The sequence below is a fragment of the Lynx rufus genome, unplaced genomic scaffold (genome assembly GCF_022079265.1).
Source record: "Lynx rufus isolate CCGP_SWC_20201006 ecotype Redwood Valley unplaced genomic scaffold, mLynRuf1.p SCAF_11, whole genome shotgun sequence".
NCBI classification, from domain to species: Eukaryota; Metazoa; Chordata; class Mammalia; order Carnivora; family Felidae; genus Lynx; species Lynx rufus.
In genome coordinates this window covers 31575625-31863982 of record NW_025814825.1, presented here as the reverse complement: position 1 = coordinate 31863982, position 288358 = coordinate 31575625, and the positions used below count along the sequence as shown (strand labels likewise).

The following is a 288358-nucleotide window of genomic DNA, read 5'->3' as shown; positions in this document are numbered from 1 at the left end:
ATGTTTTGACAGAAATCTAGTGTGTTATGTGTTTTACTTAGATTCTTCTATTGCAAGTAGCAAACACCAACTCAAGCTAGCCAGGAAAAAAAAAAAAAGAGAGAGAGAGAGAGGTAGGAATTTCTACGAGAGATACAGAGAATCTCATAGAATTCAATAGCAGGAATATAGCTGGGTCTGAAAAACAAACCGGATGAAGGGACAGGAAGGACATTAGGACTTTTTCCATTTTTCACACTCATCTGTGGACAACCTCCATGCCCCTCTCCACTCACTGCCGTTCTTTGCTTCTCAAATGAACGTGGTAGGAAATATGCTTCCAAGTTTATATGTTAAAGGTCCAGCCACGTGAACAGCCTCAATTTTAAATTCCCAGGAGAAGAAAAGCCAAATTTTCCTCTATGAAGTTTCTGCCCTTTGTCCAGCCAACCAAGACCAGGAGACCAAGGGTCACATAGGACCAAAGTTGCAGCTTGGAAACCAGTCTCTATGAATCGTGGGAGAGAGGGCTAGTTGTCAGGAAAGATATGGCTATTCGTTCCTCAACTAAAACAAACAAGTCCAAAAGTTCTATACACCAGCCACCTCCGACATGTGTTAATTCAGAACGTACCAGGGTCTCAAAATGGTAAAGCATTTGGTGAGCCTTTCCTCAATTATTTTACTGACGTGACTAACTCCTCACCAAGCAGTGGCACATCTGCAGTTTCTCCACCAGTGCACCTGTCAGCTCACACGTCGTCGTTGAGCCTACACTGTGAAAATTTTAAAACTTTTATTCCACCTGTTATGGACGAAACGTTTTTCTCCCCATCATCTCACTTGTCGAGTCCTGCTGAGTCTACCTCCTAAACATTTCTTGAGTCCATCACTTCCCTCCAAGCCCACCCTCATAATCCAAACTGCCATTCCTTCTCGCCTAGATGCCACAAAAGCCTTTATGCCTCTCTCCTATCTGTCCCCATCTCTAGTCTTGCTCCCTTCAATCCTCTTTCCACTCTGCAGCCATAAGGAACGTTCTAAAAACACATCTCTGATTAGATCATTCTCCTGCTTGAAGTTGTGCAGAGGTGCCCGCTGCATTTAAATTAAACACCAAATTCTTTCCTATGACTTAGTGGTTCTCCAGAATCTGACTTCCTCAGCCTCTCCACGTTTACTCTCTGCCTCCCTCTCTTACCCTCCAGCCATGCTAAACTTCTTTCAGATGCCTGAACACGCCCTCCTGTCTCTCACCTCCAGACCTTCGTATGTGCTAGTCCCTCTGCCTTAAACACTCTTCAAGATTGCCTGTTTACTTAGTGTTCTCCTCCAAAGGGCCAGAAGCCCCATGACAACAGTAACCTTTTCTGTGCCATTCAGAGTTATCTCCGGAGAGTCTGTGACAGACTGGGTCCTGAAGTGGTGATTATGGCATGAACAGCCTGAAATCTACCTGCACATTTCTATTTCTCTTGGGGTGCAATCTTACTAGAGTCTTTTACCTCCCTTCCCCACAAAGAAGCACCCTGCTTCTCACTGTCTTCTGGGTATCTAGTCCACACACACTGACCATATGGGTCAACACCAACATCAACATGGTCAGCTGAAATGGCCCCACCACAGCTAGAGGGCAGCTGATGGGAGACACGTTTCATCTGCCTTATGCTTCTGTCCTAATCCTCCTCGGCTGCCCCCATCCCTAAGGCTAGATGTTCCATGCAGCACCCTAGGTATCCCTGAATGCAAACAGTTCTGCTCCTGAGAACACCAAAAATCTCTGACTTTGTAAACATCCCTAATGTCTTTTAAAGCCCCCTCAATATCTTAGAAATGGATTTGGGAAAATAATTTGTATACACACGTAGGCTTAGAGCTAAAAAATGTCTTTGATGGCACCCAGTTCAGCTCTTATATTTTCTAGTCGAGGAAACCAAGGCAACACAGGGAAAAGATGTGTCTTGTGTCTTGTCCCAGGTCATAAACTGTCAAAATAAAAAAAACTTGGGGAGGCTCAAGATTAGAATTCATGACTTCTTTCTCTTGTGACTAGTGTAGGACTTTCCTAAGAAGAACGCATGTTAACGTGAACCTTCCACACAAAGTACTCCCTGAAAATCCCAGCCCCCCCATTTCTACGTGAGGTTCTCTCTCTTCCGTGATATGGGATACAAGTCCTTCCTGTCCTCCTGTTCAAAGAACTCAGTTCTCCTTGGCCACAGCTTTGCAAGCAGGTTATTTTTAAAACATTCTCTGATTGACAGAAACATTTTGCTGAAAAGTAATACAATTAAGGTACACCCTGGAAACCAATTTAAGGCGGATTCTGCCAAATTAACCTTTCTGAACAAATTGGCGGGTCACTTCAGGAAAATCACCAGTTAATCTTTTTTTTTTAAACTGAATTCTCAAAGATAGAATTGGCTGCCTCTTTCACCAAATCTCTTTTAATATCATATTGGTTTACTGTCAATAAAAATGAAGCATTTTATTTCCCAAATCCTCATCTTATATTCCAGTGGGTAACATTCTCACTTTCTGAGATTTTTGAGGAGTTTATATGGCTTGTATCATTGTGCTAGGGATTTTTGTCTCCTTTAGAGTTGAAGGAGAAGTGAATTGGATTGAACAGTAATAGATTAAGTATTTCTGAAGTTTGATCAAGTTTGCACACAGTACTTGCCATTTAATCTTGAGGATCCAAATAATTTAGCTGTGAACAAAAATATGTAAATACATCTGCCTACACATATAGGCAAGTAAACTTCAACCAAGAATTTAACATGGCATATGGGTATTTGTGTATGCATTCATTCAAAAAACATTTTATTGAGCATCAAATATGTATCCAGTGGCCCTGTGCTAGTGATACAAATAGATGAATACCATGCAATGCCTGTCCTCAAGTAGCTCACAGTCTAGAGCCAAAAAGATGGTCAAACACCAAACAGTTCCAGTAGGTAGGACACAGAAGAGCAATTTCTCCGTGCTTCACTCTAGTGATCTTTTATTGCACATTTGTCCAGAGTAGGGTGACAGGGGCACCTTTCATTCTAGACTGAAACAGTAGCTCACAGTGTGAAACAACATGTCCAGAGACACTACTCATAGGTCCGACCTGTGACAAAGATGATCGCTTTGAAGATGTTTATATCTAGTTTTATCTCCGTTTCTCCCCCTCTCCACTCCTAGCTCCCATACAAAACTATCCATCTGTTCCCACTTGGCCTCAACTAGAAATAGTAATAATAGCTAACATTTACTACTGTCTGGAAGGCACTGCGCTGTGTTCCTGACAGATGGTTGTGCTTTGCATCCTAATGGCAACTACTAGATAGGCCATGATCCTCCTGTCATATATAAGGAAAGAGAAAGAGACAAAAGCTAAGTAACTTGCACAAAGAATGTGGACCCAGAGAGTCTCCTCAGAGCCCAGTGACTCCATCTCATCATTTCCAGGAATCTGAAGTACTAAATCATTTCTCTAGCTCAGCTGCTAGGTTATGGGTATCCTACTCTCCCACCACCACCCCCCACCCCCAAAAAGTAATTTTCGTTCTGAAGGAGTTTCGTTCTGAAGGAGAATCCATTGTGTTGAAATCTCAGGCATTTTGTGGAATGATAGAAAAGTTAGTAGTTGGGGAGAGGGCAACAGATCTTAACACTGCCCCTCAAAAACCACGGAATCGTCATCTGACTTGTACTTTTTTTCAGTTTTATTGAGATATAGTTGGCCTACATCACAGTATAAGTTTAAGGTATAGAGCACGATGGTCTGACTACATGTATTGTGAAATGATTACTTAGGTGGCATCCATAATCTCATATAGAAACAATAGAAAAATTTTTTTGAAGTTTTTCCTTATGATAACTCAGGATCTACGCTCTTAACAAACTGCATATACAGCTGTATCATCCCACAGTGCTAACTACAGTCACCCATTGCACATCATATCCCTAGTACGTATTTATAACTGGAAGTTTGTACCTTTTGACCACCGTCTTGCAATTCCCCTCCCCCCAACTCCCAGGACTGGTACTTTTTTTTTATTCTATTATAGTTAATGTACACTGTTTTATTAGTTTCAAGTGTAGAATATGGTCATTCAACAAGTCTATATATTACTCAGTGCTCATCATGATAAATGCACTCTTAATCTTCACGTATTTCACTCATTCCTCATCATCTCCCCTCTGGTAACCATCAGTTCGCTAGAGGTAAGGGCCTATTTCATGGTTTGCCTCTTTTTTTGTTGTTGTTCATTAGTTTGGTTTCTTAAATCCACATATAGGAGGCTTAGCTGGAAGATGGCAAAGTAGGAGGACCCAAAGCTCACTTTGCCCCATTGATACAACTAGATCACTTGCTCATTGATGTAAATAACCCAGAAATGATCCAAAGGCTGGAAGAACAAACTCCACGGCTAAATGTAGAGAAGGGGCCACATCAAATTGGGTAGAAAGGGCAGAGAGGTGGTGGGGAGCTAAAAGACCAAGGGACTGTCTGTGGGATGGAGTGACTCACAGGTGAGGAGAGGAGAGAGAAACAGGCTATCACAACAGGGTACCGGCATGCGGAAGACAAATCCCCAGAACATTTGGCTTTGAAAACCAGAGGAGCTGAATTTCATGAGTTCTTATAATCAGTGGGATTTAAAACCTGGAATTAAAAAAAAAAAATCAGCAGGCTCTGCTCTGATAGAGCCAGGAGGGCAAAAGGAAACTGAGGCCTTGCCCTTAAAGAGATAACACAACTAACAGTCCGTAGAGACTCACCATAGAAGCAGCAGTTTGAAAAACACCTTAAGTATACAGGAGGGAGAGTTGCTTACTCATCTCAGAGCATGTCCTGGAAGGACAGAGATCCTTGGGATCCTGTGTTCCTTGGAAAGTGTCATTTCCCTCCCTAGACACAAGGCCACCTGTGGGAACCATTGTGGTGCTCACACTCACTACCTAACTTGCTAACACCACGGGTCCCACCCCTCTTCTGCACTTCAGCAGAACCACCCCCTCAAGATACTCTTGACCAGAGTCCATCCAGGCTATCTTGGAAAAGATAGCCACATAAACCAGTCATGACATGGCCCTAGCAGTTAGCTGGGAAAAGACAACTGGTCTGACTGCGGGCCCCACCCACCAATAAAAGCTTCTGAGGGGACAGTGCAGGGAAGGGCCTTGCACTTTGGTGCTACTGCATCTCTGGTAACTGCCAGGTCTGACTCAACTCAAGCCCAAAGCAGACCTGGACTGGCCCACTAACACTACAGAGACCAAAGACTGCCCACCACAGGCAAAGAGAGCTACTGCAGACAATTGGACTGAAGGGAGGAGTGGCTCAGCCACAACAGCAGGACACACAAAACACACACAGGAGACATCCCTGAAGCACCAGCTTCTGGTGAACAAGGGATACTGCACTGCAGGGCACTACAGGAATTCTTCTTCATAAGGCCACTACTTTCAAGAGCAGAAGATGTAGCTAACTTTCAACACACACACACACACACACACACACACACACACACACACAGAGTTAGACAAAATGAAGACAGAGGAATATGTCCCAAATGAAAGAACAGGACAAAATCACAGCAAAAGACCTCAGTGAAAATTAGATAAGTGATATGCCTGATAGAGAATGTAAAGTAATGATGTAAAGTAATGATCATAAAGATACTCACTAGACTTGAGAAAAGAGTGAAAGACATCACTGAGACCAAATCAGAGATGAAGAACACAATAAATGAAATGAAAAATACACCAGATAAAATAAATAGTAGACAGGCTAACAAAAGCAGAAGAGCAAATCAGTGACTTGGAGGACAGAGTAATGGAAAGTAACAAAACTTAGCAGATGAGAAAAAAATTATGCAAAATGAGAATAGACTTAGGGAACTCAGCAACACTATCAAGCACAATAACATTTGCCTTAATGGGATTCCAGAATAAAAAGAGAGAGAAAAAAGGGAGCAGAAAATATATTTGAAGATATAATAGCTGAAAACTTCCCAAACCTGGGGCAGGGAACAGAAATGTAGATCCAGGATGCACAGAGAGCCCCTGACAAAATCAACCCCAGGAGGTCCACCAAGAAGACACATAATATTTAGAATGGCAAAAAAATAGTGATAAGGAAAGAATTTTTAAAGCAGCAAGAGAAAAAAAAAAAACAGTTACATTCAAGAGAAACTCCATAAGGTTATCAATGGACTTTTCAGCAGAAACTTTGCAGGCTAGAAGGGTGTGGCATGATATATACAAAGTGCTCAAAGGGAAAAATCTGCAGCCAAGAATACTCCGTCCAGTAAGGCTATCATTCAGAATAGAAAGAGAGATAAAGAGTTTCCCAGAAAAACAAAAGTTAAAAGAATTCATGACCACTAAACCAGTCCTACAAGAAATGTTAAAGAAAGTACTCTTTGAGTGGAAAGGAAAGATCATAAGTAAGAGTTAGAAAAGTAGGAAGCAGAAAAGCAGTAAAAAAAAAAAATAAGTCTATCTGTAAAAATCAATCATCCATTACGTAGGATGACATCATGTCCCTAAAACATGGGGTGGGAGAGAAATAATGATTGGATTCAATCTTAAGTAACCATCAATCTAAATAGACTGCTCATATGTGGAATTTTAAGAAACAAACAAAGCAAAAGGGGCACCAGGGTGGCTCAGTTGGTTAAACATCCAACTTCAGCTCAGGTGATGATCTCTCTTCTAGGATTTTTATGGTTTCAGGTCTCATATTTAGGTCTTTAATCCATTTTGAGCTTGTTTTTGTGTATGGTGAAAGAAAGTGGTCTAGTTTCCTTCCTTTGCATGTAGCTGTTCACTTTTCCCAACACCATTTGCTGAAGATACTATCCTTTTCATATTGTATATTCTTTCCTCCTTTGTCAAAGAGTAATTGACCATATAATCGTGAGTTTATTTCTGGGGTCTCTGTTCTGTTCTGTTGATCTATGTGTCTGTTTTCGTGCCAGTACCATAATGTTTTAATTACTACAGCTTTGTAGTATAACTTGAAATCCAGGAATATGATACTTCCAGTTTTGCTTTTCTTTTTCAAGATTGCTTTGGATTTTTGGAGTCTTTTGTGGTTCCATACAAATCTTAGACTTGTTTGTTCAACTTCCGTTGGCATTTTGATAGGGATTGCATTAAATCTGTAGATTGCTTTAGGTAGTATGGACATTTTCACATTTGTTCTTCCAACGCATGAGCATGGAGTGTCTTTCCATTTATTTGTGCCATGGCTGGTGTTTTTAAGAAGCAAGAAGCTGAGCACATTTAGCCTTAGATCAATATGCAAATGACTCACATCACAATCAAATAGGAGATGCCAAAGTCTGTTCCTGACTCACTCCAAACTCTCTTGAGAGCTGTGTGGTAGGCTCCAGACACTCCAGCACAAACCCAATAATCTCAGCAATTACCAAGCACACATGAGTAGCATGAGTCACCCTGGCTCATGCAAGATGAAGAGGCTGAGGTAACAGCCACATTTTTAAGGCACTTTTAACTCTCTCAAGCAGGAGTTTTGTTTTTTATTGGTGGTGTTTTATAGTTTTTTTTTCCTTTTTTCAGTTGGTTTGTTTGTTCATTTTTGCTATCATTGCATTTCTTCCCAGGTCAGGAGGGTAGTTATTGCAAGACCCATCCCAAAGATGAAGAATCTCAGGACGAGCAAAGCCATACCCCATATTATATGATTACCGAATGGCAGAGCCTGGCTCTTGATAAGAACAACTCTCCCCTGTAATGTGCTTTTGTCCTTGTGAGCTATGTCTTATCCTTCAAAACTCAACTCAAATGACACATCCTCTGAGAACACATCCCTCCCCTCAGGAAGAATTAGTCACTCTCATCTGTGTGCTCCCAAATCTGGACAAATAGTGCCTCTGATGTAGTGGTTCTAATTGGAGGGACCTCATTCATATACCCAAAGTGCTTAGTATGGGAGAGGGGTCAGCAAACTACAGAATGCAGGACAAATCCAGCCCACTGGTTTTTGTACAACTCTTGGGCTAAGAATAGTTTTTATATTTTTAAAGGGTTGTAAAAGAAAAAAGAGGAGGAGACTATGCAACAGAGTCTATATTTGGCCTGCAAAGTCTAAAATATGTCCTGTCTTGTCCTTTACAGAAAATGTTTGTTGAGGCTGGACAGCAGGGGCACTATCATGGATCACTATGTGAAATCATTCATTATCAGGCCCCAAACTGCCTCTCTGTCCATCCTCTCATTAAATTTGATGCTCCAGACGTATAGAACCAACGGCATGTGCCAAATACAACAGACTTTTTCACACTTCCATGTCCTTTGCTTATGGTGGGTTCTCCCTTTTGGCTTGACTGATAGTGTGTGTGTGTGTGTGTGTGTGTGTGTGTGTGTGTGTGTGTATTTTGGCTTCATTTTATTAATTTATTATTGGTATGGCTAGTTCCATTTTGCTTTTCTTTTTTATTCAGGTACAGTTTATATCCAAAGAAATACACTGATCTTAAGTGTACAGAGCAATAAAATCTGATAAAAACATACATCCTACCCAGATATAGAACTTTTCCAAGACCCTTAGAAAGTTCCCTCCTGTTCCTTTCCAATCGATTTTGTTCCCTACCCCAAGCCAAGAGACAACTAATATTCTGCATTTTTATCTCCATAGATTAGTTCCATCTGCTATAGAGCTTCATATGAATCGAATCATATAGTATTTACTCTTTAGTGACTGGCTTCTCCACGCAGCATGTTTTTGAGATTCACCCAGTCGTGTGCTGAAACTGACTTATATTGGTCCATAAGAGCTGACTGCCAAATTTTGAGAACAGGTTGTTAAAAACAACTATTATTAAAAGCTAAATTATATAACCATACAATTAAGTAGATTATATGTAAAAACAAGGTAATACTCAAAACGCATTATTCCCTAATGTTTTACCACATTTCACTATTCTCTATTCTCTTGAGGTTATTGGTATCCATTCTGTCTGTATAACGGTGTATAACCACTTCTGGGTTCAGTGTCACCGCACTGGTAGCTTGAAATTGGCTATAGTGGGAGTTACCTACACCATGAAAATCAGCAAACACCACAAATAAGAATTTTTTTCACTTGTTGGAGTGCCAGTTCTTAAGCACTTACCGGAAAACCACTAGATACATCTATGTCTGAAGGTATCAATAGCCCATTCTTTTTTGTCGCTGAATAGTACTCTATTGTATATTTATGTTACAGTTTTTGCTGTTGATGGGTATTTGTGTTATTTCGACTTTTGTATGTACAAAGCAGCTATGAACTCCCTTATATAAGAATTTTTATTAGTTTGTGCTCCCATTTATTTTGCGGTTCCCATTTTATTGTATCTTGGGTTTGCGTTATTTTGGAGATTTGAAGCATGGGTGGTATTTGACCTTATAAGTAAGCACCACGTTTCTGCCAAAGAGGTGGTGCCATTTTACAATTCCATCAGCAACATGCTAGATAGAGCCCCGGTTGTCTTACATTCTTAGTTACGTTGGTGTCATCGGATTTGGTTTCTGCCATTCTCCTAGGTGTGTAGTGATATTTCCCTGAGGTTTCTATTTTCCCTGCTGACTAATAGTGTTGAGAACTTTTTCGTGTGTTTACTGGCCATTTGTATATCTTTTATTTTGAGGTTTCTGATCAAGACTTTGGCTTCTTTTTAATTGAGTTTCGTGTCTTGTTAATATTGAGTCAGTGTTCTTTATGCATTCTCAACAGAAGCCTTTTGTCAGCTATACATTTTAGGAATATTTTCTCCCCACCTATGGCATGCCTATCTTACTATTCATGGTGTCTGTTGATAAACAGAAGCTTTTAATTTTGCTGAGTACAATTTATCAATTGTCTCCTTTATGGATTCTGCTTTCCGTGACTTATCCAGGAAATCATTGCTTACCTGAAATTCGTAAAGATATTTTCCTATGCTTACTTCTAAAAGTCTTATGGATTTTACATGGTGTATGATCCATCTTGAATTAATTTGTGTGTATGATGTGAGTGAGGTAGGGGGCAAAGTTCATTTTTTCCCCTCTATATATTTCTTCTAGCACTACTTTTCCTGTTTAATTCCTTCAGTAACTTTGTCAGAAATTAGTTGACTATATTAACGTTGGTCTGTTTCTGGTCTCTATCCATTCATCAAAAAGTGTTTCTGCCAGAGTGCCTTCTTGTGCAGGGTCACCTGGCAGATCCCCCCACCCGGGCAGCACCAAGTGACCTGCCTCAAAACGATGAGAAACAGCCTTTATGAAACTACTCTGTTCAATTCAGAATTGAACAAAATCTAGTGGACTCAGGGAGGTTCCATAGGAGAGCAGTTTAAAAAAGGCTTAAACAGACCTTCTGAGGAAAGGTTAAAAAATAAAGATTATTTCAGCTCAAACAGAAGGTGACTATAAATATTCAAACAATGAAAGAATAGCATACAAACAAGAGTGGTTAGCTGTGAGCCAGGTCCACAGAGGACAGAAAAAGAGGAAGCTGACAGCTTCAAGAGGGAGATATTTGCACTAAATCTAAGGAAGAGGGTCTCCTGGGAGGTTTAGTTGGTTCATCATCGGACTCTTGATTTTGGTTCAGGTCATGAACTCACCGTTCATGGGATCGAGCTCTGTGTTGGGCTCTGTGCTGATAGTGCCTGCATGGGATTCTCTCTCTCTCTCTCTCTCTCTCTCTCTCTCTCTCTCTCTGGCCCTCCCCTCCTCGCACATGCTTTCTCACTGTCTCTCTCAAAATTAATAAACATTTTCTTTTTAAATTGTTTTTTCAACGTTTTTTTATTTATTTTGGGGACAGAGAGAGACAGAGCATGAACGGGGGAGGGGCAGAGAGAGAGGGAGACACAGAATCGGAAACAGGCTCCAGGCTCCGAGCCGTCAGCCCAGAGCCCGACGCGGGGCTCGAACTCACGGACCGCGAGATCGTGACCTGAGCTGAAGTCGGACGCTTAACCGACTGCCCCACCCAGGCGCCCCAACATTTTCTTTTTAAATCTAAGGAAGAAATGGGAGGAACTGTGGTTTGGAACTAATAAGAATAATCTGACACATGGGGCTGAGTTGGTTAAGCATCCTACTCTTGATCTCAGCTCAGATCATGATCTCATGGTTCGAAAGATCAAGCCCAAAGTCAGGCTCTGTGCTGACAGTGCGGAGCCTGCTTCAGATTCTCTCTCTCCACCTCTCTCCCCGTCCCCCGCTCACACACACTCTCTCTCTCTGTCTCTTTCAAAATAGATAAATATTTTTAAAAAGAATAATCTGACACTTACCAACCTAAGTAAGTCTGTGTTTACATGACACACATAACGTAGATTTTTTTTCTTAAGTCAGAAGAACTGTCGATTATTTTTCCGAATGTTTTTCATGTCCCTTCTACACATGTGGAAACTTCTTTGCAACATAAGGCAATATTTGGACATGAGACTTCCAAGGTTAAGTCTGTCATATACTGAAGTTGGATTTTTCTAGTGTACTATGACCTGACCACCCTTAGGAGAGACTCACTTTATTCTACTTCCATTTTATCGTGGATAATAATATTATGGAGATGTCAGGGAGTCTCTACCATGAAATTCGTGATCATCAGGCTGGTGAGCCTGTAGCTGTCTATATATTTGTTATGCTCTGAGAAAGATATAGTTACCTACCTTTGCACAAAAACATAGTCTACTGAAAAGTGACTCCAAAATAGTTGCTAAGATACAGCTTTGACTGGGGCAATGAAAACAAGAATAAGTGGTTTCACACTGCAGAGGAAAACAGAAAATTCAAATCACTTCAATCTAGGAAAAGGAAAAAAAAATTCAGACTGACTTGGCATTGGGTAGGCCAAACATTGGAAAGATTAGCCGAGTCTTTTACATTTCATCCAGATGTTCTGAAACCCAAAAACGTTGGCCAATAATTTATAAGCAGCTTAAAATAAAAAGTCTTGGAGACAAAACAGCTGCTAGGGTTTAATATAAGGCTCCGAATGCTGTGAGGGTTTCAATGAAGAAGTGATCACATAAAATTCTGTGAGTCGTGAACAGTGAGAGGCTTTGCTGCAGAGGCTTTGGAGGCTCACTGAAGGATGCCGGGATGTTGGCAGGGTGGTAGCAATGCCGGAGACTTACGGACATTTACCTAGTAATCTAAGAATAACAAAGACTTTATTTGGGGACCAGATAGCTTTCCATGTGGCTGAATTCATGGTACATACAGTTACTGGAAGCTACAGAGATAAGTTGGAAACAGATGCAGGAAGCCTTGAATGACCTACCCAAGGCATAATGAGGAACTTCCTTCAGAGAGTGGCTACCATAGCTAAGGCACACTGGGCAAAGAGCTTTCATCTTGAGCACGAATTCCCATGAATTGATAAGAAAGGACCAGAATTGTTTGCAGAGAGTGATTCTGAGGCCACGTGTCTGGACAGTGGGAAGGATCCTGTGATCAATTAATGGTGTCTGCCATGGTCCCTAAAAGCAGTGCTAGTTTAGATTCCACAGGTGTTTAGCTGTGTCACCTCCCTGGGCTTTTCTAAGATTCTAGGCCCTCTGAAAAGCATGTGTTTTTGTTTAGAACATCATTTATTTCTTTGTTCTTACGGTTACTTTCCACTTCTGTTTTGTGGAGAGTATAATGGCCACACCGTTGATTTAATGTTAAATATCTTAACTCACTGAAATTCCGTTGAAGTCATAAGAAAGTGAAAGAAAGAAAAAAGATTGGAAAAGGCCAACTTCTGTCGAAGGAAATGTCTGAAAAATACCTACAGTTTCCTTTTTTTTTCCTTCCTTCTATATTTTACATTATTTTTGGCAAGTGGTCTAGAAGAGAAAAAGGAGTTATGTAGCCTAGTGGCCACTCCATTTATTCTACTTGCCACAGAAAGAGCCCTGCTTGCCACGGGCACCAGGACTCTGTTTCTCTAAACAGAAGCTGCTGGCAAAAACAAACAAACAAAAAAAACAAAACAACAACGACAAAAAAGGAAACATTCACTTCCCAAAGGATGTGTTCGTCCTGAAAGGTAGTTCTCTTCTCAGCTGCCAATAAAAAGAAAGCTATTTTGGGGTGCCTGGGTGGCTCTGTTGGTTAAGTGTGGGGCTTTGGCTCAGGTGGTGATCTCAGGGTTCTTGAGTTCGAGCCCGCATCAGGCTTTGCACTGATAGCGCGAAGCCTGCTTAGGATCCTCCCTCTCTGCCTCTCCCCCACTCTCTCTCTCTCAAAATAAATAAACGTTTTTTTTAAAAAGTATATTTTTCAGTTAACAGCTCAATTTTTCAGGTATCAGAAATGCTAGAAACAATACAGTCTACAAGATCACGGACCTAGTGAAATTCTTTGCGTGGGTACCTTTTCAACCCTTTGAATTCAAAATAGCAACACATGGGGTTTCGTCCTCACATTTTTCCCTCGAGAGGTATTAAGTTCTTTCAGAACTGGAATGTGATCTTTAAAGTGTCTAGCTACCTGAAGTCAAAGTAGTAATAGTATATCAAGTCATGCCAGTGAAAGACCCCTAATTGTCCCCTCTTCTCCCTGCCTCCTCCACCCCTCCCCAGACTCACTTTCAGCTCCAGAAGACAGAACAACCAGCAATACAAAATACTCTTGGGAGGGGCACCGGGGTGGGTCAGTCGGTTAAGCGTCCAACTTTAGCTCAGGTCATGATCTCACCGTTCGTGGGTTTGAGCCCTGCGTCAGGCTCTGTGCTGACAGCTCAGAGCCTGGAGCCTGCTCCAGATTCTGTGGCTCCCTCTCTCTTTGATCCTCCCCAACTCATGCTCTGTCCCTGTCTCTCTCAAAAATAAATAAAACTATTAAAAAAAATTTTTTAAGACTGTTAGGAAACCCTTTGGATGTCACCCATGAAAAGAGCCTATGTATGTGGGAATCCTGACCACTCACCTCCCTCGGGGCTCATCTAAGCTGTGTGGGGAGTAGATTTAACTGTCAGTTTAATCTGCTTCCCGGAATGAGCTTGATGGGGTGGGGTGGGAGAGTCCCAACATTTAATTTCTTTGTGTGGGTCTGCCCATTGAGTCAAAAACTCACGTTTATTTGAAACATGTACTGAACCCATACAGTATGCTCGATGCTATGCGGAGAAGCTGAAGCAGGGGGTGTCCTGAGTTCAGCGAGCTCCCAGTGTAGTGGAAGAAATGGAAACACACAACTGAAATATTTGGTCCAGTGCAGCATAAGAGTGGTCCCCCAATCCAATGTGGTCACTCCCGGTGGTCTTTTGGAGCAGGAAAGGCCAGAGCTGTGGAAGATCATTCAGAAATGAATGCTCAGCCCCCTGAATTCAAAATCAGGTGATGGGGCGCCTGGGTGGCGCAGTCGGTTAAGCGTCCGACTTCAGCCAGGTCACGATCTCGCGGTCCGTGAGTTCGAGCCTCGCGTCAGGCTCTGGGCTGATGGCTCAGAGCCTGGAGCCTGTTTCCGATTCTGTGTCTCCCTCTCTCTCTGCCCCTCCCCCGTTCATGCTCTGTCTCTCTCTGTCAAAAATAAATAAACATTGAAAAAAAAAAATTCAAAATCAGGTGGGGAGGTCTCTGCCATAGAAAAACACCCTCGGGGCGCCTGGGTGGCTCAGTTGGTTAAGCATCTGACTCTTGATTTCGGCTCAGGTCATGACCTCACTGTTTGTGAAGGGCGTTGGTCTCTGTGCTGATAGCACGCAACCTGCTTGGGATTCTCCGTCTCCCTCCCTCTCTGCCCCTCCCCTGCTCACACATGCATGTGTGCTCTCTCTCTCTCTCCCTCTCTCTCTCTCCCCTTCTCTCCCTCTCAAAAATAAACATTAAAAAAAAGAAAGAAAAATACCCTCAACATTCAAATACAGGGATCCGCAGTTCATCTACATGATGGAATATTGCAGTTTTTAAACATTTTAAGTTTCATGTATATATATGTTTACACACATATATTTATTGCATGTATACACATATGTAGGTGTGTGTGTAAGTGTACGTACATACATTTTTAATGGACAGGGGACTGTTCAAGAATATAAAATAGGAAAAATTATAACAGGATAAAAACTATACATGTGATATAACAATGATCATTTTGGGTCAGTCTCAGCCTGTAGATAATGATGCTATTGGCTAGAAATGCCTGCGGGCACTCACCGGGGCCGGTACCACTTGTAGGGAGCCCCACAGAGCCAGTGTGGTGGCTGGACCAGCCCTTCTGGTTCTTGTTATGATTCCAAGACAAGTTCAGCAATAACCATCAGGAAACTGAAAAATCAAGGCATATTACTCACAAGTTTTGGAGGGTACACGGCATGCCTGGAGCCACCCAGGAGACCTCTGAGAGAAAGAGGAGGGGGGCCTGGGGTTCTTCCTTTACTGCCACGGAGGGTGGGGTGCCTAGCATTTCTTGATTTCACTATTGGTGAACTTAAAACATAAGATCCAGAATTAAATCCCTCGGAGGGAAAGGCAAGCGGCTGGATGTTTCCCCTTCCCCAATTCCTAGATACAGTTGACTCACCCTGTCATTCTTCCCCAGTCTGTGGAGGTCCAGAAGCCTGCCAAAGACTTCTGCAGCTGCCAGTGGGCATCAGTGCTCTTGGTCCCCTGAGCTGCAGCCTCCCCCACCCTCAGGTTTATGCTGCTTGTTTTGGTCTAGAAGTGAAATCAACACCTCTTCACAGCACCCCCAAAATATCCATTCACACAGTGCAACATAAGCCTCTCCCCCATCCAGCTTCCCCCCACTTCCAAAACCCTTTGGTCAGAGGACACCCAGCCCCCACACCCCCTCTCCTTCCTATACCAAGGGACAAGATGTTCTTCCACGCTGAATCCAGAAAATACATCAGTTTATTTTTCTCTGAAAAAGAAAGAATTTCACGCCAAAGAGGAATTCTGATGCCAGCTGTTACTTTAATTAAAAAAAAAAAAAAAAATCAACTCATTACATACCAAAATGCTAACAGAGGAATTGCAAAGTCCAGGCACTGTGGGCAGTTATTTTCTTGGTGATTTTCTGTATTTCCCAAGTTTTCTGTATATCCCTTTCCAAATAAGAAACACAAAAGGAAAAAAACGGTGTCATTGTTGATAGCACTCACTGATGAAGAGGGTGCAAAGGCCCCTGATGGAGGAGGAAAGGGGACCCGCCAGGGCAGGCAGGCTCCCTAGGGCAGGTGAGTCGGCGGAGCACGCCCCCTCGTGGGGCGTCCCGTTGGCGCCCTCCACTCTCCAGGGTCGGTTAGAGCTGCAAAGGTCACCCCAGGCGCCTCTTGGAAAGCCAGTGAATGATCTTGTCCCAGCCTCACCCTTCCCTGTGCACCCTGCTGAGGGGAAAGGGGAGAGGCTGTGGCATTCTGGTGTGCCAGCCGCCACCAGGAAGGGGGGTCCTGGCTGCCAGGAGGGTGCAGAGTGGGAGAACCGCCGAGCAAGTCCACTTCCTAACAGCCTGCTTTAACCTCCTGGATTCATTAACCTTAGTTCTAGTTAGTGCGGCTCCAGCATTTTGCTGCCGCTCACCATCGCAGCTGCTTAATTGCCTGAACAGAGCAGTTTGCCTATTTGGGGCTACAAATTAAAAGGTCTTGTTTCAGTTTGTGTGTTTCCTAATTTTAATTTAATTTGCAGCATTAATCCTTCTCAAGATTCACTAGCACGCAGCTCCGCTGTTTGCTAAAGCAAACAGCCCCGCCTGGGGCCTCCCCACCACTCTCGCTCTGCCGCCCAGGGGAGCCCCCAAATTTGTTGGGGAGGGGAAGATACACTCCAGCGGGACTGGGAGAAGTCTCTCTCCTGGAGAGGACTGCTTTGGTGAGATAGCTCCCACCCAACCACCCGCACACCCCAACACCACCCTCCGCGAGGCCCCCCTGGTGCTGCTCTTGGCCTCCAGGGGCCTCATCTCTTCTCTTAGCTCTCCTCCCCTCTTCATGGTCTCATAATACTGCTCTCTGCGTTTCCGCTGTTTGCACCAAACCTCCGCTCCGCTCCAACTGGGAAAGGGCTGGGGGTTACCCTGTTGCGTGAACACCCCCTGAACTTTTCTAGTGGCTGGGACTGGGGGAGGGAGGGACGCTCTCCCCAGGTTCCGCCCTCCCCTTGCAACCAGCCACTGAAAAGCCTCCTGCTCTCCAAGGTCTGCAGGACTCAAGTCACACGTCTTTAATAAAGATTGCCTCCCATTGTTCCGCGGCATCCCTTGGTGATGCCTTGATGACTCATTCAATAGCCATGCTCATCTGCCTGATGGCATCTTCTCTCAGCTTCCCCACTTTCCAAAACCATCACAGCAGGGGGTTAGGATTTCAATACATGAATTTCCTGGGAGAGGAGTGGGGGGACACAAGCATTCAGACCGTAGCAGTATCTGTGACCCAAACCATAGGAGTGGCTGAGTACTGGTTTGGTACTCTCCACTGTGTCCAGTGGAGACAAATGTACTAGTTTCCCAGTTACTACCACAGATCTGGTGGCTTAAAACAGAAATTTATTCTCTCAAAATTCTGGAGGCCGGAAGTCCAAAATAAAGGTGTCTGCAAGGCCACACCCCCTCTGGAGGCCCTAGGGAAGAATCCTTCCTTGCCTCTTCCAGCTCCTGGTGGCTCCCGGCATTCCTTGTGGCTGCATCTCTCCAATCTCTGCTTCCGCCTTCATATGGCCTTCTTCCCTGTGTGTGTCTGAGTTTTCTCATGTCACTTAAAGGACACTGTCATTGGATTTAGGGCCACCCTAAGTCCAGAATGATCTCACCTTGAGATTCTATAAGTTTAATTACAAGTGCAAAGATTCTATTTCCAAATAAAGTCGCATTCACGGGCACTAGAGGTTAGGACCTAGATCTGTCTTTTAGTGGCCACTGTTCAGCCCACTGCAGAATGGCTTCTCACCTGGCCAGTCTTCCACTTGGAAGTAATACAAAGACGATTATGCAAAAGACGCTTAAATCCCAGATAACCAACAAAGTGGGTACTTCATTCTCTGAAAGTGACCCTACCCTGTAAAATCAACACTGTGGGCAAAGCCTGGTTTGTTTTTAAGCTTCACCAGCACGCTGAGGCTTAGAGCAGGATGCTAGAAACAGATGGCAGCACTTCCCTGAGTTTTCTGGAGTTAACAGAAATAAGACAGAGAGAGATGAAGTGTGAAGAAACAGAATGTAAAGACTTCTTCCCGTTCACTTTCCCCCTCTTCACTTCTGCTCCAACCACACAAACTACCTGCACAGAGAGACCAAGGCAGAGTAACCGGTAGGCATATATTTGACAGATGAATGCGGAAGTGAATCTATAAACAAGTTAATGGTTCTTATAAAGCTGTGAATTTCTCTAACATGTAATCACATGCAAAAGAAGCAACGAAGGTAGATAATTCCATTTAATTTGACTGTTATTTATTAAATGTCTACTTTGCCTTCCGAGGCTGGAATTGAAATGGGATATACGAGAGCTTAGTCCAGTGATGGTGGTTGAGCTGGTGGTAAAACATCAGTAAATATTCATCCATTCATTCATTTATTCATCCATTCATTCATTCATTCTTCACATGGGGCAGGCAATGTGCTTGATGCAGAGTTGTTATCAAAAACATTTTGGCAAATATGTGCATCCTTATTAATGCATTACAAGGCAGGATCTGATTATTACCATAATTTCAAAGTAGCAGGAAGCATAAATGATATTTTGAGAAACTTGCAACTGTGATGTAACATGACTACGTCTATGGAGTCTACTGTGACAAAGTCATGGATTCTGCTCCTACTACCAGGTCTGTTGCTACATCCATAACTGAAGGAAATGCTAAATTTCAATCAGAAGTTAACAAAAAGAGAGAGGTAGTTTTCCCATCCAGGTCTACAAACCACTTGATTATTGTGAGCTCCTGAGTTTAAAGTTCTAGGTATAACCACAAGAGAGACTGAACTCCGCCTGCTCCAACGTGGGGCAGGTGCCTTCACTGGCCCCCCAGGGGCCGTCCCTATGACATTGTGAAACGTGGATGAGGAAGGAGAGCCATTTCCACAAATGAGCGGGGTTGGGAGTGCAAGGGGCAGGATGAGAGATAGACACCGTGTGTCTATTACACTGGAAAATTGCTTAAACTGAGCAAAGACTCATTTGGTTGATCACGCACATGTAATTCACTCCATTACTGTTAACAACCGAAATGTGGCTTCAGGCTGGACTATAATAAGAAATCAGTATACATGGCAAAATGGTTCATTTCCTCTTCTCAACTAAGCACCGGGACAAAGGCATCTTAGAAGAAATTAAAAACAGCAGGATGGAAAGTGAGAAAGAATTACTCAAGTGCAATTAATAATCATTAATAATTAATAACCATTCCGCCCACACACTGGGATCCTACCTTTATTGCTAATAAGCTAAGGACTCAAGGGTTACATATCGCTCTGTGTGTATTTGTTAATTTCTTTTCAAGCATTCTATAATTATTCTCAAATTAGCCTTCAGTGTGAGCATGAGTCTACAGGGGAGACTCTTACTCTTTCATAACATTTCACAACGTGATCCCAATACACCCCCAGATCCCCCTTTACCACTTCCCCACACCCACCATGTTCCAGTCACATAGAAAGTCTTGCCTCTTCCAGGTCAAGGAGATATATTTATGCTAAAAATTATTCACTGAAATTTATCTGAAGTTCAAATTTAACTGAATACACGCTATTTTTATTTGCTACATAAATAAATAAACCCTACCCAGATCACACTTTGTACTTTCAAATGTCCTTGTCATTGTCACACTATCCTTTCCCTTAAGATGCACTCCGTTATCCCCTTGGCAAACTCAGTCTTCAAGAACCACCTCAAGCACCCTTCCTCTGGAGAACCTTCCCTAGTTCCCTCAGGTAGATCATCCCGAGATAGTTTCTTATACCCATTAAAGACTTGAACAGTGAATTGGCTACCCGTCTCCCCCACTGACCACGCACTCTTCAAGGGTAGCACTGGGTCTGGGTATCTTTGTATCTTCATGCCTGGTGTGCAGTAGAGACTTAATAAGTGTTTGTGGAAGGAATGAATTAACGAATTTGTTTGTAAATGAACTGCTGCTATTCCTATTAACAGCCTCCCTGCTCCTATTTCCCCTCGCCACACCGATTCAGCTCCTTAAAACAATATTTTTCAAACCTCAGGCCATTCCTTAGTAAGAATACAAATTAATTTAGAGGATAAAAACCAGCATAAAAACAGAATGGGGGAGAGTAGAGAGGGTGATGCGTAGCAGAGTGAAGTGGAGAACAGCACAGCTCACACAACACGGCTAAACCTTGATGAGTTTCAGGCACATGCGTGTATGCGTGTGCGTGCACGTACTGGGTTTCACCAGAAAATGTATTTCTTACTGTAACTGATGGTCAAAGTAGTATGAGAGCCCTGTGAGGAACATCAGGATTGGTTGTTGGCTGTGAGTCTCTGTTAACATTTCTTGTGATTTCTTCGCTCTCCCTCCAAACATCTTCGATGGCTCCCCATCTCCGACATTCGAGACCTTCTATGATCTGGCCTCAACCAAATGCTTAGGCTTTTCTTCCCACAACCATCTCCACAAACCGTCCACCCCAGATAAATGCCTACTGCATGCCCACCGCCCCCGCTTAAATGGACAAGATATACTCTTTGCTCCCCAAAGTCTGTTTGCCTTCTCCACTCCAGCCCATCCCTTAATGGCCTCTCTCCTGCTTCTTTTTTCCATAGAATTACCCCTGCTTCCTGACATCCAATCCAAAGCAAACTCCAACTTCCCTCAACCCTCTACAAAATCACCTTTTAAAAAACCCCAAATCCTGGGCCACTTGGGTGTCTCAGTCTGTTAAACAGCCAACTCTTGCTTTCAGCCCAGGTCATGATCTCACGGTTCGTGATTTTGAGCCCTGCATGGGGCTCCACGCTAACAGTTCAGAGCCTGCTTAGGATTTTCTCTCTCCCTCTCTCTCTGCCCCTCCCCGGCTCGCTCTCTCTGTCTCTCTCAAAATAAACTTAAAAAAAATTAAAAACACCAAACCCAAATCCTATAATAGTTTCTTTGTAATGCCTTCTTACTTAGAAGCCCCTCCGTTCCTTACTGGTTCCTCCAGTGGCCTTACTGGTACCACTACTGATGTGTTCCTGGTGGTCTTGGGCTGGAACGCATGGACAGTTGGCTCAAACTGGTGAGCACACACCTAATGTTTGCTGTAAAATACCATCAGGGTTTTTGTACCACCACGTGATTCCATGCTTTTCACATGGTGAGAATTGTCTGGATTGTGTGGTGAATGTCGTTTGCACAGAATATAAAGTTGTTTGCGTACACAGTCTAGGTTCGATATGTCAGGTTTGCGTAAAGAATGTCAGGCCAACTGCCACCTAAGAGTTCTTTTAATTGGCTATGGCGTGTTCTCACAGTCACACAAATGACAAATCACTGAAGATTCTGGCCCCATTACTCCATGATTGATGTCAATAAGCCACACAACACTGAAGCTGCCAAATACGTCTTTTAGACTTTTTGGGAAACGACTTCAAAGCCTTTTGGAGAGAGATGCAGCATATGAATATATTTCAGAACAAAGAATGCCATATGGCTGTGTTGCACTTCATAGGTTTCGAAGTTCTGTGACATCGGTTACTTTCTGGTGATGTCCACTCCCACCGGTCATGACTAAAAGCGGCTTCCTTAACCATGTGTGCCCATTCTGAAATGAGTGCATACGAACCCAGGAAGCAAATGTTTTCTTTTACCCAAAGATCCTGCATGTTCTTCACAAATGCTGAAAATCAACTTAGAAGCATTTTGTAATCTATTCAACCTGCTCAAATAAGTTCTAAATTCAGTTCAATAACTCCCCCTCCTTTCAACAGTCTAGTGCGTAGCCGAGATCTAAAAAATAAATTGATACACATTTAAAAATCACGTAGAAGTATCTCCTACATACATCTTATTTGATCTTCAGAGCTGCGTGCCAGCAAGGTACATGTGAGGAAATTAAAATTAAGGAGCATTTCAGTAATGGTCTGAATTGTATACCTCCCAGATTCATGTGTTGAAGTTCTAACCCCTAATGTAAGCATATTTGGAAATAGAGCCTTTAAGGAAGTAGTTAGGGTTGAATGAGGTCATAAGGGTGGGGTCTAATCCTCCAGGAATGGTGTCTTTCTAAGAAGAGGAAGAGACACCAGGTCTCTCTCTCTCTTTCTCTCCCTCTCTCTCTCTCTCTCTCTGTCACTTTCTGTCTCTCTCTCCCTCACTTCACACACAAAGGAGAAAGCCAGTTGAGGACACAGTGAGAAAGCAGCCAGGAAGAGAGGTCTCACCAGAAACCAACCCTAATCTTGGACTTCCAGCCTCCAGAGCTGTGAGAAAATACATTTCTGTTGTTTAAGCCACCCGGTCATTGGTATTCTGTTCAGCAGCCCCAACAGACAAATACAAATTCCAAAGTCAAACAGATAATAAACGCTGAAGATAGGATTTAAAACCAGATCTCTGGACACCAAGTCTAGCATTCTTTCTAATACACCAAGAGCAATGTTTTGGATAGGACTTTAGACGAAGTTCTGAACTTCCTAGGAACTCAGAGAAGTAAAATGATACCTGTCTCCTCTGTATGCAGAGCAATTACCGTGGTGGCTATTTTCACTACTTCAAGCTTGCCCGGCTTTGGGGAGTTACTCCCAACACTTTCTCTTAACTTTCATTTTAACTTGACCGTGTGGCAGAGCTCTGAGGCCAGAGGCCGTAGCAGGGACAGGCCGGGATGCAAGGTTTGTTCAGTGTCAGAATCTACCCCAAACTTTCTTCTGCTTTTCTTTTTTACTTTACCCACTGGTAAGGGCCCTGAGGCTGGAGACAGAGGCTCAGAGCGCCAAAATCTACACCTGGTCTTCAGGGTTCGCCCCTACTCTCTACTACTTTTATCTTAGCTAGTATAAATAACAGTAACCAAAGGACAGTATGTTCTGCTTTTCTCTCATGTCCTGTGCATTTTCTTATGCAACCAGTGAGCTAACTCCCTGGAAGCTGCATCCATCATTTCTAATTTCCATTGGTAACGTTTAGTTCCAGTAACTGATGAGAGCTGCCAGTCCATACCATGGATGACCCCGCCGTCCAGGAATCAAAAGTGTGTCAAGCCTTGCCCTCTCACCCTTTCTCTCTCCAAACCACGTGTTTCGGTGAGTCAGGGTCATTCTACTGAATCCCACTTCTCTTGGCACCAACTACTTGCTGTTGGCCCAAATGGGAGGCTTGAGGGGATAGACCTTCAGAGTTGCCAAGTCTCCCTCAAACGTCTGATACTACCTGCAAAGATAGAGTCCACCTACGAAGTTAAGAGGCCATGGTTTCCATGACTTTTCTCACTTCTGACACCAACCACAAATTCCGGGGGTTCCCGAAACCACCCTCAGTCTCAATCATGCATTCAAAGGATTCACAGAACGGGCTGAAAGCTGCAATAGTCATGGTTAGAGTTTATTACCGAGAAAGGATACCAGTGAAAGTCAGCCAAACAAGGAAACACATAGAGAAGAGTCGAGAAGTTTCCTAAACACAAAGCTTTCCATTGCCCTCAAGACATATTACCTTCCCATCACCAGTGTGTGACCATACACATGGAGCATCGCCAACCAGGGAAATTCACTTAGTCTGCAGTGCCTAGAGTTATTGTGGGAGCTTTACCTACAGGTATTATTGATGAGCCATGGCGTTTAACTCAGCATTCAGCTCTTTCCCCAACCCCAGAGGTAGGGTTGATAACATGTGGCCCAAGGGACCCACCATGCATCACCTCGTTAGCATGAACTATCAGGTGTGACCTAAGAGGCCACTATAAATGAAAAAGACATTCCTGGCACTTGGAAAATTCTAAGAGTTTAGAGGTTACCTCCCAGGAACCAGGGACCAAGGCCAGACTTGTCTTTGAGCAAGGCAAGTTCTTTACTACACCTCTTTCACCTGCTTTTGCCTCCTAGAAATGCCCGACAAAGACGGAAAAATAAAAATAGTAGCTCTATTGAGAGTATATTAGCTGCCACTATACACTTATTTTTGCCTAATTCTTAAAATCCTATACAGTTGGTGGTTAATCCCATTTTACAGATAAGAAAATGAGGCTCAGAAAAGTTGCTGCCCCCCAAAAGTAAAGTTGCCCAAAGTTTTAGAGAGGTAAAGTAACAGATTTGACCTTGGTGACACAGCATACCCTTTGGGCTATTACATCCATGTTGCCAATTACCTTCACTCATTCATTCTACAAACATTTATTTTATGTCTACTAGGTACCAGGAACTGTTCTAGGTGCTGGAGATATAGCAAAGAACAAAACAGACAAGAATAACTGCTCGAATGGGGTTGATATTCTAATGGGAGGAAAACAGAAAATTAGCAAACAAGCAAAATACATAGTATTTTGAATGGTGATATTACTATGGAAAAAGTAAAGCAACATGTACACCTTGTTTAGATCTTTATTTAAACACATCAACGGTAACAAGACATCTTTGAGACAAATGGGAAATTTGAATATGGACTGGTGTTGTGATACTATTGATGTTGTTAGACTGGACGACGGCATGATGTCTATATTCCAAAAAAACAGGTATTTATCTATTAAAGATTTAGGCTGATTATATTTATGGATAAAGTAAGATTGCAAAAAGTGTTGATAATTATTGATGCTAGATGATACATACGTGAAGGGCCTTTATGCTAATATTTCTAATTTGGGGTAGGCTTAAAATTTTACAGAACACAAAGTTCTTAAAAAAGAAAGAAAGCAATGGATGGGGGTGGCAGATAGGTCTTGCTACACAGCTTGCAAGATCAAACCGGTATATTGGAGAAGACCTTGCTAAGAAGATGACACTGGAGCAGTGCAGGGGAAGGGGCTATGAGGCTCTCTAGGGGAAGAACATTCCAGGCAGAAGTAGGGTCTAGTGCAGAGCACTGAGGTGGCAGTGTGCCTGGTAGGGCATGCTCAAAGGAAGAAGTCCATTTGCTGGAAAGGCATGAGCAACTGACTAAAGTAGAAGGTGCCATCAAAAAGTTAACAGAGATGGGATGCGTGGACTGGAGAGGAAGTAGAGGCATGGCCACATCCAGCCAAGAATCCATAACCCCCAAAACGAAGAATACCTACAAACCAGTAAGAAAAATGCAGGTAACCCAACAGAAAAGTGGGCAGAAGACAGGAACAAGCACTTCACAGAGAAGTAAATGGCCAATAAGCATATGATGCTTATTGAAGTAGGTGCTCGACTTCATTAATCGTCAAGAAAATGCAAATTAAAACCACAATGCTACACCATCACACACCCACAGAAAGATTAAAATTGAAAGGCAGGCAATGCTAGGAATTAGTATTGAGGATGTGTAAGTTGCTACAAATTGCAGGGTCTACTAACACCCAATATATGCATACCCTTGAAGCAATCAATTCCATTTGTAGGTATATATCCAACAGAAAACCCTGTAAATGTTCACCAAAGACTGGAACAAGAATGCTCACAGCAGCACTGTGCTTAAAAAACTGAGAACTGGGGCTCCTGGGTGGCTCAGTCGGTTAAGCATCCGACTTCAGCTCAGGTCACGAGCTCGCGGTGCGTGAGTTCAAGCCCCGCGCCGGGCTCTGGGCTGATGGCTCACAGCCTGGAGCCTGCTTCCGATTCTGTGTCTCCCTCTCTGTCTGCCCCTCCCCCGTTCATGCTCTGTCTCTCTCTGTCTCAAAAATAAATAAACTTAAAAAAAAAAAAAGTTGCTGAGGATTCAACTCAGTTTAAAAAAAAAACAAAACTGAGAACTACCCAAATGCCCAGTGACAGCAAAATGGATAAACAATGGGCTACAAAAAAGCATTTAAAATAACAAAATAAACCATATATATGAATCTCACAAAAAAAATAGTGAGCAAAGGAAGCAGACACAAAGAACACTGTGATTCCATGTATGTAAAGATCGACAACAAGCAAAACAAATCTGTGCTGGTAGGGGACAGGTTGTTGCTTACCACTGTGGAGAAAGTGACTGAAAAGGAGCATGGGAGATTGGGGAAGAGCTGATAATGTCCTGTTTCCTGATCTGGATGCTAGTTAAGTACATGCATTCAATTTGTGAACAGCTACCAAGCGGCACCCTGATGAGGTGTGCATTTTTCGGTATATTATGCTTCAATAAAATGTTTTTGAAAAATCACGTAGGGCCATCTTGGGGGTTCCCTCCTCCAAGATAGTAGTGACATGACCAACGTGCAGATGCCCCTATCCTGCATCCTATGCTGCAGGGCACGGGGGGTGTTGCCGGAAAAAGAGCAGAAGACGTGCCTTCTCAGCTCAAAGTTGCAACCTCAGTGGTTAAAGACTCGGAAATGGACATGGCAAGTTTTTACTCCCAAGAAATGGGGCAGAACCGTAAACAAGAAAGGCAACTATGATGATAGCCACCTTCCCCTCAGCATTACAGATGTTGGTAAGGTACCTGATTGTATCTTATCTCACAGAGTATTTTTACACAAGGTCATGATGCCAGTTAAGTTGTGGCATCATTTTGAGACCAAACTGCTCAGAGTTCAAAGAAAAAGAGACTGAATGTTGCTAAGTGTAGACGTTATGAACTCTTCAAAAGCCAAAAATTATTACAGCTTTTCAAGCTAGATATGAAAAGGCCAATGGATCATCCTGCAGGTTTTAATTTCTAATACAGTAAATACCGATCTCTGTAACCTACATAAGCAAAAAGCTCTTTGCATCCTCAATAATTTTTTTGAAGAGTAGAGGATCTTGAGCCCAAAGGGAATAAATCACTGTGGAAGGTCCTCAGCCACACTAGGTTCATTTCTTCCTATGACCTCATACGGAGCTACTGTTCGGGGATTCTAGCAACCAACTAAATTTCTGTCTGGGCCTAGGTTACCATTCCTTCTATTCCTTCTGGCTCAGGAAGCTGCTTTTCAGTGACCTGGAGACACTAACCAACCTTAGCTTTTTCCTCCTCGGCATTGTGAGTTTTCTTTTTTGTTCATTAGTTTTTCCCTTTTTTCTCTATTCTTTTTTCCTCATCCTTATTCCTTTTTATTCTTTTATTTCTACTCTTCTCCGTTTATTTTTCCTTTTACGTCATTTTTTTTCTTTTTAAATTCGTTTGTATCTGTTCAGTTTTGGTTTTGGGTTTTGGAGAGGGGAGGGGAGGGCTCGTCTGACATTGCATTTTGACTCCATTACCAAGATCAGTTCCTCAGGAGAACTTCGAACTGGTTTTCTTTTGAGGTGATCTGGACCAACCTTCTCACCAGCTTTTCCCAAATGTGAGCCGACCTTAGGACACCTTGACTCCAAGTGCAGCATTAAGTCCAACATGCTGCGGGGCCTCTCAGTCACCTCTGCCGAGGAGAGACTCAGACAACAGTGTCCTCAAGCCATTGGCCAGGGTAACGGGGCTGTGGCCCAGCACGTCCTGACCGGGAAAACGATGGCCGTGAAGATCACTGCTGAGACCCCACAGAACTCCGCCAGCCTCCAGAGACTACCCCGCAAAGCAGGACTCGTGAAGGGCAGATCACCTCCACACGGCGAAACACTTAAAGTGACCGAGGCTGCGGAAACTGCCGGCCTCGTGAGGAGGGGCACTGGTGGAGGAAAGGTGTTCGAGCACCCGGTGGCCCACGGCAGTAGGAGAGAGAAGAGGCTGAAGGCAGATTCCATCACATAGCGTCCTCCGCGCAGACTGTCACCAGGGGTCCGTGCCTGTCACTAAGTATGACAGGCACTGTCCATAGAGACTTAAAGGCAGAAAACCTGCCCTTAGATGCTGGTGTGAGTATCGCGACTGCCAACTCCGGCTTCAGCAACAAGCTCACCTTTTTCAACAAGCCGGATGCCTTCTGTGGCAGCCCCCCCGTGTGCCGCCCCCCGCTCGTCCAGGGAGTCCTTCAACACACACAGGCCAACACATTCCTGCCTCTTGAGGGACAGAGCTCCAAGGAGCTATGCCAGCCGGTGCTGAGCAGAACAGAGCACCTTCCATTCTGGCCCGTGGAAGGTGGAAATCTGCTGGAGAAGTTGCCCTTTCCCACCCAGTAAGAGGGGCAGGTGGGGGATACTAGGAAGACTCCATGGGTTACTGTGAGTCATGAATCTGAGTGCCTGAAGGCCCAGGTGGAGCCCCTCTGTGACTACAAGGACCTGGGCCGGCTGAATTCTGGGTGCCCGTGGGTTACCCCTGGAAGGAAAGACCCAGGACTCACTCACAGGCCAGAAGTGCGATGAGGCCATGGCCACCTACCTGAGCCTTCAGCTGATCTAACCAACAGCGGCTCCTGTCCCTACCTCCGAGGGACGCACAGGGGTCTCTGCCAACCCGCCTGAGGGGAAGACCACCCTGTCCCCGCTGCCCTGTCACCAACCTCTCCATCAGCAGGAATCAGGGCAGGAATTCCTCACTTTGGGAGAGAGCGGCCTGGGCCAGGCCTCCATGCAGAACGGCCAAGACAACCTAAGCCAGCCGGGGTCCCGGGCGGAGGCTTTCCGCTTCTGCCACCGCCACCGTCCCTCAGGGCCCCTGCAGGAACCCAAGGCCCAGGCAGGTCTCTGGGCTGCGCCCTTGCCGAGTCCCCGCGAGGAGCCACCGTCCAGCACGATCCCCCAGCAGGTCCCGGTGGCCTCAAACCTCCAGGAGGAACCTTTGTCCGAGTGTGGCCGTTTGGAACCTGAAAGAACCTGAAAGGGGAAGACCCCTCGCTCCTGGCGCGGCCGCGAAGCTGGTGACACCGCGGGAAGGACCCGCCGGCGACCGCGCGGCGCTCCCTGTACTGCAGGTGCAGAACGGAGGTGACACAAGTGACAGCTTCGCCGCCCCCCCCCCCAGCTGCTTCGGGAGGTGGCCGCCGGGACGGGACGGCCACACCGCAGTCCGGGGACACTGCTCCTCCGCCGCGTCGTCTCCGCCGCCTTGCGCGGAGGGCAGACGGCCCTGCGGGGGGACAGACACGGCGCCAGTGAGAGCGCATGAGGCTGAGGGAGCCCAGCTGGGCGGCCCCGTCGCCACCCTCCCTGCGTGTGGCGGTGACTCCAGCAGCCGGGACAGTGGGGGGCCTCCCGGTGCAAAGGCAAGGCTCCACTGTGTGCGCTAGAGGCCGTAGGCCAGCGGCCACCGAGGCCCCCGGTCTGCTAGCCTCGCTCCTGGTGTCGGAATGGATGGTTATGGCCGCCGGCTGGTGGCTGCTGCATCCCTCAAGTTATTTCTCGGCTGTTTCTGTCCTTGAGAAATAAGGCTCAGATCTAGGGCTCCCCTTCCCCGCCCTGCCTATTCCTGCACTGTGGAACTTCCCCGATGCTCCAACAGGTCCAGGAGGGCATGGCCTGGCTCCTGGGGCACCCCAGCCAGGGCCCCACCCCACCCAGCATCCCTCCAGCACTTAGTTTCTCCTGAGGATCGAACAGAAAGTAAAAGAATATTTGGGTGGGGGAAGGGACTCTGTAAGACTTTTAATCTGAGAGGAATCGGGAGACACTAGAGTTTTCACAGAGAATTGACATAAGCTGACTGATGTTTCAGTGGGATCCCTGTGTCTGCTAAAGTGTTTAGGGGACCAGGGCAGAAGTGGGGAAGTACCAGGAAATATTGCCATGATCCAGGTGAGTGGAGATGGTGGATTGGACCAGGGTCATGGAACCAAAGGTGAAGAGGAACATGGCCCTGTGACTGGCAGCTTGTACCTGCTGAATTAGCCCTCGGGGCTTGATGTCCCAGGGGCCTCCTGCAGGGCCCTCTGCCTCCCAGGCCCAGTATGGCCTTCCATCCTCTCCTATCTCTTCTCCCAGACCCCCTCTTCTAGCTAATATCAGAAGGGCCAAGTAGCAGAGGCCAAAAGAAGCCATCTAAGATGCAAACTGTGAAGTATAGAGCTAAAGGAGACACATCACAGAGGAAGAGGAGGCCCGTCGGTTCATGGTCTCAGCTGTAAGCAACAGAAACCAACTCCGATTGATTTCGGCAGAAAAGGGGTTTATGACCATGAGCGGATCACCAAATCGCCCGTGTGCATGGAGAGTCAGGTTCTACGAAACACCGGATCAATGCCCACTACCGCATGGCACAACTCATCAGGTGTGGACATCCCTACCACCACCAGCGAGGCAAAGACTCTACAGCTTGCACCATCCACCCCCCCAGCACTGTACCCTGCATCCCACCCCGGCCCCGCGGCCACGACTGCCCTAGGAACCCAGTTCAAGTGGAGGCTCCCGGTCCCTACCTCTTTGAGTCCCTGGCTCCTGCTTCCAAGTCAATGCAAGTCACCTGACCATGCTGTAGCTGCAAGGGAACCTAGGGAAGGAAGCATCTGTCATTTTCCTCTCCCATCGGGGGAGGCACCCTCTGCATCCCACTATTGCTAATAAGGTTGGGGAAATACCAAACATACAAGGGCCCGTGGACGCTAAGCAGGCTTAAAACAATATACACACAATTGTCCATAAGAAAAAGTGTATCGATGGGGCCCAGCAAATGTCCTATGATTAGGAGGTTACCAGACTGATTTCCTTCTGTGGCTCTAATGCGCACTACCAGAAGGAAAATCCAAGAGAAAAATTATTAAAATGTCCCATTCTTTTAGTAAGTGACTTAAACCCCTGAGAAATTGACTTTAATTAACAGTCATTTAGATACTTGTTTGACTATTATTGACAACATGATACAGTTTTCATTTTAGAAATGTTTGGGGACACCTGAGTGGCTCAGTCGGTTAAGCATCCCACTCTTTTGATTTCGGCTCAGGTCATGATCTCGTGGTTATGCGATCGAGCCTCATATCCAGCTCCGTGGTAGGCATGGAGGCGATTTAAGATTCTCTCTCTCCCTCTTCCACTGCCAATCCCCCACTCACGTGCATGCTGTCCCTCTCTCTCTCTAAAAAAAATCTTTGTGTAATTTAGTTGTATCTGTATATGCATACATATATATATATATATATATATAGAGAGAGAGAGAGAGAGAGAGAGAGAGAGAGAGAGAGAGGCAGGCGGGGGGACATCAGAACCCTGATCATCAGAACTCACCTGGATCCAGCTATATCTAGAGCTGAATAAACTTCTAGAATTCCCAGGAATTCTAAAAACTTAATTACCTTTTGGGTTTCAGTTAGTTTGAGATGAGTTTCTGTCACTTGTACCCAAGAGATTCTAGAATAAAAAAATACATGTATTTAAATATTATCGTAAATAAATATTATTGACACTTAACCTTAGTTGATTTTATTAGTTGGGACTAAAGACATAAATAGGCTTATATAAGAGAACCTTAAATAAAATGAGTACATGGGGTAATACAAACTTAAAGGATTATAGATTTATTTTTATAACCCTCATATCCAGAGCTATGACAAATTTTATATTTTTAAATTTCCCATCGTTTTTATAGTCTCAGTTTTCCTAATGTGTGTAGGAGGGCCATAAGCATGTTTAACGAAAAGAAGAAAGAGGTCCTGATGTATTCTGAAAAAGTATTTTTAAGTTCCAAGCAAGACAGATTCTATTATTCCTGGAAAGGAGCTTGCTTTGACATAGATGTAATGTCAGTGTGTGAAAGAAAGAATAGATTTTAAAACTTAAGCTATTTATAACATATGTGGGGAAAATGAGTATCGAAGATTAAATTTGTGATTTAAATATAGGAATAGCATACAATTAAGGCTCAACTAAGCATCCAAGTCTAGCACTGATGCCCTCTTATCCTCAAGACACACACATGGCAAAATAGTTACTTTGCTCTAAGGGATCTAGGGCACTAGATTACACTTAAATAATGAAGTAAAATGTAAGCATTTTGAGACACTTCCCACCAACCATCAAAAAATGGACATGGACATTTACCTCCACTCCCTCCTGTAACTCCACTGAAATATAGTAAAGGGATTAGATTAAAAGGTCAAACCACAAGGCTAAATAGAAGTGGCAAGGAGACAACAGTAATAACAATTCGGAAGCAAGAAGTAGGAGTAGTGACGTTTTAGCAAACGTGAGGAAACCAAAGCCCAAGCCAGCAGCGGCCGAGCTCCCCTGAGCAAGCTCCTTCCTGCCGCAGGCCCCTCCCAAGCTCTGAACTGGAGGCATCAGGGACCCTGGGGGAGGGGGGAACAGGTGGTTGAAAAGTCAGGGGAGTCCCTGGAAGTATGAATACAGAGTGGTTAGAAGGCCATATCTGCTCCCCACTGACAGAAGACGGGAGGTTTACTCTCTGGAGATGTACATCAAACAAAACTCTGGACTTCAGGGCCCCAGTTCCCCATGTTGGCAGTAAACTGAGCTGAAAACAGGGACAAGTGAGCATCAGACAGTGAGACCCTCCTGGCCCCCTTGTCCACTAGCTCCGTGAATGCTAGTAGTTAATTTAGGATGTTGTTTTCAGGCTACCTTTACTTTCTTCTTTCTAATTATAACTATGTTTTTAAATTCCTACCGTAAGTATGTATTTGCATATAGTTAAACATAACTTAGGAGGTGAATTATTTCCAACCTATAATCCTATATCTAGCCACACTATCCTGTCAGCCAATTAGGATAGATTGAAGGATTGATCTGACATGTAAATTTATCTCCCAAACACCGTTTATCAGGAGCCCTCTGAAATGTACTCTGTTGAAATGAGGGGGAAGTAAGAGGGGGGTAAGGGGGCCAACATGAAATCTCAGAAAATGGAGGATCCAACATATGAGAGGAATGAATAGAATTTTCAGGATGAAGATAAAGGGAGATGTCAGGACCTAGAGAATAAGGAGGTTGGAGGAGGTGAAATCAGGGCTCTTGGAGTGACAGACACCCTCCATCAGGGCCAACTTACCCATGAGGGACACTGCACACAGTGCCTCGGGCCCATGATACATTTAGGGACTATCGGAAATGTATTCTTTTTAGTTTCCCTAAAATCAAGAGCCAAATTTAATGTAATAACAGTGGATATACAATAATGAATCCAACCTGGATTATATTCATCTTTATCCCAGTGCAGCCATGAAATGTAATTTTTAGTATTTGTTATAGAAGAAGGGGCTCACAATGGCAAAACTGCTAGGACCTACAAAAGTCATAATGTGGCCCTGATCTCCCAGGGGAAAAAAAAGAAATTGGACAGCTTTATTTCAACATATGGAAAGGTGGTTTAGATCAAGTGGGTTAGTCAAGGTACACAGAAAAAACTAAGCAAAGAAAAATCAAGACGATACATCGTAAAGGGAAAACAAGGTCTATACGTAAGGAGATGTAATCCTAATATATATAAGAACAGCATGAAAAACCCATTGTCAAAATAGACACTGAAAGCTGATGTAATAAAATACATAGCTCTAGATCAGGAAAATGAGAGAAGGGGAGAAATGTGCCCAGTGGTAGGAGAACTAATTCCTCTTCTCTAGTAGGAAGGACATAGAAAATACAGAAAGTTAAAAATTAAGAAATGTATTAGAGGGGCGCCTGGGTGGCTCACTTGGTTAAATGTCCGACTCTTGATTTCGCTCAGGTCATGGTCTCATGGTTCGTGAGTTCAAGACCCGCATCAGTCTCTGCGCTGACAAGTGCGGAGCCTGCTTGGAATTCTCTCTCTCTCCTCCCTCGCTCTCTGCCCTCCCCCAAACACAGTCTCTGTCTCTCAGAATAAATAAATAAATGGTAAAAAACAATAAAAAATAAATAAACAGTGTTAGAGACATGTTATAGAAAAGTGAAGATACATAATAGAGGAAACAGTTAAAAGAGATGAACATCAGTATCTTCGGGAATGAGGATCAAGGGAGGTGCAGGTGGGAACTGGATGCCGACCTGCCTCGGCTGACTTAGAGAACGTTTTGGCTTCGTGAAAGAGAACCTTTGCTACTTTAATAAAATTTAAGATGAAAGGAACTATATGCACTGCTGTGTGTTAATACACTTACTTGAAGAATTTTCTATTTGCCTAAATGTTTATGTATTAAATTTGTAAAAGTTTAAGAAGTGCAAAAATGATGGAATTGCACGCTGCGACACTTAGAAACCGTGAAAGACATGCTCATGGGACAGTATATATTGAGGAGACCACGAGGCCGGAGTGAAATTCTAACGTGATTGAGATGAACATACTTCAAATAGACAAGAATTATGAGGAAAGCAAAAAATGCTAAATCTAATCAAACAGATGCCAAAAACAGTCAATACGTTAGAGTCCCTAAGGCAGAATATAAAATAGGTTATAAATATGAGCTCTCCATGACAAGACACTGAGGGAAGAAGTAAACCACAGAATAAGTTCCAGAATATTTTATTAATAGCTATTGTGATCTGTTAAAATGCATGTTAGGTAGGATATTCATATATAAAAAGCCTTGAAGACATTTGAATATCTATTCCCAGAAGTTACTCCCCACTCCCTGCTTCAGAATGCGTTTTCCATGGATTCTTTTAAATTCATAGCAACTGGGGCACTTGGGTGGCTCAGTCGGTTAAGCGTCCCACTTTGGCCTCAGTCATGATCTCATGGTTCGTGAGTTTGAGCCCCACATGGGGCGCTCTGCTGTCAGCTCAGAACCTGCTTCAGATCCTCTCTCCCTCTCTTTCTGCCTCTCCCCCGCTTGTGCTCTCGCACTCTCTCTCTCAAAAATAAACATTTAAAAATGAATAAATAAATTCATAACAACGGTCCAACAGCATGTCCACTCCACTGTGCTGTGCTATCTACTCCTCCATGAATGTTACAGCTGAGTGATTTTAAAACGGAAAAAAAAAAAAAGAAAATGGCAAAGATACCCTTAGCCAAAACAAAATCAAATAGTTCTCTCAGACATGAGTCAAAAACTTAGATATGCATAAAATAGTGTTTAAAAAAGTTCATGTCGGGCCGCCTGGGTGGCTCAGTCGGTTGGGCGTCCGACTTTGGCTCAGGTCACGATCTCGTGGTCTGTGAGTTCGAGCCCCGCATAGGGCTCTGGACTGATGGCCCAGAGCCTGAAGCCTGCTTCCGATTCTGTGTCTCCCTCTCTCTCTGACCCTCCCCCGGTCATGCTCTGTCTCTCTCTGTCTCAAAAATAAATAAACGTTTAAAAAAAAAAAAAGTTCATGTCACTTTATAGAAGTAGGGGGGAAACGTTCTGCTGACCATAACATAGTGAAGACAACAAAAATCCAGGAAAAGCAAAGAGTTAAGATGAAGGTATGGTTGAGCAGTGAGGTACAAGCCAAAATGTTTCAGACCACCCTCTCTATAGCACGTGAGGCAATTTGGCACTTTCCAGGGACCAGCATGAGTGTAGAGGCCCAGGACACCCTCAAACGCTGCACAAATATTAAAAAATAGTTTTCCCTAATAAACTCTTTAAGCCAGATACTGAAAGCAAGTTGTTCATGTTCCTTCTCAGGTCACACCCTCTTATTTGAGAATCTGAGCAGTGGATAAATAATAGGTAGAGCTATCACGTATCGTGTGCTTATTAGGGGCTAAGTACATGTTTTAGGTCCTTTGTTAAGTCAGCACAGATTTATTGAATGTCTTATGAGGCTATCGTGGTGACCAAAGCAGACCCTTGCCTACCTTCCCAGAGTTTCTGGTCTATTAACTTATAGACTGAGACCTCAACACATGATGGGAGGAAACAGGGAAGGAAAGTCCAGAGTGAGGGGAAAGAGAAGCAGAGAAAAGTCACTGTCCAGTCCTCCTGAAGTAGTCACGTGGAGGGAAACTGAGAATTTGCAGAGCAATCATGGGAACAGCACATCCAGCTGTAAGAACAGGACATAGGTGGGAGCTGGTGTAGAAGCCCATGGAAGGCTATTGCCCCTGCATCAGATGGTGGGCCTGGGGTTGCTGCCGGTCTGCAGGGCAGGCGGGGAGGAAAAAAGGGCTGGTGGCAAAACAGAGGAGGGCAAGGACAAGCTTAGAACCCTAGACCAGCCTGTGTACCTGCCTCTCACTGCCTCTAGGCACTACCTACAGGGAATAATAGCGGCTGCTTCATTTCCCTGTCCAGAGCTTGCACACGGACAGGGTGCAACCTGTCCAACCCTGACATGCAACCCTTTTGACCAACCTTGACGTGCAACCATAAAGGAAATGTAGCTCCAGCTTAGGCCAGCCCAGCGCTATACTACCCCTCGTCAAATTGGAATCCTACTCACCTCTTTTAACCATATTGAACTTCGAATAGCAAAGTCTGGCTTATACCTAACTTGATGCAATTATTCCTGGTACAACCAAAAACACCCTAACCCTCACTAGCCAAAAGAGGATAGGAAGTCCAGTATGTCACTTTATCTTTGGGGAATGCCCATTCCTTCTCTTGCTAAATGACACTCCCCTTTTATAGCCTGAGAGAGACGCTGAACTACTACTCACTCTTTTCATGTTCACTAGGAGGAGAATGGGGAAGTGAAAAAAAAAAGTTGATAATATATAATATAATTTGCAAGGTTGGTACCCAAAATAGGAACCAACCCTTCTCTTGGAATTATCGAATGGTTTCTAATGGAAGTTCACAGTGTGATTGGCTTTTTAGATGGCGATTTGGTAACGTACCATTGTCATTAATGGCTGGATGGGCTGGAGCGGGAGACTGCAGATGGGTGGAGTCCCCGAGTCCCTGCGTCCCAGCATCCCCGCCTCATCCCTGCTGCCCTCCAGACTCTTCTTGATGTTCTCTACAGATTGGAGCCCCAGCTCCAGGGAGTCTCTCCTTGAAGTGCCAGTAGCTTGTACAACCTACAAGCTTTCTTTTAAGAACTTCAGCGTAATGAAATTACCATGAATGAGTAGCTTACAGTGGTTTTTACGATTGGAAATAACCTGAACACCCAACAGTAAGGGAGTTGGTTAAATAAATTATTGTACTTCCAAGGGGCAAAATCATAATGCAACCATGAAAATATTTTTTAAAATAGTGAATGACAAAGAAAGATTTCCATTATTAAGTGGAAATAAAGAGAGACACCTAAATTATATGCACAGTATGAGCACATTTTTGTTAAATTATGTATGCAAAGGAAAATAAGGTTGAAAGTACCAACAAGGTACCTATATTGAACTGGCATAGTAATAAGTCACTAATAATAATCAATTTACAGAAAGGAATTTACTGTGAGGAAAAAATGAATAAGCAAACTGAAGAATATTTGCAAAACATAACAGGTAATCTCTTTAATAGATAACTGATTTTCTTCAAATCAATAAAGATGAACAATCCAATAGAAAAATGGCATTTAGAAAAGAAAATAAAACTGATTTTTGTTTTTAAAGTAAGCTTCACGCCATTGTGGAGCCCAACACAGGCCTTGAACTCCGGACCCTGAGATCAAGACTGAGCTGAGATGAAGAGTCAGAAGTTTACAAGTGACCCCAGGCACCCCAAAATAAAACTGATTTTTAGAGGTATGAAATGTTTTATCTCAACCATGGCAAGATAAAAGCAAACTGAAACCAAATCCAAGTACCATTTTTCAATATATAGCCTTGGCAAAGACAGAAAGTTTAACACATTGAATTGTCAAGAGTATAGGAAAACAGACACTTTGATGTGTTGCCCGTGGCAGCACAAATTGCTAAAACATCCACGAAGGGAAATAGTCAACTCAAAATTTTGAATGCATGTGTCTTTGAATACAATAATTTTACTTAAAGGAATTTATTCCCTGGTTGTATTCGATCACGTGGTAGTGGCATAAAAACTATTTAGGGACTGGTTAAATTATGACATAGCCATACAACGGAATATTCTGTGATAGTTAAAAATAGTAAGGTACCTCTTAATGTGCTTACATGGAAAAATCTCCAAGATATATTACATGAAAAATTCAAGGTATATGATGGTGTGATTGAACACTACTATTTTGTAAAATAAAAGATGTGTGTATGAATATGTGTGTATGATCTGTGTAAACTTCCACATGGCTGTGTGGCCACAGACCATCTCTGGAGTGGTACAACGAAATAATTAATAAATTGCTTTCCTATAATGTTGAGGGAGGGTAGACAAGCTCCCAACAGCTAATTAATTCTTATTCTTTGCCTCCAACTTGCCCCTCCTTTCATTTCTTCATTTCCAAAAAGGTACCACCGCTTATCGCACTGATTATGTCCAAAAAAGTGGGAGTTGGGTTTGTTTCTTCTCTTTTTGTCACCCACTCTCTCCATTAAATTACTCATCAAATCCCACAATTTTACGTCCAAAACATCTCTCAATTTTTTGTCTACTTCTGTGCCAGAAGATGTTGGTTATCTCCCATGTTTGTTGTTCCTTTTGTCCTTAGTCACAGAATCCTGGCTTTTCAACCGGTCCTGTAGTTGCCCAGAATAATCTTGCCCAGAATAATTGTCTTAATTTCTCAACTCTCCTTGCAACCACATGCAGCCATGTGACTAAGTTCTGTTGAATGAACTATAACTAAAAGTGTCATGTGTAATTTCTAGAAATGCCCTCAAAGAAAAGAGACCCATTTCCTCCCTTCCTCATTCATGTTGGCTGGAATGAAAACAACATCACTGGAGTTAGAGCCGCCATCTTGGACCAGGAGGCGGAAGTCACATGTTGACAAACAAGATGGAAACATCTGGTACCTGCCATTTGTGAAGACACCAAACTACTTCTAGGCTCGACTGTGTGCAGCCTTCAATTATGTGAGAGAGAAATAAACACATATATGCCCAAGCCACCCTAATATGGGACTTTCTGTCACAGCTACTCCTAATCCCAAATGATAAACTGTCTCTCCATTTCAACCATCAGTGCTTTGGTCCAAGCCCAACACATCTCACCTGAACTACTGCAACAGCATTCTGACCCTTCCAGCCACATCTGATATTGATCTCTCTCTCCATTCAATTCTATACACTGCAACCAGAGCCTGCTTAAGACTGTCTTTCTCTCGGGGTACCTAGGTGGCTCAAAATGTCATAATACCAAATCATGTATATATTACAAAAACATTTACATGATTAAATCGCTCCTTTGTTTGCAATCCTTCAATGTATTCCCATTAGTTTTAGGACAAGTTTGAAATTTTCAAGATGGCCTATTCAGTCTTACATTGGCCAACAAAATTTCAGCTCATCCCTTGCTACTTTTCCATCTCACTCTCTGGGCTCTAATCACATTAAAGCATAATATATCATGTACTCTCTACCGCTGAGCTCAGTTTAAATCTTTTCTCTCCAGTCCCCACTGCCTGACTAATTCCTAGTAATCTTCCAGGTCTTCAGTAAAATATTAACTTCCTCAAAAATCATAGTGAAAAGCCATTACCATACTTCTTCATGATGTCTTGCACTTTTCTTTATGGTCCCTCTCTCATTTCCACCTACATAAGTATTTGTGCAATTATTCATTTAATGTAATTCATTAATGCATGAATGAATGAATGAATTCATTCATTCATTCATCCATCTCAAATGGTATGTACAGGTCTAATGCGTCTATAGTGCATTCCATGGCCTGTGCAGTTGTTAGGGTTGTTTGGTTTGTTTTCATTAAATTTAAAGAACTTTAGTGAGTATATCCTCTTTTGGGTTTGCCACAGGATCTACCAGTTCATATCATTTGACCAACTTAAGTCCCTTTCTTTCTTTTCTTTTTTTTTAAGTCCCTTTCTTGTGTCCTCTAGGCCTTTGTATCTTTGGTCTGTCTTACCCACTACGCTGGAGACTCCATTAGGGGAAGGATGCTGCCTGTCTTCCATGATATCCTATGCCCTCCGTCTTAAAGCACTTGGGACCTATTAAGGTGCCGTAGAAATCCCTGTCCGGTAAATGAAAGCAATGAATGAAACTCCCTTGCCACCATTAGTAGGGAGCTTTTTCTTCCCTTGGGCTTTTTTTTTTTTAATCCCAGACACCCTAGGGAGATCAATGTGGAGAAGCATCCATTTGGTAATTACTGCACCGCAAATTTTGAACAAATTTAGTATAAGATTCTGAACCGTAAAGCAAACTTCCACCCTCTTTTCTACTAATGGACTAAATAGAAAGTAAAATCATGTATTTACATTTTTGAAAGTTTTGAGACAAAGTTTTGATAGAAAAACATTCCATCTGGACCATTCTAGTTTTGCTCTCAAGGCGCGAAGCCCCTCGCTGTCAGCACCCCCGATTCCCTGTTGGCTTTTTCAACTCAAGACGCTCCAACATGTATGTTTCCATAGTCTGTCCTTACCAATGGCAACACCAAAAATAAATCCAGAACATATTGCTGAAAATTCTTACCATAGCAAACATAGTATATTAGTATAACTCAGGAATGTTTCAATTCTGTCAACAATTAAAAATAAAGATACAAAATAGCCATCCCTGTTCTGGCCAGGTGCTTAATTTTTATGTTTTATATTTCCTTGTCCCTTGAAATGGCAACAGTTTGAGGCTTTATTTTTTTTTTATTCATGAGGTTATGAAAGCCAGAGACTTTTCTAAAGCCCAGGGCCTCCTACAGTTTGACTGAGAACATGGGGGCTGGGTTACTTCTAAAAATTAAATTCTGGGTTCCCTACCCCTACACATCATTATACATTTTCATTGCTTTGAAAGTTGCTTCTTATCGCTTCACACACACACACACACACACACACACACACACACACTTTGTTTCACTTGATGAAAACTACAGTCTTCTTAATATCTCTAAGCATTTCAGAGTTGTCTAAGATGTAGATGAAAATACTAGAATCCTTTTTGTGGATTTTTACCTGTACTGAATGAAAGCAAAAAAGACAGAGAGAGTGAAAGAGAGAGGAAAAAATCAGTTAATCTTGAAATATAATGTTCAAAATTGAAATTTAAAATAGAATATAAGGGTGCCTGGGTGGCTCAGTCGGTTGAGCATATGACTCTTGATTTTGGCTCAGGTCATGATCCCAGGATTGAGGGATTGAGCCCCATGTTGGACTCCACGCTGAGCACAGAGCATGCTTAAGATTCTCTTTCTCTTGAGGTGCCTGGGTGGGTCAGTTGGTCTGGCACCCAACTTCGGCTCAGGTCATGATCTCATAGCATGTGGGTTTGAGCCCCGGGTCAGACTCTGTGCTGACAGCTAGGAACCTGGAACCTACTTTGGATTCTGTGTTTCTGTTACTCTCTGCCCCTACCCTGCTCATGCTCTGTCTCTCTCTCTCTCAAAAATAAACATTAAATTTTTTTTTAAAAGATTCTCTTACTCCCCCTCTGCTCCTCCCCCCTCAAATAAAAATAAATAAATAAAATCTAGTTTCTTTAACAAAGATCTGGATGGATGGGGCGCCTGGGTGACTCTGTCAGTTGGGTGTCTGACTTCTGCTCAGGTCATGATCTCGCGGCTTGTGAGGTCGAGCCCCGTGTCAGGCTCTGTGCTGACAGCCCAGAGCCTGGAGCCTGCTTCAGATTCTATGTCTCCCTCTCTCTCCGCCCCTCTCCCATTCATGCTTTATCTCTCTCTCCTTCAAAAATAAGTAAACATTAAAAAAATTTTCATAAAAAAAAATCCAGATGGAAAATGTTTCCATAAGCAAAATAGTAAGAATAATTATTTTCTGTTATTAAAACAAAGTCAAAACACTGATGTTAATGAAAGTCAATCATACACTTGACAAAATGATGTCGTGAGCTTTTTTTTAGTCAGTAAAATCTTACCAAGTATGTAAACCAAAACATCAGACCACTAAATTCGTTCTATGCTTGTTCAAGCAGCTAAATGCTTTGGTGCAACATTACATATTTTCCTATTTTTCTTCCTCTGCCTTCTACGTTTCATTCTTAGTTGAACTGATTTGAAGACCAAAGGCAATCACCTCCTCTAACTTCAGCTCTCCATTTTGAAATATCTCTATTCAATTCATTGAAAAGACAAATCACAGTGTCTCAAAGTTATGAATTGTGTGCTGCTGTGCCTGTTTCTTTTTTGCTGGGAGCAATCTGTCCAACAACCCTGTGCCCTTCAAAAAATGAGTTGCCACAAAACTCAGAGTTCTCTAAATTACCCTCACAACAGTTCTCAGATGATAAGTTTTTCCATGGTTCCATTAGATGTCTCAGAAAATCCAAAATCATTTAACACTGCCATTGATGCAGTCACTCATAATAAGAATAACCGCTCGCGTGCATTGAGCACTTACTCTCCTCCTCCAGGTACAGCGTTAAGCAGTTTATACATGTAATCTCGTTTTATCTTCCCAGTAACTCGCTATTAGTCAAGAACTTCTGGTTTGCAAGTAGCAGAAATCCAACTCAAACATTTTTTTTTTTAATTTTTTTCAACGTTTATTTATTTTTGGGACAGAGCGAGACAGAGCATGAACGGGGGAGGGGCAGAGAGAGAGGGAGACACAGAATCGGAAACAGGCTCCAGGCTCCGAGCCGTCAGCCCAGAGCCTGACGCGGGGCTCGAACTCCCGGACCGCGAGATCGTGACCTGGCTGAAGTCGGACGCTTAACCGACTGCGCCACCCAGGCGCCCCTCAAACATTTTTAAGTAGAAGTAAAAGAACAAGCTCCCATACCTGCAAGTCTTGGAGTCTTGTTGGCTGAAGATGTGGCTGGATCCACATCACCAGGACGCCATTTTTTCTCTCAGTTCTATTCCCTCTAAGCAGCTTTATTCCCAAGCTATCCCTATATTATTATGAGATGATTGCCCTTAGTTCCATGCTCGCATCCTATCAACATAACAACCTGCTGGTGTACCTCCCCTCCCCCACCCCCCACCCCCACCCCCACCCCGCCATTCATATGCTGAAGCCCTAACCAACAATGTGGCTGTGTGTGGAGTTAGGGCCTTTGAAGGTAATTAAGAGTAAATTAGGTCATGAAGGTGGAGCTCTAATCCGATGGGACTGATGTCCTTAAAAGAAGAGATGTCAGAGAGGTCCTCTCTCTGGGATGTGAGCATGCAGAGAGAAAGGAGACACCTACACGCCAGGAAGAGAGAGGCCTCACCAAAAACTAACCCTACTGGTACCTTGGTCTTGGCACTTTCAGCCTCCACAATGGTGAGAAATTTCTGTCGTTTAGGCCAATGGTATTTTTGTCATAGCACCCCACTGACTAATACAGCCCTAGAAGGGTTTTCCCAACAACCTTAGCAAAGTCCCAGACTCAGGCCTTGTTCAGGTCACATGTCCACCACTGAACCAATCACCGTGGGGAGGCCTGGGTCACCTGCTGACCCTTTGAGCTGGTATGTGAGATTAGTCTTCCTTGAACTATTTGGGAAAGTGAACGGGCGGTCATTCCTAAAGGAAAATTATTGCCAAAAGAAGCAGAAAGTGATACACAGAAAAACAAAAACAGAACAGGAGCCGGTGACTTCCAAACACTGTGGAGAAGGTACTGTTGTATCTCTTATTTCTGTAAGGGGAAACAGGTTGAACAGAGTCAAGTGATTTGCTGAAAAACTCATGTCTGTACATGGATGCGCTTCAGACTCTCAAACTCTAAACTCTGAGCCACTTCTTGATGATAAAGCCCTTATAAAATGGTGTATAACGCTATTTCACCTCTCTTCATGGCCAACCTGCCCCACTTCCGTTTATCACAGGGAAGTTTAACAGAATGCTAAGTAATATGCCTCTTTCTCTATAATTTTTATCAAAATGATTTAAAAAAAAAAGCCCTCCAGCTAAAATGAAAACAAGAACTTTTCTGGATTGGATCAATGGTGCCCTCGGCCTAAAAGCATCTTCAGCAATACATTTGGGATGTATTTTGCCTCTGATTATAATCTTAATAGGAACCTCGTTTCCCAAGCATTTCAGGGTCCTTTTATTTCTTTATTTTAAATGTTTATTTTTTAATCTTGGGAGACAGAGAGAGCATGAGTGGGGGGAGAGAGAGAGAATCCCAAGCAGGCTCTGTGGCAGAGCCCAACACGGGGCTCAGGCCCACGAACCAGGAGATCCTGACCTGAACCAATATCAGGAGTCAGATGCTTACCTGACCAAGCCACCCAGGTGCCCTTCAGTGTCCTTATAATCACGGCTCTTTTGTCCATTTTTCATCTCATACTATTTCTCTTGGTTTACCATTCACCGCAGGAAATAGTATTTCCTTTTATGTATCCTAAGCATGCTTCACTTAAGCTGCAAAGAAGTCTCCTCTCACCTCTGTTCAGGACTTGGTGCAACGGTCTCTAATGATATCCAGACCAGACCGTTGACCTTGAAGGTTTGCTGGAAGGGTACCTCCTCCTGGGTGTCGCCTCTTCCCTAGGCTAGATCTTGGGCAATTGAGCTTATCCTCATGAGGCATCCCTCCCTTGAATCTTTCCTGAAAAACTGCACTTGGGCCCTTGAACGTGGCTGATGATCATTTAAGGGAAAAAAAAATTCTTCAAGACAGGGCTCCAGTAGAGGCGGGGACTCGGCCATCCCAGTGTCTCCAGTCCAGATCAATTAGGAACAGAAAGCACACTGAGAGGTGGAGGAGACGGTGAAGCAGCAGGGAGGGGGGTGGTAAGAGTAGGTTATGCAGAGATGCAAGTCTAGAATGGTTATGAGCGCTGCCAAAGTCTATTACATATGACAGTCTTACCACAAAGGCAAAAGCCTCTAGTGAGGCAATCAAAAATGCACTCTTCATAGGAAAATGTTACAGGGAAATACCAAAAGAAAGGAATGCTTGTTACAAGTTCCTAGATTGGTGAGTGTCAGTCAGCAGAGTGGACGGGCGACCGGCTTCCCGGAACAAGACTTCGTTCCTTTAATGTTTACCAGAAAATTACTTAAGCGTTTTATCAGGAATGTTCATGTCTTCCCAGAATGGAGGTTGCAAATGACTTCATGTAAAAAGTTTTCTTCCCGCACCAGGTTTGTGGCAAGTTCTCTTTAACAGTAGTCAAGAGTGTTTAAAGGCCATGGCCGTGGGATTCCAACGTGACGGTGTTAAGAAGCAGAAGCAGGGTAGCAGACTGGTTCTGAGTGTGGGTTTTGCAGCCAGACAAACCTGGGTGTTCAACCTTAAGCCTTAGTTTATTCATGTGTGAAATGAAGGTGATAATAACGACCTTCTTGGGGAGGGAATATTAATATTATTTCATTCTTATTATTTTCGCCGAATTTTTACAATTGATCACTTTTATACTAACATGTTTATAGTTATAATAATAATAAACCATACTTACTATTATTGTAAAAGTCTCTAAGTAGCCAGGACCTACGTTCCACCTGCTATAGCCCCTTTCAAGGCCCTGCGGCAACTCCTGAAAATTTGGAAAATGTCTGGGCACCAGGATCTCAGGAAATACTGAACCCTGAGTTCCACACGCTGCACGAAGGAGGCGGTCCTCGACCGAATCCAATTCTCGGCCAAGTTTTCACACACATAAATGGGCAGAGGATTTGAACTGACATTTTCCCAGAGAAGACATACAGATAACCAACAGACACATGAAGAGATGCTCCATGTCACTCACCATCAGAGAAATGCAAGTCAAAACCACAGTGAGATGTCACCTCACAGCTATTAGAATGGCAGTTCTGCAAAAAAGCAAGAGATGAGTATTGGTGAGGAAGGGGAGAAGAGGAAGCCTGGAAGCGTTGTTGCTGGGAATGCAGGCTGGTACAGCCACTATGAAAACAGTACTGCGGCTCCTCAAAGAATTAAAAATAAAACTACGCTGGGGTGCCTAGGTGACTCTCAGTTACGCGGCGGACACTTCATTCCGGCTCAGGTCATGATCTCACAGTTCGTGGGTTCAAGCCCTGCTTGGGGCTCTGCGCTCACCGTGTGGAACCTGCTTGGGATTCGCCCTCTCTTCCACGCTCTCTGCCCCTCCCCAACTTTTGCGCTCGCTCTCCCGCTCTCTCTCTTTCTCTCAAAAATAGACAAATAAACTTTTTTAAAAAATCAAAAAATAAAAATAGAACCACCCTACCATGCAGCAATCCCACTTCGGGGTATGTATTTGAGGGAAACGAAATCACTACCTCACAGAGATACCTGTACCCCATGTTCATTGCATCATTATTCATAACCAGCCAAGACACAGAAGCAACCAAAGTCTCCACTGATGGATGGGATGAGTAGATAAAAAATGTGCAATATATGCATAATGGAATATGATCCAGCCATTAAAAAAAATCCTGCCATTTTGCAGCAATGTGGATAGACTGGGAGGGCATTATGCTCAGTGAAATAAGAGAAAGATAAATACGGGATGTTTTCACTTATGTGTGGAATCTAAAAAAGCTGAACGGGCTGGGTTTGGAAGAAATAGGGAGATATTGGCCAGTGGGAACAAAACTTCCAGTGAGAAGATGAATAAATTCCCGGCGATCTAATGTGCAGCATGATGACTAGAGTTAACAACCCTGCATTATATACTTGAAAGTTACTAAGGGAGTAAATCTCAAATTTTCTCACTACCAAAGAAAAATGGTAATTGTGTGAGGTAATGGAGGTGTGAACTCCCGTATTGGGGTTATCATTTCATAATACATGTGTATATCAAATCATCTCATGGAATGCCCTAAATTTACATGAGGTGCAGCACCCCCTGCAGGCAGTACGAGGAATGGCTGTTGGGGATGAGCAGGGCAGCGCCCCTACAGAACACTCACAGCCACCTAGTCTCAGAAAAACCAAGGCATGGGCTCCCTGCACCCCAGAAGTGCTGTGATCCAGACCTTTGCAGCTCTTGAACAACAGACCCGGGGAACCAGGACAGTTCTGGAGCAGCCACTGACTCTGCACTGCCGGGCGCTGAGCATTGTGCCTGTGAATCCAGACATACGTCCAGGAAAGTCACATCTAGGACAGAGAAGGGGTGCACTGGATATGCATGCAGGTGTGCAAAAATGGAATGCTCTAGACTTCTCTAAGTTGAAGGTAACTTTTCAATCACATCATACCTCAGAAATGTTTAAAAGCCATCGTCCTTTACCCCTTCAAACATCTCTCCTTCCAACTCCCCTGAGGTGGCCCCTTCGCCGGTGCTCTTTCTCCACCTTCTCTTAGGTCCACTCACCGCTCCGTTTTAAAAGTTAATTGAGGGGCGCCTGGGTGGCTCAGTCGGTTAAGTGTTCAACTTCGGCTCAGGTCATGATCTCGCGTTTGTGAGTTTGAGCCCCACATCGGGTTCTGTGCTGACAGCTCGGAGCCTGGAGCCTGCTTCTGATTCTTCCAATTCCGATACTCTTCTCTCTCTGCCCTTCCCCTGCTTGTGCTCGCTCTCTCTCGCTCTCAAAAATAAATAAACATTAAAAAAAAAGTTAATTGAACTGGGAGAGCAAAGCCACACCAGAAGAACGAACCGCTTTCCGTGTGACTTCAGCTCTTGGTGGCTTGCCCGCAATGGGAAATTTACAAACAGGAACTGTTTCCAGTATAACCCAGCTTATCTCAGCTGACACACCTGCATCGACCTGCTTCCAGTCCTCAAACTCCTGGCAGAGAGGACCTTAACCTGCCAGTCAGCTTGACTATCCTTTAGACTCTCTGACTCTAGGCCCCTGAGCCCCTGACCAGCCTCCCTTTTCTTAGACCACACACTTTAGAAAATTTGCAATTGTAAATTTGTTCTTCCACTTCTTGGAGGTAAAAAGTCTTCTACAACCCAGAAATCTTTCTCCAGGACCTGGAGCCAGCCCCTTTGAAATATAATCATCAAGAAAGATAGGACCCTCACGTCCCAGGCTCTGTGGTAGTAGGAGCCTGATTTCAGTAAACATCAATTAGCAAATGCAAATGGCCTCATCACATGACCGACCTCCTCCCTGACATCCTCCAGTATGTTCCCCCTACCTAGTTCACCTCAATGTTTAAGGTCCTTCGGCTTTCGTGTCAGTGGAGATGAGTTCACCCACCTTCCCCTACAGAATGCTACATTCTGTGTGTGTGTAGAAATAAATTTCCTTTCCTATGTTCTTGTATCCTGTCGCCGAGATCTGGCAAAGGGACACCATGAAAGAGGGAAAGAATAGCAGGTTCTGGCCCTGGGTCTGCTGCCCACCAGCTGGTTTAGTCTTTGGAAAACGTTCAACCTTCTCTGGATATTCTTTCCTTTATCAGAGTAGTGAAGTAGAACTGAGACCAAGGATTCTCCAACTTCTATTACTTATGTCCCACTAATGACCAGGTCAAATAACCTGAGCACCTCCACCCCCAGAAGAGGGACCAAACACTCTCTGAAGGTAAATAGTCACAGGGCCCCCCTGTCGCTGTATTTATCATCTTCTGTGGGTTTACACATTGCAATGGTAGAGCCGAGAATAAATTTTATTGCTATCGTTACTGGTTGCAATTTGTAATAATTTCACTGACATATATGTTATCGCTACAGTAAATCTAAAACGTAAACGTATTTTTAAGTTGTAGTCGCATTATGGATAGTAATGGGAGGGGACTGATTAAGAGAAATACGAGCTAGGAGACGAACAATCCAGCACCAGAGATCTCAAACTCGTCCATGAACCTGGGGTTTGAGTAAGCAAGCTATCTAGCAGGGGCGGGGGCACAGAATGAATATTCACACTGTCTTCTCCTCCTCCAACAATTCCAACTGGCGTTGCACTGCTCCCCAGCCCCCCGGCCCACCCCCACTTCCGTGCTTCATGACGCAGGTGGTCAGAATGGTGAGAACTCAGCAGGAAAGCCTGGATTTCCACACAAAAAAAGGGAAAATTAATGATGAGAGAAAAGAAGGCTCAGAAGGGGTGGAGAGAAACGAACCTGGGCTTGGAAGAATATCTAGGGTTGGGAGTTGAGAGAAAGCCAGAGCTTCTGAAAGCAACTTCTGTCTGTGAGGAATATCTTAAGAGGGGCGCTGATCAGGACAAATACTTTAGGTTCTGCGACACACTAGGAATATTCTCTGCCCCCTCCTTAGTCAGAGTACATTTTTCGGTAAAATTACTCCTTTGTGGTTGTTACGGGTTTCCTTAAAATCATCCCTTTATACAATCTGTGCACTACACAATCAAGAAGCACAAGAATACCTTGTTTTGTTCAGGTTATAGTGATAGACTTTTTCTAATCCTGAGTACCACTTTCCTGCCATCTATAATCGATGTGAAATCCTGCCTGCCCCTGATCTGGGCTCCTGGAGCGGACCTTCGTCCCAAGGGGAACACCAGTGCACGTGCGGCAGCTCGTGTCTGAAAGGCTGTGATGGACAGCCGCACCTCAGAACTGTCTCAGCCATCTTTGTCACCCCCAGATAGTGGTGATGAGCTATGGACTTTAATATGAATGCTCTTCAAGATGTGCAGCTGCACTGTAAGTATTACAGAGGCTCTTCCTCCTCTGGTAAGAGCTGTCAGCACAGACCCTGATGCGGGGCTCGAACTCACGAACTGCGAGATCGTGACCTGAGCCAAAGTCGCACACTTAACCGACTGAGCCACCCAGGCGCCCCCGATTCAAGGGATTCTTGACGTCAGTGCCCAACTGTAAAGTTAGCCAAATCCAGCTTCCAGAATGTTGCCCCGTTTTCCCTCAGGGACCTTTCAACCAGGTATGGAGACAAAGATTCTCTCCTTGACCAGACTAGTTGGGCTCCTTTGAGCTCTTTTTCAACTAGAACCTGTTCTTGGGCATGTCCTCAAAAGTCCAGTTTTGGGGCATGTCCTCAAAAGCAAGAATCCTGCTTCAGTCAGTTTAGCCAGAACCTCCCATCCCCCACATCCGATCACTCTCAATACCCAACCGGATTCTTCATCCTCCACCATCCCTCAGGTGATGTCTGATCATCCTGGCCTGCCTTCAGTGAGAATCCCACTAGGTTGATTAAGCCAGAATCCCTCTGCCCTTAATGTTTCCCCTTAGCAATTTTCCATCCACCCCCCGCCCACACACACGTACTGTTCCTTGGCTATAAGTTGCTACCTTTCCTTATTGTATTAGGAGTTGAACTCAATCTGTCTCTTCTACAGTGAACCCCCACTGCATTAGTCCCTATACCTATCTCACTAGTCCTGAATAAAGTCTGCCTTACTGTTTTAACAAGCATCATGAATAATTTTTTTTCCTTAACAATGGCCAGAGGATCTCAAAATGGTCAGATCTGGTCGTTTAGGGGCCTGTTTGCTATTAAATGTGAGTGTGTGCCAGGATATCTGGTCTGAAACTTGCTTTCATCATAATCTCGTAGGGAGTTGTAAAGCAGGAGCAAATAATCCTCCCCAGCTTCGAACGCTGAAAACCACGGACGTCTGCCAAAAAGAACCTGATGGCTGTACATGAGCAGATTAGTTTGGGTCAGTTCACAACATCCACCTCAATGGTGACGCAGATTGAGGGTCAGAATCTCGAGGATCTCTCCAGCAGCAACATTCCTAGATTTTGCAACTTGCCTAAAATGTGTGCAGCATCTACCTCCCAGGCCTGGAAGCAGTTATGTAATCATGAAAGTGTTCCGTATCTTTCAATCTTCACTTTGGTATTGATCTTTCCCATCAATAGCAGATAAAGAAACCGACTAGATTTTTCCAAAGCCAGCCATCCCTCTTTTCAAAGATGCTGCTAAGTAGTGAAGGCATAATTGAATGTCAGCAGCCACTGGAATTCAACAATGAGGCTCCCAGGAGAGTGAAGTAGATTTGTTCTCTTGCCTCCCTATCCAAGGAAGCTTCCCCACTGAGTCCTGCCACCTGAGTGGAGGTATTGTATGAAGAATGAGGCTGGTCCACTACCTTCCTCCTTACTTGTCTGGATTGAAAGCCTCTTGCTGATGTCTCTTCCTGATCTTTGATGGAGGGTCCTTTCTCTGGCAGCAGGAATTCTGCCCCTGTGGGAGAAAACCAGCTGGAGACCAGGAAATGGGATTTTAAACTCTCTTTGGATACCTGGCACTGACAGGTGGAGGTGCCTACATGAACCACGGGTTGTGTTTCCATGGAAACATGAGGCAGTTTGGACAGGCGATGTTAGCATTAACCAGCACTGCTCCACGGACAAGCGCTCCTTCTCTCTCTCTTTCAAGGAGTCCCAAATTCAACTGAAACCAGTATTTCATTGAACAACTAGTATAGGCCGAGCACCAAGCTCCTGCAAGTATGAAGGTAAACAAAATAGACATAGTCCTTTGCCTTCATGAGACTCCGGTCTAGCTGACTGGAACGTCGGTCAGAACAATCAGAACATGAACTGAGCCAATTAAGCCATTCCTTGAGGGGTGAAATATGCAACTCAAAAGATGGGCAGGACTAACAGAACTTTATAAGTAAATGCATCTGCCTACGTTGGAGGTGTATATTTTTCACGTTTTTTTCACTGCTAGGGGTGAGTGGTCAAAAACGTTCGAAGACCATTGCTCCAGAATAAACGATCCCCAAACCTCACTGCAGATTAGAATCCCCCAAGGCACTTATTAAAAGAACAGATTCCAGATTCCCAGTCCTCACCCGGGATGACTATCTTTGGGAGATCTGGGGTGAGGTCTAGGAAACTGTTTAGTAAACACTCCAGGTGATTTTGATGAGTCCAGCTCTGCCAGATCTGTTCCCTACACAGCTAATCTATTGCCTCTGCCCCAAGCCCCAAAGGAGGTCTTTGTCTGTGGCTAGCCCACATTTTATTTTTTATTTTTTTTTTTAATTTTTTTTTTTCAACGTTTATTTATTTTTTTGGGACAGAGCGAGACAGAGCATGAACGGGGGAGGGGCAGAGAGAGAGGGAGTCACAGAGTCGGAAACAGGCTCTAGGCTCTGAGCCATCAGCCCAGAGCCCGACGCGGGGCTCGAACTCACGGACCGCGAGATCGTGACCTGGCTGAAGTCAGACGCTTAACCGACTGCGTCACCCAGGCGCCCCTAGCCCACATTTTAATTTAGGGCAGGGAGTGAGTTTGTTTCGTGTCTGTGTGTTTGTGGCCTTTGATTATTTTGCTTATTGGTTATACGAAGTGGCCTCAGTCACTGCTTCAACTTCCGGGCTTCCCCAATGGTTGACTAATTCTACTTTGTGACTCTGGGGACTTATGTCAAGCGGCTGACCCCCTACCCAGACTTCCCTCACCCCTGACCCCAGCCTATAGCTCTAGAGTCCACTGAAGCTGTCTCTTTCTCAATGCTTTTTGTCTCAGTCCTTTCCAGTTTGGTGACCGATTGTCCCAGTTGGTCCAAGACAGAGAGATTTACAGGAAGGCAGACTTCCATTAATATATTTGGGAAAAGTCCAGGTAGACCAGAATGAGCTGGTCACCGGAGCCAGCAGCTTGGCTGTCAGTAAATGGGACATTTGAAGAGCTCCAATGGTGAGCCCAGTTCATGCTTCCCAGCAGTGCCAGTTTCTTTAGCCTAACTATTTCTAAGCCTTCTTTGTTTTCATCCATCTAACATCCACCTAGATCCATGGAAACAGGAACAAGAACAAGGCTATTAACTAGAATTTAAAACTCCCTTGTCAATTGTAGCTGCAGGCTGCCTGCGGAGACTTTGGAAATGCCAAGTTTTACGTGGCCCTCCTGCTGTTTAGAGGGGAGAATAACCAATAAGCCGGGGTCCACGGTGATGAGTGTTGTCAGTCAACCCCATCAGATCCAGCTCTCTCTGGCTTCGGGTAACCAGGAGTAACGTGTCTCCAGCCCAGTGGCTTGGAGAATTGTAGTGGATCCAAACGGCAGCCTCCTGCAGAGACCAGCTCCCTTCCTTGCAATCTGTGTTAACGCGAGAATTAGAAAGAGGGTTAAGTGTGAAATCCCTTTCCCTCCAAGTTGAGTCTAGCCCCTGCACACCCCCACACTCACTAGATTACCTAGAAGGAAAGTGTCACTCTCTGCTCGGGGCGGGGGAAGAAATGATCCAGTCTACCATCTATGTGTTAGGACCTGCCATAGCCATTGTAAGAGCCCAATCTCTCTCTGTCCTCAAATCAACCCTAGGAAGAAGGCATTTACAATTCCCTTTGAGAAAGGAGGAGCTCCATGCACAGAGGATTTAGATATCGTCAACCATGTCCCACGGCTAGAAGATGCAGAGAAGAGATCCAACCAGCAGAAAAGGACCGTGCTCTCAGCGGCAGCTTCTCCTATACCTGGCACGCTCTGCTTCTCCCCGCAGGGTCCCTGCTCCTGTCCCATGTTCAGTTTAATTAACATGGAAAAGGCAAGGAGGGAGCTTTTGAAAACCCAGATCTCAGCAATGGAAGTTCCCAGGATCTCTCGCTTCCTCTGAGCAGCACCTGGATTCTCAGGCAGCTGGAAAGCATGCAGCCACTCTCTCAGCTTTGTCTCCCCAGGAGAAGCCCATTTTGGCCCTGATGTTTCCTGACTCTGGCAGGGATGCCACACTGCCTTTCTCCCAGGTGATCTTCCTTTTGCCGAATCCCAGTCTCCTCCCAGTCCTCCCAGCTGCTCTCCTCCTTTTTTCAGCTGCTGGATGTTTTCCAGAGCGTTCTGAAAGTGCCTCTGCATCTGAGGTTATTCACATAAAGGATCCCCGGCCATCATGACCCTGCTTGTTATAAGGCTTAAGAAAAAATTGTGCTTCTACCTAGATTGGCTGATATATGGAAAAGCTGGTTGGTCTATCTATAGTTCGCCAGCCATACGTGGTGCATCAGTCCCTAGAGCTCAGTCAGAAATTAATCCGTGCAAGCCCCTAAAATGCCCCGTTGACAAGCTCTCCCTGGCTTTTCAGTAAGGTAGAGCTTCGGTCTACTGACTCTGAAACTTAGGGTTCGTACCATCTAAGGAGCACATCCTCTTCCAGCCAGAGGCCAAACTCAGATACCAACTGGGAAACCTGGGAGCAGTCCTCATCCTCTGTACATGCTCTGTGTCCCTTTTCCTCCAGAAGCTGAGGCATAACGCAAATGGCATTGGCCGGAGGAGCTCCGAGTACCTGGTCATCGCCCCCAGGTAAGGAGGGAAATGTAACCTTCATTATAATTGTGGTTATCATAAAATTCAAATGGATGTACAAGCTCTTTATTTCAACTGTCTCTCTTGCGTCCAGGTTAGGTCTTGGGCTCGATAGTCAGACAGATAGCAGAGATTTCCAGATTCTTATATTTCGAGGGCCATGGAGAAGAAGCACAGGAAAAACCTTCCCCCACAAACTAGAGGCGAAACTTGTACTTTGGCTCTGCTTGTTGATGGACAGTTTACTCTCTGCGGTGACACGTCACACCCGATCTAAGTCTTTTTTTTTTTAATTTTTTTTTTTCAACGTTTATTTATCTTTGGGACAGAGAGAGACAGAGCATGAACGGGGGAGGGGCAGAGAGAGAGGGAGACACAGAATCAGAAACAGGCTCCAGGCTCTGAGCCGTCAGCCCAGAGCCCGACGCGGGGCTCGAACTCACGGACCGCGAGATCGTGACCTGGCTGAAGTCGGACGCTTAACCGACTGCGCCACCCAGGCGCCCCCCGATCTAAGTCTTAATTCACATCGTTCAAGTTTCTAAAAAAGCCTTCCCTCCTCCGGTACTGGGTAGAAACACTTGCGTCAAATTACATGATCACTAGAAATTACCTGCTCTTCTTTTTAACTTGGGCGTGTTTTTACTCAAGCTGATCCTGTCAGCAGAAGATGCCTCGAAGGAAGAGTATCTGGCCTACAGGTTGCCTCCTCCGATACACCAGCTGTCTCTTGAACAACAGCGACACTTCAGACAGCATCCAATTCAGAGCAAAGGCCCGCCCCTTTCCACCTGCCCCCAGATCACCACAGGCCCACGTTTTGTAAGTTCATTCATAGACCTCTCCTTTCCTGCCCCGGCCATGTTTCTCTGTGTCATTCATTGTCCCTCATTACAAGTCAGAGAGTCCGATTCTGTTTGGCTGGTCGTGCGGGTAGCTTTCCCCTGGAGGGTATTGAGCAAATGGGGTCCCGGACCAACTCTGCTGCTCAATAACTAAATCCTTGAATAAATCACTCCCTTTTTCTGGGCCTCCTTTCTCACCTGAAAAATTGGACAGCAGATGCGACATAGGTAGTCATAAATAATCTCTGTGCAGGCATAAAATTCACTTTATTTTTTATCAATTTTTCTGTCATGAGTACTCATTCCCTCTCAGAAACGACAAAACTAGATTTAAGCCAATCTGAAAAACTTGGCCCAATCTAGTAATTTTCTGTTTATCATTTGGGATTGATTTTTTTTTTTTAATGTTTATTTATTTTTGAGAGACAGAGAGAGAGTATGAGTGGGGGGGAAGGGCAGAGAGAGAGGGAGACAGAATCCAAAGCAGGCTCCAGGCTCCAGGCTCCGGGCTGGCTGTCAGCACAGAACCCGATGCAGGGCTCGAACTCACGCACCGTGAGATCATGACCTGAGCCAAAGTTGGACGCTCAACCAACCGAGCCACCCAGGCACCCCTATCATTTGGGATTTAAAATATCACTTTTTTTTAATGCTTATTAATTTATTTTGAGGGAGACAGAAGGAGAGAACGTATGCAGGGGAGGGGCAGAGAGAGAGGGAGAGAGAATCCTAAGCAGGCTCTGTATTGTCCACATGAACTGTGAGGTCATTACCTGAGCAGAAATCAAGAGTCGGACTCTTTACCAACTAAGCCACCTAGGTGCCCCCCAAACTAGATTTAGGCCGATCTGAAACTTTTGGCCCAATCTACTAATTTCCTATCGTTTTGGGTTTAAAATGCCACTTTCTTAAGTAACGTCATCATTATCGTCAGGCATCACGCAGTGCTAACTTCCTGGCCTACCTTGCCGCCCCCTAACAGTCTGTTGGCTTCCATGGGGCCTCACACCTGACTGAGTCCCACAGTCTGAGCCTCATGGTGGACCGTCCAGTCGCCTAGATGCATAGAGGTGATAAAGATGTCACTCATCAAATTTTTGCTTATCCCTCTACTAATTTCCTCACCCCTGGTGAGATGTCATGGGTGGTTCTACAGAGACAGTCCTATTTCCTCCCCCATCAAACCCTGTGAGTGGCTCCAGCCTGACCTACTGACCACACAGGCCGCTAGCACTGATGAAAGGTGACAAAACTGTCCCTGCTCCCCAGTCACTCCCCAGCTCGCTCAGGACCCACAGCAAGCCTCAAGTGCACCTGCCATGCCATGTAACAGGTCAGGGCCGGCCCCCCTCCCCTGCTCCCTCAGCTGTGCCTCCACATGATCCACCCCCACCCCCAGTTAGCACTCCTGGGGTTCCCAACTTGGAGCCAGCACCAGCCCGTATCAGCTCCCACCCTCTGGGGGATTCTCTTGGGCCCCCTGCCAGGCCCAGCAGCTGCCTCCTCTCAAAAAAGGAAGAAAGAGAAAGAGACTAGGAACCTCGGGTGAAGACACGACCTCTGCTTACTTCACAAAGCCCCTCACTTCCTTCCAACACCTTCAGATCTTCTTCTCTGGCAGGACAGAAAAACAAACCAGCTCGGGTCCCTGCCATCATCTCTGTCTCCTGCTCTCCACCTGGGATGACCCCCAGGATTCTGAGGTAGAACCCTAGGGTCACAGAACCCAGCTTAAAAGCCAATTTTTCCATCCTCTGCTAAAATTGTAAAACGAGCCGTGAGACTTCCTGACATGACCCTGCTTAGCGCCCACCTTTCTGCTCACAGCCAGAGACAGGAGCCAGCTGCGTGGTCCTCGATCTCGACTCTCCTCTCTGTGAGAGCATCGCTGGGGACTCGGAGCTGAGGCGAGCGTCTGCACGGCACAGGGTGAGCATGAGCACGTGTGGCGTGAGTCACGGCGAGCGGACAGGCTTCCCTCACCACAATCTCATGTGAAGCTCAAGTTAGGGGCCTTTGTCATCCTGCCATGCTCTCAAGCAAGAGACGGGAGTAACGATAACATTGGAAGGAGAAGGGAGTGGACGGCCATGCCTTCCTTCCACCTGCAGAACTGGAAAAAGTGAGTCATGTTCATCGGGCGAGCTCTGCGGGCACAGCTGTGGTTTAAAGGCGACAGAAGATACGGGACCGACAAGGGCAGGAGGCAGGTCCTAGATGGCGAGGAGGCAGATAGCCAGGGACTGATCAGCAACATCACGAGCAAGTCTGGCCAAAACACATGGTGAAACCTGGCTGTGATCGTAGGTTCCGTGTAACTATTTTCTCTGCAAAGTGACCTAAGGAAAGCAAGCACTCCTGTATGTTAAGCTAGAGTTCCAACGCTGTTCAGTGCAGCATTGTTTTTAGTAGCGAAAACCTGAGAACCCTAGGTGACGGAGAAAACAGGGCAGGCGAAATAAATTATAGCCCCTGCATCCGATGGAACACCGCACAGTCTTTAGAAAGATTGAGGAAAAATAGTTAATAAAATCAGAAGATGCTCACTATAGATTGTTAAATGAAAAAACAAGGCACAAAGCCATAGACACTTGTTTCTATTTTGTTGAAGAAGAAAATACATGGGCAGAGAAATAGTCCAAAAGGATATCTTGGGTGTTCATTTCCCATCCCCACCCCCAGAAACAGATTTCATATTATATAATATAAATCATATATGAGTATACATGATCTTATATATGATTTTCATTTACTTTTTAAAAATTTGCATACATTTAAACTTTCTGTATCAATAGATATTATTTTGCAATCCATGGAAGAAAAACAAAAATGTTTTTTAAAAAGTAAATCCAAATAAGAAATAATAACTGGTCTTTTTTTAAAATTCTTTTTATGTTTATTTATTTTTGATAGAGAGACAGAGCATGAGTGGGGGAGGGGCAGAGAGAGAGGGAGACACAGAATCTGAAACAGGCTCCAGGCTTTGAGCTGTCAGCACAGAGCCCGACGCAGGGCTCGAACTCACGGAGAGGTCATGACCTGAGCTGAAGTCGGATGCTCAACTGACTGAGCCACCCAGGCGCCCCATAACTGGTCTTTTAGAGCCATGTCAAGAGGTTGGTGTTTGTTCAAACACGCACCTGAGAGTTTTCAATCTCGGAGAGACAAGGACAGAGCTGTGGGTTCAAAGCCCTTGCTGTGAGCCCTAGGGCGGCTAAGATGAACTCTTGCTGAGCCATGCAAAATATTAAAAGAAAGGGACAAAAATAAATAAACATTAAAAAAAATTTTTTTTTAAAGGGGCACCTGGGTGGCTCAGTCAGTTAAGCGTCTGACTTCGGCTCAGGTCATGATCTCAGGGTTTGTGGGTTCGAGCCCCGCATCGGACTCTGTGCTGACAGCTCAGAGCCTGGAGCCTGTTTCGGATTCTGTGTCTCCCTCTCTCTCTGACCCCCCCCCCACTTGCACTCTGTCTCTTTCTGTCTCAAAAATAAATACACATTAAAAAAAAATTTAAAGAAAGGGAGAGAGAGACTTGGAAACAGAAAAGGGTGGTGAGGTAGATGTGGGATGAGCAGAGCTTAGGTGAGCAATTAGGCACGGCCGGGAAAGAGGGGAGGAGAAAAGTCAGGGAATCCTGCAGAACAGGAAATGGCTAAATGTGATAACAGCCTCAGCATGTGCACGGGTGAAAATGACAATAATGTCCAAAACGACCAATTCTACCACGGACCTGGGGACGCATCCCACTGTGGGAGGAGCACCTTTTTGGGAAGAACATGTTATGACTTCATCATCCCACATTGAGCCAAGACAGCACTTCTTATAAATAGTAATATCCTAAATCAGCTAGACAAATTGACAGATAACAAGTAGAGGAGTTGTCTTGTGTTTTAGAAAAACATTCGAAAGGAGATAGGTTGTGACGAGAGCAGATGGAAAGGAACGAGAATTGTGAGCTGGAGTAATGCTCACGGAAGTATTTTTAACATGCCTACCACATAGTGAATCCCCATCGGTACGAGTGTGATTACTTGCACGCAAGGTGTAGCTTTCCTACTCAGTGAGGAGGTCCTTCTGAAGTTTCCCCCTTATTCTCCCTCCAAAGTGTCTGTTGAGCACATCGCCTTGTGGGCAGTAAGTGATCAACCGTGTCTGTTGAAGAAATGAATGAAGGCAGTTAATAAATCTGTTTGGTCCTTCCTAAATGCCACATTTGCTGCTAGTAATATTTGTCTTTCTCTGTGCAGCCTTTGCCACAGTAACTAGGGAAGAGCGAGTGCGATCACCCACCAACGGGATCCTCGCTCCCTGTGAAATGATTCACTTGGACTCGGAGACTGTCACAGGTAGAAAGGATTTTAGAAATCACCAAGTCCCATGGTTTTCAAGCTGTGCTCAGTTCTACCACCTTGGGGCGCGGAGTGAACCGTTCTCAGCCTCAGCAGCAGTTATGCTCGTACCTGTTTCACGTGGCGGACTTTCTCATAAAATTTCCTTTGTGCAGATTTGAGACTAAACAAAATCTGAGAACCGTGGACTCCGAAACCCTCTCATTTCATAAGGAGACAGCAGCTGCAAGATGTAAGAGCTGTGTGGCTAGAAACCAGTCCGTCGGACATTTTTCCGAAATTCTTCCTCACACGTAAACAGCCCCTAAATTGGGGTATGTTTTTTCAAGTCACTTTTGTGTAGAGGTGCCAGATAAAACATCTGACGTCCTTTACATTTGATTATCAGATAAACAAACCGATGTCTTTAGTATGTCTCAAATACAGCTGCACTTGTCCAGCTGTCCAAACACCAGGGTCCACGAATGCTTCATCCTAGGAGCTGCTGTAGCACCTGGGCTCTCGGCGTGTTGCTATCAGGACCCTATTATTTATAAACTCTGTCTGAATGAGAAAAACCCAGCCCATAAATCATACGCTCCAGCAGCTATTATGGATGGAGTCAGGACCAAACAGCCATTACCACAAGAATCGCAACCATTCATTAGGGTAAAATGAGGGCTCTCTTATTGTAAGTGGAAGGTGTAATTGGTCAGCTCTACCTTAAAGATCGTGCCCTGCACATGTTCACAATCCAGTAGATCAAGTGCTTGCGCCCGTCTGTCACTGATGAAAGCACGTGTCTGTGTAAGGGAGTCATAACCTCTGTGCTGTTGACTTTCGAGGCCAGTTGGACAATCAAACCATAAATCATCAGTTGCTTCCTCGTCTGAGGCATCACATCACATTTCTTCCCAGGTAAACTAGTATTTCTCCATTTCTGGCTCCATTTCGTGGTGAGCTCCATTACAAATTGCATTTGCCAAACATACTGCTGGACAGGGAGATGAGTAAAGTACGCCCCCCGTCCTTGACGTACCCACATTCTAGAAAGGCAGGCAAATGTGAAATGTAGTGTAGTATTGAGTGCTATAATGAGGGTAAATAAGCATGAACCACTATGAGCACGGGAGGGAGACCAGCAAATTGGAAGTCAGACAAAGATGAGAAGGTGAGGTAGAACCATATAGGTGGGACAGCAGGATCAAAGACTCAAACGTGTGAAATGCCATAATAGTGTGTTCAAGATACACTAGTTGAATAGTTTGGTGTTGCTTGGGTGTAAAATTTAAGACAGAGGAAAAAAATGATGAGATTACAAAAAAGCTAAGCTGGTGGGTGATGGGCATTGAGGAGGGCACTTGCTGGGATGAGCACCGAGTGTTGTATGTAAGCCAATTTGAAATAGATTATAGTCATTAAAAAAAAAAAAAAAAAAGCTAAACTACCAGAAAATAGAACAGAAAATAGAAACTAGAAACATAAAATAGAAAACTACCAGAAAAGCTTTAGGCAGAAACGCAGCACGGTCAGATGCAGGTTTTGGATAACGCTGTCTGGAGCAGTCTGGGAAGGGATGGGGGTGGAGTGCGGGGCAAGGGGAAAAGTGAACAAAGTGGCATCAGCGGTGCATGGTCCATACAGAAGGCAGAGACAGTCTCGCCGAGGGTAATGAGGAAGGGAAAGAGGATCGGGGTTTGTGAAATATTTACAAGGTCAGATAGGCGAGATGTGGTTCCCTGTGTGTAAATGGTAGGAGGGAAAAGAAAAGAACGACAGCCCGTTTTCTAGCTTGGATGATCAGGTGGGTGAAAATTCTGCCAAAGGAGACAGGAAGGCCCCCTCCGGTATTCTCAGACCGCATCCTGTGGGCATTCCTTTGTCATCACAGATTGAAATATGTCATTATTGTGTGCTTACTTGTTCAGTGGCAGCCTGCCCCTCTGGACTGAAAACGCAGGGGCGGGCGGAACCGCGTGAGGTCTGCAAGCCCTGGCGTCACCAGCATTGGCACTGGGGGGGTGGCACGGAGTCAGCACACAGTGACTAGTCGTCAACGAGAAAGACAAATACTAAGTATGTAGAATGTTAAAAAAAAAAAAAAAGGAAAACAGGGACAGTGGGGAGGGCAAGAGACATAGGGAGACAGGGAGAAATTGGAAAAAGGGTATGGATCTTTTGTAAGATAAACAGGGTCTGAGGATCTAATGCACAACATGGTGACTGTAGTTGATAACACGAGAGCATATAATCGAAAGTTGCTAAGAGAGTAGAAATTCAGTGTTCCCACACAGACAAAAAAGGTAAATATGTGAGGTGATAGACGTGATAATTAATGCAGGAATCCTTTCACAATGCATACATATACCAAATCATCGTATACCTTAAATACCTTGCAACTTTGTTAATGAGATGTGAACAAAGCTGAATAAGTAAATAAATGCCAAAGATTACAGATTGAGAAAGGGAAGTACAAGAAAAAAGATACCAATTTAACAAATTGCTTTCTGGACACGGTCAGTCTGAAATGACTGTGCAAAAACCCAGGTGTGGATAATCAGAGGCAGCAGGCAACAAGTCTGAATCTCGAGGGAAGAATAGGTTTGGAGATAAAGATGTGAGTTTCTAGGAAGCGATAAAAAGCATGAAAATGAGAAGAGCGTCAGGAGCAGACCTAATGGGATTCAACATTTAAAGGGATTTACTTCCTCCTACTTCGTGGGCAATTACCTTCGCCTTCACTGCCCCCTGGGCTGCTCACAGAGCTGGCATATGAGAGGCTCAGGCACACATTTCTAGGTTGTGCCCCAGGGAGGGTTCACCTGTGCCTTTATGACCTTCCCAAGGCAACACTGTATGCCTATAATATCTTTCTCCCCGTTTTGCCAAGCCAGTTCTCCCAGGTTCTTTAAACAGCCCCTGAATTCTGTGAAATTCTCTTCCATGAAATCCTCCTAGGAACCCCAGGATAGCAATTATCCTGAACACCCTAACCATCGAATCACAAATTGCCATTCTGCTTAATCAAGATGAACAAGTCTTATGATCTACCAGTTCTTTTTCCAATTAGATATCTTTGTTTGCCATTTACCTTTAAGATCAAATTGGGCCCGTGTTGATGTAAGCACCTGTTGTCTGTTGTTACTTGGTTTTTTGTTTCTATTCTGTTGTTTGTGCATTTGGCCACAGCAGGGGTCTGTGTGCTTTGACCTGGGGCTGTACCCTGAAGAAACCACAGGCTACGTCAGGTAGGGTAACAGAACATCCTGGATTTTCAAGCACTGTTGTGCTGAAAATACCCTGTAACCAGGTGATATGTCAAACTCTGCATTTTGGCTTGGAAAATGGGGTTAGGGCAGAAATGCTCTGTAGATTGTGTGGTATTTACAATTAAGCATTTAACATACGCTTTTTAGAAATAACCAAAACAAGGGGCATCTGGGTGGCTCAGTTGGTTAAGCGTCTGATTCTTGATTGCGGCTCAGGTCATGATCTCACAGTTTGTGAGACTGAGCCCTGTGTCGGGCTTCCTGCTGACAGCGCACAGCCTGCTTGGGATTCTCTCTCTGCCCCTCCCCCGCTCACACGTGTGCTCCCCACCCTCAAAAAAAAGAAAAACAAAAAAAAAACTTAAAAAAAAAAGAACCAAAAAAGGAAGTTGAGCTTCCAAATTCCTAGCTTTGTCAAAAGCCGACAGGGTTTCTTTACCTAGAAAGATTAAAAAGAAAATAATAGGGGCGCCTGGGTGGCTCAGTCGGTTAAGCAGCCGACTTCGGCTCAGGTCGTGATCTCGTGGTCCGTGAGTTCGAGCCCCGCATCGGGCTCTGTGCTGACAGCTCGGAGCCTGGAGGCTGTTTCAGATTCTGTGTCTCCCTCTCTCTGACCTTCCCACATTCATGCTCTGTCTCTCTCTCTGTCTCAAAAATAAATATTAAAAAAAAAGAAAATAATAGAGAAGATAATGTCTAAGGTCTATGATAAATATGTTTTTATGTCTATATGTCAATATAACTTTTCAGTGATGGATCAGTCAGGAATAAATTTATCTGCAAATCACAGGAAGCCTCTTTTTCCTTCATAACAAGTCCAGAGATAGGCAGTCCTTGTTAGCATAGTCGTGCCCAGAGGGACCCATTGAGACCGGGGTTCCTCCTATCCTCTCTGCCATCCTTAGTTATACTGCCTAGTCCTTACTTGTCATCTCATAGAGTGATTGCTGGTTGCTCCAAGTTTTGTGTCCCGAGGACAGGGCGAAGGGGGTAGAGCAAGAGAGAAAAGAAACTTGTTTTAGGAAGGTAAGTCCTCCCCAGTGACTTTGACCTACATCTCACTGACCATTTCCAGCTACAAGAGGACAGAGATCAAGTTTGTATCTTTCACAGCTTCCACCAGAGCCTGGCAAGAGGTGGGAGAAATAAAAATTGGGAACTGTCAGTATTTCAGACTTAATAAAATCTAAGTCACATTATTATATCTGCGTATTTCCTAAAATCTTGGGAGCATATTTTAATCTAATTTACATGTGCTGACGATTTCTATCTGCATAATTCTTAGAGTGATCTTATGTTGAAATTTCCCCCTCTATATGAACAATATTACCCTCCTTTTCTATATGGTCTACTTTATCAAAGTGGGCTAGGAAAAGGATTAGAAAATATTTCCAGATGCTAGCTCAGGTAATTGGGTGAATAGGTTTTATTTTTAACCACACGGTATTTTTTAAATTGGTTCCTGGAATTTTCCCCAGTGGTGGCAAGAATATCTTTGGTTGGCAAGCAGCGGTACCATGGATAATTTTACCTATCTTCCCACATGTTTGCCCTGCTTGGTACGTTACATAAATTGGAGTACAGATGTAAAGTCAGAGAATGGGTTTTGTTTGTGTGGAGCCTTTTGCACAGAGAAGTGCTTTGTCTCCATCTAGTGGACAAACTCAGCAACGTCAGCCATGGTTCTCAAGCCTGCTGCACTTCAGCGTCACCAGTGGGGCTTGTAAACAATCAGGATACCAGGCCCCTCCCCAGACCAATTCAGTCCGGTCTGAGAAAGGACCCAGGCTTCAGTATTTGTGTGTGTGTGTGTTAGGTATATAGGTAATTCTAATGTGCAATTAGCGCTAAGAACCGCTGAGTTAGAAGAAGCTCTAAATTGGTGGATGCTGGACAATCATCCTTCCTCTAAGATTGCCATAAAGGAAAAAGAATAATCTATGCAGGTAAATTCTATACTATTCCAGAGGCCTTTTTCCACCTTCCAGAGAACTCAGCAAGTTGATGCTAAGAATAAAAGAAATCTAAATTTAAATTCCTTCCTGTGTGACTCTCCATATGAGGAGACAGAATGTGCTGAGCAAATACCCAGACCTGTCCCTGGGCAAAATTGGCAAGCAGTCTCAACCTTATTTTAATAACTTATGTGTTTACAAATTTTACATACTTTCTCAATTCTCTCAAGAACCTATGAAAGTAGGTCTTCCTTCTGCGAGTGTCCACACTCATCCAAGACCAGATCCCTAAAGCATCTTAAGTGCCCACTCAAACCCTGTTTTCCCTTTAATCTTCTCTCATTAAAGCTTACTTTGCTGAACACTGTATTGTATAATTGAAATTTCCTACTAGAACTTCAACTTGCTCACCAAAAAGGGGGAGAATATGTGAGGTGAGGGATGTGTTAACATGTTGGCAACGGATCCTTTCACAATGTATACCTATATCAAATCATCACTTTGTACACTTTAAATATCTTACAATTTTGTCAATTATATCTCAGAGCTTGAAAACAGAAGGACCTGGGTAAAGATTCTAAAAGTATTTCATGTAATAGTCATGCAAGTTTTCTGTAATCTTGAAATTATTTACAAATGAAGTTTTTTGAAAATAGTTTTTAAGGGGCGCCTGGGTGGCGCAGTCGGTTAAGCGTCCGACTTCAGCCAGGTCACGATCTCGCGGTCCGGGAGTTCGAGCCCCGCATCGGGCTCTGGGCTGATGGCTCAGAGCCTGGAGCCTGTTTCCGATTCTGTGTCTCCCTCTCTCTCTGCCCCTCCCCCGTTCATGCTCTGTCTCTCTCTGTCCCAAAAATAAATGTTGAAAAAAAAAATTTAAAAAAAAAAAAAAAAAGAAAATAGTTTTTAAAACTTACTTTTCCAAGATCTGCTTTCTCAGCTTGCTTTTATTCCCCGATTACCGATTTACTGAATGTGCACTTGTCAAACACACAGTTGATAATCTTGCAAGGAAAATATATCAAAGGCATATATATAGGAGTTTTTAGTATACACATAGCATGGAGGATGCATCTTATTGCTTTTTACATATTCCAGAAGACATTCATATGAAGGTAGATTCAAACTGGCCGCTCTAATTCCCACTGATTTCTCACGTCCTCTGATCCCATCTCCTGACCACAGCCTTGAAGAAATCAGTTTTGCCTCTACTTTTGGCTTTGTCTTCCCATAACTAAAGACTTGAGTATCTTCTCACATGCATATTGACCATTGCTTGTATATTCTTTAGTGAAGGATCTGTTCAAGACTTTTACCAAATTTTTATTGGGTTGGTTGTGTTCTCATTACAATTTTATATATAATTCTTATATTTCTCCCAGTGGCTCATATGCAATGTGTTTTTCCTACGATTTTCAAGATTGTGATTTCTCTTTCAAAATTTTCTCTTTACTGTTGGTTTTCAGTAGTTTCACTATGATCTTCCTAAGTGTAATCTTAGGATTTATCTTAATTGGATTTATCTTAATTGGGGTTTACAGTTATTCGAAGTCCATGTTTCCTCATAAAACTTATACAATGGCCATTTTTCTTCAAATATACTTTTTCTGCCCTATTTTCATTTTTTTTAACCTTACGAATCTCCAATTACATGTGTGTCAATCCACTGATACTATTCTATAGGACCCTGAAGCTCTGTTCTTTCTTCAATCTCTTTTTTCCAGCTTGGGTAATTTAAATTGATCATTCTTTTGACATCTCTGCTGCTGTATCTCTCCAGTAATTTTTCATTTCACTTATCTTTTCTGATGTAACAACTCCATTTTCTTTTTCTTCATTCCTTCCATTTCTCTGCTGAGATTCCTTATGTCTACAGTCATTAAGATGACATTTCCTTTAAATCCCTGAACATGCACTTACGAGGTGCTTTAAAGTTTTTGATGGGCCGTGTCAAGCTTTGTTTTGACTTTTGTGTCACACGTTATAAAACTTCTGTTATAGAGAATCTGTATCGTATCTTTCTCTGAAGGGTGGTTTCTGTCCCAGGAGGCATTTTGATTACTACTTTCAACCTTACATAGGCTTGGTTCTATGCTTTGTTAGTATGATTCTTTGGAAGGTACAAGGTGTATCTCAAACCCTTCTAATTTGGTAAACTCTGTCTCCCTTGCAAATCTTGTTGAGGCTTGATTTCAGACTATATTCAGGGACGCGGACACTTGTCTACATTACGAGAACTGAAACAAGAAGGCAGTGTCACCTTGTTTAACCGTAGCTGGGAACATGCATCTTGGGCAACTAAAATTTTTTGCCACTCTGCACATGCCTAAGACTACAAAAGAGCCTAGAGTACTGACTTCGGAGTTACAAGGAAATTTTAGCAAATAGCAAATTTCCAAACATAATCTGTGAATGAGGATCAACTGAGGATATATTTTTAGCGCAATGAAGCCAGGTAACATAATAAAACATATTATTGCTTTAAAAGGCTGTGTTAACTATTTTGATGGAAATTTTTCCTAAACATGGTGTTGCTCTTAAGACTAAAGGTAACTTTTTCCCCCAAGTCAAGGTCATCACTATAATAAAATGAACAGTGATAAAATCCAATGAAACCTTTAAGGTTTTAGATATATAAATGTATGCTCTTAGATTTAAAACCCCATTTGGCAACAATTCTTGAGGCCTCTGCTTTTTTTGCTTATTGATTTTTTTTTAAAACCAAAAGCTCAATATACCTTAGCTATATGATCCCGAGAAAAGTAAACTTTGTCTCAGTTTTCTTATCTATAAAATTAAGAAAATGCATTTCTAAGGTCCTTCCAGGTCTAAAATTTTGTATTTTCTAGCTATCAGTACTTTTTGGCCTCTAGATGCTTCCTTTCTTTCTGCTTCTGATCTGTGTCCTAGAAAAAACAGGATTACTAACAAGAAATTACTAACAAGACATTATAATTAAAAGACTTGAGATCTTTTCTAAATTATGTGCCTACAAATTCTGGCAGTGAGGAGACCTGTACACCCTACTCCTGGATCTTAGCTATAATCCAGACATGTAAAATCACTTGTGTTTCCTAACAAATGAAGTAAAAACAATTCATAAAACACTGTTAAATAGAAGTAAACCAAATATCTGACCTGCGATGTATGTAAAAAAACCAAAAACAACAGCATCTTTCCCAGAACCTCACTGATCCTTATGCCTGAGATAAAAGGAAAATGCACACAGTTTGAAAAACTGTTGGGGCGCCTGGGTGGCACAGTCGGTTAAGCGTCCGACTTCAGCCAGGTCACGATCTCGCGGTCCGTGAGTTCGAGCCCCGCGTCGGGCTCTGGGCTGATGGCTCAGAGCCTGGAGCCTGTTTCCGGTTCTGTGTCTCCCTGTCTCTGCCCCTCCCCCGTTCATGCTCTGTCTCTCTCTGTCCCAAAAATAAATGAACGTTGAAAAAAAAAAATTAAAAAAAAAAAAGAAAAACTGTTATATAGCACAATGTATAAACTTGTCAAATCAGTAAGTTGTACACCTGAAACTAACGTCACATTGTGGGTCAACTATACTCAAACAAAAAAAAAAAAAAAGAGAGAGAGAAAGAAAAAAAGCTATTATAAAAAAGTCTTAGAGAAGTAGACAAATTGAGCTGTTGACATATTGTCTTTATTGAATTAAAATTATACTATGTATAAAATAGCAATGTGTACACAGAGGGATTTAATGCATCATATATACAATTCTCTTTGAAAAGTTAGCATACAAATTACAATGATTATGAACATAAAATTTATATTAAAATCCTCCAAAAGTGATTTATTTGGCTGTTTTAGTTCGAAGCCGTCGTTTAAGAATCTGATGATCACTCTCCTTTACTTTATGGTCCATCAAAATCTGAAATTAACAATTCCACATTTTTTTATAAATAAAAGCTTATTTATAATTTAATAAGATATTCATGTGCTTAATAACTGGAATAATAGGTACATTTTAATATTTTTTTGTCCTCTTGGCCTGCAGGTATACTAACCTTCAATAAAAAAGCATCATCTAAAGTAACAGATTTTGTAAAGATTCTTTCAACATTACCTAACATAGAATTAAAATCATCTACCCTTTATATTGAATTCAGGACATATATATCTTGAAGTAATAACTGAAATATTTGGAGAGAAGTACCTTAAATAATTTTTAAGAAACTATCTTTCACAGCAACAAGTACAATAATCCCCCTTTATCTGTGGCACATATGTTCCAAGATCCCCAGTGGCTGTACCAAACCCTACGTATGCTGTTTTTTCCTATACATATACATACCTGTGACATAGTATAATTTGAAAGTTAGGCACATTATTATATTGACAATCACTAATAATGAAACAATTACAACAATATACTGTATAGTAAGTTATGTGAATGTTATCTCTTTCTAAATATGTTATCGTACTGTCCTCTCCCTTCTTGAAATGACTAGAAATGATAAAATGCCTACGTGATGAGTGAGGTGAATGATGTAGGCATTGTGACATAGAGGCTACTACTGACCTTCTGATAATACATCAGAAGGAGGATCATCTGCTTCCAGACTCCAGATGACCGTGGGTTACTGAAATCATGGGAAGTAAAACAAAGGATAAGAAAGGGCTACAGCATATAACTCAGAAAAGTAGAACGAGTATTATATTCCAACTAAGAAAAGAAAGAACTTCAGGGAAAGGAAGAAATCATGAACTAATCAGACAGATGGTGAAAAGTGACCAAGAAACTAGGATTTCCAACAGCATGTCCTAATTGACACCAATTCTTCACCACCTGCCTTCAAGTGTCTTGTATCTGATAACTGCTGTTGCAAAAAGTCTCTCTCTCCCTTGATTTCTCTGAGCCACTTCCTGCAGAAGCCTCCTCCTGTAATTACTTTTCTACTGTCACTTTCATCTACTGGGCAAATGCAAGCATGATGGGAAATTAGAACTCTCCCTGTAATAGCACAGACTGTTCTGAGTGAAGAGAATGAGTCATCGAGTCGGGATGACAAACTACAGTCTTTTCTTAAAAGAACCTGGAAGGCTTAGAGAAAAGGTGGGAGGAAATGACTGAATGTCAATTCTGCATTTTTACCAGGCCCACTTAGGCCAGATTTGTACAACTCCTGTGATAAAGTTAACAAGAAAAACAGGTGTTAGGAGCAAACAAATTGCTCAACAGTGATAATTCTGTTGATGGAATTAAAATTCCTCTGATGAGTTTACAAATGTAAATACATGACACTTGTATACGTTAATGCAGCACTTGTTTTAATTATTACAAATTTAACACATCACATAGCAAAAGTGTAACACTTAAAGCATTTCAGGAGATGTGATCTAAAGAATAAAAATTCAAACCATTGTAAAATTCAAACTGTATGAATACTTCAGAATTAAAAAGAGCATGAACAGTTTTACTTTCAAGAAAACGAAAGGAGTAGCTTACCACTTGGCCAGATATATCAATAGGAGATGAAATTTCATTTGTGTATAATTTCCGCTTGGCCCGTTTTGGTCGAGACACATTTTCTTTACTCACTTCTACATTTGAGAGCTTTGAAGAGCTCATCGTTTCAATTATCTTCTTTGCTATGGAAAAAAAAAAAAGTTTAAATCCTAAAATAAATAACTTTCTAACTGGAAAGGTTTGAAATCCTTAATAAAGAAAAAAACATACCAAAGTAAAGAGAAAAGCACTGCAACTTAGAAATGGTGAAAGGACATGACTCAACAATTCACAAAGAAGAAATTAAGTGCCTCATAAACACATGGCATAACGATGAACAGCAAAAACAAAAAGGCAAATAAATAAAACATCATTTGACTAATGTTCAACATGGTGAAAGGTTTGGTAAATTACAGTACAACCAATAAGTGTCTTTAATGACTCAAAGAGGCTTATGCTGTTATAGCAAAAAGCAGGATCCATATATACTGGACCATGCAGCAGTACTCACATGTAGAGATATCTACAATCAATATTAAGTCAAAGTAGTTTATAATCGTGAGCCCTTTGCTTATAGTTAACACACACACACACACACACACACACACACACTAAAAGAAATCAAATTGTTAATGGCTGATTGTTTCTGGGAAGTGGAAAAAATTTTCAATTTCTTACTGTGTACATTTGTTTTTCTTTTTTTTAAATGTTTTATTTATTTTTGAGAGAGCACAAATGGGGGCGGGGGGCAGAGAGGGAGGGACAGAGGATCTGAAGTGGGCTCTGACCTGACAGCAGTGAACCTGATACGGGGCTTGACCTCACAAACTCTGAGATCATGACCTGAGCTGAAGCCGGATGCTCAACAACTGAGCCACCTAAGTGCCCCTATTTTTCTTTTTTTTAAAGTTTATTTTATTTATTTTGAGAGAGAGAGAGAGAGCAGGGGAGAGAGGCAAAGAGAGAAGCAAAGACAGAATCCCAAGCAGTCTCTACACTAAACAGCACAGAGCCCGACACACGGCTTGAACTCATGAACTGTGAGATCATGACCTGAGCCAAATCAAAAGACACTTAACCAACTGAATCACCCAGGCATCCCTACATTTGTTTGTTTTTCAACAGGTACATATTGATTTTAATAGAAAACATACTTCCAGTTAGGAAACCTGCTGGATAGAAAATCCATATACATATGATATTAGCTATATATTTTTTTTAATAGAAAAAAGGTTGAAAAAACATGCTAAATTGAAAGTCTACTTGCCAAGGGTTAGGCTGGGCTTGAAAGAGCTGAGCTGCCAGATGTCAGAGTAGCCAGTTAAGTCAATAAGCCAAAATGAAAGCAACACTTAGGCCTTTAACCACTTACTGCAATAGAATAAGCAAGAGGCAAAACCTGCGAAAATGCGACTCGCACCCACCTTCCATCTTTCCCCAGGTGTGGTCTAGGTCAGAAGGATCGGCACACAAGCGGGGAGTCCTCTCACTGCCAAGGGAGTACTGAACAAAAAGCTCTTGCCTTTGCTATTTTATGGACCTTAGGGCTGGAGACCAGAAGGAAGGGATAAGAGTGGAAAAGTAAAGTCTGAGTGGAGAAAAGTATCTTCCAGGTTCCCTCCCCTTTCCTGTCATGAGAAGGTCCTAGGAAGAGGTGCCTGAGGAATTTCTCTGCTGAGGGCCCCTAAAAAGGAGGCTCTGAATGAAGGCACCTCGGCGAGGACTGCGGGTATGTATAAGGGGATGGCTGGCCAGGGTCCTGAGTCCTTGACTGTAACTCCCTTCAGAGACTGCACTCTGCATGGGGAGGGCAGCCTTTCCCACGAAAAAGCCATGAGGCGTAACAGGTAAAGATTATGTAACTGCCTATGGGTCAGCCTAAAAGGGGGGAAAAAAAATCACACATAGGATTTTGGCCTGGAGCCCCAAACTCCCCACTACGATGTGCCAGCCACTATACTAAGGGCTGAGGATGTGAACCACACAAACACGTGGCATTTGTGAAGCTTATATTGCAGTGGAAAAGATAACACAAAAATTGTAGTTTAAATAATTCAATTTGCAGTTTGAAAGATCACTCTGGTGGCCATGCACTAGCGGGACAGGAGAGAGACAAAAGGGAAAAGAAGGAAGACCAATGATACCAAGGAATGAAATAACAGTGGTTATCAAGAGCCACAGAATTCTAAAAATTAATCTCTATTTTTCCCCCTAGATTTCTAAGTGATCGACAACAGACACATAGTGTAGTTATAATCCAAAATTGGGGTATCTTATACTCCTAGAAGTAAGTTTCTAAAAATCCACACTAGGGGCATCTGGCTGACTCAGTCGGAATAGCATGTGACTCTTGATGTCAGGGTCATGAGTTCAAGCCCCATGCTGGGTGTAGAGATTAAATGAATGAAAAAAAAAAAATCCACACCTGCTGTACAGGTAGGGAAGCTGTTAGGAGCTGAGTCAACCAAGCAAGAAAGTCAATTACCATATGTGTGCTCCTTTCCTTGAAAACTTACTTTCCTTTACTATGTAAGTGCTATTCAATATAATTTAAACAAAATACCTAAGAATCTAAAATAATAAGTCCTACCACTCTACATTTAAACATTTAACAGTTGCTGTTTGTCCCTCCAGATATCTCCTATGCTTATGCTAATATTATAACTTTTAAAAAAGTACATGTCTTATAAAAAAATACATATATACAAATGAGGTTTGGTAAGTCTAAAATTCCCACACTGTGCATGAAGCCAGCCAGACTACAGCAAACTCACAGGAGCACCTCGAAATATTTTAAATTTTCAAAGAAAACAGTGACACTAGGGGCACCTGGGTGGCTCAGTCGATTAAGCGTCTGACTTCGGCTCAGGTCATGATCTCACCATTTGTGAGTTTGAGCCCTGTGTCGGGCTCTGTGCTGACAGCTCAAAGCCTGGAGCCTGCTTCGGATTCTGTGTCTCCCTCTCTCTCTCTGCCCCTCCCTCCCATGCTCATGCTCTGTTTCTCTTTGTCTCTCCATAATAAATAAACGTTAAAAATTTTTTTCAAAAAGAAAGGAAACAGTGACACTCAATAGCTCAAGGTAGTATTGTTTCAAATGGTAACATGTTACATTCCTTTTGATGATGACGTATCTTTACAAACTGGATTTTCAGAAGCTGAATTTTCGGTGGTTGTTTGGCCTTAGCATTAATGGATAAAATATTAGCTGTTTCTTTTTGGGTGTAGGGGAACAATGAAAAAAATTACCTAGGCATTAAAGGCACTGTGAACCAAGAAAGTTTGGGAACCTCTGTATTAAGTTTTTACAGGAAGTGTTTTTCCACAGCCTATTTGACTCGACTCAACTATCCCCTGCTTTTAATTGAACTCAGTCCCTTTCCCTCATTCTCCTCACCGGTAGTCTCAATTTATCCCACAACTACCACTGAGGTTAAGTTGACGAAAATCCACTCCCTGCCTGCCCCTTGTCCCCAGTAACCTCTCCACACTCTCCAAGCCAGATGCATATTACTACCCAGAATTGCCTACACATTCTCTACACTTTCCTGGTACTCTACCTGTGTTAAAACTGTTCCCTCTGGTAGATGTGTGTGTGCACATGTGTGAATACATATAAATGTATGTTTGTGTTTGTGTGTGTATTTAGAAAAAGTATGTATCTTAGTATATATTTATATACAAATAATATGGCTATGTTATAAAGAAGAAAGCATTAAGCAATTGAACTCAAGAGATATTTATAGAAATACATATATATTTGGTATTTTTGATGTATTTTGATATTTTTGATATATATGAATGGGTAATGTTTGTCAATGCATAGAAAAAAATACTAGTAAGAATATATACCATAACAGAGTGATTATCTCTAGAGGGTGTAATCCTGCCAGCATTTCAATCCCAAGTTAAATCCCATCTCCTCAAAAAAAATAAAATTTTCCCTTAGCCTCTGAATCAAAAGAGCTCTCTTGCCTCCAATATTACAGAACTTTCTTGGATCCCTGTAACTACATTAAAGCAGCCTGTTCTGGATGAAGTACAGTTGACCCTTGAACAGCACAGACTTTGGGGTACCGACCCCCCCATAATGTTAAAAATCCACGTACAACTTTTGACTCTCCAAAAACTTAATAGCCTTACATTTGATCAGAAGCTTTACTGATTAACATGGATTTTGTATGTAGTATATACTGTATTCCAACAATAAGCTAGAGAAAACAAAATATTAAGAAAATTATACACTTACAGTAACATAGTTAGCAAAAAACACCCATACATAAGTGGACCCATGCAGTACAAGGGTCAACTGTACATACATACGGTTCTTTCTCCACCTCTACAGCCAGCACCTAAGCACACATCATCCTTTCACGCACCCTCCCATCGTACTTCACACAGGACAATGTCTATTCGAAATAAGATGATCACTGTTGTTGAGTTTATACGCCAACCAGATATTAGAAAACACCTTATACCTAACATAAAAGGTCTTGTAATTAGTTTTCTGCAAACCTTTCGATTGAAGAATTGTTGGAGAATGTTGTAAGAAGTCTCCAAATTTCTGTAGTGTTCCTTCTTTTTTCTTAGTGGCCACGTTTGTACTAACTGTGGATGCCTGACTCCGTAAAGAATATGTTTTTTTGGATGATGGGCGTGTGGAAACCTAAGGAAACAAACATTTTTTGTTACTGTTGATGAAAAATGTTAGAAGGAAACAGTTGTGACCACAGTGGAATTAAAGAGGCCAGACCCAGGTCACATTTGCAGGCAGGAAGCTCAGGATTAAGTGTATGAGGAGACAATGAAAGAGCCCAAGAATGGCAAATGGGTGTAACAGGCAGAACGCGGACTCAGAAGTATCGAGAAGGGCCCACTACTGGCCAAATGCTAAAGTTTATATTCTAAGCTGAATTAGATGAATAGGAAATGGAAGATAAATGAGTTATAACTGGAGAAAACTGAATTTCTGGGTAATTACTAATTAAATCTGACATTTTTATTTTTATATTTACTTTATAAGTTAAGAAAATGGTCAATTTTGGATGAATGAAAAGACAAACCTTTTGATCCTTTTTGCCAGAGGAATTTTTATGCTCAGAAACAGGAGAGTTGAAATTAGTTCTGGGTGTAGCATTCTTCTTATTTTCATATTTCACCAAGTCCTAAAAATAATGAAATTCAGCACTGGTTAATTCCTTAACAATATTTTCTTTCTCTAGACTCAAAAGAAGAAAGATGATAGTTCTTAACCAAGGGTGATTTTGACCCCAGAGGACACTGATAATGTCTGGAGTTATTTGTGGTTGTTGTTGCTGGGGGGAGGGGGTTTTACTGGCAACTAGTGGTAGAGGCCAAGAATGCTACTAAACATTTCTACAATGCACAGGAGAGGCTTCCAAAACGGAGGTATATAAGCCTGAATGTCAATCACGCTGAAGCTGAGAATCCCTGACTGAAGGTATGACATTCCCCCCCAACTTTATTGAGGTATTACTGACTACAGTATAACATATGTTAAGTTTAAGATGTACAACATGAGGATTTAACACACACATATATGGCAACGTGACTGAACACATGAATTTTTCACACACACACATCACAAATAACGAAATTATATAAGCTAAATAAAAAATAGTAGAAAAGATAACATCTTTTATTTGAACCCCATTTCCAAAATACAGCAATACACCTACACTTTCCTCAATTCGCAAATCATTCAGAGCATCTATGTTTGGCAGCATCAAAAACAAAACAGAACAAGATCAAGTGAAAATCTTCAGTATAAGCAGAGGCAAAATGCTAAAATCAAGAAATATAGTTTATCTTCCCTATTAAATAGACTTGACATATTACTTTTCTTTTCCCCACATCACCTCTCTTAGGAAAACGTCTCTTGTGGTATATTAACCGAATCAAACTGGTAAAAATCCTGGTTGTACCAAAGATCGTACGCGTAAAACGAAAAACAAAAAAAGGCAAGAAGAGAAGCAAAGATCATGACCGAACCTCAGAATTCAAGTTACAAAGTAGACCTCATAAGGGTGATAAGAAGCAGACCTCCTGAAAGGGGAAAGACAGATGGTAATCAATGTAAAACAAATGAAGAGTAAGAAGTCCCTCTTACTTGTAGTGTGCAATAAAGAGCTCTCTGGAGTCTTCACTGGATTAGAATATAGCACTGTATAAACGATTTTCATGAGGACCTTATTATAACACTCAGTTTCTTAAAGCATTGAAGAGCTAGTAAACATCAGGAACAAAATTTAAGTTTCTACATAATTCTACATCTACAATAATCTGCATATCTATTCTAAAAAACACAGGGGGAGTATATTCCGATAGTAAAATGAAAAAAATAATTGTGTTTTCACCCTGAGTACACAACCAATTTTTCCTTTTCCTTCGAAAACAATGAATCAAGGAAAAGTCAACTTAACACAGATCATAATGAAACTACTTACTGTTTTAAAGTTATCTAAAATTTACTAAATATAAATTAAATATTGAATACAAAGTTAAGACTCTACAAAACAGTCACTAAAGGTGTTCTAGGTGTAGCAGGAAATATGCTAAATAATATTCACTTGGCAAATTTATTACCTGACAGAGAGCCTCAGGAGTATGGTTAATACTATTTCTGCCCTTCCACCAGCTTGAAAATATACTACTCTTTAGAGGGGTTAAAAAAAAAAAAAAAAAAAAGTTGAAGAACAAGTTATTGTGCTAGAGAGTTTATAATTAGTTTTAAATTTAAAACAAGTTACTGTTAAAATAAATACGACCATTTATTATGTATCCACCACATGTGGAACAAAAGCTAATAAGCATTTTAAACATATTGTCTCTAATCCCATATTTCCAAAAGAAGAAAACTGCGGCGCAGAAGTTTATGTGACTGGCCAAACCTGCTTGGCTAGGAGATGGCAGGAGGTTTGGTAACCCTACAATCAGAAATCTTTAGTAAGAAGAAGTAAAAAGTTTTTATCCTACCACCAAGTAGAGGCCCAAATTTTAATATACTGGCTAACAGAAAAACTCTCCCTTCCAAAACCTACTATGACCATAGAGACCTAAAGATTTTAGTTAAATAACAAAGATTATACTCATGCAGTTTAGCCATTCAGTTTCTCTAATTTCTTTGTCAACTCTCTTCTACTTGAGGGAGAGTCACTAAGTTTGAAAAGGACTGGTATACTGAAGTAGCTCTCCAGTGAAATCCACCATCACTTGACCTATCAAAGCTTCAATGAAACAAGAGGTAAGCCATATATTTTAATAACCGCAAGCTTTTTGTTTGAGGACTATCAAACTACAATAATATTCTTAAAGAATATAAAATGTGCCATAAATTATCATTTTGGTCTCTAACAGCAGTGCTTATGAACAGGAGGACAGTATAATAGTTTAACTATATAATAACTGAGCTTAAGGTTTGCTTGTTAAATTCACTCATTAGTTAAGTACTTACCTCCTCCATTTCATTACTCTTCCTCTTCCGGGCCTTGGAAATCTTAACCGTCACTGGTAAGGCGCAACCGAGGTGTTTCACTGCCATTTTGTTTGGCCGTAAAGGTGTAAACTGAATCTCTAACTCAGGTTTTGGAAATCGAGTCGTTTGATTATTTTCTGTTGACACTTCACAAGAGTCAAGGACTACAGAGCCATCCTACAACAGAATTAAAAAGAACACAAATCTTATTTGCAGAATATGAATTCATGAATCGCAAAGAGTTAACTCTTTCAAATGCCCATCAAAGACAATGAATTGGAAACATTAAAAGTGCGCTGGGTCAAATTTACCCCAGCAAGTACAAAAAGATGGAGTTACCATCTGCCCTCTCCAGATTTATACATGGTATATTAAAATCTAGGGAAACAGAGTAACAAATTGTTTGGAACATTTCTTTATAAATTTATACTGCTGCCCTAAAACCTCCTGATTCCAATTCCTATTTGTTGGACTCCAACAAATTGAGTTGGAGTCTCAATCCTTCCTTGAATCTGGGCTGTCCTTATTAATGACTTCCACAACCAATAGGATGTGGTGGAAATAACATCATCATTCTGAGGCTTGACCATAAGAGGAAGATTGTACCTTCCACCCTGTCCTCTTGGAAAAGGAACTTTCAGGACACTCCACTATCTCAGAACCCAGCCACTGTGCTGTGAGAAGCCCAAGCACAGGGGGAGGCCGCATGTAGGTCCAGCTAAGCTCCCAGAATCAACTATCCCCAGAATCAACCATCAACTACCTAAATGAATCATTTTATCAGACTTTAAGACAAGAGAGCATATTGGGGCGCCTGGGTGACTCAGCCAGTTAAGCATCCGACTTCAGCTCGGGTCATGATCTCATGGTTTGTGGGTTCAAGCCCTGCGTTGGGCTCTGTGCTGACAGTTCCGATCCTGGAGTCTATTTCAGATTCTGTGTCTCCCCCTCTCTCTCTGCCCCTCCCCTGCTTGCACTCTGTCTCTCTCTCTTAAAAGTAAACATTTTTTTAAAAAAACCTATATTTAAGACAATAGAGCATATTGATTTCATGAAGGCAAAAAAAAATATACAAAATAGCATTAACAATACCATTCCCCCAAAACCGTGGAATATACAATAACTGCTGAAATTCTTAATAGGAATTGGAATCAGGAGGTTTTAGGGCAGCAATATAAATTTATAAAGAAATGTTCCATAAATGATTGCCTTTGCAGGAGTGACTAAGTGGCTCAGTCAGTTAAGAGTCGGACTTCAGCTCAGGTCATGATCTCACGGTTTGGGAGTCTGAGACCCACGTCAGGCTCTGTGCTGACAGCTCAGAGCCTGAAACCTGCTTCAGATTCTGTGTCTCCCTCTCTCTCTCTGCCCCTTCGCCACTAGTACTCTGTCTCCATCTCTCTCAAAAATAAACATTTAAAAATTTTTTTAAAAAATAACTGCCTTTGCAATCAAGATTAATCTTATTTATGAATCAACTCCAAACTTTTCTTCAAATGATATGATCTTAGTCTCTAAGGTCAATGCTAATTATTTGAAACTACCAAAAACTATCAAAGAAAGGCCAAGAGAAAAAAAGCGTCATGCCATTTCTCCATTTTAAAATGCCCTTCTCTTCCTATTCTCAGCTTGGTAAAATTCTATTCACCTTCAAGACTCAGTATGATGTTACATTCTCTAATCCACATCCACAGCCACTCAGGCAAAATTCATCATACCCTCCACAGGCAGGGTTCCTTCTTAGCAGTCTCTTCATGAGTCTTAGCCCATAAGATAAAGTCAAACAAATAGTCATTTATGTATCCGTTTTACTAGATTTTTTACTCCTTGAGGACAGCAATGTCTTGTGTTTGTAACCTCAGTGTTTAGCAAGTTTCCCAATACTGAATGCTCCCAGTAATTGTGTTTAAAAAATAAACGTAAAAAAAAGAAATTTCATCTTCAAAACTTTAAGTGTCATAAAATTTTTATCTATTGCATATATAATCTGAGAATCTCTATATTATCCAAAGTGATTCACAGAACCCTAAACCCACTGCAAATTAAGGAAACACACAATGAGTTACTGAGATTTGGTAACAAAGTTATTAAATGGGTACAAAAAAACCCACCCAAACCACTATTTGAATGGAATGCTTATTATAAGGACCTCTTGGGACACCTGGGTGGCTCACTGGATGGGTGTCCAACTCTGATTTCGGCTCAGGTCATAATCTCACAGTTTGTAAGGCTGAGCCCCACATCAGGCTCCACGTTGACAGCACAGAGCCTGCTGTCGGGGATTCTGACAGAGATTCTCTCTCAAAATAAATTAACTTAAAAAAAAAAAAAAGAAAAAGAAAAAAGGACCTCTTATGAGGACAAATAATCATATTTTATCTTTTGTAGGATTTCCTATTTCTGACCACCAAGTCTGTTTATATTAACAGATCTGTTGTTTGCAGTAAGTTTCATTTTGAGAGATTAATATCATTTGGGGATCTAATCTCCCAAAAGAATTTCACTTCTCAAAAGCCTTTAGGTTTTCCTTCCCACAGCCAAGAGCACATATAGCTAACTTCATAGCAAGGCACCTACTAACAATTGATTAAATTACACTTGCAAGTGTTATTTATTAATTAATGCTCACTGGTAAAGAGGGTAAAAAAGTAGACTGTGTTACCAAATGCCTACCTCTACATCATTCCTAGAAATTTCAAAACTTGCTGACTGAGGTTCAGTTTCAACTCTGCCAGGATCCACTGAACTTGTATGTTGAAGCTTGATATCCACATCTTGTTCTTCCTAAGTAAGGAAATATAAAACAACAAGCCACTGTAATCAAAAATACATTAAAACACTTCACCTAAAGAACAGAAAATCAAGATTTGGGTGGATTATAACATGGAAGTAATTAAAGACTTCTTCAATGACCACCTAACTCTCCTTCCTCCTCTCTTTCATCATCAGAGACTCAGGAAAGGTTGGGCAACTTGCCAGCCTCTGAGTCTGGTTGGAAGAGAAATCTGAAAAATCACTTTTAATTTCCAAGGTGTTTTACGTTTATTCTCTCATTTTACTTTCATTGGAACTCTCTCAGCTAGATTTGTCAAGAATCATTATTCCTACTTTCTAAATGAGGAAACAGGGACCTAGAGATGTTAAATGACATGGCCAAGGTCTACACTAAGCTTGAAGTGTTGGAACGCCAACTGCTTTGATAACGCCATTGTGAAACACTAGAGGAGTCTTGAGAAAAGAACTGTGGTATCAGGGGAGAAAAGACCATATTGATAGCTAAACCTTCTCTTGCTGCACACTTCATCCCATTTTCTCAGTTACAGGGTATGTTCTACTCCTAAACCCTACTTAAGGGATCTATAAAGAAGAATCAGATTACATTTTTAAACTCGATAAAATTCTAACAGTGGTGGCCTTCTCACCACTGCCATCAAAAGCAGAAGTCAAATATAAATGTATCTTTTATGCCATCTACCCATTATTGCCAAATAAAAAAGAATCCACTGAATCCGTAATGCAGAAAGCAACCAGCATGTATTGACTTCCACTGTGTTAAAAACTGCGCTAATTGTTTTACAAATACTTTCAATTTTCACAACTCTATTAGGAAGACATTACTATCTCTGCTTTAGATAAGTTCGGATATGATAAGTGATTTTCCCAAAGATCCCAAAACCACAATGACAGCAACAGACACCCAATTTTTCTAAGTTTCTAGTCTATGCTATTTATACCACATATTACTACCTCTTTTTTTAGCAGTCTTCCTCTTAGAATCATGAAGTCTTTTGTTGTGACAGACAGGCACACACATTCATTTTCCTATAGTCTGGAGGCTTTAGAGCAGCAGATTTTTGAGGTAGATCATTTATTCTGGAAAGACTAGTTTCAGATGTTTGATTTCACCAGGAAGTAACAATCCTCTGTGAAATGCAATCCTCTCTCCATGCAGGGTTCCCAACCCCAACGTAACATTACAAAAGTAATTCCTGAATGACTCACCATTGTGCTTATTTTCAAAACAATTCATACCTTTATATAGCAAACTTAGAGTGGGCCCACGTACTTAAATATTTCCAAGACTAATACTGAATCACATTTCCACATTTTAAAGGTAGATTAGGGACTAAGTCACAAATTGTTTATTTTTTAATTACTCTACCTGGAAAATATGACCAAAATATTTCAGAAAGTACTATTTCTCAGTGGGTCACTGGCAAGTCAGTCATAATGATAAACTCTGAAAACCTGAAATACATGAAAACTATCCAAATAATTTTCAAACTCTGATTCCCCTGTGATCTATTGAAACTTACTTTTTTGTCTTCTAAGAGTTAATCAATTATCTTGAAAAATTCCTATGTTCAATAAAAAGAGGCACAGAAAGAATAAGATTCTATTCACCGTTTCAGAAGGCTTCAATGTGATCTTTTTTAATTGTTCAATTTCATTGTCTTTCTGTTTGTTACTGGAGAGCAGTCCCTTCAGCTGTATTTCTAAAGCTGCGACCAGTTGATCGCGTTCTTCTCGCCACTTCTGAAGGTTATCATCTTTCTCTGCCAGTTGTACTGTAAGTATTTCCTAACCAGAAAATGGAGCAAATGTTATAAAACTAAAAATTTTTTGAAATTTTTATTAGAAATAACACAACCATGAATAAGACATGTACCAAATTACATGGTTTTGGCTAGATACTTGTAAAACAAAATACATAATGCCTTTAAATATATTTAATGTCCACATGCTGTATTTATCACTATCCCACCTCATTTCAAAAATCAGCTTACTGGTCACTTCTTTCAATTCTTTCAACAATTATGGCTTTTAAACTAATACTAGCATTTCCCCCAATATTTTGGAAGTGAGAGGTAAAATTACAGTAAAACAAATGACAAAACTAATAGCAACAAATAACAGAGAAATGAAAATTTTAAATATCATTTTCAATGTCTTCAAAAACCATGAAATAGTGGTGAAGTAACAAAACTACATGCAAGACCTAAACATGAGAAGCTGCAAACCACTGCTGAGAGAAATTAAAAATGCTTCAATAAATGGAGAGATAATCTGTGCTCAGTGATCAAAAGACTCAATAATGTTAAGATGTCAGTCCTCCCTAAACAGATCTATAGATTCAGAGCAATTCTGATTGGAATCCAGGCAGGTACACATGTGTGTATGCATGTGTGCATGCGTGTGAGTGTGTGTGGAAACAGGAAAGCTCACTATCAAAGTTATGTGGAAATGCAAATGATCCAGGATAGTCAAAATTATTTTGAAAATGAAGAACAAAGTAGGAGCAAACACATTGTCATTTCAAGCCTACTATGATAATCAAGACAGTGTGATAGTGGAATACACTGCGATCAGTGGAACAGAAAAGAGGGTCCATAAGTGCATGGTCAACGGACATTCTACAATAATGCCAAAGAAAGAACAGTCTTTTCAACAAAGATTGCTTACAATAGCCAAATGGAAAAAAAAAAAAAAACAAAAAAACAAAAAAAAAAAAACCAAAAACCAAAAACCCAAACCTAATCTCATACCATATACAAAAATTAACACTTAGCCAACTGATTTATGACAAAAGTGGCAGAGCAGTGAGAAAGAAACAGTTTTTTCCAATGAATACCACCAGGAAAATTGGTAATCCACATTAAAAAAAAAATCTAGATGCCTCACTCACTCCAACACAACACTCAATACTAGAATCAAAATATGAAAGGTAACACCTTAACAGGAAATGGTATGAGAACATCTTCATGTCTTTGAGGTTAATAAAGGAAAAGATTGGGAAAATGAACTGAAGAATATTTAAGAACTTATATTCATAAAAAGGCATTAAGAGAGTAAAAAGTAAACCAGAGACTGAAGAAAGGCACTTGAAACACATGACAAAGGGCTTCTATCCAGAAAGTATAAGGAGCTCCTATGTATCAAGTAGAAAAAGCCAAACAGTCAGATAGGAAAAAGGCAAGGGGACCTGTATGTAACCTTCAACTTCATTAGTACTCAGGGAAAAGCACCTTAAAATCATAAGAAATAACCAACACCACCATATGTTGGTAGGAATATACAGCAACTCCAGTACTAGAATATAAATGGGTACAGCTACTTTGAAAACCTGACATTCTACCAGAGTCCCACACATGTATACCCTATCATCCAACACTTCTGTTCTTGGGTAAATATGCAATAGAAATGCATGCACATGTGCACTGAAAGAAATGTGTAAAAAAATGTTTATAAGAGAATTTACTCATAATAGCTCAAAACAGAAAATAATACACATATCTTCAACATTAAAATGATTAGGCTGTGGTATATGCATACACTGCAATATTCAGCAAAGACAATGGACTAATTCCAGCTCCGTGTGGCATGAATAATTCTCACAAACATAATAGTGACAGAAGCCAAGTACAAATGCATCCCATACATTGCCATTTACATAAAATTCAAAAATGGTCAAAACTAAAGTACAGCATTAAAAGACCCAATAGTTGGGGCACCTGTGTGGCTCAGTCAGTTAAGCATCCCATTCCTGATTTCCGCTCAGGTCATGACCCCACAGTTCATGAGTTCAAGCCCCGCATCTGGCTCTGTGCTAACAATACAGAGCCTGCTTAGGATTCTGTCTCCCTCACTCTCTGCCCCTCCCCTACTTGCGTGCGCGCACTCTCTCTCTCTCTCTCTCTCTCTCTCTCTCTCACAATAAATAAAAATTAAAAAAAAAAAGAAAAGAAATAGAAGAGGACCCTTCTGAGGTACCTCTGGAGTAATCTATTTCTTGAACTGGATGGTACTTAAGTAGATACTGATTTTACAAATATTTCCCGAACTATTGTTTGTTTACTTACTGTATTATATGTGACAATTTTAAAAATTAACAATTTATATACCTTAAAATGGCAGAAACATACATCCTAGATATGATGGTAAAAGAAATGTATGGGAGAAAGAAGGAATCTAGCTTTCTCAAGGATTGCAAAGTAGGTTTCCTTGCTAGCATTGCTGCCAATGACTGGGACCACTGACTGAGAAAGAAAATAGCCCTGATTCCTGTTTTTAAATTGGAGTGACTCAAAGCCAGTAGTTTTGATTTCACTTCTTGCCTCTTACTATTGCCCAGGAAGGAATGATGGGCTGTGGGACAGGAGCAGAGAACTAGAAGCAACCTTTCCTTTTAAGACAAATGTAGCAGCAGAATCCTGCTCAACCCACCACTTCCTGAGGATACCTTCAATCACATGGAATTGGCACATGAAATATATTACCATCTCAGAGCCGCAGTAACGACAAGTGTTAGTCTCACACGATTTAGCATATGACCAAAAGAGTCAAGACTCTAAGGAAATGACAACTAATGTCATATTGTATTCCAGATGAGATTCTGGACCCAGAAAAAGACATTAGTGGGAAAACTGATGAAATTCTAATAAGGTCCAGAATTTAGCTAACAGCACTGCAATAATGTTAATTTGTTGGTTCTGATCCTTGTACTGTTGTTATTTAAGGTGCTAACGTCAGAAGTTAGTGGTTAAGTATACAGGAACACTCTGTATAAGTTTTGCAACTTTCCTATAAATAAAATGATTTCAAAATAAAAAGGTAAAATTATTTTAAAAATTTAGTGGGAAAATCACCCTTACCTTATGGAAAATTAACATCCTATTTTTATAGGAAAGCTTAGCTATTATCTATAAAATTCTGTCATAAACAAAAAAATACCAGCAATGACAATGTGATACTGCCCAGTTACTATGATAGTAAAGAGAAAACGAGGTTTTCATTTAAAGATAGTGTCAATGTGTTGCTCAAGAGTTTTCCTAGGACCAATGATGCCTTTTAACTTCTTTTTTTTTCTGTTGGCAACATAAGGTGCCAAACATACTAAGCAGTCAATTAAAACAGGAGGGGAAGAATAAGCTAAGATAGAATGCTGTAAGAGCTACAGCTGGTCAATGTAAAACTGAAGGTCATTTCTACCTGTAGTCTTCTAGAAACTATTTGGTTGTTTTTAAAAGTCCTGATAAAATCAGCTTATGAGGTAAAATACACACACCATGTTAGTAGAATCTACAGTTGAAAATGCAAAATCTTATAATATAGTAAGGATCACCACTGTAGCAATCAAAAGGAAGAGACGTTTAAGTTCTGTATCCAGATACTGAGATGTAATTAGGCATTTTCCCAACCTGCTAAATGGACTGAAAAAAGTTAAAATAAGAACATAAGTGAACTTCAAAATTGGGACAGAAAAGTCATCTTACAAATAGACTGCTTTTTAAAAAAAGCCAAGAAAATCAGGCAGCCATGTAAAGACTGATAAGAACCCCAGGGATAAATTTAACAAACCAAAGAAAGCTGGTAAAATACATCAAAGATAAAGTATAATTGTTACCCACCAGTTCATTTTGTTGCTTTAAACAACGCTCTCTGTCTTCAGCATATTTTTTCATCTCTTTGTTTCGTAGATTCTCAGCTTCTTTTGCTTGAGTGATAAGCATCATTTTTTCTTCTAGCCATTTCTTTCTATCAGCTTTATATTTATGTTCAGATTCCTATATATATAAATAGTACAAGTAACTATCACATGCTGAATAAGTAATAGTCGGTAAATGTATTTTTATAACATATTCATATAACCCATCACTTTTTTTACCTTTTTGAAAACTTAAAAATAAGCATTTTTCACTAAACAATGATAAGAACAGAGTTTATTTTGGATTATAGAATGAATGCTGCTGGTTTCCTTTTCTAAATGGACTTCATTTTATAAACTTTATTTTGCTATGAAGTCCATTTAAGGACTCTCCTTCATCAGTGACCTTAAGAAGAAATAAACAACTTCTATTTCTGAAAGAGTTACAAAGACCCAAGTCTTTCTAAACACCAGAAAACAAACAAAAAAAAAAGACTTGGTTTGTGATGGTTCTTTTTTTTTTTAATTTTTTAATATTTATTTATTTTGAGAGAGAGAGAGAGAGAGTGTAAGCAGGGGAGGGGCAGAGAGAGAAGGAGACACATAATCTGAAGCAGGCTCCAGGCTCTGAGCTATTAGTACAGAGCCTGACACGGGGCTTGAACCCACAAACCGTGAGATCGTGACCTGAGCCAAAGTTGGATGCTTAACTGACTGGGCCACTCAGGGGCCCCCATGATGGACATTTCTAATTGCATGATATCAAAAATAAAATATTCCTGGGTATACAGGATGCCAAATAAAAAACAACTTGTACAACAGGACGTTTGTTAATTTGAGGAACACTGGGAATAGCTAGACTGAAGTAATTTCCTTTCCAGAATTAGAAAGTTTACAATCTAAGATATGTGATTACGTCATTTGAGGACAACATAAAATAAACCAATATGAACTTAATATGAACATTCTCAATATAGTTAATATATTTTTTCATAAATAATGCAGTATTTACTTTGTTTTAGCTGCTTTGGGGTTTTCCCAACAGCAAAGGTAAATTTTAGAATACAAATTAACAGTTAACAAAAGAAAATATTCTTTATTTATTCAGTATCAGATTATATATGTAGCATGAGTTTAAGAAAACCATTTAGGTACAGCCAACTTTTAAAAATCATTATTATGCTTTCTTCAATTTTAAAACCAGTCCTTTCTAATCAAATGTAGAAAATTTTAAGTAGTATTTGGTAAACCCCATTAGAAAAATATTTCCCCCATATGTTGTATGCCTTACAGTATTTAGAGTTGAACATGGAAAAAATATAAACACAAAACAGAATATCTTCTATATGATGCAGTTTCAAATATATCCCAGTGTCCACATACACAACTGTATTCTTTTCCAACTTCATAACTGAAAATTAAAATGATTATTTACAAAATAATCTTCCTAACAGTCCTCTTCCCCACAGCAGAATTTGATGACTCAGAAGCTTAAGGAGTAGAAAAATAGGTACAAACACATAAGAAGTTGTGATTTAAGAATTAGATATATAGAATATAAAAATGAACACCCAACCACTGTATTTTCCTAGGCACTAACAGTGATTTGTATCTTGAGAATTTCCACGCTATGTCATTTCAGTGTATACTGAAAAATTATACCTATATGCTAACATTCCCCAGGAGTATTTCACCCATATCTAAATTAATTATAAACTATTTGCCAAATTCTCTCTCATGAGAAATACAATGGAGAGATACATACACATATAAAATCGTACCTGTAACTCATCCTGAAGCTTACTGAGCTTTTCACTAAGTACATCTGTGTTATCCTCAAGTTCTTTATTTGACCTTTGATTACTTCTGTCTTCCAGATCTTTGCATTTTTCCTTCCATTTTTCCAATTCTAATTTGAAAACATAAATTTATTTTTTAAAGCATATGAAAAAGTTATACCATACAGAGATAACTGTGGCATGAGACACAGACAAGAATCAGCAGAACCCAGAAGAAAAAACATAAACCCAGATGAGAACAGAGCCAATTCCAAGGACTTCATTTTTAAGAGTTCTTACCAAATCCAAATTCTTAGAGAAGAGAAAGTACAAGGACCTCTCAAGAACCCACTGAATAGTGTTCAGAGTATACAGTGTTAAATACATCTAACCTTAATTATGTAGGAAACTTCTCAAAAATAAAAAATAAAATAAACCGTGATGGTATTCTGAAGGATAGAATCAGGGTATTTACTGACATAAACATATAAGATGACACTAAAAAGCTGGACAGAGGTGAAACTCGATTGAGAAATTTATTCTTATGTCTGGGAAACATTACAAGCTATCATCCAGTTATTATGAAAGTGTCCTTATTCCTTCTTTACTACATATAATTTTACTTAAGACAAAACAATTTTCACCACAATGGAAAACAGCAAGTGATAGGACATTAGGAAAACATGCCAATACTTTTATTATACTCAACTCCTTCTAAAAGGGAAAGAAATCTAGGAAAATACAGAGAAGAAAATACAGACCTTGAGATATTTAAGCAACCATGTTTTACCTGTGGCCAGTCTTTCGGCTTCCTCTAACTTCACCTCGAGCACTTGATCTTGTTCTGCCTGAGTTTGTTCCTGTTCTTCCAATGTCATTCGCATGTCCTCAATTATTTTCTCTTTAACATTTAGATCTAAAAATTTGAGGAGAACATTTTAGAAACTACTAACATGTACATCTAGCTATCCAATTTTTCTTGAGTTCTTCTAAAATTAAAATACACTTTTATTAACTATAATAGAATCTGAGTTCCACATAAAATCTTTGTCTTGTTCACTGCTGTACCTCAATGCCTAGAACAGTACTGGCAGATATGAAGCACTAAATAGGTATCTGACATACAGATAGATACTTGAATGATTGCAAGAATGGATGGATGGAAAAGAAACTCTTTTCAGATAAAATTAACAATTTTTTATAATATCAAACTATTGGTACTAATAAACACAAATCTCGGGGCTTAGAAAAACCATTATTTGCAAAACATTCATTTTCAGTATAATATTCTCAAACCAAAAGTAAAACATTTACCTCCTAAAAACAAAAAGGGCTCAATCCCAATTTGACTTTTTTTTTTTTTTTTTTAGATCTCAAGTAATTATTTTTTTCTACAAAAATTCCCAAAGCCAAATATTTACTTCTAGTATTTTTAAAATCAGCTCTTCAGGAATGACTGTGCTATTAGCCTTACCAAAATTGTTTCTGGCCCTTAAAAAATGACAATAATGACATAAACAATTCTACTTTAATGCTGCCTGCCAGAAAGAGGGAAAAAAGGAAAACGTGGCCTCTGGTGACGGCCACATTTGTAGCAGGGCACTACTACAAAACTTACCAAAACTATTATTACTGATGCCAGAGTTAATAAACCTCTAGATGCATACAGTTCAACCTCAGGTCACTGAACATTAAAAATGACAAAAATCTCAAAAGGCCTTCTCAAAGTGCACATAAAGCAATTAAGAAAATAAAGACAAAACACTAAGAAAACATTATATGAGTAATTTTTAGTATTTCTGTCCATTTATGTAAGCTGCCAGGAGTGCTAATAAAACAGAATTCCTCCTAGGATCAAAAGGAGTCTTAGTATTATTATCTAAACTCTTTCTTTTAAAAAGTATGATTTGCAAATATATTCAGATTATTCAATTAATTAATTAAAAGTTTATTCAAAGAACCCCTTCTCTCTTCCACCCTAGATTTTACTCTAAACTAGAAGGCTAGAAAGAAAAAGGTTTAAGTATCTAGTTACCAATTAGGAAAGTCCCAGGACACCAATGACAATTTCACTAATGACTATTATTATTTGAAAGGTAGGTGCAGTTAAAAAAAAGAAAGAATTATTTTATCAGTCACTACCTCCAATAATATACACTTCATTTCAGGAAGCAATCCAGAAATACACAACTAATAAAATGAAATAAAGCAGCATGTGGACAGCTAGGAGACAGCTATCTCTTCACTGCTATCTAAAGATAGCCGTGAGCTACCACAGCTAAATAAATGACTGTCAAATAAGCCAGCAACCAAGCATTAAGCATTGAGGGGAGAGCGTCACTAGAGCTATGGTGTCCTAGGAAGGCTTCAAGGAATAAAGGCTTCAACATAACATTTGTGAACAAGTAGGAAGTAGAAAAAAGGGCCATCACGTACATGAGGCCAGGGAGAGAAATAAATATAAACGCCATCAAAGACTCCAGACTAGAAATACTCACTTATTGATAGTTAAAATTTATTTCAGAATATATACCAGATGTACACGGACCAACTACAGAAGCATGAAACCACAGGACACCAGTTTCACATATCACACTGGCAAAAGTCCGAAGTTTTTGGTAACACCTGATACTAGCAAAATGTGGGGAAACGGGCATTCTATACACTATTTTACTGTGAATATAAACTAGTTTAATCACTTTAGGGAGCAATTTAGCAATATTTATCAAAATTTCAAATACTCATCATTTGGGCCAACAATTACACTGCTGAGACTTTTCCTTACAAATATATTTACATGTATCCACACTTTTTTTTTTTTTTTTTTTTTTTTTTTTAAATTTTTTTTCAATGTTTATTTATTTTTGGGACAGAGAGAGACAGAGCATGAACGGGGGAGGGGCAGAGAGAGAGGGAGACACAGAATCGGAAACAGGCTCCAGGCTCTGAGCCATCAGCCCAGAGCCTGACGCGGGGCTCGAACTCCCGGACCGCGAGATCGTGACCTGGTTGAAGTCGGATGTATCCACACTTTTGTACAAATTTATTCATGGTAATGTCTATAATAACAAAAAAACAATGTCTGAAATAACCAAAAGTATTTTTTTCATCAAAAGAGTTCATATTACTGGACACTAGATTATAAATGTGTTGTTAATTTTCTTAAGTATGATACTGTATTTAGGTAAGATGATTCCTTACCTTATGAATTTCATGATAAAGTATTTAAGCGTAAAGTATCATTGATGCCTGCAAATATCTTTCAAGTTGCTCAGTTTTATACATGCATATTAGAGAAAGAGACAAGAGCCAGAGACAGATGCAAATGTGACAAAATATTTTAAAAACAGTGAATCTAATAAAGGGTATTCAGGTGATCTTTACTTTCTGATTCCTTCACAAATGTTTATTTCTTAATTAAAATTTGAGAAAAATAGGAATAATGATTCCTACTTTATAAGCAATTGAAATTGTACCTTAAACAAGCATATAATATTCCCTACTAGATTTTGACATTATGTTTCATTTATGATCAACACCATAGCTTCAGGCAAATGAAGGACTCCGCTCCTTGCAATAGTGTATATTAAAATCAGTTTTACCTCCTCTACCCTAATAAATTTTATTACATTACTTAAGGCTTTCTTTCAAGGGAATAAAATTTTCTTTTCCCATTAAAAAAGGGGGGGGGGGTGCCGCCTAGGTGGCTCAGTTGGTTGGGCGTCCAACTTCGCCTCAGGTCATGATCTAACCATTCATGGGTTCGAGCCCGATGTCAGACTCTGTGCTGACAGCTCAGACAGCAGCTTGGAGCCTGCTTCAGATTCTGTGTCTCCCTCTCTCTCTGCCCCTCCCCCACTCTCTCTCTCTCAAAAATGAACATTAAAAAAAAGTCATATTAAATACAGTATGATATATCAATATCAATAAAATGTAATACTATTTAGCCTTTTAAAATAAAGGTTAAGGGGCACCTGGGTGGCTCAGTCAGTTGAATGTCCGACTCTTGGTTTTGGCTCAGGTTGTGATCCCAGGGTCATGGGATGAGCATTGGAGCCTGCTTGGGATTCTCTCTCTTTCTCTCTCTGCCCCTTTCCCCCAATCTTTCTCTCTCTCAAATAAAAAAAAATTACAAAGTTAAAAAGGGCGGTGGGGGGGGGAAGGTAAAGTAAGATCTGTGTGTGATTATATGGAATAATTTCTCAAAACTTCCCAAATATGTAGAGACTTATTGTTTTAGTTAGTGATTTCTTCTGGGGTATTTTTCTTGAGATCATCTATTTCCAAAGGAAATGTGTGGTCTTTTATTTGCCTTCTTTATCACAGGAATAGAGGCAAATAGAGCAGGTCACAATAAGAGAACAAAACAAATTAGTCTGGATAGAGCAGTAAAGTTATATTAGGCTAGAAAAAGGTAGACTAAAATCCCTAGCTAGAGGGTAAAAGTTTGTGTAGGCAATATGAAAGGATTGAAAAATTTTAATAGGAAAATGACAATGAAAGAAGAGTTTTAGAAAAATCTAATCTAGCTGTGTTGCTATACGAGTGAGTTTGACATAAAACCTGGCAATGAGCTAGGACAAATATGGAGTAAAAAGAAGTAAAGTAACTTAGGTACTACTTCTGAGGGTGTGGGAAGACAATATTATTTAAAGTCTAAAAGCAAAGATAGTCAAACATTTTCTGCAAAGGGTCAGATAACAATTATTTTAAGGGACTGTAACAACTATTTACCTCTGCCACTGTAATATAAAAGCAGCCAGACAATACAAGAGAATGTGTTGCTATGTTCCAAAACTACTTAAAAAATTAGGCAGTAAACTGGATTTGGTCAGAAGACTTCCATTTCCTAATCCCTGGTCTAAATAATGGAAATAGTAGACATCAGTAACAGAGATCCAGAAAGTTAAAGCAGTTTGAGCACATTCACATTCAGAATTTAACAAGACTTCAAAAACTTCAGCATAGGAAAAGAAAATTGTAGACCAATATCCCATATGAAAATAGTTGCAAAACCTCAACAGAGTACAGCAAACTAAGCCCAGCAATATATAAAAAGCATTATACACCATGACCAAGTGGGATTTATCCCAGGCATGCAAGTTTAGTTCAACATATGAAAACCAATCAATGCAATACACCTAATTAATTAAGAATAAAACCATACAATTGTCTCAATGGGATTCAGAAAAAGACATTTGACAAAATTCAACACATTTTAATGATAAAAACACCCTATGAACTAGGAACAGAAAGAAGGGAACAAACTTCCACAACCTGATAAAAAGCATCTACAAAAATCCAACACCTAACATTATACATAGTGGTTAAAGAATGAAAACATTCCCCCTACAATCAGGAATAAGACAAAAATGTCCACGCTCATCACTTTTATTCAACACTGTTCTGGAGGTTTTAGCCAGAGCACTTAAACAAGAACAAGAAATAAAAGTCTAAAAGAATGAAAACAAAGAAGTAAAACCACCTTTATTTGCAGATGACATGATACTGTACATAAGAAGAAAGAGACAGAAAGAAAGAAAACCCTATTAGAGTTCATAAAGTAGTTCAGCAAGTTTACAAGATACAAGATAAATATAATTAAATCTATTGTGTTTCTATATACTAGCAATTAACAATCCAAAAAATGGTATTAAGGAAACAATTCCATTTTCAATAGCATTACAAAGAATAAAACAGTTAGAAATGAATTAACAAAAGATGTGCAAAATGTATACACTAAAAAATAAAAAATATCACTGAAAGGAATTATAGAAGGCCTAGCTAAATGAAAAGATGTTCCACATTTGGTTGACAATTTCCCCAAACAGATCCTCAAGATATAACACAATTTCCATTAAAATTCTAGCTGGCTTGTTTGCAGAAAATGACAAGCTGATTCTAAAATTCATGCGCAAATGCAATGAACCCAAAATAGCCAAAATAACACTTCCTAATTTCAGAACTTACTGTAAAACTATAATAACAATACAGTGTGGTAATGGCATTGAAAGTACAGAAATAAACCCTTACATTGATGATCAACTGATTTTCAACAAAGGTGCAAAGACAATGCAGTAGGGGAAAGAAGAGTCTTTTCAAAAATTGGTTCTGGGACAACTGAATCTTCATATGTAAAATTAAGTTAGACACCCCTACCTTACACCATATACAAAACTATAACTCAAGTAGATTAACTCAAAATGAATCAAAAATCTAAATATAAGAGCTAAAAGCTTAAAACTCTTAGAAGAAAACACAGATGACTTTGGATTAAGCAACAGTTTCTTAGACATGATACCTAAAATACAATCAGTCAAAACAGATAAATGGGACTTCATCCAAAACTTTTATGCATCAAAGGACACAATCAAGGGAGTAAAAAACAACCCACAGAATGGGAGAAAACATTTGCAAATCTATCTGATAAGTCATGTATCCAGAATATATAAAGAAGTCTTACAACACCATAATAAAAAGACAAATAACCCAAATGAAACATGGGCAAAGGACTTCAATTTCTCCAAAGATATACAAGTGGCCTATAGCACAAGACAAGATGCTCAATACCAATAGTCATTAGGGAAATGCAAATCAAAATCACAATGACATAATACTTTATACCTACCTGCATGTTAGGTTAGTGTCCCCCCCAAAAAATTCATGGCCACCTACGATGAATATGACCTTATTTGCAAATAGAGTAGTTGCAGATATAAGCAAGTTAGGAATAAGGTAAACTAGATTAGAGTGGGCCCTAAATCCAATATGACTGGTCTTCTTTTAAGAAGAGGGTAATTTGGACAGAGACACATAGGGAGAAGACACCAATACAGACACACCCATAAGAAAGATGGCCATGTTCCCTATCCCCACTCATCACGCTCTCTCTCTGTCTTAAAAATAAGTTAAACATGGGCGCCTGGGTGGCACAGTCGGTTAAGCGTCCGACTTCAGCTCAGGTCATGATCTCGCGGTCCGTGAGTTTGAGCCCCGCGTCGGGCTCTGGGCTGATGGCTCAGAGCCTGAAGCCTGTTTCCGATTCTGTGTCTCCCTCTCTCTCTGCCCCTCCCCCATTCATGCTCTGTCTCTCTCTGTCCCAAAAATAAATAAAAACGTTGAAAAAAAAATTAAAAAAAAATAAGTTAAACATTAAGAAATTTAAAAAAAAAAAGGGTGCACCCAGATGGGTCAGTCAGTTGAGCGTCCGACTTGGGCTCAGGTCATGATCTCACAGTTTGTGAGTTCGAGCTCCGCGTCAGGCTCTGTGCTGACAGCTCAGAGCCTGGAACCTGCTTCAGATTCTGTGTCTCCCTTTCTCTCTGCCCCATCCCCACTCATAGTCTGTCTTAAAAATAAGTAAAACATTAAAAAAACTAAACAAACAAACAAACAAACAAAAAAAACCAGAAAGATGGCCACGTCAAAACAGAGACAGATTGGAGTTATGCTGCCATAAGCCAATGAACACAAAGGACGGCCATCAAGCATTAGAAATCAGAAGAGACAAGGAAAGATTCTTCCCCAGAACCTTCAAAAGAAGCATATGCCTATCAATACCTTCAGATTTCTTGCGTTCAGGGCCGTGAGAAAAGAAACTTCCATTGTCTTAAGCACCAAGTTTGTGATACTTTGTTAGAACAGCCCTAGGAAACTAATACTAGAAATTTTTAAATGAAAAATAACAAATTCTGGTAACTATTTGGAGAACTTTCATTCACTGTTGGTAAGAATGTAAAATGGTATAGCCATTGAGGGAAAATGTCATAGTTCCTCAAAAACTTAATTACAGAGCTATCATCGTATGACCCAGTAGTTCCACTCCTGGATATATATCTCCAAGAGAACTGGAAACATATGTCCACCCCAAAATTTATACACAAATAGTCATAAAAGCCAAAAAGTAAAAATAACCTGTGTCCATCAACGGATATATAAATAAAATGTGGTATATTTGTTGTGATGGAATATTATTCAGCCATAAAAAGGAATATAGTACTGATACATGCTACAGTATGGATGAAACTTGAAAACATGCTAAGGGAAAGAAGTGAGACACAAAAGGCCACATATTGTATGCATCCATTTCATGAAATGTCTGCAACAGGCAAAGCCAGAGACAGAAAGTATGTTAGTAGATGACAGGGACTGAGGATTGACAGCTAATGGGTATAGGGTTTCTTTTTTGGGTGATGAAAATGTTCTGGAATTAGATAATGATAGTGATTGTACAACCCTGTGAATTTACTAAAATGCACTCAGCATTACACTTTTAAAAGGTAATTATTAGGTATTATAGCTCAATTTTTAAAACAAGAATTTTATACTAAGATAGCTAAGTAAATGGCACTCAGTGTTTAAATGGACATATAGAAGCCAAAGTGAAAATGCCCTTTGTGTTTGTTGGGGAATGAAATCACAGGAGTGAATGAACTCTCAAGTGAGAAAACAAAAGGAACAAAGAGGATGAGGCCTTCGTTAGGAAAGTTGCCACAGTGGCTGAGGCTCATTCTGAGAGACAGGCAGCAACTGGTACAGAACATATCACAACAGCTGAGACAAGTCTCAAAAGGGGGGAAGCTACATATTTACCATTTTATTTAGAAAAAAATATACTCACACACAATAAATGCTACATAAAAAATGAAAAGGAGGAAAAGGAGGAGAGTGAATAATTATGTCAAAATAAAAGAAAGGACAAAGGAAAGGAGGGATTGCAAAAAGCTAATAGATTTGAAAATACGTAGGTTATAAGTGACTTGGGAGCAAGTTTCAAGAGCATGGAAGTCAGATTAAAGTTGTCAAAATGGGCCTATGCCACAGTTCTCAATACTGTGCAACGAGAGGAAAAATTAAAATATGATAGAAACTATATCCTGGTCCAAGGGCATGCTTTTTCAGAATAGCTAAGATCTATTCACATTTATCAACAATGACAAAAGAGCAAAGTAAAGAAAATCCCTAAAAGCATTATAGAAATAAGAAATGTTAAGGGACAAAAGCCTAAAAAGGCAGGCAGGAGAAACTAGGACAGTGTGCAGATATATACACAGTATATTTATGCATACACACACTCAAATATTTGATCCTAGTTAATCCTACAAATGTCCAAATCATCTAAACAAATATTCTGGTTGACCTACCCCTTCTTTTTAGTTGGCCAAATACAAATAGCATGAATTAGCGAAGAGAATCTGAAACTTAAGAATGAAACAGACCTACGTTCAAATCCCAGCTCTACTAACCACACAACTAAGAGATTGAGGGATGAGTGACGGGCAGTAGAGGAATGCACATAATATCACAAATAGAAAGATGTATCATCTACAAAGGTAATTTTACATTTCAAATTTAAAAGTAAAATTTGAGTAAAAAAAGCACAATTCAGCACATAAGATGTGAAGCTGAAGTACTTAATGGTTTTTAAAAACTTTTTAAAAATATTTTAATTTTAAAGATGTTTTACTTGACATATATTCTTACATGATTTTGCTAGAAATCTATTCCATTCATTGTGACCTATGTAACCGACTTTGTTTTTCAGAAAATAGTGGCCATTATCTAGAAATCAATATTCCTTTAACTGAGCATTTTTTAATGTTTTATTTTTCTAAGAATAAACTTTATGTTGACAAGTTACTTATTAGGATCAATGCTTTTCTGTGGCGCCTGGGTGGCTCAGCTGGTTAAGCGTCTGGGACTCTTGATTTTGGCGCAGGTCATGATCTCATGGTATCGTGAATTCGAGCCCTGCATCAGGCTTTGTGCTGACTGCACAGAGACTGCTTGGGATTCTCTCTCCCTTTCTCTCTCTGCCCCTCTCCTGCTTGTGCTCTCTCTGTCTCTCTCAAAACAAATAAATAAAAAAAAAAAATCAATGCTTTTCTCCTTTGATACAGTTACATCTTATGTTGACCTTACTTTATAATTTTCAGAGGAAAATGCTAAATCAATTGTTATGCCGTTATTTTAGTACCGGAAATAGAGATTTGCTCCTGACCTTTGCATACTCTCTCATACTGTTGTATAGCTTCTTTCACATTCTGATTATTTAACTGCTCCTGCAAAATGAAACAACAGGAATTAAATGCAAATATAACTAAAATGCACACCAATATTTAATATTGGGATTTAAAAATAAGGTTCAATGTTAGGTTTGAAATCTCTCTCCTACAAGGCTGATTACTAGTCTCAAACTTCCAAGTTTTTTCACCTTGGACAAAGGGCAGGGTGAGAGTAGTAATAAGAAAAACAAAAACAAAAACAACTTGATACCTTTAATCTACCTCAAAGTTACTGCCCAGTCATTTTATTTACTCAATATTTTAAGCTACCAGGTTTCTCTTATACACCAAAAAAGTAGAAATGAGGATATGGAGGCTCACTATACATTTAACAATAGAAGGAACAAGGAAAACCATAAAAAAAAGTTCCCTATCAATAAACTTAAAAAGGTGAAAAAATAGGGTCCTCCAAACCCTCTACATAGAAAGTAGCTGGGAAGTTTGAAAAAAATAACAGGAGCCACAAAGGCAAGACTAAATTATGGACACTGGAAATCTTCCAATTCTAGTTTTAACCTATCTGGTAATCCTTCATTCCCTGTCCATTCAGTGTCAACACTATCTCCTTACTTTATAAATTTTACAATGAATCATTACAGAACCTGGAAATCTCTGAATCCTATTATGAAAGTACAGGCTGCTTTATTAGGATTACATTCAGTTAAAAATTAAATCATGTGTTGGGGCACCTGGGTGGCTCAGTCAGTTGATCATCTGACTTCGGCTCAGGTCATGACACCGTTTGTGAGTTCCAGCCTCGCGTCGGGCTCTGTACTGACAGCTCAGAGCCTAGAGCCTGCATCAGATTCTGTGTCTCCCTCTCTCTCTCTGCCCCTCCCCCTACTCATGCTCTGTTTCTCTCTCTCTCTCTCTTTCAAGAAATAAACATTAAAAAAAATTTAAATCATGTGTTTATATCTGAATATTCATTGGTTTGCTTCATTTAAAAGCAAACATGCAAAGAATACAACAAATCCATTCCTTTTATTGTTGCCCAATCCACTTAATTGATGTCAAGCAAAATATAATCACTTATAAAGGGATTTTGCTTTTTAAGTGTCCTTTTGAAAAATATTTTTTTTAGAACATGAGCTTCACTTTCTTTTTACTTTTTATTTTGAAATGATTTTAGATTCACAAAAGAGTTGCAAAGATAGAAGAGATCTCCTGTATAACCTCCACATAGCTTCCCCTAATGTTAACTCTTACATTATCAAAGTACATTTATTTAAAAATTGCAAAACACTGGACAGAAGAATGAGCAGTTGAGTCTCCATTCTCTATTATTTAAAATATGGAAAAAATCATCTTTGTATGAAAAAAGAAATTAGCACTGATGCAATAATGCTAATGAACACTACAGACTTTATTTGGATTTCACCAGTTTCTCCAGTGACATCCTTTTTCTCTTCTAGGATCCCATACAGGATCGAAGATTGCATTTAGCAATCATTTCCCCTTAGTCTCCTCTATTCTGTGAGAATTCCTTGGTAATCTTTTTCTTTAATAACCTTGACACTTTTTACTGGTCGGGTATTTCGGAGAACATCCTCAGTTTGGGTTTGTCTGATGTTTTCTCCTAATTAAACTGAGATTATGGATTTGGGGGTAAAATACCACATGAGATGGCCCTGCCCTTCTGGACACATCCTATCAGGAAGCACATGGTCTCAACATGACTTACTACTGGTGACGCTATTCTTGAACACCTGGTTAAGGTGCTACCTGCCAGGTTTCTCTACTGTAAAGATACTACCTTTTCCTTTCCGTACTCTATTCATTAGAAGCAAATCACTATGGCCATACTTAATTTTAAGTAATTAAAAAAAATTTTAGATTCCAGAAATAGCCAAAAGAGAATTTGTTGTAAGAATGGATACATTTAAGTAGATACTAAAATACACCAACAAAATCTACTTAAACTATTTTAAAAACAAAACTGTTACCTTGAGTTGCTGAATGGTTCGCTGTTTCATATCTATTTCCTGAGAACACTGGTTTTTCTTTTTCTCCAGTTCATTGATTTTCATTCTCAGCAATTTCTCCTCATCACGCATTACAGATACCTACAAAGTAATGTTTATAAAACAAATTAAATGTTTTTTATAATACTGCTTTTTGTTGTTTAAAATTCATGGCCACTGGTTCAAAGATTCGTATCCTTTAAAACCCATTAGAAAAATTACAGAGTCTAACATTATGATATGGCTTCAAATTATAGGAAATGTCTTAATACACTAAAGGAGAGTGCATATGAAAAGATCACTTTCTTCTTATAATATTTTAAGAATTTCAAATTCTCTAAGTGCTCTAAAAAAGAATCAACATAGCACCTTGCAACAGCAAAATCATTATCACAGAAAAATCAATAGAGATACTCTATGAGGAAAATACTGGCTCAGGTTTCCAAGGTTTACTGAGTAATGGGATCAGTAATACAAGAAATACTTTAAAAGCTAACAATGGCCCACAGAGGATGAAAATGGAACAATCATAAGATCAAAAGTTATCCACACAAGTGAAGGTCAACTGATTTTTGATTACTGGTAACATAATTCTACAATTCTCTAACAATCCTAGAGATCTCATAAAATGAAGGCTATAAACTGAAAAAAGCTCCCCTTCATAAAAAGCATGGAAATACCATAATAGTAGCTCTGAGTGGTTTGGTTTCAGGGAATTTTTAAATTTCTTTTTAGGCTTTCTGAATGTTCCAAATTTACCACACAATAGATACATATTACCTTTATAATCATACATTAATAATATTTATTATTTTTATTTTGTTTAAAAAATATGGGACTTAGAGTAATAAAACCATCCTTACCAATTTTACAGCCATAAACTATCAGCCAACAAGAAATAAAGACTGTGTGCTGCACGAATATGCACATAAGGACCACCTTAGTTTCCATCCTGGCTCTACCATTTGTTAGCTAAGTGAACTTGGACAAGTTAGATCTCTCAGTACATGTTTCCTTATCCATTAAATGGAAGTTAAAAACAATGCCTACCCCTAATATGTCTGAGAATTAAATGAGATGTTATATGTAAACTCAGAATAACTGACCCAGAGTAAGCTATTATTGTTGTTGTCATTATTATTACTTACATTGACAGTACATATTATTTTGAAAAAGAAAAAATACCCTTAATAACCATCATTAGGGTAACAGTGGTCATCTATACAATAAAACATAAAAAGAGATAGCCTTGTAAATAGTGGTGTGAAAAAAAATCTCAAAACTAGAGTTAAAAAGCACTATTTATATATACATGATTCCATTTATAAAAATAGACACATGCAAGCATACACAGCCGTTACATACATATATTAAGTCAAATGCATACACAAAGATCTAAAAAAAGATAGATGGACTGGCAAGAGAGGTCATGTTTAAACAGAAGAGAGAAATGAGAAATGTTAAGAAATATTTCCAAATAATATATACAATTAAGTTTTTAATTAGAAAAAGGAGCTATTATTTAATTGGAAAAATGAACTATTAAGTAACTGGTTCCATGTGAATAGAAGTTAATTATACCATCCTTGAGAATGCTTACTGATAATCATGGTGCTCAGAAATAGTATCTTAAACCAGGAAGTTACGTGTCTAGAAAGCGAAGGATCCAAATCTTCTGAGTAACGAACAAATGCTTTTCCAAATTATACCACATTGCTTTTAGCTTACTGATCTAAGAATTTTCCTATTATCTAATTATAGTTTAGGTCATCTTTACTGTCTAACATTCCTCATCTAATCTACCATTAAAATATTTGTCACGTAACTTCGAAACTTTCTGTATATACTTATATGAAACTCCATAGGTTTTTACATTTTACCTATGGTGGTATGATTTATATTTTCCTTCCACTGATTAAAAACGTTGTTATATTTCCCTTATTATAATGAATACATACTATAAGATAGTAATAAATGCAACAATAGAGGTTTAAAAGAGTTACCTATGCCACTGCCTAAGTTAATCAAAATATGTAATATTTTTATATATTTCCTTGCAGTCTATATTTTAATGCAGATTGTTCACAAACTTTTAATCTTACCATATACACTTGACCCTTGAACAATGCAGAGGTTAGGGATACATATCTTCTATGCAGTCAAAAATTGACGTATTACTTTTTAATATTTTTATGTTTACTTATTTAGTTTTTGAGAGAGACAGAAAGAGAGAGAGAGCAAAGAGAGAGCAAGCCAGGGAGAGTCAGAGAGAGAGGGAGATTGAAATCCCAATCAGGCTTCACACTTTCAGCACAGAGCCTGACACAGGGCTCGAACTCATGAACCGTGAGATCATGACCTGAGCCAAAACCAGGAGTCGAACACTTAACGACTGAGCCACCTAGGTGCCCCGACATATTACTTTTGACTCTCCAAAAACCTGACCACGTGCCTTACCAATATCATAAAGTCAATGAACACATGTGTATGTTATATGTATTATATACTGTGTTCTTACAATAAAGTAAAGCTAGAGAAAAGAAAAGAGTGGACCTGCACAGCTCAAATTTATCTGTTCAAGGTTTGACTATATATAAAAGTGGGTTCACCTTCTATAATTTAATATTATAACACAAGCATTTTCCCATATTATCATGAAAGCTTAGCTCTTAACTTTGTACTTAAATCAGAATCCTGCTATTTATACTGATGATTCTGAAAACTTTATAAATTATAAATTGTGCTGATGAAACAATGAGAAATACAATTTACACATCTCTACAAATCACTATAAATGAAGAAACGGAACTTAGGCCAAAGCTTCCAGGCATCACAGTGCTTAAGGAGCTGGCAGAGAAAGAAAAGAACCTCTATCCAAAAAAGTGCAGAGGGGAACTGGGTCCATAGCAAGAGCTTCTCTCCCCCTTCCTTTTCTTTACTAGACAGACCTAATGGTCATGAAAATTGTTGCTTATTTAATCAGAAAGTTCATATCCATTCTAACTTTTTTATTCATTTTTAATTTACATTAATGCTATCTTATAATGGGCATTTTTTTACATTAAATAATAAACTATTCCAGAACTTCAATTTCAAATGGTTTAGAATAAACTAACCAATCCTCTGTTGAAAAAATATATATATACTGGATGAAAAAAAAAATAAATTTAATCTTTTTAAATGCATTGAAGAATTAGCAAAAAAAAAAAAAAGTTAAGAAATACAGAGATAAAAACTGAGTGAAAATAAGAATCATAGAAATAAGTGGAGCACTGACAGATGCTGGCTTTTAAGTACATTTGAAAAATGAAATGGTCTGGTTTTCAAAAGAATTTAAAAAATAAAACTATTAAAATAAAGAACTTCAGGCTCAGAGAGTTAAGTGTGTGACTTCGGCTCAGGTTATGATCTCACGGTTTGTGGGTTTGAGCCCCACGTCGGGCTCTATGCTGACAGCTTGGAGCCTGCAGCCTATTTTGGATTCTGTGTCTCCCTTTCTCTCTGCCCTTCCCCCACTTGTGCCCTGCCTGTCTCTCTCTCTCTCTCTCAAAAATAAATATTAAAAAAAGATTTTAAATAAAGAACTTCAATCATCAAAAGACAACAAAACAGAAGATATTTGTGACATATTTAACTGACAAAGAATCAAGAATAAAGAAATACTACACACTAATTAAAAAAAAAAAGCACAATTAAGAGAAAATATTAACAAATGATTTCACAGAATAGTTAGTAACCAGAACAGACAAATAGCCAATAAACACATGAATAGATGCTGGACTTCATTAATTATCAGAGGAATGCAATTCCAAATGGCAATAATACCCCTTCACATCGTCTAATGCAACAATTCCACCCCTTGGAATAGAAACTCTCACACAAGTATATGCACAGGCATGTATAAAAGAGGAATGCTGTTTCTACAGCAAAAAACAGAAAAAAAAAAACCTAAATGGTAATAGGCGAATGGATAAATAAATAGCAGAAGGTCACACAAGGGTGTATTATACAGCAGTAAAAGTGATTATTACAATATACATAAATGAATCTCAGAAATATGATGTGAAAAAGTCTCAGAAAAATACAATATACTTAGAGATAAAGAATAAATATGGTTTTAAATTATATTTTTAGAAGGTAAGAAAGATTAAACACAAAATGTTCAATGTAGTAACTTCTATGGAGGTAGGAAGCATAAGTAGGGATGGGGCCCACAAGCATTTGCTATATCAATTTCTTCAGACCAGACACATTTAAGTATTCTTTTTAACTAACTCAAAGTAATAATAAAAAATAATTCTTTAAAACCGTTTCAGCTTTGGGGCACTTGGGTGGCTCAGTCAGTTGAGCACCTAACTTCGGCTCAGGTCATGATTTCACAATTCATGAGTTCGAGCCCCATGTCGGGCTCTGTGCTGACAGCTCAGAGCCTGGAGCCTGCTTCAGATTCTCTGTCTCCCTCTCTCTCTCTGCCCCTCCCCTGCTCGCACTGTCTCTGTCTCTCTCAAAAATAAATACACATTAAAAAAATAATAATAAAAAAATTAAAAATTGTTTCAGCTTTTAGGGGTGCCTGGCTGGCTCAGTTGGGAGAGCATGCAACTCTAGATCTTGAGGTTATGGGTTCAAGCCCTACATTGGGTGTAGAGATTACTTAAAAATAAAAAGCTTAAAATTAAAAAAAAAAAAGAAAACCACATTTATTAAAAAAAGCAACTTTCAGCTTTAGAAAAACTCTAAGTACAAGACAAAATCAAGAAGTCATGAAAGAAAAATAAATAAATTTAAATACATGAAAATCAAAATTTGCTCTAAGGCAAAAAAAGAACCCTATTAAGAAAAACAGCAATGAGAAGGGGTCTTCAATTCATATCTTTAAAAAGGCTAATTTCCTAAATATGTAATAAGCTCCTATAAAGCAAAAATAATTGAAAAAAACAGAAAAATCAATAACCCAAATTAAAAGGCCAAAGATATGAATACACAGTTCATAGAAAAAAATATAAATGGCTTTTAAACAAAAAGATGCTCACTCATAATTAGAAAAATGCAAATTAAATTACTGTGAGATATATACTTTACCTGTCAAATGAGCAAATATCAAAAAGTATGATAAAATACTACTTTGTGGATTAGGGTGGAAAAAATATTCTCTTATTCTCATAATTACCTCTGGCTTACAAATTGGCATTGAGAGTATCAAAATTACAAATGCATCAAAATTACAAATGCACAAATCAGTGAATCATAAATTCTACTTTTGGGAATTTATGTATCACAGAATTTCTTGTAAATGTTCAAATGACTTTGCTGCATAAGCTCAATCAGCAGAAGACAAAATTATCTGAATTGTCTAATAATACAGGACCAATTAACTAATGGCAAATACAGTTTGTAGTCATAAAATAGTTCATTTGGAGATTCTTTTTTTTTTTTTTTTTAAATGTTTATTTACTATTGAGAGAGAGAAACAGAGTGTGAGGGTGGCGGGACAGAAAGAGAGACAGACACGGAATCCGAAGCAGGCTCTAGGCTCTGAGCTGTCAGCACAGAGTCCAACGTGGGGCTCAAACCCTTGAACCATGAAATCATGACCTGAGTGGAAGTCGGACACTCAACTGACTGAGCCACCCAGGCGCCCCTGGAGATTCTTGACATTATCCTGATATGAGAAGACAGCCAAGATGCACTATTAAGTGAAAAAACTAAGATTCACAACAGTGTCTATAGGATATTTTCCTTTTTTTTTTTTTTTTTTTTTTTACAGAAAGAGAAGAAAGAAGGCTAGAGAGAGGAAGAAGTAAAGAGAAAGTAACTGGTATCGTTTGATGCCTTGGAGAGAAACTTGATGGCTAGGAAGGAGGGAGTTTTTTTTCTCACTGTATATACTTTTGTGTATTTTGTACTTGCAATCAGTGATTACATTTCCTATTTTAATATTAAACTAATAAAAACTTGTTACAACTATACTGCATACACTTATGAATATTATCTGCAAACAAGTTTCATTTTTACTTCTGGGGGAACTTGAACTTGGCAGTGCTTAAAAGAAAAAAAGATTCTAATCCTATATGAGGCACATTTTTTTATTTTTTTGAGATTTATTAAGTTTTTTATTTTAATTCCAGGATAATTAACATACAGTTATATTAGTCTGAGGTGTACAAAGTAGTGATTCAGCAATTCTACACATTACCCCGTGCTTATGATGATTGGTGGACTCTTAATCCCCCTCACCTATTTCACCTATTCCCCCATCAACCTCCCCCACATATTTTTCTTAACGTTGAACATTCCTGTTTGTTGAAACTGGCTAAATTTTCTTCTGTGAAATAAGTTTTCTCAGCATTTTAAGAAAAATTATGGAGTTGGTAAATGTTCTGTTTCATTCTACAATCTGTGTCTAAAAAATGTGCTATGGAAGGGAAACAATCTTTGTTATTTAAGTTGGCCATACAACTTTTCAAACAACCTACCTCTTTCTGTACTTGCTCAATCTGTTTTTTCGCATCAGCCAGTTTCTCTTTCAGCTCAGCATAGTCTTCTTCCTTCCTCTGAAGATCTGCTTTCAGATTCTGGGTAAGAGCAGAGCTTGCAGAGAGCTCCTCTTTCAACCTAAAGAACACAAATCATGTTCTATAGTGACCACCACTAGACACATAAGATCATATGTGTAACTGCTAACGATCTACAAAATTCTCTATTTTCACAAACCTGGAATGTCCAATGAGTCCTTCAGAAAGGATTTCATGTGATTTTATAAACAGATTTTTGCACATAACTTTGGGTTCCAAAGGTCTATTTGAACAAAGTTCAAGTTCTTTACTCACCATACATGCTATATTGTATTAGATTAAGTTATGCCCATCTATTATTTAAAAGCTACATAGGAAAACCAATAAAATAAATGCTTTGCACATTTTTAAATATTTTAATAACATTTATCTTACTTTTCTGCTTTTTGCCGGTTGGTTTCATTTTCTTCTTCCTTTAACTGAAGTGAATGCTTTGCATCTTGCAAATTATTTGTTAATTGTGCGATTTCTTCTTTCAACTTGATTTCCTTTTCACTTAAATCTTTGGTGTTTTTAATAGAATCCTGAAGATTTGCTTGAAATTCCTTCAGACTTCTCTCTAGCTTTGAGATGATAGATTCCTTTTCCAATATTTCTTGTTCTAACTTGGCTGAACGACTACATTCATCTTTTTGAGTTTCTAAGATTGCTTTAAGTTCCTTTATTTTCATCTTATAGCAAGTAACATCTTGTGTAAGTTCTGAAAGTGCTCTCTTCCCTTCAACTACATGCCGTACTTGAACATCAAGAGAAATGTTTTTTTCTTGCAATTCTTGTTTCAGCTGTTGTATAAGATTTTCTTTTTCTTTCAGTAGGTCACCTTGATTTTTATTCTCCCTCTCCTCTGTTTTTAGCCTATTGTTTTCATCCATACAGCCTCTTAATTCTGCCTGTAATTTTTCTATTTGTTGTTCCAATTCCTGGATCTGATGACTTTTTTTGGAAGAGGCTTTTACAATCTCCTTACACTCTTCCCAAATGGCCTCAATACTAGAGTGGAAAGAACTTTCCCTACCGAGTTCTTGAATATGATATTCGTTAACCTGCTTACTTACCAAATCATCATTATCTAAAAGGTGTAACTGTGTATTCTGTAAATTATCCTCTTGAAAGCCACTTGACAGATCCCGGAGATTGAGTAAATCTATGTTTGCTATCTGAGAAACTGAATCAAGCATTCGTAGTTCATCTATTTTTGCTTGCATTGCTTTTATTTGTGAAACATTAGTTGTGATATTTTTTCTAGCGGTTTCTATTTCCTTTGACAATTTCTCAATCTTTTCCTCCTGTTCTTGATTTATACCTCTCTGCACATGTAATTCAGAAATTGCATTATCATAATTTGACTGAATTTGTTGGACCTCAATATTTAAAGTCAAACTCTTCTTTTCAGAAAAAGAAAGTTCCTGCTGCAAACTAATGATCTTTTTGTTTAATTCTGCTTTTTCTTCCTTTTCATTTTTAAGTTCATTCTCAGCCATGAGTAGACATGTTTTCAGTTCATTATTTTCTTGTAAAATTCTAATGCCTTCCTCATCTTCTGAAATGCTCTTCTGCACTTCTTCACTTTTCTTTTCATCTTCAGTTGGAGTTACGTGGATAGGTCCTTTAAAAATAAGAAAACTGTTATTAATCTGGCAAACCTTAATAAAACCAAAAAATTACCCTATAGGCCAATATTAAAACATACAAAAAATATGAAAGCAAACTTTTAATGAGAAACAGAAACAGGGCATTGAGTGAAAAAGGAAAAACAGGTTGCAAAACATACACCCACATAAGCCCATTGATGTAAAAATTATAGTTCCTTAAATTAATGCAGAAAGAGTTAGCAAAGGAAGCATGCCAAAATAGATGGTAGCTACCTGAGCAGGATTACCAGTTATTTCTCTTCTTTTTATAACTTTCAATATTATCTAAATTTTCTACTACAAGTCTTTGTTATCATTATAACATGGGACAGAGGGAAGGAAATCACATAATGAGACAGTTAAGGTGGACATCCCAAACCTTAAAGAACAATTTTTTTTTTTAATTTTTTTTTTTCAACGTTTTTTATTTATTTTTGGGACAGAGAGAGACAGAGCATGAACAGGGGAGGGGCAGAGAGAGAGGGAGACACAGAATCGGAAACAGGCTCCAGGCTCCGAGCCATCAGCCCAGAGCCCGATGCGGGGCTCGAACTCACGGACCGCGAGATCGTGACCTGGCTGATGTCGGACGCTTAACCGACTGTGCCACCCAGGCGCCCCAAGAACAATTTTAAAGTACAATTGTATTACAGATCTACTGAATTAATGACTCGAAAACTGAGTACCTATTTTAACAGCTAAAATTAGGGGGGGAAATCGTTGAAATTCTGAGAACTCTGATATTGCCTTACCCTTCTTCACTAGTTGTATAACTGTCAATAAACTCCCCAACCCTAAGACCACTTCCTCAAATGTAAAGCAGAAATAATAACATCACCTATCTCAGTTTCAACAGTATGGATACAAAAACAAGCCTTATCAGTAGATTTCTATTTTTCAAATACAATCCATATTCATTTCCTTCACCTAATTGTCTAAATGCTCTTGGGTAACTGTGCAATCTCATTTCGGAATCCCAAGATCTTTCTTTAATACAGACTAATTTTAAAAGCACACTGAATAAGGTTTTATTATCTGTAACTCACATTGTGTCCTCTGCCTCATAGAGGGTGGGGAAAACATGGCATTACCCTTGCTGTATAGCCTCACTATCTTAAAAGCTGCTTAGTTTATTTTTGAAGCTTTTCTTATGTTTGTAGTTACATCTTCCCAATTTACCGCCTCAAGATTCTTAATTTATTCTAAGGATTCCAGCTACTCTGGCATCTTAAAGATTTACCCTATTTTTACAACAAACTAGCCCACTTCCTCTTACGGATTTTTTTTTTTTTAAATAATCTTCAACCAATATATTATTCTTCCATCTGAGTGTCTCCTAACCTTTTACAAAGTTGGGGCGAGTCGTCCCAAAGTGGAATGATCCAGTCTCCACTGGTTCAGATGTCTGTTTTACTTCCCATTTCATGTAATTCTCTACTTGTCATGCTATATTTATACCTATGACTTCATCAGTGGAAATGACTAATTAAAAAAACTAAATGAGGATGATAAGAGTCCTGGACGTTTTTTTTCATAACTTAGAAATGTTTTTTTAAAAAAAGAATCCTCTTGCCCTTTAAAATGACAAGTTATAAAATTGTCTGAACCCTTCATGAGGAGAGATGGGATCTAAGCAAGTTTAAAATGAGAATAATCAGAAATTCAGAACTCACAAATAGATCCTATCTATCCTAAGTTGAGAAATTTGAGTCACGCATACCATATGGATATAGTCCCTAAACCCTCAAGTGAATACAGAAAGCTCAATAAAACTTTTGTGATCAAATAATGTTGTTCTTTTAATTTTACTGTATTTCAAGACTGGGATAATTACAAACATAAGGTAAATCAAACGAATTTGTTTTGTACCTGATTTTTTTTTCAGATACTCATACTGTTCTTCCAGAAAATTTTAAATGTTTTCTATCAAAAGATTTATACAACATATTCAGAACAGCCTTGTCAGGGAGAAATTAAAGTATTAGTCAAGCAACAGAGATGGGAAAAACTCTTCAGTATCTATTGTTAACTTATAAAAACTACACATAAACAATAAGAATGCAGTTAACACTTTAATTCAGTATTTACACTATACTCAACTTACACGTATACTGCTTACTATATTTTGTTATAACAGGTACAGTTTTGATTGAACAATCACAAGTAAGCAGACTGTATCATGTCTCTAGTTTGCCTCCTTTATTGCTACCTGAAGGCTTATTTCTTAGACTGTTTACATGGTTACCAGCTTTCCCAAAGTACAGATACAGTGACCTCAAACAAGCAAATTCACTTTCATAGGAAAATTGCTTTGCATTCCTTTTTAAGAAGAGAAAACATGCATCTATGAAACACTATCAACCCCCTGATCCTATCCTAGTGGTTACAGGATTCACATATTTTATTCCAGAGATTTTAGTAGAAGTTAAAGGGGAAAGATGGTGGTTATAACTATGATTTTCATAGGGTACCTTACATATATATTCCTTGTAGTCTCTAATAACATAAAAAAACTGAGAAATGGCCAAGTGGTTGTGAATTTAAGGAGAAAAAAATATTTTGTTGTATTACATAAACTTACTTAAATCTACCCATATCAAAATTATTTATGCCTAACAACTGCAGTTCTTAAATACTCTTCATGAAAAGGTTACCTTTAGGATTAGTCCCACTGTGTGTATTACTTGCTCCTGGCCACTTCCACTTCCTAGTGACCTACTGATCCTACGTTCTCAGCTACTCTATGGCACAGACCAAAGCGAAAGAGGGAGAGGAACAGTGTGCTATGGAAAATCATAGCAAAGGCATCCCTCCTTCAATGCATAACAGAAGGCATATGTTTATTATGTCTTGATCTATTAGCTCACATGAGCACCACACATCCTATAAACCATATATCTAATGCTATATTATCCTCTAAGGCATTTACTTTTGTAAACATTCATTTCACTGAGGTTCTATAAGGTTTATCATGTTGGTATACTACCCACTGCCTTCATCTTTGAAAACCTCAGGAGGCAGGTAGTACTTATTTTATTTTGCTAATGACCAAAGTTAAGACTTAACTTACCCCTTTTCTCAAGGTGAAACAGCTAGGCAGGTTGCTAAAGTTTATAAACCTTTCGTAGAAAGCCCTTACGCCCTGTATCATACTACAAAAGTTTTCCAAAAAAAACAATGATTTTCTTAGAGAGAACATAAAAGTTGATATATTCTTCCACATAAACTGAGATATACATTATACAGTAAGCATGCACTCACTTTTTAGTAATTCTACAGTAAATGCAATAACTCAAGCACATTTGTCTTTGGTACTGTTCAGCTCGAAGTCTTACTGTCAAATGTCCTTTTATAGAAGGAATAAAGAATGCAAAGGGAGAAAACAGTGTGGAGAGATTTGGGCATGAAAAGATATTGTAATTATTTATTAAAGAAGACTACCATTAAGCACAGAAGTAAAAAGAATCATAGGCATGCAAAAGAGTGATAAAAACACAGTATCTAAAATTATTTTATTAAAATAAAAGACAGCTGTAAATACGCACACCCATCCTCCAGGCAGTTTATAATGTTAGCATAAAAATCAGTGACATTTACATTTCCTCAGGTTTTTTCCTTAGATAAGTAAATTTCCTATTTGCAACTCTGTCCATTACTGGTTTAGGAATTAACTTTCTGAAAGCCCTCCTGCTGACAAATAAAGTAGTACCTTTCTTTGCTGGCGGTTCTTCTGGTTGAAGTTCATTTTCATTTTGTCTTTTTCTTCCCAAATCGGTTTTGGTTTTGTCATCCTCAAGCACTTGAACTGTTTCATTATAAGCCAATGTATTGCTTGTTATTAAAGAAGAGGTACCAGCCTGGTCCTAAAACAAAATAATTAAGATTAGTTCACATACAGAAAGCTACAATACATGTAAAAGCTATATAAATGTTTCAGTGGTGTATCATAAAAATTTTATTTTCAAATCAGTAGAAACATTTTCTAATTTATTTCTTAAATCTCACCCTAAAATAACTGACGGCTCTGGCAAATGAGTAATATTAACTAACTTGTACACTCTCTAAGGAAAACAAAAATATTTATCTTAAAGTCAGTTAAGCATGTAGTTTCACCCTGATACCGAAAATCAAATTCATCATTAGTGGGTTTAGACCTGCATGGGGATAACTGGAGAACCCTAAAACACTTACCTTTAAGTCACATTCCAAATGTGCTTCGAAAGAAAAATACAAAAATACTACCACAAAACTGTTTCTTACAGATGGCTAAACTTAAAATCTTGAGGTCCCCCTCTAGAAACTCTGCAAGTTTTGTTTTGTAATCAAAGCCTCTCAGAGATAAGCAGCACCTTCTTATCTTTAACAACTCCCAGAAAAATAGTTTAGGCCTTAGCTTCTAAGCCTATGTATAAAGATATACAGTCCACATACAGCTTTAAAACTGAGCCCCTGGTTTATCTAAACAATAAAAATCACTTAGATTTTTATTTTTTAACACAAATACTATGCCTCCCTAAAAGGTTAGCAGAAAACAAAGATAGAATATACTGTTCTCCAGAAAGAGGAAGGATGAAACTCAGTAGTTAGGTCTATAAAGTAATCAAAAGTATGGTAAAGGCAGGGACTTTTTTTTTTTTTTTTAATGCAAAGATTACTTAAATCCCTACATGCTGGTAGCAATCCATGTTGGGGGGAAAAAAAAGTGTATGAAAAAAACAAAATGCCATTTTATACCATAAAATAAAACATTTTATTCAGAAGATATAAATGAGATGCCTTTTTTAAATTACAAAGTAATGAGGTTTTTTTTTAAGAAGTTTTTTTTAGCTACCCCTAAACAGAGGAGGATGTCATGACGAAAAACCTCCACGCGTTTTCACAATTAGTCCCCTGGTGTCACTGAGAAATAACAAAATCCTGGAATAGAAAGATCACACGGCTGACAGAGCCTGAGAGTTTTCATTCAAACACTCCATAACAGGATCAAGTTGGCTCCTTCCTCACTCTTAGACCTATCAAAATGGTATGATCATTTTTTTCCTCCTTCAAAGGATACAACTTCACCAAAAAAAAAAAAAAAATCTATCCTCCACAACTCATTTACTGAAAAGAGTCTTTACTGCCCCTTGAGTATGCTTTTGGATGGAAGGATGATCAAGAACCGACATTCAAGACAAACTTTTTTATCTTTCAGAAGAGTCTGCTTTCAAGACAAGCTTTGGAACAGTGACCCTAGATTAACAGTTTAACAGCACATCCAGGCTAAGTCCCAAATTACTTTGCATTTGTTTACATATTTATGTGAACAATACTGCACACTGTTTTAACTTGGTTGATAACACAATCTAGAACCCATCTAAAAAGTTTATTTACAGGCAAGGGCTATTAAATTAGGAATATGGCTTATTTTATAGTGCTTTCTCACTATTACTTAAACATTACTGACACACTGTGGTATACAAACAAACATACTACAGAAATAAATATAATTCTACCTTAAATTTCTAATAATTCTCTTCGAAGTGGTAGTCGCCAGTATGATCTGTCTCTGGCTTTTTTTCTTTTTTGTATTTTCCTTCACCAAACCAAATAAGACTTAAAATGCAAATGAAGTGATTAGAGCAAAAGCATGTGGTGACTAACCAAACAAAGGTGCTGAGAGAGTCTGGAGGCCCAGCAATTCAGTTACTGTAAAAAGTCAAGCCCCAAGTCCAAAAGGTCTTACCTCCCCTTATTTCACAAGTCAATTTTCTCTTCTTAATCTCTATCACCACTTTCCAATGACCCTTAATCAAAATTCTCATCAACCATCACCTGACTCTTCCAAGATGCTTCTCTGGTCTCTCTGCCTCCAGTCTAACTCCATCCCAATCCCATCCTACAAGTTTCCAAATACATCACTCAAAATAAAAAATCAACTTTGCTACTCCTCTCCTTAAAATTAACGACTCCTCACTGCCCATAAAATAAAATCCAAACTCTTTAGTGCAGTATTTAAGGACTTCTATCATCTTACCCCAACCCACCACTCCCAGATTCATTTCTCACCTCTCCTTGCTTTTAAACTTTCTTCTTGAATAAATGCTTGTGCTTTCCTACAGTGACTGAAAGACTTCTCACTTCCATGACTCTGTACATTGATTCCTAAACCTGAAAGGCCAGCCTATTTTCTTGTCTATCACAGCTACAAACTGTCCCCTCCCCCTACTTTCAACTGGCTGAATTTTAGTCACCCTTTATGGCTCAACTAAATCATTTTAACCTCCAGAAAGTATTCCCTAAACCTCTACCTAGTCTCAGCTTCTTGCATATAGTGACTACACTGCACATTTCATTGTAATTATGTTTATATGGTTTCTCTCTTACTGAGGAGTCATTAAGGGGACTAGTTTTTATTAACCTATCTCAAAATCTAACAAGGTACCTGGCATCCAGTAGACACTCACAAGTGTTTCTTGACTAAAATAAGCCATTTTATGCTTCTTATCCTTTCTGTCCTCCTTATTACAAGGGTGTCTTTCCCAGTTCAGGTACAAAAAAAGTCAGATAGCCTGAATAATGCATCTAATAAATAACAAAAGACAGGTCTGCTACCAGAGATTAGACAGAAGGTAAGCTACTCTTCTTATATACCTATGCAGTATCAAAAGCCCACCTAATGTTGAGATGATTCAGAGAATATTGGTGGGTAATGGACCTTGACTGTAAACTTACAAAGGACAGTCAACAGTCACTTTTTACAAGACACCAACCCTGACTCACCTGGTCAGAGAAAAAGACCTACAAAAACACCTCCAAACAAAGCAGAGAGGTTTGGCTATTAGTTTACTCAGCCTATTATGTTATGTCTATATGTTCTGACTTTTTTAATTCAAAAAATAATCTAAAGGAGTTTACAATAAAAAACATAAAACCAAAAATCATTTTTTTAAACAAAGGATTAAAAGGCATGCTGATTATCCTAAACTAACTAAATATGAAATTACCTAAATTTATATGTATAAAACCCTTAAAGGCTTTGTATGGCACACAATACATGATGTAATTTTTTAAAGAAAATATCCTTGCTATTATTAAGCATACGAACATTAGCAAAAATGCATATAATAAAAAAAAAAAAGCCTCTAACAAAAAAACCCTAATTTCAATGATTTTCATTTTTTTTAAATGTTCATTTATTCATTTTGGAGAAAGAGTATGAACGCATGCATGGGTTCAGGGGAGAGACAGAATCCCAAGGAGGCTCCACACTGTCAGCATAGAGGTAGGCATGGGGCTCCAACTCATGAACCATGAGATTGTGACCTGAATGGAAACCAAGAGTGAGTTGCTTAACCGACTGAGCCACCCAGGCAGCCTCCACCATTGAATTTCATTTAAAGTTCTATATAGAGATACAGAAATATAGATACAGTGATGGAAATCTTTATGATCTGAAGATATCTAAGCACATGAAGTTCCTTTTGCCCCAGAGCTCCCCTTCCAAGGGGCTATGTGTTCTTCTCTCTCATACATGTAAAGTACTGCCAGCATAGTCTGTGGGATATTATGTTCAAAGAGGTCAAATGTTCTCCTGCAAGTTACTCAAAAATTCAGATTTGCACAAGAGTAAACTGAATTTCAACACCCAAATAAACAATTCGACATTCTTAGTAAATTATTTTTAGCTATATGAGCTATTTTAAATTATTTTATTTTGAACCAAAACATAGACTTTTTAATGTAATTTGTAAGGCAGACAAAGTTAAATTCTTACACTGTTTATAAACGTGTTATCCGTATGAAATTTTAGGTTTTGAAATTTATTGATTGTATCCTCTTTTTGAGCAATCATATCTCCCAACTCTTGAATTTTTTGATTCTGCTTAAGTATTGTCTTTAAAGAGAAGAAAAACAGCAATGTTTAGTAAATATATTTTAGGATAGATAAAATGCAAATAGGATATAATTTTAGAATTCCTTCAAATTTAAAACGAAGTAAAAATACCAGTAGCAACACACCATGCATAGTATGACCTTATTTTTGTTTAAAAATAATATATATTTACATTAAAAAAAAAAAAGAAAAGCAATTTAATGAATTGAGTAAGAGGAATCTGGAATCAGACCATCTGAGTCTGAACCCTAGCTTCTCCACCTTCTAGTTGTATGATCCTGGGCAAGCTATTTTATGTCTCTGTACAAATAAAAAATAACAGTATCTACATCATAAAGTTGTTCTGAGATGTAAAGCACTTAAAAGAGTACACAGTAATGTTCTATACAAATAAATACATATAAAGTAAAAGTCTAAAAAAAAGATACCAACCAACTTGGTTTTCCCATTTTTATTTAGGACAAAGATTATGGGGGATTTATTTTCTATTTTACATATAACTGAATTTTTACAACTAGGATCTACTATTTTTATAACTAGAAAAAACAAAGGAAAAGATTAGGAATCATCCAAACACTAGCTGTAGTGTCTTCTGCTAAGTACATTATTTTGGTTATTTCTTCAAATACTGGATATTAGATACCAAAGATCTTATTTATGTCTAATTATATCTTAAAATATTTAGCTCTTTAGAAGGATAAATATAAATTGATATAAGACCCATGCCAGAGAAGGTCAGGAAAAATAGCAAGTTTAGAGCTCTAAGTTCACTACACGTGCATGTATGCTTGTAATTTCATATTTAGACCTATCAATGTCAAATCCATCTACAACCACTTGGAATGATTATCGGATCTAAAGATACAAGGTGCCGAAGATCTTCAGAATTCAATGCTGCACACTGATCAGGCCATATCTCATATTTTACAACAGTAATTTTAGGTGAAATAAACATTTAAATGCATCCAACTAACACTATGCACCCACCGAAAGAATAACACAGATCTTTATGTGCTGATGTAGAATTACATCAGCATGATCTCCAAGACACCTTTTGACGGAAGAAAACAAGACACAAAACTGATTAATCCCATTTGTGTAAACTTTTCAAAAGATGTGTGCATGTGTTTTCTATATATAAATAAATATCTTCTGGAAAGACTGAAGAAACTTTCTAGTTGCTATCACTAAGAAAAGGCCTGAGAGTGAAAGCACTTATAATTTTCAATTTTTTTAATCACATTCATTTATTATTTTAAATTATCTTTAAAATAAATGTACCTTGTCATAATTCATGCTCCTTCAATTGCTTAATTATTAAGTTCCTTATCAAGACAAAATAAAACTTGAAGTATTACCTTATTAGATTTCTCAAGCTCTTGAACCAATGAATTTATGTTAATTTCTGATTCTGAAAAAATAAGAATATTGAAAACAAATATATAAGCATCTAAAAAATATATTACTGTATAATCATTGACACATAAGCTTCTATAGTTGACCTAACACTAGTGTTACAGTCAGGAAAAATGATTTTCACAGCCACTAGAAGCACCCAGGACTCAGTTACTAATTCTACCACCAGAGGGCAAGGTTTCTGTAAAAGCCACTTTCAAAATCCAATCCAAGGTAAAAATGAATGACCTATGTTAAATAGTGAAAAATTTCTGGTGTAATTTCAGAGATGAAAGGAAAATAGAAGCTTTTCTATTTTCATAATGTAATGTATGAAATACATTCATAATGTAAAGGCACCACTTACATGATATTTTCTACCCATCTTGTTTCACACAGAAAAGGGCAGAACATGTCCTCCAACACTTTTAAAAACCAGATATGACAAGACATTGAGTGTGTGTGTGTGTGTGTGTGTGTGTGTGTGTGTGTCTGAGCTGGAATGGAGTACCAATGTAACAAACTTAAAATCACTCCATAGGAGTTACTCTATCCCAAACTTACAAGCCCAGAGCAGAATCTACCACACTATGACAGAACATAAAAAATACAGAACAAAATTCACAGCTTTACAATTTCCTAAGATTTCTTAATTTGCTGATAAAACTAATGCTTCATTTGGTGTTTGTTGTTCTTGTTGGTTTTGAGGGGTCCACTTTCTACTTTCTATTAATATTAGCCTAAAAGTAAATGAAGGCAAAAAAAATTTTTAATAGTAAATTAGTACAAAGCCATTAAAATGTTAAAATATTAAATGTTGCCTAGATCAAAGAATTTTCTAGTCAGTACAGTAAATACGTAAATAAGCATCTGTTTTACTCACCATGTTTTTTATGCATCTAAATATGGATAAAATACATCTACTTACCATTTTCTTTCTTTTTTAACTCTTCCTGGATTTTGATTAATTCTTCTTTGGTTTTAGCTAATTCAGCTTTAACTTGATTAAACTTTATTTCTAAACAAGCAATAGCTTCCTGGGGGTCAGCAAGAGATGCAATATATAAGTGAGCAATTTCAGCCTGTTTCTTAATATCAGTGACATCATCTTGAAGGGAATCAATAATATCTTCAATTCCTACATAATTATGTGCTTCCTAAAAACAGCAAAAACCACATGCCTAATGTTAACAGTGGCTTTCACTCTTGCAATGTGGCACTATCTAATTTCGACAGTTTTAAGAACACATAGCAAAAAAATTCACAATTTAGAATTTTTTTCAATAAATTGTATCAAAGTATCTCTAATTATTAAAAAGCTGTGTTCCATTACTCATGACTATTTTATGGAACATGAGACACAGTTTCCCATAAAAAAAATGTCATAAGTTATGAGAAATCCTCCTAGAACAATTATGACTGTCAGTTCAGGTATACTTTGTTATATAATGTCTCATAAGGGCTCTGGTGGGACAGCTAAGGAAACAAATCTCCATCATCACAACTCAGACAAAGAGCCAAACCATGTCTAGGATACATAATAAACATGACTTGACAGCAAGAGCCAGGACATCACCATCCCAGGCCCCTAAACTGACTTATTAAAAAAAAAAAAAACAAAACAAAATCAAACAACCCCCAACAGACATCAATTTCAGTGGAAGCAGAAGAAGGGTATGTTTCCTCAAGGGCAGGGAATGGTCAATCAGCCAACAAGAGCAATCCTGTTTACATATAAATGATTTTGCTTTAATCAGAGCAAAATTGTTTAAAATGGACACAAATGAGGCTAAAAGGAATCTACCTACAATCAGTACATCTAAAAAGCAACACAAAAGGAGATATAAACATGACACATAATTTCTCTCTAGTCTAATAGCTATATTTAACTAATTGTGCTTACATTACTAACAAAGCATGCTTAATTATAATAAAGCTACATAGTAAGTATTTTAATTCTAAAGTATATTAGTGTTTCTCATCACTGATGTGGTACACTACACACAGATCAAACACCTCACTGGACTTCATATTTCAGTTAACATACTTTGTTTTCAACTTTCATGACACAATCTTCATTCTCTGGTTCTTCTTGAGTGTCACATTTACCAACCAAATCCTTGAAGATAGCCAAACGACATTCAGCATTTTCCTCAAGTATCTCTCGTTCCTGAAGGAGAGTTTCCCTTCATAACACAAATTAATCCCATTAGGAAACATAAAAGCACAACTTTTTGTTTTTGTTTGGATTTGTAAGATTAAGGATACATGCACCCCTATGTTTACTGCAGCATTATTTATAATAGCCAAACTATGGAAGTAGCCCAAGTGTCCATTGATAGATAAATGGATAAAGATGTGGTGTGTACACACACACACACACACACACACACACACACACACACATAAACAATGGAATATTATTCAGCCATAAAAAAGAATGAAATCTTGCCATATGCAACAACACAAATGGAGCTAAAGGGTATAATGCTAAGCTAAATAAGTCAGAGAAACACAAATACCATATGATCTTACTCACATGTGGAATTTAAGAAACAAAACAAACGAGCAAAGGAAAAAGAAAAAAGAGAGACAAACCAAGAAACAAATTCTTAACTATACAGAACTGATGGTTACCAGAGGGGAGGTGGAAGGGGGCATGGGTCAAATAGATGATGGGGATTAATAAGTACATTTATCAGGGCACCTGGGTGGCTCAGTCGGTTAAGCATCCGACTTCAGCTCAGGTCATGATCTCGCAGTCTGTGAGTTCAAGCCCTGCATCGGGTTCTGTGCTGACAGCTCAGAGGCTGGAGCCTGCTTTAGATTCTGTGTCTCCCTCTCTCTCTCTGCCCCTCCCTCGCTCTCTCTCTCTCTCTCAAAAATAAACAATAAAAAAAAGTTAAAAAAAATAAGTACACTTATCATGATAAAAAAGTAAATAAAATAAGAACTAAATTTCTAAGATTAAATTTATTATAAATTAAAAGCAGAATTTAAATCATTCACGTACAATTCAGAACCACTGTCAAGATTAGCAACAGCTACTCTCAAGGCTGAAAGAAGAGGTCAGAATTCAGAAGCCACTTAATATAAAAAAAGTAAATAAAAAATTCTGTACAAATAAAATTCTCAATTTTTACTAGGACATGAAAGAAGTAACTTACTTAAAATCAGCTTCCCGCTGAGCTAAATACTGAGTAAACTCCTGTGTAACTTCATCACGAATTTTAAATTCCAATGTTAACTTTTCCTTTCTTTCAGTTATCAGTTTTTTTTTCAAGTCTTCTATTAAATCCAACAGTTTCTAAAACATAAACATTAAAATCCTAAGAACAAATATATCCCAAGGGAAATATTACTGTCCGAGTATTCAAAAATAACTCTTTAGTTGACTATAATTATGCATCCTTTTAATAATGATAATATTCTCACTGAAAATTACGTATGCAGAGACTCAGTAATCTGAAAAGCCTCTCTACATTTTAAAAATACACTTACAGTAACTCAGATGTCTCACTGTATGGCTACACTAAGAAAAAAAAAGGACAAAAAATCTGAAGATCCATTATCCACCAGGAACTACTCTGGGGAGTTCATATTCGATGCCTTTCAATCCACATAACCTATGTGAGCGTGGTAGCAGCATCCACACTTTGTAGGTGGGGAAAGTAAGGACCAGGTTTGTGGAAAGTGGTAAAGGCTGGATTTTAACTTAGTCAAGATCTAAAGCCTAAGTGTTACACAGAGTAGTTACTGAGAATCCCAAACACATTCCAAAATGGAAAAAAGAGATGTTTCATAAACTTATTTGGTGAGCAACAACTCCAAAACCCTGGAAAAAGCATAAATATGTAATATGGACAATGAATAAATAAGGCAATTAACACTTGACATGGCCAGTATAGATCTGTAATAAAATATTATAGCATAACAGCCTGATAGTCTTTTAAGATTTCTACTTAAACTTTCTCAACAACAAATTACCCAATAAACTCTCTCAAAACTACAGATCTTTCAATGTCTCAATTTGATATTGAAAATATTTCCATAAATATCCTAACTTTGAAATCCTGGTTCTAAGAACCTACACCGAAGAAATACTTCTATACCAGGACCCAGTGTTCTGGCTGTGAAAATGGTTATCAGTGTTGTTGTTTTATGATAGTGATTGTACTTAATTAAAGGAAAAGTGAAACCCAACTCAACAAACAAAAAAGATTGCTTCAATTATGGTACGATCATACAGCAACCTACTGTAATGAACAATGACATATTAATGCATACTTTGTACCATTTTTTTTTTAAGTGAAAAAAGTCAGGATACAAAAGAATAATGGATAGGGGCGTCTGGGTGGCTCAGTCAGTTAAGTGTCCAATTTTGGCTCAGGTCACAATCTCACTGTTCGTGAGTTCAAGCCTGACATCGGGTTCTCTGCTGTCAGCACAGAGCCCACTTTAGATTCCCTGTCCCCCTCTCTCTGCCCCTCTCCTGCTCACACTTTCCCTCTCTCTCTCTCTCAAAATAATAAACAATTAAAAAACAAAAGGGTAATGTATAGTAAAAATCCATTAACATGAATGGTATATAGAGAGATGTTTATATTTAGTTTCCTTTTCTTTTTCCAGATTCCATCATGATTAAATAATACTTTTATAATTTCAAATGACTACATTTTCCCACTGTTAATTTTTTTTTTAATGTTCATTTATTTATTTTGAGAGAGAGAGATCTCATGAACCAGTAGATCATGACCTGAGCCAAAATCAAGAGTCAGACATGGGGCACCTGGGTGGCTCAGTGGGTTCAGTGTCTGGCTTCGGCCTAGGTCATGATCTCACCATTCCGGAGTTCGAGCCCCGCATTGGGCTCTGTACTGACAGCTTAGAGCCTGAAGCCTGTTTCAGATTCTGTGTCTCCCTCTCTCTGCCCCACCCCTACTCCCTGTCTCTGTCTCTCTCAAAAATAAATAAACATTAAAAAATAAAGGAGCATCCTCGGTTAAGTGTCTGACTTCAGCTCAGGTCATAATCTCACGCCTTGTGAGTCTGAGCCCCGCGTGGGACACTATGGTGACAGCTCAAAGCCTGGAGCCTGCTTCTCTCTGCATCTCCCCCACTCGTCTCTCTCTCTCTCTCTCTCTCTCTCTCTCTCTCAGAAATAAACATTTAAAAAATATTATTAAAAAATACCACTGTTCAATTTTATGCATTTACCATACATATAAGACAACCAACCATCCTGTTTTTGAAGAAATAGAATAACTGGTACTAGGCAGACACTTTGAGTGCTTTTACCTGAGTGCAAAGTAAGTTTGGTGGATTATGCTAAAATCACTCAGTGAAAGGATACTAAGGAAGAAGATACTCACATGGTCTCAAACTATCATCCCGCAGATGATACTTTTAAAATATAGAGAGATCTGAAACACAATACCTTAACCAAATGAGCAAAACTTAGCATCACCAAGAATGGGGGATTCAGACATCATGTGTCTCCTGATAGGATGCAATGGAAAATTTACAACTTGACCTAAATAATAGGCTGTGTATAGTGTAAAACCTGAATCATGAGGAAACAATCAAAGAAACTGAGATTGAAGGTGCTGTACAAGACAACTAGCCTCAACTTCTCAAGAATATCACTGTTAGATTACAAATAACTAAAAGAAACATACCAATCAAAAACAATGGTTAACTTTAGTTGAAGCTCAGAAACATAATGGCTGGGCACCTGGATGGTTCAGTCAGTTAAGTGTCAACATTTAATTTTAGCTCAGGTCATGATCTCATGGTTCATGAGGTAGAGCCCCACATCATGCTCTGTACTGACAGCCCAGAGCCTGCTTGGGATTCTCTCTCTCCCTCTCTCTCTGCCCCTCCACTACTCATGCACACAAGCATGGGTGCCTACGTGCACTCTCGCTCTCTCAAAATAAAATAATTTAAAAAAAATGACTATAAAGGACATACTGGGACCACTGAATAAATTTCAATATGGACAATATAATAGATTATATTATTATATCAATGTTAAATTGCCTAGGTATGAAAATGGTGTTGTGATCATAAGGAATATGTCTACATTGTTAGGAAACACATGCTGAAGTAGTTAGTTGTAAGGTGCCATTATGTCTACATCTTGTTTTCAAATGGTACTGGCAAAAAAAATGTGCATTCACATACACACAGAGAATTAAACATGGTAAAATGTTAACAACTAGCAAATTCAGGTGAAGTATAAATGGGTTTTCATTGTACTAGTCCTACTGTAGGTTAAATTTTTTCAAGACATAAAGTTGAGGGGCGCCTGGGTGGCTCAGTCGGTTAAGCGTCCAGCTTCGGCTCAGGTCATGATTTCATGGTTCAGGAGTTCAAGCCCCGCATCGGGCTCTGTGCTGACAGCTCAGAGCCTGGAGCCTGCTTCAGATTCTGAGTCTCCCTCTCCCTCTGTCCCTCCCCTGCCCCCACTCTGTCTCTCAAAAATAAATAAATGTTTAAAAAATTAAAATATTAAATATATACATATATATATACATATAAAGCTGAGATACATAACAAACTTAGCATGTTGCTGAAAAAAACTGGAAGAGAGGGAGTTGTAGGTATTGTTAACCCTAACTTTCATAATAATAATAAGCCAAGCTTAGAAATACGAGTTCTTAATACATACCCTCTTCTCCTCATGGCTACTGAAAGCCTTATCTTCCTCCAAAGTCTTATCTAGATCTTCATCAGTACGTTCACTTTCCACACTTTGGTTTTCTTCACCTTTTTCTGGATCCTCAATTAAATCTTCATCTTCCACCAGGTCTTCTAGACTACTTTCCCATGAAATCGTGGATCTTTTTACATTTAGTATTTTATTAACTGAATTATTAATGTCCAGGGATACATCTTGAGAAGATTTGGCAGGTCCAAATGGTTTCTCTTGAGAAGAATTTAAAGCGTCTGGAACACAAACCTGTAAAAATATCCAATGTGACTTTTAAAACAGAAAGGAAAAACTGTCAACTAAAAAAGAAATCCATAAATTTGAGTCAAATAATAATTCCAGTGTTTAAAAAAGACCTATCGGGGCGCCTGGGTGGCGCAGTCGGTTAAGCGTCCGACTTCAGCTAGGTCACGATCTCGCGGTCCGTGAGTTCGAGCCCCGCATCGGGCTCTGGGCTGATGGCTCAGAGCCTGGAGCCTGTTTCTGATTCTGTGTCTCCCTCTCTCTCTGCCCCTCCCCCATTCATGCTCTGTCTCTCTCTGTCCCAAAAATAAATAAACGTTGAAAAAAAAAAAAATTTATAAAGAAGACCTATCTATGCAAACAAACATACAAGAAGGACTCCTAGCAGAAGGGCTTCCTGATTAGCCATGAAGTGAACCAGATGGATGGCAGAGCAGACGGACAATTCACAATAATACTCGTAATTTGTAATGAGTGTGTATTATGAACTCTTATTACTAAGGTTATCCTAATACTAGCAAGGGAAACTTTCAATCTTTTTAATGCCCTCTTACTTGATCAAATATTCACATTTCTAATTTTCAATTATTTCCCAGGTTTTCAGTTATAAGTACAAAATGGGTTAGTTACATCAAGAAAAAATAGTTCATATTCTGGTAAGAAACTTAATAAATCCTGCAGAAATTTGAATATATTTACTTTTTGTGCAATGGCTGAGAATTTCAACACATTGAGGGTTTCATCATAGGCAAAATAACACTGGCTGATGTTGACAATCATGCATATTTTCCCTTTACCATTAAAAAAACTTTGAAAATAGTGAGTCAGTTTACTTTCCCGGAAAGGCACATGCTGTTGAAACCTATGGAAAAAATTTTCAAAAAACCATAAGTTAAAACAAATCTCATAAAGTCAGAATGCTGATAAAATTTACAAAGAAATAATTAATCTAGCTATCACGGACTTAAACTCTAGGTTAGTGATTAGTTCTGCCCATAAAAGTCATTTTCTGTTTATTTATGTTCTTTTCTTTAAATACTACTACTAATACGAAAACTAACAATAACTCAGTATGCAAAATGTTAAGAAAATCACATTGAACTGGGTTGTATTTTCTAGGGTAAAGCAATTATACAAGATATGCCATGAAACACATTAACTAAAAATGAAGGCCAATTACAATTTACTAAGCCTAAAGTGTAATTAACACAGAAATCTTATCACATCTAGAACACAAGGCATTAGTAAGAATAAAGTGGTTTTAGATGCTAAACCAGGATCATAAGAAGATTATCCAAAGTGCCTGTTGACATATATTTGCTATGGAAAATACTGTTTACTTGATGAGTCACTGGCATCAACTAACAATATTTTTTACTTCAATTTTTTAAATCCAAGAACTCTATTTCAATTGTAATCCATATATAGTCATCACATAGGAAGCAGGTTAAAAACAAAAAAGAACTTTCTAAAACTGGAGTTGAAAGTTTAAATATTATAACACTTAATATGCTAATAGCACTTTCAGCAACACTTACTTTGACTTTTCACTGTTTTTCAAAACATTGATACACTTTCCCAGAGTCAATAAAGAAGTATTGATGTTCCCAGTCTCTCTTAACCTTTCCCCTTCATTCTGTGTCTTCACGCTTCTTTCTGAACCAGCAAGATCACATAAACACAATCTGAATTAACCAAAAAAAAAAAAAAAAAAACTATGAAAAGTTCTTCAAAATGAAACAATTCAAAATAATTAAGAGTTAAAGAATGCTCAACTTACTCACTGACTCGCATTACACGAGGCATTTCAGAATCTTCAATCTGTAATATTCTAATAGTGAATATGCTGTGACTAAAAGAAATATACAAAAATCAAATGTTATCTTTCATTTTTAATTTCTGCATTCCATCTGGTGAAACCAGCATCCAAATCGACATCTATTTACACCCTAATACTAGCCATACCTCCAGCACTGCATTTTCCAACCAGTTGCCAGGTATTCCAATCCCATGTTCCATTGTCACCTAAATACCCAACTGCCTAAAATCATGTATCTTATCTTTCATTTAGCCCCAAATTCCCTGAACCCTCTTCTTCTCTTAACATTCCACTTCTATTAGTGGAATCATTTACAATAAAATTTCAATTTACTTGCAAAGATCATATTATTAGTTAAAATGGTATACAGACTGCTAATCTTCTACCTAAAGCAAAGCATACATTTGGCCCAAATACAGGCTTACCTGTATCATATACGATCTTCATGCCATACTAAGTATGGAAGACAGGGCTCTTTCCCCCTTAAGAGACAACCTGTTTTAAATATCTCACTGTTTAAACTTATTTCCTTTTGTCTCTCAAGTCCCAATTCCTTCCCTCAAAAACATCATTCTTTAACCTTGAGATGTATATTGTAGGGACCTCTTAAAAGAGAGCTTAGATATTCACATAAAGAGTAAAAATACCCAAGCGACTTTATGTAAATTAGTAAATTTTATGTTAGAACAAGAAATAGTCCAGATAATCTTCTGTGCTTTAGTGCTCCTCAGTTAACAGAATACTTTTTATGCCTATGAATTCATCTAACATATCAGAGAGACTACTGCCCAGTTCAATCTTAAATTAGTTGTATTTACAATAGCACAGAATACCCTGGGTACTTCAAGCTCACACCACAGTGTTTCTTCTTTACCTTCTACTAGAAGCATTGTTCAGCTTTGTGAAGGCAACACTCTGGTGCTTTATTCCTAGTTTTAAAAGTCTATATGCTTCTTTGGAATCAGATACTTGAATCCATTGTAGATCTTTAAAAAATAAAGAGGACACATCAATTTATAAAAACATAGCATTTGTCGTACAATGTAATCTCTTTAGAGATTTGTAACCTCTTTTCCCAAAGACATACAATGAAGTTTTTTTTTTTAAGTTTTTTAAAAGTTATTTATTTTGAGAGAGAGACAGAGAGTATGAGTGGAGGAGGGGCAGAGAGAGGAAGAGAGAGAATCCCAAGCAGGCTCCACGTCATTAGCACAGGCCCGACACGGGGCTTGATCTCATGAAGCGTGAGACCATGACCTGAGGTGAAATCAAGAGTCAGATGCTTAACTGACTGAGCCACCCAGGTGCCCCTATGATGAAATCTTTTAATAACACCCCTTATGTGGAATCCACTCAGCTATTCCATATTCCACTAGAAAAGTGAAATATAAGGGGAGGCGTTACAATTACTTTCTAATATTTAAGTTACACAAACACAGACAAAAGTTTTTCAAAAGTAGGTCAAAGGGAAAATTAAAAATAGAAGAGATTCCTTAGAATTAAACATCCAGAAAAAAAAAAAAAAAAAAAAAGACAAAAAACAAAGCACACTACGGATTAACCCTACAAAATTACCTAGATGTGAAACACTGCAGGTTGCAATTCATTAGTGAATCATCAAGTCAAATTTAGTCATAACCAGCATTTTATTAAAATGAAGTAGAATACAGAAAACACCAAAAAACAAAGTACAAAGTGTGTTCCTTGTACTAAGGATAAGTATAATTCACGAAACTTCTGAGTTGTAAATATACGTGTACGTATATACACATGCAACTACTAGATCATAATGTTAATATATGTAAGTACTTCCTACTTTGAGTAGTAACTGTAAAAAGTTGGAAAAACACACTGTGGAAAGCTCCAAAGTTTGCACACTGCTGCAAAGCAGCATAATAATGTGAATATAAACACACACAGCTTTTCCCACCGCCCCCCCCCCCAAACCCCTGCAATGATACTCAAGGAAAACAATATTAACACTGACCCCTTACATTCAGGTTTACTTAACATACCAAAACATACCTGCAAAGCACAAACTTCTCTTATTATGTTGATGCTAACAATTAATATAAAAATTTTCAATCTCCAGTTTGCTGTAACAAAGTCTAGAAAGAAACTTTGGAGCAATAAAATAAAAAACATTCATTACTATACCTTTTATAAAAGAATAGCCCTTTACATCTTGCGAAAGGCGTAGCATCTTTCTCTTTTGGAATTTAGATGATACAGGAACAAACAAGTCATAAATACATTCATTGTAAATCTCAAAGAAAGAAACCCACACAGAAAATTTTATACTATTATCCATATTCAAGCTGGCTTGTTCACAATCTTTCATGGATTCTTCACACTCTGGGATATTCAAAGAGTTTATTAAACTTCCTACAAAAAATAAAAAAGAATAATCAGAAAGTTAAGAAATAGACTAAAAATGAGATAAGACAGATCAAGACTTGTGGACTTGAAAAACTAAGTATCCTTAATCTTTACTTTTTTTGAGAGCGAGCGAGCGAGCAGGGAAAGGGAGGGAAAGGGAGAGTGAGAGAGGGAGAGAGGGAGGGAGGGAGTGAGAGAGAGAATCCCAAGCAGGCACAGGGCAGAAGGAAGGGGAGAGGGAGAGGGAGAGGGAGAGAGGGAGAGAGGGAGAGAGGGAGAGAGGGAGAGAGGGAGAGAGGGAGAGAGGGAGAGAGGGAGAGAGGGAGGTAGGGAGGGGGAGAGAGAGAGAGAGAGAGAGAGAGAGACAGAGAATCCCAAGCAGGCACAGGGCAGAGGGAAGGAGGGAAGGAGAGTGAGAGGGAATCCCAAGCAAGCTCCATGCTGTCAGCGCAGACATGGGGCTCAAACTCATAAACTCACAAACCGTGAAATTATGAACTGAGCCAAAATCCAGAGTCCGACACTTAATCAACTAAGCCACCCAGGAACCCAAGTATCCTTAATCTTTTATTCAGCAATGTTAAAAACTTTTTGGACCAAAGCAGATATAAACAAAATTTATATTTTATATAAATATGGCTTATAGAAATAATATAATTTATATTAGCCAAAGTTTGGCTTCTTTTTATCTTTCTTTTCTTTTTGAAAAAATGCCAATGAGCCAAATTGAAGTTAAAGGTAAAGGACAAAGAAAAAATAGTAGCTCTCTTGAATTCTACATAAAAGTTGTAAGTGAGAGGGATTCTCTGTGACATTAAATCCAAAGAAAACTTTACAGTGACTGATATTTCATATAGTTATGTACCATTTTCCAAGAATTGCTATCTCATTAAAAAAATTAAATCGCTAGGACTGATTCAAAAATTAAAAGCTATTCAAAAGTATGTCACGTAATCAACATTCGAAAAGTGAGAAAGGAAACCTTACCGTGAAGAGTATCATAACTGTCATTTTGCATCGCAACCTAAAAAGGAACAATTTTTTTTAAGTTAAAAACCATTTTTAGTTAAGGTTAAATAACCATTGTATTAATTATCTATCTATCCAAATAAGTCACCAACCAAACCATAACCTTTCATCTACTCAATTCAATGACCTCTATTAATTCTTTGTCCTAGTTAAATAATACATTCTCATAATAAGAAATCTGGGATACTACAGAAGACTATTAAAAAGAATATCATCATATATGATCCCTATCACTCAGAGGCAATTACTATTAATATTTTAACACATGCCTTTCTATTCTTTTCCCCACACTCGTTACCTTACCTTGAAAGCTTTTACTTTTACTTGCTATGATTAAAAATTATTTGTAAGTATTTGATGGCTATATAACGGAATAGATGTGAAATGGCTTAATTACTGCCCTGTTATTGAACATTTATTTACAAATTTTTGCCCAGTAAAAGTAATACTAAAATAAATATCTCAATTTGTTATTTTTTTCTTCTGCATTCTAATTATTTCCTTAGGATATATCCCTAAATCTGAATAATGGATGAAAAGATATGAAAATATTTGTCTTTATAGAAGAAAATGTGCTTTTTAAAAACGCAGTTTACAATCAATGTATGAAAGCATGATTTCATTTTTTTAAATATTTTAACAATTTCATAGCAAAATAATGTTTTAACTGAATAACTCATTAGGGAAATTTTTTCATTATTGACCTTAATATCTTCTAAGAATTACCTGTGCAATCATCTACTAATCTCTGTAATTCTTATTTATACTATATACTAGCTTACTTTCAGAGATCATAATCATGGACTCTGAACTTTAAACTCCACTGAGCAAAAATCAAAAGGTATGAAGATATATGCAACTGTATATATGACTGTGTTTGTGTATATACAGACGTTATAGAAAGCTCTAAATACAGATTTTGTTTTAGAAAAGAATCAAAAACTATACTTTCCAATATGTTAATGCGATTTTCTCTTCAGAAATAAAGCCACGAGAATTTCCCTTTATATTTCTCACATTCCCTTGTTTAGACCTTGTGTGCACAAATTATTTTTATAACTAAAAAAATTTTTTTAATTTGAGAGAGAGCATGTGAGCAGGGGAGAGTGGCAGAGGGAGAAAAAAAGATTTTTTTTTTTAGTTTATTTATGTATTTATTTTGAAAGAGAAAGAGAAAGAGAGGGGCAGAGAGAGAGGGAGAGAGGGGGGGGGAGGGGGAGGGGGGGGGAGAGAGAGAGAGAGAGAGAGAGAGAGAGAGAGAGAGAGAGAGAGAGATCCAAGCAGGCTCTGTGCTGTTGGCACAGAGCCCAATGTGGACCTCTATCTCATGACCCTGGGATCAGACCTGAGCCGAAACCAAGAGTTGGACACTCAACTGACTGAGTCACCCAAGCACCCTAAAAAGAAATTTTTTAATCATTACATCAAGGACAGTAGTGTTTCAACAACAACCGAAAGAAATTTCGGAACTATTTACATTTGAATTGTTTAAACATTTCTGCCATTTGTACAATATAAAGCAAGGACAAGAAAAACTTCAAACAAGGTTATAATACTTTCCTAAAAAAAGAAAACACAACCATCACCATCACCATCACCACCACCACAAAATATTCCAATATAGGCTAAAACAAACTAAAGAGCTTATAAAAGGTCATGACATTTATATATCTCACATACTAGACTCCCTCCATACCTCTTTAATTTGCCGGAGCAATGTAACTTTGCTAGCAACCTCTTCTTTCTCTTGGTCTGGTGATAACCGTAAGAATTCTCTAGATCTATGTGGTTTAAGGTTCATCTTTGCATACAGTCTTTCCTGAAGACTATCAAATAATACGTTCAAAGTTCGCGGCAGAATACCAATATTTTCTTCTGTGCCTGTGAAAAGAATTTTTGTTTTATATCCTTTCAGAGTATTAGCAAAGTGGAAATGTTCCTGGATTACAAGAGTCCTTTTATATCACCAACAGGCAAAAATAAACATCTAAGACAAAAGTGAAAGAAGTTGCAGCATTAGTTTTCCATCACTTTGGTCTTCATTGTAGAATGGACATTTTATCAGCTATTATTGAAATTTTACATTCAGATCAGGCCGTAAGATTTGCAATCACCCATAATCACATAATGGAAAAGTAAAATGAAATTTAAGATGCTTCCCTGGTTATCCATGCTTAGTTCACTACGTCACATAAATCCTTTTTCCAAATTTTTATCACCTAATTCTCTATCATATGGGTAAAGTAATTTCCCAAATGAATTAAATCAATCTGAATCAAAAGCCATCGGCGATACACATTCACGATGCTATCGGTATTAAAAATGGAGCAAATGTACTAGGTAATGGAAACATAACTACATACAAATATTATGAAAATGAGTGAATATTACTGCTTTTTTCCTTGAAATGTAAAAACAATACAATTTACCTTGAAATGTATATGTTTTTCCTGAATTGGTTAGCCCGTACGTAAAAATCAGCCGACTCTGTCCTTTCAAGAGGTCTTTTACTGGCTGCATAATGCAACCCTGGAAAAACTCCTTCTGTGTAGTTTCTGGGCCAAAAACCTAAACAAGCATTTTTTAAAACAAGTCTTTTTAGAAAATTCAAGTAAATTTTTACAATGAGTTCTACCCTATAACTCATGTTTTTAAAAACTTTTTTTTTGGGGCGCCTGGGTGGCACAGTCGGTTAAGCGTCCGACTTCAGCCAGGTCACGATCTCGCGGTCCGGGAGTTTGAGCCCCACGTCGGGCTCTGGGCTGATGGCTCAGAGCCTGGAGCCTGTTTCCGATTCTGTGTCTCCCTCTCTCTCTGCCCCTCCCCCGTTCATGCTCTGCCTCTCTCTGTCCCAAAAATAAATAAACGTTGAAAAAAAAAATTTAAAAAAAAAAAAAACTTTTTTTTTAACTTTATTTATTTATTTAAGTAATCTCTACACCCAGCATGGGGCTCAAACTCATGAACCTGAGATCAAGAGGTGCGTGCTCCCCCAACTGAGCCAGCCAGTTGCCCCTCGTGTTTTATAATTTTAAAAGATTTCTTTTACAAGATTCGTACTTAAGGGAGGTGCCATATCCCCAACTCCCACAAATATACATGATAGTTTAACTACTGTCAGAAAGTTTTCAAGATAGAAATCTGACCCAGTCAATCAAGTTTTCATCTAAATTTTGGAAAGAACATCTCCTTAAAAAGATTAAAAAATTTATCAATTTAATAATAAATTTAGCAATAAATTTAGCAATTTATTCATTTCCAATTAGATGTTTACAAACCTAAAGTTTGACTTCCACTCTAAGAAAAAATACCAGTGCCTAACACCTAAGTTCCATAAGTACAAGACATATATAGTTCATTATATACAATAACGTAGCAATTTAGCCTAAGCCAAATCTCTTTTACTTAAAATCTTTAGTTTCTCATAGGACTTACCTTGGAAAAACTGAATTTCTGTGCCATCTGCCCAGAGCTTTTCTCACTTAACCGACCAAGAATGCTTTGAGGATCTTTTAGCAGAATAGTCTGTGAGTCTAGAACATACACACAGCCCTAGAAGACATCAATCAATCAATCAATCAATAAAAGCCCACAATAAATAAATAAAAACAATGGCATGTTGCCCATGAAAGTAAGACCCAATTAAAGTCAATACAAACCTCAGACTCATGCTCTTTTTCTGACTGTGTAAACGGTCTTATTCGAAGACAAACCTGGAGATAATCTTTGGATTCCAAACTATTTCCCTTAAAAAGAAGAACAAAATAACTGTATTTAAAAAATACAAAATATGGCTTTTCAGAAATTACCTTTTTTTAAAGTGGCTATTACATAACCATTTAAGGTCATACAGAACCTCTAAGCAATCAGTGATTCTTCTGTTTGTAACCATTTATATGTCTAAAGAAAAGCAAATCTGCTTTAAAAAAAATAATACCACAAAAGACTCGATTTCCTCTACCTTCTATATTTATATTTGAAGCTTATAATACACCTCTTTTCCCTAAAATCCTAACCTTTGCAACTAAAAACAAAAAATAGGGTTCTACGTCACTAAAACATAGAATTCCAAAGTAAATTACAAGCAACCAGAATAGCCCATTAACCCAAATGTTCAATTCTATTTAAAAATTGTTTGCTATACAGCATTCTCTTTACTGCTTCCTTTGGGGGAGAAATTAATTCCTTTTTTAAAATAATTCTAAAGAAGTGTGTTTCTTTAAGTAAAAAGGAAACAATTAGATACAATTTACTAAAAACAAACCAAAAAAACTAGAAAATCTGAACAGACTGATATTTATTAAAGAAATTCAACTAAAAAAAAAAACTGAACTTATATTCAAACAAACAAAATAATCCCACAAAAAACTCCAGGCCCTGGTAATTCATTACTAAATTCTCTCAAACACTTAAGGATGTAATCATACAAATCATAGATAAGCCCTTTAAGAAAATAGAGAGAACACTTTTCAACTAATTTTGAGTATGACATAACCTTGACACCATGATCTGACAAAGATATCCTCAGAAGAAATTACAGAACAACCTCTCTAATTTAGATGCAAAAATTCCCTAACAAAGTATTAGCCAATATATAAAATAGAATAATACATCCTGACCAAAAATGTTTTATCTCAGGACTGCAAGGTCAATTTAGCATTCAAAAATCAATTTGGGTAATTAACCACATTAAAAGAATAAAGAAACATTTATCTCTAATAGATGTAAAAAAAGCATTTGATGACAGGATATTGACATATGTATTCAACATCCATTCATAAAAATTCTCAGCAAGTGGAATAGACAGGAACTTCCTTCTGATAAAGAACATTTACAAAAACCTGCAGCTAACATCATACTTAATGATCAAAGACTGAATCTAAGATAAGTAGCAAGTAACAAGACAAGGATTTCAGCTCTCACCACTTCTATTCAACTCTGTACTAGAGGTTCTAGCGAATGGTAATCAGGGGGAAGGAGGGGAGGGGAGAGAGAAAGAGAAAGGAAGAAGGAAGGAAGGGAGGGAGGGAGGAAGGAAGGGAGGGAAGGAAGGAAGGAAAGTAGGAAAGAAAGAAAGAAAGAAAGAAAGAAAGAAAGAAAGAAAGAAAGAAAGAAAGAAAGGAAGAAAGAAAGAAAAGGATGGAGGGAAGGAGGGAGGGAGGGAAAGAAAAAGTAAGCAAGGGAAGAAGAAAGAAAAGGCATCCAGATTAGGAAGAAATAAAACTGTCTCCATTCAGACATTAGCATCTACATACAAAAATCAAACAGAATCTACAAAAACATCTCTACAACTATTAAACGAGTTTGGCAATGTTAACGTGATACAGGATCAACATGCAAAATCAATTATTCTTTTATACACTGGGAAGAAACACCAGAAATTGATTTTAAAAGCAATATCATTTGGAAGAAATCAAAAATCATGAAATACAGGATAAATTTGACAAAAGATGTGAGAGACCTACACTCTGAAAACTACAAAACATTGCTCAGAGAAATTAAAGGAGACCAAAAGAAATTGAGATACACCTTGTTCATCATTTGGTAAACTCAATATTGTTAAGATGTCAATTCTTCTAAAACTGATCTACATATTCAATGCAACTGCAATCAAAATCCCAAGAGGCTTTTGTTGTGGCAATTGACAAACTCATCTAAAAATTCTCACAGAAGTGCAAAGTATCTAGAATAGTCAAAACTATGAAAAAGAAATTGGGTGCGCTAACACTACCTGATTTCAACACTTATTTCAAAGCTACAGTGATCATAACAGTGGGGTACTGGCAGAAAGACAGACAAATCAATGAAACAATATTCAGAAATAAACTCCCATAGAGAAGGACATTTGATTTATAATAAAGATGCAAAGGAAATGCAGTACAAAGAGCATAGCTTTTTCAGCAAATCATGCTAGAACAATTAGATATCTATACATAAAAAAAAAATAAGGATTTGGATACATGCTTCACATTGTTTATAAAAATTCAAAATGGATCATATCCTAAATGTAAAACTAAAACTGTAAAACTTCTAAAAGAACACATAGAAGAAAATCTTTGTGGACTTGAGTTAGGCAAAGATTTCTTAGGTATCACACCAAAAGGACAATCCACAATAGAAAACATTGATGAAATTAAAAACTTCTGTTTTCCCCTCTTGCATTGTTGGTGGGACTATAAACTGGTGCAGCCACTCTGGAAAACAATGTGGAGGTTCCTCAAAAAATTAAAAATATAATTACCCTATAACCCAACAATAGCACTACTAGGAATTTATCCAAAGGACACAGGAGTACTGATTCATAGGGGCATATGTACCCCAATGTTTATAGCAGTGCTATCAACAACAGCCAAATCATAGAAAGAGCCCAAATATCCATCAACTGATGAATGAAGACAGAAGATGAAGATGTGGTGTGTGTGTGTGTGTGTGTGTGTGTGTGTATACAGAGAGAGAGAGAGAGAGAGAGAGAGAGAGAATAGAATACTACTTGGCAATGAAAAAGAATGAAATCTTGCCATCTGCAACAACATGGATGGAACTGGAGGGTACGTAAGTGAAATAGGTCAGTCAGAGAAAGACAATTTCACTCATACGTGGAAGTTAAGAAACTTAACAGAACATTAGGGGGGAAGGGAAAGAAAAAAAATATATAACTACAAACAGAGAGGGAGGCAAACCATAGGAGACTCTTTAAATACAGGGAGTAAACTGAGGGTTGATGGGTTGGGGAAAATGGGTGATGGGCATTGAGGAGGGCACTTGCTGGGTGGGATACGCACTGGGTGTTGCATGTATGTGACGAATCACGGGAATCTACTCCCAAAGCCAAGAGTTAGCTAACTCTTTTTTTAAAAAACAAAAAACAGGGACGCCTGAGTGGCTCAGTCAGTTGAGCGTCCGACTTCAGCTCAGGTCATGATCTCACAGTCCGTGAGTTCGAGCCCAGCGTCAGGCTCTGTGCTGACAACTCAGAGCCTGGAGCCTGCTTCAGATTCTGTGTCTCCCTTTCTGTCTGCCCCTTCCCTGCTTATGCTCTGTCTCTGTCTCAAAAATAAATTTAAAAAACAAACAAACATTAAAATAAAAACAAAAAACTTCTGTTGTTCAAAAAATACTGTCAACAGAGGACAGGCAACCCACAGACTAGGAAAAAATATTTATAAAGCATATATCTGATAAACAAATGCATCTGAAAAATATAAAGAACACTTAAAATTAATAATATAAAAACAAACAATCCAATTTTTTTAAATGGGGAAAGATTTAAACTGACACTTTACCAAAAATACACTAATGACAAATAAGCACATGAAATCATATTCAACACATTTAGTTATTAAATGCAAATACCAACTTGATGCCAATATATATCTATTAGAATGGCTAAAACTAAATTTAGACTACCCAGAAAAGCCAATATAAATTAAAGACAAGAACAAAGTTGGTGGACTGCCACCATCCGACTTCAAGACATTCTATAAAGCTACAGTACTCAAGGCAGGGTGGGGTGCCTGGGTGGCTCAGTAGGTTAAGCATCGGACACTTGATTTCAGTTCAGGTCATGATCTCATGATTCATGAAATCAAGCCCAGCAGCTCTGTGCTGACAGCGTGCAGCCTGCTTATGATTATCTCTCTCCCTCTCTCTTTGCCCCTCCCCCAGTCGTGCTCACTTACTCGCTCGCTTACTCTCTCTCAAATAAATAAAACTTTAAAAAATAAATAAAGTTTACAAAGACACGAAACAAACAGTGGTAGTAGCTACGGTGGTAGAAGGAAGGATTTTTACTTTTTAAACACTACTGAGTTAGCTTATTTTAAGTAAGGCATGCAATTCCTAGGGGCATAGTGGAATGTCTTACATTTTTGAGGAAATCATGGCAGTACTTAACATGTTGAACACCGTGAACTATTAGTTCAAAATAGTTCACAGTTGCCACCTTAGATCATACCATTTCTTTTGATGTCATATCTTGGTGAAACTGGATTCTTCAGTGGTTGCTATGATAAAAAACAAGTACTACCCCAAAACACTGAAGAACAGGAAATAAGGCTGGCAATATCTAATCTGATTCCAAAGCCTGAGAAGCTATGATGTGCACAAAAGATATACATATCCTTACAGCAAATAACTGTGAAATTAAAGAAAGACAACTTTTTTTTCATTTACATTAATATTTTTCAAATGGCTCTAGGTTAAGGTATAGTTATATATTAAGCTGCTTGGACCTACTACTTGGAAGAACTGGTATGTATTTAGGGCACCATGAAAAAATTACCGAGATAGAAGGTTGCCTTAAACCCACAAAGTCTGGAAAGCTCTGGTCATACCTGTCTGCAAGTGTGTGCACACCACACACATTTCCACTCAGTCAGCATAATGCTTTCCTCGTACTTACCTCAGTATTTGAAGCAACTAAGGAAAATTCATGAGAGAGATTAAGCTTAACGCCATCAAAATTTATTTCCGACGGTCTTGCAATTGGGTCAGCACTAAAAACATAGGATGGTCTAGGCACTCCATCTTGATTTAAATTAGATTCCATTCTGCAAGAATAACAGTAATTTTAGATAATTTTAATAAATTAGCATATAAGCCACTCATAGTTTAAAATGTCTGAGTCCAGCCCACTAATAACCCCCATAACTAGATGTCTAGAGAAAGGAACATTACATCTATAACACGATGATGACCCACGGAAAAGACAAATGATCAAAATTATAAAGATTCTGAATCAAGTAATATTGAACAGAGCCTGCCACTACTATTCATATGATCCAACTTATAGGTCGATTCAGCCAGAGATTTCATGAGTAAAGGTAGTCCATTAAGTAAGACAATATAAAACATTCAATCTCTGCCCGAAATCCTCTCCGAAATCAAATAATTATAGAGTAAATAATAATCTTGTGTTACTTTAGTTATTTAATGTCTTCTGAAAATGTTAGTTATAAGCCTTCGTAATGCTTTAGCATTTACGAGTTAAATTCAGTTATCTGGACAATTGAATTCTTTCAACTGAATTCTTCCAAATAATGCAAGTGAAAAGTGAAATAATGTATGTGACCACATTCAAAACAGTACCTGACACATTGTAGGTGCTAAAAATTAAGGTGAATATGGAATAATGTATCAAAGTATTACAACTAAACATCAAGACACTAAACTTAAACGTAAACTTACAGGTAACTTTAACTAAAAAAAATTTAACATTCAAATAATTATTGACAATCTACTAGGTGCATAATAGCAGGAAGAAAGAGAGCTCCTTGATGTTCTTTGACAGTATTATGAAATAAAAGAACAGTGATTCCCAAACTAGGGTTCCTGGCTCAGGAAAAGAGTAATGGGCATCCATACATATTATATAAATAAGCCAAAGATGGCCCCTGTATATTGGCCCTGTGTTGTTTACTTCTTCACAGAACGCCAGGAATGTTAGTTCAAAAATCTATTAGGTGCCAAATTAAAATTTTTACACATCAATTTGCTTTTAATATAGCCCAAATAATCTTTTTTCTTTTTTCCAAGTCAACCAGAGCATAACTAGTTTACACATCCCACGAAACTGCACCCAACTTCTGTTCGCAGAGACAAATTCAGGACTATAAAAACCCAAGCCACTGATGCCCCTAGGAGCTGGCTGACTCAGGTACTCCCCACTGTGCTTCTGAGTAACAACACCACTTAAGACCATAAACCCCCAAGTCTAATTCTCCTCTCCGTCCCCTCCCAACCCCCTAGGTTCCTTTACCTTTTCCCCCTTCTATGTGGTGGTCCTTCACTCTAGCTTCTGAAAGATTTCATGCTGGGGTGGACCTCTCTCCCATGTAATCCTGTCAAAGTGCTATCCCAATAAAGTTCCTGTGTGATACTGACATACTGTGGTCATATCTTTTTCCTAGATCAGCCCTGAAACCCACAAACGCAATACAACAGAGTTGTTTTTGTTTTTCTGTTTTTCCTAAATCTCAAAAAGACAAAGGAAATTATTTACCTTCAACAAAGCCCAGGAAACTGCAGGATCGACCAACCATACACTTTAGTATCTTGGTTGCTTTTGTCTTTATTGTATTGTCAGTGATAAATACTGTGATAAATAAAAATGAAATAATTACTTAAAATGCAGTTTGATAGAATATTTCAAACACCCAATGTATGGGTGAAAATTAAGAAAAAGGGTATCCGATAGAGTGGAAATAACCACTGATCTAGAACATAGAGAAGTTTGCAAAAATACTAAAGCACTGGCTTGACATTGCATAAGTCAGATTTTACAGAAATACCCAGGAAATTGGAAGATAAATTTCATTCTTTGCCTTCAATTATTAAAAAAAAATGATAAGCCTTCTATTAAATTACTGAATCAAAAAGAATATTTATACCTCTTTTAAAAAGCAAGGTTATAGTAGTTTGTACTTGTTCATAGTTCAGTTTCAATGAACTACCTCTTAACATTTATAAAATTGTTGACATATACTGTCACAACCTGAACTTCTGGTTAACTTGTATTTAAGTATGAGAAGTTAACTTCTTCCTAACTAGACTAGAAATCTCTTGAGGGCAAGAAGAACTACTCTGTATCCCCTACAACATATTCAGAGATGTATGAGGATAAAAATTCCCTAATGACTTAAATTAGAATCATAAAATCCTCTATATCAAAAAAAATTGGTACTACTTTTTTAGTGATATTATGTTTAGCAACAGCAGGGTTCAAGACCTGTTTCAAAGGCTGTTCCCACGACTGAGAATGTGAATCTTTTTATCTTCTCTCCAGTGAGATTCCATGGCTGAACACTTGTGAAAAATAACAAATACACTACTGAATGAGGTTTCTGAATGCCATCCACAAAATACAGTGTCAAAAGAACCCTCCTCCTAATGGAGGAATCCTTTATAGGATCTTGCAACTTGAAGTCCTGGGTCGTGGAGATCTAATAAAATATATAGACTGTTACCGCGGCTTCTGGGTAAACATGCTACTTCGTTTTAAAAGCAAAAGTAAACCTTGGGTGCCTGGCTGTCTCAGTCTGAGCATCGGACTCTTGGTTTCAGCTTGGGTCATATCTCAGGGTTAGTGGGATCCAGCCCCACCTGTAGGGCTCCACGCTGACAATAGGGAGCCTGCTTGGGAATCTCTCTCTCCCTCTCTCTGACTCTCCCCTGCTAGCTCTCTCTCTCTCTCTCAAATAAACAAACATTAAAACATCCTTTTTAATTAAAAAAAAAAGTGAATCTGAATCTGATCACCTTAAGCAAATATTGCTTAAGGCATGAATTTAGGATTGTCAACTAATCCTTCAGCAAGGAACATTAGAGTTGTGTCAGAAGGAATCACTGAAGCAGGAAGTAGAACGAGTTGGGGGAAACATTCTAAACTGGGGGATGACAGTAGTCTCACATTTGCCACACACACCCTCTTCCGCTTGGTACTAAAAAGCCCCAAAGGGCAAACCCCTGGTAGTGGAAGCAGCGTGGAAATAAAAGCACCTACAGCCAGACAGGGCTTCCCCACACCACCCCCCAAAAAAAGAGGTCATATCATCTGCCAAGCAAACTGCTCACCTCCGGGATCCAGAAAACTAGGCCTGGCAATGGAGGCCAGCGCCCCAACAACAGCAGCAGCAATAACAAAAAACACTAATTGCAAACACTTGGTGCCTACTATATACTGGCACCGTTTCTAACAACTTTACATATTATTTTATCTTCACAAGAGCTGGAAGAGGATAAATGTTATTATTACTACCTCTTTTAACACATGAGGAAACTGAGACCCAGAGAGAGAAAATACGTTGCCTTGCCTCACTCAGCTAATATGCGGTGGAGACGACATTTAAGCCCCAACCCAAGTAGTATGGCTCAACCCTGCGATGCGCAGGCCGTGCCCACGGTGCCCTAGGAGCACCCATCGCTCTGCAACCCAGTTTCCCGAGAGTAACCTCAGGGGCGTCGGGATCCCCTGGGAAGGTACTCACACTGCCAGCACCGTTTCCCAGCCTCAAGTCTGGTATTCGCGCAGCCACCTCGCACCCTCACCTGGGCCCACCTCTTCACCTGCACAAGTTGCCAGACCTGCCAGATCTGCGAGCAGCACCGCGATGTTTCCTTTTTCAAATTCAAACAATGGCGGCCAAGCCACCGCACTGCACGCTGGGAGTGGGCGGGGCTTCCGGAACGGCGCCTAGGATCGCAGAGGCTCGAGCCGTGGGCTTCCCACTAGGTCCCGGAAGGAGCTTTCAAATCTGGGGCGGATCTCTGATCGCCCGCAAGTGATGGGCTACGGGGCCGGTGGGTGGTCTGCGTGCGGAGGGTCGGAGCTTCCCGCAGAGCCCGCGGTGCCGCGAGGGATGGGACGCTGCCTGGTGGTTGCGGCGGGTACCACCTCCGTTGGCACGGACTCCAATCTCGGATACCGTCGTGGAGACGAGACGTAGCGAAGGCCTGGAGGTGAGGCCGCTGCCACCACACTTAGCCCCGCGACTCCCCCAGGGACGGGCCGAGGAATGGGGGCTAGCCTCTGCCCGGTCCGGTCCCTGCAGGCGGGAGCAGACCTACTTGTCCCGAGAGTCGCTTAGAACTAGCGCTGCCCGCACCCGAAGGGCCACTTCCCTCGCTGCGTGACCCCATATGTCATCCCCAGCCGCCCTCGTGGACGAAATGAGTTTTTCCCAGAATAGACTCGTATAGGCATTTTCTTTCTTTCTCTCTCTCTTTCTTTTTCTTTCTTCCTCTTTCTTTCTTCCTTCCTTTCTTTTTTTCTTTCTTTCTCATTCTGAGAGTATAAAGCACCTACCGCTGCGAGGCGCTGTGCTTTGACAGTCTAAATTCCATGCATAGGCAAGGTCTTTGCCCAAAATGTTCAGAGCCAGTACAGCCTCCTCTGCCTCTTTTAAAGTGATCCTCTTCTTCCGAGTGTGGTGCTGTAATATTCATGTCAAGCATTTATTACTGAGGCCGTCTCTCCCTGGTGTACTTGATTTTAAAGAAAAATATAACTGCTAAGGTTAATTGAGCGTTTACCTTGTGCTGGTGCTAAGCATATAAAATGGATCGTCTTACCGATCCTGAGAACAACCTTTTGAGGTAAATAACATTATCATCCCCATTTAATAGATTCTGAGGAAGCTGACTTCATATAGTTAAGTAATTTGCCAAAAAGCATATGGTTATTAATGGGGGAGCTGGGATTTAAACGCAGCTGAATGAGGGGCGCCTGGGTGGCTCAGTCGGTTGAAACTTCGACTTCAGCTCAGGTCATGATCTCACTGCTCCTGAGCTCAAGCCTGGCGTGGGGCTCTGTGCGGACCGCTCAGATCCTGGAGCCTGCTTCAGATTCTGTGTGTGTCTCTCTCTCTGACCCTCCCCTGCTCACGGTCTTTCTCCCTCTCAAAAATAAATAAACATTTTAAAAAAATGTTTAAGAAAATCATATTTATATTTTTTAGTAAACAGATGCAAAAGAATATACAAAATACACTAACTTTTGTGTAAGAAAGGAAAAATGAAACTCTACATAGATATATACCACACACACACACATTTTTTTCTTGTTTTTTAAGAGATAAACTCAAAAACTAAATAAGAAAATTAGCTGAAAATGGTCACCTATGTTGGGAATGTTATGCAAGGATTAGTGATGGCAGTTTGATTTCTCTGAATAACCTTTTGTTTTTTTAAATATAGTTTTGCCCTTTCAAAACATTAAGTCTAAAACAGTGGAAATAAAAGCAAGCCCTAAAACTTAATACAAAAAAGACCTGAACATACCTGTGTATCAAAATGCCAGCACAACCATACAGAGTTCATTCAATTACTTGAGTACAGTACTCCATGAACTGGGGTTAGGAGTTCTGGAATGCAGCATAAGAGCAAAAAGTACAAAGAAATCAATAACTTCACTTAGTAAGTTTGATGTTGAAAAGGGTATTGGTAGAGTAGTTTTGAAACTACTATGCATGCATTATTGGAAAAAGCAAACGAGTGAATATACTCATGTTGTTTGGAACCAAGTTTCTCACTGTGGGAGAAGGGAGATAACAAATATGGAATGATAGAAGCTAAGGAAGAATCCCAGAGTATTGGATTTGAATCGGCATTAGTAGAATAAAGTTGTGATTTCTTTTTTTTTTTTTTTTTAATCTCAGTTGGTCCATTGACAGGGCTTAGAGGCATAGAAACTCTGACACCCCAGTAACAATGAGCACACTAGCACCAAGCCGCCCAAGTGGTTTCTAAATACCATTCTCATCCCTAAAATGAATCAGTGCTCCTCGGAGAGAAGGCTGCTTCTCATCCGGAGCAAGGAATTACAAAGCAAACCTGGAACACTCTTGTCAGAAAGCAAAGAAGTCCTTAGAGATTCACAGAGTCATTTCAAAGGATACTGGACCTAGCTTAAAGGAGCCTCTGTTGACCATACTTGGAACAATTTGAGCATCAAAAAGAATAATGATGGTGAGAGATTGAAACAGATTTCATTTTTTTAACATTCTTTCCATGAGAGACAGAAGGAGAGATAGAATAAAAATGAAAAGTTCTTTACACAAGAATGTCAATTAATGAATACAAATGAAGCAGTAAATGGGAAATCTCCATTTTGCAACTCCCAATGTAAAAATTGATAGGAGTAAGCTTTATGAATACATGCTAAAACAATGGATAAAAGATGCTAAAATCATTGCCTGGAAGGTTGTTGGGGAACAGGACATTAACACTATCTCAAAGAATGTCCTAGAGAGTAATTCATAATTAGAAGGGAAAGGGGAATTTTACAATGTAGAGGTTTATTTATTGGACATACCTTAACCAAATGAGGAAACTTTAGCATCACCAATGATGGAGTGATCTATCACCTAATGATACCTGTGCCAGAAATGTTTAAGTCTAATTATGAGGAAACAAAACAAAATGAAAAGAATATAGAACACTTTACAAGACAGCAGGCCTAGGTTCTTCAAAAAGCGTCAGGGAAAAAATGTCAGTGTCAGGGAAAAAGAAAAAAACAAGGTAAAAGAGTGCTTTAGTCAGGAGACAAAACTTACAAATGAAATTCATAAATCTTGATTGGTTCACAGATTTTTTTGTTATCTTTATTTAATTTATTTTTTTTAATTTACATCCAAATTAGTTAGCATATAGTACGACAATGATTTCAGGAGTAGATTCCTTAATGCCCCTTACCCATTTAGCCCGTCCCCCCCCCCCACAACCCCTCCAGTAACCCTCTGTTTGTTTTCCATATTTAAGAGTCTCTTATGTTTTGTCCCCCTCCCTGTTTTTATATGATTTTTGCTTCCCTTCCCTTATGTTCATCTGTTCTGTCTCTTAAAGTCCTCATATGAGTGAAGTCATATGATTTTTGTCTTTCTCTGGCCAGTTTCGCTTAACATAATACCCTCCAGTTCCATCCACATAGCTGCAAATGGCAAGATTTCATTTTTTTTGATTGCCGAGTAATACTCCATTGTGTGTGTGTGTGTGTGTGTGTGTGTGTGTGTGTGTGTGTATATATATATATATATATATATATACCACATCTTCTTTATCCATTCATCCATTGATAGACGTTGGGGCTCTTTCCATACTTTAGCTATTGTTGATAGCACTGATACAAACATGGGGGTGCATGTGTCCCTTCGAAACAGCACACCTGTATCCCTTGGATAAATGCCGAGCAGTGCAATTGCTGGGTCGTAAGGTAGTTCTATTTTTATTTTTTGTGGAACCTCCATACTGTTTTCCAGAGTGGCTGCACCAGTTTGCATTCCCACCAGCAGTGCAAAAGAGATCCTCTTTCTCTGAATCTTCGCCAACATCTGTTGTTGCCTGAGTTGTTAATGTTAGCCCTTCTGACAGGCCACAGATTTTTTTTTAAAGAAGTAACTACATGGGAATGCAAGCTGGTGCAGCCACTCTGGAAAACAGTATGGAGGTTCCTCAAAAAACTAAAAATAGAACTACCCTACGACCCAGCAATTACACTACTAGGCATTTATTCAAGGGATATAGGTGTGCTGTTTCGAAGGGACACGTGCACCCCCATGTTTATAGCAGCACTATCGACAATAGCCAAAGTATGGAAAGAGCCCAAATGTCCACCGATGGATGAATGGATAAAGAAGATGTGGTATATACATACAATGGAGTATTACTCGGCAATCAAAAAGAATGAAATCTTGCCATTTGCAGCTATGTGGATGGAACTGGAGGGTATTATGCTAGGTGAAATTAGAGAAAGACAAAATTCATATGACTTCACTCATATGAGGACTTTAAGAGACAAAACAGATGAACATAAGGGAAGGGAAACAAAAATAATATGAAAATAGGGAGGGGAACAAAACAGAAGAGATTCATAAATACGGAGAACAAACTGAGGGTTACTGGAGGGGTTGTGGGAGCAGGGATGGGCTAAGTGGGTAAGGGGCATTAAGGAATCTACTCCTGAAATCATTTTTTCACTATATGCTAACTAATTTGGATGTAAATTTAAATAAAATTTAAAAAAAAGAGAAGAAGAAGTAACTACAAAGAAACATTTTGTGGATAATGGAGAAATTTAAATATGGACTATATATTAGATGATACTGAATCAGTATGAGATTTTTTTGCATGTGATAATGCATGACTTTGTAGAAGACTGAAGAAGATACTTGCTTTGGTATTCAGCAACTTACCTTCAAAAGATTTGGCAAAAAATGAAACAAAACCAAAATAGAACATGAGAGGGAATGAAAGAATAGACAGAATGGGGAAAATAGGACAAAAAAAAGCAAATGTGGTAAAAAGTTAGTAATTGGTGGATCGAGGTGAAAGGTATCATCATGTACATTGTGCCATGATTTCTATTTTTAAAAATAACTCTGAGATTTTGTAAAAGAAAAAGGAAAAACATTCTAATTCTTTACCAGGCCTTGCAAGTATCACCGTCCAGCCAACCTCACTCTCTTCTTCTCTTTGTGCAGTAAGGGAATCTGCTCTGGGCACCTTAAACACACGAGGTTCTCTCTAGTATATATGAACCTTTGCATAGCTTGATCCCTCTATTCTGATTTCTCTCCTCCTCATCATTGTGTGGCTCAGTGCTCTTCCTCTAGATTTCTCTGTAATGGTGTGTTCTTAGAGAAGACTTCCTGTCCACCTTATCTCAGTGGGCCCTCTTTTTTATTTGCATATTTGTCTGGGTTTTGTTGTTCCCCCACTTCCTCAAATATAAACTCTATGAGTACAAAGAACTGTTTCTACTGGTCTCAGATATATCCTCAATGACAATGTAAATCCATGGTGATCAAATAAATATTTGTTGAACAGTGAATGAAGGCTGATGTGGCTGAGTTGAAGACCCTGGGGAGGGATAGCCAGAAGCAAGTTTGGTGGGAACGGGCCAAGGCTGGATCCTACAAGACACAGTCAACAAAGTACTGATTTGGGTCCTTATTCTAAAAGCAATGAGAAGCAAGTAGACCGTTCTTGGCATGAGCACAATCCAGTCTGATTTGCCTCTGTGTTTTGAAAAGGTTAATCTCCTGGAGCGGCAAATAGAGACAGCTAAAGAAGAGTCACTGAACCAGTTAGGAGACTATTGCAGCCATCCCAGCAAGAGATGATAATGTGGACTTGGGACGTGGCAGAGCTGATACAGAAAACTGGAAGATTTCAGAGGTATTTTTTCCTGTATTTGCCATTTCGGCACCAGCCACTGCGTTTTCCCGTAAAAACAGAGCCAACTTAACTGGGAAATGCTTCAGATTTAGTCCCACGTCCAAATAATTCCATCTGTCCCCTTGAAGTGATCATTAGCATAAGAGGGAATTGTTAAGTTACATCAAGCTGATTTCCTTCCCTCGTCACAGCCTCTGCTGGTAAGAGCTACCAATCATAGCTAACTTTCCATGTGCCAGATAGTATTCTGAGCACTTTTATACTCAATCTTAACAATAACTGGGTGAGGTATTTTGTTGTTGTTACTATCCCCATTTAACAGGAGAGAAAACTGGGGCATGGGGCTATTAAAGAATAGTAAAGTTATCGTAGAAGTTAACTTAAAGGTGTTAAGTTTAATTCAGGTAATATTTGTAAAGTACTTATAAAAGCACCTGGTGTGTGTGAAATAGTCACTTTTTAAATATACATAAACAATAAACAGTGGGGTTGGAATTGGAATCTGGGTAGTCTGGCAGTTAACCACTGTATTCTACTGCCTCTCAAAGCTTAGATCAACACCCCTGTAATTCTATTAAAAGAAGACCGAGTGCCTAGCTTCTATGCAAAGCCACCTCCAAAAATAGGACTAACATAGTTTTTCAATCCAGAAACTGAGTATGTATTGATTACAGAGGTTTGAATGACAGGTTTAACCACAATTTGTCAAGCACATGCTATGCAGCAAATGTTGCTACCCTCAAGGAGCCTTCAGTCTAAAGCAAGGCCTTATCAGTCTGAGATTTCAAGAAAGATTTAATCTTTAATTTCTTAAGACACCCAATGTGTGAATGCATTAATTTCTCTCCTGTGCATCTAGTGTGGTACTACTTTTGTACCATCTGATAAAATAGTCACACAAATAACTTTTTATGCCCTGTGGTTTATGTGGGGAACCTCGTGCACAATTTCAAAACAATATGACAAACTATATGATAGAAGTGTACAAAAAGTAGTAAGAGCAGAGCGAATACAGCTTTGGAGTAACAGCTCTGAAGTCAGACAGATTTGAGTTTCAATAGAAGCTCTGTTATTTACAGGAAGTGACCTCAGGAAGACTATTTCACTTCTTCAAGTCTCAAAGTTGTGAGGATTAAAATAGTGTCTGTGAGTTATTTAGTAAAATAGGTCTCATAATGGTAGTTATTTTTATTAAGCCTGCTTCTTCTTAAGTCACTAGAGTATGAGCTCATGGGTATATGTCTTGGTCCACTATAGCCCTGACATCTATGACCATGCCTTGCATGAAACAGCCACTCAAATATTTTTTGATTTAGTAAATGTCATCTACCAGGGAAGGTTTCTTTTTTTTTTTAACAGATTTTTTTTTTTTTTAAGTTTATTTAGTTCAGACAGAGACAGTGCATACAAGCAGGGGAGGAGGAGAGAGAGGATTCCACGCAGACTCAGTGCTATCAGCACAGAGCACAGCACGGGGCTTGAACCCATGAAATCGTGAGATCATGACCTGAGCCAAAATCAAGGGTAGGATGCTTAACCAACTGAACCACCCAGATGCCCCAACAGGGGAAGATTTCTTCGAGTGCCATGTAGGCTAAAATGAATGAATGGGATTTGCAGTGAACCGCAGAGGGAAGCCATTTTAGGCAATGAAAACATGAGGCAACGAAAACAAAGACACGAGCACACAAAAGTTTCCAAAAACTGTGAACACGTAGTTCAGTAGGACTGTGAGCGTCACTAACATGAATAACGATAGGTGAAAAAACTCGTCTGGGCCTCGATCCAAAAGGGCCCTGTGTGATATGTTAAAGAGACGCAGAATTATATTCTGTGAGCCATAGGAGGTTGTAGAGACATGGAGGGAAAAGTGGAGGAAGAGAAGCAACAGGAAGGGCCAGGTCTATAACGTCTCAGTCTTTCTTACAGTGTGGGAGTCCAGAGATGAAGGATCGGGACATAGAAGTTTACTATGTACAGGTGCAGAGGTAACCAGTAGAGAAAGAAAGAATAACCATAAGACTCTTGAGCCAAATGTTTGTCATTGTAGGAAGTGAATAGTTAATATCTATAATTATTACAAGAAGAAATAACATTGGGAGCATACATATCTTTGATATACATGAAAGATATGTATGGTAATTACCAAAAGAAGTAAAAACAAATTGTAAGAGTGGCTGCCTCTGGGAAGCAGGACTGGAGTCGTGGAGCGAGGGAGGGCATTATAAATTCTTTAAATTTATAATAAACATTTTTTAAGGTCATATGTCAGAGGAAAGATGCATTCCTTTCTTAAGCACTTATTGTGTGTCAAGCTATATGGCCCCATCACCTCCTTAGTGAATGAGGCTCCCCACTTCTGAGCCTGCAGAGATTGTGCAGTTGACCATCTTTCCAGAACACACTAGACTAGTACTTGTCTGAGAGCTTCTGCACTTTCTGTTCCCTCTATCTGTTCTTTCCAAAGGTCTTGGTATGACTAACTCCTTCTCATTATTCAGCGCTCATCTCAAACATACCTTCCCCAGTGAGGCTATCTTGCCCACCCTACCTGAAGCTGCTCCCTTCACCCCACCCCCAACCAGTTACTTTCTACCACAGTGGCCTATTTTACTTTCTTTGTAGCACTTACAATAGCTGAAATTACCTTATCTGTTGATGCTATGTCTTCCCCACCACAGTGTAAGCTTACGAGACAGGGATCTCATCCATCTTATTCACCACTATATCCCTAGTACCTCCAACAGTGCCTGGTAAATAATAGCTGCTCAATAAATACTTGTTCAGTGAATGAATTCTCGCAGGTGTTCTATGCACCTCTAATGTCCTATAATGTCCCTGAAGACAATGATGGTGTAGCTTTTACTTTTTCTTTTTCTTTTTTCAGTATCCCTAGTACTCAGGCACAGGGCCTTGTTCAAAATATGAGCTATTATAAGTTTTCATTAGGTATTCAATAAAAGTTTATTATTTGAATGTATACATGAATTAATGCTGTGTACATTCTTATATGCCATCTCATTAGTCTTAAGACCCTACTATTTGCTAATAAAAATATGTACACATTTAACCAGGAATGGGTTTCCCACTGTCTAGACCCTTCCAAGTGCCAAAGCTGGGGCTTCTGCTTCTATTTCATCTTCAGTATCCTCTGGTGGTAAAGCAACTCACAGTGTTTTGAAAAGCGTGTCCTATTGGCAAGGGTGAAATCCACAGAGAGCAGCAGTTCAAGTGGGAGCCTAGCAAAATCTTAGGGCACAGGTGGGCATCCTTCACTTGGGTGATCCAAGAAGCCAAGTGCAAAGGCCTGCCGGTGATCACAACAGGACTTAAGGCTCCTCTACACAGAGTGGCACACTCACTCAAATGTTGGGGGTGGTCTGCAGTCACCAGCCAGCAACCATCTCTTCACATGAGCTCTCTCTTTTTAACTCTGTCCTTTTTTGGAAGTCAGTCAATTGGATATTAACTGTTTCCTTCTCTTTGTATCCCTAATCTAATAATCTCAGTTGTCTATGAGTCGATGCAGATAGATCTAACTACATGGAAGTGTGTGGCAAGAAAGAAAAGCTCAGCACTAACATTTCAAGACCTTTTGTTTCTGCTTATAACATAGCAAATAAGAAAAACCACAGCATTCCATTGCCAAAATGGAATTACTTAAAACCAAAATGGCACTATTTATAGATCATATCTTGCATTGTTTTGAAAATAGCACAGGGCAGTGCTAGTGGACCTCACATACATATTCAACAATAATTATAGGCTTTCTGGTGCATTTATCTATGCCAAAAAGTTTTATTTTGATGAGCTATTTCAAGATTCTAGTTTCCTCAGAAGGAGAAAGTAGGATCATGCCAATATGATCTTTTTATTATAGAAAATATTGTGCTTTTCAGATTTCAATTACTAGGGAAAATAATGATGGTATGAATAGTATGACTATTTTTGGTTAAGGGAAGCCATTACATTACCATAATTAATTGATAAATAATGAGACCAATTTCAATAAATTCCTTAAAAAATACAATCTTTGCTATATATCAACAAGGCCTTAGTGATATTGGGAAGAAGGAGAGGGAGGGAAGAAGGAAAATGAGAAGGAAGAAGAAAAATTTATACTTACATAATTTTTGTTTTCAGTTATCTAAAGGAATATTTCTGAGCCTTTGGTCACAGAGGTATATAATATTAGGGACATAAGAGGCCCAATGATCTGGTTCAAATTTTTCATTTTATATGGGGGGAAGAAACAACGTTCTGAAAAATTAAGTGACACACCCAAGCATTCATCATTAGTAAATGGCAGAGCCAGAATATGAATACACAGCACAAATAGCCAATTTTTAAAAATAGATACGCAAGAAAAAATACCAAGTTATAAATAATTAGTATAGTATGATCTCATATTAGCAACTTCAAGACTAGCACACATTTTTTTTAAACACATGAATAAGCTCATCTTTCGCAATCAGAAAATTAGCATTGTTTCCTTTTTATTTCCAGAACTCCTGTTATTCCATTTCTCCCAGAATTTTACCCTAATATAAATTTACCCTAATGAAGGGTTTGTGTTCAAAAGGCTTTTATTAATACCTTATCGTGTCTCTCAAACAAAAATTCTTATACAGATTTTATTTTTTTTATTCCCTCTAAGTTAAAAACACACTTCTGTAGTTAACATGATTATTATCATCATCATCATCATTATTCAAGTAGTTAAAACAATATAAATACATTAAATATTTTTGGTAGTTACTAAACAACTAAGTAGAATTTTTCAGAAATATACCTCTTATAAGGATTAATGGGGATTTATTTTTCCATTAGTTCATGTGCTCATGGAAGAATATTATATCTAAAATGGAAAAGAGTACCACTTCTATTGCTGTTTTTCATTTTTATATATGTAAGCATATAATTGCCTTGTACACAAAAATAATGTAGGAGTAGAAAGACTTTATGACAACATCACCAAATTGTTTAAACTTCTTTCAAATTACATGCCAAATACAAGAGTGACTCATTATCTGAGATTATTTTTAAAGACTTATCACCTAACAGTTCAATTAGGTCCTATTTTAATTTTGTTGAAAGCTGTAAATTAGCTCTCTCTCTCTTTCTCAAAACTAAATAAACATCAAAAATTTTTTAATTATGTAAACCTTAAAAAAAAGAGTTTTATTATACAGACGTTAGAGTCTCAAACTTTTTTTTTTTTTAATGTTTATTTTTTAGAGAGACAGAGCGTGAGTGGGGAAGGGGCAGACAGAGAGGGAGACACAGAATCCAAAGCAGGCTCCAGGCTCTGAGCTGTCAGTACAGAGACTGATGCAGAGCTCAAACTCACAAACCAGGAGATCATGACCTGAGTTGAAGTCAGACGCTTAACCGAGTGAGCCCCTAGAATCTCAAACTCTTAAACTACACCAAAAAGGCTTTATCAAAAATTAACAAGTGACTATTAATTGAATCTTTTACTCTTTTACTCGGCACCACTCATTTAAACCAATATACTCAGTAAAAATGGAAATATTTCAATGTCTGTGCAAATGCAAAATTTTTTATAAAATTTCTTTCATCATATGTTTGAAATATATTTATGTCAAAATCTTTAAGGTTTCATTTACTGAATGTATGGAAAAATGTCATATAACATAATTGACAAAGCCAGTCCTCACTGTCAGACTTATCAGTTTGTACGAACATTGTAAGATTTATTTTGTCAGAAAAAGTCTGATTTTATTTTTCAATTTAAATAACTGTCTTAACGTCTGTTTTAAGGAATAGTATCAAAAACACTGAGAAGTAAGTTATAGAATCTGTGTTGTATATTTCCAAAAGCAATCAGTATTAAAATGATACAGGTCTAATATAATTAATTTTACATTAGTTAATTGAAACAAAGTAGTACATTTTTTATTCATCTGCAGTTTTGGCAATGTAGTATCCGGCTAAAACTAGAAGTTACTGATGAAGCAAGAGTAGGGGAATAGGTGTGATATTCTTTAGGAAACGTACAGATGTATAATTTGAACTCTGATATTAAATTTTTTAATATAATACAAAGCATGCTTAAAACTCAGAGATAGTCATTAATTGCATTAGACATCACAACCAAACTTTTTTGTGTTTAATAGAAGATAAAGGTATATGCTAATTAGGGTAATTAAAGCTAGCTGCTGTAAAACAACAGCTCCAACTGGTTTATTCCTCATTCGTTTCATACATAGCCCCGTTGTGAGTAGGGTGACTGTGCTGGGCAACTGCCTTGAAAATACTGGCTTGGTTCCTCTCAGTTGGTAATCTGCAGTATTGACCTCTGTGGACCTGTCTGAAGGCAAAGAGACCACTTGAATAAGGGTGCCAGAAGGATTTATAACTAGGCCTGCAAGTCGTGTACATTCCTGCTGCTCATATTCCTTTGGAAGGAACCCAGTCTAACTCCAGGGGAGAATGAGAAATGCGGTTTTCCTACACACTGAGATTCCTACACACTCAGGAAGAGGAAACCCAGTTGATGAGCAGATAGCCAATGTCTGTCACATAGCTAATAACTAATTGGTTCAGCAGGTGGCAAATTCAGGTGTTGTTATGGGGAGATGGTAAAAAATAATTCAGAGGATGAAATAAAATAGGAATTGAGTATAATCAGAATAAATATCTCGTGATCCGGTTTGATAAAATAGGTTTCACTACTTTATTGGCTGATATATAACTAATCTGAGAGAAACCTTGTAAAAATTTTATCTGTGAGTGCTACCCAATGTCTCTTTTAAAAATTGGTATTTCTGGGGCGCCTGGGTGGTGCAGTGGGTTACGCGTCCGACTTCAGCCAGGTCACGATCTCGCGGTCCGTGAGTTCGAGCCCCACGTCAGGCTCTGGGCTGATGGCTCGGAGCCTGGAGCCTGTTTCCGATTCTGTGTCTCCCTCTCTGTCTGCCCCTCCCCCATTCATGCTCTGTCTCTCTCTGTCCCAAAAATAAATAAACGTTGAAAAAAAAAATTAAAAAAAAAAAATTGGTATTTCTAAAAAACATTTGTTACACTAAGAAATAATCAGCATTGCTACCACTACTGTTCAGGCTATTTGGTGATGCTTTTCTTTCCAGCTATGACAAGTGCTAAGGTGGGCTTTTTTTTAAGCTCTTTGATTTGCTGTCATAGAACTCTCTCCCAAGAGCATTCTTTGATAGAGTCCAAAAAGAGCCAGAGGCACAGTCATTTCACTGTCCATTCTAATTTAATTCAGAATATCCCAACACTACTGGCCAAAATACTCTGGTTCCAAAGCAACGCTTAACTCTTAATAGAAATCCGTAGAAGAAAGACAAGCATCAGGTAGGTTTCTATGTGTTTTGATTAATTGTTCAAGGAGGCTTCCCCCAAACCAGTCATTTGAATTGTTCTTTTGTTGGGCAACCAGGAGATGTTTACTCCTTGGAACAATGCACCATAAAGTAGGAGATTAAACTACAGTGAAGGGAGAAGTGAGAATGCAGAATGTTTGGTCAAGAAAAAGGAAAGAGTATGTTGAAGTAAGAAATACAGGTAGGGCATTATAGTCAAATAGATGGGTGGATTCCAAGCTCTGTCAGTTTGAAGTTTGTGACATTAGGCAAGGTCAACACACCTTTCTGAATCTGATGCTTCTTAAATGCCAGCTTCTCTCTGTGCCAGCCTGGCAGACAAAAACACCCATTAAATAGTAGTTATTATTACAATCTAACAGGAGAGACCAGTGTTGGAAAATAATAGGAGAGTGACGTAACCCCACCTAACGAATATGATCTCTTCCACTCCTAAGGGAGAGAATCCTCATTGGATTTTATACACTCTCGTATTTATCTAGTAGGTTGTGTAAACTCTTCTGGGATGACAGGACCTGTGCTTTAACTCATTCCATAAACCCCTCCGCCCTAAGAACCATGCTTGTACCTAACGGGAAAAGAGAGAAGGACTTGGGACCAAATCAAAAGTCTTCAGCCTTCTATAATACAGGCACCCCCCCCTTTTCCAAAAGTTCATGTTTTGCACTTCACTTTTACAAAAGGTCTATATTAGCACTGTTTTCACTAACCAAAAGAAATCCAGAAGTGGCTGAGTGGCTCAGTCAGATAAGTGACCAACCCTTGATTTCTGCTCAGGTCATGATCTTGGGGTTCAGGAGTTCGAGCCCTCAGTCTGACTCTGTGCCCCTTCCCTCTCCCCCACGTCCTCGTGCTCTCTCTCACTCTCTCTCTAAATAAATAAATAAACTTAAAAAGAAAATAAAAGAAATCCAAAGAGGATTTTTGCTGTCATGAGAAAAAGCGAAAATAGTGTTCAGCTGTTTGGCAGTTAAGCCCTTACAGAAGCAGCACGAGCCCCGGCAACTAGAGTGGCGCCACCAAGCGCCTTCTTCAGGAACTACACTCAGCATTTCATCGGCCGTAGCTTTGAACTGTTTGGGAGCATCTGTGCTTCATCTAGATTTATTCTGTACGTTTGACAGCTATATCCTAAGGTATCAGAAAAGCCTAAGAGAGGTTATTTCTGGGGTCTGGGAACACTCAAAAAATTTTCCGTATAAATTAATGGTAATTGTTTCTATGCTTTATGCCATTTGGCTTTCAAAAGATTTCATAGGAACGCTACTTTCAGATAGCAGGGGAAACCTGTATGTAGTTCGTATTAAATGTTTGATGAGGATATAAACAAATATGGGAATGATGGGAATGAGTAAGAAAAGCTAGCTATCCAAAAAGAACTTATAAAATAACACGTGACATAGGGCCCAACCCACAGAAGTCCTTCAAAATTCTCATGAATTCTGAGTTGAAAGAAATATATTAGTAGAGTGCCTAAAATATGTTTTAATTCTGAACTTGATTAACAATAATTCTGAGCCACAGTTGGGATATATAATTTGTAGAACCGTTAAAAAACAAACCAAAAACCTTTCAAATGAGTGGATATTTAAGGGAAATTTGTGGGAGTGTTTGGGATGTAATCGGAAATGAGTGGTTTTCTTTCATCTTTCCTGATTGCTCATTGTGGGGCAATAAGTAACTAGGCACATAAGTACCAAACAGATAATTTGGTACAAAAAGAAACATCTATATTCAATGACTATAAATTTAGCATTTGTAACCATTTCTTGCCAAGACATCCTCACATTATTCAGCATGGGGCTCAGTTATTGACTGTGCCAGTCAAACAGCCAAGAGTATCAAGTTCCTTTGCTAAAAATATTTCAACCCAAATCATCCTGGCAGACAATAATACCAGAACAAAAGTCCTTTGTCCAACAAAGTGACCAGATTTTAGAAGACTGAATAGAGGCAGAAAAGACAAAGCGTGGTTGCATTGCCTTGGACAAGTTACTAATTGAGCCTCAGTCTTTTCATCATTAAAACGATATTTTTAATACAAGTTCATAATCTGCACTCTGCAATTCCTAAGTAGGGTTAAAAAAAAAAAAAGGCAAAAACTCTCTGGAACCCGCAAGTATTTTTGTCAGCTTGGCACCGGGACTGTTTGGCAGCAGAGGTGGCCATGGACAGACTTGAAGCCTCAGTTAGGTCTCAGCACTCATATTTATCACACACACCCTCTGCTGTTTGCTGACACTCTGTGACTTAGGGATTCATTTTACTGTGAACGTTCCCCAAAGCATTAAAGATACGGGTTAACAGTGAGAAGAAGAAAAGGAAGCCATCAGGCTTTATCAGTAGCTCAGAAAATGGAAGATCGATGATGGTGTGTCTGTGAGACATGTTACTGAAGACTGTGCTGCGGAAACCACCACCTCTGACTTAAAGAAACAGAAAGGCGAGTTGTTGAAATTGTGTGATGACAGTCAACACCAGGAACTAGTGAAAAATAGAAACACACGGCCCAGGGCCAAAAATGAAGATCTTGCGTGTGTGTTGATTGAATGCATCCAACAACAAAGAAGTAAAGCCACGCCACTGGCTGGCTTGTTGGTTGTGAAACAAGCTAGAATGTGCCATGGAGAACTAAACCTTGAAAGTGAAATATTCAGAAGGCTGGCTGCAGAAATTTAAAAAGTGTCGCGGTATCAAGCATCCTAAAATATGTGAAAAAGCTCCTACTGATTATGAAACCCTTGAAAATCGCATTGGTGGGTTCGCTAAGGTGACATCTGATGAAAACCTTAGCCCTGAACAAATGCACAATGCTGATGAAACAGCTCTGTACTGGCACTATGTTTCTAGAAAAACCTGAACAATGGCTCACAAAAGGGCACCAGCAGATTTCAAAGATGCCAAGCAAAAGTTGACTGTTGGGTGTGCTAATGCTGCAGGCACACACGAGACAAAATTGGCAGGGACTGGAAAAAGCCTGTATCCAAAATGTTTACAGGCTGTGTGCAGTCTACCTGTGCATTATTATGCAAACAGGAAAGCATGGGTAACAAGAGAAATCTTTTCTGATTGGTTCAGTAAGTACAAGCTCCCAGCAAGCAAGCTGGACTGCAAGACAATTGCAAAATTTTATTGTTCTTAGACAACATTCTGCACTTCCCCTTCCTGAAATTCTTGTGAAAAGTAATGTTTTTGGCATTTACTATCCTCCCCCGACTCTAACATGACATCCAAAATACAGCCTTGTGACCAAGGAACCCTATGCCCTAGGAAGAGCTATCACTTTTTTTCACCAGCACATTTGCTTCAGTTAACAAATGCCCGAAAATTCAATACTTTAAAAAAAAAAATTTAGTCTTAAAGATGCCATTGACGCGTTGCTAATGCTTGGAATGCTGTTGATAAGTCAACATTAACTAATGCTTAGCACAGGCTTTGGGCTCCAATGGTGTTTGAAAATGACCTGGCCAGTGAAGATTTTCAAGGATTCAGAGATTATGATGAGAAGATGTTACCAAAACTCATTACTTATGCCAAAAGTTTATCAGCCAGAAGTGTAAATAAGTTGGAAGAAGCCAACATGGAAGAAATGCTATACATTGAAAATGATGTATCTGTTATGTGATGATGATGACGTGAGTGTGGGCGAAAAAAGTCTGAAAATGTGTGATCGATTAATTGCTAGCCTTGAACAATGTGCATGTATCAGTGAGCAAGAGATCATGGCCGTTTATTCAATTAAAGAGAAACTGCTTAGACGGAATCCTATGTTAAGGAGACCAGTGAGAGTGGGGAAAGTCTTTAGAAAGGCCCTATGTGGTTAATGCCTCTTCATCACTTGAGAATCCCATTCCTGGGTCCTTATCAAACGTCCAGCTCCAACCTGGTTTCATAGGTAAGGATACCACCAGTGTAACCTCTTCTCCAAGATTCTCAAACAACTAGAAGTGATAAATATTTATTGTATGTGTTATCGGTTAGTTTTCATAAATATAAATTTAAAATATTATTTAAAAATATTTTTAAAATTTTTTAGTGTTTATTTATTTTTGAGAGAGAGAGAGCGAGAGAGAGAGAGAGAGAGAATGAGCAGGTGAGGGGCAGAGAGAGAGGAAGAAGCAGGCTCCAGGTTCTGAGCTGTCAGCACGGAGCCCGATACAGGGCTCGAACCCACGAACCGTGAGATCATGACCTGAGCTGAAGTTGGATGCTTAACCAACTGAGCCACCCAGGCACCCCTAAAAAATATTTATCATAAGCAGCAAAAGAAATAAGAAGCTTACGTACTTATGGCCTATATTTATCCCGCCATTCCATTTACCAATAAATTTATTTACCAACAAATTTTATTTGCCAATGGATTTATTTATGTAAATAAATTGTAACATTATTTATGGTCTTTATTCCATTTAGTGTGAATTTTCATACATCTCTCTGCAGAAATAATGAGTTTTGTAACCATTTGGAATGTTACAAAATTAATAGTGTATGTACCATATTCCCAATTTCTTTATAAGTTCCAAAAAGTTTCATTTCCAAAATACATCTGGTCCCCAGGGTTATGGATAAGAGATTGTGGACCTGTAATATTTACCTTCAAGTTTGTTGTGAAGACCCAATAAGATAATTAATGTAAAATGCCTGGCACAGAATAAATGCTCATTAAATATAATTGCTATCATTACTATTCCATTCCCCTACTCTTAAAAGGAAAATGTAGGACAAGGTCTTTTTGAAGTTAATAAATTGACCTTGCACAGTAATAATAAGCATTCTTCAGATTTTATCAGCTTAAGAGATCCTTTGGCAATATGCTGCTGATAGGTACTAGAGTATCTCTTAAATCTTCATCCAAAAGATTGAAGCATTCCCAAATTGGAGGATAGAAAATGTTATGCTACAACAAGTTACACTGGTTTTATAAAATACATACACCTCTAATTAGCCTTTACATTATTCGACAAAGAGACATAATTGGTTATCTGTCTGCTAACCATTTCCTCAGTTCCCTCTGCCATTAGCACCCCATAAACAATATTTTAATCTTCCTTGTAAGGATTTATTCCTAATCCTCTGTGTATATCCTCAGCTGCTATCATAAAACCTTGAAGATAGCTGAGTGAATAAAATTGGCATTTTGTTTTACAAATAAAACTATTATTAGCCTGATGAATGTCAGTTGACCCCCTATAGGTTGGTCTCCTTTTGTTTTGGTTTCTTTGTAGTGTCTATAAGATTTCTTGCTTTTCTTTCATTATAAAAGGCATATGACAACTATGCAGAATATATGGAAAATATTACTTATAAAGAAGAAAATAAACTCACCTTTATCTTACAACCTGTGATAATCACTCTTAACGTTTGTTTACTCTCTGCTATCTATTGTCCTAAACTGTAAACCCTAGGAGTGTGGAAACCATGTGCATTCATTCCTGTTCTCTACTCTGCTCAGCATCCCACAATAGCAGGCATATAGCAGATACAAAGAAAATACTCACATACTCAAGGATCAAACTAAATTCACAGGGGACTTTTGACCGTGTTATTTCTAATTAACACTGTATTGGGAGCATTTTCCCATATCTGTCCTATTTGATCTAACCAAATCTGATTTCCTATACTGCACTCAGCTTATCCTCTTTATTTCTAGAACTTGCTACTTCCAGGCCCTGGGTAACATTATCCTGCAGCCTCTCTGCCACACCAGCCTTCCTTTCCCTGTTGTCTTCACTGCTTCCCCATCAGAACTGCCCCTCTTTTCCCATTGGCTCATGACCCAGCTCTCTACTGGCTGCTCTTATAAGGAATAGTTGATCCTCACCATCGTGTGAACCCATATATACCCTGACTGACCATTGGTTCCCATTCTCCACGGAGCGCTGCTTTGGGGTTGGGGTGAGCGAAATCGGGAAAGGCATGCAATGCAAGGGACAGAGAGTCTCAGTGGGGAGGCAAACAGTAGCAGCTCCGTCTTGTAGGGATGAGAACGGTGGGCTCTCTGTTGTCCGTATTATCCAGTCTCCTGTGATCAGTCCCTGAAACAGGTGTGAACTGAGAAATGCCTGGAGTCACTGTTCTGCGCTGGAAATCTCAGCCAGGCACATGATTAAAGGTCTGCCCCACTGATATATGTCATCAGAAGACACCTTACTTTGTACTGTGAACCAGACCCTAGGAACTAGATGCATGTAATTGAATTTATGGACCCTATTCCTATGTTATTTCAGGATATTTCTGTAACTTTTACAAAATTCTAATGAAAGATAATATTCTTCTTCCTCTCCCAAATAATACACCTTACATTGACTGCTAATTTCCTTATCTAGAGATAATTTTTTTAAACGTTTATTTATTTTTGAGAAAGAGACAGAGCATGAGTGGGGGAGGTCCAGAGAGAGAGAGAGATACAGAATCCAAAGCAGGCTCCAGGTTCTGAGCTGTCAGCACAGAGCCTGACACGGGGCTCGAACCCACGAGCCCTGAGATCATGACCTAAGCCGAAGTCGGATGCTTAACCAACTGAGCCACCCCGGCACCCCTATATAAGGATAGTTTTTTAAAATATCATCTATCCTTAGTTTTCTAAAATGTTACCATCAAATGTCTAGGTGTGATCTGAGGTTTTTTTGTTTTTCTGTTTATTCTAAGTGGCATTCATGGACCCTTTCATTGGGAGTTTCCTGTCTTTCGTTGACAATGAGATATTTTATTCTTTTTTTTTTTTCTTTACTATTTTCTCTCCTCCATTCCCTTTAGTCTGTCCTTCTGGAACTCCTCTTTGATTTTCTTCAAATGTTTGATGATTCTTCGTTGTGTCCTGTTTGCATTTTCAATTACCTATTAGCCTGCCCATATGTCTGAGCACATTTTTTTGCTTCTTATGGTTCTAGGGGAGAGGTAGGACATACTACCTGACTGAGTAGATCATTAGCAACTTCTGTAGGCATTGGAACTCCCATTTTCTTTTGGGGGTACAGTGCCCCTTGGGTACTTCCCTGCTGGTAAGGCCCAAGTAGTCCTTTTCATTGGAATTGTCTTTGCTATTTGCTGCATAGCACAGCTGGAAGAAGGAACCTGACTGTACCTACTGCCGTAATGTTAACCCAAATCATACTAAATGTTGGATTGGGACTGCCTCCTGTTCCCCACATCCACTTTCCCCAAGCTGAAGCCTCTCTCACAGTTTACAGGTGCCGTCTTCACTAATACTGGACAGTGGTTCCCTCCCTCCATGTCATCCCAGTTCTACCTTCTGTCTTTCACCAGTTCCTGAAGAATTTTTGGTCCATTGAGAGTAATTAAGTCATCTTGTAAGTCAGCATGATCTTCAAATATCTGTATATATATTTATATATGCAGTTTAGATTCGTTTTAGGGTTAAGCCTGGAGAGGAAGTCTAGATGAACATGTGTTTGTTTTTACTGCCATCTGGATCCAACCCCATTGTAGTTTTCAAATGTGTTTAACAGACATACTACATTTCAAACAAAATCATATCTAGAGGATCAATATATTAAACAGGTAAAAGCAAAACTGATGTAGTTGAAGAAGAGAAGGTGACCCTGAATATGAACTTATTGGTCTCCCTTTTGCTCTCCACTGCAGCTCCTGACCCCCTCCACCAAATCTCACAACTCCGCAGAACAGTTTAAAAACCACTGACATGATTTATAGTCCAGGAGTGTCTGACCCATAATAGGTTCTTAGTAAATGGTAGCTATCGTAACTATTAAAAACATTGCCTCTTGACCTTCCCTAGCCCAAGGCCTTCCATAAGTTCTGGTACCAACTTCTGCCATTTGTACAAGCAATCTCATCTTGGAAACAAGTAAAAATATATAGATATATTTCAGAGAATCAATGGCAACTGAGGACCTAATAAATACGCTTAAGCATTCTCTGGGCCTCACCTGTTAACCTCGCTTAATCCCCTCAACCTGTGAGACAAGTGTTTTGATCTCCAGGACATGATGAAGAAATAGAGGCTCAGACACACATAGCAGGAATATGCACAATACCAAATGTGTAAGAAATACCCATTTATTTTATTTTTAATTTAATTAAAACTAGCATGATTCCACTACAATGGTAGGAAATGACATCCAAACCATTCAGGGGGCTTTCCTCGCAAGATTCTGGTGAAGCATGGAGAAGGCCTGTCCTGTCATCCCTCTGCGATTTGCACAAGAATCTATCTGCTAGATGCCCACTTTCTGTACCAGAAAAATTTCCACTGGATTGGGACACACCACAGCTCTGTGCGATGTAGGATGTCAAAGATCTTTGAGAGGTTGGAGTCCCAGTCCCTAGGGTTCAGAATCTCCAGCCGCACAGCTATCCTCTCTGAGCACTGGCTGCCTCCTCGAGCATCCCTTTTTTTTAGTGACAGGGAAGTGTTTGTCTCTTCCTTCCTGTTACCCTCAAAGAGTCTCCCTTTCTCCTCTCCTCCTAGGGACACCTAGCAGAATCTAGCAGAGTTTAAACTTTTCTAAAATAAAAGCTGCTCCCTGGAAGTGGATGCTTTCCTTGTGCAAAAAAACTCTGAGGCAAGAAAATACCAAGACCCTTCTTGGCAAGGGAGTGGTGAGGATATGGAGAATATGAGAAATTGATTCTCAGTAAATTTTCCTGCCACAAAAACGAGGTCACTGAATGATCCAAAGCCCACAGTAGTAAGAGGCAGAGCTAGGATCCACAGCATTCTTGCGGTTATGCAGACCACCTGAAGAGAACCCCTGGGCGCCCCAGTTGCTGCGGGGCAGGTGCCCCTGGGCAGGGGAGAGCAGCAGCTGCAGATCCCAAATGAGAGTGGCCCCCTGGCTTCTCTGATGGAGATCACCAGTGGATGAGATCCTGGGACTTGAGTCTTCACAGAGATGAGCTTGCAGTCCAAACCCGGACCTCTCTCACCCACAGAGGGACGATCCGTCATGTTATACTGATAAACACAGCGTGTCCCAAGGATAGAATCCAAGTTATTCTAATCTTGGCATTTCCATATGGTTTATGCTTATGTAAAGTGGTGCTTGCCAGAAACACAGTGACAACACTGTCAAAGAGCATTTAAATGGAACAAACCCAAGCACCTTCTCGAATTTGTAATACATACATTATGTAAGGGAGAAGTAAAACAAAATGACTTTTTACACATGGATGTGCTTTCAGGGGATTTTTGAATTATATTCCTTTGAACAATAATTTCATATTTCTAGATGCAACACTTGTTTTAATCCTGTTCCAACCAAGAATTTTATTTTGTTCTAAATTAATTTACTTGCGGGGTGCCTGGGTGGCACTGTCAGTTGAGCATCTGACTTCGGCTCAGGTCATGATCTCACCACTTGTGGGTTCGAGCCCCATGTCAGGCTTTGTGCCGACCGTGCGGATTCTCTGTCTCCCTCCCTCTCTGCCTCTCCCCTGCTTGCACTCTCTCTCTTAATAATAAACATTAAAAAATTTTTAAAGTAATACTAATAAATTAATTAATTTACTTGCAACTTTTGTTATTACTCAAATCAATTTTCTAAAGGCTAAGGAGTTAAGTCACTGAGAACACAGCCACTTAATTTTGGGTCTTTATTTTTCTGTGTGCAGTAGTATTTTTATACTGACCTCGACTGTCAAAAACACACTCAAAATAAAAAAGCAGGAACGGGGGAGGTGGAGTGAGTCCTCTGAACAGCCAAAATAGGGGTTGTAATGTTCAGGTTTACATTAAGGGAGACCCTGGGACCCACAATCTTTGTGTTTACCCCAGTTCACTTTCCCTTACGAAACATTTTAAACATATCACATAAATGGTGGGGGAAAAAAAAATCAAAAAAATTGAAAGTACAAAGAAAAACTCTCCTACAGATATACCACCCAAAGAATACCACTGTTCATATTTTCATCTCTTTCTTTTGGGATATTGTATACATGTGTTTCACATTTCCACCATCATTACCGTTGCCCATTTCTTTTGTAGTAATGGTCAACTATTGAATTCTCTTTTTTCTTTTTTGCTTATTGTTATAAAATAAGCATTTCCCCTATTTAAAAAAAGTAGAAACTCAGAGGTACCTGTGTGGCTCAATCGGTTGAGTGTCCTACTTCGGCCCAGGTCATGATCTCCTGGTTTGTGAGTTCAAGCCCTTCATCAGGCTCTCTGCTATCAGCACAAAGCCCGGTTGGGATTCTGTGCACCTCCCCCTTCTCCCTGCCCCTACCCCGCTCACATGGGCTCCCTCAAAAAGAAATAAAAACATTTTAAAAATTAATTAATTGTTCAAAAAGTCACTTAATTAGTTCCCTAGAGAGACTATCTTCCAGAAAATCCATTCATCTAGATTCCATATCTTGCCTCAAACTGAAACAGTGGCATATGTGGCTAAGTGCCAGGGGTTTGAGGATGTCATAAGATAAATATCTTCTTATAGGAATTTTCCACAAAATTGAAAGAGAAGATTCACTCTAAAATAAACCCAGCCCAGACATAGGAAGTAGAACCAGAAATACATATGAATTTTTAAGATAAAACAGGAAAAGGATTTCAAAAATGAAATGTAGTTCAAGAGAAAATGATTTCATTGACATTTTTATGAATTGTAGATGCAACCCGCATTGGTAGCACTTGTGGTGGTCTTTTGTGGTACTTAAGTTTACATCTTCCAGATGTATACATAAGAAAACAGTGTCTTGGGGTGCCTGGGTGGCTCAGTTAGTTAAGCATCTGACTCTTGATTTCGGCTCAGCTCATGATCTCAGGGTTGTGAGATCAAGCCCCATGTTGGCTCTGAGCTGCACATAGAGTCTGCTTGAGATTCTCCCCCTCCCTGTCTCTCTCTGCCCCTCCCCCACTAGTGCTCTCTCTCAAAAAAAAAAAAAAGGCAGTGTCCGTATGAATATATAAGAATATGTAAGCAAACCTTGCTTTGCTTTTAGCGTAGAATTTCTAGGACATGTATCTGCTTCCACGCTCCATTTTAAGTATGCGTATCATGTGCTTGTATTTTGTATAATATAAAAAGAAAACAGTCCTTTATCACTGAGCATGTTGGCATTATTTTCCTTCTTTTTCTTTTTCTTTGCAATATTTGAAATGAGTTCTATTCCTTTTCTATCTTTTCTTTCTTTATCGGAAACATATTTTATGTTTAAAAATGGATTTTTTTGAGGAGCTACTATAACCTGCTTTTTTCCAAAATTAAAGATTGTATTGTGATGGAAAAAGTGCGTGACATAAAATTTGCCATCTCAACTCTTTTTAAGCGTACAGTTCAGTAGTGGTAAGTATATTTACGTTGTTATGAAACAAATCTCCAGAACAGTTTTATCTTACAAACCTGAAACTTTATACCCATTGAACAACGCTTCCTTCCCCCTGCCCCACCCCCTGGTAACCACCATTCTGCTTTGTTTTTCTATAAATTTGACTATTTAGATACCTCATATAAATAGAATTCTACGATGTTTGTCTTTTTGTGACTGGTTTATTTCATTTAGCATAATGTTCTTAAGGTCCATCCATGTTACAGCTTATGATGGGTTCTCCTTCCTTTTTAAGGCTGAATAATATTCATATATATGTATATAATATAATATACATATGTGTACATATATATATACACACACTATATATATACACACACACACACACAATTTTTTTTGTTTATACACACACACACAATTTTTTTTATTCACTCATCTATTGGTGGACATTTGGGTTACTTCTACCTCTTGGTTAATGTGAATAGTGCTGCTTGGAACACAGGTATGCAAATATCTCTTTGAGATCCTACTTTCAGTTCCTTTGGATATATACCCAGCAGTGGGATTGTGGGATCATCTGATGATTCTATTTTTAACTTTTTGAAAAACCTCCATACTATTTTCCACAATGGTAGAACTCATATTTTAAAAAAGAAGAAATGGCGGGGAGCCTGGGTGGCTCAGTCGGCTAAGCTTCCGACTTGGGCTCAGGTCGTGATCTCACGGCTGGTGGGTTCAAGCCCCCGAATGGGGCCCTGTGCTGACAGCTCAGAGCCTGGAGCCTGCTTCAGATTCTGTGTCTCCCTCTCTCTCTGCCCCTCCCCCCCTTGTGCTCTATCTTTCTCTGTCTCTCAAAAATAAATAAACATTAAAAAAAAAAAGTAGAAATGGCAAGAAAGCATCCTGTTTGTGGAGGGTCATGTTAGACCAACACCCTAGATTCACAATGGGCAGGAATTCACTTCCCAGCTTCCATTGTCACCATTTCTTTTCCTGACAAAGCCCTGGTTTTGGTCAGGTGTTTACTCTTCCATCAGAAGATTCAACAGAATTTGACCTTATCCTCAGCTTTGGAAGTGTATCTCACTCTAAACCGTTCTTGGTAATCCCACTACCTTGCCATTGAATAGTTTAGGAACTCAGACTTCAGTCATACACAGTACAGTTTTCCCTTGAAGAGCGTTGTTGCTAGAGGAGTGAGCAGGTGACCTAAGTTGCATCAGATTGAAGGGAAAGGTTTCTGTAGGACAACTGGGTGAAAGGTTTTCTTTTTCTCCTGTGGAATATGAACAAAGTAATGTAGGTCCCCATTGTTTCCGGTAAGTCACTTATTAGCCATGAGAGTCCTAGTCTGGAGACAAAATTGTTGCACAAAGAAAGACTAAATCAAGAGAATACCAAATAAATGGAATGGAGCCCTCATGGCATTGGGCCTGGAACCCTTCTGAACTCTGGATTTGCCTATTAATAAACATCATTGTTTAAGCTAGTTTGAACTCGATTTTTCTGTAACTGGCAGCCCATAGCATCCTACCTGATATAACTCTCCCTGCTGTTCACCAACCCTTGGGGAAAACTTTGAGAATCACCTATCCATCTCACAACACTGAGGTCTAACAATTGCTCCTGTTACAATTCCTCTTTACATATTGGCTGGTCCCACAGCCAACCTGGGGACATCATGCCTCAGGACATTTCAAAATCTGACCGAAGGTTTCCATTCTGTTGCTGAGGGTTGGATGAGGAAAAGGGTTATCCCTCCTGCCAGGAGATAGCCTGTGATGAGAGCTAATGTAGAGGAAGAGAGGTTGTACCCTTGGTGGTAGCTTTGGAAGGAATGGAGTGCCTGCAGGGCTACCACTGGCTTATAATGTTCTTTTATGTGAATTAGGGGGAAAAATGCCCTTCCCAAGACACTTTACTTCCATATGACGGTAAACTGTCGTAATACATTGATTTTGTTAGCACAAAACATTTTTCTTTCATTTGCCAGAAAATTGTCATGATGAATATACAAATGTATGCTATCTAGGGTGTAAATAGCTCTCTCTTAGATCTGGCACCATTGAGCATGACACCATCTGGACAAAGGAACGTGACAGCCTATTAGAGACAGAACACAGAATGCAGAACAGACGAGAAAGCTGGTGGAGACGTACTTATAATCCATTCACTTTTAGCTCAGACATGATTTTGATAGGTAAACAACTTTTAACAAGTAAACTGGGGAGATAAGGCTTTTCTTTTAACTTTGTATTTTAAAATAATTTCAGACTCACAAAAAAGGTGCCCCCCAAAAAAACAAACCCAACCAACAACGCATCACCAAAACTAAAAATCAGTCCTCATATATCCTTCACCCAACTTCACAACTTATATAAAAAGAGTACAATTATGAAAATCAGGAAATTAACTTTGATATCATACCACTAATATACAGAGCTTATTCAGATTTTCTAATTGTCACACTAATGGTTTTTTATGGTCCTGGATCCAATCCAGAATCACACATCGCATTTAGTTCTCATGTTTTCTCAGTCTCCTTCAACCTAAGGTAGTTCCTCAGTGTTTGTCTTTTATTACATTGACACTTTTGGAGAGTACTGGCAGTTATTTTGTAGAATGTGCTTCAATTTGGGTTTATCTGATGTCCTTCCTAATGATTCAAAATTCAGGGTACATTCTTGGCAAGAATACCACAGAAGTGATGCTGTGCCCTTCTCGGTGCATCATTTCAGGAGTCGCATGATGTTAATGTGTTAACTTTAATTATGTGATTTAGGTGCTCTGTGCCTTGTTTCTCCACTATAAAGTTACTCTTACTCTCTTTATAATTAATAAATATCTTGTGTTGAGATACTTTAAAAATATACTTATATCCTGTTTCTTATCAAACTTTGTCCCACTAATTTTACTACCCATTGGTGATTCTTACCTACAGAAATTATCAGTGTGGTATTGGCCAAATAGTGAGGTCAAGATTTCAACTTTACTTTTTAATATTTATTTATTTTTGACGGTGGGAGAGGGGCCAAGAATCCAAAGCAGGCTCCACACTGTCATTACAGAGCCTGACGTGGGGCTCAAGCTCTCAAACTGTGAGATCGTGACCTGAACAGAAGTTGGACCTTTAACCAATTGAGCCACAGGCACCCCCAAGATTTCAGCTTTGGAATTAAATTTGGAAAGACTCCCCAGAAGTAGGTGAGAAACATCTTGCAATCTGAGTGTATAATCTACTGACCAAGAAAGAGCAGGAGTTTTGCAGTCAGACAGACCTAAACTCAAATATTAGCTCCACTGGGTATTAGCTATGTGACTCTAAGCAAATTAACTTCTCTGATCATTAATTCCCTTATTGGTAAAGTAGAAATTATGGAGTCTACCATATAGAGTTTTTATAATGAATATAATAAATATAAAGCACTTTGCATAGTGTCTGGCACATGATAAATGCTCAGTGAATTTTAGTTATTGTTATAATTGTTATTGTAATGAAGCGGTTCAGGACAAGTCTTCCCCAAAATGTGCCACTTTAGCATGTGGACTGTTTTGACCTGAAGGTAATTAAGACCTTGTGGGCTCAAGAGAAACTTTTTTTTTAATTAATTTATTTTGAGAGAGAGAGAGAGAGCACGCGCGCATGGGCGCAGGTGCACAAGCGGGCGAGGGGCAGAGAGAGAGGGAGAGAGAATTCCAAGCAGGCTCCATACTGTCAGCACAGACCCTGACACAGGGCCCAAACTCACTAACCATGAGATCATGACCTGAGCCAAAATCAACAGATGCTTAACTGACTGAGCCACGCAGGCACCATTCGAGAGAAACTTTTGCCCCTCTTTTAACTATGTAGAAAAATCTTCCCTGGGCGTCTGGGTGGCCCAGTTGGTTAAGCATCCGACTTCGGCTCAGATCGTGGGTTCGTGGGTTCGTGGGTTCGAGTCCTGCATCGGGCTGTATGCTGACAGCTCAGAGCCTGGAGCCTGCTTCAGATTCTGTGTGTGTCTCTCTCTCTTCCCCTCCTTCGCCATGTCTCTCTCTCCCTCTCAAAAATGAATAGACGTTAAAAAAAACAATTTAAAATAAAATGGCTCAAATGGTAACCTTATAAAAGGGGGGAGGGCGCCTGGGTGGCTCAGTTGGTTAAGCATTCGACTTTAGCTCTGATCATGATCTCCTGGTTCGTGAGTTCACGCCCCAGGTCGGGCTCCATGCTGACAGCTCAGAGCCTGGAGCCTGCTTCAGATTTTGTGTCTCCCTCTCTCTCTGCCCCACCCTGTTCATGCTCTGTCTCTCTCAAAAATAAACAAACATTTCAAAAAAATGTTTAAAAAAAAGTGATCTTTCCCAAAATAAAAATATTGGCAGAGACAAATTTTATTTGAAGGCCCCATCTGTATGGCAGGGCAAACATCTAGTATGGATGAAATAATTCCTATCATAGAAACAGACTACAATCAAAGACATTTCAAAACAGTTCCTGGTCAGAGAAAGGAATGCCTGCTCTATAGCTTTGGACCAGTGTTGACTTTATGTCTTTCATTTCTTCCCTTTCCAAATAGGACACTGAGGTTATTTGTCTCTGCTTGCTACTGTATATTTGGGAATGAGAAAAGAGAGAGGACAGATAGCTCTCTTTTTTTTCTTTTTTTTTTTTTTTTTTTAGCTTTTACACAACCAAAAAGAACCACATGTGTACCAGATGGAGATGCCTGAGCATCTCCCAGGGCTTTTAGCTGGATTCAGTGACTTTGGATAACATTCTCAGGGGTAGGGTGGAGAGGGATCTACTCTATATATGGGAGGAAATGGGAGGAAGAGTAAAAGGGAAATTCATTGGCCAGAGAGCGAATTGTAGTAGACTGACCATGTGTTTTCCAAGCTCATTTTTTTTTCTCCTAGGTACTAAGTTAAATTACATTTCTCAGCTTCTCCTGCCATTAGAGGGGGGCCACTTGGCTTGAGTTCTGACCAATGAGATGGGGAAAAAGCTATCTAATACTCCTAGGCCTAGTCCATAGCCCACAATCCTCTGTGCTCTCTTTTGTCTCCCCTCAGTGAGACTGATGTCAACATCTAGAACAATACTAGGTTCTGAATGACTGCACAGAGCAGAAACCCCCAGCTGACCACATTGAACTCTTTGTGAACAACGAATAAATATTTATTGTATTAGGCCACTGAGATTTGGAATTATTTATTACACAGAAACTAGTGTTAATTATGCTAAGAAAATCTCCACCATACTAATTTAACATGCTAAATGTTATACAACAATGGGCAGCTAAATGTTTATTCAGAGATTCAAGATCCATTAAATACATTATTTCCGTTGGATGATTTCTGACCAGCCAGTTTGGTAAATAAATTTTAATTTTCTAAAGGTTGCCTTCAGAATACAAATATACCTGCCCATAATGGAATAATGGATGTCATAACTGAATGTGCCCAAGGGGTGGGCTAGAAAAGGATACCAAATGAAGTAGGTAAAGCCTTAAAGTGGGTAAAGCCTAGGTCCAATCCTGAGTCAAGATCAGAGACAGTCTCTCATCCAAGGTTCAACCAAGCAAAGAGAAACCACCATGGGTGTTTAGAAGAGAGACTCTACGGTGAGAGAAAGAGGAAGAGGCAGAGAAGCTAATCTGAGGACAGTGAAGCAACACAGACATTACCAACAGCACAAAGCCACCACCACCCTTAGACTGAAAAAAAGGGAAAAGGTGGTTTAATTGAGCCCAGGAGTTATGATCACCCAGCAGAAGAGGCTGTCAAGGCAAGCACATCCCCCAAAGGTGGAGACTTTGGAAGAAGGGCATTAGTTTTGGAGATGCCACCCAAGGGAAGGAGAGTAAGATTCTACCATTCCGTCACTAGTGCCGCCCAATGGCTAATGCCAGCTGGAATCCAAGTGACTCAGGGGTCTGAGAAAGACAGCCTTACAGGAGCCAGTCCACCTGCCTTACTGAGCCGGGTAGGCAGGCCACAAGCAAAGGATCTGAGCACACGAAAGTGTAGGACATGCAGAAACTCTAGGGAAGAGATGTAGAACACTCTATTCTCAGTAAAATCAAAGCTCAAGGGTTAGAGCAACTTAAAAGAGCATTGCAGTCAAAGGTGGGACATTTTTAAATGTTCTTGCTTCTCAGAGATGCTGTTCTACTTGTTGTGATTAAAGTCACCACTTTTTTATTTTTATTCTAGGTCATGGAAGAGCCAGCATGTGGGGGAACTTTATTCCTATGTCCAAATATGAAATCTGTTCAGATGTAGCTTCCTTCTCCTTCAATTTTTGTAAGCAAATTTGATTAAGTGTTTGAAAACTGCAGAAATGAAAGGTGGAACACAGTCTGCCACTGCTAATTCGCAGCTCTGTGATATTGGGCAAACCACTTAACTGACTTCTGTGGTTCTATTTTTCTCGTCTCTCAGATGGACACATACCTTCTTCCTTATCTCATTGGCCTATTGGAATGATCATAGTTTTTGTTTGGTTGGTTGATTGGTTTTAATGAGACAATGTGAAATACTGGTATACAGAAAAGCATCATATAATGTAGAACATTATACATATTAGTATGCTCCAAATCTATCTTCCCACCATTCTATCCTTTATTTTGCGGGTCAGCTTTACTGAGATATAAATTAAATACAATTAATTTCATTAAGGTAAGTAAGTGTACAATTCAATGAGTTTTGGCCAATATATATAGATATGTAACCACTGCCATAATCATGATACAGAATATATCCATTGACCCCCAAATTATCCCTGGTGCCCATTTACATTTTTATGTTTTTTTTTTTAATTTTTTTTAACATTTATTTATTTTTGAGACAGAGAGAGACAGAGCATGAATGGGGGGAGGGCCAGAGAGAGAGGGAGACACAGAATCTGAAGCAGGCTCCAGGCTCTGAGCTGTCGGCACAGAGCCTGATGCGGGGCTCGGACTCACGGACCGTGAGATCGTGACCTGAGCAAAGTCGGACGCTCAACCGACTGAGCCACCCAGGCGCCCCACATTTTTATGTTTTGAGTCAGTACATACTCAAGAGAAATGAAAACATACATCCACACAAAAACTTGTACATAAATATTCATAGTAGCATTATTCATAATAGCCCCAAAGTGGAAACAACCCAAATGTCTATCAACTATCAAATGGGTAAGTAAAACATGGTATATCCTTGCAGTGGAATATTATTCAGCCATGAAAAGAAACGTATGGACGAAAAGAAACCAGTCACAAAAGACCACATATTATATGATTTCATTTATATGAAATGTCCAGCATAGGCAAATCTATAGAGATGGAAAGTAGATCAGTGTTTCTCTAGGGCTGGGGGTTAAGGGGAAATGGGGAGTGACTGCAAATAGGTATGAGGTTTCCTTTTGGGGTGGTAAAAATGTTCTAAAATTGATTTTGGTGATGACTGCACAATTCTGTGAATATACTAAAAAACCATTGAATTGTACCCTTCGAATGGATATATTGTATGGTATATGAATTATGTCTCCACTAAGCTCTTACCAAAAAACTAATTCAAGAATTAAAGGAAATCTAAAACAAAGGCAAAATTCCAAGCACAATATTTCATTATAGTTTTTGTATACTATTTTTTCTTCAAAGTTACAAGAGCATTTCTATAAATTAATAACAAAGGAAGATCGCATCCACAATCCTAATAGCCTAAGAAAGCAAACTATTTGATTATTTCATATCCCTTCTTCACCTCATCTTTGAGTATGTTTGCTTGATTTACAGTCATGAATGGTACAGACACGATTAGTAGGTTGCTTTCATCAGTTAACATTTTTCCTTATTGCTGCATAGTTTTCACTGTGATCATTTTGAGAAATACATGACATTCCACCTAACCGACCACATTCCTCCATCCACTCAGACACCCACACCAGAAAGCTGAGCTATACCTATGTTGCTCTTGTCACTACCCTAGTTCAGAACAACGTACTCTCTTGCCTAAATTACTGCAAATGTTTTCTAACTGGTGCCCTTGCTATTTGTGGTCTAGCAATCCATCCTCCACACAGCAGACAGGCCTGAAACTGGTGTCTTCAGTGATTCCCAACCAACTATGCATGAGAGGCCAAACCACTCCAATGGCTCACAGACCGCTTCAGGCTGGGCTCTTGCCTGCATTTTCAGCCTCATTACCCCCCTGTCCCCTACCCCACTCCATATCCCCTGTGTTCACTGAAATGCACACAGCATATAGCGTGTGGGGTTTACTCTGCCCAGAATAACTCACCCACACTGCCCCCTCCTGTCCACTCGGCAAACTCCTACTTCTCCTCTAAGGTTTGGCATAAACATTGCCTCCATGGAGGAGCATCTCCTATCCTCCCCAGGAGGGAGGTACTCCCACCTCCATACTCCTAGATACCTTCGTACATATCTCCATTTTGTATTGTACTTCCCATGCATGCTCTATGCCTACCTCTCTCCCCAGAGTAGGAATTATGCTGTCTTCAGCTTCCAGCACTTCAGCATCTGGCACATAGTACGTCCCAGGAAATGTCATTTCAGCAATTTAAGATTTATAACTACTGGGGCGCCTGGGTGGCTCAGTCGGTTAAGCATCTGACTTTGGCTCAGGTCATGATCTCCTGGTTTGTGAGTTCAAGCCCCGTGTCGGGCTGTGTGCTGACAGCTGGGAGCCTGGAGCCTGCTTTGGATTCTGTGTCTCCCTCTCTTCTCTCTCTGCCCCTCCCCTGCTCCTCCTCTCTCTCCCTCTCTCTCTCTCTCTCTGTCTCTCTCTCTGTCTCAAAAATACATAAATGTTACAAAAATAATAAAAATAAAAAATAAAAATTATACCTACTGTGCTAATTCACTATTTCCAGGCACTATTCAAATCACTTTCCACATATTATCTATTTAATCCTCTAAACAACCTTACAAGGTGGGTATTATTATTATTATTACCATTTTAAAGATGAGAAGACTGAAGAAGTTAAATAAGCTGCCCCAAATCATTACAAAGCTAGTAAGTGACAGGGTCAAGATTTGAACTTAGGCAGTGTGATTCCATGCTCCTGATCACTACACTGAACTACCTCTTGAAGAAATAAGCCATTCTTTATTGCCATATGCATAGGTTACTTGTAATCTGTCTATCCTTCCCTCCCTCTCTCCATCACTCTCTCTGATATAGATGGCACTGTAATACACAATTGTATGTATAGCTTATTTTCCTTATTTTGAATTTGGCTTAAGATAAATCCCTGAGTAGAATTTAAAGATACATTACAAGATGACGTTTTTTGGATCTTCATATGTCCAATAACAACTTTACTTACCATGACATAGCTTGTGCTGAAGAGGTGAAAGTGTCAAGGCCTCGGGCCATCCCAGCTGATACAGGATCAGGCAGATGGGGTCACGTACTCTGAAGGCTGAAGATGGCTGCAGGAGAAGTGCAAGAAGGGGCAAACTGGTATGAATCTGCCTCGGCTGGCAGCTGGCCTAACTTCACAATATAGCCCTTGATCTAATTTTAGGATGAAAGAACGGAAAACACTTCGATGTTGCTTCTCAAAATGTCCCAGTATTAATGACTTAGTGGCCAAATTACAGCACCAGTCCTCTCAATGACACTCCTTTATGCCATGAAGTAGGTTAACACTGAGCCGTACGAATATACATTTTTGAAGCCAGCCACCATGTAAGTCTGACTGCTCTGTGACTCTTGTGAGGAAACCCAAGCTAGCCCAGAAGAGGTATCCTGTGGAGAGTGACGATCAGCCCAGGCTGCTCCAGCCGTCCCAACCTAGGTGCCAGACATGGAAATGAAGGAGCTACCTTGGACATTTTAGCTCCAGGAGACACGTGTGGAGGAATAACGGAAGAAACAAACTGTAACCCGAGGTCAGGCCTCAGATGTATGGCTGCAGTGAAACCAGCCCGGCCATCTATGGTCACTTGAGCCATCCCAGCCACTTAGGCATCATCATGAATAGACGAGCTGTTTCCCCTGAGTGCTGTCCAAACTCCAGATCCACAAAATTAAGAGCATAACACATGCTGTTTACTGCTGCTAAACAAACAAAACCTTTTTTTTTTTTTTATCCACCCTGAAATTTGAAAAAGATCATTTGAATGAGAAACGCTGGCTGAAAATAAGTGCTCTTCCTCCTCTACCTAGCCGCTGACTTGGCTCCCATGTAAAAGCAGCTGCTCACCATTGGCAAGGATTTGATCCAGAGTCACACGTGTGACCTCTCAGAGCAGCAGCAGCAGTGGCTGCTGAAGGCTTATCCTAGCAGTTTTCTTCCTCTGCTTTACCCCCAGAGGACCAGGGGTGATCCGTGAAAGCTGGCGCTCCTCGGACTGCTGGAGGGCGCTCCAGCCACTTGGCTGCCTATGCCTGATAGAGGAGGGAAAACTCTGGCTTTCACCGTAACCCAACCTGGGGTCAAATCCCAGCTCCATCACCTAAACTGGGGATATATTTCTGGTCGTATAATTCTGAGCAGCTTAATGAATGTGGAGGCCCTGGGTTTTCTCCTCTTTGAAATGAGGACAGTAACACCTAACTTAGTAAGTGTGCTTTCAGGGTTAAATGAGCCTTACCTCCCTGGCATTCCATAATAATGACAGCTACTGTTTACTGAGCATCAAAAATGACTTCAAATTCCTTATCACCATCCTCAGGTGGTTGTTCAACACTGCCTGGCAGTTTCAGAAATACTGCCTGGCAATTTCAGATGTAAATTGGATGTTGCACTATTTTACATTCACATCCTTCCTCTCTCAAGCTTCCCTCAGACCCTTGTTCTCATGACTCTATGCTGATGACCTCACCGCAGGTTTCACGGATTAAAGAGAAGGAAGCTACCTCCTCTTTCGGTCATCAAACCTAAACTGCTCCCTGCATCTGCATTTACTTCTCCTTTCCTCTTTCAACAGTGGAGGAAGGGCCCCTCCTCCCATTGCAGGCCTGTCCATCCATTTGTGTTCTAGATCCCTTCATCTTTCCCCTCTCCACTGATCATTCTGTCAGCACTCAAATAGGCTCCACTATCTCCCATCTTTGGAAACCTTCCTTTGAGCCCTGCACTGCCTCCAGGCACTGCCCTGTTTCTCTGCTCCCTTTCTGGCAGACTCTCGAAGTTTCTACAGACCCCATCTCTACTCCATCACCTCTGCACTCACTAGCTCACTCGGATTTGGATTCCAGCTTCACCACTCCTCTGAGATTGTTTTTGTCAGGGTCGCTAATGGTTTTTTATTGTCAACAGCAATGTCTACTTCATTGTTCTCCTTTCCACTTCTCAGCAGCATCAGGCTAGCTTGGACTTTCTGAAATATTCTCCTCTCCTACTTCCAGTGAAACCATAATCTCCTGGCTTTCCCCTTCTTTTGTGGGGGTCTCCATCCTCGGTCTTCTTTCCTTTCTCAACACCATGTGTCAATGTTGATACTTCTCAAGATTTGATCCTGGCTCCTCTTTTCTTCTATTCCTACATGTTTCCCTAGATGACCTCATCCACCACGAACTTGAAATACAATATTATGCTGATGCTTTCAAATGTGTATCTATAGTTCAGGCCTCTCTCATCCACCTCCAGACTCACGTATCTGCCTGCCTAGTTCATGTAACTACTTTGAAGCTTACCTCTTCCAATTCCACTCTCTTGCTTCAATCAAGAAACCAGAAGTATCCTAGACCTGTTCCTTTTCCTAACTCCCTACATTAGTCTAATAATTTCTGTTAATTTTACTTCCAAAATATGTCTCAGAACTGTCCCCTTCTGTCCATCTCTGAAGCCATACTCCCATCAATCTCATCTGAACGGCTCCCTCCTGTTGGATCTCTCCCTGCTTTTCCTCTTGCCCCTGCTCCTCCCCATTCCCTACCTAACATCCAGAGTTCTCTTTCTCAACATAAATAAATCAGTTATTGTCACTTGTCCACTTCAAAACTGTCAGTAGTTTCCCATTATGCTTAGAACAATCCAGACTGTTTGCTATGGACTGCCAGGCCTCTGGCCCCCAAACCCTGCCTACACCTTCAACCTCATCTGAACCCACTCTTCTCCCTTGTGATGCTCCAGGCACACTGGCCTTCTGGAAATTTCAAGCATTCCTATCCCATGGCCTTTTGACTGTGGTGCCCTCTGTCTTACTCGTCACCTAGATCGCACCTTCTCGTATTTTGGATCTTTATCGGTTATGAATGGTCTTTCTTGCCAGCAAATAAAAAGAACCTCATCTAAGAAAGGCTAATACACATGGAAGCTTTTCTCTTATAACAAAATTTCCAGAAGTCAGTATTCTAGGGCTGGCACAGCAGCTCCATGAGATCAGAGGAACTTGGCCTCTCCCTAGATTTCATCTCTACCATCCTTCATATGCTGACCTCCCGTGTCTGGCCTCATCCTTGCTGCCTCATGGTCAGAAGATGGCTCCTACACTTTAAGGCCTTCACTCCATATCCCAGGCAGAAGAAGGGGAGCTAGGGGGCAAAGCCTACTTCTTCTCTAACTTTTCATTACACAGAATTTCAAACATAAAAAATAGAATAATATAACAGCCCCCTCATGGATCCATCATGCAGCCACAATAATTATGAACTCGTAGCCAATCTTGTTTTGCCTCCCCACACACTTCTCCCTTTCCACTTACTATTTTGAAGCAAGTCGCAGACGTTGTATTATTTTTTCCCAAAATGTTTCGCTATATATCTCTAAAAGACAAAGCTCTTCCTTTTTTAAATATAACCACGATACCATTACCACACAAAAAATGAACAATTCCTGGATATCATCAAATATCTGGATTTCAAATTTCCAATTGTCCCAGAAGAGTCATATTTTTTGTACTTAAAAGTATCCAAATAAGACCAATACTTGCCATGATGTGTTCTTGATGTCTTTCAATCTATAGGATCCCCTTTTATCTTTTTTTTTCCTCTCAATTTATTTTTGAGAAATCAAGTCATTTGTCCCCAGAGTTTCCCACAATCTAGATTTTCCTGATTTCATCCCGATGCTATCCTCTGTCTTCCGTGTCTTATAAACTCACAGTTGGATCTACAGGTTTCATTAGACTCAGGCTTGGTTTTTTGTTACTGTAGCTTTTGTTCATTTGTTTGTGTGTTTGCTTGCTTGTTTGTTTGGCAAGACTGCTTTGTAGGAGGTGATGTGTTCTGCTGTCTGGAGTCACCTAATATCTGATTGTCTCTCTTTTTGTAATATTAGCAGGTTTTGATGATTAATGTCTAGATCCATGAATTCATTAGGTTATAAAATGTTGGTACATTAATTCAATCATTCTTTCTTCATTTATTAGTTGGAATACTTTTATAAAGAGAAACTTGCTCCCCCTGTTATTAGGTTACCCAATGGATACAGACAATAAAGGAAAGGTAAAATATTTGATTCTTTTCTTTAGCTTGCTAATTTTCAAAGTAATGAGTTGACTCACTAGCACCCTCCAATGATGACCACTCAGGGATCCTTTTTTAAAAAATTGTCTTTATGGAGGCGCTTGGGTGGCTCAGTCAGTTGAGTGTCTGACTTTGGTTCAAGCCATGATCTCATGGTTCATGGGTTCCAGCCCCGCATCAGGCTCTGTGCTGACAGCTCAGAGCCTGGAGCCTGCTTCAGATTCGGTGTCTCCCTCTCTCCCTGCCCCTCCCCTGCTTGCTCTCTCTCTACAAATAACTCAAAAATAAATAAACATTTAAAAAAACTTTTTAGGGAGTCTCTCAAAAAAATAAAATAAAAAATAAAAAAATTGTCTTTATGAACTTATAGATTTAAACATATTTGACATATTTTGACATACATTGCAATTCTCCATATTGATGCTCAAATGGTCCCATCTCTGACCTTTGGGAGTGTCCTTACATTGGTTCACCATTTCCTTTTCTATGAGAAAAACTAAAGCTTTCTTGAAACATCACTTGGCCAGTTTCCACATCTGTCTTACTGGCCAGAGTTATGTCACATGGCCACCCTGAGCTTGATGATGATGGCAGACAAAGTTTGAGTCATTCATCATCTCTTCCAAGAGGCTTCCCCTGGTGCCCTATCTAAAGAATGCACCCCCCTATTATTCTGCGGAACTCTATCCTGTTTACTTCCTTTACACTACCAACCAGAAACTGTGGTTATTTTATTTGTCCATTTGTTAAGAGTCTGAACTGCATCACTGGGCTGTGAGCTTCATGACATTTTCCCTAGCACAATACCTGCAGATGTACACAGAAGATACTCAGTAGGTATTTGTTGAATAAATAAAGGTAGGCACGTCTATTATCTCCATTGTATACATTATATACAGTGCTGTCCAATACCATAGCCAGTAGCCACATGTTGCTATTTCAATTAATGTAGTATAACTACTATGGAAAACAATGTGGAAGTTCTTCAAAAAATTAAAAACAGAACTACCATATAGTCCAGCAATCCCACTTCTGGGTACGTATCCAGAGGAATCAAAATCAGGATCTTAAAGAGCTCTCTGCACCCCTGTGTTCACCACAGTGCTCTTCACAGCTGCCAAGACATTGAAACAAACTAAATGTCCATCAACAGACAAATGGATTAAAAAATGTTGCACACAGATACAATGGGATATTATTCAGCTTTATATAAGAGGAAACCCTGCCATTTGCAACAGCAAATGAACCTAGAAGACATTATGCGAAGTGAAAGAAACCAGACACAGGACAAATACTACATGATGCCACTTCTATGAGGAATCTAAAATTGAAGCTCACATAAACAGAGAATAGAATGGCAATTGCCAGGGCCAGGAGGAGAGGGAAATAGGAAAGTGTTAGTCAAAGGGTACGAAGTTACAGTTAAGCAAGATAAGTCTTAGAGATGTATGGCATAGATGGTGCAGCATAAATACCGTATCCATACTTATAAATTTGCCAAGAAAGTGGTTCTTATGTCAAGTGTTCTTACCACATGATAAATGATAATAATCATCATCATAATAATAAGGAGGGCAGAAGGAAGCTTTTGCAGGTGATGGATAAGTTTATAGCATAGATTGTAGTAATGGTTTCATGGGTCTACACTTATCTCCAAACTCATCAAGATGTAGACATTAAATATGTGTAGCTTTTTTATATGTCAATCATACCTCAATAAAGTGGTTTCAAAAATAATTACATAAAAATGCAAATTAACTTAAATTTAAAATCCAGTTTCTTAGTCACACTAGCCATATACTGACTACTCAAAAACCACATCTGAATAGTGACTACCACCATGTAGATCTAATGCATTTTACCTCATCACAGAATTCTACTGGAAAATGCTGGATAGAAGAAGAAATTGGCTGAGAGGTAAATTAGCCAAGGTCATACAGCTACTCAGAGGAGGAGTTGGGATTCAAACTCATGTCTGAGTGACTTTAGAGCTAGAACTCAACACTGTAACACAGTCATCATTCTGTTATTACTTGCTTACTCCTGCTTTCCACTTCAGACCCTCTAACGGAATTTACAGGGAGCTTCAAGCCTGGCTACCTCACAGAGTGACCAACTGTCCTAATTTGCCTGGGCCTGAGGGCGTTCCCGGGATGCAGAAAAATTCTGGGCAAACTGTTGTTAGAAAACAAAATTCAACCAGGTAAATTTGAAGATCCAGTTGGCTTTATTAAGCAATTCATGATTTGGGCAGTATGCCATCTAGCAAGTAGAAACGGAGCTCTGCGGAGTATACACAATGGAGGGTTTTTACAGGAAAAAGGGTGGGGCAAGAAGCTGTTCACAAAAAGAAAAGGTCACCTTCCCTTAGCGAGAGGGATGGTGGGTCTTATCAGGTGAATTACCTCAGCTTTCTGTGGGGAATGGAGAAGGTCCCTGTGACAAATTACTTTATTGGTGCTTACCAGAAAATTCCTGACTGACTGGTTAAGACTACATTTCTGAGAGAGGTTGAAACTGTAGTTAGGTTAGGTGTCAAGCCTATAGCATAAGTAACTTTATTTTGTATCTGTGGTTTTCTTTTTTTGTTTTTTAAGTAGGTTCTATGCCCAGCGTGGGGCTTGAACTCATGGCCCTGAGGTCAAGAGTCACACTGGCTTTCTTCGAACACTGTGCTACCTAATTATCAAAATTCTCTATTGAGGTTTGTGGCAGGTAAATAGATGGTCTCACTCAACTCCATTTCAACCCCTTGTAATATGTGCCCTATTACATGCTAGAAGTGAGAAAATTGAAGACTTCATTTCCCAGAGTCCCTTAGAGCTTGGATCCCATACATAGTCTAGCTCTGGCCAAGCAGATGCACTTGGGCAACATCCAGAAGGCCAGCTTGGAAAGGAAGCTGCATTTCTGCTGTTTTATCAGCTAGGCAGTTCTGGGGCAGCAGAGATCTGAGCGTATTATCTTGGATGTCATGGCTTTGGAGAGACAGAATACGGGCATGCATTTTGCGGTGTAGATTTAGCCTGAGCCAGCCAGTCCTGGAACTGGCAATAGGAGCAATGACTCCCTGATTTCTTGGTTTACTGTTGTATCAGAAGCGGCAGCTCCCGAATCACTGTTCCCTGAGTAAGCGTATTCTGTGGTGGAATCCTGAGCGTCATTACTGGGAGCCCAGCCTGGATCCTGCTCTTTCAGCCTTTCAAGGGATTTTTATCCTCTTAGCTCTCTGTGTGAATTCACTTTATGCTGAAGGGAGTTAAAGTGACTTTTATTATTTGCGGCTGAAGAACCTTCACTATTCAGCAGGGACTTCCTCTGGAAAACAAGGGAGCCTGTATAACAAATCTGAGTGTCCTGAACACTGGGACCCTGATATAAAACTCTCCCTGACACTGCTATCCTTCTCTAAGGAAGGTGCATACATCCTAGTCACCGGTATCCTCCAAATACTGGAACTTGGTTATGGAGAAACGTCCACACACACACACACACACACACACACACACACACATTTTTTCCTCTTCCATATGCTGGAATGTTCTTCCAAATCTCTTTACATGACAGTTCGCATCTTAATCTCTCTACCTTCAGGTACCAGCATCAGTTGTGGCTTCCTCAACTTCCCCAATCTAAACTGGCCCCCCTCTTCCAGTTATTCTCTTTCACATCATTTTGTTCAATTTTTATGTTACTTAACACAGCCTGTATTTATTTACTTGTTTATTTTCTGTCTTCCCCTGTCCCCACCTTTCTCCCTGCCCAGAAGAATGTATACCCCGTGAAAGGAGGGACATTTTTTTTTGCATTGTTCATCACCGTAACCTCACCGCCTTGGAACAGTGGCTTGCACATGGTAGCATCATTTAAACATATTTGTTGAATAAATTACAAAATAGAGATTGTTGTAGCTAGGACATTTTTTAACAGGGGGAAATGTTCTTGTGTGAACAAGACTTAACTGAGACTGCAAAGAAACAATGAGAAATAAGGAGACCCAACAATTGTGATGAAAGGCATTGTTGTGCAGGTAGCGGAGTATTAGAGCGGACATTTGCAACCACGGTGTAAACTCTGGGTAATGAGAGTAACACACTGACTTTTGGGAGGCACTATGGTTGAGTTACGAAGTGTGCAGTTTCTAGAGCCACCTAAACATGAGTTCAAATGCCAGTTCCACGTTTCTGCTGTCTGAATTTGGGCAAGTTCATGAGCTTCTCTCAGTTTCCTTCCCTCATCTGGAATATGAGGAGAATAATAGTACCCAACACACATGCCTACTGTGCTGATTAACAAGATGACACTTATAATGTGCTTAGTACATGGCCTGTGTATGTAGCATATGGCCTATGAGGACTCAATAAGTGTTAGGTAATAAGAGTATTATAATTTTGCTAAACCCAGCTCCATTCCTGAAATTATGCCCAATACTTGGGGTTACTCTGATTATAGCCTATTACATTTCTAGCAGCCCAACCCTATCCCCCTTCACCATATCATAATTAGTAGGTGCTCAAAAAATATTAGTGACTGACAGGAAGTTTGCTCATGCGGGGTATATTCCATTCATGTATAAACAGTTATTATTGGTGGTGCTGATGCTATATTTTTCCATCTCTGTTGACCAAAAACAAAACAAAACCAAAGAGAAACTTAAATAGGCAACAAGAATATTGGGTAGAAAATACTCCATCATCAGAGAGAAGAGCAACCAATATAAAAGAACATTAAAGAGGAAAGAAGTGGCCTAAACCTTTCCAATGATTCATTCCAGTGATTAATTTTCCCTACATTTGATTTGTCCTATTGAGAGGGACAGGGCCAATTCATTCTTTCATTCAGCAAGTATTTATGAAATGCCTACTAAATTTATGATGTAGAAAGAACGGGCTAGGAATGCCTTCTCTAAATTCACCCCAACCTTGGTTAGCTTCTACTCAATATTTAGAATTCAGCTCAAATACCATTTCCTCTGCTAAAGCTTAAAACTAGGCCAGGTCACCCTGGTGTGTGTCCTCATGGCACTGGAAGTCTTACCTTTTCCCCACTTGCTTTTTTGGTGATTATGTGCTTAATGCATGTCTCTTCTGTAGTCTACACAAGGGTAGGGACTTTGGTTTTATTCAAGAGTATATCCCTGGTACTTAGCTTGGGGCCTGCTACATAGTAGTTGCCGAGTTTTCTGAAGAGAGGAAAAGATTGAGGCTTTGAAGAAGGGGTCATCAGAACCTCACTCTAACACTGTTCATTCACCAGAGCAGCTTTTGCTTGTTCGTGGTGGCCTCTGACTCCCCCAGGCAGCTCTGCTCTTAGGACCCTGCAGAAAGCAGTATGGAAAATCACTGTAATCGAAAATAACACTACACTCAAAAATAGTCTCCTATACCTCTTGTATGAGGTGGCCTTGTGGCAAATCTCTAAGCAAGGCACCAACGCCTATAACAAAAGCAACGATGAAATAAGGAAGTTCATATTGGGGCAATATTATCCTGGCAGCTAAAGTTCTAGGAATTCTTTTTAAAGATTTTATTTTTTTTAAGTAATCTCTATATTCAACATGAGGCTTGAACTCACAACTCACAGAAACACAGGGAGTAAACGTGAGTGGCAGGAGATTAAGGCTGAAGCAGGCAGTGTATGAAGGACCTGGATGTACCCTGCTAAAGAGTTTAGAATATTATGAATTATGGAGCACCCACATAGGAATTTAGGTACAAAAATGTCAGGATCAGATCTACATTTTTAAAAGATCATCATTTTTTAATTTTTTTTTTAATTTTTTAATGTTTATTTTTGAGAGAGAGAGAGAGAGAGACTGAGTGTGAGCAGGGGAGGGGCATAGAGAGAGAGACACACAGAATCTGAAGCAGGCTCCAGGCTCTGAGCTGTCAGCACAGAGCCCGACGCGGGGCTCAAACTCACAGACTGCAAGATCATGACCTGAGCCGAAGTCGGATGCTTAACCGACTGAGCCACCCAGGTTCCCCGAAGATCATCGGGTTTAAAAAAAAAAAAAATGTGTATTTATTTGTCTTTTTATTTGTTTTGAGAAAGAGGGAGATAGCAGGGAAGGGGCAGAGAGAGAGTGAGAGGGAGAGAATCCCAAGCAGGTCCTCGATGTCAACACAGAGCCCCATGTGGGGCTTGATCTCATGAACTGTGAGATCATGACCTGAGCTGAAATCAAGAGTTGGAAGCTTAACTGACTGAGCCACCCAGGTGTCCCAAAGGTCGTCCTTTTTAAAGTGTAAGACTCAAAGAGAATATAGGCAGAAGGTCTTGGTCCTTTTCTGCCGATTTCATCTTGCATGTTGAAACCACTACATCACCAGTTGGCCAAACTGGAAACAGAAATCACCCTAGCCTTACCTCTCCCTCACCCTCCAAATGCCCACCAAGTCCTATGGATTCTACCCTTAAAAGTTTCTTGAATCTACACAATGCTATCATTCCCACTGCTATGTCCTTTCCTCTAACCCTTATCACTGCTTATCTGAACTTTTCCAATAGCCTTCTATCTGGTCTTCCTCCATATGGACCTCCTCCCCCAATTATTTGCTAGGCTGCTACAGGAGATTCTTCCAGAATGCAGGTCTGGTAGTGTTTCTATAACCTAAAACTTTTTAGTGTCTTCCCGTGAGCCTTAGGAACTCTTTCCTACTGGCAGAAAGCCATCTAAGATTTGGACCCATCTAACATTTTCAGCTGCAAATGCTCACCTCCTCCCTTGCAAAGCTGTCCTTCAGCCTTGTTGAACTCCTGGCAGATTCCCAAACAGGCCAGAAGGCTTCAAACCTCCCACAGAGTCTCCATTCCCTCCTTCTGAATGGATTTCCTTCAACCTTCCCTAAAGAAATCCCATTATTATTCAAAATTCAGTTTAAGGGTTTTTTCCTCCCTGAAGCCAGGTTTTTTTGTTTTTTAATGTTTATTTATTTTTTGAGAGAGACAGAGACAGAGTGCGAGCAGGGGAGGGACAGAGGGAGAGGGAGACACAGAATCCGAACCAGGCTCCAGGCTCTGGGCTGTCAGCACAGGGCCCCGATGCAGGGCTTGAACTCACACAAGCTGTGAGATCATGACCTGAGCAGAAGCCAGACGCCCAACTGACTGAGCCACCCAGGCACCCCAAATTTTAAACTCCGTTTTAGTACCACTTCCCTTCTTTCTCCTTCCTGTAGCTCACTGTCTGGAGTCCTCTGGAGTTACTTCCATGGCAGATGTCATTGTTCGATGTTTGTCCAAGCAAGGACCATCTACATCATAATCTCTTTGTTGTTGGACTTTTTAAAATATTTATTTGTTTGTTTGTTTATTGAGAGAGGGTGCAAGTGAGTGAGGGACAGAGAGAGAGGGAGAAGGAGAGAGAGAGAGAGAATCCCACGAGGGGCAGAGAGAGAGAGAAGCAGGGCTCACCCAAAGCAGGGCTTGAGGTCATCCGGTGAGGGCTTGAACTCATGAACCATGAGATCATAACCAGAGCCGAAATCAGATGCTCAACTGACTGGGCCACCAGGCACCCATAATCTCGTTTTTTGAAAAGTTTTTTTCTACTGTTTTACTTCTTTAAAAAATATTTATCATCACCATCATCACCATTGCAAATTCCTGTGCTCCAAACCTACCAAATCAGTCCATGGACCTGGGTGAAGAATTTGCTCTTAAAAAAGTCTGCTAGATTACTGGTCATGTTCTGCTTCTTGATCAGGTGCTAATTACACACAGTGTTTATTTGTGTGGAATTCACTGAGCTCTGCCCTTAGATTATGTATACATTTCTGTATGTATGTTACATTCAATGAAGAGTTAAAAAGTAAACACTCCCCAGGCTATTTTTATAGCACTAATGGAGAAGCACTGACTTCTCTCTTGCTATTGAGTTGTAAGCTTTTAGAGGGTAGTGAGGGTATCTATGCTGTCTCTGTATTCCCACCATCTGTTTTAGTGTCTACAGTATAGTACACACTTAATGAATGACTAGTAAATAAATGAATGAATGAACAAAGGGAGAGAAGTGGCTTGAGGGTTCCTTCCTCCCTCACTCTTTTCTAAACATTGTTCCATGCCCCTGCTGGAGCACGTGAGAGCTCCTACCTCAGAGTTAAACTTCCCAGATATATCTCCCCTGAATAATCCTGTGAGATGCCACCTGACTTCCTCTCTACCCCACATGCTTCATGTGACTGATCCAGGGCACCAGCCTGACAAGGGCGGGAGAAAGGAAGCAGGTGGAGGACGTTCTGTCCCCAGTACCAGTACTTCTGCCCTGCCTGGGTCTGAGCCACCTGGCTCAGGCGTTCCTCAACATGCCTGGGAATCAAGCTGGAGAGAGCATGTCCTTGGAGATACTGCATTGCTAAAGCTCCTACTTGCACCTCTGATATAAACTGCTTCCTAAATTACTCAGCTTAAGTTATGTGGGAATTTGAAAATCTTTGAATATTTAGGAGTAGCAGTAGAGATTTTTTAGCAGATTTACAGCAGAAAGTGAGAGACACCCTGGGTGAAATATCATGTAAGTCATTTATTCAGTCACAGGTAATTACCAAAAGTTTCCTAGGGATACAACGATGAACAGTCATCTGCCTTAATGGAGATCACAGTGTGTGTTTGGGGGGCGGGGTGCCGGGGGAGGGGGTGAGACAAATACTAATACTGAAAGAGGACTTCAACTACCTCTTTCAATATTACTATTTTGACCTCAAACTTATTTATCGATTAATTTCTTCTTTCCAGCTTATCTCTTAACCTCAGGCAAAATACCCTGTGGGCAAAGCATCCCCTAATGAGAACCAAAACTACCCACTCAAGCAATAAGAACCACCCTGAGCCAGCAAGACCCTGCTTGACTGACCCCAAGATAATGATCAACCTCACCTTGACTGCCCAGCTGCATGTACCCACTGAACTTTGCCCCCTGTTTTCCTTATATAAACCTGGAAGTATTGTCAGCACTTTTGAGACAGTCTTTGACATGTTAGTCTGCTTTCTGGTATTGGCCTCACCGAAATCAATTCCTTTCTTGTTTCCCCACTACTTGTCTCTTTGCCTTTTGGATTTTGTCAGTGGCAAGTAGCTGAACCTGGTCTGTTTGGGACCCTCACAGGCAGGGGCTCCTGCACCCCTGTGCCCTGGCTACAATATCTAGATTTTTCAGAGGAGTTATGATGTGCTGGGTGCTTCACATATATTAGTTAATTTCATCATTGTAACGACTTAGTTGATGTTCTATTAATATCCCCACTGACAAATAAGGGAACAGATGCATCGTAGAGTTACAAACTGATAGAGTAAGGAAGATACGGTGTAGGGAGTAGGAAAACCTGATCTAGTCCCAAGGGTCAGGGAAAGTTTCTCTAAATATAAGAGGTTGAAGCAGAGATCTGAGGATTGAGTCCAAATCTAGTGGACAAAGAGGTCTGGGGGAAGAGAATTTCAGCCAATGGAAATAACAGATGCAAAGGGAAAATAAATTGTTTGAGGAACTGGCAGGCTGCCCTATAGCAGGAGCACAGGGAGCTGGAGATGAGGCAGGAGAGGTAGGGGCCACAGCCCCAAGTTTTGTTTTGTTTTTTTCCTCTGTGTCTCAAATAGTATGATAAAGTCAGGGATAGAAGATTTAGGATTTCGCCCTGATTTTGCTCTTAACAACCTCAGCCATCTCTCTGTGGCTGTTTCCTTATCTGGAAAAATGAGTGGGTAGACCAGAGTTCTCAAGGGCCCCTATGGTTCCCAAGCTGTGGTTCTGGGTAGGGCGCTCCTGGAAGAAATTGCCAATTCAAGGCACAGGCCCTGGCTGCTGCTGAACGCACTGAGGCCCAGGGGCTTGGCAACCCAGTGGCCCAGGCAGCACTTGCTGGCCTCTGAGTCCTCTGTAGGTTAGGTAAATACAAATGATGGAGAACATCACATATAATAAATCACACAGTAAATATGGCTGTGAACATGGTTTGTTCCTCTCACTCGACATGGGTGAACTGCTAATAATGTAGTAAAGATTACCACCTGTTTGAAGCATTTCCTTTGTGCCAGGATTGTACCAGTTACTTTAGATAGATTTCTCACAACAGCTCCTTGTTAGATTCAAAAGCTGAAGCCTCAAGGGATTACATAACTTTGGTAAAGTCCTCAGCACCCAAATTTGCCCTGCCTAAGGAGCATGTCCAGTCCTGTTTCCTATTGCCAGGTGTGCTCACTTGAGCAATGACTCTCTCTGGGTTTGCTCAGTGGCCGAGTTGGAATCTGAACCCAGCTCAGACTCCAAAGGTTATGGTGTTGACCACCGGGCCATACTGCCTTCCCTTCTTAAAACACAGGCAACTCCTTATTCTATAAATAGGATCACTTTGTCTCTTGAAGTCCTTTCTGGGTGAGGAAAGTGCTTTTTATAGCTTGGGACTGCTTCTGCTTTCTTGGTCTCTTCCAGCACCTGTTAATCCTGCGTGCAGCTGTGTCCTTCACTGTCCTTACACTGTATTCCTAGGTTTCCTCCCTGCAGAAGACAACTCCGGGAAACCACATGGTGTCTGTCTGTGTGCCAGTAAAGAAATTTCACTCCCCTCCCTCCCCAAATCGGCCTACCTTTCTATAAATATTCCCTCTCCTCCCTCCACTCAGGCCTGTGAGTAGTTTGGTCACTTAACCAAACACACACACACTCACAAAGCAACGAGAGGAGGGGTGTTGGAGGGGACAGCGTGAATGACCTTGCAAAGGTGTCTAGCTCTCTGGGGACAGGATTAGCAAACTTGAAACCTCAACAAATATTTGTGTGCCTCCGTATTCCTCCCGAAGCTACCTGCTCCTCTTGCGCCAGCCTCGCTCAGTCCCCTCTCCGCCTCTCCGAGATACAAAGCTCAACCCGCCCATCTTTTTGCAAACCCAGAGAACTTCAGTCCCCTAGTTGAAACTCGTCTGTGGCGGTGGCGGGCAGCACTGGGCATGCTCAGTAGTGGGGACAGGTCTGGAAGGCAAGGAAGCCGCGTTTGAAGTCGCGCGGCCGGGGGAACAGGGGGAGGCGAGCCGTGGGGGCCCCGGCTGGGGGTCCGCGGGGATCCCCGATTCCGCGCCCGGAGCTGGCATGCTCCAGGCTGGCGCGGCGGGGCGGGCGCGCAGGGGGCAGAGCGCGGAGGAGAGGGGGGAGCCGGTGGGAGAAGGGGAGGAGCGCCGGGCTCGCCATCCCCCGGCGCCGGCTCTGCGGCTGCTGAATCGGAAACCGCAGGGAGGATCCGGGGAAATAAAGACGCCCGAGAATGACCTCCAGCGAGGCTGCCTGAGCCGGGGCCCGCGCGCCGCCGCACCAGCCTCCGGCATGGGCGACCGGAGTGGGCGGCCCGAGCACTCGGCCACGCACGCTCCGGGGCCCCCCGCCGACACCGGAGCTGCCGCCGTAAACGGGCTGCTGCACAACGGCTTCCACCCGCCGCCAGTCCAGCCGCTGCTCCTCTGCAGCCGGGGCCCCGCGGGCGGTGGCGACGCGGCACCCCCGCGCCTCCAGCTCTTGCCGGAGCTTCAGCCGCAGCCACCGCCCCCTCAGCACGACTCCCCCGCCAAGAAATGCCGGCTGCGGAGGAGGATGGACTCCGGGAGGAAGAACAGGCCGCGTAAGTCCCATCGCGAGCGGAACGCTGGCGCGAGGCAGGCGCATCCCGCGCGCCTACCACCCCGGGAGCCGCGGGCAGGCACCGCAGCGCGACTGGTGCGCCCCAGCGCCCGCTGTCGGGGGAGTGTACGGAGGGGACTCCGGGGACTGATTCTTTCCCCAGGGGCGCCAAGCACTAAAGATCGCTGCCTGAGCCTCACGCTTGCTTGCTTCCGTCTGTAGAATGGGTCGATTCAATGCGGATCCTGCGCTGCTCCTTCGGTCTTGGCTCTAGGCAAGGCCAGCGTACTGCCCGCCTTCCTAATTTGTCGGTGGGAAAATGCACGTGTGCGAACATTTCACGGGTTCCGGGAGTAGGCGTAGAGCGGGAGGGCCCTCTCCCTTCTCCTCGCCCCTTTTCCTTGTCAGAGTTCGTCTTTCTGGGTTGGCGCTCAGGCAGCCACCTTGTCCTTTGAATCGCAGAGTAGCCGCCAGTACCTCGGGTCTATTGGCAAACGCAAGGCCAGGAGGCGTGGAGTTTGACAACCCCCCAAATCACATCCTATTAAATGCTCTTTCCTCGCAGCCAATGAGAGGACCCGTTGGCGGGGGCACACCCACTGATACCATGTGGGCCGGAACTATGTGGACCAATGAGAATTAGAGGTGGATTTTTTTTTTTTCTGGGAACTGGGGAGGTAGAGTTGAGGGTTTATAATGGTAGCTTGCGGCGTAAAAAGCTGAAAGGCGTTATTTCACAATCTAAAGCGTGTATATATGATGTTACTTTATAAAGAGTACCTTCCCTGCATGACGTTGTGGGATGTAAATTCGTAGATCGAGTTTACAACTGTTTTTTCCTATCTGAGCTGAACCTCCTTCTACTGGTTACCTCTTTCTGGGTGTCTTTAATGAAGCTTATAAATGCCAAAAAGCAAAGTAAGTAGAATGCATACTAATTAGTGATTGCATTCAAACACCATTTGCGTATGGGTTATTCTGTCTGATACGGAGAAATTGCTAGTATAGGTTTTGGATTTATCTGTAAAAGCTTGATATTTGGCAAACTTTTTTGTTTCTCTCTTTAGACTCTTAGGTTTTCTGCGCTCAGTTAAAATCTCTGAGACTTTGGAAAGTACTGATGTGGGACGGGATGACTCTGATGCTTGTATTTTGTAGATGTGAAATGTTTAGGCTGAAAGTTAACTTTGAAGCCACACAGCAGATTTGGTGATTGTTGTAAGGAAGGCATCTATTTAGCACTTGAATTTGTACTTATTTTTGTTTTTCAGACTTGTTAGAAAATTACCTTCTTTATGGACTTGATATTGATTACTTATGATTTATTAACCTGTTTTACTTCTTTTGAAACCACATTTTAGTTATTTCTCTGATCTATGTTTACAAATCGCAGAACAGTTTGCAATGTAAATAGCTAAAGTATATCGAAAGAGAACTGTTTTGAGTTTTTGTGTAGTACAGCTAGCCTAAATGGTCTGTGAGGGTATATAACACCTTTAGAAATAATTTTTGAGGAATTAAAAGTACTCGCTCTTAATAATAGATTGGAGGCAGAGAAAAAATAATTTTGAGGCTTAACTTGAGCTTGCAAACCCACAAGGATTTTTTTTAAGTTTTTAATTATTTTTTAAACGCTTATTTATTTTTGAGAGACAGAGAGAGACAGAGCACAAGCGGGGGAGGAACAGAGAGAGAGACACACACACACACAGAGAATCCCAAGCAGGCTCCAGGTTTGAACTGTGAACACAGAGCTCCACAAGGGGCTCGAACCCACGGACCTGAGCTGAAGTCAGATGCTTAACTGACTGAACCACCCAGGTGCCCCAACAATTATTATTTTAGAATACAAGAAAATATAACTTTATGCCTGTGTATTTGGTGTCAGAAATTAAAGTGGTTTATATTTTTTACAAAAATTAAAACCTTAGCTATTTTAAGTCCAGTGACCATGATACTTAACTTTTAAACTTTTAAAAGGGATTCATCAAAATTTACTTTTCATTATCCTACCATGTTTTCATTTCTCAAATTTGAACAAGCATTTCTGAAATAAATTTTACATGTTCTGAGTGGCATCTGCTGTGTTCACTACCAAAAGTTCTCAGTGAAAACTAGGGCAACATCTTTAAGCCTTGTCTATTAATGTTTAGGTATTTTTTTATAAAAAAAAGATAGTGCTCGGTCAATTCATATTTAGATTCTCTAATCTAATCTAATCTAATCTAATCTATATCTTAGTTAGATATACTAAGAGTTAAGTATATCCCCATTTTCTAACGATTGATAGATTTTATGTGAGCAACTATTACAAAGAGCATTTGGGTGCTTTAAATAAAATGAAGGGGTATTGTTGTTGGTGGAAGCATTGAAGCTGAACAAATAATTCCTATTTATCAGTTTACAACGTCAAACAACCTGCTTCCGTCTAAACCAGAGGTGTGTTGAAGACAGCCAGATCTCAGTGCTCTCAGATAGGCACTTGGAATGCTTATGTGAGTGGGTGTGTTTCTGTTTGGTAATATCGTGGATAGAGTGCAATACACATAGAAATACTTAACATTTGAAAACGATGAATGCAATGAAGCAAACAATTCAGTAGTTTCTGATTGTTTTAAAATTTTAAATCTCAACGCAGGAACTCTTTACAAGCTTGTAAGCTAAACATCAGACCAGTGGTAGGTTAATTTTGCTAAACCAGGAGAGGGGAGTGTTGTCCGCTTTTTATCGAAAGTACCATCACCTCACCACTTGCCCTTGGAAAGCTTTTGTAAGACTGCTTCATTGGTCTTCCTTGGTTACTTCACCTATCTCTGCTATTTAGCTGTGTAGCCTCAACGAAGTTACTAGCTCTCATGTTGAGACACTGGAGTTGGCTAGGTGGTCTTAAAGTGTTGTTCCTTGTGTCTTCCAAATTCTGATACTTCAGAGCTATGACTTCTATGCTAGTTATCCACTTTGCCACACGACTTAGCATTTAATTGGGTTTCTTCCTCCTCCTCCTCTTCTTCTTCTTCTTCTTCTTCTCCTCCTCCTCCTCCTCCTCTTCCTCCATTCTCCTCTTCCTTCTCCTCCTCCTCCATTCTCCTCCTCCTCCTTCTCCTCCTCCTCCTTCTCCTCCTTCTCCTCCTTCTCCTTTTCTTCTTCTTCTTCTTCTTCTTCTTCTTCTTCTTCTCCTTCTTCTTCTTCTTCTTTGTGCCAATTGTTCCCTGTGTGTTGTCTTATTTCCTCAATTAGGTTAGAAGTCTGATTGCAGATGATATAGTTTTTTCTCTTATGCCTTGCACCTCAGGTCCATGAACATTTGACTGATGTCACAGGAGAAAAGGTACAAGTGACATTATCACCACCTCATTGAGATAGTCATTTCCATCCATAAGATAGACTTTGGCAAAATCTCTTCACTGGAATTTCCACAGAGTATCAGCTGGGAGATTCCTTTGATCTGCTCCTTGATGATTTGATTCTTTGAAGCATGCATAAGTAGCACCTTACTGAGTCAGCTCACTTCCCAAATATTTTGAAACTAATGATAGTCCTAATAAAATGCTGTGAGGGTCTAATGTGTTGTAAATGGTGTAGCCATTCAAACCCCAGAGGGCTTGTGTTTGGATAGCTGCTGGATGGCCTAGGGCCAATAATTCACCTATATGTCAGTTCCAGGATGGAGATAATCATACTACTCATTGGGTTGATATGAGAATTAAATTAGATAATGTATATAGTAAGAACCTAGATCCCTGCTTGGCATATAGCATTTATTCAGTAAATGCCAGCTCTCATCACCCCCATACAGAATACTGTCCACTGTTAATCCAAAGGACAGGACAATTGAGCTGCCAGAGATTGACTTCCTTAAAAACAAACAAAACAAAACAAAAAACAGGCTTAGAATAAGAAAGACCAAAATGTTTTATTTGATTAGCTATAACACTCTTAGTCCTTCAATTATTTTTTTACCCTTCCCCAATACAAATAGTGGATAATAGAAAACTGTAGAGAAAAAGCAGGAAAAAATACTTACAGTCCCATCACTTAGAGAAAACAACTGTTTACAATGTGCCATATTTTACAGGTAATTTGAGATCATACTAAGATGAGATTTTGCTAGCTTTTGTTTTTAAAAGTTTTAGCATAAGCATTTTCTTATGGCATTAAAACTTTTTTTTTTTTTTTAATTTTAGAGAGAGAGGGAATCTCAAGCAGGCTCTATGCTCAGTATGAAGCCCCATGCAGGCCTCGATCCCACGGCCCTGGGATCATGACCTGAGCCGAAATCGAGAGTCAGACACTCAACTCACTGACCCACCCAGGCACCCCAAAACATCATTAAAAAAAAAATTTTTTTTACGTTTATTTATTTTTGAGAGACAAAGAGAGACAGAGCACAAGTAGGGGAGGGGCAGAGAGAGAAGGAGACACAGAATCCAAAGCAGGCTCCAGGCTCTGAGCTGACAGCACAGAGCCCGACACGGGACTCGAACTCACAACCGTGAGGTTGTGAGATCACAACCTGAGCCGAAGTCGGTTGCTCAACAGACTGAGCCACCCAGGTGCCCCAAAACATCATTTTTTTTGGTTTTATTTTGTTTTTTTGTGTGTGTTTTTTTTTTTCAAAACATCATTTTTTAAATGGTTGTATTATATCCCCAAGAATTTATTTAACCTTTCTCTGGAAGCTTTAGGCTGCAGCGAGGGGTCTCTACATCATAAACATTGCTGTAGCAACAACTTCATGTGTAACTCTTTTTTCTTTTTTTTAATAAAGATTTTTCTTAAGTTTATTTATTTTGAGAGAGAGAGAAGGATCTGGGGAGGGGCAGAGAGAGAAAGGGAGAGAGAATCCCAATCAGGCTCCGCCCTGTCAGTGCAGAGCCCGATTAGGGACTCAAACGGGCTCAAACTCACCAACAGTGAGATCATCACCTGAGCCAAAATCAAGAGCCAAACACTGAACCAACTGAGCCACCCGCGTGCCCTTGTCCGTGACTCTTTCTTAAGTTATTGTTGATGAGATGGGTCGACACATACTTTTTGGAAGAGGAACCAAAACAGCACAAAGTAGTATTTAGATGTTTCCTTGAAATGCTGGATATTTTAGACCACAAGGACACTGTTAGATGAGCCACCCTGGTGGAGTGAGGAGAGAAATGCAAAGGAGATTGTTGGAGTCACCAAACACTATGCTGCAGAAAGGCAAGTATTTGGGCATCCTCAGAAGACTGGAGGATCAGTGCTGCCCTCTCCCTTCCCTCCTCTGTTGCTTGGCAACAGGCAGGAATAAAGACTGGATCAGGGAGGGCAGCCTCCTGTGGGGTGGGCATTCTGGCTTCTCAAATCATTTAGATAGGATGCTACGAGCAGAAAATGGGTGAAAATCCATTGCACCCATAACATACTCATAGGTACAAACCAAAGAAACCTAAATCTGTCACCCGTTTCAGCTAGCCAGCATGGTGAAAGTATGAGGCCTCAATTTTCCAAACATTGGGGTATTTAGCTTTGGCATTTGGGCTTTCCACTTCCTATGAGAAAAACCAGGATAAAAAAGATCATAGAATTTTCTGGTTGTATCTGCACAGAGGGTAGATATATATGCTGCTTTTTTTTTTTTTTTTTTTTGGTAAAAAAACTGTACTCAGTACTTCTACATGGATGGGAAGCATTGCAAATTCAAGAACACAAGACCGAAATGGAAAGCAAGGGCACACTGTAGTATTCCTACCATGTGGGACGTGGTCAGATTCCCAAGTTTGTCCATGAAGTTATGAGTTGTGCAATGCACATTTAAACCGAAGATTAAGACTTTAAGGCCCAAGTGGCCTGCATCTAAGTGGTTAAGTCAGGTATCAGAATGTGTTAGGCATGTGAACACTTTTCCTCAAAAGACCAGTAAGTGAATTTCAACCTTAATACGAAGGATATTTTGCTTGGCACAGTAACCAAAGATGGAAAGGATGCTGTTAATGTTTAGCATGTGGGGCATTTAACAAGTGAATAAAACAAAACCCGTCATGGTTTTGGAAATAGAATTAGTAGAGAAACAAAGGAGTACTGGTTTTAATTGACAGGTTTTGGGGTTTTGTTTTTGTGATAGCTTGACTTGTGTGTAGGTGTGTGTGAGTGGCTTTAATACAAACCAATTGCCTTGAAAGTAAAAATAAATCAAGGTTTGACTTCTATGATATTTAATTACATGTGCTTTAGCTTTAATAAGTAAGCCAGTATTCACCTTGGGATGGCAGTATTCTGAATCAGATACAGAAACCGTTCAGTGTACCCAATGTGGCGCACAGAATTTCTAAGAAGACCTTTTCTGTAGGTGATGGAGCTGTCAAGCGTGGTATCTCATTACTTAATTCATGACATCTCTTAGATGCTTAGACTTGGCTAATCATATGTGTGTGTATGGGTGGGTGTGTGTGTGTGTTCGTATTCTCCTTGGGAATACATTTGAAAATAACAGATGATTCGAAGGGGTGAGGTAATGTTATTTTTAGAGGCAGTTACATCAAAATAATGATCTGGACCTCCAGCAGGTTTCTCTACAGTTTGGAAAGAGGACGGAAAAACTTATGACCATAGTGAGTACTTAACAGTAGTCACTTCCAGTAGAGTAGCTGTTATTGAGCAACAGCTGTGTACATATTGTTCTGTACGTGTTTTGATGAAAGCATGCACATTACCAACCCCACTGTCCATTTTACAGATGGAGAGAGAGAGGCTCAGAGAAGTGAGGTATCCTGCCCCAAAGCCTGTAGTCCGTGAATGACCGGGCCAAAATTCAGACCCAAGTCTAAGTCCATTGCCAGCTAGCTGGCTCTCTTTTCTGCCCTGATAAACTTATTATTTATGTTGGGAAAAGGAAGTGTGTTCTGTAAAACTTTAAGAAGAGATAAGTGTATGCAATCTGTACACCTTTGGCAAAAAGCTCATCCATGTGGCTGTGGAAGTAACAGCGGCCAACATTAAAGGGCACTTACTATGTGCAGACACTAAGCTAAACACTTTATATGGATTATCTCAGCAAACGCTCGCAGCACCCTGTGAGTTGGGTACTGCTATAGATTGAACATTGTGTCCCCCCCCCAAACTCATATATTGACATTCTAACCCCCAAGCTGGTGTTATTAGGAGGTGGGGCCCTTGGGAGGTGATTAGGTCATGAGGGTAGAGCCCTTATGATTGGGATTAGTGTCCTTATAAAAGACCCCAGAGAGCTAGAACCCCCATCCCCACTTCTGCCATGTGAGGGGACAGCAAAAAGATAGCCATCTAGGAGGCAGGCTCTTGCCAGGCGCTGAATCCACCAGTACCTTGATCTTGGATTCCAGAATTGTGAGAAATAAATTTCTGTTGTTTATAAGATACTGAGACTATGGTAAGACAAATCATATGATCTTCCCTCGGCAGGTGAAGAAACTGAAGGATAGCACAAAGGCTTGGGGCAAAACTGTCTGAGTTCAGATTTTGACTCTGCTGGGCTAGACTTGGGTAGTGTTCTGTAGTGGAAAGAGCTTTGAAGCCACCAGACCTGAATTCAGAGCCTCACTGTGCCATTACTAACAGTGTCCCCTTCAGGCGAGATCCTTAATTTCTCCAATAGAGATAATGGCGTCCATCTTATCGGTTGTGAGGACCAAAGGCAGAAAATGGAGACAAGTTGTAAAACAGAGTGACTGGACCCTGCTACGTGCACAGTAAAAGATATTTTACTTGCTAACACAAGCAGGACATTTAATAGTAATATTACTGCTGTTACTTAGTCACAGAGTCTTTCAAAACTTTGTGAAATCTCAGGATTTCCATGAACTCATCTTGCCCCAACTGAGACTGGGCTTCATTCAAGGTATCTTCCAACCTGACCCAACATCACATCCTGAATGGAAGTGCCCTAATTCTGACGTTTCTAGAGGCAGGACACATGGCCTGTGTCGCAATTCTTGACCTCATTGTCACTTTCATAAGTTGCCCCACTGCAACTCCTGAGATGTACAGCATGACCTGTCTGAGGGTGATTTTGGCAACTTGGTGACTAAGAAGACTGTCATTTGTTTTACTGTTAATCTAGTGTCAGGACAAAGTTGGTGTTTTTTTTTTTTTTTTTAATGTTTATTTACTTTTGAGAGAGAGAGAGAGAGCGAGAGATACAGAGTGCGAGTAAGGGAGGGGCAGAGAGAGAGAGGGAGACACAGAATCCGAAGCAGGCTCCAGGCTCTGAGCTATCGGCACAGAGCCCGATGAGGGGCTTGAATTCACGAACCGTGAGATCGTGACCTGAGACACTTAACCGACTGAGCCACCCAGGCACCCTAGGACAAAGTTATTTCTAAAAAAGGAAGTCTCTTCCTTTGATCTTTACGGTTTGCTATGTCAGCCCCTGAGTGAAGCAGATAATGCACACAAGAGAAAAGGATTAGGAAAGTGAGCACCTTTCCTTTATGAAAGCTGCAGGAATCAAACAAGGCTGCAGAGTTCAGAACGGATGTTACTTCTCAGGCCTTCTTTTTACCCATAGCCTAGCAAACCTTGTTCTGGCAGATGAGGAGATGGATATTTCTGGGCACTTGTTGCCTTCGAGACCAGCACGTGAACCTTCTGGAATTCCTGGCCCTGACTCAATGCTGAATCTGGGCCACTGGGTCTTTAGCTAGTGCCTCTGGACAGACTGAACTTACGTGAATCTCTGAGCTGTGGCCAGCCTGGGCAGTGCCAGTTGCTAGGAATCCTCTGGGCCTTCTGGACAAACAATTCCTTTACAGCCTGAGGTAGGCAGTCCAGGAGGGAACGAGGCAGGGGTGGATTTGTGTGACTTCAAGCTTGATATGGGTCCACAGTGTAATGAGGCTTCCAGCAAAACATAAGCACCCAATAAATGTTAGCTGTCATGGGTGGTGGTGTTAGATGCCCTTCCTTACTTACACTTACTCCTATAACTTCTGCCTTGACCCTACAGTGTATCCAATCTCTCTTCTGCATGACAGCTCCTTAGACATTTAAAGACAGCTATTTAACTTGACTTTTCCATGGCGTCCTGCCCTCTGAAAAACAAAGACCCACACACTCACCTGCCAGACTTCATCATCCTTGTGAGCCAGTACTGGTTGTGTTGAGTTGCCAAAGTATTAAAGCTTAGATGGGAGAATGGCCTCTTGGGGTTGTCATAAAAGGGATCAGGTAAGTACTGACCTGGGTGACCTGGAACGCCAAGATTTAATAAGCCTGTATGTCCCACAGGGGCTAATCATTTTTTTTTAATCTTTTAAAAATGTTTATTTTTTCATTTTGAGAGAGAGGGAGGGCAAGGGAGGGGCAGAGAGAGAGAGAGAGATTGGGAGTGAGAGAGGATCCCAAGCAGTCTCCATGCTCTCAGAGTAGAACTCGACTCAGGGCTCAATCTCACAAACCGTGAGATGGTGACCTGGGCCGAAATCAAGAGTCAGATGCTTAACTGACTGAGCCACCCAGGCGCCCTGGAGCTAACCAGTTTTTATTCCTGTGGGCCACGCACTGTGCTAGACTCTGCATGGGATACTCGGCTTCATGCGATTCCAAGCTGGAGTGTAGCCTGAAGCCAGTTGCCTGGCTTGATTTTAGTCAAATCTATGGCATTTCCAAGTTGTGTGTATAAGTCAGAGGACTTGAACAAGTTGAGGCTGTCTGTTTGCCATCCATACTTTCCCAACTACCAGTGTTTGATGAAAAACATCTAAAAACATGCTACATATTTGGGAGAAGGAAGGTAATATCAGTTTGGTCAAGGAGATAGCACATCCTACCTTTTATGGAAGATTTTTACTATGAGGAAGTGGCCCAAATGTGATTTATTCTTTGGAGTGACTGCTTGATATATCGTCAACACTTTTAAAGAGTGGTAAGGGGTATCGTGAATAATTATGCCAGGACCACAGGCATAAACTGGGATCATCCTAGGAAAACCACAAGTTCCCTTAATTAGATGGGGCCAGCTCCTACGTGCTCAGGGGAGCTGGTTGTACACATTTCTCCCTAATTCTGCATCCTATGTCCTGGTGTTGGCAGCTTGAAATTGGCTACAGTGAGTGTATTTGCCCTATGGAAATTGGCAAACGCTAAAAATCAAGGTTTTCTTTTTAGGCAGCCAGTTGCTAAACATTTACCAGGACGTCACTGACTAGAATACAGGTCATGGGTCATGCATAGGAAAGTCCCAGACAGCATCAGTAATACAAGCTGAATAATTAAAGCCTTTGATTCAGAGAATGGGAGAAAAAGACTGACATGTCCTTTGCTAAGTAGGATAATGCCGGAAGGTGAGGAGTCAGACAAAAGAACTTCATTCTCAGGAAAGAAAGTATTCCACACATATTTGAGGGCCCGCTATGTTTTAAGGGTAGAATTTAGAATCACATTGTTGTCTGCCTCTCGTTCTCCCTCCTAAATTCCTACCCCAAATACCGTTGGGTTCAGTGCCAGATCACCCAGTAGGTAGAACAAGCAGGTGTTAGTGTACCAACAACGCAGCAGGAGAGAAGAAAGAAAGAAAGAAAGAAGAAAATAATATACATGACTTTATGTATATATACATGCATGCACCAGAGTACTAACTACAGGAGAACCATAACCTTAGGCTTCTTTACACTCATTTTATGATTCACTCCTGTTTTTATTTTGAATGACTTGAGTTGTTTTGAGCTACATGTTCGTTACATGTGGACTGGGCAACACCAATATTTTTCCTTTAGATAGGTGTAAATCTAGCCCCAGTGAACCTTGCACCTTTCTAGGGTGATTTATAATTAATTTACTGTTGGTGACATGGCAGGGCGGAGTTGCCGGAGGATCTCCATTTCATGTTTTTGGTTAGGGCGGGCAGGCTGAAATTTGTCCCAGCCAAAAGGGAAGGGAGGTTGTTTGTTTGTTTCCAGAGGCAGGATCTGTGGGGCAAAAAAAGGGACTTCCCCAGTTCATTCCCATTAGAGTTTTACTCCAAAGGCGACTCGTGATGCCCCACTGTCCTCTCACTGTCTTGCATGAGTATTTAGAGAGTGTTGGGATTGTAAAGAAATCTTTTTACTTGGGAAAACTTCAAATGTTATATAAAGCCAGAGTGTACATCAAATAACTGCCCATCACTCATCACTCAGCCTATCTTTCCACTCATGTCCAATCTTATTTTTTCTGTTACATCCAAACCTCCCCTTTCAAACTGGATGATTTGCAGCAAGTCTCAGATATCTCAGTTTAATGGTAAGTGTTTTTATATGTGTTTCTAAAAGATAAAAACTCTTTTTGAAAGCATAACCATAATCTGTTAATTGCTGGAAAAAGTTAACAATGTATTATTTTCAGTTGAAGCTATATAGTATTTTATGATGCACAGTTAGAGGAATAAATTCAGTTTACAGTTAAAATCGTTGCATCCTGTTTGTTGATAGATAGATGAAAATCTGATATTGTGTTTCCTGGGAGGATTTAGTTTGGGGGTTTTTTTGGTATGTTTTTGTTTGTTTGTTTGTTTTTGTTTGTTTTGCCAGTACCTGCTACTGCCTGTTTATGATTAATTTTTAACCATATCTTCATGGTCTGAGATTTGAAACTTCATTCTCGTAATGAAATAACCATGTGCCAAAAAAAGGCACTTTGGAATCATCCCAGAATCACTGGACTAGAAGTGATTTGTATCTCCCATGTAGTTTCTGTCTTGAGAGGGAGAGACTGGGAACAGGATTAAAAGAATTCCGCCTCTGCAGTCACTAGGGTGGGAACAGGCAAGCTAGCACTCATTCTGAAGACACCTGGGAAGGAGGACTGGGCTCAGACTGGAAGTCTGGGGGTACTGGATTCAAGGTTGAATGTGGAGTTTCCAGGAGGTTACCAGGAGGGGTATTGCTGAAATTTGTGAGATTTGCCGTTCCTTCATTTCAAATGAACCACAAGAACAAAGAAAAAGATCCTGAATCTCTCTAATATCACTCTTGTCTGTCAAGCGTTTTTGAGGATCAAACCACTTCAACATCAGTGAGTCCTTATCTGTATAACTGCCAGGATTGCCTTACTCTTGGCAGTTTTATGAGTCTTTCAGTTTTATGCAAAATGTGCTCCAGATGCATTTTATACTTCCTTGCCTTCTTGGACAGAATACTGAGTATCGTGATATTTTCTAATAATTTAGGGATATGACTAATATCTGGTTTTATACTGGGCTGTAGAAGTCACGGTGTGCGAATGGTCGCTCTTTTGTTTTTTAGGCAACGGATACTTGTTAGGCACCAGCTGCATACAGATGAAACTTTTTTAAAAGGGCCCACGTATTTAATTCAAAATTCTTTAAAAATATTTTTCTCTACTGAAAAGCCGTAACTGAAACGCATGTTGAAAACCCCATAACTAATGTTTGGGTGAGTTCCTTAACTTCTCGGCCTCAGTTCTGTCATCTGTAAAGTGGGCATAAATAAGAATACCTACCTCGTTGGGTTCTGAGAATTAAATTAAACATTGCATGTAAAGCTTCTAGCACACACCCTGGCACATGGTAAGCCCTTAATGTTAGTTGGTACAGTGCTGCTGCTGGATTAACCCATTTTTTGTAGACGTTAGAAGAAGCTTCTTCTGGATTCTTTTTTTTTTTTTTCAATTTTTTAACGTTTATTGACTTTTGAGAGAGAGAGGGAGACAGAGCGTGAGTTGGGGAGGGGCAGAGAGAGAGGGAGACACAGAATCCGAAGCGGGCTCCAGGCTCCGAGCTGTCAGCACAGAGCCCGATGCAGGGCCGGAACTCACAGAGGGCTAGATCATGACCGGATGCTCAACCAACTGAGCCACCCAGGTGCCCCATTTTTTCTGAATTCTTATAAGCAGAGCATTGATTGGCAAGTTTATAGCTCTGAAGTCTTTTAAAAAGTTTGGCCTGAGCACGTATATCCACATAAAATTGCACAAGCTAATATACCACTTCAGTACACGTGTACCACACTCAGTTACATTCTAGGCAAGGCTTAGTTAGGCATATTTGCTTTGCAAATGCTCTCACTCTGGCATAGGTCAGTTATATAATAACAAGTAAATGAATAACCCCATCAAGTTTAGAGTTTTAGCACTTATTATAAGGTTTAGAGGCTTTTGTTTGATTTTTATATTTATTACAAGCAAACTGAGGAGCCGTTAGTTATTTTTAGCGTTCAGCTTTTTGGTGAAACATTTTCAGTAAATCTGTCCAAGCTACTGAATCAGTTTTGATTCCAGAAATCCCCGGATTGCAAGGAAAGCTGTTCAGAAAACAGTTAGGATTTGCACCTACTCCCTGTGAGTCAAACTTGTCTCTATATTGTGCAATCCAGACAAAGTACAAAAATAAATTGGGTGCTGAAGTTTATGAGACTGCGGCTGTCATCCCTAAGTGACAACTGTCCAGCCTTTACACATCAAAACAGTGTTGGTCTCATAGATGGACTTTGCATTAAATGTGTAATATTTTTTCTAAAATGAGCCAATGTTAAGTAAGGTGTTGCTTTTATCTCTTCCTTCTGTGAGTTCCATAGTTAAGATGCAATAAAAAATTCCCGGGCTAAGTTGTTTGAAAATCTTACCTGAATGATAGAGAAGGGCACTCTGTCCCCAAACTAATTGGCACCAGATAAACAGAATACTTTGAATGCTCATGTTTATATTTTTAAAGTTTTCATCTCTTTTTCCAGTTAGATATTACATCTAGCTGTGCCTTGGATAAAAATTGTTACAGTAAAAGAAAACATTTAATACTAATTACAGTGACTGTCACCTCTGGAAACTTGCCAGCAATAAGCCAGAAGGCAGCTGAGAACCTGGAAGGAAGCAAACACGTCTGAGCAACCAAAATCAGTGTTGGGAAATAAATAAAATTGGAGACGCTTTTGCATTCTACATTTAGTGTACTTCCTGTGCTCTCTCTGAGTCTGTTTACTCTTACTAAAGGAACAGTGTTAACAGACATGAATTTTCTGGTTTCTCTGCATTCATATATAGCAGGTTTGGGGTAGATGTACTGCAGTAACATTGATAGCAGCAGGAAATTAACAGGATTAGCCTAAAAGCAAGACATAGAAAGCCATAATAGAGACAAAAGAATACTTAAAGCCTAGTAGCCTTGGAAGCGGAGAGAGGTTCATGTGGTTCTGAGGGCATCACTATATAGTGGGCACAAAAATTGACCCTCATATGCCCATCAGTCATCAGGAAGATCTAAAATTTTCTTGTGCTTATTTTCTTTAAAAATATGGGAAAATCTGTAGAAAGACTTTTTTCAAAAGCAATTATAATTTGGCCTTTCTATTTCAAAAGTTATCTATGAAATGAAGGGTTTAGGTCAGAGCTTTATATATGCATGAAATCTGCTTTATTAAGATAGAATTCACATGCAATTCACCCACTTAACGTGTACAGTTAGGTGGGTTTGAGTGCAACCATTACCACAATCAATTTTAGAATACTCCATCACCCCCTTACAAAACCTTATTTAGCAGTCACTCCTTTTTGCCCCCACAACTCCTGAAACCGGGCAACCACTGATATTTCTGTCTCTACAGATTTACCTGTTGTGGACAGTTCATATATTGGAATCATACTATCTGTGCTTTTTTGTGATTGGCTCCTTTCATGGAGCATAGTGTTTTCAAGGTTCATTTATGTCTTAACGTATATGAGCATTTAATTCCTTTTTATTGCCAAATAATACTTCATAGCCTGGAGACAGCATGGGTTATTAATCCATTCATCAGTTGATGGACATTTGGGGTGTTTCTACTGCTATGAACATTTGTGTACAACTTTTTATGGGGACAGGTTTTCACTTCTCTTGGGTATGTACCCGAGAGTGGACTTGCTAGATCACATACAAACTCACGTTTAACCTCCTGCAGAACTGCCAGACTGTTTTCCAAAGTGACTGCACTATTTTATTTTATTTTTTTAATATTAAGCTCTTTTTATTTTTTAATCTTTTAATGCGTATTTATTTTTGAGAGAGAGAGAAAGCGTGAGTGGGGGAGGGACAGAGAGAGTGGGAGACACGGAATTCGAAGCAGGCTCCAGGCTCTGAGCTGTCAGCACAGAGCCTGATGCAGGGCTCGAATCCATGAACTGGGAGATCATGACCTGAGTGGAAGTCAGACGCTTAACCAGCTGAGCCGCTCAGGCGCCCCTGCACTATTTTATATCCCCACCAGTGGTGTATGAGGGCCACAGTTTCTTCACGTCCTCACCAACACTTGTTATTTTCTGTTTTTTAAATTATAGTCACTCTAGTGGGTTCGAAGTGGTATCTTATTGTGGTTTTGATATGCATTTCCCTAAAAGATCTCTTATGTCCCTCCAATGCTAACATCAAGTGATTTTATTGTTTTTTTTTAATTAAAAAAAATTTTTTTAATGTTTATTTTTGAGAGAGAGAGAGAGACAGAGTGTGAGCCGGGGAGGGGCAGAGAGAGACTGAGACACAGAATCTGAAGCAGGCTCCAGGCCCTGAGCTGTCAGCACAGAGCCCGACGCGGGGCTCGAACCCACGAACTGGGAGATCACGACCTGAGCCGAAGTCAGACGCTTAACCGACTGAGCCACCGAGGCACCCCTAACATCCAGTGATTTTAAACTTTTTGTAGGTTTGAGTGTCATCTCCAGTTTAATTACAAGGTTCTCAAATGGCCAGGAAGTGTGATGGTTATTGTACCTAAGAGGGAACCCTGCTTGGAGCTGCCATTCATAAATACTAAAAGACTGTTTTAAAGATTTAATTTTTTAAAAGTAATCTCTCTACACCCAAGCTGGGGCTCGAAGTTACAACCCCAAGATCGAGTCACATGCTCTACCGATTTAGCTAGCCAGGTGCCCCCTAAAGGATTGTTTTAATTAAGTGAGGTCTGGTCCTCGAATAATGTGGATTTCACTCCTAGCAGTTTTCACTCGTTCCTGGTTGTTCTTGATTAACAATCGGTCCTTGCAGACTGGAAAGCAAGTGCCAAGAGGGCAGGTACATTGCCGTATCCCGGCTCTGTGCCACGGTGACTTTCACGGGCATAAACATGTGTTCATGAATCACTGGGTCCATAAGCATGTGGTTGTTCTCAGATTATTTGAAGAGGGACTTGTGACCCCCTCTTTCTTCCAGCTTGCAGCGCCATGTGAGCAGTTGGCACGTCTTTTCTCAGTCCCCCCCAACATCCCCCAGCTCGACTTTAAAGATCTGCCAGGCTCTTGCCATCGAGCTAAAATACATGAACAAAGCCCATTTCTGGTAAACCTGTTGTTCCGCCCGGCGGTGCCACTTGGCAATGCTGTTCTCCCCAAAGCCTTAATTAACCACTCCCTGGTATTAAATCGTCGGTAGATCCCTGGAGTAAGTAAGCACGCTCTGGTGGCTTGTCAAGACAGAAAGCTAAACCTCTTGGTGGTTTAAACTGGGATTTGTTTAAGCAGGTAATGAGATTGCCATCTTGAGCTTCAGTGCAGGACATTAGGTAGCTGGAGGAGCCATTCCTGGGTGGACGCTCGGGTCTATTCTGGGTGCTGAAATGATCACACTGGAGCCAATCTTGAGTGGCCCTCAAGAGCCACCGTATGCTTGTCCCTTGGCATGTGTCTGCAGAGTCCAAACTACGGAATCTTCTTCCAGGGACCGTACTTCTGATGATGAAGGTGGCATAATCAAAGCCGAGGACTACGTGGAAGGTTGATACTCACCTTCTGTTCCCTCTAGATTGGGCAGGACAGACAGGTTCTTGGTGAGAAATAGGGACAATGAACTTAACTGTCTGTAATTGTAATTCTGCCCCCCCCCCCACTTCCTCAGCCTCACAAGATGACTGCAGAATGGGAAACAGTTTTCATCTGTCTATGATTTCCCCTCCTTATGACCTGGGACAGAAATCCAGGGCTTGACTGTGGGGGTGACAGGAACAAAATGAGCTCGGTGGTCGCTAGAGTGACATCCCTTTGTCTACTCTGATTTTCTCTCGTAAGAGTGGCAGGGAAAAGCTCTCGGACCTTGGGAACGAAACTGCACTTCCCTGAGCTGCTCAGGGCCTTAAGGAAGAGACCCAAGGAAAAGGCTTTTTAACCTTAGGTTAAAAGGTCAAAAGGTTTGACCTTTTGGGTCCCTTCACCTCTAGCTTCATCTTGCCCCTGCTTCCTGCTGGCCTAGGTCCAAGCTAAGACAAGCTAAGAATACATTTGTGGGTGACACCAGAATGGCCCCCTGCAAGAGCTTTTTTTTTTCCGCCTCTCAAATCTTAACCTAAAAAAAAAGTAACATAGCTTTCACGTTGGTGTTTCTGTTTGTTGTTCTGATTTCACGTGGTTGTCTGTGTCAAGGTCAACCACATGGGTTGCAAATCAAAGAACATCTGCCTGCCTGACCTAAATACACCAGTACTGTTGTCTGAGCTGACTTCCTTATGGAGAAATGCATGGTTACCTTAAAAATGGGAGTCACTGGGAGAGAGGAGCACATTGCCAAAACTTAATCATATGTGGAACGTTTCTAAACCCACGGCCAGGGCTTTCGTTGTGGATGGATGATACCTGGAAATCCAAAAGCTGTATTTAAAATTAAATACTGCGGCACTCATGTTATAAATTGCCCGTAAATAATTCCATTAACAAGCAGTTAGATGCGTTCAGGTCCTTCTGTTTCCAGAATGGGAACCTCTTCCAGGTCATTACCAGGCACCACCCCGGGGTTCCTCCTTAGAGCTCCCTCACAGTTACAAGCAAGAGTAGCCCATTCAAACTCTGATCTCTCACTTTTAAACTGTGGTCCAGCTACTTACAGCACTCATTTTGATTCAATGAGAACAGTGGTTTTGAACTTGGCCAGTGAGGATTACAGGTCCCCCTCGTTGAAAATATTTTCTCCAGTCCTGCTGCATCCCAATCTCCAGGCCATGGCCTGGGAGTTCATATTTTTAACAAGTGCCTTAGGCAGTTTTTATAATGAGGCAAATTTGAGAACGAATGTGGTTGAATATAGCCTGTCATTTTTAAATAAATGTAATTTAAACAGTTAACTTTAAAATTTAGTGCACTCTGGGGCACCTGGCTGGCTCAGTCAGTAGAGCACGTGATTTGTAATCTCAGGGTTGTGACTTCAAGCCCCATGTTGGGCATGGAGCCTACTTTAAAAACAAAAATGAAAATAAAATTTGGTTGCATGAAGTACTAAAATGAAGTTGCTTTAAGGAAATAAAATTGTAAATAATCCATAGGAATCTAGTTCAAATTGCAAATGCAAAGCAGACTCTGGTCTGATGTCTTGTCAGTTCTGACCTGGGACTGGGTGTGGAGCAAAATGTAAATAAACACAGACTAACTCTCATGGACTCCTGACACTTTATGGGTTCCTTCCTGAATAAAAAAAAAATTTTAAGTTATAATTTTCAACTCTGTTGGTAGAAAGATGAATGTGTTGAGATGCCATGTGACCACATTTTCTTCGACCTGAAAGTTTAAAAGAAATTACAATATTTTCATTCGTGAGTGCCCAAAAAGATCGCAGGCCCTAGGCACAGAGCCTATTGTGTGTCACAGACCATGGGCCTGCATGGCAGAGTTGGTGAAATCGGGCCTTAGTTCTGGTGGCTGATGTGATAATACTTATGCCTGCCTCAAAAGTGCTGGAAAGAATTCCTGCTATTCTTTCTCCCTCTCGCAGATGAGAATATGATCGGCATTTTTTTTTCTTTAAATCAGCCTTTTTGTTCCCAGCCCACCTGCCAAGGAGAAAGTTGACAGGAATCGGAGGCCATGTGCCAGTGGAAGGAAGGTTTTTGTCACACGTGGATGTGTGACCTTTCCCACCACGATCCTTTCCCCCAAACATTCCTCTGCCCCTGAAGTGGTTTTGAATTGCTGACTTTAACTTACAGGTGTTGCGCTGACAGTAAATCAGGTGCGTAAATCAGGACTCTTCCTACCCTAAATTCCCACCTGAGGGATGTCCAGTATCTAACTGGTTAAACGACTTTGCTCAGGCTTTCCTTGTCATTGATCGCCTGTGTCGAATGGATTTCAGTAGCAGGCATGATATGGGCAGGGTACTGCCTGAGCAGGGGAGGGGCTGTTGAGATGGGGAATGTAGGCACACTCTTTCCCATGGGCGGGACCACATCTGCCATCGGTGCATTGAAGCAAATAAAACAATTTTTTTTTCTTTTGCATTTTTATAGTGCAGTTTTTGAGAATTCTAAAGTAACTCTGATTATTAAGATTAAATGTATCATTGTAAATAATTGAAAAGCATCTTCAGAAAAAACAGAAGAAAAAAATCCACCCTCCTCCATGACCCAGAGATAACAGCTGTTAATATTTCAGCCTGAAGTTTCTAGTCTTGTTTTCTGTGCACAAAGAGCTGTTGAATTTTTATCCAAAATAGTAATCATACACGTGTCCCAGTTAATCACCTGCCCTTTCACTGAACGACATATAATGAACATTCTCCTCACATCATTAAATGCTGTCCTACAAAGTGGTGGCCTTTTTTCCCTTTGTGTGAATGGACAATCATTTATTTAATTTACCTACCGACTCTGTAATTTTGGACAGTAATTAATTTTCTAGTTATTAGTGGTAAAAGTTCAGTGATTTTTTTTTTAAGATAAATTTTTGAATGCGTGCATAACTATTTCTTTAGGGTAAAGCAGAACCGATGTATTAAAGAATGCAAGAATCTGGAGCTTTTTAATAGGTATTTCCAAAACCCCCCGTGGAAAGATTGCACCAGTTTACATTCCCATTGGTACCCTATAAGTTCTTGTGTCCTTGTACCCTTGCCAACCCTGGGGATTGCCATGTGACTAAAATTCAAACTAAAGGAATCTGGTGTGCATTAATTTGCAAGAAACCGTGACTCAAGTTTCTTTGCACAGAATATTTAATGTTTAGCAGATTGCTCTGTGTGCAATAATTACAGGTTCCTTTACAGTGTTATGGAAACCCTTTTATTAAATTTTACATGTATCACTTTCTGCAGGGTCCTTAAATAGTTCTTAGGTTTTCAACTCTTCCGTTATATGCAGTTAAAAGTGTGGTTTTGAAGGGCTTTGTGTGTGTGTGTTTAGGATGGTGGGATGTGAGAAGTGGACAGAACTTCAGTAATCAGTGAGCCCATCTCTGCCTTACAGCTTAGTCAATGGCTCAAGGAAGAAACTTGCCCACGATCATCCTATCTGTGGGGGTGCTGTCATTTCAAGTGACAAACCACTGAACTTGGACAAGCCTTGCAAAATGGGGAGCTTGCTAGCTCATGAAACTGAAAACGGGTTCTGAAGCTACTGTGATTGACCTTGGACAATTCCTTGATCTTTCTGAGCCATAATTTTCTTATCTGTAAACAGGATGTTGGACTCGACCTAAGGTCCCTTTCACCTCTTCAAGTTAAATGTTTCTATGAATATATCAGCAAAGATTACATTATAGTACCAACTACATTTAGACATGGTGAAGGGAAAGCTAGCCCTCAGAGAACAAATACTTTAAGAAATACAATTCTATTACACACTCAGATCTAGATTAACAGTTTTTGTTTGTTAACATGTAGAGGTCCTTAAGCAACTTCAACATAATTAGTATTCATGTAGCGTCAATATCAGTGCCTTAAAAGTCTTTTCTTTTTTCTGATTACACAATACTCAAATATCTTTTCTACCCATTAATTTGTTCAACAAATCTATTCACAAACAGTGGGAAAAGAAATTCAGTCCTTCTATTCACAATTATTTCATCCAATTCCAGCTTGGTGGAACCTCAACAAATGTGTTAAACTGTGCAGGACAGCAACTGGTTGCTAAGTCAAACTTGTGCCCAAAGGAGTTACTCTTACATACAGGAAGAAATATCGGTATTAGTGAACTTTGCCTCACCAAGAACACCTTAAAGGTCTGGCTGTTGTTCAAGAGGAGGTAGATTTTCTAGTATCAGGCTCCCTTAGCCCTTTAAAATAGTTTCTCTGACCTTTTCTGCATTGTGGTTGTTGGGGGTTTTGTTTTTTGTTTTTTGTTTGCGGGGGCGGTGGGGGGGAGTCTTTGCTCATTGATGCTATTTGGTCACTGTATAAGGTCATTGTGTAACCCTTGACATTTACTACAGGAAGCATAGGTGTCTCTCAGAGACTATTCTAGTGCTCCAAAAACGTCTCTAAGAAACAGGCTTTGTTTCAAAGCCATTGATGACCAATAAAACTTGTAAATATTTTCACTACAGTATTTGGAATACAGATTCATTTCACAGTTTTAAATTACTACCAGAGTGCCAATCTTGGTTTGTGTTTTTAGAAATTTTTAGACAGAGCTAAATACAACAGGACCTACATACCTTTTTATTAACACCCAGCTACCACATGTTTATCGGCGATACTGGCAGTCCCTGGATCTGGTTCTGCAGGAGAAGGAGGGTTGGGGGGGGGGGTGCGGGGGTGGATTTTGACGTAGAGTATATCAGTGAGGATATGCAAATCATTCTGCATAACAGCCCTTAAATCCCAGTGCCTTAAAACAACAAAGGTTTATTTCTCATTCAAACTATAAGCCCATCAAGGAGGTGGTTCGGGCCCCATTCTGGCTCCCGCTCCCCCTGACTCATCATTATCTTGGATCTTGCTGGACATGGTAACAGAGAAGGAGCTCTGAAGGGTTTCACCCCGGCCGTAAGTGCTCTTGCCTGGAAGTGATGTACCCCATGTCCATGTACAACTCGCTGACTAGATGAGGCACATTGCCCAGCTCAGTTATAAAATGTCCGGGGGCTGCAGTCTCACCCCATGAGACTAAAAGGGAGAGAACTGGAAATATTTGGCCAGCAGCACTAGTGACTATCGCAATTTACTTTTCTGATTACCAAATAGCTGGCTTGCTCTCCGAAACCGCAGGTGAAATACAGCCATTCGCACCCCAGAGCAGACAACCCTGTAGCCTCACCCAGTCGTGGCGTCTGGATGATGTGCAGTAGGATCTAAATGAGGGGGTGATACAAAGTTGTTTCGACATCAACTCCAGAGGTGGGTCCTCTTGAGCTAGAGACTTCTGAACTCAAAGAGGCCAGTTACCTGCTGTGCCCCCTCCCCCACATTGTATGTGAATATGTAACGGTGAGAAAAAGATTGGAAACCTCAATATACACTCTTATTCAGAAAGGAGGTGAATGGTCCTCAGTCATTCTAAACTGCTGAAGCAATTCTGAAATCCATCTGGTGACCAGTATGTAGAGGGTGTTCCTCTGGGGTCCTGACTGTTGTCTCGGGAAGGGGCTCCCCAATCCATTGCTTCAGGTCTTGGTTTTTCCCAATAACCTCCTTGATCACAACTAAAGTAAGACGGAAGAATATGCCCTCCGTAGGAGCTGAGCAGCTCTCCCAGCAGACTTTAGAGGGTTGGGGGACTCAAGTGTTCAGCTTTTGGTTTCTCTGGCAGTACGACTCTTTTCAAAAGGAAATCAGTTTCCTATCTATTTAGCTCTAGTTTATTTCCATATGCCAAGCCCTTAGCCCTTGGCATGCTTCTGTTCACTGTATGCCTTTGTGGTTTTGCTCCCAACCTTTCTTTATTAACTTAATTGGTGATACTTTGAGCCTGTCAGCCTTTGGTTGGGAAGCCACACCTCTGGTCTCTTTTTCCCTGAGGTATTCTAATTGAAAGAATGAACTAAGGAGCCATGACGTCAACTGCTGCCGACACTCTGTAACCCTTTCAGAGTGTTAAGATTGAGCGTGATAGCCCTTCTCTTTCACCCCAAAGCTAAGTGCTAATTGACCTCTTCCCTGCAAAGACTTTTCTCATTTCATTGTTTATCTCTTGGGAAAGAGAAGCGGCTGCTTTTTCCAACCCTGTGAGTCTGACTTAATAGACTTGATTCCCTTTTCTTTTGGTTTGTAAACCAGTCAATTACTTTCTAAGCACATCTCTCGCTCTCTCTCTCTCTCTCTCTCTCTGTCTCTCTCTCTCAAAAATGAGTAAACAACACACATAAACAGAAAAGACAAGAACATAGGTAAATGAAAGCAATTTCTCTTGCCATGTAAACTAATACAGTATTCTGATCTCTATTCCCTTACCTCAAACAAAACTGCTGATACAACATTTAAGGGAATTTTCAGAGCTCTACACTTTTTTCCACCATTCTGTTGAGTGGCCAGCAAAAGCTTTGAAATGAGCAGGAGGTGAGGCAGGAGGAAGGTAGCAGGATTCTAAATAACATATGAAATGTTTAGGTCCCCTGTCACTTTTTTTTTTTTTTTAATGTTTTTATTTTTGAGACAGAGGGAGACAGAGCATGAACGGGGGAGGGGCAGAGAGAGAGGGAGACATAGAATCGGAAGCAGGCTCCAGGCTCTGAGCCATCAGCCCAGAGCCCGACGCGGGGCTCGAACTCACGGACCGCGAGATCGTGACCTGGCTGAAGTCGGACGCTTAACCGACTGCGCCACCCAGGTGCCCCCCTGTCACGTTTTTTAAAAGTAAGACCGCTTTGCGGATGCTTGTACTTACCAGCATCCACAAAAGACCACAAAGGGACCCTTCATCGCAGAGGGCTGGGGGCAGCTGTGGCTTCGTGAATCCTGGATTTCTACTACAGAACTAGGTTATTTTCTGGGTTTCACACACCGTGTTCTGTCCATCCTGTGCTGGGAGGTCTCCTATTTTTCACTGTCACTGAATTATTCTTATATTCTTTTTTACTTCTGCATGTACCGAAATGTCTGAGTGTAGAATTTTCTCCATCCCCTCCCCCAGTCTCTAGCTTCCACCCATACAACCTGCTTACCTCTGCCACCTCCTAAAGGTATTAACAACCTGGAGGGATTGATAGCTTTCTATATCTTTCAGCAGATATATAATCATATAATCATAAACCTACGGGTGTCCTTTCCACCTGCCTTCTTTCCTGCCTTCCTTCCCTCCCCCTTTTTTTTTCAAACCAAATTATTTACACTTCTGGCTATCTCTTACTTTTCTCATTAACAGAAGCTTAGGGCTGTCTCTCCAGGCAGCTGGTATAGATCTCATTCATTCTTTTCAGTGGCTGTCCAGTATTCCATGATTTGGAAAGAATACACTGTGTTTTCCTGTTACTGGGTATGCAATTTGTTTTCTGTTCTGTTTTTGTTTTTGTTTTAATTTGGCCACTGCAAAGGGTGCTGCAAGAATATTCTTATACCTATCCTCAAATGCTGGTGCTTTTTGAATACGGTCCAGGAGAGGGATTAGCTGGATTAAAAATGTACTAGTACTTTTCATTTTACTAGATGTTGCCACAGTGTTTCCAAATGAGTAGCCTAGCAAAGTTCCAGAATACCCTTCCCCCATCCTGTCCAGTGGTAGGTGTCTTTCCTACTATGAGAAGAAAGGATTATACCTGCAACACTGATTGCATAGTCCTGACACCTGTTGACATGGCACAAGTATTTCAGTGGAGGTTGAAATTAGGGCTCTGGTCAGCCTACGTGGTTGGGGGTGGTTGCGATTTTATTATACTTCTGAAAGAATCCGTAGGAAGTCTGTAGTAGGAAGAGAACTGGAGACCATTATACTGCAATCCACTCCCTCCACAGATGCTGGAAATGAGATCTTAGAGAGGTGGAGGGAGTGACAGTGAGCTGGTTACTGGCTCCTGCGTATGGGAAGCAGTTGTGAATCCTGATTTGAGGCTTTTCCTATTACCTATACTGACAGCGAGTTTTAGAGACCAGACCAAGAAACATCACCTGTGAGTTGAACTGACCAGTGGTGATGAACTGTTTCCGGTTTTCTGTGATCTGCCGGGACAAGCGTTTGCTTTGCAAACTTCCGTAGTTATCACAGGACTTGGTCTTGTCACCTGGGTCTTGTCAGTGGAATCTGCTGCTCTTAGTGTTTGGGCGAGTTTGGGATTTCATTTTTCATACTGTTAAGGGTTAGTGTTTCCAAGTGTGGAACAGCTGGCTTGGATTACAGCTAAGATGACAGCAGCGAAGCACTGGAGAGAAAATCGCACGTGCGGGGATGGCTTCCTGCTGTGTTCCTCTCCTTCCACCCTCCCCAGCCTACTGATGTCGAGGGCAAAGTAGTAGGGCAGCCCAGAAAAAAGAACTTCTGTAGTCTCACTTATGCTCCTGGCAATGTGACCTCTGGGTGTGGCATGCACAACCTGACCAGGGCTCATATGGATGTTCTCTAGGGCGGAATAAAATAAATTTATTGAAAGAAGTCATTGTATCTCCCTGTATCTTTTTTTAAATTTAAATTTAATTTAATTTAATTTATTTTAAGAGATAAAGACAGTGCAAGTGGGGGAGGGGCAGAGAGAGAAGGAGAGAGAATCCCAAGCAGGCTCCGCACTGTCAGCACAGGGCCTGATGTGGGGCTCGAACTCAAAAACCGTGAGTTCATGACCTGAGCCAAACCCAAGCATCAGACGCTCGACCGACTGAGCCATTCCAGGCACCCCTGCTCCCTATATCTTTAAACTCAGTTTTAATATTACAGTTTCAGATTTAGTCCATAGAGTCTACTGATGGAAATGAAAAGGGAGACCCCAGATTTTGGAATCTCATTTGGGTTTGCTCTGTGTTCACTGCAGAGCATCTGACAACACAGCGTTAACTTTCTAGGCTGCCTCTGAATGAAGTTAGCCAGTTCAGGGAGCTCGGCCTGTTCTTTTAATAACAAAAATAATTATGATGGAGATTTGTTATAGATAAACATCTCCAGGAGGCTTTATAGATATATACGTACACACACACACACACACACACACCGTCTCCTAAAGGCTTGCCTTAGGTTGCAGACCTGGTCAGGAGCTGTGCTCATTTGTGGGCTTGCCTGTCAGAGTCAGAGGCCATGGTTCTTCCAGTTTAGTGATTCCCAAGCCTGCAGATTGGAACCACTGGGGAACTTTCAAAAAATACTCATGCCCAGGTTGCAGCCTTGAATTAAAGTCAGAACCTGTGAGAGAGGAGACCAGAATTGGGATGCTAAAAGCGAGTCTGACACACTGCTGGGTTGAGGACTCCTTAGCAGGCCATTTGAGATGAAGACAGTGACTCTGCTTAATGAAGAAATGAGCTATAAGAGGAGCTATAGCTTTTTAGAGTTCTGTCACCATAGGATCATCATCTCTCATCACCCACTTTCTCTCACTTTCTCCTTCCTGCCTATTCTGTAGATTAAAGCAGTGGAGTCGGCTCATGGAGGCAAAAATTGAAAACTCTTTCAGTTGTTACTGCAAAGTGCCCTAGGGGTGTGCCAAGTGGGTTAGAGACCATCACGCCTCGGGTACACCTGGCATAGCCAGTTTTTCCCCTGGCATTGGAACAGATCACTGTTTCTTTGACTGAGATTCTGATAAGAGAGCATTTGAGAGCCATGGTGCCTGCAAAAAGAAATCTTTAAATATTGGAATTGTGCTCAGCTTGGGGAGACACTCGAGCTCTGAGAAGCCCTGGGAATTGAGACCAGCCTAGGGGACTGCAACGTCTTAGTTCTCTTCTCAACCTCAGTTCTGAGGCACAGTCTGAGTGGACTGTGGGCAGACACATGGGCACCACTCGAATGGTGGATTCCCCCTTGCCTGTCTCTTCTTTTAGGCACGTCTGGTTGAATTCAGGTGGCGTGGATATTAAATGCACGTTCAGATGTGACACCATTGCATTTCGTTATTGAATATTCAGAAATTGAACGTCTCTCCCAATGCATGGGATTCACCAGTACTATCTTTCTGTCCTCTAGCCTTCCCGTGGTTTGGGATGGACATCGGTGGAACGCTGGTTAAATTGGTCTACTTTGAGCCAAAGGATATTACAGCCGAAGAGGAGCAAGAGGAGGTAGAGAACCTGAAGAGCATCAGAAAGTATTTGACTTCTAATACGGCTTATGGGAAAACCGGGATCCGAGACGTCCATCTAGAACTGAAAAATCTGACCATGTGTGGGCGCAAAGGGAACCTGCACTTCATCCGCTTCCCCAGCTGTGCTATGCACAGGTTCATTCAGATGGGCAGCGAGAAGAACTTCTCCAGCCTCCACACCACGCTCTGTGCCACGGGAGGTGGGGCTTTCAAGTTCGAAAAGGACTTCAGAATGGTATGTCAGGTTTGTACTTGTTAAACAACAAAACCACCTGGCTTCTCATATGGAAGAGCTAGAGTACTAGTCTTGGGCTCTGGACAGGTTTACCTCACCTTGTCTGTGCCTCCGTTCCCTCCTGTATATGAGTAGTTCCTACCTCCTAGGGTTGTTAAGGATTCGATGAGACAGTAGTATGTCCCTGGCATTTAGTAAATGCTTGTAAATATTAGCTATTGTCATCATCTTTGCTACAGCTACTGTTGCACAATATGCCAAAGATGAGATGGTATCGATCCCTGTCCGAAGTATCTTTGACTTTTCCACAGATGCTTTTCACGGTGTCGCGAAAAGCATAAACACCATGCCGGTTTTCTAGCTAGAGAGACTGAGGCCCGCCAGAGAGGCTTTCTATACATCCTGTAAACATTTTTTACTGCCGTCTACCTATTATTTGCTCTGAGTGTCTTTTTTTGTTTTGTGACTGTCACTCAGAAGTTTTGTTCGAGACAGAAATGAAACACCTGATACTATTTATAGGTGACTTCCTTTATTAGCGAGTAAGATTTGGGGAGCGTGATTTCACGTACTAAGAATAATGCTGTCTCCCAATGGGCAGTCCATACCAGCTCTGCATTGCTCATTTACATTTGAGAAAACTGGCTAAATGGAGGACACGGATGAGTAAGATATCTCATGTTTCTCTTTCTTTAGCAATCTTTCAACAGCTGTGTGTTCCAATTTCCCCATCTCTGCAGTCAGGATAATCTCTATACCGCCCAGCCTCAACCCGCACGGAACAAAAGGAGGATAAAGTGAAATAATGGATGTAGAAAGTAAAGAGAAAATCAGGGAAGCTAGGCTCGGCAGAAGTGACTGGACATTAGAGACGAAAGGGTTGGAAGACGGGGGCTAGTCTTGCCAGAAAGTTGAAAATGTAGTGAGATGAGTTACAAAATACACGTTTCCAAAGCCTGGGGTATAAAGTTCTGGCATTCTGTCATTGGAACTAGTGTAAATCCGGTCTTGCCACAACGTCTGTCATTAGTGAAAATTAATGAATCAATATATTATTCATGGCATTTAATAAAGCTATAAATGCAAATTTTATTTGCATCATCAAAAGTAACATCATTTGTCCCACTAATTGTACAACGCAGTTTCCAGGAATGCTGGCATTGGAGTCCTAGCACAGTATCCTAAGTGAGACTGATGATATCAGCTTTTGGCTCTTTCTTCTGTGTCCCCTTTCCCGATCTAGCAGTAGAATTTGGTGCTGCCACTTACCTAAATGATTCATGGCATCTCTTTCCCACCAAAGGGACCCAATGATTAAAGAGTTTGGAAACTGAAAAGGCTGAGATCCAGGGGCATGAAAATTAAATTTGAATTCATCATTGGAAAAGCATTGAACCTGAATTTTAGTGTTGTCTCTGCATTTAACTAGCTGGGTGACTTCGAGCAAGACATATCCCTTTTTAGCTTCATCATCTGTAAAAAAGTGGCAGGAAAATGAAGAGAAGAGGGAGGAGTTCTAGGACATCAGAGCCTGAAGTCACCTTCGGAGACCAGAAAGTATAGCATTCGTGGCCTACACGGATAAGGAAACTAAAGCTAAAGAGAGATTAAGAGGCTTCAGTAGTGGGCACCTGGGTGGCTCAGTCAGTTAAGCGTCCCACTCTTGGGTTTGGCTCAGGTTGTGATCTCACATTGATGAGTTCGAGCCCCATGTCAGGCTCCATGCTGACAGAGCAGAGTCTTCTTGGGATTCTCTCTCTCCCTCTCTCTGTCCCTCTCCTGCTCACTCTCTCTGTCTCTCTCTCAAAATAAATAACCAAACTTAAAAACGTTTTTTAAAACGAAGAGACTGTGGTAGTGCCCCCTTGTAAGCACTAGGGTTCAGCTCAATTCTGATTCAGGAGAAAATGCTGAGCCAGCCCTAGTGCTAGGAGCTTCCTTGTGTCACCCTATCTGAACACCTCCACTAGGGAGCCTAAAGGGAAGCAAGGTGACCTAGAGCATTTATGCAACATCCCTCAATGCTTCCGTTCCTCCTTCTGGGTAGTATACATTCTGAGAGAAAGTTACTCAATATATGTTAGCTGTGGGCAAGTGTGTTTCTCAAGGTTCTGAACTAAGCAAGGTCATACCTTATTACCACCAGAGTAAAGAAGGCACTGCTCCTTCAGGCAGGCTGTTGGAGCCTAATGAATAGATTGGAGCAGGGAGCAAGTCTGGAGTATTTGCCAAACAGCCTGGCCAGCTGGGGGCATACATCCATAAAAAAGTAAATGGGTTGCCTTCTGTTTCCATGCTCAGTCTCAGCCAAAGCGAAGACAGAATTCATCGCTTCCCATAGCCTGTTTGCCAGGGTGCTGAGTTATGTGCCCTATCCTTCCAAAGTTTGTGAGGATGAATAGGTCTTACCATCCTCTGTCCACAGTACACAAGTATGTATTGTGCTCCTTCTGGGCGTCAAGTACTGTTGGGAACAAAACAAAGCCCCTGCCCTTGAGGAGCTACCTTATAGTGTGGGGAGATGGTCAGTAATTAAATAAGCAAGTGAATATAGAATGTACCACCACTACACACACACACACGCACACGCGCACACACACACACACACACACACACACACACGTATATGTATGTATATTATGGAGGGAGGAAAAAAGCAGAGTAAAGGAGATAGGGAGTGTTGGGAGATTTTAGTGTGATGAGGTAACATTGGTGCAGGAACCAAAAGAAGTAATGAAGCACATCAGACCAGTATCTGGGGAAGGGTATTTTAGGCAGAGGGAACAGTAAGTACTAAGACCCTTAGGTGTGCTAAATGCAAGCTTTTGTCTCTTCCCTTTTCCAGAGTAGAAAATTGAAGGTGCTTACGTGGTTGGTTGTAAATGATCAATATATATACTAAGGAATCTGACAACATAAAGCAGTACATATATATATATATATATATATATATATATATATATATATGTATGGATATATATCGAGATATATATATCAAGATATATATATCGAGATATATGTGTGTGTGTGTGTGTGTTATTGCTATTGTATAAAATTACTGATTGGGGTATAATACAGCTTTGCAGAAGTGTGTTTTTAAAGCCTGAGTAGTTAGAGCTAACTGAAAGATGTTCAGCAGACCCTGAATAGTCAGCAATTGTTATATCTAATGACTATATCTTTTTCATTTATAGTAAATATACTTAAATCCTTAAATAATATCAACTAGTCTTCATCCAATTTAGAATGTACAAGAAAGAGCTATACACCATGAGACAAGCATTAAGTTAGACCCCCATGTAGAATACTTTCAACTGAACAAAGCTGCAATTCTTTCTTCCTTTTTTTCCCCCTTCTTTCTTTTCTCTCTTCTTTCCTTTTTTCCTTTCTTCTCCTTTTAACATTTTAGGGTCACTGTCACAAATAAACTTCTGACACTCAGAAGTTAGCCTTCTGAGTTAATGATACACCAAAATGGAACACAGAAGAAAAACTTAATCTAACTACAAATGGTCTAAAAATTGATAAGCCAGTGAGGAATCCCACCATTGAAGAAAGTAATCTTCAAGGAGAAGACTTGTCTATCCCCTGTCTCTATTCTGTAAGTTTTCTTTTGAAGAACTCACTAGAGGGGCACCAGGGTGGCTCAGTTGGTTAAGTGTCCGACTTCAACTCAGGTCATGATCCCATGGTTCACGAGTTCGAGCCCTGTGTTGGGCTCTGTGCTGACAGCTCAGGACCTGGAGCCTGCTTCAGATTCTGTGTCTCCTTCTCTCTCTGCCCCTTCTCCACTCATGCTCTGTCTCTCTCTCTCTCAAAAATAACTAAACAGTAAAAAAAAAAAAAAAAAAAAAAGTTTAGTGGAAAAATTATCAGGAAGAGGGAGGACAATTGTGGAAATGTGAAAATCTAAATCTAAGTGGATCATTCAAGAACATTTATTAGCTTGGTTCCTATTATTAATCCAGGGACTAATTCGTGATATTGCAGCAGCATAAGGTTTGGTAGACAATGTCATTCTCCACTTGTGACTGGCTTGACGCTATGGCCTCTTTATTATTGGGTGCAGGGAGGAAGAAGCCATCTTGGAGGTTTTGTTATATTTCTTACTCACAGAACATGTTTGAAATTCATCTGTCTCGGGTCTCCTAGGTCTTCTTTGAGAAGAAAAAAGAGCCCAGAGTGAAATTTGTAATTCAGAATCAACTCTTTTATATGCAAATTATTCTTCATTTCTGCCATTGGTGGTTTCTGCATCTTCCAATATGTTTTATGGAACCAGTGTCCTCAAAAGCACCCTTGGGAAGTGTAGGGTATCATCCAGATGTGTATTTTATTCATGTCTAAAATACAATTTGGTGACTTATTTCTCAACTCTCAAGGGGAGTAATATAGCTGGTTTGGGGCAGGTCCATCAAATAACCCCATAGGAGTGGATATGGAACCTCTTGAGATGTTTTTGGGGTTTTTTGGTTTTTGTTTTTTGTTTTTTACCAGATTTATCTATTTAACTCCTTATTTAGTTATTTTTGACAGACTGGGCTGAAGCACATAAGGAGAACCTTTCACCTAATTGTATCCTGAGCATGCCTTGCATTTAGGACCCACATTTTTTCTAATATTAGCATAGAGGTATCATAGAACTCCCTCTACAAATTAGGGTCTTCATTGTGGAAATAGTGTTTCCAATAGTGGAACAGTGCATTTCAACTCAAGAGAAGAAGTCCCAAATTATTTTATTTCTCACATAATTAGAACCCATGTGTATAGTTCTTTATAGTAGCCAAAACATTTTAACACAGGTGTCTCATTTGATTCTTTTGATTCTTTTTTTTTTTTTTTTTGAGAGAGAGAGAGAGAGAGAGAGAGAGAATCTCAAGCAGGCTCCATGCTTAGTGCAGAGCCCCACACAGGGCTCACGCCCACGACCCTGGGATCATGACCTGAGCTGAAATCAAGTGGCAGATGCTCAACCAACTGAACCACCCATGCACCCCTCATTTGATTCTTGAAGATAATAGCTCTATAAGTTAGATAGGGCAGGTGCTATTAGGGAGAGTATGTGACCTTATTGAACACCTGTACTCACTGTTCTGGGGTCATGGACTCATCCCAGCACTTCAGCTCCTAATACTGTGTGGTCCAAGGCCCAGCAGCATCAACATCACCTGGGATATTGTTAGAAATACAGTCAGAATCCCTGGGAGTGGAGCCCAATGGTCTGTGTTTCAACAAACCCTCCTGGTGATTCTGATGGGTCCTATAGTTTGAGAATCCCACCACACCCGTATGCTTGCTCAGGTGACTTTAGTACTGGGCAAACAATGTGAGTTCATCATAGTTGTAAGTTTGAAAGTTTTTTCTACTCTACCTCTTCCCCTACTTGCTACCCTTGGGATCCTGGATAGGTCACTTAACAGCTGACCCCTGGTGATGCGTTTCATCTGCAAAATGAGTAATAATAATAATAATAATAATAATAATAGCTTCCCTGCCTCAAGTCCTACAGATGAGATCATACAATTTTTTACTAGCTTCCATTATTTACACAGAGTTTGAGTCTTAGGACAAGCTTAGGTTTGTTGCTTTTATATTTGGGGAGTAGTTTAAGCTTAATTATTTAGGAATTGGCAGAAGCCATACTTTCTGAAAGTGGTGAGGAGACTTACAAGCAGTGGGGTGCTGGGGCCAGTTCCTACCGGCTTAGGAGAGCTCATTGTGTGCATGTCTTCTCAACTCTGTGTTAGTGACATCATGTTGGGAGCTTGAAATTAGCCATTGTGGGGGCGATTATGCCACAGAAATTGGTAAATGCTATAAAACAGGGCTTTTGCTCCCAGAGAGCTGGTTGTTAAACATTTACCAGCACACCTTGGTTACAAGGTGATGTTCACATTAGTTATAGCTTCATCTGCGTGTTTGCTGGATCTGATGTTTCAGATCTATCATCATTTAAGACCCATTATAGAGATGAGCATTAGAATATATATAAAGCTAGTAGGATAGAAGTCAGAATCAGCCCACAGAAATGTTTGGTTGGCCTGCAATATTTTTAAAAAGTTAATTCGCTGTCAGATAATTTATTACACTGAGCCCCCTTTACCATAGGGCAACAATGGGCTGCAGGCGAATTGTAAATATGTGTATATTGTCCTGTGTGCAACAATCCCCATCATCCTGTTACTTTACATCCACTCAAGGGCTTCACTCTTCATGTTTTCTTACTGTCTCCTGGAGGTATTTGCATTTGTTACCCCCGATATAAAAGAAACTAAATGTGTTTTTTGGAGAATGAGTGGTTTTCCATAGCTAGGATCTGAACGTGCTGTTTTAGGCTTTCCACAAGGTTAATATAGTTGTATTTATAAAGTAGAAAGTCTGGGGAGTAATTCCCATCTTGTTCTGAATTTCAGTTGGTCTGTTTGAATATCCAAGTAAGGATTTGGCCCATTGCTTAACACTTGGGAGCCTGGACTTTTTCCTGGATGGTGAAGACTTTTGAGGGAGGTCTCTACAGGTCTCCGAAAGTGACTAATTTCTGTTTCCCAGTTTGGGGATGCATGACCTGGGCTTTGGAAATATCCACCCCTCAGTAAAATGTATAGCAGAGATGTTTATTCGCTGCTAACACTTTATTTGAAAAATTTTTTAATGTTTTATTTATTTATTTTGAGAGAGAGAGAGAGAGAGAGAAGGAGTGGTGGGAGGTGGGGGGCAGAGGGAGAGGGAGAGAAAGAACCCCAAGCAGGCTCAGCACTGTCAGCAAGGAGCCTGACACAGGGCTCAAACCCACAAACCATGAAATCATGACCTGAGCCGAAATCAAGAGTTGGACACTTAACCGACTGAGCCACCCAGGCGCCCCGAAAATGATTTTGATGGGAAAAATGAGATAACGATGTTTTCTTTCAGATCAAAGTTTGTATGTGCTTAGTTTATTTGCCTTGAGGTTTTTCTTTTTCCACAGCATAAAAGCTGTGCCACACTGTGTCTCTGCATTTGTGATGTTGGCTCTGGGCATGGCTGTCAATATGGTTGATGGACCTCTGATTAATTTTTAAGCAGGTTAACCTATGGTCCCAAGACTGGCTGATTAAATTGATACTTTTCAGTTTGGTTTGACCCAAGAAGCGCTAGCTTTCCCTGTCCCATTGAAAAAATGTTTATTAAACAATTACGGTGGGACAGGCCTTTGAGCACTGTGCTCAGGGGCACCTGATGAACCATAAACAAAGCCCGGATGTGGTTAATGCTCTAAGTGGAAGAGCATGGGGTTTCATATCTGTCATACAATCTTTTCAGGTCTCCAGGTAGTTTTCTACCTAAAGTATTACCCCCTTAAAACGTATATGATTACTTGCATCACATCCCAAATTTTCACTTGGTAAAAAAAGGAAATGTTTGGAATCATGTATGAGATAGGTTTACTTTATCAGCAAGTGTCATTTAGGATGATTGTTTCTGGGGACCTCCTTTCTACTTGTTGGATGATATGCTGCCCAATTCATGAATCATCGAACAAAGCCAATTAGATCTTTAAATTAAAAAAAAAAACAACAGAATAATTCTTTGTATAAGAAAACTTGTGCCACCTTGCTGGTAACCTGTTCAAACTAATTCTGCTCTATAGGTATAGATTTAGTGGGTTTTGTTGAATGGGAAAATTCAGATGGGTGATAAGAAGTCAAAAGTTTTCTTCCAGCTGCTAACTTTTATAATGAAAACGATGCCTTTCTGGCAAAATATCTAAGTACAGCACTTGTATAGGTTGTTTCCAGATCCCAGAAGTACTTTGCATTGTGGAGACAAGAGAAGAACAGGGAGTCACTGGGAGCTGTTTGCTAGTTGTATCACCAAGGGAAAGTTATTTAAGCTCTGGGAGCCTTAATCATAAAGGATAAAATACCTACTTTTGGGTTCCCTGAGAATTAAATGATCTACTACAAGTTCTTAGCATGTAATACACAATAAACACTAGCTATTATTTTCTTAAAGATTTTTTTAATCTTTATTTCTTGGTCTTTTTGAGAGAGAGAGAAAGACAGTGAAGTCTGTGAATCTGTGACCTGAGCCGAAGTTGGACGCTCAACCGACTGAGCCATCCAGGCAGCCCCCCAAAGATATATATATTTTTTAATTTAAGTTAGACCTGACAAATTATCTTCTTTCACTAGTTCAGTGTCATATTGATGATTTTTAGATTTTCTTTTTTCTTTTTTTTTTAGTCCATAGGAAATGATCCTCAACTCATGTTGATGATTATTAGATTTTTTTTCTTTCTTTCTTTCTTTCTTTCTTTCTTTCTTTCTTTCTTTCTTTCTTTCTTTCTTTCTTTCTTTTTTTGTCCATGCAAAATTATCCTCAACCGAGACATATGGACCAGCAATAATACGACTCTTGGGGGCCATGAATTAAACTTTTGAGGATGCAAAGGAGCCATTCTCCCCTAAGCCTGCCCCACAGCCAACTCATTCCCATTTTCTTTTTTCCCCCTGTACCTGGGAGAATGGGAGTTTTTGTCTCAGAGGAGCATGAAAAGGCACTTTAGGACCACCTCCACTATTAATAAAATAGCCAACATCTTTTGAGCCTTTTGTACATATATTATTATCATGAAATCTCTACAACAACATTGTACAGTGGATATCATCCCCATTTTACAGAGAAGCAGCCTGAGGCTTGACAAGTTAAATAGCTTGCCCCACATCCCTCAGTTAAGTGTTAGAGCTAGAATTCAAAGCCAAGTCTATCTAAACTCCAAAGCCCAGGCCTGGGAAAAGGAGAGCTGGATTTCAAAGGCTCAAAGGTGTTTGTCTCCAGCTCCTAGGCTCGCTGTGCCTCCCTAAGGACCTCATCGTGTCAAAGAAGTGTGGGATTCTCTCTGCTCTCAGAACATTCTCACTCTCTGCCCTGCAGGGGAGCCCCGGTCTTAGCGATGCACTCTGTTCACTTCCTGTGGCTGCTGTAACAAATTATCCCAAACATAGTGGCTTAAGACAACAGAAATGGATTCAGTCATAGTTCTGGAGGCCACATAACCCAAATCAAGGTGATGGCAGGACCACACTTCCCTTAGAGGCTCTTGGGCAGATTCTGTTCCTTGCCTCTTCCAGCTTCTGGTGGCTGTTGGCGTTTGTTGGCCTGTAGTGCAGTACTCCAATCTCTGCCTCTGTCTTCACCTGGCCTTCTCCTCTGGCCATCAGCTCTTTACTGTGTGTCTCATAAGGAAACTCGGCAGTGGACTTAGAGTCCACTCAGATAATACAGGATGTTCTCTTCATCTCAGGATCCTTAACTGAATGACATCTGCAAAGACCCTTTTTCAAAATCAGGTAACAGTCACAGGCTCTAAAAATTAGGACATGAACATACCTTTCAGGGCCCACCAGTTCAACCCATGACACATGCTATTGGATGCTTTCCCGGCAAGCAGGCAATTTCCTGTCCCTCATTTCCCACTCTGGGCAGACACGATGTCCGGCCAAGGTGCTTCTCTGGCAGAATGACTAATTACAACCAGATTTCACAACTCAGTGTTTCAAAAATATTGTCATGCTTTTACTGTTAATAACACATTTTTAAGTCCAGCTAAAAGCCTACGGGGCTTCCCCGGAAGTGGTCATAGCCTCTCTCATGAGGTTTTGTTCTCTTTCAGATTGCTGACCTGCAGCTCCATAAGCTGGATGAACTGGACTGTCTGATTCAGGGCCTGCTTTACGTCGACTCCATTGGCTTCAATGGCAAGCCAGAATGTTACTATTTTGAAAATCCCACAAATCCTGAATTGTGTCAAAAAAAGCCGTACTGCCTTGATAACCCATACCCTATGTTGCTGGTGAACATGGGCTCGGGTGTCAGCATCCTAGCAGTGTACTCCAAGGACAACTATAAAAGAGTTACAGGGACCAGGTAAACATGGTTTCTACTAGAAGAACCTTTCTGTACTTAAATCCAGGCGTCTCTCTTGAAGACCAGTTTGTAAAAAGATTCTTTGTACTGAGTACGTTTTTAAAAGAAGGATCTTATGCTCCTCAGCCAACCAGAAAGGATTTATTGCATGATATGTTAAAATAGTAGAAGGATGCTTTATATAAAGGTGAATAAAACACAGTCCTTACCCTGCTGGAAACTGGTCAGGTTGAGGGAAGGATTAGCACACACCAAACAGAAGGCAGTCCATGTTAAGTGCCAAATGAATGGCAGGGACAATAAGAGAGTAGAATTCAGAAGAAAGGATGCTTGGGATGGTCAGAGAGGGCTTCGGAAGAAACCTTCTCTTGGAATTTCCTTGGTGCCTGGCACAGGATGCGTGGCTTGAAATAAATCACCACTGCAACCAGTAAAGCAAACTGGGTTTACAAAAAATGTTTTTTTTTTTACCCTGAGTTAAATGTTCCAGCTGAAAGCCAGAATGGTTGGCACAGGGCACAGGGACTCTGCAAGTGCAACTGACGGGAAGACAGTGCTACAGCTGCACTCGGGCGGGGTGCCTTGCTTTTAGCGCGCGCACACGCCCAAGTGCAGTTGTGCCCAGCTTCCTGTTCGTAGTGATTCAACAGGGGCAAAAGAATCCAGTGTCAGAAATCTCTGAGAAATGCTAGTGTAAACAAAATCTAGGAAGTTTCTCTTACTTCTAAGTGAAGGATTCGGTGTGAAGTGTTTCTCCCACCAATTGGAGCACAGAACCCGTTTTTGGAGGAATAACTTAAGGAACCAGTGCCAGGTGGAATGCATGGTTTTGGACATGTTATCAAACCCGTCGTTGTTAATAGATGAAGATATCGTGGAACTTCTCTGGGCCTCAGTGCCCTTGTTTGTGCCACAAAGGGGGTTGTTTCTTAGGTCGTTTCTATGGGCATTTCTAGTGCTGACATCCTCCACTATTACTTCCCCATTAGGAGAAGAGCACTGTTTTTCGGGCGTATTTCTCTGCTCTGTGATGGGTCCGCATTAGTCAATGTGATTCACCACTGGGGAAGGGAAGATTTAATCCTCCAGGAGACTTGGGCAATGTCTGGAGACATTTTTTTTTTTTTTTTTTTTGGTTGTCATAATCGGATGTGGGGTGTGACTGGCATCTAGTGGCTAGAGGCCAGGGACACCACTAAATATCCTACAAAGCACAGGGAAGCCCCCAACAACAAAAAGGTACTGAACCCCAAAAGTCAATAGTACTACTGTTGAGGAACCCTGGCATGTGCGTGCGCACACACACACACACACACTCCGACTAAATCCTGCTTGTGTTCAGAATATCGAATGTTAATCGCTACTCGGCACACATTTTTTCAGTGAGCATACAGAACTAAGCTTCCTTGCTCACAGAAGAATCACAGCTGTCCCACGACTGTATTAGGACTGTCAGGAGTGTCAAAGACAAATGAATATTTCGGCCAAGCTGGTTTTACCTTAGAGAGTGATCTCCTAATACAAGTACAGTTTTGAAGAAACTACAGCCTTCTTCCCAGAAGGAGTCCTTGATTGGTAGGAGCTAGTCCCAAGGTAACAAGCTAAATAAACACTTTTCCTCAGTTAGAGATATTTATAATTTCGTTGATTAACACTTAGCAAATTCATGCATCACAATCACAATTCTATTTTCTGAAACTTGGAAGTTCCAGGAATCTAGATCATCTTCTTGAACAGCTGCTGATGAGCTAATTGTGGTGTTTGGCTTCTATTACATGTGTAATCATGCTCATGAATTCCCATTATTGGTAAATGCCCATGAATGACCGGTGTGTTGCAACCATCAACAGACCCTGTCTGGATATCCAAGTTACTCTGCAAATGCTTTTCGACCAGTAGTTTTGGAAACATGCTGTAGCCGACTGAAGGTTCATAGAGAGCCCTTTCGAGGGCTGCCACAGGTAGGGGAAGGAAAGGAAACATGAGTTCTGTGGGCTGCAGCTCCTCCTTGGCCAACCAGAGTTGTTCTGCCAAAGGCTCCCAAGTTACAAAAGCACCGATATAAATAAACTATTATGGTCGGCAACGAACGTCAGTTTGTAAAACACACTTTGGGGATCACTGATCTAAGCAAATGGCTTCAGCTTTAAGTTTACTACTGCTATCGTGAACTGGTGCCTATAACCCCAGGTTTTTTGTGATTATGTTATACTCTATTTTCTCAAACATTTTTATTTTTAGGAAGCCACATCATTACAGGAGATCAGTTTCTTTTAAGCATATGACTTTATTATTTTTTTAATTTTATTTTTTATTTTTTTTAATTTGCATCCAAATTAGTTAGCATATAGTACTTTATTATTTTTTTAATGTTTATTTATTTTTGAGAGAGAGACAGAGAGACAGAGAGAGGGGAGGGGCAGAGAGAGAGGGAAACACAGAATCCGAAGCAGGCTCCAGGCTCTGAGCGATCAACACAGAGCCAGACATGGGGCTCAAACTCACAAACTGCGAGATCATGACCTGAGCCAAAGTTGGACGCTAAACTGACTGAGCCACCCAGGCGCCCCTTAAGCATACGATTTTAAATGGTTCGTTTCATGTTATGTGTAATTTTATCGCATCCTAGATGAGGTAGTGACCCCTTTTTTGTTCTATTGACACTACTCCAATTTTATTGTAGAAGCTAAAGAAAAAAGAGGACTTTACAGCTGACATTGTTGGAATGTGCAGATTATTAAAAGGGGAATGTAAAGAATTTTGGAACTTAGGTGAAAGCAATAGTGCAGCTCATCTCATTGTTCTGGAATCTATTTTAAGGGCACAAGCCCTCAGTAATTGAAGGTTTCTTCTCCTTTTCCCTAAAATCCCTCACTACAAGGTTGTTGGTTTTTGGAAAAAAAAAAAAAAAATGATGATGATGCTATTCGACAGCTGCTCCCTGGCAGTATGTTTTTGTCTCCAGTTTGCTGAGGGTCTTACCGTGTCTATGGAAACAAACTGATGTACCTGATCATGAGCGAGAGAACCACTTTGATTAAATCCTGGTTAGCAGGTTGAGGATATTAATAAAGTGCTCTTCTGCGACTGTGCGTCCTTTCCTCCCATCTGCAGCGTGCCAGCGACGCACATGCATGCTCGCTTTCCCCACGCAGCCCCGATGCTTTGTCTGGAGCCACGGGTCATCTTCCAGCCACACAAAGCACTCGTCCGTGTCCACTCATACCAACACATCAGTTGACGAATTGCCTTCTTTCTAAGTCCGCCAATGTCTCCAGTTGCCTAGATTGAGAGTAGGTTGTTGACTGCCTTGATTGACAGGAATACCTGATGTTCAAAGAAAGGTTGTTAGCATGGATGAAAGCAGCTAGAAGCATGAGAAATGACTTAAAAACATACAGAGACAAATCCAGATGGCACGCAAACCAAAAATTGTCCCCACTAAAATATACTAGCTTTGGAGGGCAGACTGAAACCGACAAGGTGTGTGCCACACCGTGTTAAATGTAAATAAGTTTTCTTAGAGGAAATCCAAATGTCTACTGTGACGGACTTGCCAAGGCAGGGATGTCCATGAGATCTTTATTTCCTCCTGCTACTGTACCTTCAGTGTGGGTAGCTGCCTCTGGTGGTGTCTAGCTACATAATTTTCCACAAGGAGCTATAGTTTCAATCAAGTATGTATTTTTGTAAGAATCACTATTTAAGAAATATCACATACAGTTTCGTTTTAGATACAACTTAAAGAACTGTGTGCCTGTCTATAATCTGGCACCTTCTTGTCGACAGTTATTGACAGAAAATAGAGTTTCCCCTAGAGTTTCTTGCTTCAAATTTAAATTTAAAATAACCTTCACCTCCACTTGAATTTTCTCTTAGAATTAAAAAGCCAGTACCCAAACACACATGGGCTTCCCAGGGCTAGCAGCTCGTGGAGCTCGAGGACAAAACTGACATAAGCAATTGACTCTTCTGCATTTGCTCGTCTACGTGGTAGAGTGAAACCCAGGCCAGGGTCAGTGCCTCTTTCCCTGCCCGGAGGTCACTGGTGATAGCTCCACTCCAAGCCTGCTTCTCTTTCTGTCATGTAACTTTGACATTAAGACGCAACTAAATTCATTCTCAACTACCATAATTAGTTTCTAATTTTGTCTAAAGAGACTATTTTAGAAGACTTTTCCGCAAAACGACTGAAAGCTTTTAAAACATAGCTCAGCGTTGAAACTGTTTTATGACTTTTGTTACAATTTTTGACTACTGGGTAGTAAGTAAAATATTAACCTTTTCCAGAGTCTACCAGAAAAAAATCCAGTATGTGAGCCATCAGTGGTTTCCGTTTAGAAATTTCTAAGAAGGTTCAATGAGATTATGTCTGCTAGAGGTCAAGGTAAAAGATAACAGCTTCTGGGCAGGCTGTTCCTCACAATCCTAGGTCAGTCTGGCTCTGCACTTGTGAACTTCGTGTACACAAGTTTTCTTTTTCCAAGTATTTGTATGAAGCTACACTTTTTTTTCATAGCAGTCATTTCTCTGGTTATTTGCTGCTTTCAGACCACTTACATAAGAGAGATCCTGATTCGCCCCATTTTATAGGTGAGAAGACTCAGTGAGATTCTTAGGTTAGTGGCTAGCTGAAGGTCTCACAACGGAAATCAGTGAAAGTCTTTCTCTGGTTTTATTCTTCAATTCAGGGGCAAGTTTTCCTTGGTGTTTCTTTTTAGCCTCTGCCCTTTTTTTTTTTTTAATCCAATCTACCCTAAAGCTATTTTGCACCCTCCACAAAATTCAAGTGCCCCTTTGTTTTTCTTCTGTTTTTATTAACCCATATTAGTGACCTTGTTGTAGTTGGGGACTCGGATGGGCATATCTTAAAGTAAAATTTAAAAATAAACCTTATTGTTCCTTCAGTCTTGGAGGTGGAACATTCCTAGGCCTATGTTGCTTGCTGACTGGTTGTGAGACCTTTGAAGAAGCTCTGGAAATGGCAGCTAAAGGCGACAGCACCAATGTTGATAAGCTGGTGAAGGACATTTACGGAGGAGACTATGAACGATTTGGCCTTCAAGGATCCGCTGTAGCATCAAGGTAGAGACGAAGTAGCTAGGAGCCATAGTGTTTAAACAAGGCAACCTCTCCACCCTGGCCATTCACTTAGTTATTTTTAAAAATGTCAACCCACCAGCCTGGTGCAAGTATCTATGGTTATTGGAGCTCAGACTTGATCTCCCACCCTTTATAAAGCACTGAGATGTTTAGCCTTTGATGCTTGTGCTTAAAATAGGGCAGCTTTGAAAGAAGGTTCTGGAAAACTGCAACAGTTTCCCCTGTTCCATTCTTGTCAATATATCTAGAGAGCATTAAAAAAAAATTTTTTCCCATTAATAGTCATGCTACTTTGCCCCTATTTAAAAAAAAAAAAAAAAAAAAAGGGCAGCCAACCATTCATATCGTAATCCTGTCTGCTTGTAAACCATGGTAGCCAAATCAGGTCATTTGAATTTGAACAGTTATTCATAAGGCTTTCCACAGTACTTTGGTGAAAGCGTGGGACCTGCCTGAGGATGATTTTGAACACTCTCGATAATATTTCCAACATAGCTTTGGCAACATGATGAGTAAGGAAAAGCGAGATTCCATCAGCAAGGAAGACCTCGCCCGAGCCACACTGGTCACCATCACCAACAACATTGGCTCCATTGCTCGGATGTGTGCGTTGAATGAGGTAAGGCCTTAACCCAGAGAAAGACTTGTGTCATTCATACACATCATCTTTAGCAGTGCAAAACTGTTGACCCTGACAAAATTGTAGATCCTTGGGAAGCCTGCCCTTTGTCCTAATCACATCTTGTAGAACATGAGGGGTGTGTTTTGGGAAATGGAAAGGAGCATGTGTCTTATTTTTAAGAGGCACTGGATAATAAATGGTAAGCCATCTAATCATGGAAACCAGGTAAAATTTACCACACGTACCATAGCCTCTCTGACCATCATTATTACCACGTACCTACTGAAATGTGAGGGAAAGACTGTGCATCCTTGCAAATAACTGCAGGTAAAGTGTTCCACTTGCAATAGTTGATATTCTCTCTGCTTTCAGCTTCTTTACAGTGTTGCCTTGTGGCATGGAGTTCAAGCAGCATTGTACAGGGCTATCAAAGCATAGAGAGCTTGCTACAGCCGAGGCCAGCCAGAGCCCCAGGCACAAAAAGGGGTGGGGCTGGTGACAGACAAAGTTTTGGTAACATGGTTTGAAACACTGCAGAATTCCTGCAGGAAAATAGAACTCTTTTCTGAAAGACGAGACCTGTAAAGTAGCATGGCTCCCACTGAGTTGTGTTAGGAAGACAAGAAAGGGGTCAGGAACATGTAACACGCAACGGGTAATAGAAGTTATATTAACGAATCACAGTTGCATCCGTGATAGAGTTCTTAAAAATATAATTTTAATAGAAATACATACAGAAGACAGTCAAATCCTAAGTGTACAGCTTGAATTTTCACACACCTGTATAACCACCACTCAGATCAAGAAATAGAACATTACAGGTACTGCAGAAACCAGCCCCTGTCCCCTCCTAGTTGAACAGTGGGGTTTTAAACACGGTAAGAGGTGATCTTTATGACGGGTGGTGCCAGCCCGGCCTTTGAGCTCTGGGGTTACAACTTTGAATAGAATATGCCACTGGTCTGTGGCTCAGGGTCACAACTTTTTTAAGTCCCTGTCTGAGATGGAGTTTAAATGAAAGGCCAGGAGTTTAAATGCAAGGCTGAAGTGGAAAGAAAGAATGTATTCCAGCCATGTGCCTTTCAAAGTCCACTGCAGTCATGGGACTCATTTTAACAGAGGATTTATTTTTTGACCTTAACCTTTAAAGGGAGTTTTTTCCAGGTAGCCAAACAAAGCCTGACCAATATGTGTGTAGTGGGCTGTCCTCACATACTCACAAAGGTCAGCTGGATGGCAATGTCCCTGCCCCACAGGGTCATAAATGCCCTTTCCCCTGCTTTCCATGCACTTTGAGTGAGCCAGCAGGTCTTTTTACAGAAATCATAATCACTTTAGGGGGAGGTCGACTGGTTTTATTTTTCACTCTTGATCTCAATTTCCTACCATTTATTGTGGGAGTGTAGCAAAAATGGTGGGTTTTTTTTTTTTAAGTATGGCCGATGAGAGGAATCACCCACCCGGTGACCTTGGGCAAGGGCTTTATTAGCCGGTGACCTGCCAGTGCAGGCTCCCTGTGGGCACACCACAAAGTGGCAGCAGGGTTTCCTGTCAGAGCCATAGTGTGAGCTCTTCAGTCATTGCTTAGCGTGCTGGAGTCACAGAGTGGAGAGCCCTTGAACTCGGCTACTTCATAGAGGGGCACCACGTTTACAGATTCTAAAATATTTTGCTGTGATTATTGGAATCCTGTAAAATGCTTCTCCATCAACATCAAACTTTTTATTCATATTATTGGATAGAAAATACAAACACATGGGGCGCCTGGGTGCCTCGGACCCAGCGTCAGACTTGGGCTCAGGTCATGATCCCATAGTTCGTGAGTTCAAGCCCCCCATCAGGCTTTCTGCTGTCAGCACGGAGGCCGCTTTGGATCCTCTGTCTCCTCTCTTTCTGCCCCTCCCTTGCTCATGCACCCGTGCGCACGCATGCTCTCTCTCTCTCTCAAAAATAAACATTAAAAAAAAAAAAAAAAAAGCACATGACACAGAGTTCTAAAGACACCGAAAGGGTATATGAGGAAGTGAGTAAGTATTTCTACCTGGAAATTTCCATTTCCATCTGGAAATGTTAGCCTTACTAGAGGTAGCCATTGTTCTCTACTTTTGGGGTTTTATTCTATCTTGTATGCAATAAAGGAGAAACATTTCCTTCCAAAAGCAGCAAAAAAAAAGCACATGACACAGAGTTCTAAAGACACCGAAAGGGTATATGAGGAAGTAAGTATTTTCACCTGGAAATTTCCATTTCCATCTGGAAATGTTAGCCTCACTAGAGGTAGCCATTGTTCTCCACTTCTGGGGTTTTATTCTATCTTGTATGCAATAAAGGAGAAACATTTCCTTCCAAAGGCAGCAAACTCTAAAACATTCTTTTTTTGTAACAACACTTTTATTGAGATATAATCTCACCTCATACAATTCACCCTTTACATATTATTGTATGTTTTGCTTTGATTGTTCATCAACTTTTTATTATGAAAATTGGTAAGCCTACGTAAAGGAGTCGAATGGTATAAAGAACCTCCTTATATCTATTAACCAGACTCAACAGTTATCAAGACTTTGCCACACACACCTTATCTGTTTTCTTCTTCCTCCTCCCTCTGCTCCTCTCTCCTCCTTTTGTTCCTCCTCTCTGTTTTGCTAAAATATTTAAAAGCAAATACCAGACGTTATATCAGCCTACCTCATATACTTCAATATGCACTTTTGGGAATATGGCCTCTTGCTTTTTTACATGAGAATACATGTGAGTGTTATATCTTTCCTACTGCAATGTTATTTTTATTTTTTATAAATGTTTACTTACTTATTTTGAGGGAGGGAGGGAGAGAGAGCAAGAGAGCCAGCATGCACCTGAGTGGGGGAGGGGAAGAGGGAGAGGGAGAGTCCCAAGCAGGCTCTGTGCTGTCAGCGCAGGCCCAACTCGAGGCTCACTCAGTCTCACCAACCGTGAGATCATGACCTGAGTAGAAATCAAGAGTCAGATGCTTAACCAACTGAGCCATCCAGGTGCCTCGTCAACATTATTTTTTTTAACTAATTTCCTGAGATTTTCTCTAGTCTTTCTTTCTTTCTTTTTTTTTTTTTTTTCATAGTCGTATCTTTGACTCACTTGGAATTTATTTGAAATGAGGACTGTCCATCAGCTTTTATTGTCATTCTGTTCCTTCTGGCTCATTACCAGCATAATGCAGGACTGGGGCTTTGGTCAAGTCCCAGTTGGACTTCCTTGTTTTAGGTGAAAAGGCAGAACTCCTAAATTTCATTAAATTCTTCTTTAATCTGAGTTTCTTACTTTGAGTGTTTCTTGTCGCATCTCAGTCTGAGCAGTTTGTAGCTACCATTGTTATTTGCGGAAGCTTATTAAAACCACCTCCCACCTGTCCACCCATGGAAAATTTTCACCGTAATTAATGGGCTCATCAACTTACCCTGTCAAAACTGGAGACGGTTAAGAGGCCATGTTCCTAGATCCTGATTATTCCTGATAGACTGAACAGAAAATAATGTCAGCTTCCAAGACTCTCTTCCATTTGACATAAGTGACCATAGCAACTGACTCTGTGAATGAGTGGTAGTGACCAGCTTCTGCATGGTAGACAGGCTGAGCTCAGTGTTAAGTGTGTGTGCAGAATGCAAATCCACATCCATGTCACCAAAGCTACAAGCATATTTTTCTTTTCCATATTTTAACCCACATGCTGACCAAACAGGATAGTCCACCATACATCCTAAGGGTAGAGACTGGGAGTTGTTTCTTTTTGTATTCCTGGTGTTTGGTACAGAGCAAATGGGGCAAACCTGTTGGATGAATAATAATACCATTGCTGTTTTATTTATGAATTGGTTATAATAATAATTTATAGCTGGAATTTGAGGGATTGGAGGAATGCATAAGCAAATTTAGCTGAATTAGACTCCAATTACAATTTTATATGTGTGTGTTGGTAGCTGAATTTCATGTCAGACCTAAGTCAATCTAACATAATACCTGCAAACAAGCCCAATAGAGGTCTCTGCCTCGCCCAACCAGAATCTCACCCTCTCATCCTTGTGGAATGCGCTATGACGTTTGTTCAACTTCCTCTCGGAAATGGTGAAATAATTTCACTTAAAAAAATTCACTGTTGAAGGTCCTGGGAGCACATGGAGTATGGAACACTGGGTCTTTGCTACATGCTGCTTTTATACTATCATTTCATTGTTTTCCTTTAATTTTTTTTCCAGAATATTGACAGAGTTGTGTTTGTTGGGAATTTTCTCAGAATCAATATGATCTCCATGAAACTGCTAGCATATGCAATGGATTTTTGGTCCAAAGGACAGCTAAAAGCTCTGTTTTTGGAACACGAGGTAGGTCAAGTCTACATGGACTTAGTCATCCTGCGTGGAGTGTATTGGGTGTTGTCTAACTTTCGAGTGAGTCCCTCCGTTTTAAAATTGGGCAAATAGAAAGACTTGCCATTTAAACTTTGCACTTAGACAAAGGATAAAGAAGAACTATATATAAAATGGAAGCTTTCTTCTCCAACAATCAGGACTTGTAGTTGGTTAGTAATAATTTTAAAAATCAGGTAAAATGGGTAATCATTAAAAAATATCTCTCTACTTTAACCATTTTAATATAAAATGTATAAATGTTCATTCACTCACAAATTTTTCAGTGTAGGACCAAGGTTTATTTTGAGCATGGATTGGAACTGGAGCATGGATTTCTGCTGATTGGAACTCTGCTGTTTGCTTTCTGGTTTTTTTAAAGTTTATTTCTTTATTTTGAGAAAGAAAGAGAGAGAGAATCCCAAGCAGGCTCTGCACTGGCAGCGCAGAGCCCAATTGGAGGCTCGAACCCATGAACCATGAGATCATGATCTGGGCTGAAGTCGGAGGCTTAACCGACTGAGCCACCCAGGCGCCCCTGCTGTTATCCTTTTTTTCATAATCTGCAAGTATTATATAGCTTCTTTGATGTCTGATCTGTGTCTTTAAAATGGATTAAGAAATTAAAGATACTTATGAAGCAATTTGTTTGCATAATCCTAAATTTTCTCCTCAACCTTTCATATTTCATATCCACCTACATAGAGAGGTTTGTGACTCCTTTTTTCAGTCTTTTTCAAGAATTTAACTGGGGGTTCCTGGGTGGCTCAGTTGGTTAAGCATCCAACTTCAGCTCAGTCACGATCTCACGGTTCATGGGTTCAAGCCCCACGTTGGACTCTGTGCTGACAGCTGGGAGCCCGGAGCCTGCCTCACCTTCTGTGTCTCCCTCCCTCTCTGCCCCTCCCCTGCTCACACTCTGTCTCTCTCTCTGTCTCTCTCTCAAAAATAAACACTAAAAAAAATTTTTTTGAGAATTTAACTGGATTTTCATAGAAGTGTCCATTTATTTTGTACTCTTTTTATTGGTTTAGATGATACATAACTAAATTAGATTACGACATTAACAATAAAAGTGTCCTAAGCAAATCTGAGGATAAACACAGCTGACTCTTGGCAAGCAGACAACTCTGCTGGCAGGAACGGAAGTGCCAGGGCTGCTCAGGGCAGCCTGGTGGCCCAGAGAGGCTGGTGTCCCTAGGCGTTAGCAACCTGTTTGCATAGGAAGCGGAGATCAGTTAATTTCAGAGAGTCCCTTATATGGAGTTTCTATAATTCTATACATCAGAGGTTTCTAACAGTAAGCGAGGGACCTCCCTCTCTTTTGCCCACTTCCTCCACCACCACCTTTAAAATCAGTACTTTAAGGGGCGCCTGGGTGGCGCAGTCGGTTAAGTGTCCAACTCTTGATCTTGATCTCTGCTCAGGTCGTGATCTCACAGTTCACGATTTTGAGACCCGCATCAGGCTCTGCATTGATGGCAGATGGCATGGAGCCTGCTTGGGATTCTGTCTCTCCTTCTCTCTGCCCCTCCCCTGTTTGTGCTCGCTCTGTCTCGAAATAAATAAACTTAAAAATAAAATAAAATCAGTATTATAGAGAGCGACAGTTTATCACAGGAGGTACCTAATCCCTGGGGTATATTGTAGCAGAAAAAACTTTGAGAGAACCAATATTGCAAACTTGTAATGAGTAAGTACTGTGGCATTTTTCTCATCTCCAAACTGAATTATTTATTTGAAAAGTCGCTGATGCATTTATAAGTTACTTACAGTTTTCTAAGCCCATATTTTGTTTTCTTAAAGCAGCTAAAACAGTAAGAATTTAACTAGGAAAGACTTAAGGCTTAGTGATAGAACTTAATACTAAAGAAAGCCGGTTTTTTTGTTTTTTGTTTTTTCGGCCGACCTATATATAGCATGGAGTGATAGAACTTTGGAGGAATAGAGTCCGAGAACTTTTACCCCCCTCCCCCTCCAACCAGAGCAGCTCCCTTTTGATCTGCTTGTTTATCGTTTCCACCTAAGGTTTTGTTTGAAAAAGAAGAAAGCACCTCAGCTTTAAAAAGGCAATTAAAATGAAAAAAGAAAACCACTGTTCTAGTTCAGCTAGAGTTGCCATATTTAGTGATTAAAAACACAGGACACAGTTATTTTATCTGGCATTTATCTGTATTTTATCTGGCAACCCTAAGTCCAGATTCTCTTCAACTAAGGCAGAAAACAAACCCTGCAAGCCATCAGGAATTAAAAGCCATCTACAAGGCACATGGGTGTTAGTTGGTGGTAAAATAGGGAGTGAGATCCATCATTTTGGGGAAAGTCATTTCTGTAGGTGAAAATGTAGTCACCTGTATTAGTTTGTACAATCCTAGGCCTCTGTGGACTACGGCTTTGCTTTGTTATGCACATATCGTAACTTAGTCTTTATGGCCAATGAAAATGGGGCGTTTTTATAGTCCCTTGTAAATATCTCTCAGAAAATTCTCTGCGTTCTTAAATTCACTCTGGCTTACGCAGGCCTTCCTGGAGGACACTGTGGAGAGAGAACTTTTGGGAGGTGCTGGTGGGGTGATTTTCCTGCCCTGCCTCAGGGGTCCTCATTCACTCCTTCTCATTCATTCCACTAGTAGGATTGAGAAGTAGTCAGCTGAGCAGTTAAGAGCACAGCATCTTAACTGACTAGGAGAACTTAGACAATAACTGTACGTCTCCATCTTTGTGTGAGTCTTCCTAAAGTGGGATGATAATAATATTTATCTCATAAAGTTATTGTGAAGATTGAATGAGTAAATTCATGTAAAGTGCTTAGAACAATTTTTAGCGTAGGAGTGCCTGGGTGGCTTAGTCAGTTGAACGTCCAATTTTAGCTCAGGTCATGATCTCACTATTGGTTGGTTCCAGCCCCATGTTGCAATTTGCGCTGACAGTGTGGAGCCTGCTTGGGATTCTTTGTTTCCCTCTCTCTCTGTCCCTCCCCCACTCGTACTCTCTCTCTCTGTCTCTCTCAAAAATAAATAAACATTTTTTAAAACTTTTTTTAGAAGAACAATTTTGGGGACGCCTGGGTGGTTCAGTTAAGTGTCTGACTTCGACTCAGGTCACAATCTCGCCGTTTGTGAGTTCGAGCCCTGCATCGGCCCTGTGCTGACAGGACAGCTCAGAGCCTGGAGCCTGCTTGGATTCTGTGTCTCCCTCTCTCTCTGCCCCTCCCCCATTCGTGCTCTGTCTCCCTCAAAAATAAATAAACACTAAAAAAAATTTTTTTAAGAACAATTTTTAGCACATTATGAAACCTCGAGAAATGTTAGCTGGTGGTAGCAGAAGCGGGGATCCTACCATGTAGTATTTACCCCTGGCACGTTGCCTCCCATTTCCACTGGTGACCGTTGAGTCAGCAACACGAGTGGAGCCTTCTACCTTTTGGAAACCAAGTTCTCTCAAAATTTTTATTTTTCATTTCCTCTCATTTTCACAAAAATATGGGCTTTTATTTTCCGGGTGAGCAAAGTGAATCTCGGGCTGATTTAGATGCCATTCCGAGATCTATGAGGGAAGCTTAGCGTTCTCTCCTGTGAGACACAACCTTGAAGTCAGACAGGCTTGGGGTTGAGCCCTGGCACAAGCGTATGACGCTGAAAGGGAAATTTACTTTATTACCTTCCATTTCTCATCGGGTAATAATAATGAATTTCGCCATGGCAAGAATTAAAACACTAACACTTATAATTGTAACACTAACAATTCCAGCACTCATGTAGTACACACGAAGTGCCAGACATTTTCCTAAGCACTTTATTGACATCAGCTAATTTATTGAATATAGAAAACCAGGTATACAGGGCGTCTGGGTGGCTCAGTCAGTTAAGCGTCTGACTTCGGCTCAGGTAATGATCCCAAGTCTTGTGAGTTCAAGCCCCGCATCAGGCTCTGTGCAGACGGCTCGGAACCTGGAGCCTGCTTCGGATTCAGTGTCTCCCTCTCTTTCTCTGTCCCTCCCCCACTCGCACTCTGTCTCTCTCTCTCAAAAATAAATAAACATTAAAAAAAAGAAAGAGGGGCGCCTGGGTGGCGCAGTCGGTTAAGCGTCCGACTTCAACCAGGTCACTATCTCGCGGTCCTTGAGTTCGAGCCCCGCGTCAGGCTCTGGGCTGATGGCTCAGAGCCTGGAGCCTGTTTCCGATTCTGTGTCTCCCTCTCTCTCTGCCCCTCCCCCGTTCATGCTTTGTCTCTCTCTGTCCCAAAAATAAATAAACGTTGAAAAAAAAAATTAAAAAAAAAAAAAAAAGAAAGAAAACCAGGTATATCTTCTAAATATTATTATTATTGTTCTACTGTGCATGGCAGGGTTCAGGTTTGAAGTTTTTCTTATCTACAACATTAGGGGGCAGCATTCCCAGAATTATGAAAAACAGGAGGTATCTGGCTGTTTAGAGATAACCATGCACAAGTTTCCCCATTGCTTTTGTAGGGTTATTTTGGAGCTGTTGGGGCACTGCTGGAACTGTTCAAGATGACTGATGACCAGTAGTGATGACAGTGGATAGAAGAGCCTTCTGTGAGAACAGAGACCTGAGAACTGTCGCTGGAGAAGGTAGATGTCGCTATGGGACGGAAGCCAAGCCATTATGGCAGATGAACCTGCTGGATTTGTAAATAATTTAAAATCCTTCTAGCTGATCTTTTACTCTTGGGTTTTGAGCTTATGATTCAAAATGGGGAATACAAGAGTTTTTTCTGTATACTGTATTTTTAAAACACACACACACACACACACACACACACACACACAATTTGTGCAGAGAGGCCAAACCTATGAATTTTATGCATTAACCTTGAAAAGTTGTATGAGGTTTAAGAAGGACCCGAGGTGTAAGTGCTGTTTATTTTTCTTCTGGGGTTTACTGATCAGTGTGGTAATTTTAACTTCATTTAGTAATTACTCTAGGAGATCTTACCTTTACTTATATTCATCATGACGTTTCATGATTTGCTGTTGGTTTCAAATGAAACTACAAATCTGGCATGCTTTACTGTGAACACTATTTTGTTTGTTTGTTTCTTTACCTTTTTTTTTTGTCTTGTTTTTTTCTGTTTGAATGTCTTATGGAGAAAGAGAGTCCTTCCCCCTGTTTCTGTCGTCAGATGACTCCCTCTCCTCTCCAATACCTTTCTTTAATGTAATTGTTTGTACCAATGAAGGGGCTGATCAGCTCACTAAGAGTGAAGCACGAGATCGAAAGCGTTCATGAATTTTATGAGTCAGGCAAAAGTTGAAAATGATATACAATGAATATATAGTGTTTTGTTGGATTTACTTTACGTTAGGTTATATTAAATTGTGTTCTCTGATGAACTGTCCTCATTCATACCCACCATATGAGTGGCAGCAAATCCTTATGCAGGACATTGGAACTTCCCGGGTGAAGTCTCCCAGTAGATTAACCGTTCACATTGGGAGATGGGGGAGAAGTCATGGGTTGACGTGTCAGGTAATCACACCTATTTGTTTTGTACACGTATGTACATAGGAGCTTTGTAACAAGCCATCTTAAATAATACTTTTTTGATTTAAGTATTTCAAACTGAAAACTGCATTTCAATCTCAGTTTCTAATATTAAAAAAATCATGGTACTGATCTATCTATACATATTTTTTTTTCTTTTCTGAAAGATGTCATTGGCACCGATGGGTAACTTTCAAATGAGAGTCTTGTACAAATATTGAAACGCATGAGGTCTAATGACTTAGAACTGATTAATCTTTTGAACTGAGCATATTGTTGAAAGGGATCTTTGCAGGCACTATGATTACTCCGTGGTGAATCTTTCCTTCTCTGCCTCCTGAGCACCATCTTTAATTGCCATATCTTCACGTCTTGGAGAACTCGATGTTAACTGAAGTATTCACTTGTCTGGTTGAAATAAAGCCTGTTTCTGTTGTGATGTGTTTAGTGTATATGTTATTTTCATTTCTTAATCTTCATGTTCATATTATCTGCTTTTGTGCCATAAAATGAGTGTGTGTTGTATTTTAGCTACTCTTCATCTCATAATTTGAGGCTTTCACATAAGGGTGTCTTCAGTTGAAGCTTGTAGCTCTAAGCAGGGATTTTTTTAAAATAGCTTTATTGTTCTTATACAACTGATTCATTGCCAGAATATCATTACTATCTTTGGTAGTTCCCCCTCCCCCCAAATTTCAACATTTGGTCATCACAAATACATCTTATCAACTTCCACCTGGCTTTAAAAAATTCAAGCAACTAAGATGTTCTTGAAAAAGATAAATGTAAAAATGTACATATTAGCTACATTAGTGCCTTTTTTTTGATTACTCTCCTCAATCAATCCTACACTCCTCTGTCAGGGAATAGCAGACCTTGGATTATGGTTCTGCAGAAGAAATCAGGGCAAGTTAGTATAATTATATAATTTTTTAATTATCTGGAATCACTTGATCTTTCACTGCAAATGTGTAAAACATTAGTTTAGCTGAGGAAATCAATTATTCCATTATACAAATATCGATAAATGTAGGCTACATATAGCCAGCCAGCCTTTTTTTTTATAATGAGAAACTTGTAGCTCAAGGATTTTTATATTCACTTGAATCATAGACACTTTCCTTTGGCTCAACATTGAAAAGAAACTTGACAAGACTAAGGAATTTTTATCTTGAACTGTATGAATTCAGGACGGTCAGGTGTTCCGGAGCATGGCTTTTGACTGTGAGACAGCTTCAGTGTGGATCTAGCTTGGCCATTGGTTAGCTGTGTGGGTAAGCCACTAAACCCTCTCTCTAAACCCTGGTTTCCTTGTTCATAAAATGGGGCATACAGTTTTTACCTCCATATCTAAAGAGCTTAGCACAAAGGCTGGCACATAGGACATGTTAGCTGTACTGGGAAGAGAAAAACAGATGTCCTAAACGAACATGTGATATCAGTGGTATCTAATCTTCTAGAATGTGGGGAGCCCACTGTAGCACAGAGATACAGATCTTCCTATGCTAGTACATGTCCATAGCCCTGTGTCCGCAATTCCAAAATTCCAAACTCTTAAAATGTATCTTGATAACTCACTTGACAGACAAAGCTGACTTCAGGATTATTCATCACACTCTGTAGGACTCCTCATGTTTTGTTGCAAAGCTACTGATATGTTTGATTACAGGGTACCACCCCAGACCCTACTAGGGATGTTAAGTAGCGAACAATTCTGAATTTTGAAAAACATCTGGTGCCAGGAGTTTTAGATAAAGGAATTGTGGAAATATAGGTGTATTCTTCAGCTTAGGTAGCATACACAGATCCAGAGTCCCCTTCGTGGGAACTGTTATTTCAGGTAATTTGTGCTTGACCTCATCCAGTCATACAGGGAATAAGAAGCTACTTTGCGCCAGGAAGGAGCTGAGGAAACCAACAGGAATTGGCTATAACTCCTGCTGTTCTGCAAGGGAGATAAGTCTCAGACCAATTTGTGTCAAAAAGTGTCACGGGTGTCATTCACAATATTTACAACAGAGAACAAAACAAAAACCTACCCTCCCAGAGCTTACATTCCAGAAGGAAGACAGACAGATAGATAATCACTAAATAATGGTAGATCAGTACTACAAAGAGAAAATGAGGTGAGGTAAAGGGTGAGAGAGGGGGTAGTTCCATTTAGAAAGCGGAAGGGGAAAAACATCGTTGGTAGAGTGGTCAAAGACAACCTCTCCTCCAAGGTGATGTTTGAGTGGAGTCAGATGAAGTCGGGAACACACCGTGTGAATCCCTGGGAGAACATTGTTTACTCCTGGCAAATGAGAATGGAGGTTTTGACGAGCTGCAAGGATTCCAGTGTGTGTAAACAATGGGAAGAGCGACAGGAAATGCAATTTCAGGAGTAGGTGTGGGCCAGGCCCAATATGAGGTCTGTACGGGAGGGGAGAGGGCTGCATCCGAAGGAGGAACTGGTCACTTCTCCTAGAGGAGGGGGCTCAAGAAGTTTTCATAGAGTCCCAACCAGTGAGTACAGACCACTTGAGTGGGCCAGAGCGGGGAGGGGGGAGAGCAGGGCTTCCCAAGCGGAGAGAGCAGGGTGAGAGAAGCATTGAGAGAAGAAACAGTTGGGTCTTTCAGGGAACTAGAAGCTGTTTGCTTCAGCTAGAGCCTGGGTAGTGCCAGAGAAACCAGATAGCAGGAGAGAGGAAATCAGCCAGATTATGGAAAGAGTTGTATTGCATGCTAAAGATTCTAGTGTTTTCTGTAGTCAGGGCCGAGCCATCAAAGGGTTTCAAGTCAAGTGAAACTAGAATTAATCTGACTTCAAAGTGGTAACAGAGCAAAATGTGCGACTGAGGTAAAGGAGTAAACCAATTATGCTTTTGAATATAGAGCACCATTTTATTCTCATGTTTGCTTCAGTTCCTCTGTTGTGTCGGACCTCATGCAATAGCTGCTTAGTGGACCACGTTTCTCTGTAACTAAGAGGGTTATATAAGCTCTTGAGAAATTTCCCACAGGGCAAAGGCTGCTAATAGCTACAACCCTGCTATGATTCCATTTAGTGATTAGGAAGATTTCAACACCAGTGATCACCATTAACTCCATAACTTGTGAGAACTGTTTGGCGAGAAGGCTCTTTTGCTCCCAATGATCAGAAGACGACCCCAAATTTGTGAGGAAAATTGAACTAATGCCCATATTCTACTGGGTCTACCAGGTGCTCGTTATTCACTCCATCTATTTAGTTTTGACAAATTTAATTAGTTTGAATTAGTTTTGACATAATTAATTTAATAATGCCTATGATCTGGGAGGCATTGGGTAAGTTCCGGGATGCGTTCAGTGGGAGTAAGACAGCAAGGCCCCTCCTTTCATCGGGCTTACATTCTCATGAGGTAGGTGGACTTTCAGCACATGAACCGACAAATAAACAGGAAAATAGCATTTAGTGATCAGGCTGTGAAGACAAGAAACAGGGTGATATGGCGGAGAGGGAGGCAAGGGACTTCCTTTGTAAGATGGGCATAAGATACAAATATGAAACGATGGCCTCAGCTCTTGAGGAACGACCATTAGGTTTATCTTGCTGTCATTCACTACCACCTCCACAACAAAAATGGGAGATGTGTTTGGGAAACAGTTTGGAAGTTAATTCATTTTCCTTTTATTTTACTTAGAATAATCAATTTGGTTCCCATACGAGTTCAAAATCATTATGTTACATGAGATAATATTCATTTAGTAATGCACCGTTTTCACTCCTCCCTCATTTCATGAAACAGTATTATTTGAGCTGTTCACTTGAATCTTTATTGTCAATGCCTTTGTCATTATCAGGGTCATTTAGTGGTTTCCAGAGCGCGCCAAGTCTGACACACGGCACTTTTTTGCATCTACTTATGATATTGAGACTGGATTATTTTTTAACCAATCCACAAGCACTTACTCCCGCAATGACCTCACTTATTTGTTTCATTTTTCAAAAGTGTTATATTGGCAATGCCATAGTGTAACCATTTATGTAGTGCCTTTTATGGTACACTTTCAAAGGTTAGTTTATGAGTATTCATCACTTGCAATACAAAAATAAAAGATAATAATAAAAGATAATTAAAAGTCTTTGCCTCTTTTTTGTGCTCACTCTATCAGGTAAACACCAAACATTCCAAACTAGAATGAATTATTATTTCACTTAACGTTGTCACCAATTCTCAACGAGTTCGCAGTGAGAATTCATCTTCCTAAGCATTCTTGGGGTGCCTGGGTGGCTCAGTCGGTTAGGTGTCTGACTCTTGGTTTCAGCTCAGGTCATGATCTCAAGGTTTATGAGTTCAAGCTCCGCATCAGTCTTGACATCCGCATCCACTGACAGTGTGGATCTTGCTTGGGATTCTCTGTCTCCCTCTCCCTCTCTCTCTGCACCTCCCTCACTCGCTCTCTATCCCTCTCTCTCAAAAAAAATAAATACATAAATTAACTTAAAAAATTAAACTTAAGTAACTTTTATAATTTTAACAAGTTTGACATGCATATAATCTAAAGTTAAGTAAGCTCCAGAAGACTGAAAAAAATAGCAGTACCCATGTTTTCTTTTCTTTCTTGGTTTTTGTCCCTCTTTCTCTTTATACTTTATTAATGACACATGGTACTTCCTCAGTGTGTACAGGCAAAGCCAAGAGCTGGGAAAGGGCACTTGGATATGTCAGACCACCAAAGTTGTAGCTAATGTGCAGAGCTACCGGAACGATCCTGACTGGAGGATTATGGGGAGGGGTATGTTCAGCATTCCAACCAATGCCTGGGTATATTTTTATCAGGAACTCTTTTTTCAACATTGGCTGTTGTTCTTTCTTGTTTTATCTCACTATTCTGAGCAAAGCGGCTTCCCAGATAAGCGTAGGGTGACAAGTGGAAATTTTTTGGGTAGTTGTATGTTTAAACATTTCTAAAAATATTTTTATTCTATGCTCATACTCAATTGATAGTTTGACAAAGTATAAAATATTAGGTTAGATTTTTTTCCCCCCAGAATTCTGAAGGCATAGCCCTGTTATTGTCAAGCTTCCAGTGTTACTGTGAGAAAGCCTGATGTCATTCTGACTCCTGATCTTCACATGTGACTTCTTCCCCCCTCTTTTTCTGGAAGCTTTTGGAAACTTATCAACTTCTGGCTTCAGCCCCAACCTGTAAAGAGCTTGGAATTCATCACTCCCATCCTTATAAGAAAAAAGCTAAAAACTGAAAATCAATAACTTTTCTTGGGCTCATCAGAGAACTGAGGTCATAGGGCAAACTGCCAGCCTGAAATCTGAAGAGACAGAAAATCACAGCTGAAATCAATTTTCCTACCTCCCATTAACTGGTGGGTACACTTACATGACAATGTTGACAAACTGGTGGAGGATGAGTGTAATCTAGCAGAAGAGAGAGAAATCCCTGGGGGCCTGCAGTCTTAGGCGGGGGTCTCCACACTTTCATGTGCCTCCAGGAGCTCCATCAGGCTCTCATGGTGAAGAGCTGAGAAAATTCTCTTGTGTCTCTGGCAGAGGGACAGTAAAAGTAACCATTTTGAAATTGGTCTAGAGTATTCTCCATGAAAAAGGGCTGGTTTCCAATGGTCGATATATTTTTTAATTTTTTAATGTTTATTTAGTTTTGAGAGAGAGAGAGAGACAGAGTGTGAGTGGGGGAGGGACAGAGAGAGCTGGAGACACAGAATCCGAAAGAGGCTCCAGGCCACCCAGGTGCCCCTCCAGGGGTCAGGATTTTATCAGAGATTTATCTCACCTGGGCAGGGTGGGGTGGGGGGGGGAGAAATTCCCTAATTTTAGCTTCCTTTTGTATCCCTATCTCAACTAAGGCTGGGGAAGGAAGAGGGAGTACAGGGAGGAGGTGGGAAAAGGGGAATTCTGAGAAACATGAGCCCACAGCCCAGGGACACAGGCCCACTGCAAGACGGAGATTTCCTCTTAAGATTATGAATGTTTCCCCTCCTTACCTCCTACCACCACATCAACATGGCTTCAGTATAATAACAGTGGATTACAGCTCAAAGAGAGCTGTAAGGTGTAGATTCTACTTAAGAACTTATTAGGGAAACTCAAAAGACAACAGAGGAGTTACAAACAAGGACACAGAGGCATCTGGGTGGCTCAGTTAAGTGTCCAATTCTTGATTTCAGCTCAGGTCATGATCACTCGGTTTATGGGTTCGAGCCCCACATCTGGCTCCACGCTGAGAGTGCAGAGACTGCTTGGGGTTCTCTCTCTCTCCCTCTCTCTCTCTCTGCCCCTCCCCCACTCATGCGCTCCCTCTCCCTCTCAAAATAAATAAATAAACTTAAAAAAAAAAAAGACACGAGGAGTTTGAAGCCTCTGCACCTACAGCTACAGCAATGTTAAACACAGCCCGACTCCTAGCCAGATTCACATAAATCTCACACTAAAAGCCATTGTACCTCAGTTTCTATTACCTAATACATCCTTTGTAGCTTTCAGCAAAAGATTATATGACATGCAAAGAGACAAGAAAAAACAGTCTGGAGAGATCAAGCAAGCATCAGACTCCAATATGACATAGATTTTGGAATTACCAATCAGGGAATTTAACATAAATACGTGAAGGATTTTAATGGAAAAGGTAGAACAAGAACTGATTGGCAATGTAAACAGAGAGATGGAAAATCTAATGAGGAATCAAAAGGAAACGCTAGAAATTCAAATGCTGCAACAAGAAGTGAGGAATGCTTTTGATAGGCTCATCAGTAGACCAAACACGGCTAAGGAAAGAATCAGTGAGCTTGAAGATACGTCAATAAAATCTTCTAAATGAAATCCAAAGAGAGAACAGAATACCCAAGAGCTGTGGCATAATTTCAAACAATATAACCTACGCATACTTAGAACACCAGAAGAGGAGAGAGAATGGAGCTGAAGAAATGTTTGAAGAAATAATGGCTGAGAATTTTCCAAAATTAATGACAAATACCAAACCACAGATCCAAGAAGCTCGAGGATCTAGACAAGAAAAATACCAAAAAATCTACACCTAGGCATATCCTATTCAAACTGCAGAAAATCAAAGACAAAGAGAAAACTCTGAAAGAAGCAAGGATTTGGAGAAGGGGGGTCTTACATATGGAGGGAACAATGCTAGGACTTAACCACTTACCACTTACAGTGGACTTCTCCTCATAGACCACACAAGTGATAAGAGAATGGGCTAAAAATATTTAAACTATTGAGGCCCCTGGGTGGCTCAGTCAGTTGAGGGTCCGACTTTGGATCAGGTCATGATCTCACCTTTCATGAGTTCAAGTCCCACATCGGGCTCTGCAGTGCAGAGCCTGCTTGGGATTCTGTCTTTCCCTCTCTCTGCCCCTTTCCCACTTGCTCTCTCTCTCTCTCTCACTCTCAAAATAAATAAACTTAAAAAAAAATTTAAACTATTGAAGAAACTTCTCTGCTTCACCAGTATTCTGAACATGTATAATGATAAGCCTTAGTGTGAATGTATTTTTATTGGCTAAGCTGGTTACATAATGGATTCTTTCAAACTGAAAATTTGTATCCTTCATCTCTGAGAAATTTTCTAATATTATTTCTTTGATAATTCCATCCCCTCTCTGATCTCTTGCTCGGGAGCTACCCTTGTTTGGATGTTGGACTTCCTGTATTGGTTGTCTAATTTCCATATTCCTTTTTCTTCTAGTTTTCATCTTAATCTTTTTGCTCCATTTCACCTTTATCTTCCAGCTCTTCTATGAAGTTATTATTGCTACTATTTCTACCATTATGCTGGATTTCCCAACAACTATTTTTATTGTCTGATTTTTTTCATAACCTATGTTTTATTTTTCAAAAAAATATTTTGTCTTTTATGTTTTTACATGTCTGAATAGTCTCTCTTCCAAATTGCTTTTTTTCTATGTGCTTTGGTCTCTGTCTTTCATTTTAGAGGCTTTCCCTAGATGTCTTGTGATCCTTGTGTGACAAAAAGTTGATTGAAGGTTTAAGTAAGGGGTGGAACTTGATGATTGGACTTCACTGTAAGGTGATCTGGCTCAGCCATTTCTTTGGAGACACCCACTGTCAATATCTTTGGATCTTTTCTCCAGGATTCGTGATATCCTCCAGAGAAGGTGTTTCCCATCTCCTCTGGAAATATAAGCTTGACTGCAGCATTCTGGGAGTGGAGTGAAGAGAGGAATCTGAACTTCTAGAATAAGAGGCAATGAGGTATAGGTGGTACTCTGGAGCCACCTGCTGTATGAGCTTAGACAAGTTAACATCTCTGTGATTCACTTTCCTCAGCTGTCAAATGCAAACAAAATTTGTTAGGAGAATTAAACCGGTTAGTATATGTAAAATGTTTTAAAGACTACCCAAGCACCAGGTAAATGTTGGCTATCATCATAAATAGACTAACTTAATTCCCCTATTTCAATACCATACCCTATCCACAATAATGCCAAATGTTGATCCATCCAGGTGTCTCTCTCTCAATCTCTCACTCTCTCCTGTATGTGTGTGTGTGTGTGTGTGTGTGTGTGTGTGTAGTTATTTATTATTTTGTTTTCACAAAATTATTAATCAAAACAACAAAAGCAGATTTACAGAGCTATGTATCAATAACAAAACAAGAACGAAACGAAATGTTTGAGAGACATCTTGGAAAGTTTCAAAGGAATACACGTCAGGCTAAAAGTCTACAATTAAACCATGGTTGCACAACAGGCTATATTCATTCTTGCATTTTCTCATTAAGTTCTTATATTTGCCTTTCTCTTTTCCAACTTGTCAGGATTTGGCTTTGCATTCAAGAATTTTTTTTCTGATCTTTGTCCAGTTTTAGCCTAGTGAGAACCACCTCTTAGGGGTGAGAAAATAGATCTTGCTTGTGTGAATGCCACATGGAGAGTTGTACCATTAGCCTTCTCATGCTGTACCCACTCCATGTAGATGACATATATCTTTCTGTACACTTGGACTAACTTGCTAGTTTGGTGACCTTTGCAGTGTCCTTGAACCACCTGGCCCTCATCATCCTTGTTACATGGGCCTGGCACGTTGTACTTTTGCTGCAGCTTCTTGGACATTGGGGAAGACAGGATCTTCCTGTGCATGTGCAAGGGGGCATTGAGGGGGCGTTTGAGATTTTTGCTGTGGTCCAAGGTCACAAAGGAGTTGAACTTCATGGTGACCATCTACCTGGCACTGGGCAGTCTCCTTTAAATTTTATTTTTTGAGAGTTACTGACAATTTGCCCTTCTAAACAGTAGGAGTATACACATTGTACATGATTTTTGGTAGTGCTTACTTTCCTACACACTCATCCGCACTAGGTATTATCAATCCTTTCATACTTTCCAATCGTATAGATGAAAAATGGTATCTCCTTTTAATATGCATAGAAAGTCTTTGAGATCTTCCTGATCCAGAGCTTTTGATTCTAATATTGGAAATTGCAATGAACTTGTCAGGTCAAAAGAGAAGCTATCTTACAGTCTTTGAGAAGGCAATGCAGTTGAGTGAATCAGAAAAAAAAAAAAAAAATTCTGCAATGAGCCTGCTTTGGTTGAAGCCTGTCTTTCAGCTAGAGTGTGACCGTGGGTGAGTCCCCTAACCTCTGAAAGACTCAGTTAGTTCATCTGTAAAATGGGATAAAACTAGTTATTCCCTTAGATGATTGTAAGGATTAAGTGATGATGAAAAAGAGCTGAGAACTGTGCCTGGCTCAGGTGCTCATGCTCAGTAAAAATCAGTCCTGGGCAGTCCCCGAAGGGAGCAGCCACTCACACTGCCTCTGCCTCTGCCTCTGCCTCCAAGAATTATGCGTGTGACCTGGCACATTATCTTTCTTTTTTGGTCTTTTGCAAATGCTGTTTTTTTGGTTGTTTTTTTTTGTTTTTTTTTTTTTGTTTTTTTTTTTTGTCATATGTGAGCAATCATTTTCTCTAAGTTCTGTAGGTTATAAAAGTGCACTTGTTAAGAATATTTAATGTTCTAAGTGTCTCATTGGCTAGTTTATCCTCATGATATCCTCATGAACTAGGCAAACAGGCAATGTTATCTCTACTTTACATCAAGAAAGTCAAGGCAAAGAAAGCAAAAGAAGCTTCTCTAGGTTAAAAGAATAAGTTGGATGGGGCGCCTGAGGGGCTCAGTGGGTTGAATGTCTGACTCTTGATTTCGGCTCATGAGGTCACGATTCCAGGGTTGTTGGATCGAGTTTCACCCTGAATGTGGAGCCTGCTTAAGATTCTCTCTCTCTCTCTCTCTCTCTCTCTCTCTCTCTCTCTCTCTTTCCCTCTGCCCCTCTCCCCAGCTCACTCTCTCTCTCTCTCTAAAATAAAAATGAAAAAGTGAAAACTAAAAGAATACGTTGGTAGCATATTTTGGATGAAAATCTCAATTTTAGTAGTTAGGAAATGCCAAAGTGTGGCTTTATTCCAGGGGAGCTAACTTGGTGTAATATATGAATGCCTACTCTAGTAAGTCAGTAAGGATGAATTATAATTAACATAAAAGTTATTCATAGACAAACACACTTCATTTCTAAAACATCTAATGGTTTTTGGAAACTGCGCAAATACTTAAAATATTACAAATGCATTGGAATTAATATTAGCAGCACACCCATCTTGTAAAGTAATGAACAAAGTTGCTGTTATATTTGCATTATAAAGTAAGGCAAATTAACCTAATTTTGCCTATTGTTTAATAGGAGGGATGGGTCCTTAAAAATAGTTGTCAGTTCCGAGTCTCATAAAGCTTCCTGAAAATTACCTCAAAAGAATTGAGACACAGATATATTATCAAATGAGAAAAAAAAATTTATAATTAAAAACAAAATAATAATCTAGTCCCAAATTACATGAAGCAAAAATGGGTATAACTGAAGGGAGAAATAGAAAATTCAACAGTAGTTGGAGATTTCAAAATCCACCTTCCCATAGCGGATGGAAGAATTCGTCAGAAGATCAATAAGGAAGTAAAAGACTTGACCAGCACTGTAAACGCCACAGACCTAACAAGACATCTATAAAATACTCCAGTGGAACACAGCAGAACACCGTTAAAGACAGCAGCAGAATGCACCCTCTCCTTAAGGGCCCGTGGAGCAGTCTCCATGATCAACCACATGCGAGGTCATGCAACCGGCCCCACGAAGTTTAAAAAGACTGAAATCATTCAAGTTATGCTGTCTGAGGACAGCAGAATTAAATTAGATATCAATAATAAAAGAAATCTGGGGAACTCACAAATACATGAACATTAACACACTCCTAAACAATCAACGGGTCAAAGAAGAAATTACAAAGGAACTCAAAAACTGCTTTGAGATCCATGAAAAGGACAACACAAATGTCAAAACTTCACTGGACGCAGTTAAAAGTGCTTTGGTTATGGCTGTAAATATTATTTGTCTGTAAAAAGGGATGAAGTGCGGGACGCCTGGGTGGCTCAGTCGGTTAAGCGACCGACTTCAGCTCAGGTCATGATTTCACAGTCTGTGAGTTCGAGCCCCGCATCGGGCTCTCTGCTGACATCTCGGAGCCTGGATCCTGCTTCAGATTCTGTGTCTCCCTCTCTCTCTCTCTCTCTCTCTCTGCCCCTTGCCAGCTTGCGCTCTTTCTCTCTCAAAACAAACCTTAAAAAAAAAGGGGGGGGGAATGAAGTGAGGAGGCTCATGACATGGAAAAACCTTGAAAATAATCTGAGGGGAAGAAGCCAGTCACAAAAGACCACACATTGTATGATTCCATTTGGAAAAAATGTTCAAAATAGTCAAAGCTATAGAGAAGGTAGATTAACGGCTTCCTAGGGCCGTGGATTTGGGAGAAATGAAGAGTCGCTGTTAATAGATATCAGGCTCCTTTTCTGGGTGATGAAAATGTTCTAAAATTGATTGAGGTGGTGGTGGTACAACACAACTAGAAATCATGGAGTTATGCGCTTTATTTTAAAAAAAAATTTTTTTTTTCTACGTTTGTTTATTTTTGGGACAGAGAGAGACAGAGCATGAACGGGGGAGGGGCAGAGAGAGAGGGAGACACAGAATCGGAAACAGGCTCCAGGCTCTGAGCCATCAGCCCAGAGCCCGACGCGGGGCTCGAACTCCCGGACCGCGAGATCGTGACCTGGCTGAAGTCGGACGCTTAACCGACTGCGCCACCCAGGCGCCCCAGTTATGCGCTTTAAATGGATTAATTAAATGGTATTCGAATTATATTTCGGTAAAGCTGTTTTTCAAAAGCAAGTTAGATGTGAAGATTGAAAAAAAAATCCCGTGAATGTTGCACAAAAGCTAAATTATGTATGTTAATAATTGGATGTTCTTTTTCTTTTTTCTTTTCTTTTTTTACCGGACAGGCATTATTTTGAATTTTGTAAAATAGTCTCATCTTGAGACTAACAACTTTTTTAGTCGTTTTACTTTTCCACCTTCTTTTCCCTGGACATTTCTTGACTTATCACATGTTTAGACACAACCACCAAGGGCATGTAGTCAAATTTGTGTAGCCCAAAGCTGATGCGGTGACAGTAGGAGCACTGTGACATAAAGGCAAATAGTCTCAGCCCCAGTTGTGTAAATTGCTGGGTGTTTTAAAACAAATTCCCTTTTAATTTTTGCAGTTCCAGGGGCGCCTGGGTGGCTTAGTCAGTTAAGCGTCCAACTTCAGCTCAGGTCACGATCTCATGGCTCGTGAGCTTGAGCCTCGTGTCAGGCTCTGTGCTGACTGCTCAGAGCCTGGAGCCTGCTTCAGATTCTGTGTCTCCCTCTCTCTCTCTGCCCTTCACCTGCTCATGCTCTGTCTCTCTGTCTCTCTCTCTCTCTCTCAAAAATAAACATTAAAAAAATTAATTTTTGCCGTTCTAGCTTAAGGAGAGCTTTAAATTTTCCCTTAGGTCGTAAAGCAACAAGAAAGAATTGGACCTTTTTTTAATATTCGATCTCTTCTCTTCTCTTCTCTTCCTCCCTTCACACAGCTCAAGGAGATTTACTGTTGCTATTTAAACCAGGTTCAGCATCTGAAGAATTTATGCCATTTGGCTTCCATGACGTGGCTAAGGAATTATGTCTGGTTTAGCACATTCCATGAGTGAGACAGGTGGATTTTGTGCATCCTTAAGAGATCTTCTTGTGTATTTTTAAGAAATACTTAAATTTTAATTTTAAAGAAAACTTAAATTTTACAATAATTGTTTTCCATTAGCTACTCAAGTTTCTTTACCCGGACATAGGAAATATCTTCTCATGGCATGTTCTCAGACGGTTTTTTTCTAGACTGTTCTTTAGCCTTTATGTTGTGTGTGTGTTTGTATATACATGGTGTATGGGGAAAGAGACCCCAAGTTAATCCTGCAAGTAATGTATTTAGAGTTGATGTCAAAACTGTAATTTTAGCAGAGTGTATTTTTAAATTTGATGTTTGAATAGTTTGTCAAATGTCACATTATTTTAAATATAGACCGAAAGTGTTTTTGTATTAAGCTCCATAAGTGTGTGGGTTGAAATCAGGCAAGTTAAATGCAATTGTGAATTTTAAACAGGAACATTTTTAAGCATTCTCCTTTGGGGTTTCATTACTATTTATACTGGATTTATAAATTTTGAAATGAGCAGTCACTCTTGTCTATCTGTTCGTGTGCCAACATCAACATTGAATATATCAAGTAGTTATTTATGCAATATTTAGACAAGCAAAGGAGAGGGAGGCAATTATTATCTGTAGATCCTACCCACACAACTTAGAGTAACTTCAGAGAAAATGGTTTAGTTGTCCACACAATTGAGTTTTTGTTGGCTCGGCCCTGACCATTTATTTATTTATTTACTGTTTATTTACTTATTATATTTATTTATTTTTGAGCTAGTGAGGGGGGTGGCAGAGAGAGAGGGACAGAGGATCCAAAGAGGACCCCATCCTCTCTCAGAGCACAGCCCAATGTGGGGCTCGAACCCACGGACCCTGAGATCATGACCTGAGCTGAAGTCAAGACGTTTAACCGACTGAGTCACCCAGGCGCCCTTCCCGTGAACATTTAGTTGATGACACAATTCTTCCTGTTCTTCAGCCTATGTCTACTGTCTACACCTGACCTCTGCTGTCCGCAGCAGTCACAGCAATGGTGGGGAATTAGGCAGGAGGTCTGTCTCAGCAAAATCAAGCTGTAGGGATCTCTGTTCATTACAAAACTTGGTCTCATAGAACCCTAAGGCCCATTTCTGTTTTGGTGGCCATCGAGAAATTGCCAGATGTAACCTCACTTGGATAGAAGAAATTAACCTTTTTAAAAGGGTATAGAGAATTAAGATTGGTTTTAAAAAGAGAATACCACACTGCCAAGCAAATTCAAAATACGCTGGCATGCAAACTCTAAGGTGTAGAGACTTAGAAACTCATTATATAATGCTAACTACTCATTAATTACCACTCATGTTTGAATGTCAGCTCTTATTCACTGACTCAGTGCTGCAAAACAGCTTGAGTGGAAGCAATGAGTCTTGCCTTTCAACTCAGGAGAAGTTAACTTTGATCAGTCAAGTGGTACATTGCAAAACTATGATAAAGGCCTTGCCCAAAGCAAGGTTACCAAGTATAAGAAGTGGAAATTAGACACTCCACTGTCATTCTGACTTAAAAATTCCTAAATAAATGTTAAGCATCTGCTTAGAAAATATTCATTAGGAAGGTGCCAGATTATTAGCCTGCTTTGAACTCTCTTGAACTCTCAGCACAGAATGAAGAGGGAGGGCTTGGAATGGAGATGATCTTTAACACCCTCCAAGCCTGAGCTTTTGTGATTCTGAGTATCAGGCACTGGGCCTGCCCTTTACAAAGCTAACACATGGAAATAAAACATGTTTACTCCGAAAAGAGTTCCTAACAATGACAGCACTGACAAATTAAGCCTGTCACGTGCTCTGCGCTCCTGCAACATCCTTGCACGGTCTGCAACATCCAGACAATGAAGGAGGTGGGGGTTCCTGTCTTCACCGAACAAGAGAAAAGACTGAGGCTCCAAGAAGGTAAGGAACACACCCATGATCACTCACGTGCCAATAATCGAGAATCCTGAACCGGCCTTCTGGAGAAAATCTAGGTTTCTTTGGGTCCAAACGATCCTGATGTTTGCTTCCATTCTCCAAAGAGGATTGTGTATGGAGGCAATGCCTGTGTAACTATCGAGATTTCTTCACAATTTCACATTGGCTGATCTGAGGTCCTAACTCAGGTGCCTTCCTTCTCGGTTATTCAGTTAATATTCACATGCTTCCCTTCGGCCTTCTCTCATTTTCCACATTCCACACCAGCACTGATCGTCACGCTAGAGTGCTTCTAAAACAAACAACAACCAAAAAATTTATTCACTAAACTTTTATGTGGTTAAAATAATATGTATTTTGCCTTGTCCAGGAAAAAATCCTTGACTTTACAAAATACTGACTTGACATTGCAAAGATCCATGCCGAAATTATATTTGAAAAATGGAACGATTATTGATTTCTGTATCAATTTTCTGTCTCATGTATTGAAATAGATGCTTTTTATTTTATTCAATAACTTACATTCTTAGCTCTGATGTTACTTTTGAATATTTATATTTTTCACAAAAACCAGTTCATCTTGATGTGATTTCTTTTTTTTTTTTTTTTAACTAACCTTGCAATTATAAATTTGGGGAGAGAGGTATATAAAAATTATGGTATTTGGCTTTCAGCATTTCTCATTATATTTAAATTTTTTAGTGGTAATGCAATCTTTAGTTTCAGTGAGTAAACCTCTTTTTGATAGCTAATTGATTTTTTAAGATTATTTATTTATTTTTATTATTTTTTTTAATTTTTTTTAAATATTTATTTTTGAGACAGAGAGAGACAGAGCATGAACAGGGGAGGGTCAGAGAGAGAGGGAGACACAGAATCTGAAACAGGCTCCAGGCTCTGAGCTGTCAGCACAGAGCCTGACACGGGGCTTGAACTCACGAACCATGAGATCATGACCTGAGCCAAAGTAGGATGCTTAACCGACTGAGCCACCCAGGCGCCCCTTTATTTTGAGAGAAAGAGAGAGAGCAGGAACACAAGTGGGGGAGGGACAGAGAGAAAGGGAGAGAGAGAATCCCAAGCAGGCTCCGTGCTGTCAGCATGAGCCCCACGGGGGGCTTGATCTCACAAACCCTGAGACCATGACCTGAGCCAAAATCAAAAGCCCAATGTCCAACCAACTGAGCCACTCAAGTGCCCCAATATCTAATTTTTTAAATGGCCTATCATTTTGTCGTGATTATAATTTATATTATAAAAACCGTGTCTTCTAAATCCATTCCTGTCCTTAAAGATGGCTTTAAAAAAGAATTTTTATTGAATTATATTTATTCCTGTTCAATTTTTTTTTTTTTCCCCAGAAATGATGTAGGCCGGTTTTCTTTTTGTAAATCAGATTCTTTGGTCTCAGTAACTTAGCCCGGTGTAATTTCTTAAGTAATAGTAGCATCTCAGATGTCAGATGGCTTTTATTGAAGAAGATGCTTATAGTATGGAGTATCTTAGTGTGGGGTAGGCCAGCATGTCTCAGAATAACCTGGAGGGTTTGCTTAAAGGCCTGTTTGGGGACCTCTCCCAAGACCTTCTGAATTCAAATCTCTGGGGTTGAGTTCCCAGAATGCATTTTTTAAAATCTCCCCAGATGATCCTTAACCACTTAAAATTTGAGAATCACTGTACTAAAGGGTATATTACTACAAGCATTAAAAATCATGTCCACACTTCAAATAAACCGTCCTGATTCTCTGGTAGGTTACACCCAATGGTGAAGACGGTGTCCATCTTGTCCGTTCGTATGGGAACACACAGACTCCAGGCCATATCACCCACAGGCACTGCAGGACAGGCTCAAGGGATAGGAATGTCAGCTTACCACTCAAAGGAGTCTGTAATACAAGCAGTTAATCAGCACTACCCTAAAGATACAATCAGCAGATGTAAAATAAAGATATTTTTCAGATTCCAAGCATTTCGAGGTGGAACAAACCTCCAGGAGAGCAGACAAAGTGGCATCAGAAGTTATTAAGTAACATCTGCTCACATGACCTCATGGGCCTGCAATCAACACGGCTGCCTTTTACCCTGAAAAACTCTCACTGGCAAAGCCAGCAGGGAGTTCGGCACCTTCGAGCATTAGCCCCTCGGTCTCCTGGGTGGCACCACACCAGTAAAGAGACTATCTTTCTTCACTGCAAAAGTCCAGGGTCCGTCTTCCTGGTCTTGCGGCACATTGGGCGGATGAACTCTCCTTGGGTTCAGTTGCAAGTGTTGGAAAGCTGCATTGTTTGATGAGCATCGATTGATGAGACACACCCGATCACTGATGATGGCACCACATCAGTCAACCATGGCTACTACAGGATGGCTGGCTGCCCCTAGAACAATACACAAGCGAGTTCCCCACATTATGTTGAAAGATTTTGCCAGCACAGTTTGGTAGTCTAGTTTTCAGCCTCTGTTCCACTCTCACGCTTCTTAAGCACCTCCTCTGGCCTCAGAAGGGAATGTTCTCAGTTCAGTTTGCAGGGGTGAAGGGATCTCTTAGTGCGGCAGTTACTCTGCTTCAGATGGTCCGAGGTTGGCCTTGGGTGAGCCACTAGCCTCTCTCCAAAAGACATCTCCGTAAGTTCAGCGTCCACTCACTGTTGCTGTCATCTCTGAGTACTCAACAGTTTGTGTTTTCTAAGCATGCTGAGCACACACTGGAAATTTTAAGGATGAGCTGCATGGAAACTTAAAAGAATCCACTTTTCCCGAAAAGATCATTGTGCTGAATGGCAGAGGCAGGGTTGTGGTATAATTATTTTAGGCTATGGGAAAACAGCAATCACACCTTGCGGCCACGTAGTCTTTTTTCACCTAGGGATCCTCCAAACTTTCCCCAACAAAAACGGCAACAAAAACAATGACAAAAACCTCACTTTTCTAACAGGGAGTATGTTTACAAAGGTTGCCATGACAGAAGGTAAGCAAAATCCTATTTGTTGATCTCCATTGCACAAAAGGCTTGTTAAATTCAACAAGGATTTATTAATCACTTCTTGTGAGCTGGGTGTTGAGTTTAATCCCAAAGGTCATCTTTGGGTTGGCACAATCTAGAGCCCTCTCGTTAACTTGAGAGGTATCTATCCGTTTCCTCCAAATTTCAACATAAAAGTATTTGAAATTAATTATTTCTTCTTCTTCTTCTTTTTTTTAATAAGTAAGCCACTGTGGCAAACAGTATGGAGGTTCCTCAAAAAATTAAAAATGGAATTACCATAAGATCCAGCAATTTCATTACTGGGTATTTACGCAGAGAATATGAAAACACTAATTCGAAGGGACACAGGCACCCCTGTGTTTATTGCAGCATTATTTACAATAACCACATCGTGGAAGCAGCCCAAATGTCCATCGATACATGAACAGATAAAAAAGATGTATGTTGGGGGGGCGCCTGGGTGGCTCAGTCGGTTAAGCAGCCGACTTCGGCTCAGGTCATGATCTTGCGGTCCGTGAGTTTGAGCCCCACATCGGGATCTGTGCTGACAGCTCAGAGCCTGGAGCCTGTTTCAGATTCTGTGTCTCCCCTCTCTCTCTGACCCTCCCCCGTTCATGCTCTGTCTCTCTCTGTCTCAAAAATAAATAAACATTAAAAAAAAAAAAGATGTATGTTGTATATACAATAGAATATTATTTAGCCATAAAGGAGAATGAAATTTTTCTACTTTCAACAACATGGATGGTGCTAGAGAGTTTAATGCTAAGTGAAATAAGCTAGTCAGAGAAAGACAAACACCATATGATTTCACTCATATGTGGAATTTAAGAAACAAAACAAAAAGGGGTGCCTGGGTGGCTCAGTCAGTTAAGCGTCAGACTTCAGCTCAGGTCATGACCTCGTGGTGCATGAGTTCAAGCCCACACTGGGCTCTGTGCTGACAGCTCAGAGCCTGGATCCCGCTTCGGATTCTGTGTCTCCCTCTTTCTGTGCCCCTCTCCTGCTTGCGTTGGGTCTCTCTCTCTCTGTCTCTCAAAAATAAATAAAAACATTTAAGTTTTTTTTGAAAAAGAAACAAAGCAAATGAACAAAAGGGAGAGAAAGAGACAAATGAGCCAACCAACCAACCAAACAAACAAAAAATACCCAGACTCTTAACTATAGAGAACAAACTGATGGTTACCAGAGGGCAGGGGAGCTGGAGGGATGGGTGAAATAAGAGATGGTGATAAGGAGGACACTTAGGTTGATAAACACTGAGTGATGTATGGAATTGATGAATCACTGTATTGTATACCTGAAGCTAATATGACACTGTATGTTAACTACCCTGGAATTAAAATAAAATTAAAATTAAAAAGCGATGCCTGTGTGGCTCAGTCAGTTAAGTGTCTGACTTCAGCTTAGCTCATGATCTGACAGTTCATGGGTTCAAGCCCTAGCATCGGGCTCTATGCTGACAGCTCAGAGCCTGGAGCCTGCTCTGGATTCTGTGTCCCCTCTCTCTGCCTCTCCCCCGCTAGTGCGCGTGCTTGCGCACTCTCTCTTTTCCTCAAATAAATAAACACTTAAAATAAAATAAATAAAATAAAATAAAAATATGTAGTGCCCCCCATGAACTGAGGAAAGGAGGAGGGTTATTTTAAATTCTTCAGACTCTGGAAAGCCAAATTTCCCAAATGACTGCAAATCACGTTCTCATCTGGGTATTTAGTTATCTTCACAAAACTCTCAATTTCTAGGACACTCTGAAACCATGTTACTTTGAAAACCCTGTACCATATTGAGAGCGGGGATGGGCTAAATGGGTGATGGGCGTTAAGGAGGGCACTTGCTGGGATGAGCACTGGGTGTTACATGTAACTGGATGAATCACTAAATTCTACACCTGAAACCAATACTACACTATATGTTAACTAACTTGGATTTAAATACAAATCTCGGAAGAAAAGAAAAAGAAAGAAAAAGAAAAACCTGTGCCATATTAAATTAAAGATTATTAAAGTAAACATATTGTCTTCAACTCTTACTATGTAATTACTAAAATTTTTCTCCTCAGGCTCTCTTAATTTATCTAGAACTAGAGACATGTTTTTTCCTCACTTAAGGAGGTGATAATGAAGTGCAAATACAAAGAAGAAAAGCCTACTTTTTGTTCACTCTGTAAATATATGCTATATTATTCTGAATAAGGTCCATCAATCTGAAAGCTTAAACTATATGAAATCATTTCATTGCAAAGATATATGCATATATCTACATTTAGGTCAATGTAGCTGTTTCATGAGCTTACAATGTGCTTTTATGGATGGATAGTGTATCTTAGCGTTAATAAACATTTATATCATATTAAAAACTCTATTCAAAGTGCACTTTTATTATTTGTTGTGTTTCATGCAATTAAAACCTCCTCGAGCTCCCTTGGTGTATTTCAATAAAGAGTTAACAGAGGTTTACAAAATCCCAAGTGATTTTGACATTTGAACCAATTACATCACTGGAGCCAAGGCTGATTGTTCTTTAAAAGGGCGGCTCACTGGGAATGGCTGAAATGGCTGGCAATCACCCCACCCCCACCCTTCTCTACTAAGTACAGATATTTGTTAAGACTTTTACATTTAATTTTTTTTTTTGAAAGAGAGAGAGAATCCTAAGCAGGATCCAGGCTCAGTGGGGAGCCCCATGCATGACCTGAGCCCAAATCAAGAGTCTGATGCTTAACCTAGGGGGCCACCGAGGAACCCCTATTTGTTAAGACTTTGGAGGCATATATCCTGCTTCCAGAATCAACACTACATAGTGATTATTTCTCCATTTCCCTCCCTCCCTCTGTCTCTCTCTCTCTCTCTCTCTGTCTCACTACCTTGTTTGTTTATTTTCAATAATACTTACCCGAAGGTATTGATAGGGATAATGGGGTACAAGACAGATATCACTTCTTTCAAAAAAAAGTTAAAGTTGGGTGTTTTGTTTTTGTGTGTGTGTGTGTATGTTTGGTTTTTTTTTTGTTATTTTTGGGGGTTTTTTTGAGAGAGAGAGAGACAGAGGGAGCACGAGCAGGGAAGGGGCAGAAGGAGAGGGAGAAAGAGAATCCCAAGTAGGCTCCATGCCCAGTGTGGAGCCTGACGCCGGGCTCGATCTCACGACCATGAGATCATGACCTGAGCTGAAATCAAGAGTTGGTCGCTTAACCAACTGAGCCACCCAGACACCCCTAAAGTTGGTATTTTACTCAAAGGCAGACACTAGAAAGAACATTCTAATCACATGACTACACCACATTTTCCTGTTTAAGTCAAATCGGGGTTATGATCGTGATTAATGACACACATTGACTAAAAAAGTCCACTGGTGTGATTATGAAAGGCAAACCTTTCTGGTTTTAGGGAAGAAGAAGAAGAATAAGCATCTATTTGACCTTTACACCCCGTTCTCCTGGAAAGGCTTTCTAGCCTTTTGAAAAATCTTTATACTTCTGTTGCACATCAAACTTGGAATCATATGCTTTGAAAATATGCTATTAACAAAAGTTCATCTTGGCAGCTGGTTCAAATATTTACTGAAGAATATGTAACAGCTGTGGCACTCATGATTTCAAACAGATGGCAGGATTACACTGGCACTGTGCATTCATAACAAAAGTAGTCTGTTTGAATTTCCTTAAAATTTTGCTGCTTTGAAGTTTGAGGGGACATAATTTACCCACTTTTCCTCGGTCCTTGGGAGCACAAGGAAGGTTTGGGCTTCCAACTCGGAAGTTAGGACTCTGAAGATTTGCACAGCTATTCAGGAGCGCGAATGGAAGTGGGCGGTACCCTCCGGATTCTTGCCCCACCCCCTCCCCTTCCAGCTCACTCACTCACTCTGTCCTTTGGTTACGACATTATCTTCGTTTTCTGGGTCTTCAGAGACTTAGTGCTAAGTCAATTGTTTTAAGTCAGAACACGGAGATAATTCATTTTCTGCATCAGAAAAGCTTAAGAGGGGTGCCTGGGTGGCTCATTAAGTTAAGCGTCCAACTCTTGCTTTTGGCTCAGGTCATGATTTCACTGTTCATGAATTTGAGCCCCACATTGGACTGTGCTGACAGTGAGGGGCCTGCTTGGGATTCTCTCTCTCTCTCTCTCTCTCTCTCTCCCTCTCTCTTTGGTCCTCCCCTGCTTGTGCTCTCTTTCTCTCTCTCTCTCAAAATAAATAACTTTTTTTTTTTTTTTTTATTTTAAGGAGAAAAGGTTAAGAAAAGGATAGAGGCATGTATAAAGGCAAAACACATGTTGCCACCATTTCTCTCCTCACCTCAGCTATTGCAAACCAAAAGTCCTTATCTTGGTAGAATCTTAATGACTGGGCCTGGCCCAGAACTCGGTAAACCCTGCACAAATGAATGTTCCCGCCAGTTAGACTTTCTTCAGCTTATTTGGGCTCACTGGTAATTTTCTTTTATTTGTTCAGTTATTTCACCATTAACCAGAAGATATTTCCTGAGAACCTTCTAAGCGCCCTTGACAATGCAAGGAATTTGACAGATAGTTTGCCTGGACATTTTATTTCTACCCACAAGATTTTAAAAATAAATATCGCTTAGGGGTGCCTGGGTGGCTCAGTGGGTTGAGCGTCCGACTTCAGCTCAGACCATGATTTCACGGTTTGTAGGTTCAAGCCCCGCGTCAGGCCCTGTGCTGACAGCTCAGAGCCTGGAGCCTGCTTCGGATTCTGTGTCTCCTTCTCTCTCTGCCCCTCCCGTGCTCCCACTCTGTCTCTGTCTCTCAAAAATAAGTAAGTATTAAAAAAATTTTTTTTCATAAACATCACTTAATTTTTCAAACATTTCTTCTATTTAGTAATCAGTAGTTTTCTCACAACGCAAGATACTTGTTTTGTTAACGAGGCCAAGAACCATCTAGATGTCTCAATCAGGTGTTAAAGTTCTGCTTAAATGTTTGGTCTGTGATAAAGTCATTAATGAGCTCAGGAATCACTTGTGAGACTTGGTGGGATGCAGGTTCCTTGGCCCAGCTGCAGAGATTTCAATTACTTCATCAGGAAATGGATCAGGTGGTCAGTGTTTTTTTTAACTCTCCCCACGTGACTCTAAATGTGAAATCAGGGTTGAGAGCCATTGGATTCAAGGCAGCAAAGACTACTGAAGGTAAGTACTCACAATATCTCAACATCAGTAAACATTAGTGAGAGCTTCTGGCTGAAGGACGCTGTGTGAGGTGAAGGAAAGTAGTGAACGTTTTTCTGAGCGGAAGGATGATGTGATCTAAACCACGTTTCTTTTTCGTGGTGGTTGTTTGCCAATTTAAACATTATAAGGGTAGGGATACCTGGCCAGCTCAGTCAGTAGAGCATGCGACTCGATCTCGGGGTTGTGAGTTTGAGCCCCGCGTTGGGTGTAGAGATTACTTAAAAAAATAATTAAAAAAAATAATTTAGGGGCGCCTGGGTGGCTCAGTCGGTTAAGCGTCCAACTTTGGCTCAGGTCATGATCTCACGGTTTGTGGGTTCGAGCCCCACTTCGGGCTCTGTGCAGACAGCTTGGAGCCTGGAGCCTGTTTCGGATTCTATATCTCCCTCGCTCTCTGCCCCCCCCTCAAAAATAAATAAACGTTAAAAAAATTTTTTTAAATAAAAAAATTTAAAAAATAAAAATGATAAAATGTAACCTCTTTGTGATAATTCAGTAGCACATCTAATGAGAGTCCCACTTACTCCTGTCTATCCTCTATCTTCCCAGAAGTAAGCACTGATATCAGTTTGGTCTATACATTTCCATTTTTTTCAATTCATTTGTATGTATAGGTATTCATGGAAATATGTATTCTTAATACTATAGATTGGTTACGGATGTATACTTGTATATTAGAAATAAAAACATAGGAGTAATAAACATGAAGTTCAAGATAAGATTATGAGAAGGAAGAAAGGCATAGATGAACATGAGGTGGCTTCATATGTTGAGAAATAGGATGGGTTTGGGGTAGATGAGTGCCTTTTATGTTATTCTATATTTCTCTAGATGCATGAAATATAATATAAATCCATACTTTTATTGTGTGTTGAAATACATGCTTAAATATATTTTTATTTTAGAATATTTTATATTTTTAACAATTTTTTAAAAGTTGTATTTATTTTGAGAGAGAGAGAGAGAGAGAGGGAGAGAGCAGGGGAGGGACAGAAAGAGAGGGAGAGAGAGAACTCAAGCAGCCTCTATGCTGTCAGCACAGAACTCACGAACTGGGAGATAAGACCTAGGCTGACATCAAGAATCAGACGCTTAACCGACTGAGCCACCCAGGCGCCCCTATTTTAGAACAGTTTTAAATTTAGAGAAATAAATATGGGAAGATAGTGGAGGACTCCCATATACAATGCAGCATTTTTCTCTCTGTTAACATCTTATATTAGCATAATACATTTGTTACAATTAATGGACCAATATTATTAACTAATACTTTATTCAGAGTCTTACCTAATGTTCTCTTTCTGTTCCAGGATCCCATCCAGGATACCACATTACATTTCATCGTCATGTCTTCTTAGGCTCTTCTTGGCTGGGACAGATTCCTTTTCCTTTTGATGACTTGACAGTTTCAAGTACTGGGCAAGCAGTTTGTAGAATGTCCTTCAGCTGGGATTTGCCTGACGTTTTCTCATGATCAGACTGGGGTTATGGGTTTAGGGGAGGAAGACCGCAGAGGTAGGGTGCCATTCTTATCACATTATATCAGCGGTACATTCTATCAACGTGACATCGCCGATGAGGCTGGCCTCAGGTCACCTGAGTCAGTGTCAAGTTTCTCACTCCTAAAGTGTCTCTTTTCCTTTCCTTTGGAGAGTGAACTATTTGAAAGACAAACCAGGCCCCTTTTCCCTTTGGAGGAAAGACACACCTTCGAGTGGCTATTGCACTCTTTGGAAGGAAGTTTCTGTGTGAAGCCCACACATAAGAAGTGGGGTGCTATGCTCCACCCCTAAGTAATTTATTTGGAATTCTTCGGCTCAGGAGACTTGTCTTTTCTCACCCATTTATTTTTTCATTCCTTTATTTGTATCACTATAGATTTAGAGATATTTATTTTACTCTTTTGGTTATTATCCATACTACTTGATTGCATTTTGTTGGTCCAAATTGTTCTAGCTTTGGCCATTGGGAACTCTTTCAGATGATATATTTGGTAAATTGCTTTTTAAAAACAGCTTTAGGGGCACCTGGGTGGCTCAGTTGGCTAAGCATCTGACTCTTGATTTCAGCTCAGGTCATGATCTCACAGTTTGTGAGTTCGAGTCCTACATTGGGCTCTGTGCTGGCAACACAAAGCCTGCTTGGGATTCTCTCTCCCTCTTTCTGCCCCTCCCCTGCTCATGTGCACACGTGTTCTCTCTCTCTCTCTCTCTCTCTCTTAAAATAAATAAATAAACAAAAAACCTGCTTTATAAATTCTACTTCTGAAACCAATATTGCTCTATATGTTAACTAACCAGAACTTAAATAAAAACTCGAAACAAAAAATTTTTTAAATAAAAAAATAAAAGCAGCTTCATTGAGACATAGTTTACCAACCATACAATTCACCCATTTAAAGTATGCAATTCAATGGCCTCTAGTACAATCACAGGGTTGGTTACCACAGTCAACTTAAGAACATTTTCATCACTCCCCCTCAAGAAGCTGTACGTATTAGGAGTCACTCCCCATTTACCTCCAACCCTTCTCATAACTACTAATCCACTGTCTGTCTCTGCAGATTTGCCTGTTCTGGACATTTTCTATAAATGGCATCATGTAGGGCGCCTGGGTGGCTCCATCAGCTAAGCATCTGACTATGGCTCAAGTCATGACCTCTAGGTTCGAGGGTTAGAGCCCTGCATTGGGCTCTGTGCTGACAGCTCAGAGCCTGGAGCCTGCTTCAGATTCTGTGTCTCCCTCTTTCTCTGCCCTCCCCTGCTCATGCTCTGTCTCTCTGTTTCTCTCTCTCTCTCACACAAATAAATATTAAAAATAAATAAATAAATGGAATCACGTAACATATGGTCCTTGTGACTTTCTCTTAACATAATGTTTTCAGGATTTGTTCATGTTGTGCCAGAAATCAGTACTTCATTTCTTTTTATTGCTGAATACTATTCCCTTGTATGGATATACCACATTTTGCTTATCCATTCATTCATTATTTGATGAGCATTTGGGTTGCTTCCCCTTTTTGATTATGGTGAATAATGCTGCCACGGACATTCCTGTACAAGTTTTTGCGTGTGCCTGTGCATTTAAGTTACCAACAGTATATACTGGTATTATTCTGTATTCTGGCTGTCACATCCGTGGCAATTCTATCACAGGCTTAAGCTATTTTATTTTATCTTTTAATGTGATTATGATTATTTACTTGTTGAGGTGTTTTATGTTATAAATGACTGTCTTTATTTTTGAGAGAGTGCAAACGGGGGAGGGGGAGAGAGAGAGAGAGGGAGAGAGAGACAGAGGCTCTGAAGTGGGCTCTGTGCTTACAGCTCTGAGCCTGATGTGGGGCTTGAACTCCTAAAACCACGAGATCATGACCTGAGCCAACGTCCGACACTCAACTGACTGAGACACCCAGGCGCACCTACAATGATTTGTTATTAAAAGGAAGGGGTGTTGGATTTAATAAGATTGGGGAACACTGGTTCTTTCTCCCAATCATACTTAGGGGTTCCTTTTCCTGAGCACCTCTGTGTATATTACCACGAAAGCAATTATGTGACCATATGATCATTGTTAACAGATCAGTTCTTCAAAGACTCTGAGCCCTTTGTGAGCAAGAATCCTGTCTTTTACTTTTATATTTCCAAGATCTGGACAGTTTCTGGTACTCAGCAAATACTTACTGCATGATGAATAATGGGGAGTAATTGAGATGATCACCCAAAGACAGCCAGGCAGAGAAAAGTACTAGGTGGGAAGGAGGAATGAACATTGTGTGCTGACATCGGAGGCCAGACTCTGCTTCCTCACTTCTGGTTGAATTCTCCAAGTTGTCCTGCCCAGACCTGGGCTCTGAATCCATCAGGAGGAACTCCCCCAAGCCACCACCTTTCACCATCACCTGCCCCAGCTCTGGGTGGCGGGGACGACAGACACCGCCCCTCCCCCTCAGCAGTGCAGGGCAGTGGGAGTTCGCTTCCAGCTATTGGCTTTGTGCCCCCTCGGTGAGTGCTGCCTTTCAGAATCTTACTGCGCTAGAACAGGCATCAGCCAGATGCACACCGCTGCATTTGATGGGCTTTGGTGGCAGCTCATTTAAATTAAAGCCGAGGTTCTCTGCACCTGCGTGTTGGTTTCCGTTAAGCTCCGGCTCTGAAAACTTTCCCAGTGATCTTTGCTGCATGGCCACCTTGCCTTGGCCCCCCACCCCCGAAGCGTTGTGCCCTTCTCCAGTTCACCAGAGTAGTGCCACTTACCGCATGCCACTTTCTCCGATTGCTATTTGAGCATACGACTCTTTACCGCTAAATTATAACTTTTATGGAGAGAAACTGGGTTACACATCTTCATATCCTCATAGCACTAGAGCGTTGCCTCAGTCAACAAACGACAGGACAAATATGGTTTATTATATATTTTGTGTAAACGCAGCTATTACAGGTTAATATGTTTCATATATTTATTTTATTAAAAATATGTCTTGGGGCGCCTGCGTGGCTCAGTTGGTTAAGCGGCCAACTTCCACTCAGCTCGTGGTCTCACTGTTTCTGGGTTCAAGCCCCATGTCAGGCTCTGTGCTGACAGCTCAGAGCCTGGAGCCTGCTTCAGATTCTGTGTCTCCCTCTCCCTCTGCCCCTTCACCCACTTGTACTCCCTCTCTCTCTCTCAAAATAAATAAATATTAAAACAATTTTAATGTCTTAATGAGATATTCACATAACAAAATTAACCATTTTAAAGCAAGCAATTCAGTGATATTTAGTACATTCACAACCTTATGCATCCACTGTCTAGTTCCAAAACACTTTAATCACCGCACAAGAAATCCCCCTGCCTACTGAACAGTGACTCCTGATTCTCGCTTTTACCAGCCCTTGGCAAGCATGATTGTGCTGTTTCTATGGATTTACCTATTCTGGATATTTTATATAAATGCAATCACACAATATGTGACCTTTTGCGTCTGGATTCTTTCACTTATCACAATGTTTTCAAGATTCATCCATGATGTAGCATGTATCGGTATGTCCTTCCTTTTTATGGCTGAATAAATGTTGTGTATTTTATTTGCATTTTATCGCAGGTACCTGATGTTACCACTAGATGGCACTGCTTCCCTAGGAATTTCCTCGTGGTTGCTCCTGCAAGTTGGTGAAATTAACTAAACTGAAATTACATCAGTTCAAGGACTGCTTTCATTGGAAAGCCTAAGGAATTAACCATTATGGGTGTTTTGACAGCACACCATACAAACTGTCATGGATCTAGCCATTATATGCTCCTGTAAGCTACAGTGGCTTCTGCTGACGCAGATATTATTTCCAGATCTTCTAAAAAGTATCTATTTCATATTGCATTATAGTAACATAAATCTTTCTATTAAGTTGCCAATGAATAACAATATCCCTGTCAAGACTGAAATAACAAAATGCAATAGAGAAGTTTGTAATGTAGTTATAAAATCTGCATGATTCTCGGCTTGGTTTAGACTCCAGCTCTACCTATTAGCTAAAGGATCATGAGCAGAGGAAGGTATCATGGGGAAACCTCATGGGTTTCCTTAACCACCCAGAAAAAAAAAAAAGTAAATGAACACCCTCCTTCGAAGGCTTTATGAGTAGCAAATGAAATATGTCTGTGAAAATGCCCTGCTATCTGGGAAGCGCTATGCTAATTGTTACTAATTTTGAAGATTTAAAAATTCACACTCATTAGTATTTACATCGTGCATAAAAATGTTATTCTCTTTCAGGTAGTGTAATTAGGCTCAGAGTTTATCAAGAATTTTAATAATTTGGGGGGTGCTGGCTGACTGAGTTGGTAGAGCAAGAGACTCTAGGTCTCAGTGTCGTGAGTTTGAGCCCCACGTCGGCTGTACAGGTTACTTAGAAAGAAATAATTTTTTTAAAATGTTTATTTATTTATTTTTAGAGAGGGAGAGAGAGACAGAGAACCCCAAGCAGGCTCCTCACTGTCAGTGCAGAGTGGGACAGAGCGCTTGATCCCATGAACCATGAGATCATGACCTGAGCTGAGATCAAGAGTCGGATGTTTGACTGAGCCACCCAGGCGCTCCCAACCCCCCAAAAAGAATTGTAACAATTTAAAAAGCAATTCTATTTTGAGCATTTCTCTGAGACTATCATCAGAAAGAATGGTTTGAATACATTCTATGAGGAAATGACAATTTTGAGTAAGTGACCTCTAGTAGTGGATTCCTAGTTTATTTAGTTTAGTTAGATGAGGTAACTTTGAATTGACTAACAATATTTCTTAGTACCAGAAGCATATGTCCTATCTGGTGATAACTGTTCAAAGCTTCTTTGTACTTTTAGCGCCCAACAGAGTTTGACGTATAATAAGCCTTAAGTATATAATGATAAACAAATAAATGAGTTCTAGTCCCTATATTTCCCCCTTATTTGACTAGGAGGTTTGTGTGTGTGTGTGTGTGTGTGTGGTGTGTGTGTGTGTCTGTGTTTTTTTAAGGTTTTATTTTTAAGTAATCTCCATACTCGACGCAGGGCTCGAATTTACAACCCAAGATCAAGAGATCGAGCCAGCCAGATGCCCCTGACTAGGAGTTTCTTCAAGGTAACAATCATTTTATTTATTGAATTTTCATTACCAAATAGCGCCTGGCCTTCAAATAAAAAATAAATAAATAAAAATAAACAAAGATGAAGTGTTTATTGGATGCATAAGTGAATAGATGAATACATTAGTACTAAAATGCAGAGAATACAAGTTTAAAACCGTTGGCTATGTTTTAAAACTATTAGAGGTCCATTTCAAAGTCACAGAGTCTCCCCTAGTTGATCTAGCTGCTTAGCTAAACGCTACACAGTTAACATCTATAATCATCTTTTGACAGATAAAACCAAAGTAAGCAGGTGGTGTTCATAGGCAGGCTTGCAAATGACTCATGTGACCTCAGCTTCTTAAAATGTAAGCAGTACAGAGTTCTTTGCATGTGTAGGAAGCACTGGGATTTTGCAAGGAGAATGGGCGGACATGTGGGACAAGTGGATTAAAGGAGATTAAATCCACACAAAGCATTCATTCAACTCAGTACCTGGCTCCTAGCACCTTTGTGCTAATTGGGCAAACACCTCTCCCGGCAGATGCAGCTTGGGCCCACAGCTTGGCAAGCTCGGTGGGGTTTAGATTTCTGTCCCCAAGCTTCCTTGTGGGGCAGCCTTGTATAACGAACAACCTGCAGAGCTATTTTTGGAGGTCCTGGGGCTTGCTGTTGTCATTAAGAGATGGCATGACATCAGGTCATGATCTCGCGGTTCGTGGGTTCGAGCCCCACATCGGGCTCTGTGCTGACAGCTCAGAGCCTGGAGCCTGCTTCGAATTCTGTCTCCCTCTCTCTCCCCCTCCCCCCCCCCTCAAAAAATAAATAAACACTAAAAACTTTTTTTAAAAATAAGCGGCGGTGCCTTCCATCCCTCTCAGATGATTACTTATGAGTACCTCCCCCAATACTGCAGCGCGCTGAAGCATATTCTCCCGTATGTCTTAGGTTCGCACACCTCCGCTTTCTTCTCAGGCATATTTCCGTTCTGGAATGGCAAGGAACACCAACAAACACAAGAGGTCTTGGAGTGCATTCTCCTGGATTTTGAATAATAGTAACATTGCTCATCATAGACTTAAAAAAAAACCCGAATAGACACTATTTCTAGAGCAGTTTTGGGTTCGCAGCAAAATCGAGAGGAAAATGCAGACGGTTCCCTTGTACTCTTCCCCTGCCAGGGCACAACACCCCCCACATCAGCCTCCTGCCCCAGGGTGTTACGGTTGGTGGACCAACACCCACACATGGTTTTAAAAAATGTTTATGTACTTATTTTGAGGGGGGGAGGGGCAGAGGAAGAGGGAGAGAGAGAATCTGAAGCAGGCTTCATGCCCAGGGTGGAGCCCAACGCGGGGTTCGATCTCACAACTGTGAGATCATGACCTGAGCCCGAAATGAAGAACCGGAGGCTTAATGGACTGAACCCCCCAGGCGCCCCTTGTCACATCATTATTGACCAAAGTCCACAGTTCCCATTAGTGTTCACTCTTGACGTTGTACATTCTGTGGGCTTGGACACATGTATAATGACACCTACCTACCGTTACAGTTTCATACAGAACAACAACAACAAAAAACCCTTTGCTTTGGCTATTCATCTCTCCCTCCCCGGGACCCCTGGCAACCACTGACTTTTTACCCATCTCTACAGTTTTGCCTTTTCCAGAATGTCATGGAGTTGGGATCATACAGCATGTAGCCACTCCAGACTGGCTTTTTTCACTTAGTAATGTGCGGTGTTTTTTTTTTTAAGTTTATTTATTTTTGAGACAGAGAGAGACAGAGCATGAATGGGGGAGGGTCAGAGAGAGAGGGAAACACAGAATCGGAAGCAGGCTCCAGGCTCTGAGCCATCAGCCCAGAGTCCGACGCGGGGCTTGAACTCACGGACCGCGAGATCGTGACCTGAGCTGAAGTCGGACGCTTAACCGACTGAGCCACCCAGGCGCCCCAATGTGCATTTAAAGTTCTTCCACGTCTTATCAGGGCTTGATAGCTCATTCGTTTTTAGTGCAGAATAATATTACGTTGTATGGATGTACCATGGTGTACGTATCCATTCACCTACTGGCAGGCATCTCGTTTGTGTCTACGTTTGGGCAGCTAGGAATAAAGTTAATATGAGCATTCACGTGCAGGTTTTGTGTGGATGTCAGTTTTCAAGTCCTCTGGGTAAGAACCAAGGAATGGGATTGCTGGATTGTATGGTACTAATATGTTTAGTGTTGTAAGACACCTCCAAACCATCTTTCAAAGGGGTTACACCATTTTGCATCCCCACCAGCCATGAATGAGGATTCCTTTTGCCCCACCTCCTCACCAGCATTTGGTGTTAGTGTTTGGGATTTTAACCACTCTAATGGGCGTGTAATGGTAGCTCGCTGTTGTTTCAATTTGTAGTCCCTTAATGGTGTATGATTTTGGCCATCTTTTCATCTGCTCATTTGCCACGTATATATCTTCTTTGGTGAAGTGTTTGTCCAGGTCTTTTGTCCGATAGTAACTGGATTCATTTTCTTATTGAGTTTCATCATGATTTTTTTTTTTTTAACAGTGGTGGAGACTTTAGTAAATGTAGAAAAGCACAGGGTAAAAAAAAAAAAAAATAGAAACTTCCATAAGTTAGAAATAACCAGAGCACTGTTTTATACTCATTGGACCTGTTTCCTCTGTACATAAATAAATGTTATTATACACGGTACATGAAAAATTAGGATAACGCTCAACAACTGTACAAATGCCAGATTCGTAAATGCTCCCCGGCAGAGTTAACACTCCTGCAGGATCTATAGTCTTCATTTGCTCAACACATCACTTCAGTTCCAGATGCTCCTCCTACTTTCCTTGTTGCAAATAATGTCAACATCTTCACAATGGCTCAGTGATTGGCAGGTGGCCTTCCATCTTTCTTCCTTAAAAACCACAGTGATGTCAAGCAATGTAAATACAGTATGGAAAGGGTTTCTGTAAATCTCTTACAGATGATAGTTATTTCTCAAGGAACTTGGGAAATGATACCAAATCCAGTTCCTAATTCACACGTGTCCAATTTACAGCTTGGTGTCGTTTGGGATAAATAAATCTGGGTTCAAATCCCGGCTCTGGGTGGTAGAATGTAAGTTTTTTTGCACATTACCCATTTAGCCCATCCCCCCTCCCACAACCTCTCCAGTAACCCTCTGTTTGTTCTCCATATTTAAGAGTCTCTTAGGTTTCATCTCTCCCCCCCCGTTTTTATATTATTTTGCCTCCCTTCCCTTGTGTTCATCTGTTCTATGTCTTAAAGTTATCATATGAATGAAGTCATATGATATTTGTCTTTCTCTGACTGACTAATTTCGCTTAGCATAATACCTTCCAGTTCCATCCACGTAGTTGCAAATGGCAAGATTGTGTTCTTTCTGATTGCCGAGTAATACTCCATTGTGTGTGTGTGTGTGTATATATATATATATATATATATACCACATCTTCTTTATCCATTCAGCCATCGATGGACATTTGGACTCTTTCCATACTTTGGCTATTGTTCATAGTACTGCTCTAAACACTGGGGTGCACGTGCCCCTTCGAAACAGCATACCTGTATCCCTTGGATAAATACTTAGTAGTGCAACAAACATTATCTATCTTAATGATCTATTATGGCCCTATAGGTATTTATGCGTTGAAGATATTGAAAAAAGAAAAGAAAGAAAGAAGGAAGGAAGGAAGGAAGGAAGGAAGGAAGGAAGGAAAGAAAGAAAAAGCTTCTTGGCCTCGAGAAGCTGGTTTTCTAGTGCATAAGGCAGATAAATAAGCCACCAGCCAGAATGCAGTGATGGAACAAGTCAGAGTTGTACACAGGGTGTGAAGGTATTCTGAAGGGATGCTTGTCTAATCAGGGAGGCTTTCCCAGAAAGACCATGATTAGGCTTCCTTTCAGAGAAGGCTTGGAAGGGTGAAGGACTACAATGTACTTGCAGAACCATAAATGGCTTGTACGAGGCAGTAGTGTTGCCTTGGGCAGCCGTAGGAGATGAATCCAAGAGGTAATTTCAGCAGACATCTCTATCTGGCATCGTTTTCTGACCCCACCTCATTTCCTACAACTCCCTCCCTGTTCCGATCCCACCGGCCTCTTTGCTCTTCCTCCCATACCCCCAAGCACACTCCAAATTCAAGGTCTGTTCCTTTGTCCCAGGCTCCTTTGGAATGTTCTCCCTGCAGATAGCTGCAGGCCTGCTTTCTCAGCTCCTTTGGGCTTCTGCGTAAGTGCCACTTCCCTGACCACCCCGTTGACCACTTTCCCTGTGCTGTCTCTCTCCCCGGCACTCATCACCACCCGACACGCTGTGTACTTTACCCATTATTTGTCTGTTGTTTATCTCTGCTGCTCTACCCCAGCGATACGAGCAGTGCCTGACCTGTGCCAGGCAACTCACATATTTTTATTTTTAAGTGAGTGCCACATGATTGCTGTTAAATTGAAGTTGACAATACATCTCTTTGAATGATACTTTTGCTCGTGTTTGTGCATTTGTTTTTGTTTTATAGTCAGGTAAGGGCTAAAGATACACAGAGTTCTTACCTAACTTTTTCTATGTACTAAAGCAGCCAGCATTATGATCAAAATAATTTAAGTTGATCCTAAAAGATGCTCGACATCACTCATCACTGGGGAAATACAAATCAAAAGTACAACGAGATCTCACCTCAACAACTAAAATCAAACAACACAGGAAACAACAGGTGTTGGTGAGGATGTGGAGGAAGTGGAACCCTTTTGCACTGTTGGTGGGAATGCAAACTGGTGCAGCCACTGTGGAAAACAGTATGGAGACGCCTCAAAAAGTTAAAAATAGAATGGCTCTACGGTCCAGCAATTGTACTACTAGGTATTTACCCAATGAATACAGAAATACTAATTCAGAGGGATACATGTACTCCAATGTTTATAGCAACATTATCTACAATAGCCAAATGGAAACAGCCCCAATGAACATCGGCAGTAAATGGATAAAGAAGATGTGGTATATATATGCAATGGAATATCACTCAGCCATAAAAAAAGAACAAAATCTTGCCATTTTTCAATGACGTGGATGGAACTAGAGAGTATTATGCTGAGCAAAATAAGTCAGAGAAAGACAAATACCATATGTTTTCATCCATATATGGAATTTAAGAAACAAAACAAGTGAGCAAAGGAGAAAAAAGAAAGGGGCAAACCAAGAAAGAGATTATTTAATTTTTTTCATGTTTGTTTGTTTGTTTGTTTAGAGAGAGAACAGGGGAGGGGCAGAGAGAGAAAGGGGGAGAGAGGGAATCCCAAGCAGGCTCCTCACTGTTAAGCACGGAGTCTAAGTCCGACAGTTTATTAACAAACTGTGAGATCGTGACTTGAGTTGAACAACGGACTGAGGCACCAGGGTGCCCGTAACCCATAACCCGGGTGCTTAACTATAGAGAACACACTGATAGTTACCAGAGGGGAGGAGGAAGGGGGTATGGGTGAAACAGGTGATGGGGATTAAGGAGTGCACTTGCTGTGATGTGCACTGGGTATTATACGGAAGTGTTGAATCCCTATATTATACACCTGAAACTAATATTACACTGTAGGTTAACTAACTGGAATTTAAATAAAAACTGAAAAAAAATAATTTAAGTTGATCCTGAGAACTGCTGATGGAGACATCTGTGAGAAATTTTCTATTCCTTTAAAAGGGGCTCATGCATTACTCATATTTAAGAAACACTATTATAATATCTTAGATTGTGTATGTGGGTTTTTTTCAGTTAGTAAGGAATATAGGAGTTAAACATTAAATTTCTTGGGGTGCCTGGGTGGCTCAGTCGGTTAAGCCTCCAACTTCAGCTCAGGTCACGATCTCACGGTCCGTGAGTTCGGGCCCCGCGTCGGGCTCTGGGCTGATGGCTCAGAGCCTGGAGCCTGCTTCCGATTCTGTGTCTCCCTCTCTCTCTGCCCCTCCCCTGTTCATGCTCTGTCTCTCTCTGTCTCAAAAATAAATAAACGTTAAAAGAAATTTTTTTTTTAAATTTCTTAGTACCACCACTTACTCGCTCTGTGTTCTTGTGCAAATTATTTATTTATGAACTACCTGTCTATAGTTTTTGAGAGGATTAGATGAGCTAATGCTTACTACAGTGCCTAGACATAGAAGGCTCTCAGTAAATTGAGTTATGTTGTGCTAATTATCTCAGGAGGTGGGGACTAAAGCTGAATCATTTTCTAAGAACCATATCCTTTCCTCCAGAAGAGTCACCGCGGTTTGAAATCCCATACAGACTTGAATCCTGAGCATATGTCCCACAAGATCTCAGGAATCGTGTGGGTTTTGCTCATGACTGCTCTCTAGCACCTAGCCAGGGGCCTGGTGTGCCAAAGTGTTGATTCCGGAAGTCCATGTATAAAGGCGGTGTAAATCCCAATAGTGAACACATGGGGGTAGTGTTGTGCCATTTATCCCCAGCCTGGCTCCATTCAGAAAACTTGATTGAGGAAAGGGCATTTTTTTAAGCCTAGTTTTAGTCAAGAAAGCAAGTTCTTTATTTCTTTAAGGCTCAGGCTCTCTGATTTTGCTTCATTACTGCCTGAAATATATACCTATCCTCTCGATGGAAATATAAATAAAATCTAAAAGCTTGGCTGTATTTGTACCCAAGACTTAATAAGGAGTTTTAAATGTCCAAATGTTTAAATCAAAGACATTTAAGCTGGTTATCCCTCTCTATTGGGTAACATAAAATATAATGATATTGCAAGTAAGGTGATTAGAGGTGCCCTCTTAAAACATTGATTTGCTCGGTTAATCATCGTGGACACTTTCCAAAGGTAATCGCTAACCCTGAATACTTCATTCTACAAATATTTACTGAGCGCCTTCTAGGTGCTAGGGCTTTTTCTGGGTGCTGGGAAATTGAGGAAGGCAGACAATGGTTGTATCTTTGTGTTTAGCCTGCCAGATATTCTGTTAGGAGAGGGAGGGAGGGAATTAATCTGCTTGCAGAGGCTCAGCACTCTTGAAAGAATATCTTAGAAACATTTAGATGTGTTCAGAGGAAGGGGGATTTAGAGATTATCTTGTGGAAATGCCTAGGGGGGCCAGACAAATAATATGCATAAATGAAATGGGACAGGTGGGAACTGCCCTTAAATGAAGAGCAGCAGCCAATTTAAAAAAAATTTTTTAATGTTTATTATATTGTTGAGAGAGAGAAAGAATGTGTGTGTGCAAGCAGGGGAGGGGCAGACAGAGGAAGACACAGAATCTGAAGCAGGCTCCAGGCTCCGAGCTGTCAGCACAGAGCCCGATGCAGGACTCGAACCCATGAACTGTGAGATCATGACCTGAGCCAGAAATCAGACGCTCAACTGAATGAACCATCCAGGAGCCCCAAGAAGCGTCCAATTTAAAGGCCACTCCCTCCCAATTATCTCAGGCTAGAATTTTCTTCTCTCTCTCTCTCTCTCTCTCCATCAGCACACACACCCCTTTTCCTCAGGTCACCAAACAGAAAGCACTGCTCTCAGAAAAGTGGATTCAGAGAACCAGAGACAGGGCATCATCATCTTCAGGTGCTATTATCAGAGGAGGGGTGAGGTGGGCAGCTGTGCCTTCCTCCCTGTCATTTGCGAATGTGAGAAGCTTGTGAGATGTGGAAGGGAGTCTCTGAGGCCAGAGTTTTCAAGGGAATTCAGATTTGGATTTTGAAAAGAAACCAGAAATACGAAATTTCATGGGAAATCTCCCAACTTTAGAAGGTTGCCTATGACTGAAATTTTTGTCAATGCTACGGAGGGCCAATCCAAGCTCGGCGGGGAGCTAAATTTGCCTCCTTGCCCGTAGTTTACTCTCTAACCTAATTCCATCCTCTAATTTCATGGACCAAAGAACAGACTCGGAGAGGGGTGCCTGGCTGGCTCAGCTGAAGAACGTGAAATTCTTAATCTAGGGATTGTGAGTTTGAGCCACACGTTGGGTGTAGAGATGACTTAAATAAAAAAAAATTGGGGGCACCTGGGTGGCTCTGTGGGTTAAGCGGGCTGCTCTTGATGGCAGCTTATGTCAGGATCTCATGGTTGGGAGATAGAACCCCATGATGGGCTCCGCGCTGGGCACGGAGCCTGCTCGAGATTCTCTCTCTCTCCTCTCTCTGGCTCTCGCTCTCGTTCTCTGCCTGTTCCCCCACTTACATGTGCATGCATGTACAAGCTTGCTCTCTCTCTCTCTCTCTCAAAAAAAAAAAACAAACACTTAAATAGACTCAGAGAAGCGAATGACTTGCCCAACATCCATATTCTCTCCCTGTAGTAGGAAAATGGCTGGGAAAAGTGGAGGAGAGGTGTGACAGCTACCAGACGGCTCTTGTCGACTTTAAACACGCGGGGCTTGAAAGGGAGCCGTGCTGCTTGGCAACGTTGGTGTTGAGACAATTCAGAGTGTGCTTTATCCTAACAATGAACGTAGTGCCTAATGTGGAAGATGATGATTATCGCGGAGGGGCCAGGGAGCCAACAAAAATCCGCTCCGTGGTGGTAAGCTGGAACACCACCGCGTGCAGGAGGCCAGCTGCGGGTTAAGGTCGGGAAATTCCGGGTAAGTCAGACATTGTATTATTTCACAAACCTAATAAGAGAAGCGCATGTGGGTTTGACTATTAAGTGAAGAAAAAACACGGGAAACGCAGTGAGCTTGGGGGTGTGGAGGAGGAGCTCACGTGAACGAGGACACGAAGGCGGCTGGGGCTTCAAATTCTGGGGGCATTTCAAATGCGGGCATTTCGTGGAAACAGGAACTAAAAATATTTTGGTACCATTTGAGAAAGTCCCATGTCCTCGATTGTCGACTCCACATGGCTGATTCTTGTGTCTTGACGTTCCAAGGGGAGAGCCAAGGGCTGACGTCAGCCTCCGGCTTCGTGAAGTCTAGTTCACCTCCCATCTATTCTGTTGGGGCAGAGCGGGTATCTACACGTGCACTGTCACATACCCGGTGAGGCCTCAGGCACTCACAAGACCCTCCGTGACTGCGTGTTTCGTTGGGCTGAAGTGACTTCGCTGAAATGAGAAGCCATTGGAAGGGACCTTAGAGCTAGATCTCATCGTGTGCACCCACTCCCACCCCTGCGAGCGTGACAACGCTCCTTCCTGTCACACGGCCGCTCCCATCAGCGATGGGACACGCTATGTACTGTTGCCATGGCTGGCCAGCAGCCAGGTCCAACTGCTCGAGACCCTCCCCAGATGATGACGCCTCACTCCAAACTAGATTGTCATGATGTTCTTGGCCAAAAGCCCATACTTTTATAATGAGACTTCATGTGATTCATGGGTTGTAATAAAACCGTAATAAGTATTAATAACACATGCCGTCTAATCAGTTGGCATTCTCCCACGAAGAGCTCAAACTCTTCTTATTTCTTACTGTGATATCTTTGTACTTACGACGCACGTCAATAAATCTCTCTACATAAGGGGAAAAACAAGAAGTTTCCAGGCAACTGTGTGAGTTAGCTCCACTAGGTCGGAAGAGCAACGGGGCTTGGGAATTCTATTGTTTATTTTTATTTTTAATTTATTTTTAAGTAAATTCCGCCCACACCCAATGTGGGATTCAAGCTCATCAAGGGTCAACACAGTCTCCTGACTGAGCCCACCAGGCACCCTGTGATCTTGGAGTTTTTAGATCAATGGTCACTGAGATTACTCCAGAATGGAGTTTACTTTCTCAATGCACGCTCTCACGCCACCCAAAAATGAAAGTTTCTGACCTAAGTCCGGGCCTTGCACACCTTGAACACTTTGGGTCCTTTTATCCATTCATCCAATAGTTGAGTTCCTACTGTGCACCGGGCACCATGCAAGTTAACAGAGACAGGGGATGAGCACCATGGACGTGATTCTTGTTTGCACTGAGCTGTTACTTCAGAGCCAAACAAAATGAAAACAAATGGCCTCGGAAGGCCTCGGGGAGATGACATTTAAGCTGAGGTCTTTGCCAAAAAAAAAAAAAAAAAGTTACAGCGCTTTCCAGGCAGGAGGAAGGGACACTGTAATAGACCTCCGCCTCCTTGGCTTGGTGCTGAGAAGAAAACCCAGCCATGGCCACAGCTATAGCAAGCAGGAGATGGGGTGCCAGATGATGTAGAGGGGCGCGGCACTCTCGCCGGTCATGCTCAGAGGAGCCCAGATTTTGTTTTAGGGCGTTGGGAGCCACGGAGGAGTTTTCAGCTGCGAGGCAATGCGATCTACTTTAAGTTTTGAGAAAAATGTTCTTGGTGTTGTCATGGGAATGGACTGCAGGGGGCTGAGAGCAGACACAAGTACATGGATTAGGAGGACACTGTGGGAGAGAAGACCAGACGGCTGGCTGCATCAGGCTGTTGGCCCTGCAGATGGAAAAACAGTGAGGCAGATTTGGAGTTCTACTTTGATGAGGTAATTGACAGGACTTGCGGATGGATTGATGTGGGAGGTGAGAGATGAGTCAGGTTTCCGGCTTGATGAATGGAATGCATGGCATCCAATCTAATAAGACCATAACTAGAGCTGGTCCACTTAAGGAGGAAGACAAGGAGAAGGAGCAGCTGGTCCTGTCTATTGGGGTGCCTTCCCCTTTTCCAACTGCCCTTGGGTCTCGCTCCAGTACTCACGCATGGCTCTCAATTTTTAGGGTGCTGGGACACTTGGAAAGTTTATTCAATACTGGTTTCTACATAGAATATTACTAGAGCAAAGCACTTAGAGCAGATACAGAGCAGAATGGTGAATGTGGTCATGTCTGCTGATAAGACATATGTATCCACTCCTTTCAACTAACCTGCAGAGTGTTGGTTGGAAACACTTTTAAAGCAACTGGCAAGCAGTTTGCTGGTGGACTTATGGCTCCTTTTTGTATGCTTTTTCTTTTTTTAAAGGAGATTTTGTTTGTTTTTCTTTTTACTTTATGTTTTTCTATTCTTCGTACTTCACTGAAATAGAGTAGAACCAATGACTATTATTCATATTCCTAGAAACTCTACCAGTGGTTCTTCCAGTGGTTGGGATGAATTGTACTTTTTTTTTTTTTTAAGTAGGCTCCACACTCTCTCTGTTGATTGAACTCATGACCCTGAGATCAAGAGTTGCATGCTCTACCAACAGAGCCAGCCAGACGTCCCTGAATTGTACTTTTTTTTTTTTAATGTTTACTTATTTATTTTGAGAGAGACAGAAAGTGCGAGTGGGGGAGGGACAGAGAATCCCAAGCAGGCTCCACGCTGTCGGCACAGAGCCTGGCGCACTGCTCGATCTCATAAACGATGAAATCATGACCTGGGCCAGAATAAAGAGTCAGATGCTTAACCAACTGAGCCACCCAGGTGCCCCTGGACTGTACTTCTGTAACTTAATGATGTTATCATAGCATTATCTCTAACCACAAGAACTAAGTAATATGTTTTTTTTTTTTTTCAACGTTTATTTATTTTTGGGACAGAGAGAGACAGAGCATGAACGGGGGAGGGGCAGAGAGAGAGGGAGACACAGAATCGGAAACAGGCTCCAGGCTCTGAGCCATCAGCCCAGAGCCCGACGCGGGGCTCGAACTCACGGACCGCGAGATCGTGACCTGGCTGAAGTCGGACGCTTAACCGACTGCGCCACCCACGCGCCCCAAGAACTAAGTAATATGGATGTGCAAATATGTGTCTCTGCTCAAAGCAGTAGATACAATAGTATCCTATAGTGCAGGTTATATAACATTTCAGATATACTTACAGCACATAGAAAAAACCCAAAAAGAAACTAAAAACGGATTTGGCCTTTGTCGTTTCCCTTGACGCTTTATGTATTTGGATTCGACTTACCCTCATCAAATATTTTCTTCAATTTGCACTTCCCAAATTTATGAAAATGAATAAAAGTGAAGCAGAAATGTGCTAATTAATCCATTCAGAAGATCGACCCAGAGAGTCAAAAGGGGGCAAATCAGCCCCAGACAAAGCTAGCTGGGTTTTCTTTTTCGTTGTGTGGCTTTTGTTTTTGCAAATAAGTGTCATGAGTCTCCTCTGTGTTTCTGTTGTTAGCAGGTGACCTGTCCAGCCGGAACCGCGCGTCCCTCCGAGTGACTTACAGAAGCTGGGTGGCCCTGCTATGAGCCACAGGGACAGTTTCCGCTCTGCCGCTCTGTCTCCCTTCTCTGAATGGTGATCACACTTCTGTGACCCCTCTGGCACGCACTACATCCTACTTAGCACTCAGCTCTGCCTCTTTCTTATCTGCCCTGCTAGACATTGCGGACATTCCCCGAGATCCAGGCCTTGCCCTTCTCCTCTGGTTTCATCTCGGCTTGCTTGCATTGAAGATTTTCAAGCCATATCTCTAACTTTTACCTTTCCCCTCGGCCCCTGACCTGAATTTCCAACAGCCTGCTGGGCATTTCACTCCCAGCTCAAGCTCCACGTGTCTAACATTGAAGAGTTCACCAGCTACCAGCTCTTCTCTCTCTGTTAATGATCACCATCCTCCTGGCTGGAGACACACAGGCTCCTCACGTGTCTTCCACTCCACATCTCATCAGGCACTTTGTCCTATTGATTTTTCTCTGTTTTCCTCAAAATGACTTATTTACTCTCTGCCAAATACACCTTGCACTTTCCCTCTGCTGATATTATAACCTGTAGTTGCACCTGCCAAGACGGCCCTCCTACCTGCTTAGTGAAAGGCTCCAAGAAGGAGTTCCAGCCCCACCTGTAAAGTCCAGCCTTCACCTGGGAGGTTTGTCTGCCAAGCATTCCACTGCGGAGCTCTCCTAGCAAGTGCTGACGTCCTTTTTCTGAACGATCAGGCGGTCATGCGTCTAGTCTTTTTGAGACTGTAAGGGTGTGGTGCAGGTGTTCTTGAAGTCTTTCATTGTTATTAAGCTTCTCTCGGTTCATGAATACTTACATTTCTTTTTTTTTTTATTTTTTTAATATTTATTTATTTGGGGAAGACAGAGAGACAGAGTGCAAGCAGGGGAGGGGCAGAGAGAGAGAGGGAGACAGAATCTGAAGCAGGCTCCAGTCTCCAAGCTGTCAGCACAGAGCCCGGCGTGGGGTTCGAACCCACAAAGCGTGGGATCATGACCTGGGCCAAAGCCAGACGCTTAACCAACTGAGCCACCCAGGCACCCCTTTTTCTAGTGTTATTTATTTATTTAAAAATTTTTTAATGTTTATTTATTTTTGAGACAGAAAGAGACAGAGCATGAACAGGGGAGGGTCAGAGAGAGAGGGAGACACAGAATCTGAAACAGGCTCCAGGCTCTGAGCTGTCAGCCCAGAGCCCGACGTGGGGCTTGAACTCACGGACCGCGAGATCATGACCTGAGCCAAAGTCGGACGCTTAACCGACTGAGCCACCCAGGCACCCCATAGTGTTATTTATTTTTGAGAGAGAGAGAGAGAGACAGAGCATGAGTATGGGAGGGGCAAAGAGAGGGAGACACAGAATCCGAAGCAGGCTCCAGGCTCTGAGCTGTCAGCACAGAGCCCGACACGGCTCGAACTCATGAACTGTGAGATCATGACTTGAGCCGAAGTCGGATGCTCAACCAACTGAGCCACCCAGGCACCTTTCAAGTGCATTGTAAATTCCTTGAAGACAGGAACCTCATCTTAAAACACTTTGCACTGGGGGCCCCCGAGTGGCTCAGTTGGTCAAGTGTCCAACTTGGGCTCAGGTTATGATCTTGTGGTTAGTGAGTTTGAGCCCCACATCAGGCTCTGCACTGACAGTGTGGAGCCTGCTTGGGATTCTCTCTCTCTCTCTCTCTCTCTCTCTCTCTCTCTCAAAATAAATAAATAAACTTAAAAAAAAAAACACTTTGCACTGTGCATAGTGTCTATACATACTCGACCCTCAAAACAACTGGCTGATGTGTTCACACTGGATTTGTCTGATGATAGAAACGAAGGAGAAACACACTGTGGTTGAGTTTCCAATTTAGTTGTTCATTCAATCGGCCCATCAAACAAAAATAATTTCTAATATATTGCTCACAGTATGTTCCCCCCCCCACCTTGAGTAATTAAAAAGAACAAAATAGCATGATGAAAACCGGGGAGGGGCGCGGGGGAGAGAGATTTCTGATAGATATGTTTGTAAAAATGTATCCCTTCCTACAATTGTTGGGTACGTATAAGATCTGCGGGCATTGTGAATGTATACTTTCTCTTGGTAAAGTGATGCTGCATGATAAGCACGACACCCCAGTGGCTACAACAGTAAAGCTTTATTTTTGTGTATGCGTGAGTGGGTTGGCTGGGCAGGCCTGATCTGAGCTGTTCTCAGTGGGCTCCCTAGTGCACCTGCAGCCTGCCGTGGGGATGGTAGCGGTTTCCCTGATCTTAGCTCGGCTCTCCCGGTGTCTGTGGCCTTGGCTGGGGTGGCCGAGCTGACTGGGCTGGGGCCCTGTGTTCTCCTGTCTTCCTGCAGGCTAGCCCGGGCTTGTTCTTCCAGCGAGGCAGGGTTCTAAGAGACAGCCGGGTGGAGGCATGGCCCCTTAAGGCTCAGAAGTGGCTCGCCACTCTTCGTCTTTCCCACTGGCTGAAATAACGAACAGACTGGCCCCGATTCAAGGGGTGAGGCAACAGGCCCCACTTCTTGATGGGAAGATACAAATTCACACCACAAAGGATATGGAAACCCAGGTGGAGAGAGTCGCAGCTGTTTTTGTATCCAGTCTACTCCAGATTTACACCAGGCTTCACATACCAACGGTGCTGTTACCTAGTTGCACAATGTTGCACAATTCATTTCACCGCTCTGTAGGGGCCGAGGGCAGGCTGCCCCAAGATGAGTCGCTAGGGTGTAAAGATTATTTTGAGCTGAAGGCAGTTGAGAGCCTACAAGCTCAAGAGAAACTTTTGCCCCTCTGTTAACTACGTAGAAGAATCTAAACTGGAGGGGGGTGTCTATCCCAGAATAGGGGTTACTGGCAGAGGTGAATTTTATCTAAGTGACCATCTGCATGGCAGGGCAAACGTCTAAATGCCAAACATCTGTTCTTCTTATTTCCCTGTGAATCACATTCCTTTCCCCTTCTCCCTCGTTCAAGAAGACAAAGACACCTCATTTTGCCTGACTGGCTTCAGCATTTCCACGTCTGTGTGGATTCCCCGTTAAGTATGTTATTAAATTTGATTTTCTCTTGTTAATCCGTCTCATGTCAATCTGAGTCTTAGTCCAGCCAGAAGGACTGAGCAGGAGGAGGGATTCCTGTTCCCCAAGAATTCTGAGCCACCTTCCTGCACTTGGAAAACGGGTGCTGTGAGAATGAACGAACTATATTTGTCTAGAACACTAGAGGAGTTCCGTAAATCCATCATATTCACCCTCCAGCCATTCAGGGGTGGGAAAGAGGGGTACACCAGCTATGAACATTAACGGAAATTGAATAATTTTATTTAAGTTTAATTTGGAGAACCAAAATGCTAAAACCAACACATACTTCAGAAAAAAAAATGATATAGAAGTTTGAACAGTAATTTACAAGATTTTTGAATACATTAACTGGGAAACAAAGCTCAATGTTATTAAAATCAGTAGGGGCCAGAGTACCCGGGTGGCTCAGTTGGATCAGGTCACGATCTCACGATTCGTAGGTTCGAGCCCCGCGTCAGGCTCTGTGCTGACAGCTCGGAGCCTGGAGCCTGCTTCAGATTCTGTGTC

The 288358-nt window shown here is 40.5% G+C and overlaps 2 protein-coding genes and 1 pseudogene across 4 annotated transcripts; 1 reads left to right on the top strand and 2 right to left on the bottom strand.

The window, feature by feature from the left end:
- Positions 1 to 67763: 67763 nt before the first annotated feature.
- Positions 67764 to 141057, bottom strand: KIF20B (kinesin family member 20B). Its single transcript, XM_047073149.1, has 34 exons — positions 140964 to 141057; positions 138980 to 139072; positions 137381 to 137528; positions 132639 to 132725; positions 132415 to 132531; positions 131409 to 131547; positions 130676 to 130860; positions 128938 to 128974; positions 127729 to 127956; positions 126446 to 126557; positions 125533 to 125604; positions 125291 to 125437; positions 124452 to 124614; positions 123468 to 123758; positions 119962 to 120101; positions 118842 to 118980; positions 117723 to 117951; positions 116758 to 116810; positions 115280 to 115399; positions 111233 to 111386; positions 106268 to 107498; positions 105794 to 105932; positions 99300 to 99419; positions 97290 to 97350; positions 88080 to 88205; positions 87293 to 87420; positions 85495 to 85650; positions 81491 to 81667; positions 79760 to 79870; positions 77066 to 77263; positions 74655 to 74756; positions 74107 to 74257; positions 69592 to 69734; positions 67764 to 68013 (listed from the first exon to the last, which is right to left on the bottom strand). The coding sequence occupies exons 3-34, from the start codon at positions 137525 to 137527 to the stop codon at positions 67936 to 67938; spliced, it is 5481 nt and encodes a 1826-aa protein (XP_046929105.1). The 5' UTR covers position 137528; positions 138980 to 139072; positions 140964 to 141057; the 3' UTR covers positions 67764 to 67935.
- A 184-nt stretch (positions 141058 to 141241) lies between these two features.
- PANK1 (pantothenate kinase 1) lies at positions 141242 to 243301 on the top strand. 3 transcript variants are annotated; one of them, XM_047073153.1, is made up of 8 exons: positions 141242 to 141435; positions 146505 to 146649; positions 216987 to 217339; positions 226995 to 227248; positions 232157 to 232333; positions 232847 to 232970; positions 237206 to 237331; positions 241827 to 243301. In XM_047073153.1, the coding sequence occupies exons 3-8, from the start codon at positions 217004 to 217006 to the stop codon at positions 241884 to 241886; spliced, it is 1077 nt and encodes a 358-aa protein (XP_046929109.1). In that variant the 5' UTR covers positions 141242 to 141435; positions 146505 to 146649; positions 216987 to 217003; the 3' UTR covers positions 241887 to 243301. The 3 variants fall into 3 exon arrangements, with proteins under 3 accessions (XP_046929109.1, XP_046929108.1, XP_046929107.1); XM_047073152.1 differs by lacking the exons at positions 141242 to 141435; positions 146505 to 146649 and adding an exon at positions 191085 to 191199; XM_047073151.1 differs by lacking the exons at positions 141242 to 141435; positions 146505 to 146649 and adding an exon at positions 201459 to 201510.
- Positions 243302 to 251589: 8288 nt separating this feature from the next.
- Positions 251590 to 252043, bottom strand: LOC124506983 (60S ribosomal protein L26-like; annotated as a pseudogene).
- Between the last annotated feature and the right edge of the window lie 36315 nt (positions 252044 to 288358).

What these genes read in the sequence shown, in the direction of transcription:
- PANK1 (XM_047073151.1), top strand. Translation starts at nt 201,474, where the DNA reads ATGATTTGCAGCAAGTCTCAGATATCTCAGTTTAATG. An exon ending in AAAAGAGTTACAGGGACCAG is followed by an intron (nt 227,249 to 232,156) that starts GTAAACATGGTT and finishes TTGTTCCTTCAG; the next exon opens with TCTTGGAGGTGGAACATTCC. An exon ending in GGATGTGTGCGTTGAATGAG is followed by an intron (nt 232,971 to 237,205) that starts GTAAGGCCTTAA and finishes TTTTTTTTCCAG; the next exon opens with AATATTGACAGAGTTGTGTT.
- KIF20B (XM_047073149.1), bottom strand. Translation starts at nt 137,527, where the DNA reads ATGGAATCTAATTTAAATCAAGATGGAGTGCCTAGACCATCCTATGTT. An exon ending in AGAACCGCCAGCAAAGAAAG is followed by an intron (nt 107,499 to 111,232) that starts GTACTACTTTAT and finishes TTATTTTTAAAG; the next exon opens with GACCTATCCACGTAACTCCA. An exon ending in AACCGGCAAAAAGCAGAAAA is followed by an intron (nt 105,933 to 106,267) that starts GTAAGATAAATG and finishes TGTGTTCTTTAG; the next exon opens with GTTGAAAGAGGAGCTCTCTG.